General features: G+C 39.8%; 9 protein-coding genes and 2 long non-coding RNA genes across 15 annotated transcripts; 4 read left to right on the top strand and 7 right to left on the bottom strand.

The window, feature by feature from the left end:
* Window positions 1-4157: 4157 nt before the first annotated feature.
* Window positions 4158-30019, top strand: ntrk2b (neurotrophic tyrosine kinase, receptor, type 2b). Its single transcript, XM_061798971.1, has 18 exons — window positions 4158-4364; window positions 5267-5341; window positions 8609-8680; window positions 9923-9991; window positions 11809-11960; window positions 12102-12238; window positions 14056-14188; window positions 17056-17361; window positions 17448-17465; window positions 17569-17577; window positions 18138-18172; window positions 18308-18407; window positions 19691-19879; window positions 20905-21035; window positions 21124-21293; window positions 22637-22880; window positions 23426-23584; window positions 25734-30019. Exons 1-18 carry the CDS (start codon window positions 4174-4176, stop codon window positions 25917-25919), a joined length of 2376 nt encoding a protein of 791 aa, XP_061654955.1. The 5' UTR covers window positions 4158-4173; the 3' UTR covers window positions 25920-30019.
* Window positions 30020-32984: 2965 nt separating this feature from the next.
* kcmf1 (potassium channel modulatory factor 1) lies at window positions 32985-43848 on the bottom strand. The gene is made up of 7 exons (XM_061798970.1): window positions 43560-43848; window positions 41780-41947; window positions 40090-40229; window positions 39889-39990; window positions 38689-38878; window positions 37244-37550; window positions 32985-36136 (listed from the first exon to the last, which is right to left on the bottom strand). Exons 1-7 carry the CDS (start codon window positions 43573-43575, stop codon window positions 35875-35877), a joined length of 1185 nt encoding a protein of 394 aa, XP_061654954.1. The 5' UTR covers window positions 43576-43848; the 3' UTR covers window positions 32985-35874.
* Window positions 43849-45315: 1467 nt separating this feature from the next.
* Window positions 45316-95209, bottom strand: itga1 (integrin, alpha 1). Of its 2 annotated transcripts, XM_061800333.1 has the most exons (30): window positions 95002-95207; window positions 76002-76122; window positions 72181-72290; window positions 70323-70411; window positions 68366-68480; window positions 67777-67904; window positions 67370-67518; window positions 66189-66339; window positions 65288-65462; window positions 65143-65216; window positions 63491-63638; window positions 62876-63018; window positions 61468-61611; window positions 60031-60285; window positions 59824-59954; window positions 58037-58212; window positions 57820-57971; window positions 56214-56324; window positions 54351-54427; window positions 54067-54193; window positions 52863-52940; window positions 52707-52783; window positions 52516-52605; window positions 51505-51607; window positions 50585-50701; window positions 50398-50496; window positions 50208-50312; window positions 48608-48703; window positions 48417-48530; window positions 45316-47809 (listed from the first exon to the last, which is right to left on the bottom strand). In XM_061800333.1, the coding sequence occupies exons 1-30, from the start codon at window positions 95045-95047 to the stop codon at window positions 47753-47755; spliced, it is 3558 nt and encodes a 1185-aa protein (XP_061656317.1). In that variant the 5' UTR covers window positions 95048-95207; the 3' UTR covers window positions 45316-47752. The 2 variants fall into 2 exon arrangements, with proteins under 2 accessions (XP_061656317.1, XP_061656318.1); XM_061800334.1 differs by lacking the exon at window positions 61468-61611 and having other exon boundaries at window positions 95002-95209.
* A 7646-nt stretch (window positions 95210-102855) lies between these two features.
* On the bottom strand, window positions 102856-110955 carry LOC133490387 (uncharacterized). Its single transcript, XR_009792183.1, has 3 exons — window positions 110780-110955; window positions 108422-108574; window positions 102856-105593 (listed from the first exon to the last, which is right to left on the bottom strand). It is a non-coding gene; the product is annotated as an uncharacterized LOC133490387 (long non-coding RNA).
* A 698-nt stretch (window positions 110956-111653) lies between these two features.
* LOC133490125 (Golgi phosphoprotein 3-like) lies at window positions 111654-118887 on the top strand. Of its 2 annotated transcripts, XM_061799768.1 has the most exons (5): window positions 111655-112080; window positions 112488-112619; window positions 114692-114806; window positions 114900-115060; window positions 115354-118887. In XM_061799768.1, exons 1-5 carry the CDS (start codon window positions 111871-111873, stop codon window positions 115615-115617), a joined length of 882 nt encoding a protein of 293 aa, XP_061655752.1. In that variant the 5' UTR covers window positions 111655-111870; the 3' UTR covers window positions 115618-118887. The 2 variants fall into 2 exon arrangements, with proteins under 2 accessions (XP_061655753.1, XP_061655752.1); XM_061799769.1 differs by lacking the exon at window positions 112488-112619 and having other exon boundaries at window positions 111654-112080.
* Window positions 118888-124251: 5364 nt separating this feature from the next.
* LOC133465274 (uncharacterized) lies at window positions 124252-126039 on the top strand. The gene is made up of 4 exons (XR_009784582.1): window positions 124252-124324; window positions 124624-124852; window positions 124914-124984; window positions 125327-126039. It is a non-coding gene; the product is annotated as an uncharacterized LOC133465274 (long non-coding RNA).
* Window positions 126040-126541: 502 nt separating this feature from the next.
* Window positions 126542-141487, bottom strand: dhx29 (DEAH (Asp-Glu-Ala-His) box polypeptide 29). Its single transcript, XM_061747885.1, has 28 exons — window positions 141173-141487; window positions 140108-140181; window positions 139898-140011; window positions 139293-139422; window positions 139090-139226; window positions 138884-139027; window positions 138399-138525; window positions 138141-138296; window positions 136747-136924; window positions 136554-136674; window positions 135433-135825; window positions 133983-134249; window positions 132999-133142; window positions 132753-132929; window positions 131918-132058; window positions 131688-131832; window positions 131082-131202; window positions 130914-130998; window positions 130754-130842; window positions 129860-129988; window positions 129689-129764; window positions 128450-128674; window positions 128237-128373; window positions 128069-128159; window positions 127596-127877; window positions 127391-127522; window positions 126817-126913; window positions 126542-126750 (listed from the first exon to the last, which is right to left on the bottom strand). The coding sequence occupies exons 1-28, from the start codon at window positions 141354-141356 to the stop codon at window positions 126695-126697; spliced, it is 4152 nt and encodes a 1383-aa protein (XP_061603869.1). The 5' UTR covers window positions 141357-141487; the 3' UTR covers window positions 126542-126694.
* Window positions 141488-141501: 14 nt separating this feature from the next.
* Window positions 141502-158832, top strand: mtrex (Mtr4 exosome RNA helicase). Its single transcript, XM_061747887.1, has 27 exons — window positions 141502-141657; window positions 141874-142014; window positions 143704-143770; window positions 143860-143922; window positions 144511-144623; window positions 144719-144893; window positions 146078-146168; window positions 146243-146367; window positions 146467-146565; window positions 147502-147622; window positions 147692-147823; window positions 149396-149475; window positions 149542-149652; window positions 149726-149827; window positions 152316-152441; window positions 152982-153132; window positions 153216-153388; window positions 153594-153662; window positions 153727-153852; window positions 154238-154348; window positions 154440-154628; window positions 155941-156104; window positions 156203-156308; window positions 157370-157426; window positions 157501-157663; window positions 157875-157979; window positions 158549-158832. The coding sequence occupies exons 1-27, from the start codon at window positions 141560-141562 to the stop codon at window positions 158599-158601; spliced, it is 3111 nt and encodes a 1036-aa protein (XP_061603871.1). The 5' UTR covers window positions 141502-141559; the 3' UTR covers window positions 158602-158832.
* plpp1a (phospholipid phosphatase 1a) lies at window positions 158650-172811 on the bottom strand. Of its 2 annotated transcripts, none has more exons than XM_061747891.1 (6): window positions 172322-172811; window positions 167708-167859; window positions 164064-164344; window positions 161957-162014; window positions 160747-160923; window positions 158650-159413 (listed from the first exon to the last, which is right to left on the bottom strand). In XM_061747891.1, the coding sequence occupies exons 1-6, from the start codon at window positions 172377-172379 to the stop codon at window positions 159294-159296; spliced, it is 846 nt and encodes a 281-aa protein (XP_061603875.1). In that variant the 5' UTR covers window positions 172380-172811; the 3' UTR covers window positions 158650-159293. The 2 variants fall into 2 exon arrangements, with proteins under 2 accessions (XP_061603875.1, XP_061603874.1); XM_061747890.1 differs by lacking the exon at window positions 167708-167859 and adding an exon at window positions 168771-168925 and having other exon boundaries at window positions 172322-172809.
* A 1893-nt stretch (window positions 172812-174704) lies between these two features.
* On the bottom strand, window positions 174705-210438 carry csgalnact1a (chondroitin sulfate N-acetylgalactosaminyltransferase 1a). Of its 2 annotated transcripts, XM_061747888.1 has the most exons (8): window positions 209811-210435; window positions 195501-196674; window positions 191542-191758; window positions 186719-186820; window positions 181568-181746; window positions 179480-179574; window positions 179264-179345; window positions 174705-177564 (listed from the first exon to the last, which is right to left on the bottom strand). In XM_061747888.1, exons 2-8 carry the CDS (start codon window positions 196273-196275, stop codon window positions 177266-177268), a joined length of 1749 nt encoding a protein of 582 aa, XP_061603872.1. In that variant the 5' UTR covers window positions 196276-196674; window positions 209811-210435; the 3' UTR covers window positions 174705-177265. The 2 variants fall into 2 exon arrangements, with proteins under 2 accessions (XP_061603872.1, XP_061603873.1); XM_061747889.1 differs by lacking the exon at window positions 186719-186820 and having other exon boundaries at window positions 209811-210438.
* Window positions 210439-212709: 2271 nt separating this feature from the next.
* On the bottom strand, window positions 212710-238345 carry LOC133490235 (lysosome membrane protein 2-like). Its single transcript, XM_061800041.1, has 12 exons — window positions 237986-238345; window positions 230570-230727; window positions 228669-228816; window positions 228402-228593; window positions 227750-227841; window positions 227203-227322; window positions 223502-223680; window positions 220440-220558; window positions 219041-219114; window positions 218918-218969; window positions 216758-216910; window positions 212710-216247 (listed from the first exon to the last, which is right to left on the bottom strand). The coding sequence occupies exons 1-12, from the start codon at window positions 238106-238108 to the stop codon at window positions 216137-216139; spliced, it is 1521 nt and encodes a 506-aa protein (XP_061656025.1). The 5' UTR covers window positions 238109-238345; the 3' UTR covers window positions 212710-216136.
* Between the last annotated feature and the right edge of the window lie 1985 nt (window positions 238346-240330).

Consider the following 240330-nt stretch of genomic DNA (forward strand, 5'->3'; position numbering starts at 1 on the left):
TATATACACACACGTATAATTTTTTATAAAATGTATTATACTTTTATTTATAACGTAATTTTATTATGTAAATTTATATTTATTATTATATATTTACATTCATTATATTTACATTTACATATATATGATCAAATGTAGGCGGCACGGTGGCCGACTGGTTAGAGCGTCAGCCTCACAGGTCTGAGGACCCGGGTTCAATCCCCGGCCCCGCCTGTGTGGAGTTTGCATGTTCTCCCCGTGCCTGCGTGGGTTTTCTCTGGGCACTCCGGTTTCCTCCCACATCCCAAAAACATGCATTAATTGGAGACTCTAAATTGCCCGTTGGCATGACTGTGAGTGCGAATGGTTGTTTGTTCCTATGTGCCCTGCAATTGGCTGGCAACCAGTTCAGGGTGTACCCCGCCTCCTGCCCGATGACAGCTGGGATAGGCTCCAGCACGCCCGCGACCCTAGTGAGGAGAAGCGGCTCAGAAAATGGATGGATGGATGATCAAATGTAATATTTTGTTTAGAATTATTGACATATTTATTTATAGTGTATGTTGATTGGTTATAATTCTAAGATAACTAAATATATATTATAAAATATGTTATACTTGATTTATAATGTATTTTTATGAAATATGTTTATATTATATAGATTTATATTAATTATATTTACATTTATATATATGTTTATGTAGTACATTAATTATGTTTTATTTATAATTATATATTACGTATTTTAGTATGTATTGAAATATTTATTATAAAAAAGATATAATTAAATATGAATAAATAATATAATGCATATTGGATATTAAATATAGATTAAAAACAATAATAAATACTAAATATTAATAAATAATTTGTAATACAATAGGCTCCAGCACGCTCGCGACCCTAGTGAGGATAAGCGGAATGGAAGATGAATGAATGAAGTATCCATCCATCCATTTTCAACACCGCTTATCCTGGTTAGGGTCACGGGGCGCTGGAGCCTATCCCAGCTGACTTCGGGCGAAAGGCGGACTACACCCTGAACTGGTCGCCAGTCAGTCGCAGGGCACATATAGACACGGACAACCATTCGCACACACAGCCGCACCGTCACTGAGTGGGAATTGAACCCACGCTGCCTGCACCAAAGTCAGGCGAGTGTACCACTACACCATCAGTGACTCATGAATGAAGTAATGAATTATTATATTATTATATGAAATGTTATTTATTTATGAAATAATTTCTTGAATTTGTATTTATTTATCATTCCATCCATCCATTCTTTCTAGCGCATATTGTCATTAGGGTCGCAGGTGTGCTAGAGCATATACCGTACAAGCTGACTTTGGGCGAGAGGCAGGGTCGCAGGGGTACACCATGAACTGGTTATTGATAATTATGATATAATTATTTTATTTGTATTTTTTTTTCCTGTTTGATTTTTTTTGCAAAAAAATCGTCTTGGTTAAGATGACGATTTCGCAATGTGCTGAATAGATTTTCATCTTTTTGCGGCATATGTATTCCCACTATTGTTTCAAATGTTGCTACTTTTCAAAGTGCGTTAACAGTCACCGTCATAAAATGTTTATTAACTGCACAGGCAGTGTTTTTAAGGTAGAAGTGAATTGAGGGAACCGCTGCAAAATAAATATAACTAAAATAGAGTAAAACGGCTCCCCATTTCAAGGCAGAGATGGAATAGGAACCTGTTTGCAGCATGACACTGCCCCCTGGTGGATTATAATGGACAATAATAAAAGGATTTTAAGTCAGCATCTGCTCGTTGTCGTCTACAGTTTTAGCATGTGAATGATCCATTGTACTGCTGCACATTGACAGACAAACCCTTGCCTGTGTCGCGCTAAGTGCCATTTCCTGTTATATAGTTATCATCACACTCTTGCTGTCACTGGTGCCCTTCTGATTGAGATTATTATTATTATTTTTTTTTTATTTATATTGAAATGTAATCCTTTACTGTTTAGAGGCTCACTGCTGACGTCTCGGACTAGTAAAGATGAATAATTATCATTATAATCAAATTGGTAGTTGTAGAAGTTTTCATGGGGGCATCTGGTCCGGTGCGTCAACTGTGGACGTCACATCGTGTGCGCGTGTGTGTGTTTATTGGCCGAGCATGTTGTGTGTAGTAGACTAATTAGTTTGAATGCTGGTATGTGTGTTTCCACCACTTTCAGGCCATACAATATACAAGGGTGGGCTATACACTTTTTAAGTTAACTTGAGAAAGGAAGGAAAGAAGGAAGAAAAAGCAGGTCTGATGTGGAAGAAAGGAGGTAATGCAAAAGGAAGACATAAAGCAGGTTTAAGCACGAAAGGAAGAAAGGGTACATGACTAAAAAGCGGGTCTGGGGGAAAGAGAGGAAAGAAAGAAGGATGGGAGAAAAGTAGGTTTAAATGAAAGAAGATGTCAGGACAGCAGGAAGGAAACAAGGAAGTAAGAAAGAAGCAAGTCTGAGAAGGAGGTTACAAAGGAAGGCAGAAAAGCAGGATGAAGCGACAAAAGGGTGTCAGGATGCATGAATAGAAAACAGGTGTGACAGAAGAAAGGAAGGAATAAAGGCAGAATGATGCAAGAATAAAAAACGGGTCTGAGGGAAGGAAGGCCAAGTAAACTTAAGGAAGGATGGAATGTAAGGAAAGAAGTAAGAAAAAAAGCATGTCGTGCAAAAAAGGGGTATAAGGATGGCAGACAAAAGAGCAAGTTTAAGCAATGGAAGGAAGGATGTAAGGATGGATGAAAAAAGTGGGTCGGAGGGATGGAAGGCATAGGAAAAGAAGAATAGGGCTCGGGGGAAGGAAACAAGGAGCCAGGGAAGTAATGATGCAAGAGTAAAAACCAACTCTGAGGAAGGAAGGAAGGCCAGAAGAAAGGTAGGAAGAAAAAAAAGGAACAAATGAGCAAATAAAGGAAGGTCAGAAAAAGAGAAGCAAAAGCAGGTCTGAGTTGGAAGGAGGTCGCGAGGGAAGGAATAGAAAGCAGGTTTGGGGAAGGAAGGCAAAAAGTAGGTGCAAATGAAGAAGAAGAAGAAGAATCATCTTTTATTGTCATGAACATGCATGCATGCACACGAAATTTGTTCTCTGCATTTAACCCATCACAGTGAACACATACACATGTTAGTGGAACACACTGGAGCAGGGGGCAGCTGAAGCGCCCGGGGAGCATTTCGGGGTATCAGTGTCTTGCTCAAGGACACCACAGCCGTGAGTCCAGTACAAATGATGTACGAAAGCAAGAAGAAAAAAGTGATAAAAGGCAGGTATGTGCTACAAGGAGTAAGGAAGGAAGGAGGACAAAAAGGTCAGGAAGGCTGGAAGAAGGTGAGGATACAATATATATATATATATATATATATATATATATATATATAACAACAACAACTGGGGGAAGGAAGGCCAGAAGGAAGGCTGGAAGGAAGGAAGGGATGAACTTTGGTCTGTCATGGACTTGAAGGAGGTCAAGGAAGGAAACAATGCCATCAGGGAAAAAACTAATGTAAATGCAATAAAATGAACTTTAAAAAAAAAGTATACTTACTTTTGCCTCTTCCAGTATATAAATAAGGGGGGGGGGGGGTAATGTATGCAGGTAGTCGTCGTCCTCCCTGCATCACCTCACGTGTGGGAGGGGGCAGCAAAGGAGGGAGCAGAGAGGAAGGAAGGAATGAAGGAGGGGGTCCGTCCATCCAGCCTCCCTGCCTGATGCCTATTGATCCGCAAACATCTGGAACACGTCATATTTGTTTTTACAAGGCAAAAAAAAAAAAAAAAAAAAAAAGTGAAGAAAGGGGTGGGGGGGGGGGGGGGGGCATGCAGGCTCCGGAGGAGTGAGACAGCATCATCATCTTCATCATCATCATCATCTGCTGCTGGAGCACTTGACACCTCCACGAACGGCGGCGAGCGTGTCGTGCGCGATCGCGGCTCTGCAGACACGCTAAGGCCGCTCCACGGCACCCTGATGTCTCCGTCTTCCACCGGCAAGCGGATCGACATTTCGTAGAGGACAAGGGTTCCGTCCGATTGAGACATTTTACATCTAAGGGGGGGGTGGGTGGGTTTAAGGGGAGGGGGGTGGGTGGGGGGTGAAAACACAAGAGGTGTGTTGTTTCGGATTTTTGTCTTTTTTTTTTTTTTTTTTTTTTTTTTTTGTGTAAATTTGCGATGGACTGGCATGGCACGGCTCGTCTCGGATTCCTCCTGCTCGCGCTGCGCGGACTGCGGGGGTTCAGCGCCGCCTGCCCCGCCGCCTGCACCTGCACGGTGGCGCGGATCGCGTGCGTCGACGGAGCGGCGCCGAGCATAGAGGATTTCCCGATGCTCACGCTGGACGACACGGAAAACATCACCGACATGTAAGTGCGTGCGTGGCAACCTGACGATGATGATGAGATGTTAAAAGGATGAAGGTGATCATGTAACTACGCATTCCCCCAGACCTCCTAATACAGCATCATCACACACATCAGAACAGTCAAATTGTGTTCTGTGTGTGTGTGCACGCGCGCGCGTTTCTACGTGTCACTAACTGCGCGTGCGTGATGCTCGTGCACGTTTATTTGGATTTGCACAGCATTCCATGAAACACACGCACACACTATAAAGGGGCGTCAATGTGACCCCCCCAGCCCCCACTACCAATGGGATTGTTGACATGATTGCACACATGTACGTTAAGTGTGTAGAAGCCAGGCATGGCAAATACACATGGTCACAACACATGATCTGATTTAAAAAAAACAACAAAAAAAACATCATTTTTACCCCAAAATATCAGCTCAAAAAATGTTAATAGTATTAGTTAGTCGAGCTTATTTGTTTGGGTTCCTTCACTATTTTATTTTTTTTTTTACCCTTAGGAAATACAAATAGAATTTTGATTAGCAGGCAACATTTTAGGTCACATTGTTATATTCCGGCAGCACGTTGATCTAGTGGTTAGGACAGCTGCCTTACAGTTCTGACATTCAGGTTTCGAATCTCAAGTTTGTATGGTTTCCCCCGTGCTTGCGTGGCTTTTCTTCAGGTCCTCCGCCTTCCTTCCACATTCCAAGGCAAATTGAAGACTGTGAATATCTGTTTGAATGCTTGTTTGTCTGTCCTGTGATTGACTGGCGACAAGTCCAGGGTTGTACCCCGCTTCTCACCCAAAAGTCAGCTAGGATGGGCTGCAGTTCACCCACGCATATACTATACTGTACGTACAAACAAAAAACGTGACATCCATAACACTTTGTTATCGTGTGTTCCCTGACAGATTCATCGCAAATCAAAACAGGTTGTTTGAGCTCAACGACAACAGTCTGAGGCACTACATAAACCTCCGGAACCTGTAAGTATGGCATGTGTATTTCGTAGTATAAGCGCTGTTTCCGAGAACCGCTTCACATCTCTGTTGCATGGAGTCGACCTGGTATTCCAATTCAGGATGATTGGACAACAAAAATGCTTTAAGATGTTGCTTTCCTGTGAAAAAAAGAATATATATATTTTGTTGTACAACCCCAATACCAATGAAGTTGGGACGTTCTGTTAAACATAAATAAAAACAGAATACAATGATTTGCAAATCATGTTCGACCTATATTTAATTGAATACACTACAAAGACAAGATATTTAATGTTCAAACTGATAAACTTTTTTGTTTTTAGCAAATAATCATTAACTTAGAATTTTATGGCTGCAACACGTTCCAAAAAAGCTGGGACAAGGTCATGTTTACCACTGTGTTACATCACCTTTTCTTTTAACAACATTCAATAAACATTTGGGAACTGAGGACACTAATGGTTGAAGCTTTGTAGGTGGAATTCTTTCCCATTCTTGCTTTATGTACAGTTTCAGCTGTTCAACAGTCCGAGGTCTCCGTTGTCGTATTTTACGCTTCATAATGCGCCACACATTTTGAATGGGAGACAGGTCTGGACTGCAGGCAGGCCAGTCTAGTACCCGCACTATTTTACTACGAAGCCACGCTGTTGTAACACGTGCAGAATGTGGTTTGGCATCGTCTTGCTGAAATAAGCAGGGGCATCCATGAAAAAAACGTTGCTTGGATGGCAGCGTATGTTTCTCCAAAACCTGTATGTACCTTTCACCATTAATGGTGCCTTCTCAGATATGTAAGTTACCCATGCCATTGGCATTAACACAGGCCCATACCATCACAGATGCTGGCTTTTGAATTTTGCGTCCATAACAGTCCGGATGGTTCTTTTCCTCTTTGGCCCGGAGGACACGACGTCCACAATTTCCAAAAACAATTTGAAATGTGGACTCGTCGGACAACAGCACACTTTTCCACTTTGCATCAGTCCATCTTAGATGCGCTCGGGCCCAGAGAAGCCGGCGGCGTTTCTGGGTGTTGTTGATAAATGGCTTTTGCTTTGCATAGTAGAGTTTCAAGTTGCACTTACGGATGTAGCGCCGAACTGTATTTACTAACATTGGTTTTCTGAAGTGTTCCTGAGCCCATGTGGTGATATCCTTTACACATTGATGAGGTTTTTTGATGCAGTGGCGCCTGAGGGATCGAAGGTCACAGGCATTCAATGTTGGTTTTCGGCTTTGCCGCTTACATGCAGTGATTTCTCCAGATTCTTTGAACCTTTTGAGGATATTATGGACCGTAGATGATGAAATCCCTAAATTCCTTGCACTTGTACGTTGAGGAACATTGTCCTTAAACTCTTCGACCATTTTCTCACGCACCTTTTCACAAAGAGGTGGACCTCGCCCCATCTTTGCTTGTGAATGACTGAGCAATTCAGGAAAGCTTCTTTTATACCCAATCATGGCACCCACCTGTTCCCAATTAGCCTGTTCACCTGTGGGATGTTCCAAACAGGTTTTTGATGAGCATTCCTCAACTTTCTCAGTCTTTTTTTGCCACCTGTCCAGCCATAAAAAGTTAATGATTATTTGCTAAAAACAACAACGTTGATCAGTTTGAACATTAAATATCTTGTCTTTGTAGTGTATTCAATTAAATATAGGTTGAACATGATTTGCAAATGATTGTATTCTGTTTTTATTTATGTTTAACAGAACGTCCCAACTTCATTGGAATTGGGGTTGTACTACAAGCAGTTTCTGAAATCTGCTTCACATCGGTGTTGCATGGAGTCGACCAACTCCTGACAGCTGTGAACAGTTATTCAAACCCAGGATGACTGGACTACATTGGACAATTTCTAAAAACAACATTATAAATAAATAATTGTTTGATTATTGTACCTGCTTCGCAGCTGTGTTGCATGGCATCTGAAAACTGGGAGTCCAACCCAGGGTAACTGGGTTACAAAAATGCTACTCACAGAACTAATAGTTGTAGTGTAAGCGTTGTTTCTGAGAACTGCTTCACATCGGTTTTGCATGAAGTTGACCAACCACGGGCACCTGCAAACTGCTATTCCAACAACTATACGGAATTGCAGTTTTAAAAAACTCAAGCAAAAGAATCATAACAGGTATTTGATCCTTTAAAATGCTTCACTGCTGTTTTGCATGGAGAAACCCTGCTATTCCAACCCAGGACGATTGAGGTACAAAAAAAAGCTTCAAGAATTTGTTTTCATGTGAATCGCCAAACTCATGTATTTGTAATGTAAGTGCTGGAGTCTCCCTGGGGTTCCAAACCAAGACAAGTAGCATAAGCACTTTTTCTGATAGGTGCATCACATCTGTGTTGCATGGAGTTGACCACCCACTGGCACCTGTGTGCTGCTATTCCAACTCAAGATGACTGAACTAGACTCCACAATGTTAAAAAAAAAAAAAAAAAAACTCAAGTGAAAAAAAACAAACATTGGACTATTTTAACTCCTTGACATCTGTGTTGCATGTCACCTGCAATCTGTTGTTCCAAACCAGGACAATAGTGGTACAAAATATTTGAAGACCTTGCTTTCCTGTGAATCTTTGAACTAATATTTTGTCACAGTACAAGCGCTGTTTATGAAAACTGCTTCAGGTCTGTGTTGGATAGAGTTGATCAACCGCTGACATTCCAACGCGGGATGACTAGACTACCTTCCAAAATTAAAAAAACAAAACAAAAAAAGGCATTTCACATCTGCTTTACATGGAGTCGAACTTATATTCCAACCCAGGACGATTGGTCTGTAAAATATTAAGCGAAATCATTCTGTCATACCCCGCTAGTTTATTGCTAACATACGTTTGTATAATGGAAAATCCCATTCACACGCAGCGATAGTTGCGGTTTTACAACCTTTAAGCAACGGATAACACAAATGGTGGAAAAACACTTAGACTAATAATTAACCAATACTCACAGGCATATATTCTTTATTCTCTATGAAAAATGACTAATAATACAGAAATTTATTGAGTAGTAGTAAAAGAAGTAAATTCTTCTTCATTTGTGTCTGCATGGCTGTATACTGCCTCCCAGTGGCCAAGGCGTGCACACCAGAAGGATCAACACACTGAATTGGATTGCAGCATAAAATCATGATGCACAAATTCTTTAATGTTTTAAATTCCATTGAATTATGTGTTATGCGTAAAGTGTTATTTTTCAGTGGCACTATCTCCTTGCTGGCCTCACCTGATCAAAGCTCTCATTTCCTACAGAACGGTGACCAGGACCAGACTGACGTCGATATCCCCGGATGCCTTTTACAACAATACAAGACTACAATATGTGTAAGGATGTGTTAGTACAATAAGTGCTGTTTTTGAGAACCTCTGTGTCGCATGGAGTCGACCTCGGATTCCAACCTAATATGATTAGCCTGAACTTTAGTAACTTTCATTCCATTTCAAGGCCACATATGCATGCATTTTGTTTTCACCATTAGATACCGTTCCCGTGTGTTTGAATAACAACCATCAAAAGACGCCAGGGGTCAACAATTGTAGGACACTTTCCACACTATTTCTCCTATTGCTGAAATTAGCCTGTTTTGAGGTCTCCTGCAAGCGAGGCAGCCCTCATCCTCCCCTGGAAACGGCAGAGCTCATTGTGTGTGTGTGTGTGTGTGTGGGGGGGGGGGGGGGGGGGGGGGGAGCAAATTATATCCTATTTATTATCCTAAAACTACTATTTCTACTTCAATTACTTTTACTACTCTTTTTTTTAACTACTATTTCTACTACTAACAATACTATTTCTACAAGTCATACAAGTAGTACTTCTACCACAACTACTACTATTTCTATCACAACAACCTGCAAAACTATTTCTACTACTAGCACAACTACGACTAGTAAACTCCTGACATTACTACTACTTCGACTACAGTACTTCTACCACAACTACTTCTATCACTAATATTACCACTTCTGCCATAACTACTTCCAGCGTTACTACTACTAATTCTACTACTACAACTATCACTACTTCTACTTCAATGTCGACTACCTACAATACAATTTATATTACTACTAGTACTTGTACCACAACTACTACAGCTTCTATCACTAGTACTTCATGTATTGCTTCTACTATGCATACCACTACTTCTAGCAGTAGTACTTCTACCACTACTACTTCTACTACCTAAAATACAATTTATATTACTACTAGTACTTCTCCTACAGCTACTACTACTTCAATCAATACTACTTCTTCTACTATTGCTACTATTTCCACAACCAACAATTTCTTCTACTACTACAACTTCTACTACGACTACCACTACAATGAGAACTCCTTCTACTAATAATACATTTTTCTTGTTATGCCCGTTCGACAGCTAAATAGGTAGATACTTTACTACTACTTCTACCACTACTACTTCTAAGTTCTCCTTCTACTCGATCTACTACTAATAATACATTTGGTTGTTGACAGACAAACCGATAAAAAGATTCTTAATATAATTTGCTTCATACGAGTGGCCTACTAAATGTTTGTTTTGTTCTGTTTTGTTTTTTCTCTTTTAGGAATTTGCAAGACAACAACCTGTCGACGCTGTCATGGAGGACCTTTCAGAACTATAACATCTCTTATCCGTAAGCTCCACTCTTCTTCTTTGCATCTCATCAAACTCAGGCTAAACCACAAAAGGCTAAAACGAGCTCCTACAAAGGTTGTCTCTCAGTAGAGATGTATCACTTCAACACGCTTTCTTGACACAGGTGTACTACTTTCCTATTAGGCACGGCTTAGGTGCTATGTTGTGGCATCCTCGGGCATTTCAGAAAAGATCACACAAAAAAATCCAAAGCAAATAGCTGGAAAGACGTTCCACAGAAAAAAACATGAATAGGTAAATTTGGGAATAGTGAACTCAGAATATGCGGGATGATACTGTACAATGAATTGGGTTAAGCACGTGGGTTACATTCCAGACCCACATGCAATAGGTAAAAATCTGCAATATAGAGACCATGCATTAGCGGTTCGGCACCTGCGGATTTACCTATTCGCGCATTCTCCCCAGCACCCCCTTTCATGGCAATTATAATGGCCGTCAATCGTTTGCAGATTTTTACTATTCACAGTCGGGTCCTGTCCCTATCCTCCGCGAATAGTGGGGGTCCACTGTAACACTTTGTCCATTTCTCCTTAGGCAAGGTCATGCACACATGAACAGGCATTTATCATCTGCCTCATGCAACTGGGGTCCCCCACCAGACATTTTGCTCTGCCCCACAGCAAAGTAATATAATACCAGAGAGAGAGAAAAGATCAAGGCCAACTTTGTTCCCCTCACACTAAAACAAAAGAATATATGAGGTTATAGTTCACATGTACAACCCATATTCCAATGAAGTTAGGATGTTGTGTTAAACATAAATAAAAACAGAATACAATGATTTGCAAATCATGTTCCACCTATATTTAATTGAATACACTACAAAGACAAGATATTTAATGTTCAAACTGACAAACCTTATTGTTGTTAGCAAATAATCATTAACTTAGAATTTTATGGCTGCAACACGTTCCAAAAAAGCTGGGACAGGTGGCAAAAAAGACTGAGAAAGTAGAGGAATGCTCATCAAACACCTGTTTGGAACATCCCACAGGTGAACAGGCTAATTGGGAACAGGTGGGTGCCATGATTGGGTATAAAAGAAGCTTTCCTGAATTGCTCAGTCATTCACAAGCAAAGATGGGGCGAGGTTCACCTCTTTGTGAAAAAGTGCGTGAGGAAATAGTCGAAGAGTTTAAGGACAATGTTCCTCAACGTACAATTGCAAGGAATTTAGGGATTTCATCATCTACGGTCCATAATGTCATCAAAAGGTTCAGAGAATCTGGAGAAATCACTGCTTGTAAGCGGCAAGGCCGAAAACCAACATTGAATGCCCGTGACCTTCGATCCCTCAGGCGGCACCTCATCAAAAACCGACATCAATGTGTAAAGGATATGTCTTTACAAAGCTTCAACCATTAGTGTCCTCAGTTCCCAAACGTTTATTGAATGTTGTAAAAAGAAAAGGTGATGTAACACAGTGGTAAACATGACCCTGTGCCAGCTTTTTTGGAATATGTTGCAGCCATAAAATTCAAAGTTAATGATTATTTGCTAAAAACAATCAAGTTGATCAGTTTGAACATTAAATATCTTGTCTGTAGTGTATTCAAATATAGGTTGAACATGATATGCAAATCATTGTATTCTGTTTTTATTTATGTTTAACACAACGTCCCAACTTCATTGGAATTGGTGTTGTAATACATATTATAAGAACAAAGGCATACAGTAGTTTTTTAATATACGCTCCATACTGACTTATTTTGTGAACACTCACGTTACGACTCGCCAACCTCAGTTTGAGAACCAGTGATTTAACTAGCGTGGTGCATCTTTTTCTTTCAGGCTCCTCCTGTCCGGAAACCCTTTGGACTGCATCTGCGAAAACCTCTGGATCAAACTGAGGAGCCAGGAGGAACCCGACAGCCAAGATCTGCAATGCAAGGACGAGCAAGGAGCAACAAAAGCCTTCGCCACGCTGACTCCGCCCGACTGCGGTAACGTGAAGCCGTGTTAAAATAAGCAACGGGGCATAAGCTTCCTGAAAGTCTGGAGAGCGATCGATGGGGGGTTTAGAATTTCCCTCCTGCCCCTACCTCTCGTTCGGCAACTTAAGACCGTCTCCTTGTGTCCCGCAGTGGTTCCTCAAGTAGAGGTCACCCCCACGTTGGTGACCGAGATGCAGGGCGGCGATGTCGAAGCGTTGTGTAGCGCTTCAGGCTCGCCGCCTCCAGAGATCCTGTGGAACCTGGACATGATTTTCTCGCACTACGAGGTGAGTCAGTCTAATCGAATAAGCCAACGAGCTCCAATGAGGCTTCGCATCCATTTGTGGAGGCTGAAGTTAGGTTTTAGGTTTCATTCTCCAGGGTTTACAGTATAGTCCTGCGTGGGTCTAATTTTTCAAGATTCGGCTTCGACCCGCCGATATTCAACACCGTATCAACCACAAAAATTAGATCAAGGAACCCACCTGAAACCCACTGAAGCTTTTAGTGATTAAAAATAATACTTATATCTACAAAGCTTTGAATGGATATATTTCGCAGTTTGAGGGGTGCACCACCTTTTGGCTGCCTTAAAAGATTTGCGAAATTGAGGTAAAATTAACATAGCTATATGCTAAATGTCATTTCTTTAGATGTTCTGGCGAGTTGCTTTGAAAGGGAGAGGGGTGTGCCAACACTCTCGGGGTGTTGAAGGTGGCGCACTTCTTAAAAAGCTTTCGAAAATCAAGTTATACGCTAAACAGCGATTGTTTGGATAGGGAGGCGGGTTGTGGGGCATTTTTTTTTTTTGCCGCGGATGGTGGTGTGCAACTCAGCTGAGGTTTTCAACGGGCATCAAATCAACATGGCTGAGTTGGTTTGACAGGGATAGGGGTGCGTCAACTCTGTTGGGGTGTTGAGGGGGTGCATTGTTTATAAGGTTTGGAAAAGGCTGGTGATGGTGGTGATGTAGCTATATGATAAATGGGTGTTATCTTTTTTTTTTTTTTTTTATGGACCAACGGGGGGCTGGGGAGAGGCTCTGCATGAGACAGACTGCAACCTACTGACATAAATACTCATTATGGCATCAAACAGCGTACAAATCCACAAGTAAAAATAGTCCAGGTTAATTTTCCCTATTTAAAAATGGGGCCTTTGTTAAACAAGCTGTTATGAGTGTTTTTTTAACACACACACATCTGACATGAATTCATCATCGCGACATGCTAAAAAAGCTTTGTTTTGATTTTTTGGGACTGATAGAGTGACTCGATTAGGTGTGCACCAATTCTACCAGGGTACTGAAGTCGAAAGAGTTAGCATTTCAGCTGAGCCTAAGGCGCAAGGGTGAATTACCACTTGAAGCTAACTGGTATCTTTTTGTTTGTTATTTTCTAACAGGGCGGCCCGGTGGCCTGACTGGTTAGAGCGTCAGCCTCACAGTTCTGGGGAGCCGGGTTCAATCCCCGGCCCCGCCTGTGTGGAGTTTGCATGTTCTCCCCGTGCCTGCATGGGTTTTCTCTGGGCACTCCGGTTTCCTCCCACATCCCAAAAACATGCATTAATTGGAGACTCTAAATTGCCCGTAGGCATGACTGTGAGTGCGAATGGTTGTTTGTTTCTATGTGCCCTGTGATTGGCTGGCAACCAGTTCAGGGTGTACCCCGCCACCTGCCCGATGACAGCTGGGATAGGCTCCAGCACACCCGCGACCCGAGTGAGGAGAAGCGGCTCAGAAAATGGATGGATGGATGGATGGATATTTACTAACAGACCCCGCAATCGCATTAGTCACCATGCTGTAATATGAGTACAGATCGACCCGCATGAAGATGTAGAGCAACGCTAATGCCACTATTTCATCTTAAAGAGGGAAATCGAGAGAGTTAGCCAAGCCACAGTCACTGTATTACAGCTTGAGGCTAACTCATTTGAGTTGTTGCTTACTAATGAAAACTGGTATAGCGGGTTTGGTCATGTGACATTCCCCATAGGCTATAGCTTAGTATGGGTTTAGGCTAATTGGTATGTTTTTGGTAGTTGTTTACTGGTTGGTGAACAGTGGGATAGCGTTAGCCACCATACAATGCTATGTGTCCAGATTGACCCCATGGAAACGGCGAGCAGGATAACCTTAACCGACCTCTCTCCCGAGGACAACGGGCAGGTGATCACATGCACTGCTGAGAACATGGTGGGTCAGACGGAGGCCACCCTGCAGCTCAACATCCACTGTAAGCACACATTAGCACACTAGCATATTCCGCTTCACAAATGTTGCTGTTTTGTTTCCAAGTGGAAGCAGCAGAAGCACAAGTCACTTTGTTTTCATTGCTGCCACCGCTGATCTTATTGACTTGTTGGTGTGATTTCCTGTCCATAACTCTTCCTCCTGTGAAGCTTTGCCGTCCTCTGCTTCCACGTGTCTCCTCTCCCATCGTTTACTGTGAGGATGTTTGTCGCCATGCTCAGTAATTAAGCTGCTGGTAGTTGATACTAATCTTTGTCTCTATAGACATTTTCACCAATACGTCACACCTACTTCCGGGTGGCAATAGCTCCAATGGAACCACTAGAACAAACAAACAATTCTGTAATTTGACCAGGGCAGAGCAATTGAAAAAACAGGGTAAATAGCTTGAGTGATTATTTTAGCCTTCTTCTTGAATGTGTGACGTGTTAGTCCAAAAGAAGATGTTACGTGAGGTAAATTGCTTTTAAGGGTGACTGAACGGCAGCTGTAGTTTATATTTCAACAAGTAAGTTAATTAAAAAATAGAGTTGTGGAAACGCAGACATATTTAACATGATCAGTGGGTTACTGGCTAAATAATTGACTTTTCTGTTGCTCGGATTAATGGCACAGACGTGCTCTTTTGGCGGTGAAATGAATAGCTGATTGTAGAGCTACCGCCAGCAAGCAGGCTAAAACATTAAAAAGAACCCAACCAAACATTTTACACATACCAGAGAGAAAATGCCTTCCACAAAACACAATGATGAAGATTCGATTCCCAGTCTGGCCCTTTGAAGTGGCTACTTCACCTCAAGGCACTCTTACAAGTCGTACAAATATTTACAACATCCACTCGAATTAGCTTCCTCATCCAGATTCCAGTGAATGAATAGAGCGTGTTTAAGAAAATGGAAAAACATTTTTTGGGGGGGGGGGGTATAGGGCAGTGCGAGCCCAAACACAAAAAGATAGAAGCAAAATATATTTGTTATCGTTCCCAGTTCAGGTCTGTTGTCGGCCCTTGAGTTCTGCCACCCAGAAGTACATATTGTTTACAAACATTATGAAAAGGTCTACACTCAATAACAAAAACTGTTCTAATCTGGTGCCAATGTTCGTCTCTGTACTCAGTAACCCAAAACATAGCCACCATCAGCTAATGCTAATATCTGTCTCCATACTTGCAACACTGTTAGCCAGTGCTGATGTCTTCGCCTTAAAAACCATACCACTATCAACTAATGCTAATGTTTGTCTCCATCTTCAATAACACACCAACAACATAGGCACTGTTAGCAAGTGCTAATGGTTTAATATACTGTAATTTCAACCTAATTTACAGCACTACCCTTAAAATTGAATGATCAGAATCATCTTTATTTGCCAAGTATCTCAAAAACACATTTGTCTCCGGTAGTTGTAGCCGCTCTAGTACGACAACAGACAGCCATTTGACAGAAAATACTTTTGAGACATAAAAACACAGTACGGAGAGTCACTGAGCAATGAAAGGTTATCGGTAATGTGGGAATGACGATACAATTTTATTATTTTTAGACAATTGTGCAAATGATGCAGTCCTCTAGCAATTTAAAGTGACTAGTAGTGCGACAATCTGGAACAGTGTCAATTGTGCAAATGGTGCAGATACTTCTCAAGCACATAAGTGGTCAGTATTGGTCAACAACAGATATGCAAATAGTGCAGTGGCGAGACTACTACAGTGAGTGCACGAATAATATATAATTGGGCCGACAGAGATATGACAACAATCTCAAGACAAAATTGGCAGCATGTTACGATGGAATTGTAAGCTAACTGTTTAAGAAGTTAATGGTAAGAGGGAAGAAGCTGTTAGAATGTCTGCTAGTTTTAGTTTGCATTTACAGATTACTTTTATTTGCAAGTGCACGTGTCCATGCACATGCAGCAAACACTCTCCATAACTTCCACTAACAACCCAGGCTAAACTTAACTCGTCCATGACATACAAAGCTTATTTCTTAATCAAGCTGTATCACTCCAACGCAATTTCTTGACAGCTATTGCTATACTGTATAGATAGGGATTTTGTGGCATATTAGGGTGTTACAGAAAAAGCACAAAAATATAGAAATAGGTCAGTTTTTCAGTGGATAGCTAGGGATAGGTTTCACAGAGAAAAAAAGCAAATGGGTGTATTTGCGAGGAGCGAACTGCGTGTAGGCGGGGGCAACACTTAACTATGATCCCAAAACAGTTTAATATCATTTCTAACTCATCTTACAAAATTGCTCTTGAAAGTAATTGGTTTATAGATGATTTGAATTAGGGGAGGGAAAAAACAACAAAAACAGAAGTGCGTGCATACATCCAGCAAAGACTCTCGGTAACAACCCAGGCTAACCTTGGTTCCTCTTTGCCATACAGCTATTCCGATTTAGACAGGGCTTGGGCAGCATTTTAGCGTGTTACAGAAAGTGCACAAAAAAAAAGAAAAAAACCTGAAAAGGTGAGTTTTTCAGCAAATAGCTAAGCATAGACTCCACAGAAAAAAACGCAAAGTTAAATTTGTGAATAGCAAACTGATAATAGGCGGAGTTTTACTGTATCTCCAATTATTTGCTTGTTCGTCTAGCCATTATCACAGGATAGTTTAGACTATTGTGATACTATCATGCCAGCCCCACTTGGAAACGCCCCCAAAAGGGACGCTATGTCAGTCTCCATTGCAGCTGTATTGTTTGTCTCCATACTTGACACCCCTGAAACAACATGTCCTCTCTCAGTCTTTCAATGTTGTTTTTCCTCCGGACCACTCCTCCCTCCCCGGTCGTTGACTTGCCAACCACTCCCCACCCCCCGTGCGACCACTCGTCCCGTCAGTCGCCCCCACCATCCAGCAGCTGTTGGAACCGGAGCAGGGCCACCACTGGTGCATCCCCTTCAGCATGACGGGCAACCCCAAGCCAGAGCTGCAGTGGTACTTTGAGAACGTGACGCTGGAGGAGCAGGACTACATCCGGACCATGATCCACCAGTCCACCAAGAGCGAGTACCACGGCTGCCTGCAGCTGGTCAACCCCACGCACATTCACAATGGCGTCTACCGCCTGGTGGCGAAGAACCGATACGGCCGTGACGAGAAGATGGTGGCAGCGCAGTTCATCGACCCACCCTACGACCATACAGGTGCGCCCACGATTCCCTCTTTTTTCTTCTTTGACTTCTCCTGTGCCACTCCATTGGTAACATGAATTTTGTCATTCCTCCTGTAGAAGATCCTTTCTACTACTGTAAGTGACCACGCCGGCTGCATATTCATAGTACCGTATGAGCATTTTCAATTAACGATGTCGTATCCGTCACTTTTTCTGCTGCCTGTCTTCATCTGTCCAGACACTACTGGTAGGACATGTTTTTCTTTTCTTTTTTTTCTTTTTTTACTTCAAACAGTGGTTCTCAAACATTTTATATTAAGTACCACCTAAAGAAATACTGACCTCTCCAAGTGCTACCATAATGACCATTTATTAATAACCAAAATACATACTGTATATTACATATTTAATGTAAGTGCAAAATGGAGTTCTAGTTTTTGGTTGTTATTGACCACTTTCTTTTTCCTTTTTTATTATTTCAAATTTTTCATACACTTTTTAAACATGCAAAACATTCAGATTTCTTTTACATTTACCGTACTTTCTATTTTTACGTTTTTTAAATTTTATTTTGAGCATTATTTCTAATAAATAAATGACTATGTTTAGGTTTGAACGTAATGAGTAATTTCACCAAAATGATTCATTAATTAGCTTCAATTAATTTTTTTAGATTTAAGTAACAAATTGAGTGACATTGACAACAAAAGGCAGAGCCATAACAAAGTTTACATTCACACACCAATGAAAAATATATGATATTATGCAACTTTTAATGACTCACGATGGAATTCTGCTCCCTTCCAGACTCGCCGCTTCCGCCAATGGATGACAGCATTGCTGTAAGTGAGAAACAAACCATATAAAATATCCTAAAACAACAACAACATTAATTTCCCCCTGCAGGCCATCAGGGTAGTTCTGTCCAAAGGCCATTGCCTGTTATATTTGTATGTTTTTTTGTTTTTTTTTTGCAGGTTTACGTGGTGGTGGGAATCGCCGGCGTGGCTTTGATGGGCTGCGTTCTTATGGTGATCATTCTCAAATACGGAAGGAACTCCAAGTTTGGAATTAAAGGTGAGCTCGTCTTCCCAGATCACCGTCGACGTTGCGTATTTAATTCACTTGATGTAAGGCTTACAGTTATTAATACTTAAAAAAAAAAAAAAAAAAAGATCAGTTGTGCTTTCTTTATTTTTCTCAAGCGTCTACACCTTGCCATAATACCCACTATTATGTTATACATCCATCCATCCATTTTCTAAGCCGCTTATCTTTACAAGGGTCGCGGCCTGAACATAAACAAACAACAATCCGCACTCACATTCACACTTACAGGCAATTTAGAGACTTCAATTAACCTAGCATGCATGTTTTGGGGGTGTGGGAGGAAACCAGAGTGCCCGGAGAAAACCCACACAGGCACGGGGAGAACATGCAAACTCCACACAGGCAGGGCCGGGGATTGAACCCCGATCCTCAGAACTGTGAGGCAGACGCTCTTAACCAGTCACCCACCGTGCCGCCCTATTCTTTTATATGGCTTTAAATTGTTAATACAGTTGTGTAAAACAGTATTTTATTATTTTTTTTTTACTTTTTCTTTATTTTAATTTGTTTTCTTTATCATTTTCTGAAGCTATATTTTGTGGGTGACTATTTCAATTGAACGATTTTTGACATTTAATATATCATTCACATTACGTTTTAAAAAAATATTTTTTATTAGTTTAATGACTTGTTCTTTTGTGTTTGTGATGATTTTGTCTAAATAAATGTGAAATTGACCTAAACTATTTTAGACATGTTAAATGTTAACATTATTTTGTAGATGAATTCCTCTTGTGGTTTTTAAATACATTTTATAAATTGTTCTTGTATGTGTGGGATAATTTTTATCAAATCAATTCCTCTCTTTTGAATTATTTACTTAATTTATGTCTGCGTGTGTATGTACGTACGTATTTCCATTAAATACATGAAAAATTCATCCCACACCTTTTTAGGAAGATACAATAATATCTATTTTGTGTTGTTATAGATCACACTCTTCTCTTACTTTTTAAATTTAGTTTTTGGGACACTTTTTTCATTTTTAAAATAATGTGGGAACATGTTGGGTAGAGTATAATACGATATAATATTTAAATAATATTGTATTTAAAATGATTGTTCTAAAGAAAAATGCTAATCTGCTAATGGATTGGTGCATAGAAAGCATTGCTCTAATGTGACAATGTACAGTACTGTAGAGACATTTGTTTTATACAGTATGTAGTTAGTTACAATGTAATTACAGTGTAAACAGCTCACCCAGTTTATTTGTACACACACCTTCCTCTTGGTCCTCGTGTCGCCAGGCTCCTCGTCGGTCATCAGCAACGACGACGACTCGGCCAGCCCCCTCCACCACGTCTCCAACGGCAACAACACGCCATCATCCTCCGAGATGGCGCCCGACGCCGTCATCATCGGGATGACCAAGATCCCCGTCATCGAGAACCCGCAGTACTTCGGCAACACAGGCAGCATGTTGAAACCAGACACGTGTGAGTTACTGCCCATTCCGGTCATCAGCTACCTGGTGGGGATGGACGCCGGAAGCAGGGGGCTACAAAAAATAATGGAAGTAAATACTCGACAGCAGTGGTTCTCAAAGTTTTAAGAGCGCCACGTAAAAATACTTAACTCTCCAAGTACCACCATCATAATCAACATTAAAATACAGTAGCAGAGTTGGCCTAACGATTAATTGAAAACTAGACAAAGGTTTTATTCCTAAAAAGTATATTATACAATTTTTAGCCACTGTAACATTATATACAGTTTGAACATTAACATTTCACATAAATGTGGGGAAAAACAGAAAAAAAACTTTCCTAAAATAATGATTCATTTAAAATATATTGGACATACGGTATTAGTAAAATTTAATTGTACTTGAATGTTTAAAAAAAAACTGTTTTTTAAAACTAAATGCAACTGAATTGAACTTAACTTAAATCCAACTGAAAAGTACCTAGGTCGTGACATGTTGGTAAAAATAATATATAAAAATAAAAAAATAAATAAATTAAAAAATTATATATATATATATATATATATATATAATATATTTATATTATATATCAAAACGGCTAATATTACTGCAGTTTACTGAGTCACTTAGTTTTGAAGCTCTTCTTCGTTTGTCAAGACTGTATTATACTGCCCCCAGGTGGCCAAGTCGCGCAGATCAGAAGGAGTCGCAATCAATTAATCATGATGCACAAATTGTTTATTTCTTTACATTCTAAAATGTTCCTAAATGTTATTACTATGTTTCATAGGATACAATATTTGAGTGTTATTTTTCCTTCTAAAAAAGGAATGTGTTGAGTTAAACAAGACAAGACGCTGCTGTAAAATGCCTTTTATTTAATAAAAATGTAAAAACTAAAATTACAATGACAGAGAAACAGAAACTAATCATCAACCAAATATTTATATTAATGAGGAAAATGGATGGATGAACATTAAATAGGCTAAAAAGGTGTAGGTAAAACAATATTCCCAAAATATTACTTGCCCGCAGTCGTGCAGCATATCAAGAGACACAACATCGTGCTGAAGCGCGAGCTGGGCGAGGGCGCCTTCGGCAAGGTCTTCCTGGCCGAGTGCTACAACCTGACACCCGACCACGACAAGATCCACGTGGCCGTCAAGGTACGTACGTGAGGCGTCTCGGTGTATCAGTCGATAATCGATGCACGGGGAGTCTTTGAAGGATTCCTGGTCGCGTGTGTGTCGACAGACCCTGAAGGAGGCCAGCGAGAGCGGGCGTGCCGACTTCTACCGGGAGGCGGAGCTGCTCACCAACCTGCAGCACGAGCACATCGTCACCTTCTACGGCGTGTGCGTGGACAGCGACCCCCTCATCATGGTCTTTGAGTACATGAAGCATGGAGACCTCAACAAGTTCCTCAGGAAAGAGTGCATTGTTGCCATACTGTATGCCCAAAATTAACTTTTCCCACAATTCCACATTTACCATGAAAGAAAATCCCATTGAATTGAGTGGAGCAATAGAATAAATTCACCATTTCTCAACCTGTTCAACTCATTCCGAAAGCAGTAAATCTTTTCCAGCCTCCCCACCAAAAAACTAAATGTATAACTAAATGTTTATTTTTTTATTTTTTATTTTTTTTCCTCACTTGGGTTGCGGTCTGCTGGAGCCTATCCCAGCTATCTTCAGGCGGGAGGCTGGGTACACCCTGAACCGGTCGTCAGCCAATCGCAGGGCACATAGAAACAAACAACCATTCGCACTCACATTCACTCCTACGGGCAATTTAGAGTCTTCAATCAACCTACCACGCACATTTTTGGGATGTGGGAGGAAACCAGAGTGCCCGGAGAAAACCCACCCAGCCACGGGGAGAACATCCAAACTCCACACAGGCGGGGCCAGGATTTGAACCCCAGTCCCCAGAACTGTGAGGCAGATGTGCTAACCAGTTGCCCAACATGCCGGCCACTTGCTAGTCAAAAAAATCAGTCAGATGACAGCATATATCTCGAAAAAGTCGGGTCACTTGTATCTCAAGGCACCCCTATATTTCCAACATTCCCAGAATTCCCAACTGTCCCATTCCATAATTCCCCATTTTCCAGAAGAAAGATCCTCAAACCTCAAATTGACCAGTTCTCAACCAATGGAAATCATTCCAGCGTCAAAATGTTCACCTCATTCAGGACATGCTGGGAACTATTTTTCATGTGTCCCCATAAGTCTGCATTTTCCAGAAACAATACAATTCAAATGGAGAAATCTAAAAAAAACAAAAAACATTTTGCAACCAATTGAAATAATTCAAACGTTCTTAATATTTTTGATTGTTCATTTTTCCTTTTCCTTTATTTATTTTATTTTAGCTTTTTGTCCTTATTTTAATTATATAACCCTGCACCATTTTAGGCATGTTGATATTAATATTATTATTATTAGTAGTAGTAGTAGTAGTAGGATTTTGGGTGTTCATTATTTTCTTTTTTTCTTTTAAAAATATGAGTTTTTGTCATTATAATTTGATAAATGTGACATTCTTCATTTACTCTAGTTCTTCCTGAACTGTTTTAGGCATGCCAAATATTATTTTAATGGTTGATGACTTTCTCAATTCTTGTATTTGTTGTTGATTACCTCATAACCTTTTGAGTGTTTAGAAATAAATATGTGGTTCTTGCACGTTTAGGCATATCGTGAATATACATATTTTTGTTGATGACTAACTTACCATCAACGTTCGTTGTATGGAACCGTGCAGGTCCCACGGTCCGGACGCGGTGCTTATGGCGGACGGGCAGCACAGCATCCTGGTGGAGCTGACGCAGTCGCAGATGCTGCACATCGCGCAGCAGATCGCAGCCGGGATGGTCTACCTGGCGTCGCAGCACTTTGTGCACAGAGACCTGGCCACCAGGAACTGCCTGGTGGGCGAGAACCTGCTGGTCAAGATCGGAGACTTTGGGATGTCCAGAGACGTCTACAGCACTGACTACTACAGAGTCAGTACATTTATATTCTCACCGCACATTTTAATTTTGATTCCATTTAAATGCAAATGACATGATCTGCATATATGGACCAGTTTCCATGGTAATGAGGGCCAAAAGTACAAAATTGAGCAGATTCTTATTTTTGGGGGGTATTATAAAGACTTGCTCATAGGGAGTTAAAGGAGGTGGTGACTGTAAAGCCATGAAGGAATTAAACTACTTTTAGATCAGCTTCTACTATATAGGACAGTGTTTCCAACCCTTTATTGAGCCAAAGCATATAGTTTACATTAGAAACATCTCACGGCACATCACCAAACAAAAATGTCACAAAAAGTCAACAGTAAATCCCCACATAGTGGTGCATTCACCAATTTACAGATTTGTCTTGGGGGGTGGGGGGTGGTGACTACCCTCCGTTTCTACCCTCCGTTTCCAGCCCGCCACTGCAGTTTACAGACATAATATACATCAAACATAGACGAAACCATAAAAATAATGTGAACAATTTAAAGATATTTTCTTACTTGCGTGTGTTTGTGGTGTTTGCGCAGGTGGGCGGCCACACGATGCTGCCCATCCGCTGGATGCCCCCGGAGAGCATCATGTACCGACGCTTCACCACCGAGAGCGACGTGTGGAGCCTGGGCGTGGTCCTCTGGGAGATCTTCACCTACGGCAAGCAGCCCTGGTACCAGCTCTCCAACAACGAGGTCAGTCCCGTCCTCTTAACCTCATCTTTTGCAAACTACCAAGTTGCCTGCAAACTTACAAAACGTTAGAAGAAATACCGTCACTTTTTTCCACTTTTGTTAAAGACATGTTTTATCTAATTTTTCCATGTGAATCACAATGTACAGTAATGCCTTGAGCGACCCGACTTACGATTTTTTCAAGATGCGAGCCATCACTCGCGGCTGATTTTTTTGCTTTGACTTGCGAGAGCATACGTTAGACATGAGCGCTGTATGAAAAAATATTTCAATGCGTGCCATCCATCCATCCATCCATTTTTTACACCGCTTATCCTCACTAGGGTCACGCGTATGCTGGAGCCTATCCCAGCTAACGGCGGGCACATATAAACAAACAACCAGTTGCACTCACATTCACACCTACGGGCAATTTAGAGTCTTCAATCAACCTCCCACACATGTTTTTGGGATGTGTGAGGAAACCGGAGTGCCCGGAGAAAACCCACCCAGGCACGGGGAGAACATGCAAACTCCACACAGGCGGGGCCGGCATTTGAACCCCAGTCCCCAGAACTGTGAGGCAGATGTGCTAACCAGTCGTCCACCATGGCAATTTTGGAATGTACCCTTCTGAAATTTGATCTAACTTTTTTTAGACCTTGAAAAAGACCATTTGGTGGATGACCCAAAATAGGGCTAGCCTTATAATAATGATAATTATTATTATTATTATTAGGCTAGCCTAATTTTCTATTATATCTGTTACCTGGGCAGCACGGTGTTCGACTGGATAGAGCGTCTGCCTCACTGTTCTGAGGACCGGGGTTCAATCCCCGACCCTACCTGTGTGGAGTTTGCATGTTCTAACCGTGCCTGCGTGGGTTTTCTCCGGGCACTCCGGTTTCCTCCCACATCCCAAAAACATGCATTGTAGGTTAATTGACAACTCTAAATTGCCCGTAGTTCAGGGTGTACCCCGCCTCCTGCCCGATGATAGCTGGGATAGGCTCCAGCGCGCCCGTGACCCTAGTGAGGAGAAGCGGCTCAGAAAATGGATGGATGGATCTGTTATATATATATATATGTATTTATACAATACATTATAAAAGTCTGGTTTATTGCCAGAAAAGCGCAGACCTTTCGTGACAGTATGACTACAATATGAGTATTTCATCTCAGAGGAAAGGAATATTAAAAACATTTTGGCTTGTCTCTAGGTCTATCAAAGAAGAAATAAATTGTTTATAAGGTCACCTTTTGATTTGAGTAATAGACAACACTGTTGGAAATGTAGTATATACAGTATAACAACCACACAAAAAAGAAACAAAGACAAACAAAATGTTGTTGTTTTTTTACAGTCTTCATCTATTGAAAAGCAGACATTTGCAAACAGTGTTTCATAAGGTGTCCTGTCATAAACGAGCATTTAACTAGATTTAGCACAAGTAGTTATGGCGATGAAAGCGACCTGATAGTGCTAGCGTTTTTTTTTAGACTGAAAATAAGCATACACACTGCTAAAGCTCAAAATCTCATCACCTTGTTTTTAGACAAATTTCACTTGTTTCAAGCAAATTTGTACTTGAAATAAGTACACAAAAGGTTTTCCAGGGAGTAGGTTATTTATTTATACTCCACTGGCAATTAATGTGGCGGGCATGTTTGGAACGTCGATGTTCCCTTCAAAGGCAATGCATGGACATTGAAAATAAGTCATAACTTCCTCATTTCTTAACCGATTTTCAAGAGGTTTACTTTTTTTTGTCAATGCCAAAGCGTGTGCTATGGCCACAGAACATGTTTTCTAAAAAAATTTAAAAAAATAAAATAAACAAATTAAACGCGTCTCTCAAGGCAACACTGAAATTGTTACCTCTCGTCGTCTTGTCGTCTTTCATGAAGCAGCACACACTTTTGTTACATTAGCATATTTTCCCTTTTTGAGGGAAGCAATCCCCGTACCTCACAATCCAAAATGCAAAATGAAGGTGGCCTACAAAGTTAAAAAAAAAAACTTTTGCTAAAAGTTTTGCAGCTCACCCCAGATTCCCAAATTGAATAACCTACGGTAGAAAGTGATCTGCTTGTGAACTTTTTAAAACTTTTTGTAAGAGGAACTTCTTTTGTTCTTGCCATTTGAGTTACAACTAAATGTTGACGGCAGGTTATCGAGTGCATCACGCAGGGCCGTGTGCTCCAGCGGCCGCGCACCTGCCCCAAGGAGGTTTACGACCTGATGCTGGGCTGCTGGCAGAGGGAGCCTTACATGAGGCTCAACATCAAGGAGATCCACGCCATGCTCCAGAGCCTCGCCAAGGCTTCCCCCGTCTACCTGGACATACTGGGCTGAGGCGATTGCTACTACGCCCTGCTGTACAGTACGTGTGTGTGTGTGTGTGTGCCAGGGGGATGGCGTCTGGCCGTGTAAAGTTCATAGAGTTAAAAGAGGTGCTGATAATCCTCTGCGTGTAAATGTCCCCTGTAAATGTTAACCGTCGTCAATGCATTGAGAAAAAGCCTTAAATTCGCGAGTCATTTCTGCTTTACATATTCCCTCGCTGTGCGTACAGTAGCAGGCAGGTTTCAACAGGGGGGGGCCACGATCCATTGTTGGTCATTGTTGAATACGTCCCAACACTCTTGAGACTAAATGCGATTTTGTCTTCATGCATATTTACCACGTGTGCACAAAGGGAAACTTACACGTAAATAGACTGGGCTTTCTCCTCATTGTTCATTGTTGTCATATTCTTTTTTTTTTTTTTTTTTTTTAACAAATGTTTCATTTTATTTTAAATATTTAAGACAGAAAGCTTTTTTTAAATAATATACAGAGCCCACGCTATGATATATGACAAATACATTTGAATTTAAATCCTACAAAGTTATAGTAATATATTTAAAGATGTTTTTTTTAAACAAAGGCTTAATTTGACGTGAACATTTTCAGACTGACTTTTTTCATATTTAAAACAGTCTACACAGCCCAAGCATTTAAATACAACAAATACAGTTAATATAAAATCCTACAAAAAAATGGGAATATATTACAAGACTTAAAAAATGTTTTTTATTTTTTATTTAATCATATTGCTTATATATAATTCTACAATTCAATCTTATTAGTCCTTTTTGTTTGTTATTTTTACACAAAGTAAAGTCTGTGATTGTGGTTATATTTATATCCATAGAGTATATATAATTATTGTGTATTTATTATTAATTGATTTTTATCCTCATTATTATTATTTATCATTCTAATCTTATATACGGGCATACACTTTATAGCACAACATATCTGGTAGATTAAAATGGAGCCCACACACCTCGGTAAGGACCATTGAAAAATATATTTAAATATAATATAAAACCAAATAATATACTGATACAGTATTATATATGATTATGTATATAATGATCATTCTGTCAAAATTGGAAAAGGTTACCAAAGCCACTCCTTTATATACATATATTTTTTTAAACCCTGTTTAGTGCACTGAACCATATTTTAAACTTAAGTTAAAATGGACCCCATGCACCACGAATTAAATATAATTAGATAGTATACTGATGTACAGTATATGTGCTATAAATTCAATGATACATCTTAAAAGTGTGGAGAAACTTACCAAAGGTAAAAAAAAAAAACAATAATAATTGTCATGTACTCCACACTGTTTTGAAGTTTAAAATGAATAAAATCTTTCAATGCGTGCCATCCATCCATCCATTTTTTACACTCCTTAGCCACACTAGGGTCACGGGTATGCTGGAGCCTATCCTAGCTAACTTGCGGGCGACAGGCGGGGTACACCCTGAACTGGTCGCCAGCCAATTGCAAGGCACATGGAAACTAACAACCATTCGCACTCACATTCATACCTTCGGACAATTTAGAGTCTTCAATTAACCTACCGTGCATGTTTTTGGGATGCGGGAGGAAACCAGAGTACCAGGAGAAAACCCACGCAGGCACAGGGAGAACATGCAAGCTCCACACAGGCGAGGCCGGATTTGAACCAGAGTCCTCAGAACTGTGAGGCGGATGTGCTAACCACTCGTCCGCCTTGCCGCTCAATGCGTGCCCATTGATAAAAAAAATGTACATATACTAAACCCCCTCTATTTAAGCAAGGAGATTATTTATTTAGCGTTACTTTCTCAGCATCCTTTTCCCCATCAATGTCATATTTTCTGTAAATATGTTTCCACAGACTAGCCATACATATACGACGACCGTGTGGTGTTTTCAATGTTGTCAGGAGTGCTTTGAGCAATTGTATTATTTAATGTACTTAAAAAGCACACAGATGTTGAGAGTCTGAGCTGTGTCTCTTCCCCCTCCCCAAAAAAAAAACAAAAAAACAAGCACACAGCTTATTTTATATTTTTACAGATTTCATTTTTTAATCCACCAGCAGCATCATCTTTTTTTTTTTAAGTCGATCTATGTTGTACAGGTGATAAGAAGAGGAGTGCGAATTATTGAAAAGAATCCTAAAAAAGTATTATTGTTTATGAAATATCTGACCCTTTTTTGGTTAGAATATCAAAGCAATTATGCGTTAATGTTGTCCTGGCATGTCCTGAAAGCACTTACAGCTAGCTGAGCGTCCGGTCGGACTGCTCTGAAGTCATCCCAGTTTTTATCACATCGTGGGATTGCTTTGATATACTGCAATGAATTATCTAACGTTCTGGTCGTTCATATTGTCTGCATTTCCAACAAAGGCATCTCCTGTCCGAAGGGATGGGGATTGCAGAATAACTCACGATACGGTATTGACAACAGTAACATCTTGATACAGAAATGATCGGATAATCAATAAACTGGGTTGGGGGCGCGGAAACATGGAGGATTGTCATGATGTGGTCTTGAGATATTGTGCCAGTTATAATTATGCAATAATCGAGAAAAAAAAAAACACGCAATTGCACATATTGGAATTTCTAGGCACAGGAATCCAATGACGACTCGCGATTCGGTATTATTGCAAAATTTTGCCAATGATAATTGAAAAAAAAAGAAAAGAAATTGATATCAGAGAAACTTCTGATACCTTATTTGACGATTTATATTTTCCAAATTAGAAAATATCATGATATTGAAAAACTGTACCTAATTTGCTGTAATTTCAAGGAACGAGAATTGCGTAGTAACTAATCGTGGTATCATGACATTATTGATGACAAAATTGTACGATGCCCCTGAATCGCAATGTTTTGCAAACAATAGCGTAATGTGTAGAAGTCACAGAAAATTGCAATACAGTGTTATTATTGACTTTATTCCAACAACAACAATAATATCACAATACAGAGATAATTGATTTATTAGGATAAAAAACATAGCAATTGTACATAGTTGGCTGTCATTTCTAGGCATGGTAAACACGGTAACTAATCGCGGTATCGTTATATTATTATTGGCAAAGTATTACAATAATCTATATATTGAATGTTTGCCAACAGTAATCCTAATCGTGATAGCTGATCTTGGGGCGGAAAACACAATTATACACATTTGGACATAATTTCTATATATGCTGTTGCTGGATGGCTACTGTGCCGTATCGCGATATTTTCATGTTTTAAACGAAAACAGAACGCAGCCAGACTACGTTACATTCTTTGTTTTTTGAAGTTATGTTAGGTAGGTAGGCACTAAAATACAAAAATATTACGGAATCATCTTTATTTGTTGTTTTTGACGTGTCTGCGGTAGATAATAAACTGGCCGCTGTACAGTTGGGATATTTGCGTATACGACTCGTAGGCTGCGTTACAAACTAGTATACTCCAGCAGGTATCACATGTTCTGGGGCCACTGGCAATACATACTCCATGTAAGTACCATTTGGATTTTCTTTGTGCTCGTAGGAAAAATTATCCAGGTCCTTTGAAGTTATTTTTCACTCATAATTTCAGGGGTGAAGAGAAGTTTGTTTTAATAAATGATTTTTTTTTTTTTAAAGGCCTCTGACTGACTGTAGCCTCTCGAGATCCTCTTTCAGATGAATAACTGTGACTTTGCATCATGAATAGTATATTATTTTGAATGTAATCCAGAAGGCCGGGGACCTCTTTTGAATGTAATCTGTCATGTGGGATTAGGGGGTAGTAATAATTGTTTTTGTAAATATGTGGTAAAAGGGACAAAAATCACATTTTCATTAATGTGCAGATTAATTTTACTTATTGTGCAAATACAAAGACTGTGTGTGTGTGTGTGTGTGTGTGTGTGCGCGCGCGTGTCTTAGAGATGATGTGTGTGCGTTTCTACGTACACTCGGATGCAAGACTGTGTGTGTGAGTCAGATTTAACTTCGCTTTAATCTATCAATCAATCAATCAATCAAATGCTTTGTGCATCACGTGAGTAGCTTAACCACAATTAATGGAGATGTTCCTTGTGATACTGTGTATTTAATAAAGGTGGTATGTCCTACACTACGTGCACGCATCATTTTTACATAGGTGCCACTAATTCAAGGTCTTTGACACAAGCCTGAAAACGAAGCACAGGGAGAGCGTGACTACACAAGTCTGAAAATGCACAAAGGGAGAGGGTGACTGCAGTGTCCAACACAAAAGCTTGAAAAACAGGCGAAGAGGTTGTGTGAAAGCAGTGTGCTACAAAAAAGCCTGAAAAAGAAGTGGAGCGCATGACTACACAAAATCCTGAAAAAAGAGCACAGAGAGCATGACTACACAGAAGGCTGAAAAAGAAGAAGACAGAGAGTGTGACGCCCCCCACCCCCAAAAAAAGCCTGAAGAAACATTGAATGTGTGACACCAGTGCGCTACAAAAAGGCCTGAAAAGGAGGCACATAGGGATAGTGAGACATCACAAAAGTCTGAAAAGAAACACACAGGGGGAGCGTAACATCACAATTGTCTGAAAAAGTATCACAAAGGACGTGTGTGACAGCATTGTGCAACATAAAAGCCTGAAAAAAAACTCTGAGATTGTGAGATGACATTAGCCTGAAAAAGAATTACAGAGGAAATGTGTGACAGTAGTGTGTTACACAGAACCTTGAAAAAGAAACATAGAGGGAAAGCATGACAACAGTATTTTACAAAAAAAAGTGCCAAAGAGAATATGTGAGCGCGTGACATCCCAAAAGCCTGAAAAATAAGCACACAGGGACAATGTGACATTACAAAAGCATGGAAAAAGAACTACACAGGAAGAGACTGAAAACAAAAAGAGCCTGAAAAAGCAGCACAGCGTGACAGCCTGGCAAAGTGTGGCAGCAATGTGCACCATAAAAGCTGGAAAATATAGCTCACACAGAGATGGTGACATGAGTGTCTGTATAAAAGACTGAAATAGAAGTTCAGGGGGTGACAACTGTAATCTTAAAAAAAAAAAAAAAAACGCTGGAAAAGAAGCACAGATTGTTTTCCACTTACGTACTATCAACAAACTTCAAAACTGGTTGATGGTCTCCTCCACAGGATGATTGACACATTTTACTGACATAAAAAATAATGTTTCGACAAAGGCAATCTGTGGTCACCATTTTGTTTCTAACAATAACTAGTGAGGAGTGACAAGAACAGCTGCCAAACACACACACATTGCAGGATATGATTGTCCCCTATAGTGTTGTTATCTGAAGACTTAGCACCTAGTGTGTGAGTGAGTGAGGGGCTTTCTCACCTTGTATAGAGCCGCGAGTTCCGGACACTGGGGTTGGACCCTCAAGGTCATTCTCCTTTTCACCAACAGCTGCCTCTAGACAACAATAATCTGTTCATTAATAAGTCACATACACAGCAAATGCTGAATTTACACTGGATGTTCATTTTTACTACACTTAACCTGTGGTGTTCCTCAAAGCTTAGTACTACGGCCACAAACAATTCCTTATTCCTTACCTTTTTTCTCAGCTGGGTCTTTTTCTCCAGTTCTCCTATCCAATTTTCTTTACCTTCCATGTGAACATTTACACTCACTCAGTCACAAGAAAATAATAATAAAGTTGTAATTTGACCAAAAACAAAGCTGCAGTATTATAGGCCAAAGTTGTAATTTTTATCAGAGTAAAATCTTAATTTTGCAAGAATTAAAAATTGTAAATACAGAACAATTAGTGGTGGGTTAGCAAGCCACTAACATACATTTAAAACCTAAATTTTAACTTTTGTTCCATGAAATGCACTGCAACCAGTACATGTGGATTTTTGTCCTATCAGCTGTCAGCCCCTATGTGCTACCATGTTAATCGAATCTGCCCCCCAGGACCTTCACAATCTATATAACTATATTAGCAATGGGACTTGCATTAACCAGTCAGATTTCAAATTCACCTCACAGGGCCAGGTTTCCGTCCTCTGATTGGGTCTGAAGAAGCCAAGCCCGACTAGCAAAACACATCAGTTGCGATCTGCACAGTGCACACATTAATACATTTAATAATCAGCATCAGTGGTGGGTAATTTGATTTTGATTAATTTGATTTTGGTGCTTGTTTTTTTTTTTAAATGAGGAAAAACAGCACCCTTTATTGCACTTCATAAAAACAGAGTAATAATTAAATAGTCAAAAAAGAATAAAAATGTTTTTGTGCATCATAATTAAATACTGGAATCGAATTCTTTGGGCTGCTCCTTTTGGTGTGCCTGCCTTGACCACCAGAAGGTGGTATAATGCTGTACATGAAGAGGAATCGACTTCTACTACTGTGATTTAGTAAAATGCTGTGACATTAGTAATTTTTCAAAGGATAAATATATTCCAGTGGGTATTGTTATATTATATCTAAATGTGTTGCTCCAGCATTTATGTTCAAATATCTGTTGCTTCTAAAACCGACCATCAATACAAAATGTTAGCATGCCAATGGGGTTTTGCATTGCTTCTTTGCATTAAGCTAAGCGGAATGTCCGAAAGCAAAGCTGTTGTTTTAAATATACGTGTAATTCTCTATCTTATGCTTAGTGTGCCATCAACCTCAACTCGGAGTGGCATTAAACAGCTTGAAGCCTCTTTTTTTGAAGAATTGTTCACTATTTGCCAAAGTGCTATTTATTATTTAGTTGAATTGAGTTTACTGCTAACATACAGCATTTGTATCTCAAGGTTGAGCTTGCAAGTCAAAGTAAAAGCAAAAAAAAAATAAAAAATCATCTGAATGATGTTTCATATCTCGAAAAACTAAGTTGGCTCAATTGCATCTCATGACACCACTGTATATAGGTAAAAAATAAAACGTCTTGCAATGTCACATCCCTACTTTACATTATTCTGGAAATATTACTATTTTTCTTCATAATTTTATGACCATATCTTTATCATCACTTTCCAATATATTTCTTTTGAATGTGGCACTCAGGACTCCTTTGTACACAACAACCCACATCGGCTTAATTCCAACATATAGATGTGCAAAACGGTGCCAGGCTCTTGGCTTCATCAAAAGATGTGCAGTTTGGATTTATTGTACTCTAAATGTACATTTTGTAATAAAAAGAAAAGTCTCCTCATGTCTTTGAACCATTATTAAAGCCACAAATTCAATATACATCTTGTTGTATTGTACATAGGAGGGTCAACGTAGAAGGCGCAAAGGCGGCGAGATTCCTCAAGGCTCCGAAACAGACATGAATAAATACAAAGTGCTAGCCTTAGCAGAAAAATAATGTCCCCTCTCTGAAAAAACAAAAGACAGAAAAAATAAAAAAAAAACGACAGACACAATCACTCGTGTATAGATTTTTGTACACGGCATCTACTCAATAAACAATGTTCGTGATTTTTTCTTCCAATGTGCGTATTCAGACGCGGCTTTTCTTCATGAACAAAAAACCGAGAGAGAAGCGCGTTCTTCGTATTTTAGAGGCATCTGCGGAAAGTTAACCAGCACTAGCTAGTTACCATGTCAGCGTTTGGATTTATTTGTCGTCTTTTCTTTTTAATGATTAAAAGTCATGCACGCTGCAAAGAACCGCATGCAGTAGTTATTACGGTAACCCGTCTGAACACTTGTTTTTATTGATAATAGTCTGAAACACACACAGCAGCTTGGGCAGAGGGGCCCCACATCCTCTGGTCTTGTCAATAGGGGGTGGGGGGTGCCTATTTATAGGTGCAGGGGTGGTGGAGGGGAGGGCGCTGTCTAAGGGTGAGGGCAGTGAGGGTTTGGAGCTGCGTCCCACAGGAGGCAACGGTTGGTGGGCGTCAAGCATTTTCACAGATGGGGAGGGTGGGGGAACTGTATGATTATCATCTTCATATATTTAGATAGATTTCTGTGCGCTCGCTGGCTCACTCCATCGCCATATTCCACCCCACTAAATCTGGTTTAATTTTACAGAACCCCAGACATGACATTGGGCGACTGTGTGTGTGTGTTGAGGGGTGGGGTTGAAAATGTGGCCACCTTATAGATTTAACATGCAAACAAAATGTTAATATATGGCTACAAAGTTGCTGTGGCACTATTTGACAGCTGGGTTAGAAAATTTAGCACACCTTGTCTATAACGGGTAAAGTAGATGTATTTGCTATTCTTAGGAATGTTGTGGAAGTGATTGTCTGAAAATGTTAATACTTGCAGAGATTTATAGAGCTAAAGTGTTGCATACTGATATTTGTTTCCTTTCATGTGAAAGTATTGCTGATAATTGTGAGAAATCATTAACATAATCGGTCTTTTCATCGATGAATATCATTAATTAAAGGTAATTTGAACAACACAGAACTATGTTTTGAATTGGTAACCCTTCGCATTAATCACTACGGTACCAAAGAAGTAGCTCTCAGTTTAAAAAAGATTGCTAACTCCTACTGTAAACCCAATATTTAGTATGCCTGTTTATAACTATTTCGTGGCTACGAATTATTTTGTGTGCACATTATAACTCTTTCGGGCCACAAATTTGTATTTGGTGCACACGCTATACAGTCCCCTTCCAAAATATTGGAACAGCAAGGTCAATTCCTTTGTTTTTGTTATATACTGGCATTTGGGTTTGGGACATTTTGGTACCTTAACCCAATAGAGCATGCATTTTACTGCCTGAAAAGGAGAAACCCTCAGAAACAAACAAGGGCGCCACAAATTTGTATTTTGTGCACACGTTATACAGTCCCCTCCCAAAATATTGGAACGGCAAGGTCAATTCCTTTGTTTTTGTTATACACTGACATTTGGGTTTGGGACATTTGGGTACCTTAAGCCAAGAGAGCATGCATTTTAACGACTGAAGAGAAGAAACCCCCAGAAACAAACAAGAACTGAAAGAGGCTGCAGTAAGGGCCTGGAAAAGCATTTCAAATGCAGAATGCAGCAGTCTGGTGAAGTCAATGGGTCACAGGCTTGATGCAGTTATTGGAAGTCAGGGTTATGCCACCAAATAGTAAATGTTATACACTTCAATTTAATGTCAGTCCAAAAACATGCATGGCAGGTTGATTGAAGATCGGGACTAAATTGCCCGTAGCTGTGAATGTGAGTACAAATGGTGGTTTGTTTATATGTGCCCTGCGATTGGCAGGCGACCAGTTTAGGGTGTACCCCGCCTCTCGCCCGAAGATAGCTAGGATAGGCTCCGGCACACCCGCGACCCTAGTGGGGAGAATCGGTATGGAAAATGGATGGGTGGAGGGATGTTCCAATACTTTTGCTCACTTGAAAAGTGGGTGGCTTCAAACAAAAGGTGCTCTGTCCTGCGTTGTTTAACACATCAAGATGTAAATACTATGAAATAAAAGCTGGCATTCTTAACTTCTGTCTCATATTGATCTTTTGATCTGAAACCCAAATGTCTTCAGTATACAACAAAAACAAATGAATTGACCTTGCCGTATACTTTTAGGGGACTGTACTTATTTCGTGAGCATGTTATACCCATTTCATGGCCACAAATTAGTATTTTGTGTGCATGTTATACCTATTTTGTAGCCGCAAATTTGTATTTTGTGCACACATATTTTGTGGCCAAGAATTGGTATTTCGTAAGCACAAATACACATTTTGTGGCACGTTATGCCTATTTTGGGGCCACAATTTAGTATTTTGTGACCACAAAAAAGCATTTTGTGAGCATGCTATAGTTATACATCGACCACAATTAAATTATTGTGCCTCATGTCATCTACGCTGCTCCTTAGAGTTTTGCTGACATGTAAAAACAAAAAATGGCCTGACAATACAATCACCCAAAAACAAAAAAAAACAAAAACAAAAAAAAAAAAAAAAAATGCATGGTAGGCGGGGCTTTTTGGGGGCGGGAGGGATGTCCATCACTGACAGTTGCAGCAGGTGGGACAGAGTCTGCGCACTGCCTGGACATCAAAGAGGCGGCGGCGGCTCCTTGGTGGCGGAGGCTCTCTCACGGAGCTGCAGGTGCTCCAATGCCACGTCAAGGGGCATCACGTCCACGCAGCCCATGGCGCCGAAGTCGACGAAGTCCCGCCGCTCGTCCTCATCGGAGGACGAGCTCTCGTCACGCATGAGCGTGGACAGCAGCAGCTCCTGCACGAACAGGCTGCGGTCGGCGCGCTCGCCCTCCGCCAGCTGACGCTCCGCCTCTGACAACTTGGACTCGTTCAGCCTGCACACCGGCAACCCGTAATCATGGCAACGCTCACACTGAATTTCTTATATTTTGCTTGCATTACTAAATCAACCAGAGGTTTAAAATATTAAAAGTGGCTCTCCAATGTGTTGAACACAAATTACAATAATCAATATATTGCTGAGATTAAGGATAATATTATTGGCTTCAAATATTTGTTTTTGTAAAATTAAATTTTTTTAAATGTAAAATATAAATGTAACATTTTTCAAAATAATAATTACAAATATGTACACTAAGTATTTATATTTTAATAAAATAAACTTTCCAATGTGTTAAAATGTTTACAAAAACATTTCAGAATACTATAAACAGTAATCGCGAAGTAGTATTGAGAACATAAAATGTTTCACATTTTAGAATCTTTTTAATACAAGATTTCACAATATAAAGATTTCTAATACATTATTAAAATAAAATATTTTACTTTTTTTATTTTAAATTCCTCATATTTAGGAATAAAATATTTTCTTAATTAAAGTATTTCTTTTTTTGTTTCCAGAATAAAATCTTCAAATATTAAAAATAAAATATTTGAAAATGTCACATTTTAGAATATTGCTTAGATTTTTTAATACAAATGCTTTCTAATATTCTTGAATATTTTAATTAAATATATCAACCATTTCTTTGGTAAATTTATCTTAGAATAAAGTGGACATTTTCTAATAATCAAATTTTCCGATATTAATCAAATATATTTGATTAAAAAGAAGAAGAAAAGAACATTAGTACACCAAACTATTTTAGATTATAAAATATTTTTGTATCAGAAGTTTGCAATATTTTATTATTTATAGAATGAATCATTTAAGACAAAAATAGAAATGTTTTACTTGGATTTTTAAAAACATGAAAGCGTAGCATCTAATATTTTGCTAATTTGAATAGAACATAATAAAATATAAATAAATAAAACATGGGAAACAGTATAATATTTGATCTAAAAAGATATTGCAAAAAAGTATTACATAGCTGAGCAAATAAAACTACAACCAAAATAAATAAATATAGAAATTGCCTGATTTTTGGGGAGCTTATTCGACTGTGCAGGCATGTCTAATAAAAAGAAGCACCACCTACCGTGCTAATAGAAACTGGGAATTGTGGGATGAGGTTGAGGGGTTGCTTTCGGCCGGTGTGCCCGTGCTTGTGGCGGCCGCGCTGGGCGGCGGGATGGTGGCGGCGGCCGAGCCGGCGGCGTTAGCCGGGTTGTTGCCGCGTCGGGCGGCGTGGCGGCCTGTCTCCACCTGCTGGCGCGCCGCCTGCGCCTGCTGCCGCTCTAGCTGCAACTGCATCTGGAGCTGTTGCAGCTGCGACGCTGAAGGCCCCGATGAGTTGATTTGGCCGCCTGCTGCGCGCCGCACCCCAGACAGCTGTGACAACAACTCTGAAAGTAAACAAAGAAAAAACTTTAGTTTTTTTTGTTTACGTCTCTTAAAATTACCTGTACCAGGCATTATAATCAATTAAACGATCATTATGATTTATTGTGAACGTGTGAACCTGTCGATTAATCATGCCGTATGTAAAAAAAAAAAAAAAAAAGAAAAACAATTCTAAATTACAAAAAAACTAACGAAAATGTATACAAAAAACGTCAAATTTTCTGAGAAAAAAAGTCACAACGTGAGAATAATGTAATTCCTTCTCTGAGAAAAATGCCAAAATATTAAGTGGCTAAAGTTATATATTGTACATAAGTGTTGCTTAATTGTTTGTAAACTATGAAAAAACCTTAAACGTTCTGAGAATAAAGTTGCAGTTTGATAAATATAAAATGTTAAAAATATATATTGGGTATGCAGTAACAACCTGGCTTCAACATTATGTGAAAATGGTAATTTTTCCAGAAGAAAAAAAAAAGCCAATGTTAACAGAATAAAGTCGCATATCATAAAAATTTGATGATTGATTGGGGGGAAAAAAAGGAAAAAGTCAAAGCTCAGAGAATAAAGCAGTACTTCGTACAAACTTAAAAATTGTTGAAAAACAATATTACAAGAAAAAAAAAAATGTCATGCTCAGTGAACATCCTTGTATTTCATTAAAAGAAATTATACTTGACGGAAAATGATTAAGTGCTGTAGTTCCAAGAATAAAATCATATTTGGTAAAAGACAAAAGCAAAACAAATATTACAGGACAAAAGATGCAATATACACATAAGGTCATATTTTCTCTTAGAAATAATTCATGTTGAGTGGATAAAGTGGATAGTGTACTAACAAAAAATCAAAATCAAAGTCCCAATGGTAAATTTGTCATTTGTAAAATAAATCAAATATACAAATATTACAAAGAATTTTTTTTTTGCAACGTTACAAGAATGAGGGTGTTAAACACGTCTTAAAGCAAGTGAGTCAAAATGGATGCTGTTGCCCAACACGACATCAGATATGGCAAGTCGAGCTACAACATGATTTATGAGTCTAATTCATTCCGTGACAAAGTTTGTAACTCAAATTGTTCAGATTTCAAGTCGATTTTTTCTGCCCACGTATCTCAAGCTTGGTGGCAGCGCTTACCTGCGATGGGGTCCATGGCCTCCCTGTTGCTGGGCGTGTAGGTGGAGCTCTGCGATGACGACGTGGACGAAGACAGGCCGCCCGCTGAGCCGCCAGTAAAGTGCATGTTGGTGCGTCGCGCTCGGGGGCCGCCCAGTCCCCGCCCGGGGTGGAACATCCGCCGCACGTGCCGGACGCTGCTCGACTCGTCGTGAAGCGAGGTCCGTTAAGGCGCGATAGTGGCACGGAAAAGGGAGCCAGAAGTCATTGGTGTATTTTTGGATTATTGCCATGAAGAGTTTCTTTCAGCTTGTGACAAAAGACAGCGAGGTAACCCTGTGTGTTTTCACAAAGCTCATGATGTCATCAAAGCACTGCATTGATATCAGATTTTGGACTTGCATTGTTCATAGGCTCATGGCCCATTTTGACGTGCTGGTAGCACTCAAGAGATTGTAAAATTATTGTGTTTCGCCTGCTCACGTCATAATCACGGTGATTCCCAAACACATTAGATGAACAAATAATAACTACAACTATTGTGTCTTTGTTCCTATATCCATGCCAGTGACACATAGTGACAGGCACTATAGATACAAGGTACAATTAACCTGTGTGTACACCTTTTGCCATTCATACAACAGAATAATAGCTTTGTGTTCAACTAAGAAGGCCACACTTCAAACTGACTGAGTACATTTGTATGCAAATTGAGACAAGATCATCATTATTTCTTATGTTTGGTGGTGTGCTCTGACACTTTATAATTTTAAATATGTACCTTGGCTCAATAAAGGTTGGGAAACACTGCATTATCAAATGTTGTCAGCACTTGGCACATTAAAACAAAGTCATGGTGAGAGACTCTTTGGTTGACAATGATGTTAACAAACGAGCAATCAGACACAATCCAGCAAATTATTGCCAATCATCTACTTCGTTCATTATACAATGTTGTTGGGACTTGCCGTGTTAAAACAAAGTAGCAGCAAGTGGCTAGTTTTGTCTACGCTGTTGTCAACAAAAGATTCCCACTTGCATGTATCAGTCACACTGTTCAGCAAATCATTGGCTATCTGTTTGGTGCGGGGCTTTGATGACGTTCTAAGATTTTACCTTGCGGTCGGTCGTTACAAGCTGAGAGATGTATCCGTTCATGGCAGGGAGCCATTTTGTTTCGCATAGTGTATATCCAGTGATGTTAGGTTTGTGAAAGGATATCAAATCTCTAGGTGCTCTGTGCTCGAGAGTGAGGTGGGCTGTGAAGTCGTCTGTGACATGGTTGGGATCCCCCCCGGGCAAGGCGGCACATATTGGACAGATCTATAACACAAAGACAAAGGTATGGGGTAAGACGTGTAATCTTAAGAAAAAAAAAATAAAAAATGATGGTCTGGAGTGGAGAGAGTGGGGCGTACTCACCACCTCAGTTGACGTCTCGGGGTGCTCAGCGGTGACGTGCTCCTGCAAGGACGTCTCCGTGAATCCCATCTTGCCACAGTAAGGACATGTGAACGCCTGGTGCTGCTCCAATGAGAAGGTGTCGTTGCCATAATACAAATCTGCACGGGCCACAGAGACACTTCATTAGGCACGCGAGGGTTACCGCAAATGTAGCCCACTTGAATAAATACACGCAGCGTCTTAAATCAAACCACTCATGGGGTGTGGGGTGGGACAAGCAGTGGTAATTAATGTCACAGCAGACATCTTTGACATGGCATCTGTGAAGATTCTAAGCGTTTCAACATTGATTAAAAAAAAAAAAAACTAAACAATCCGATGAGGGGATAAGGCGAAAGAATGAATCATTTAAGTAAAATAAAAGTTAGATTTTCAGAACAATTTGTCCAAATTTGTCTGAATTTCCATTTTTATTTTTATTTTGTCAAGAATATTAATTATCGCTGGACATTTATTGCCGCATATTATGTAATAGGACTAAAATAATTCTGCATATTGTTCAATTACAAAACATAATAATTGTTTACCTTTACCTTAATTACCTTTTAATGCCAGACAGTTGCAGTCTGGATCAAAGTATATGAGATTTCAAGTGCCATTGTCAAAAATATCTGTCTCTATGGACTAATTAGTCTTTACTGATTCTGTTTTCAACCACAGTCTGTTGAAACAGATTTCAATAGTCAAAATTAAAACTCAGTACTCTTTGCCAATAAAAACCCATTGCTGATGGATTGGATAGATTATGCATGGGCGATATTTTAAATTTCATTTTTGTGCAATGTACTTCTTGTACAAATGTTCTTTGACTTATTGCTTGGAAATATATTATTATTATACTATACTATTATACGATTTATTTGTTGAAAAACAAAAAATGATTTTCTTTAGAAAAAAAATAAGACTTCGCAAAAAAAAAAAACATTTCTTAAATATGCAGCTTATAAATTTTTCTTGAAAACATACGACTTTTATATATGACTTTTGCTTGAAAATATACAACTTTTTTCTCTAAAACATGATTTCTTTTCTAGTCTTCCCCTCATAAAATACTTGTTTTCCTTGAAAATATACATATTTTTTCTTGAAAATATACACCTTTTTAAAAATATATTTTATTGAAAATATAGGAAAAATGTAAGATTGCTTCTAAAAAAATTATTGAAAATAAACTACTTTCCCCCCCTGAAAAAATACAATTTTATTTTTTTAAATACTAAAATAAAATACTTTTTTCTCAAAAATGTTAGACTTTTTTTTCTTGACAATATGACTCTTTTAAGTATAGCTTTTCTTGTCAACAATACAATTTTGTTTTCTCACAAATACAAAACTTCTTCCTCAAAAATAGTTTTTTTTTTTTTTTTTAAACAGTTGTATAGTGCTTTTCTTAATACTTAAAATCAGGTGAATATAATAAAAGTTGAGACTTTTTTCTTGAACTCAAATTACTTTTTGAAAAATGACTGACATATGCAATGTTTTTTTTCTTGAAAATATCCCCCCCCCCCCAAAAACAGACCTTTTTCTCAAGCAAATATGTGCCTTTTTCCTTAAAATGACTTTTCCCCGTCTCAGCCTGTGCTAATCATAACCGCTGGCTCATCGTGCATTATAACAGTGAAGAGAAAAACAACGCAAGGCTTACCGTAGTCTACCCTGGTTAATATACACTGCATGGGGTGCTCTGTGGTATGTCGCGTGGTGGTTGCGCCGCTCTCGTAGCACGACGCGCACAGGTCGTAGTCGTAGCAGATGAGACACTTGAAGCGTCTGCCCCGGAAGTTTCCCTTCAAACAAGCGTCGCAGCTCACACCTATAAGAGGGAAAAAATAACGTCAGACAAAGCTCAGCTCGGTGCTTTTTCCTTGGCTTCTTTTTGTCACTTGCGACAATACCCATGAAGAAAGAAGCAGAATTTACAGTGATGTAGAAATGACTCTGCCAGCTCAGTATATTATGAGCAATGTTACAGAGTATTGTACGTAAAACGTCACCCTAAGAGCATAACTGCTCAACTTATTTTTAACTTACTGTCACAATATTAAATCAAAATACCAATGTGCTTGCTAAAAAAAATATATTTTTTCTTTTTGTCTGTATAGATTCACAGTCATGCCGCTCATGGTCATCTGTCAGGCTATCAGACTTTGACTTAAAATCTTAAAGGCCCCAAATGTGAAATTTAGCTCAACTGCAGTAAAATACATCCTGTACTGCAATGACGCCAGGATATGAAGTGTGTCAGAAAGGCTCCAGGACTTCAAGGAAGTTTCCCCCTTAAAGTAATAATCCCCCTGGAGTCTAATGGAATTTCCCAGCTTTCATGCACTTCTCGACCATCTTAATGTTATCCACGTTTTCGAAACAGCTCCCCTTGTTGAGCCCTTTGATCTTGAGAAAGGGGAAAGAAATGCTGCGGCACACCGATGTTCTTCTCGGACAGGAACTGTCAGATGCTCAGGGCATGGTGAGTAGGCGCGAGTGTTTCTGCCACAACTCTGGTCTCTACTCGTGCATTGAAAGAAGCAAACGCCGCAGGTTCGCTTTGGAGACATCCTGGTTGATCATCCGACTCACTTTGAAGGGGAAAACTCGTAATCCTGGAACCTTCCGGACAGACCCTAATTTAAGAGAACCCCTGCACTTAATCAGCAGGCATTAGTAATCAAGCACCTGAGTGTCAGTTAAGGTCATCCACTGTGTGTTTCATCGGCGGCTGACTTGAGTATTCCAAACAATGTTTTTAAATGAATGTCATATTTAAAAAAAATAAATAAAAAAAATCTTTTAAAGAGCACTTCGGATAACAATAAAGTTCCATCTTTATGCCACAAGCCCAACTTTAGGTCGCTCTCATTGATCTTGCCCGAGCTAACATTTAGGAATGATGTGGCTAAAACACACACGCAGCCCTCTAGTTTGGGTCTATAATACTTAATGTATATTGTAAAACATCCATGGAAGTTTTTTTTTAGTGCATAAATACGTCGAAGACTTTTGCGGCCTGACTCTTGATGACAGTGCACTCGCAAAACGGGACACTTTTTTCAGCTAATGTTAGCTCCCTGGCTAGCACACGGCTACCCGAATAAACGTGACATGTACGTAATGTGTGCCTATTGGTGTTATTTTGTGCGTTCAAGTGACAAAAAAAAGTGAGCCCGTAAAGACAAGATGTTGGCGCTGTTAGCACACGTAGCCTCCTAGCAACGGCTAACTGCTAAGCTACGCCATGTTGTCGAGTCAGCTCCTAACTATTTTATCATTATACGCCTAAAATGGCTGTCGGTGCCTGTATTTGTGTTACAATGAGTCTAAAATAAGGAGCGATAATGAGCCGTTCTCTTCATTTTTCTGAGCTTGGACAGGGGCTCGCAGCATAGCGTAGACCCAGTTAGCCACGGCGGCGCTGTTTATCCACTCACCCTCATGTCGGGACATCCTACAAGCGGCCCCAAAGCAAGCCCTTCCCGGGGCTCCCCCACAGCGCCGTCGACGAGGCGAGGATGGGGAGATACTGCAGCAGAGAAGCCGTTGCTTTCGCCTCCCTTGTTTTTTTTTTGTTTGTTGTTGTTGTTGTTTTGCGTTTTGTTCTCTGTTTTGCGGCCAAGATGGATCCCCCTTGCCCAGCTTTTCCCTCCCCAAGACAGCCACTTATCGCCGCTTCAGTGCCGGCGAACGACGCTAGGCGGGGCGCTGCTGCCTGGAATCTCACATAAGTGAAACGCAAGCAAAGGGCATGACAGTTTTTTGGAAGTGCCCCCATTTCAGACTCGCAGGCACCACGATTTTTTAAATTGGACTATAATTAATTCACGCAACATGTAAGAGATTTATATTTTAATAAGTAACACACTTTTCTCATAATTTAGGAATCCAGCATCAAGTGAGTGACACTTTTTTTTCCATCTTTACAACATAAAGAGGGAAAAATTACTCTACACAAGGGACCATACAGTACATCGTATATTAAAATGAAACTTTATTGACGATTAGAGTGACAGTTTTTGTGGCATTTATTTTAATTTTAATTTTATTTTTAATTTTGTATTCAGCAACTTTACAAAGACAATTATTCTGTATTCATTGAGAATATATATTTTAAATATTTTTTCATAAAATGACTTTGTTTATTGTGTTTATTGTGAGTTTCTCTGCTATATTATTTATTTTAAAATTTAATTTGTAATTTAATAAACAAGAATCGTTTCTGCATTTATTTTTTAATTAAATGTTTTTTCTTTAAATAAGAAAAGGTTTTCTGCACTAAAATAAACAAGACTAATTTCCTTAACAAAAACTCTAGACTCTCATTGATTCACTAAATATGTGATATGTTCATATTCTGATAACTAAACTTAACTTATTTGTAATGCAGTAATTAAGAACCAAGTAAGTAACACTTTTGGAAACCTTGGCATTTTTGTAACATTTCTTTTCTAAATTGAATTTGTAATTTAATAAACATGAATCATTGCTGCATTTATTTGGTTGAATTTAAAATGTTAATTAAATATTTTTGTTTAACTAAAAATGATAATCTATTTAAACCGTAATACATTTTTCCTGTAATTATTTGTTATTTTCTACTTTTAAAGTTGAATGTTTTTCATGAAGAAGACTCCTTTCTTTATTTGGTAATATTCCAACTTTAACTTTTAACAAAGAAAGACCTTCTCATGCATTTATTTGGTACTCTATTTTTTATTAATTTGTAGTGTAATTAAAAAATATTTTTTTCTGTATTTACATGGCAAAATGTGCAAACAAAATGCTCCAGTTAATCCAAAGGTAATTGAAAAAAAACTTTTAACAATAAAATGATAATATATACAAGCTACAGTAATCAACCATTTAAAAGTTGTGAAGGCAATACGTTTTTTCATTTATTTGAAAAAATATGCAAATAAAAAGCATTAGGCTGAAAAAAGATACTAAAGTAAAAAAAAAATGGTAAACTTGAAAATAGATCTAAATTTGTTTTGAAATATGTATATACTGTAATACAGGTAACAAACTGAATAGATTTAAAATATGTGACATAAAGAACACAGTATACATGACATTTGAATTTACAAAATCTGCATACACCTAGACATTCTCATACAAGAGCTGTATCACACATTCTTCTTTACAAATATAATATGCTACGTCTGTCAAAATATGCAATTAAGAGTCGAGTTAAAAAAAAAAAAAAAAAGCTTTTATTTCATACAGAGCATTCATTCAGTTCGTGTGTGTTGACCAGGAAGTGAGACAGCTCGACAAAACAAACCAGTGCATCATCACATTGAAGACTTCACAGCAGTGTCGTTCGTTTTGCTTTGAGCTCTTAGAAAAGAAAATAAGTGATTCCAGACCACATTTAGTCTATCTATGCAAATAGGTGAAAACGGACAAAGAACTTTAAAAAAAAAAAAACGTCATCTACGTCTAATTAGTGTCTACGTTATAACATATGTCATAATACCTGAGTACAAAAACAAGGCTTGTGGGCGACGTCTCTTAAATTACATGAATTATTGCAGCAACGACAGCCAAAAAAAAGATACATTTATGTACATTTTGAAGCTTAAATTTTGTGATATTTACAGTACAGTCGGAGGTTATGGGATTAAAGAAAAAAGACCAAACAAAAAGGACATACAAATAGTTGGATTTTTTGGCTAAATAAAATATATAAAAAAAAAAAAAAAAAAACAGGATGTGAAGAAATGTGCCATGATGCTAGCATGCTGGAAAATGTTCAAATATACATACAGTGTCTCTGGGGTGGGGAAACCTGCAGCCACAACAGGAAAAAACATTTAACGCACCAATGATGAGGATATTTCATTAAAGCTGTGTACAGCGATGGACGGGCCCTCGCACCCTCTTTTACAAAAAGTCGCAAGGTCCCATGCTGGAAATAAAACAGGAAGTCTGGAGCAGCCCTTCAGGGCGAATTCTCTCGCAGGAGAGTATGAGCATCCAGGTCCAAAGTGGCTGTTTCAAACCAAAATGGCAGACTTTCCAATTTTGGGTACGGGTCCTTGAGACTTTTTATGTGTCTTGCTATAGACATATCCACCTATTTTCATCTTGATTGGTAAAACTGCTGTCTGGGTCTTTCTAGGGTGCCTTTTTCAAAGCATTCACCCAGAATGGCTTTGTGCTTAATGTCAAAACAGACGTGTCAATCAAATTTCGTGTTGATCGGTGAAACTAGTGTCAGGGGCTATTTTTTCTCTCTCTCTAAATTTCTACGCACTTTTTTGTACTCAAAATGGCCAATTTACTGTTCAATTTCAGGCATGGGTCCTTGTCCTGCCATGAGCGACATGGCCACCCAATTTCATACTGATCGGTGAAACTGGTGTTATGGGCAATTTCCCCCCCCCCCCATCTTTTTTGGCACCTTCTTCAAGTAATTCATTAAAAATGGCCGACATCTTGTTTAATTTTGGTCACGGATCTTTGAGACTTTTTTGTGCATCCTGTCGTGATCAACATGTCCACCCAGTTTCATGTTGATGAGTAACACTGGTGTGAGGGGCTAATTGCTCTCTTAAATGCAGAGAACAAATTTCCTGTGCATGCATGCATGTTCATGACAATAAAAGATGATTCTTCTTCTTCTTCTACAAATTTTAGGCACCTTTTTAATGTAATTCACCCAAAGTGGGTGACTTCCTGTTCAATTCCAGGCATGGGTCTGTGAGACCTTTTTGTGCGTCCTGTCATGGGAGACATCCATCCATCCATTTTCTGTACCGCTTTATCATCAAAAGGGTCGCGGGCGTGCTGGAGCCTATCCCAGCTAACTTCGGGCGAGAGGCGGGGTACACCCTGAATTGGTCACCAGCCAATCGCAGGACACGTATAAACAAACAACCATTCGCGCACACATTCACACCTAAGGGCAATTTAGAGTCTTCAATCAACCTACCATGCATGTTTTTGGGATGTGGGAGTGCCCGGAGAAAACCCACACAGGCACGGGGAGAACATGCAAACTCCTCAGAGGGACCCGGGATTTGAACCCCAGTCAGGTGTGCTAACCAGTCGACCACCATGCCGTCATGGGAGACATGTTCACCATATTTCGTGTGGCTCTGTGAGACTGGGGTTGGGGGCTATTTTGTTTTAACATTTTTAGGGGACACTACAGAGTGAGGTTTTAGAAACAATGTCTGGGACCCCTAAAATATGTGTATTTTCACCAGGATACTCGTGTGTGCCAAAATTGGTAAGACTTTGGCCATGCTGACACCCCCAAAAGTCGATGAATCAGGTGAATAACAATAAACAGTGATTCCAAGAGCCTGATAATGATACAACACTTTACGGAAACTGAAATAAGAAAAAGGTGCCCCATCCCTGTCATATAGAGTCTGTACAGCACACGTGGTGATGTGGCCACTTTGGATGGTCATAGCAAAAAAAGTGCATTCTTTTTTTCCAATTGAAGTGCATAACAGTCCAAATGCAAACATGGACTTTGCCCGTATCAGTGATGGGCTCCGTTGAATGGCTTTTTGCACTCCAAGGTAGTCGTGTGTCGTCACACACTCAAAGTTTTTTTTTTTTTTTTAAGTGACTCCAGAAGTGGCGCTCACTTCCTGTTCGCGTGTAAGCCTCAATCCATCATTTCCTCCTTGGACAACTCCCGGGATTTTCGCTTAAAGAAGCCCATCTGCGGGAGAAGACAACAACGATCACAGATGGAAATGGCAAAAATGGTACTCGGAAATTGTCAAAAGATGCTTGAAAGAATGAATTGAGCAACATAATGCTTGTTGTTTACTCTTTTATGAAATATTTTGAAATTTAACACGAGCAAATGGAAAGTTGTTGACTCAGTTGCTGTGGGTGGGATATTTGTGTTTGGTGATGTGTCCATCCACCACATACACACAGTGTGGTGTATAAAGTGTTGCCTCCACGGGTGAATAAGCTTTTGTCTTTACAGGCGCTCGTTTTGTTGAATGCATAGATTAGTGTTAGTTTACAGCAATAGCTGCTGATAAGCGGCACATACAGTGGCACATTTTGACATATGTTATGCATAAAACAATAAAACTATTTGGATTTTGACAGCATGGGACCTTTAAAAAGCACATTTTGTGTGCGTGTTATTTTTGGGTGGTGCTGGAACGGATTAATTGCCATTTCCATTCAATTCAAAGGGGAAAGATTATTTGAGATACAGTATGCGTTTTAAGATACGAGTGGGGTTACGGAACGAATTACTCATATCTCAAGGCACTAATGTAGTCTTAATTTCAGTGTGTTTGCGTTACCTTCCACAGAGCGAAGATGACTAGCGCTAAAATGAGAAGACCTATAAGGATGCTGATGATGATGATCCATATAGGGATTCCCCCTGAGCTCTCCTTGGAGACTTGGATCTTCACCTGATGGGGGACCAAAACAACTCATGTATTATATTGTATTTAATAAATAAAATACATATGCGCAAGGGCCAACTCACAGTTCTGGTGCTGTCACTGGTGCTCAGCACAAATAGATCTGTGTTTCTGCTCCCCAGGGTGGCGTTCACCAGCATGTACAGACTGGAAAAGTCCGCCTGAAAGATCCCCCACCCCACAAAAAAAAAAAACGATAAAATCATAAAAAATCAGACAGATCCTTTCAGGTCATTGAAACCACCCCACCATTGCGCTGTAGTCAGTAGCCATACAGTAGGAATGTCAAAAAGCAGTATGGTATGATGGCATCCCACTTCTGACACCATTTTTCACAGCTCTCTAAAGGAGTACCCAAATCAACCTGGATATGACCCACTTATATTTAAAACAACTGTAAAGTGTCTGGCTACAAGTTGGATGTCCTCCCTGATCCCACTTCTGACACCATTTGCCACAGAACTCTGAGAAATAAGACCATCAACCCATATTTGAATCCGCATATATTGGGTTAAAAAAGGGTACAGTGGATACACCTTGAAGTCCACATGGATCCTACTTCTGACACCATTTCATACAAAACTCTGGGAAGTCCTGCCATCAATTTCACCCAATTTAAACTTGCTTTTATTGGGTTAAAAAAAACGCACACTGTCTGGCTCCACCCGTGAAGTCTTTGTGGACCCCACTTCTGAAACCATTTGCCAGGAGTAGTACTTTCAATCACATACACAACATCATCATCAACATAATCTAGAGTTAAAGTACAGTATTACTGTGTTATTCTGGTAGAATCACAAATTTTGACAGTGGTAATGACCTAACTACCAAACATTTGTTAAACTGGGAACACCACAGATCCAACCCCATTTCTGGCACCTTTTTTTCTCGAGTACCACAAATCTGCAACTAAAGGGTTTAAAGAATCTGTACACTGTCTGTCTACAACTTTGAAGTCATCACATATCCTGCTGTAATCACCATTTTCAGAGAGCTCTGAGGAATAATACCATCAGTCCACATCTAAACATCGACCAATCAACAGACTATAGTAGACATACTCCATCACTGGAGGTGGCATGCCACTTCTGAAACCATTTCCCAAAGAATTTTGAAGATTACTACCATCATACTGGATTTTAACTCGCGTTTATTGTTTTGATTGTCTGGTTACACCCTTGAAATCATCATGGATCCCACTTCTGACACAATTTCCCAGGAGTAGTACTATCAATCACATTGACAAAAACATCAACAGAATCTAGTGTTAGTCACAAATTTTGACAGTGGAAATGACCTGTCTAACAATAGTTTGTTAAACTGGGAATACCACAGATGCCATCCTACTTTTGGCACCATTATTTTTTCTTTACTATATATATAAATGTGTATATACTGTGTGTGTGTGTGAATGTGTATTCGTGTGTGTGTGTGTGTGTGTGATTCTGAAACAAATTATACTGATTGTGAAAATGTGAGGTAATAATATTTGTTTTTTAATAATTAAAACAATTGTGGGGGGGAAACTGGACAGGTGATACTGGGGTTTAATGAAAAACAATAAAAAAAAAAAAAAAAGAAAATATATTTTAAAAAAAATTTTAATGCAATTTTTCAAAAAAACATCTTTGATATTAATAAAATAATCAGTTATCTTGGACCCACCTTGATGAATGTGGGCTTCCACACTCTGAAGGTAATGTTGACCTGACTGATTTTGGCCTCCGGGATGAAGCATTTGAACGAGGCGCACGGAAGGTTGTCGCAGCTCTGCGGTGCAATTCAAACACACCCAGTGAGGAGGGCGGGAGAATGCATACCCCGCCACGCACATACAAATATATATGCCACCCACCAGAAGAAAGACGCTGAGCGTTTCTTTGTTTGGATTGGGTTTTATGACGTCCGGGTTGAGATTAAGAGGGTTGATCAAAGCGGCCGCGTCACATTTCATCTGCAAAGAGGAGAAAAGCCCATTGGAACACGTATCTTCTCCCACTTGTATAAACAAGTGTAGTGATGGTGGTGGTGGTGGCGCTTGCCTGCGGGCTGGTGATGACGTGCGTCAAGTACAGCAAGTAATTGTTACGAGGCGACAGCTCAGGGTAGGTCACCTTCAGATCAAGGGGAGGAGTCACCTTATCACCTGCTTTCTCCACCTGAGGCACATACAGGAGAGGCCATGTGAGAAAATACAAAGAATAACCCCTCATCATGAGTAGAATCATCCATCCGTCCATTTTCTATACCGCTTATTAATGGAAAAAAAATATTGGGCACTCACTGAAATACTGAACAAAGCTGCATTTTAACCCTAGGGATTTATTACATTTCATTTCTTTTTGGTCAATTCTATTTTCAACATTGAAAACAACTGAAAATTGTACAGATTAAGCAAAGAACAGGAATAATTTTCTTTTTTTTTTTAGTCAATGTATGATAACATTTTTAATGTTGAAATCTTCAATTTTAACCCAACCAAAATATGACTTTTCATTTTTTGTAAATGTTTGCTTTATAAATATTAAATTTACATTTGAAACCCAGAAAAAATATCTGTCAGTTTTATTTTGAATTTTGTAAGGCTTGAAAATTGTACATCTTAACCCTAACAAATCCTTAATTTTCTTTTTTTTTTTTAAATCAATTTAATTTTTAATATTGACAAACCTGAACGTTTTACATTCTAATCCAGGAAAATGTATAATTGTCTGTCATTTTTATTTATATTTATGTCAGTTTTCTTTTAAACATGGATATAGTTGAAGATTCTACATTAAACCTCAGAGAAATTTTCTGTCACTGAAATGCTTCAAAATGTTCAATTTTAAACCTACAAAAGGATACATTTTTAGTTTTTAAAAAAAATGAATTTTAACATAGTTTTTAATGTTTAAATATAGTAGTTGATTTCTGTAGAATTTTGAGCCAAGAAAATTATACTCTTTATTTTAAGTCTTACTGTGTAGCTGATGTTGACCTCCTCGCCGATCATGCGGGTGTCGTTGAACATACCCAAGAACTGCTCGCCCTCTTTCACCACCACATGCTCGTCCACTGGACGCCTGGAAAGAATGCATACATATTCATATTTGATTACTAATTTTTAATTATATCAATCATCATACAACATAATCTGCGGTGTGTCTCCCTCCACATTATAGATGCCGCCCAACTACAACCTGTACCCCAAAAATTGGATGCCAAAAAGTGGCAGTTTTGATAACAACATCAAAGGCAAAAATAGAAAAACTAGAAATAGAAATAGTAAAATAGAAACAGTAAATCATTTGAATACATATGAGTCATTTCTGACAAAAGTACAGTTAATTACTTAACTTATTTTTGAATTACCAGCCTATACCAGGTTTTTTATTTTGTTGTTTAATTTTTTTGTCATAGTGCAGAATTTTATTTCATTTTGAGCCCAGGCCTGAAGTTTTGCATTTTAATCGGAGCTGCCAAGACCTAGATTTGTATTTTAATTATTGTTATTGCTGTTGTTTATTTTGAGCCCACACCTGGATTTGAATTAAAAATTTGTTTTTGTGAAAGTGCAGAATTTTATCTCATTTTGACCCCAGATCTGGAATTTTATTTTATTTAATGTTACTGTTATTATTACAAACACCTGGAATTTAATTGTATTTTATTTTATTTTCAGCCAAAACTTTGATTTATTTTATTTTATTTTATTTTGAGACCAGACATTAATTTAATTTCACAGAATAAATTTCTCACACACGGAATTAAAATATTACATTTAGGGGAAATTTAGTCCAATGCAATTAATTCTATTCTATTCTATTGGATTGGATTTTTGTATGTAATTATTCCTTTGTTGCCATTAGATTTAATTTAATTTTATTGACAGCTATATTAATTAAATTAAATTAGTTGACAACAGATGAATGCACGATTTCCGCCTTTACCGACGGTAACTAAGAAACGACAGCGTTTAAAGCGCACTCACACAGTGAACACGAGCCCGGCCTCGTACTTGACGGGGATGGAGATGTGCACCGTGTTGTCGTTGAGGGTGGAGGTAAGCTCTTCGCTATCGCTGTGGTGAATAACACACACACACACACAGAGACACACACTTTATGAGGACAAGCACGGTATCATTTTATGTCATTTTAATGTAATTCAAGGGGGCTTTACCTTGTGGCTGTCACGTTGATTTGTATGTTGTGATGGATGTGATTAGGATTCACCTCGAACTTTACCTTGAAAGCTTCCTGTGGACATCACATAGCGTCTTGAAGAACAAAAGCACTGAGACAAGTTGATGCGTGTTTGCTTGTTTTCAAGCGGTACCTCCACATCGCTCCCCAGGAAGGGGTACCCCACAGCACATTCCACTTTGGTGTGATTCAGAGTGCAGTCTTTGTCCGGCTGACATTCCAAAGGAAAACAAGGTCAATCGCCACGGAAGTTGTTTTAAAACACTCTTCACAGAAACATATGCAGTTTTTTTTTTCCACAATTTAAAACTGTTCCCAGGTTTCTCTGAAATGCTTCAGTCAAAATATCCCAACTATCAAGAATGGTCGTTCTCCTTGCTGAAAGTTCCTCTGCATGAAAGGGTCATACAAGACCACCGCTTGTCTTCATTTCATCGTCTATTACCTGGTACACATATAAAGATAATCGGGCTATTTCTTTTCTCAATTTTGTCTCTTCCTCACCAAGGACAACAAAAAGATTATTTTATGTTTCATTAGATTATTTTATACGATTATCCTGTGGTCTAAGTGAATTTATCCTGATAATATGGTCCAAAACGGGTCGGGGTCGACAATCTTAAATATTAAACGTTCAATATTTACAACCAAAAGTCTTCATGTATGTCGGGAAAGCCGACGCCGCCCGAGTCGTGACGCCGTGATTTGTGACGTAAAACGGAATGTATCCAATCAAGAAGCGACCTGACTGAGGAACAAGGAAGCAGCAGTAAACAAAACCAAACGCGTCCTACGCCATGTCGGATTTTGTACAAGTGTTTTCCATTTAAGCCTGTTTGTCAGCTAGCATTAGCGGATGGCTTTTCAAAGGGTGCTTCATAGCACTTGTGCTTTTTGTAATATTTGAAGATAGACTTGCATATTTTGCAAGTGTACATGGCACAGGTCTCATTTTTAGTAAACTATTTCCACACGCTTGAGGCACCGCTGCTAGTTTGCTGCGCCGATCGACCACCTATTGATTTCAGTGACACGTCCGTGCTGTTAATGCCGAAACACTAGGATTGGCGATTAGTCGACTTCAAGCTATAACTGCCATTGTGGAGTGGTAAAGTTGACGTATCGACTAATCGGTTCCACCCATAGAAGGGAGTCGACTTGTTTTTATTTTTGCCACAGTAACTTGGGACTTGCTAGAAACTTAAAGGTTATGACTTATGACTTGCACATATGTGACGTACTTCAGACTGTGGTATTTTGATGACATCATGTCACAGACTGGCCGGGAAGGGAAAAAAAAAAAAAAAAAAAAAAAAAAAGGTCTTTAAAGGTCTCACCTCCACTTTGACGTAGTTGATGTTTGGCGTGAAGCTGACGACCACTTTGGTGTTGTAGGCGTTGTCTTTGCTGTTTCTCACGCGGATGTTCACGTCCAGTTTGTCCTTCTTGGCTCGGATCACCAAGCTGGAAGACAGCAAAGGAAGACCCTGAACTTACAAACGATCCGCCACAAGAGGGTAGCCATGCAGCGGAAGGTCGGGCAAGGCTCATAAAACTGCAGCGGTTTGAGTAAATGCGTGAACTTGAACTTCCTAAGTGTGTTTTATGCATGTGGGCTCACCCTGTTACGCTGGGCTCTGCTTGGAGGGAGAGGTCAGCGATGCACCGCTGGTCGCTGCCACAGTCCACCAAGGGAATCTACAAGAATACGAAAGCTTAAATACTGAACATGTGTGCTACAGTATTAGACATAAGGGTGAGTGCTAAGGCACTAAACTGCAGCATATCAATAATGTTTCAGATTACCTTTTTGGATTGTGGCCAAAAATTCCAACTATAGTGTCATCTAACACATTTCCCCACATGCTTCAGAGAGATGTGATGATTTTATTTTGTTGTTGTTAAAGCACATACCTGGAATTCTATTTAATACAATTTAATTATATTCTATTTTATTATGTCGTTTTTTAAAAATGAATTAACAGATTTCAGATGTATTTTATTTTATTTTATTGTTGTTCTACTCTCGACCTAAAATCTTATTTAATTTCAATTCATTTCATTTTGTGCCCAAACCTTGATTTTTATTATATTATAGTTTTGTTTGTTTGTTTGGTTTGTTATTACAGTCCAGTTCTGGAATTTAATACAATTTTATTCTATTTTATAATTACATCAACTGGTAATTCATTCAATTTTATTAATCTTTAAGAATGTAAATTCATATTTTGTTTTAATGTGACCATACCTGGATTTTTATTTCATTTTAGTTTTTGTTGTTGAAGCACAGACCTGGGATTTTATTTTATTATATTTTACAGTTAAATTTCATTTAATTAAATTATTTGTATAAATATATTAATATTATATTTTGACCACACCTTGATTTTTTTTTAATATTACTTATTTTTGTTGTTGTTTGAGCCCAGACCTGATTTCATTGAGAGCACAGACGTATTACAGTCTGTAGACCTAACATTTTATTCTCCTTTACTTTAAGCCCACACCTGTATTTATTTTTTTAAATAAAATTGTATTTTGTTATTGTTGTTGTTGTACTGTATTAGCTCAGACCTGCAATCTAGTTTAATTCAATTATTTCTAAACTACAAACTAATATGTCATTTTATTTCCACCCCTGTATTTTTCTATATAATTAAAGTTTTTCATGTTATAGCACAGACCTGGAATTTTAGCTTTTTTTATTTGAAGCCCAGAATGTTATATTATTTCATTAAAAAAACCTGGAATGTCATTATATTTATATACGTTTACTTATATTCTCGGCTACGGGAGACCCCCCATTACATTTATTAAAAGCACTTCCAGGGGTGTACGCTGCAGCGTTTGGGAACAACTCTGGTGTTAGCGGGTGGTCTCCAGCACGCCGGATCATCATGAAGTGAGCAATGGAAAGAAATAATAAAAATAACATTTTCTGTTTGTTTGTACACTTGAGTAAAAAGGGTCCTCATGCATGACCTTAATTTCCTTTGCCTTCTCTCACCCCCTCCGCACTGTTTCATGGGTCACAGTGCAGTTTGTTCCCAGTCTCGGAGTATGAAGATACAGCATGTGGCACGGACTGACCGCTAGACTGTAATATAATATTCAGCAGACAAGCAACTGTAGCTTCCGTCTGGTGATTTCCTGGTCGCTTCCTTTTCATAACAATAACAGAAGAAGACCCCATTTGTTTCATTCCCATATCAAGAGGCGAATACTTGCTTCCTCGTTATCTGGAAACATCGCTCATCACGACCACTATTGCTTGGAAAGCCTCTAAGTTAGCGTGTGGGGGTGTGGGAAGACGTGTTGAAACTATTGCAAGATGAAAGATGGTTGTGGGCTGTTCCACATGCTAACATTTAGGGAGCTGAGGCCCATAAAAGAAAATGACAAAACAACAAAAAAGAGTATTGAAAGCGCTATCGGAACGCTGATGTCCCACAAATATTTTGCAGATCTGGAGCCGAGAACTTACCGTCTTGTTAATGGACGTGGGCAGGCTTTCATCCAGGACCGGGCCTTGGTCTTCGTTGACCAGTCCAAAGTCCAGCGACACCATGAGAGGGTCACGGAAGTCCAGTCGGGCCTTGTGAAAAGACGAGAAGGACTTGTTATTCTCTTCTATATTTTTCACCGCAGTAGACCGAAAAATGAAGCGTCAGAGAAGTACTATGATATTCTGCAGAGCAGACGTGGTACCTGTAGAGCTGACGTTTCAAGCACAAAGTTGTACTTTTCTGAGAAAAGTGTTGAATATTTTCGAGCACAAAGATGTATATGTATGAGAACAATTTAGAAATTTTACAAGGTCAGTCGAAATGTAAAGACTTTCTATACAATCGTAAGGTAATGTCACTTCATAAAAATTACTGCTTGATGAGATGTTTTGCTCTTGAAAATATGACTTTTTCTTCAAAATATAAAACTTTTCCTAAAAAAGAAGATACAATTTCTTTCCTATGAAAGTTTACAAAAAAGTTCATTGGAAATATTTGACTTTTTTCGACTTTTGACTCATGACTTTTTTTTCCCCCCAAAACGTTTTAATTCTAAAAAAAAAAAATTCTCAAAAATTGAAAATGTTTTCCTGAAAATACACATTTTATTATAACATATTTTCTTAGAAATATGTGTATATAGTTGTTCTTGAAAAAATATCTATTTTACTCAAAAATGTCATCTTTTGGTCATAAATTGAAAACATTTCAACTCCTTTTACCCCCCAAAATATGACTTTTTCTCAAATGTATAAAACATGTTCTTGAAAATAAAATTTGAGCCAATATATGTCTGTTTTCTCAAAAATATATTACTTTTCTCAGGAAATCATGTGCGTGCACGCGCACACACACACACATACACACACACTACAGAAGAGCTGCAGCTGTTTTCACTGATTAGTTCCTGTGTGTTGTGCCAGAGGGAAGCTAATCAAAGAATTGCACGGGCTACAGTGAACACAACAGCAAACAGATACTGCACACGTGGCCACAAATGTCCAAAAGTGCAAACGTGACATACAAAGGCTGCTTGATATATGTTGAAGAGTCTGTGAAGTGGGACCACTTGTAACCGATAACTAATGCACTTGTAAATTTAATTATAGTCTTGTTACTGTAATTCTCATGTATTACTAAACTTGACAAAAGTATGTTTTTTTGGCCTAAACAATAACACCCCCCACAAAAAAATACAGTGGTCTCTTTAGATAAGAATTTAATTCATTCTGTGACCACCCTCGTATCCCAAAACATTCATATCTCAAATTGTCTTACCTCATGGAAATACCATTAATCTGTTCCAGCGCTCCCAATAAAAATAACAAAAATTGTAACAAGGAAAAATAGCACTATAATATTGTACTTTATAAAAACATAGACTAATGACATAATAAAATAAAATGAATGATGAATGAATTCAACTATTTGAGTCTGACTTTTTTCTTCAATTTAATGGTCATTATGCTGCTCGTATTATTATTTTCCCCTCAAATACATGACATTTTCCCCATAACTTCATGTAGACAATAATAGTTATTAATGCGATGCATATGAGCCAATCTTCTACTGTCCTTTGCTCACCGACATCATGAACATCTCCCTTGCGCAAGTCCTCCGTCGGTCCTCCACGGCAATCGTTCTGGAAATCCGTCGGTCGCTCTTGTCGTCCGAGTTGACAAAAGAAGCCCTGGCTTTCGCCCGCAGAGCATCCAGAGTTAGGTCGTAACGAATCACTGCAGGAGATGTTACGAAAAACGTGAAATGATGCCACAATGCTAGAATAACCAAAGAGTCTCACCTGCTTTGGTCTTCAGATCCTGCTTGTCGGATTTGACGCTGTAGACGAAACACACATCTGTGGTAACACACACAGATTTGCGTCCCAGGTGTTCGCACTGGTACTGGGCCTGCTGCAGGTTGATCTTGGCAGGGTCGAACGTCATGTTGGCACGGAGCGCCGCCACATCTCTGGACCTGAGCGTGTCAAAGAAACACCCAAGTTGGCGTTTGCATTAGGGATGAAAGTTAAAAACTGTAAAAACGTGATGGGGACGTTGCTTTGAAAAGAGCTGGCAGTGAATGAGTTAATTGCGCTCTCCTGGGAATACAATCATCAAATGTCCCCAGAATAACAAAAACTCAAACTTTCTTTTAATTAAAAGCCCATTTTTTGGTCAGTGCTATTGATGATTTCTAAAGTGCAAAAGGTACAGAGACTTGCAGAGTGTCTCTGAGGGAGGCAACAGATGCGCGATAAGCATAAAACGTGGCCAACAAGCCCAAGGAGAAACGAGCCAGCACTGCTGCCAAATCCTATTTCAAACTGGAAGCCACTTGGGGGATGAAATTTTCACACAGCTCAGAAAGAAAAAAAAAGTGTGGGAGGGCATTCTCCCATGCCTGCGAGATTGAATCATGGCAGACGCAGGGATACCCAACCTCTGGTTTGGGAGCCAGAAATGCTATTTTGCCAAGGTTCATCATTAGTTATGTACAGTACATGTCCGTGTTATGGCGATACATATTAGAGTAAGGAACACTGGCCTGGAAGCTAGTAAGGCTTTTAAGAGAGACAGCTCCAGGAAGTCGACGATTTCAAGTCTACATTGTACAAATCCAATGGGACGTGTTCAGTTGTCTAAATGAAGCAAGCCAACAACATGAGATGATACTCAGTTTAAAATGCTGCTGAGTGGAATATGTACAGACAGAAGTATTCTGACACACCTCTTTATCGATTCATTACATGAGCAAGGGTTGGGGGAAAAAAAACCCTTACAAGACATATGTTCTGTATGTTTTCCACTTAGTGTTTGGGGAAGGGATGATGGTTCTCCAGCGCACAAAGCAAGGTGTTTAAAGGCATGCTTAGAGGGGTTGGTGTGGAAGAGCAGCGTCAAACCCTTTCTGTGTAAACGTGAGTAGACTAGACATGTTTCCACCGAGTTGTACAGTTTATATTTTAAATCATATGACTTTTTTCGTGAAGGAACCCAATCAAACACCTTCAGACTGAACCAAGTGGTATATTTTTAAAAGAATATACAGTATTCAATTCAATTTATGACTTTCCTCAAATTTCCTAAACTCATACATTTATTTATTTTTTCTAGTAATTATACAACCTTTTTATAGAAATATATTATTTTATTAAAAATATATATATATATCTTTAAATGATATTAGGTTTTCCCTCAAAAACATACAGTTGGTTTCGGGAAAATAGAATACTTGTTCTTGAAAAGACACAAAAAATGACTCAAAAGTAGAAAATCAAATCTGGAAAATAGAATACTTTTTTTGTTCTCAAAAGGATACTGATATTTTTCATGAAAATACAATTATTTAAAAAAAAAAATAGAATACTATTTTCCCAAAAATATATTACTTTGTTCCCTTGAAAATAAACTTTCTGTCTTGAATCATACTACTTTTTTCCTGAAAAAAAATGTTTTTTACTCAAAATTAGAATACTTTATGTATTTTTCTAAACTAGACTAAACATTTTTCTTGAACTTTATTTTGAAAACATACAGATTTTTTTCACCATTTTCTTTTTAAAGGCCTCTGTGTTCAATGTCTCACCAGAACAATGATGCCCCTCCGAGTCCCCCGATAGTCACATCGGTGATTCCGTCTCCATTGAGATCCATGACTCCATGTATGGACTGACCAAAGAACTTCATCTTATCGTCATTTCCACCCGCTGGGATGTGCTACAGAGACAACGCGGGACCGATTGGATGTGGTTGAATAGAACAAATCCACGTTTGACCAGCCGCTGGCACTGACCTGCACAAACTTCTCTTTGAGCGACCGCTTGCTGTCGCCGTGGTAGATGTACACGCCCCCTCTGTGGTCGTTCTCGAAGGGCGCTCCTATGGCCACGTCGTTGAAGCCGTCCAGGTTGAGGTCAGACACGGCGGCGATGGCCGTGCCGAAACGGGCGCCGCACGGCTCGTTTTTGTGTGTGCAGCCGGACGAGCTGACGCTGCAGCATGACTGGTTGACTGGCTTTAGCGTGAATTCGTGGGCAAAGTGGCCGTCCTGTAGCGAGACCAATGGAGGTCTGAATAGGAATTGGTCTCAAAGAAGTATGTTGAAGTGATAGAGCGAGACAAGCTTTGTCTGCCGGGGAGGCGCTGAGTTTAGCCTGGGTTGTTAGTGGAAGTCAGCAGTCTTTTCCGTATGTGTATGTACAGTACATGCACCCTTCTGATGTATTTTTTTTCCAAATAAAATAATCTGTCAGCAGTTTATTTGTAAGGGTAATGGTGTAAGATTACTTTGAAAATATTTTATAAGTGTTTTGCGATGATAAACTATTAATTCAGGGAAATATAAACATTGACAGTGATGACCAGTAATGGCTATTCGCAGGGGGTATACTGTCATTGTGAGCCCCCAATTTCTTTTTTTAGAATGCCTGTTAATATTTAAAATGCAAATATACCATACTATATCCATCCATCCATTATCTGAGCCGCTTATCCTCACAAGGGTCGCGGGAGCGCTGGAGCCTATCCCAGCTATCATCGGGCAGGATGCGGGGTACACCCTGAACTGGTTGCCAGCCAATCGCAGGGCACATACAAACAAACAACCATTCGCACTCACATTCACACCTACGGGCAATTTAGAGGCTTCAATTAACCTATCATGCATGTTTTTGGGATGTTGGAGGAAACCGGAGTGCCCGGCAAAAACTGAAGCAGGCACGGGGAGAACATGCAAACTCCACACAGGCGAGGCCGGGGATTGAACCCCAGTCCTCAGAACTGTGAGGCAAACGCTCTAACCAGACACCCACCGTGCCGCCCATACTATATTATGATTACAAAATACTTTAATATAATTTCAAACTTGTCTTACAGTAACCTTTAAAAATAAATGGCTTACAAATATTTAAATTAAAAAGAAACTCTCCATAACAACCCACACTAACCTTAGCTCCTCCCCGACATACAAAGCTTGTCTGTCAGATGTATCACTTGAACATACTTTCTTGGACTAACTTTACGATTTTCCTATTGAGACAGGGCTTTGGCGCCATCTTGTGGCATCTTATGGCATGTCAGTAAGAGCACAAAAAAGGTAAAAATTATGTTAATAATATACAAGTTTTTGTAGCAAATACAAAGGATAGGTTCCCACCTAAAAAATTGTAACTCGCAAATGTGGAGGGGACTACTATGCAGTATTACTGTACTGTTTCACTTTTCAGTCTACCTGCTTGAGCTTGTAGACGTACACTTGGCCCTGCTCGTCTCTGTCGGAGCCCATGAACATGGGAGCGCCCACCAACAGGAGGTCTGTGTATGAGTCGCCGTCCACGTCCAGAGTCTGCAGCACGCTGCCAAAGTACGAACCGATCTGCGACCAGGGCAGAAGAGGCTCATTAATTGCTCAAGTAAAAAATTAACATCTGACTTGTTTAGACATGAGCAGCACAAAATGCTGCGCGGCTTCCGCAGGATGAGGGAAGAGGCAGAGTTTTACAACACTTCTCAGACAATTTAAGCATTCAAGAGAGTTAAATCGAGTTGTTCCCAAGCTATTTTCAACAGTTTAAATTGCTAATAATGGGTAAAAAATAAGAATACGATGTGGGGACAGACCAATAGTATTGATTTGTAAAAAAAATATGAAATTGACCATATAAGGTTTCCGCCCAATGGCGAAAAAATGTTTGAAATATACATCAGATAATAATTGGTTAATCAAGATTTTAAAAAGTATTTTAAACATTTAAAAAATAAAAGCAATTCACGAAAATTCAATTAATTATAAATAAAATAAAAATGACGAGGCGGCACGGTGGCCGACTGGTTAGAGCGTCAGCCTCACAGTTCTGAGGACCCGGGTTCAATCCCCGGCCCCGCCTGTGTGGAGTTTGCATGTTCTCACCGTGCCTGCGTGGGTTTTCTCCGGGCACTCCGGTTTCCTCCCACATCCCAAAAACATGCATGAATTGGAGACTCTAAATTGCCCGTAGGCATGACTGTGAGTGCGAATGGTTGTTTGTTCCTATGTGCCCTGCAATTGGCTGGCAACCAGTTCAGGGTGTACCCCGCCTCCTGGCTGATGACAGCTGGGATAGGCTCCAGCACGCCCGGGACCCTAGTGAGGAGAAGCGGCTCAGAAAATGGATGGATGGATAAAAATGACGAAGAATTACTTTGTTATTAAATAAACTTAACTAAAATTAATTATAACAAAATACAAACTGTGAATGAATGAATGACTCTATTATTAAAAGAAACAATTTTATATCTAGATTTTACGTACAAATTTGAACAATTTTCTTTCCTTTTTTACCTCATCCACGAATGACGTAGCCCATCCAGCCATCCTCTATACCACTTATTCTCACTAGGTTGGCAGGTGAGCTGGTACTGTACTTTGTGGACTGGTTGCCAGCTAATCACAGGGCACATGTAGACAAACAAGTATTCACACTCACATTCTCACCTATGGACAACGTCTGTCTGACTGGCAACCAGTCCAGGATGTAACATGCCTCTTGCCCAAATTCATTTGCTTTTGCTTTAGAAAATGGATGGATGAGTGGACAACCTTCAGTGTCTTTCAACCAAGTGATGGAGCCTAAAGCAGACCTCACTTCTACAGATCTCACCTGTTCCCCTCCGAGCGTCTGCGAGATGACAACGTCCTTGTCCTTCAGCCGGTAGATGACAACGCGGCCCGTGTGGTTGTACCGCGGCGCCCCCGTTATGTACAGCACCCCATCGGGGGTGGACGCCGACTGGACGTCGTAACCTGCGGGAACAAACACACGGCCGAAATGTTTACGTCTCACTTTGCAAGCAGGAAGCAATAAAACACGGGGAATTGACAGGACAATCCACGGCCGACAGCTGAGAAGGACACAAAGGAAGGCAAACCAAAAGCATTAAGTGAGAGCGGCTTTGCCAATGGCTGAGTTTACAGTACACTAGCCCAGAACGCAGAATCAGTGGAGTGTGCTCTTCATAACGACAGCTTGATTAAATAAATCAATATCAAAATGCCAGGGTTGCTCTTACAGACCATAAAAGGCATGGCGATGTGCAGGCAAAGTGCCGTATATTATTGATGTGACATCGAGTACAGAACAAGAGTCAGGCATCTGTGGCCAAAGTAAATTAGACTGAAAAACTGCATATTTATCCAGCAGCTGTAAGATGTCGGTGGAAGCTAAACACTAACTTCAGACAAATGCGTAAATACTGAAATCTCTTTATGGACTCACCAAGATAGCCGGCCAGTCTTTCATACCCGGCTTCACTTTCAGGGTCAAAGAAATGGTTCTTGTCTGGATAAATGGCTCCCTCGCCGTTGTACATTATCACAGTGCCGTTCCAGTCATATGCTCCCACTGCTCCCAGTAGCAAGCCGTCCTATGGATGACACCGGAAAGCATGACGAACTTTAATATATATTTAGATGCCGCAGGAAACTCCATTGAAAAAAAAACAATGGAGTACAAGGGGCATTTTTGTATCCAAGACGAGACTGAGGGAAAGAAAAGAGAGCACAAAGTGGGCACTGTGAAGCTGCGTCCGGCGCTAAGGCAGAGCATATTTTCCATGAATTTTTCAAAGTTGACTGAACTGTTCACTACTGTTTTACCTTGTAGTACCTGGATCTTTATTTTCAACAGATTGACAAAGTAGTTCATGCTACGTTTGTACTCAGCCCTAAATATAACCCATGTGTTTTGTGTACAGGAAATATGTTTGTCTAACAGGAAGGGCTGGGAAACAGCCGTAATTAAATACAGTACGTCAGGATGCTCCTTCTACCCGTGACTGTTAAAGACGGGGCCTCACACAGCAACAAGAAGAACAAATCAGTTTGTTTGCCGTCATTGAGACGAGTCATACACAGACAGAGAGCGAGAGAAAGCACAGAACACATGATCGGGGAGTTGATAAACTTAAGGGTCAGGAGGCGGGCAAGAGACACCAGAGGGAAGCTGGGTGTTTTTAAACACACATACAGTAGGAAACGACTAATGAATGAACGCGGGAGGCATGTGAACAGCAGAAAGTTTTGGATTCATCCCAAAGCCACCGCCTGACTCCACGCCTTGTGCTTTCTCGTGTTTGTGCAATCAGACAAAACGGCATCAGTGCGGCGTCTCGACGGGAAGACACAGAGGGTCGTGTTTCTGGAATCGTCAATCGGCAAGGCGAATCCCCAAAGGGTAACGATGCACCAGAGATAACACAGTTCATCGCTTCAGTTATCAAATAACATAACGCCCACGGGAACTGGGATGCCACAATAGTCCACCAGCCCAGATCCAGCTTCAATTCCATTAACTGGTGTAATTTATCAGGCAAGTAGAGAGTAACTCACAGCTTACGGTTGGAGACCATGGTTCTAAGTCTTGCCATAGGTGCAGGAGTTCAAGTGGGTGGCGTGGTGCACAGGGTACAACCTGCAACGGGAGGATCGCCGGTTCGTATCCCCGCCCGATCCTATGCTGTTCTTGTGTCCCTGGGCGTGACACTTAACCCACTTTGCCAACGAATGAATGTTTGGTGGTGGTTGGAGGGGCCGTAGGTGCAGAATGGCAGCCACGTTTCCGTCACACTGCCCCAGGGCAGCTGTGGCTACACCAGTAGCTTACCACCACCAGGTTGTGACTGAGGAGTGGCTGACTAATGCATGTAATTGTGCAGCGTCTTTGCATGCTTAGAAAAGTGCTATATAGCATTATTATTAAGTAACTCAGAGTCTACTCTATGGATTGGTGTGTTGTCTTGATAAGAAGACACCAGATTTTGTTTCTGGAAGCGTTAGCGTGACCCCCATAGAGACTGGGCTGGAGGAGCTCTACTTTTGTACGCCCTGTTAAACACTTAGAGACCGTACATTTCTTGGCTACGGACTTACTTTGGAAGCATGTGCGCTAAACCCAGCTTGCGACATTTCCATGTCGAATGACGAGGTGAAATTGCCGGTCGTAGCTGCAGGGACAAAAAAGTACAAATGTAAGAAATGTATGGTGCGTAGACGACCACCATGTATCCTTGATTACCTTCCAGGGCAAAGATCTTGCTGCCCAGCGCATCCACGATGGTCAACAGCGCCACCTCATCTGACACGTTAAAGAAGTGATCACGTAGTGGCTGACTAGAGATGGACGCGATCTCCTTGATGAATTTCTGCACTTCCTCAGCGCTCTTGTTCTGTCGGTTGTAGTCACCCAGAACCTGGAGACCAGAACATTTGCACCTAAAACATTTGACAGTTCTACATATGGCTGAGTCACATCCATCCATCCATTTTATGTACCGCTTATCCTCACTAGGTTTAATGTTTTCTAGGATATGCTAACTAGGCAACTAGCTAGATGTTTTTCTTTTTATTGTTTTCCAATTGGCGGCACGGTGGATGACTGGTTAGAGCGTCAGCCTCACAGTTCTGAGGACCCGGGTTCAATCCCTGGCCCCGCCTGTGTGCAGTTTGCATGTTCTCCCCGTGCCTGCGTGGGTTTTCTCCGGGCACTCCGGTTTCCTCCCACATCCCAAAAACATGCATTAATTGGAGACTCTAAATTGCCCGTAGGCATGACTGTGACTGCGAATGGTTGCTTGTTTCTATGTGCCCTGTGATTGGCTGGCAACCAGTTCAGGGTGTACCCCGCCACCTGCCCGATGATAACTGGGATAGGCTCCAGCAGACCCGCGACCCTAGTGAGGACAAGCAGCTCAGAAAATGGATGGATGGATGTTTTCCAGTCAAAACAAGATAATAATAAGATAGGTGATGCTTACTAGCCACTAGCTGAATTTTTTGACCACTTTCTAGTAAAAAGATGATTTTAATTTAAAATAAGATTGGCTTAGCTCACATGGAATATTTTCCTTGATTTATTTGTGGTAGCCACACAACCACTAGCCTTGTACGAAAACAACACAAAGGCAGTTTCCACCTACAGCGATGCCAAACCTCTCGATGCCATCCTCCTCGCAGTCACCGATGACCGGGTTGAGGTTGTGGAAATCATGCGATTCTCCATCGGTCACGATCACCATCACTTTCTTCACGCCAGGTCGGGCACCTCGCTCCGGCATGAACGCCTCCCTCCTGGAAAGGCAGAAAAAGTATGCTTACTTTCACACCAGTTTGGTGTCATTTGGACGAGTAGTGGGTGTGCAGTTTGGATGTCATTTCCAAGGCCCGGAAATTATAATTAGAGTCTTGTGACTCATAGGCGACTGCCATGAGCTAACAGAAAGCCAGAGGATTTGTAAAAAAAAAATCTGTATGTGACTTCAGCAGACAGTTAGCTTAGCAAAATAAGATTTTAATGTGAGATGGACTGGGTTTACCAACTCCGAGTTGGACGTTTTGACCATTTTCTTGTCAAAACAAGACGAAGCTATGCTAGGCAAACCTGTTGCTTTTCTAGTTTTCTAGCTAGCCAGTCAAAACAAGACTTTTAACATGAACTACGCTACAATATCTCAAGCAAGGCTCGCCTGTCTCTTCACTGGCAGGACTTATTGACAATTATCCAGTAAAAACAAGACTTAAATATAAGGCTATAATGCTAGTTAAACATTTGGACCATTTCCTGTCAGAGCAAGACTTCAATGTAAGATAGACAAGGCTAATTTGCCACAAAATAGATTTTTGACCATTTTCATTCAAAACAAGACTTTAACATAAGGTAAGTTCAGCAAGCTAGCCACAAACTGGACTTTTGGACCATTTCCATTCAAAATGAGACTTTAACATAAGGTAAGGTCATCTAGCTAGCCACAAGCTGCCACAAGCCATTTTCAAGTCAAAATGAGACTTTAATGTAAGATAGGCTCAGCTAACAATAGCCCCAAGTGGAACTTTTTGAATTTTCCAGTCAAAACAAAACCATAATATAAGCTAGTCTAGGATAACTAGCCACAAGCTACACATGTGGACTATTTGCCATTCAAACAGAGATGAAAATGCATGCATACTTTCACATCAGTTTTGAATCATTAGGATAAGCTGTGGGTGTGCTGCTGTCTTTCAAGAGCATTTGGATGTCATTGCCAGGGCGGATATTCTGATTAGTGTATTGTGACTCATAGGCGACCGCTGTGAGCGAAAAGAAAGTTTTTTGGCGCGGTACCTGGCAGTGTCAATGCCCAGGAAAGTCATTGTTTTGAAGCCGGTCTGCTGTGGGAGCTCACGTACGAAATCCAGCAGGTCGGCAGTGTTGTCGAACTGGCTCAGGTTGACGCGGTGGGTCACTGTCTCGCCATAGGACACAATGCCTACCTGGAAAACACCAAAGAAACTTTTATTTTCCCCTCTTTCTCTTCTCCACTTCAACATCGCGTCTGCAGCCTGCCAAGGATGTGGTCTCAGGCTCGGGAGGTGACTTTCCAGATGACTTTCCAGAGTTTCGCCTCTGGAAAAGTCCACATGCTCTGAGCCAGATTGATGCAAGCGTAATAAAAATAACTATTCACAGCTCAGAGAGGACAAAAACTTAACATGCTGCATTGAAGAGCAGCAGCAGTCGGTAAAACTGACTTGCGAGAGTTTGGGTCCGATTTGAATGTTCTCGATGAAGCGAACCAGGAAATCAATGATGCTGGTCCACGGGTAGATGCTGTTGGAGCCGTCCAGGACAATCACGATGTCCAGCTCCTTGGCACACTCTGGAAGAAGAAAAGTCAAGAAATGTACAAATAATTTACCATGCATGTGTTGCTTGGGGAGACTTGTGGGACCTGCATAAATAACTCACCCTAACCTTAAACCTAATCACAACCTTGACCATAAAACTAGCCATGAATGGAACCCAAACTCCTAAACCTAACCCATAAATCATAAGTTCAACCTTCACGCCAGTCTACCATGTACGTGAAAACCCAAGTTTAATCCTAACCCTTAAACTAAACCTAACTCTAACCCTCTGGCCCAACCTTTCTGTCTCACTGTATGACCAAAAAAGAAAAGGCCCAGCATTCTCTTTCCCCTTCAATAGAAGTGGCGTACGGGCATGTCACATGTTTATGTGAAAAGAATGCGCTAATCTTCTTCACTTTGGGAAGCGAGAATTGGGAATAAACAGAGAGCACTGCTGCAATCAGCTGATTTGAGAGATGGGATGGCATACCTTGAACACCCGGTGCCACCGAGCTGAGAACCTGGAAGGACGAACTGACGTTGGCGCAAACCCCCGAGATGTACTGCTGCTGACCGCACATGTAACCATACTGCGGACCACATGCCTACAGTCACACATACAAAACACATAGAAAATTGGCATATGACAAGCAAAACACAGTGAACTGAACACATTCAGTACATCCTTAATTATGTTATTCGTAAAAAAAAAAAATGTTTAAAAATAAATCATTTTTGGGCGACTTGAATATTTCTTTTGGCTTACTTAGCCTCTAAGTAACCCCAAAATGATGACTAAATCTTTCGTATAAAATCCGACTAAAGTTGTGAGAACAGACTTTTCCAATTGAATTTCAATTGTTTATGACATTGTAATAAAGTTATCATTTTTTTAAAGAATATATTCATAATATTAGTTTAGTCGAATAAAATTACAAAAAAATTGTCTTCAAGTCATCTGAAATAATAATTAAGTCATAACATTTTTGAACATCCATCCATCCATTTTCATTACCGCTTTATCCTCACAAGGGTCCCGGGCTGCTGGAGCCTATCCCAGCTATCTTCGGGCGGGAGGTGGGGTACACCCTGAACCGGTCGCCAGCCAATCGCAGGGCACAAACAAACAAACAACCAGTCGCACTCACATTCACACCTAAGGGCAATTTACAGTCTTCAATAACCCTACCACACATGTTTTTGGGATGTGGGAAAAAACCGGAGTGCCCGGCAAAAACCGAAGCAGGCACGGGGAGAACATGCAAACTCCACACAGGCGGGGACGGGATTTGAACCTCGGTCCCCAGAATGTGAGGCAGATGTGCTAACCAGTCGTTCACCGTGCCGGCCATTTTTGATGACCAGTAATGGCTATTCGCAGGGGGTTTACTGTCATTGTGAGCCCCCCATTTCTTTTTTTAGAATGCCTGTTAATATTTAAAATGCAAATATACCATACTATATTCATCCATCCATTATCTGAGCCGCTTATCCTCCCAAGGGTCACGGGAGCGCTGGAGCCTATCCCAGCTATCATCGGGCAGGAGGCGGGGTACACCCTGAACTGGTTGCCAGCCAATCGCAGGGCACATACAAACAAACAACCATTCGCACTCACATTCACACCTACAGGCAATTTAGAGGCTTCAATTAACCTATCATGCATGTTTTTGGGATGTTGGAGGAAACCGGAGTGCCCGGCAAAAACCGAAGCAGGCACGGGGAGAACATGCAAACTCCACACAGGCGGGGCCGGGATTTGAACCTCGCTCCCCAGAACGTGAGGCAGATGTGCTAACCAGTCGTCCAATTTATTGATATTTTAAAAATTATGCTATTAAAAAAAAGGAATTATCATTATTATTTTTAATTATTATTTATATTTATTATTTTTAAACAATTTAGAAGGATTTGATTCACAAAATGAAATTTTTCCGTAGACAACTGCCATCATTTTTGGGTTTAATGGGGGAATAAAAGTTTATTTGAACAGTTTTCTCCCCCCAGGGAACCCAAAAATAAAACAATTTTAATTTTCGAGTTACTTGTAATTTTTCAAGCAACCCGAAAATGATGGCAGTTTTTCTATGAATAAGATAATTTATCCCATAAAATCATACAAAATTCTTCAAAAACAAACCTTTGTCTTTCAAGTTACCCAGAACGATGTCATTTGTCACTGAATGACATAATCTCGGGTATGAAAGCCTACTAAACTATCATGAGAATGGCACAATTAGATTTGTGAGTTAATTTCTATAAAAAGTTCAGTTACTGCATTTCCACACTTGATTCACAGCATCCTGTCACATTCCCATAGCACAGCGGGTGAAACAGGGAGCGGCAGGCCTTAAATTCCCACCAATGAGTGCAAAGGTCCTGTGAACACGCTATTATTTATGGTATAGAATTTTCACATACATATGGTACGGTACTGGGCAGCTTACCAAGAATCCGCCGCTGGGATTGGACACGAGCGTGGTTCCCATAGTCATGTTCTCCTTGACTTCGTGTAAATTGGGAATGGTGGTGTTTTCTGCAAGAAACACGGATGAATAAACAAGAGAGCACACACAGGAAGAGCAGCTGGACAAATTCCTCTATTTCCATTTTTCCCAAAGGAAGAGAGAGACGCTTGGTGTCCTTCATTCCACCCTACTGCTGGATCATGCAGTTAAATACAAAATTTTAAAAGGGGCAAGAGGTATAGTGCCCCACCAGATAGAGCAAATGGGTTTATGGTGAAAACAATGCCATACTTTTTTCCCTTACAATTCATATTTCATTCTTGTTAATGTTTTTTACATTTGAGTATATTATAATTTCACAATGTATATAATGATATACATTGTGTATAACAACATACTACAAATTCTGCCTAGTAACAAGTGACAAGGAACAAAATTATCTATGCATTTCTGTTAATCTACGCTGCAGCTGCACCTTTTCCCATGTAAAAAGAGCACTGTAAACATATTGTGTGGGAGAGGCCTCGACAGTGTTAAGCAATCACGCCATGTGGCTAAGGTTAGCATCTTTATAGCATCACGTAGTGTTTCATTTGAGTTTGGAATCTGCCTCCTATTAGCATGTGTTTTCCTCATGGACGTTCAAAAACAAAACAAAACCAGACAAAACAAAACAATACTTGCTTTCTAGTTGCTGACATGGCCATGTCTTTCTTTCTTTCTTTCTTTTTTTTAACACAAAAAGAGGAAGTGCAAAAACAAAACAGGAAGAAGATATCTCTCTGTTAGCATTCGGTAGTTTCCTCAGTGTAACAGAGCGGAAGAATTTGAGCTACTTTAATAGAGGATGCAGGAAGATGCAGACATAAGCTTAACATTAGACACACCTGCAGAATCTAATGATCTCATAATTGCAGGATGCCTGGTGGGATGTACAGCGGACCCCCACATATTCATGGCTTGGTATCCGCAGATTCACCTATTTGCAGATTATATATACAGTATGTGTGTGTGTGTGTGTGTGTGTGCGTGTGTGTGTCTGTGTGTTTTTCCCCCACACTTATTGTTGTTTTTTTTTCATGGCAATTATAATGGCCATCAATTATTATCGGTCCCTCGCCCACTGTATTGTGGTGGTATTTTAGGAGAACAAAGTATTTATTTTTCAATAAAAAGCTGTAATATTATGAGAACAATGTCATCATGTTTCAAGATGAATTTGAAAAATATAAAAGGGAAAAAAGCCATTTTACAAGAATAGCAGTAGTCATATTATGACATATATATATATATATATATATATATATATATATATATATATATATAAATAATTTTAATTTTTTTTATTTTGAGAAAAATTCTGAGAATTCCAAGAAAACTTTCTACCAGCAGTTGTAATATTTAGAAAATAATGTAACTTTGTACTATTAGGAGGGAAAAGAGTTATCATAGTAGGAGAACAAAGTCGTAACTTTAGGGAAAAAACATTTTTAACATGAGAAAAAAAGAGTTGTAATAGTAGAGAAGAAAGATGTGCAATGACAAGAAAAAATATGGAATTTTCATGGTTATAATACATAATTATGATGACTATTACTATTCCGAGAAAAGAAAACCCCAGCAGGCTTCACATGAGAGCTGGCCAAAAGCTATTTAATGTTTATCTATTTAATGAAGCTGTAATTACACAAGGAGCAGCCATTAAGTCCGTGTTTGTTTACTCTGATGGGCCTCGCTTCCCATCAGCCAGAGACAGTCGTATACACTACAACTGCGTACACGCACACACACACACACACGCACACACACACACAAAGTGAAAGGGTCTTTTTTTTACCTGGGAGCTGTAGTTTAACACATGTGCTGTTCCCCCTACCCACAGGACACTTGTAGACGTCGCCTGTACGTTTTGCCGGCTGGCCCGACAGTGGAGATCCAATCAGAACCCTGCATTTGAGAGAGAGGAAAAAAAACATTTATTGGTCCTTATGTAGCCAACAAAGTTGCAAAGCTGCTATAACAAGCGCAATCATTCCATTAGCACGGGAATTGTCATTTAGCCGTGTTTATTTGGTTTATGGGTCTCGTTATAACAATTATATTGCGTCTTTAAACCGTAAGACAGTAATGGACACGACTCCATGCATGTGTGAGTCGGGCCACGTGACCCGCTGTGTAAACTGATGCTAAAAGGAGCCACTCTTCGTCTAAACACCGCCGCTTATTAACATTCCTGCGCTTTAATGAGGCATGAGAGTCCAAAACACGGACTCGGAAAACACACTCAAGCTCATAGGCGAAGACGCATATAAGTTCGGCTTTGTCACGTTATCGTCAAAATTTGCACCAAAATAATTGGGACAAAAAGTCAGAATTATATGAAATAAATAAACCCCCGTTTTTCACGAGGGAGACATTCCAGATCCCCCAACTCCCAATAGATAAAAACCCATGATATCGACAAACTTTTTTAATACAGTTTTACCCCTTCCACATGCTTTAAACATGAATTCATTCATTTTCCATAGCGCTTATCTTCACTCGGGTCACGGGCGTGCTGGAGCCTATCCCAGCTGACTCTGGGCGAGTGGCGGACACATTTAAACTACTTAAAGTTTACTTGAACTTATTAAAAACACACCTTTTAAACACATTGTAAATATTTGAGGACACAAAAAACTGTAAGCATTGTAGTCTCTGTAAATGCATGTGCCTTTAAGAGGCAGGCCAGCGTGTGAGCGTGTGGACGTGAGCTATGTCCAACAGCAGTTCCTGCGTGAGTACTCATTGTGTTTATATGTTTTACTGTTTTCCCATCGTTCAATAATCTACTAAAAAGTGCATCAGTGGTTGTGACTGCGTGGGCATTACAGTAAGTACAGTACTGGTGTTCTGATAGATTCCGACCTGACTTTCAACAGTCATATCAAATCAATGACTAAAACTGCCTTCTACTATCTGAAGAACATATCCAGAGTGAAGGCTTGCATGTGCCAAGCAGACCATGAGAAGCTCATCCTTGCTTTTATCTCAAGTAGACTTGACTATTTTAATGGTCTTCTTTGGACTCCCCCAAAAGAGCATTAAACAGCTGCAGCTCATTCAGCATGCTGCAGCTCGGGTTCTGAATAGAACAAAAAGGTCAGAGCAAATTACTCCAATTCTAAAGTCTTGGCACAGGCTTCCAGTCAGCTTTAGAATAGATTTGAAAGCTCTGCTACTGGTCTATAAATCACTGAATGGTTTAGGCCCTGAATACATGAAAGAAATGCTAATGGAATATAAATCCAGTAGGGCTCTGAGATCGACAGACTCAAGTCAAATAGTGGAGCACAGAGTGCAAAGCAAACATGGTGAAGCAGCATTTAGCTATTATGCTGCACACAAATGGAATAAGTTGCCAACAGAAGTGTCGTCAGCCCCAAGTGTGAATGTTTTTAAGTCCAGGTTTTAAAAATATATATATTTCTCATGCTTTTTAGAGCATTTCCACTTTTAAATGATATTTCTTGCACTGTACACTGTTTTAATTGTACTTTTATTTTTCTCTTTGTTTTAAATGTTGATAAGTTATGTTTTTCTTTGTTTTTAAATGCTTTAAATCATGTAAAGCACATTGAGTTACCTTGTGTTTGAAATGCGCTTTCTAACTAAATTTGTTTTGATTTGCTTTGTTTTACAATGTCTTTTGAAGCATACGCAGTAAATCCACTAACCAGTCTTCTGGGTGTGATGGGTTTCAACTGATGTTCCGCATATAGCAGATAACAAGAAAATGTACATGTTTTTAAGTAAACTTTTTCCCAATTAACAAGAATGAAGTTGCATTTGTAATTTTATGGAAAAAATGTTTGAGGAAAAAAATGCAATTTTTTTGCAAGAATACATTCATAATATTCAATAAGTTAATTTTTAAAAATATAAATACAAATAAGTTATAATATTTTAACAAAGTCATGATTGCGCTACAATTAAATGGTAAAACCACAAAAAAGAAAATTTAATATTTATAAAAGATTAAATAAACATTATTTTGCAACAAGAAAAGTCATAAAATGATAAGTGAAAAGTCATGATTGCACAAAATCAAAGTTGAACCTTACTACTGAAAAGTTGCAATTTATGAAGAATAACAGTTACAATATCAGAAAAAAAGTGATTCGTCACTGTACAAGAGGTCGTCATTAGAAAAAAGGTCAGAATATTACGAGAAACAAAAGTCCTAATTTCAAAAGAATGAAATCTAGTATAAACTAATACATTATGAAGAACAACGAAAAGGCTCACAATGAAGCTTGGTGCAGTCATTTATGTTCTCCCAATGTCGTCACGGCAACCTGTTGCATCACCTCTAACGGACTCCTTTCAAGCGTTATCGACACTCCCCTACGCATCTTACCCAGATGTCTGCCATCCCTTCCCCCTTTGTCTTGTCATGTGCACTCCTACAATCGCTCAGACCTCTTCAAGCAATTACGTAAAATAAGTGTTATCTGGAAAAGGGGAGCAAAGAGTGGCGGGGCGCAGACGTGATAGGCCGGATTAGCGCAGAGTGAATTACTTTAACTCGCCTCACATGGCTCGGATAAGGCCATCGCGGCGAGACAGCGGCAGGTACGCATCAGATAGAAAAATGGGAGCTGTTTGCTGAACTCTAATCTTGCTCAACTCGCTTTGAAAATTTGCCCAAGCAAGCATGAGTACATGCTGAAGATGTATTGTGATAAACCACACAGCAAATAGAATGCACAGTACATAAAAAAATTGTAACTACGCATTACAAGAGAATTGCTTGGATTGTGGCTGGTGCTGGAACTTGCTGCTAGGCAGAATTGGAGGGGGGAAAAAATGGCAAATTTGTGTCAGAGCACACTACTGCAAAACATAGTTGAGAAAGGACAGGGAAAGCAGACAAAGAACACCATATAAGGGGATTTCCCTGCAAAGAAGCGATGTACTTAATATGGGATTATTCTATTTATACATATTAATTTCACAGTTACTAAACTAAATTTAAATTGAATTACTACTATTACTATGAACATTTCATATACAATTTCAATCACTTTACTAAATCAATCACTACTGAAACTAAATTAAATTTGAATCACTACTATGAATAAATAACCTCTAGAATGAAATTACAGTTAATTTAATTACATTATATTTGAATCACTACTCTGGAATAACATTTCTTAAAATTAAATGTGCATCACTTTACTAAATAAATCAGTCCTGAAATTACATTAAATTTAATTTTAATGACTACTCACTGCTCTCAATAAATCTTTCCAAAAAATTAATTAAAATTTGAATGACTGCAATGAATAAATCACTTCTAAAGTCAAATAACATTAAATTAAATAATTCAATTTACAAATTTAAAAACTAATATCTATTATTTCATTTAATGCAATTGAATCACTAATCGGTAAGAAAAAAAACATACTGACAAATAAAATAAATGTAATAATAAAATTTTATTTTTACACAACAGCACCATTTGCTGGTGGGGCATTGCCTTACATGCCAGAAAAAAATGAAATAAAAGAAAAGAAAAGAAAATGGAAGAAAAGAAAAGAAAGCAAAAGAAAAGAAAAGAAAGCGAAAAAACAAGGACATTATTAGGTACAATCTTTTGAATGATTCCAGTCTCACCATTTGCCCTCGCTGTTTTCAAACTGCTGGACGGTGTAACCAAACATGTCCTCCAGCGGGCCATTGAAGGACAAGCTATTCTTCTGGTCCACGTTGAAGGACGACACACACACCAGCAGCACTGGGGAGAGAATACAAAGATTTACACAGGGACATAGAATAGATTAAATCAACTGTCTGATGAAATAAAGAAACAAACGGGATACTCCATTTTGACCGCACATCAACCCAAATGTACTGAAAATAAACAAAAGTAGTCCTTAAATGTGGATGTAATGAACACAAGTAGACATTTTTGGTGACTTTTTCATCATATATACCATCATATATATATATATATATATATGTATATACTGTGCAGTAGCTCCTGTTGTAGTGATACGCTGTAAGGCTGAACTGAGTGAACCGCGCAATCACACACACATTGACATTTCGGAGGACACATAAGGAATTTCAAGCATCACCGTGAAGCACTTTGCGCCCAAACTTGTCTGACCCGTGGGACAAAGACTTTTTATCTACGCTGAATGCTATCGCAGAGGCGCCATATGAATTGGTATGAATTATTGTGAGTGTACCACAAAGAAAGCATTTATTGAATCTGCTGTGTGAAATGAATTCATCCAGTGTAACTTGTTCGTGAGTGCGTGGGGAGGAAAGGGCAAGGCAGAGGGATTAAAAAGATACAGTACAACACCACCAGCGGATCACAATCCCATAGACAAGAAATAATTTGGAGCCGTTTTCTGGGAAACAATAGACTTGGCAACATTGATCGTTATTTGGTTCACGACGACAAATTATGTTGGTTTGTCCAGTCACTCAGTCGGTGGGTTACGAGGATAGTCAGTCATTTTATTGGTTACTCAGTCTGTCAATCTGATGAATAGTTTGGTTGGTTGATTAGACTATCTGGCATTCAATTAGTTGGCTAGGTGGATGATCAACCCTTTGGCTGATTGGTTGGTGTAACAGTCAGTGATTTAGTTCATGAATTGGTCAGTTGGTATGTCAATCTTTTGATTAGATAGGTTACCGAGAGTTGGTTTGGTACACAGTCAATAAGTCAATCCATTGGTTCAGCAGACAGTTAGTCATTTGATTGATTGGCTGGTTGAACAATCGGTCAGTTTGTTACTTTTTTCATGTTAGTTGTTACAGTCAGTCATTAAATCGGTTGGGTGGACAGTCAGTCCTCTGATTGGGCGCTTGGTTGATAGACCAGCCGGTCAGTTGGTTACTTTGGGTGGTGGACTAGACAGTCTGTCTTGACATATATTGGTTGGGTGGACGGTCTGTCCAAAACAGAACACACAGTCCACGCGTAATATCTTACGTTATCCTCCATGAACAAGGAAGTAGCCTGATTAACGGGCGTAACAACAAATACTACTGATACCATGTGATGCTATGAGAAATTTTACAGTTAAGAGTCAACTTGGCCTTTCACGCTGAATTTATCGTCGAACATTGAACGTTTCACAGTGAGCTGCATGTCATGACCTGAAAACACAGCATAGAGTGAAAAGAAAAGAGAGATTAGCCAACGTACGTGCAGACTGAGACACATGAGCTACATGTGATGAGGTCGCCTCTCGCTGCTATAAAAAGTCGACTCACACAAACAAACCGCTTGTACTTGGAGTCTATTCTTATTTATATGATGATCCCACAGATTTTATAGAGGATTAGCCTTTTTTCTGCATTCCCTTCTGACGGGATAAGGGAATCTTAGCGAAGATACATTATCCACTAGTTACTACTGGGTTCCCTTCTATGTTTCCTTTGTTCCAGAGCAGCTCAGTTTCCTCTTCCTCTTAACCTGATTATGAACATTCCTTTAAATTGACAGGTGCACTCTCGCACACTTTGCTGAGTCAAGATGGCTTCGGGCCAGTCGGTCCTTTTCCTTTTATCAAACGGTGAGCTCAAGTGCAGTTCAAAGCTGTACCACACAAGAAGTGGCTTTTTATATAGCTCATGATTACTACACATCCCACTCAGCTGTAATTGGTGTCTCCGAGTTGCGTCTATTTTCGTGAGTATGGCTAATGTCTGTGCTGGAAAACTAATAAGCCTGGTGGCCTATTTATGGATGGAAATGGCCTCATGGAATTGCCCTCGAGGGCATTTGCTACTGAAGTCGGCAAGTACAGTTGGCAAGCAGAGCAGAGGGATAAGGAATTTTTAGCCAGGGACAAGGAATTTTGAACCATGGACTTGCGAACGACAAAACAAGACATGCTTCCATCAGCTGATAATGTGCGTCGCGAGAGTGTGCCTGCTGGTCACAGTAGAATTTGCATTATGTGAGTGTGCAAAATCACCACAGTATATCTTTGTGTCATTGTGACTATGATAATATAACAAATCAGACCAAAGTTGCATAGCCCTAAGCTACGACTAACTTAGTTATGGCTTAGTTTGTTGGATGATCAGACTTTGTATCAGTTGGTTGGCTATGTTTATAATTGGTTGGGCTAGTTGGGTGGACAGTCCGTTGTTGGATTCGTTTTTGGTTTGGTTGGTTGGGTGATTATTAGGTTGCTTGCTTGCTTGCTTTGAGAGTTAGTCATTCAGTAAGAGGGTTCAGTGAACAGTCAGTTGTTGTATTTGTTAGTTGGACATTGAGTTAATCAGTTAGTTGGTTGGACAGTAGGTCATTGGGTTGGTTGGTTGGTTGGTTGGTTGACTGAACTTCAGTACAGTTGGTTGTTTGATTGGAAGGTCAGTCCTTTGGTCGGTTGGTCGATCTGTAAACTTTTTGGGTGGTCATTTGCTCAGTCAGTTTGTTTGGTGGATGGTTAGCTGTTCAATTGCTTACTTGGATACTTGGTCAGTTGGTTCATGTTAGTATGTTTGTTTGCTCAGAGGGTTTTTTTTTTTTTTTTGGTTGGTTGGTTGGTTGACTGCTAGAACTGTCGCACAGTTGATTTTATGGTTAAAAGGTCAGTCACATGGTCGATTAGCTGGACAGTTGGTCCGTTGGTTTGTTGCACAAATGGTGAGATGCGCAGTCCGTTTGCTAGGTGGATGGTCAGTTGTTCCACTGGTTACTTGAGCGGTCAGTTTGTTGGTTGGATGCTCAGTTAGTGGATAGGTTGTCTTTTGGTTAGTTGGTTGATTGGCTGGACAGTCAATCATTTGGCCAGGTGGTTAGTTACCCAAGAAGTCGGTGGGTTGAGTGGAACCCTGACTCATGACTCATTAAAAGACATGTCGACAGCGTCATAACATGAAGGAACAGGAAGACTCTTCCACTCACTACAGTATATCAATATGTCAACACACGGTGCTGTTCCAGTGTAATAAGAAGGCCTGTATGATAATAACGCTAACAAGATAATGCTAATCTAATGACCAGCTTTGGGACCACAAAGCTAGCCTATTATAAACAAACCACATTCCTGTAAGTCGTTAGTATTTTTGGCCTAGTGTTGGAAAGCAGCCATCGAGCCTGCTGGGCTGAGGCATAAAATACAGGCAGTCCAATTGCATTAACAAGAACACAACTGTCAGTGTTTGTGACGCACCAAAACACGGTGGGGTTTTTGTGAGATTTTTGCGAACAGAAACATGGAATACTCTCTCTCGCCAGAAATGTTGACTCTAAAGGGCTCCAGAAGAAAAGCCAGAAGACTCTGCTGCGAGTCTGTTTTCAGTCAAACGTCCACGTGGTCCTGATTGATGCTGGCACCGTGTCAGCTCGCAAGAACATGCCATAAAATGCTGCCCCCTCACAATGACGTGGCTATGCTTAGTAGACGATGAGTCCTTCTCGAAGGTTAAATTCCGAGTGGTAATAACCAGAACTTTAGACGAGAACGGCTCGGATCGGCATCCGTCAGACATTCAAAGTCTAACACATTTCAGGGACAGTAATCGGCTTTTTAAAGGTTAACGCCATTCAATACCAACTGATCAATTATACATGTCGAGCGGATCCGGATTAGCCCTTAAAACGCGTCTCGATGATTAAAACGTAGTAAAACGGGGATGCCAAGAAACCAGATGCTGCTAATGTTAAATTAGCAGGTGTGAAAGCATGGCTGAATACAAATTGGAATAAATAATGTAAAAATGACAAAGACTAAAAGTTCTAATTCAATGGGGAGGGAGGATTATCTGAATATAAATTTGTAATATTAGGGTTCGGACACACCCTCTAAATCCTGCATTGACAGTAAAGAATCACCTCCGAATCAGAATCAACTCATAAAAATAATGAGGATAAAGTTGTAATTTTACAAGAGGAAAAAAAAAACATCATTGTAAGGGAATAGTTTTGTAAAATATTATATAAGTATAAAATTGAAATTATATGAGAATAAACTATAAATTCTAAAATCTAAATTTGTAAAATTATGAGGATGAAAGATATTATTGATTATAAGAATGAATTAATTATGAGAAAAAAGTCAAAACTTAATAAATAAATAAATAAATAGGACCCTCTTGGTTCCATACTATAATATTTTTCTTTCAATAAAAGGGTTGGTGACATGTCTTTTATAAAATAAAAAATGTTAGAGGTGTGTCTGAGTGGTTTTTTTTTCCCCTTTCTCCAACATAAGCTAGCATCAAACATCGCAATACATGGAGGCTATTTTACTTTCCTGGCACGGCCAAGCAGGGCAGCCTGCAGCAAGATATGAGCCCTAAATATTTTTGAGATTTCCTCCTCCTCTTTATCCTGATCTTATTTATCCTTTATTCTTTTTTTTGGTATTTTCATTCTTCTCATATTGTTCCGCTCCAGCATCCACGTTTTCCGCTAAACTTCAGACAGCGTTCATATTTGTCGGTCTTGGCACGTGGCCACCGTGGAGCTTGTTTGCATGCAACCACGTGGCTACCTTCCAACCCAGTGAATTTGATGAGAGGGAAGAGCAGGTGAAATTGTGGAAAACAATACAGGTTTTTCCATTGTAGGGCTGGGAAGGCAACGACTTGCAGTGCATGCCAGAAAGTGTTGGCATCAGAATAAAGCTGAAAAGTAGGCAGCTTTATGTGCACTCAAAAGGTGTCTGAATGTTCAGAATGCCTTTCCTATTAACATCACGTTAACGCGGTATCTAAACAGGGTCATCGAAATAACTCCCTGATGGCGCGTAGCTGTAGGCTGCACCTGAGTACAACTACAATAATAAACATACTGATCAGCCCCTTGCCAAAATGCTATCATGGTAATGTTATTCACTGTACGGGTTTTACCTTTGGCATGATAACGGTAGTTTTGTCGTTAAGTTTGCTGCAAACTTGACCAAAAGTCGCTTGAGTTACTTAGTAAAGCAAAGAATAAAGTCATAATTTTACGTGAATAAAGTTGTCATATTCTGAGAAAAAAAAGTTGTAATATCACAATTAAAAGAGTTATAATATTGTGAGGGGGGGAAAAGTTGTAAGTCTACTGAAGAAAAGCAATAACTACAAAGATAGTATAAAGTCATAATTTCGCTAGAATACATTTTTAGTTTTGGAAGAATAATTACAAGGATTGTGTTGTAATACTTGGATAAAAAGTTGTAATATTTTGAGAATAAATTTGGAATTTCAAGAGAATATTGTGAGTATGAAGTTGTAATATTACAATAAAAAGTGTAACATAATGACAAAACAAGTTGCAATTTTACAGGAAATCATAACTTTTTTAATGAGAATAACATATTATTATGAGAAGAATTTTACGAGAAGTACGAATTTTATGAGAATAAAGTCATAACATTACGAAGATATAGGTGGAATTTACAACTGTCAAGTCAAAATATTATGTGGAAAAACATCATAGAATGACAAAAGAATTACAATAAATAAGGAGTAATTTTATGAAAACTAATCTGCTTTATACGAGAAAGAAGGTGCATTTTATGAGAATAAAGTTGGAATATTATGAGGCTCAAGTTTTCATAGAATGAGAAAAAAGTTGTAATATTAGGTGAAAATTTGCTAAATTACAAGGAAAAAAATAGTAATTTATGAGAATCAAGTCGGAAATTTGTTTTTAATATTACGAGAACACTGTCAGAATTTTACTAGAATAAAGTGAGAATTTTATTGAGAATAAAATTGAAACAAAAAGTGAAATTTTATAATAGTAAAGTCAGAATATGATGCAAATTATGTTGTCATAGTAAGAGGGAAAAAATTGATAATCTATAAGAAAAAGGTGGTGATTTTACAACAATAACATCATAACATTAAATGAATGAAGGTGGAATTTTACGAGAATAGAGTTGGAATATAGCGAGAATGAAATTAGATTAGTATTTGTAGTAGTAAAAAGTTGCAATATTACCAGAAAAAAAAATACTACAAAAATTAGGACCTCTCTTGTAAACTTGTGCTGTTGTTAGAATGTATTACCTAATTTTTTCACCTTCAATCACAGGACCATCCACCTTCTCCCCCCCCTGAGGACTATCATCCATTTTCCTGCTATTCCTCCCATTTATCTCTGTCCATCCATGCTTTCATCTTTTCCCTCCCTCGTTCATTGAGCGTTGGTGTCACATTCCACTTTGTGCAACTTCCAGATGTATTCCCTCCACTGGAGGACAAAACATGCGACCGGCTAAAACCCACGCATGACATCAGCAGCAGCAGCCTAAACACTCCATCCCATCCCAGAGTTTTGTACCCCAACCCCCCCACCCAAAATTCCCCTTTTCATAACGACTGCTGTTAAATAGGCTGATGGCGATACTTTCAACGTACACAGAGGAGCTGAAATCATCGGGGCTGGGGGTGGGAGATTTGTGTGCGTGTGTGTGGGGTGGGGGCCTTAAACTAAAAATACACACACACACACACACACACACACCCCAGGGTCACTCGATGCCCTTCCTGACAGAATCAATAAGCAACACACATGAAGATTTGCAGCAAGCGAAGTGGCTAAACTCACACTTCTTACAACACTGCAAGTTTGTTGTGGGGGAAAAAGGGAGAATATAAGCTCACACCATCAAAGCTGTGTAATGACTACATACAACAGACACAATAATAATGAGGCTCTCATTGCAAATAGTAGGCTTTGTATCACTTACATCTTACACTATAAGTCCCGTTCTATCATTAAACATCACCAAGGGAACCAGATTTTAGTTAATGAGGTGATGTTAAACTATCATTTATGCTTTCTTTTTTTTTGGGGACAAAGACCCACAAGTGGAACCAGATGATGTCTTCCATCTAACTATCAAATCATGATAATAATGGCAATTTTATAACGTAAAATACTATTTCCAAAAACATATGTAAATGTTGGGAAAGCAACAAAAATAACAATAAAAAATCCAGTTCATGTTCTAACCACCATGTCATCAACAGGCAGCATACACAGAGAGTCTACTAACATGTTTTACACAATGCTCATGAGGGTAGTTGTAACATTAATTTTGGTCACCAGCAGAGGGTGATATTGGCCAAAATGGCGGCCCCCTGAGACTGATTGAGATTGATGAAGGGTTGTGTTTAATTTTCATTCTTATTAATTATGAGTAAAATACGGTAATTTATGAGAAAATTGTGAGAATATCTCAATAATAAACTCATGCTTTAGTGAGGACAAAGTAGAATGACGTGATGATTTGAGGGGGGAAACAAATTCAATTGAATTTATTATACTACTAATTTTGTGAGAAAAAAAGTTGCAATACTACAAGAGTTATTGATCTCTAGCTCCTTTATCCCCTAACACTACAACTTTACGTACTTAATTTACAACATTTTTCCCCTTCCAGTGAGGCCCTGATACAGCTCGGTACTTAGAACAGTGCCTGTATAAAGCCTACACATAAATCCATTGACAAAGTGTCCAAACCTTTCCATTTACAAAACGTCCATGTTTAAACTGATGATGTGAACCGCTAACATGACAACATCATGACAAAAAAGTAGCCAGTGACATACATAACAACTTCACTAAAGTTCTCTCCTTTTCACATACAGCTTTTGTTTTTCTCTTCTCCTGTCACAAAGGTTAATGTGAACACGTTGCCCCAGGCAGACGCAGCCCCTGCCATGATATCACTTTGATGGATGGCTCTGGCCTGCTGTTGGCCTGGGAGAGTGGGGGGAAGGCGGGTGTGGGGTGTGTGTGGATGGTTGGACAGACCTGATGCACAGATGAAGCACGCACACACACACACACACACACACACACACACACACACACACACACATGCATCAGAAAGTTCAGGTAGTGTGTGCTCTTAAATATCATTTTTCCTCAAACAAAGCGAAGAGTTAACTATTGTTAACCAAAACAGCAGCACCTCCCGAAGCACATAAACGGTCTCTCATGCTGTAATATTTAAGAGAACCCTACATTGGGGAGCAAGTATTTAGGCACAATTAGTGTTCTGGTAGACTCTGATGTACTGGGAAATTCACCAACTGTCAAGTCCATTAGAACTCTGTTGCTAACCAAAACAGCAGCACCTAGAGAGACACCTATCATGTTGTATTTTATTATAGTATGTCTTATTCCATTCCAGTTGACTCTCACGTTTCTGTGTTTATGTTCCAGTAAGGTACTGGGTTACTAACCAAAACAGCAGCACCAAAGAATGCAAAATATTCTCTGAGATGAGTCGTTCTGGATTTTGTAATATTAAAGAAGATGGAGATGTTTTTCGCAACAAATGACCTACTTGTAGTTTTTCACGCAATGTGGTCGCTCCACAATGTTGTGTGTACGTCCATGTTTATGTTGCGGGCTGCAACGCCGTTGCTTACCAAAAAAGCAGAACCTACCAAAGCACCGAAACTGTCTCTAAGATTAAGCCTACCACATGTTGGAGTATTAGGGTTAGGGTTAGGGTTGGGGTTGGGGTTAGGGTTAGGGTTAGGGTTAGTGTTAGCTATGTAACTTGTTTGTGCCATGTCCACCTCATTTCTTGCTGTTGTAATTTCCATTTTGATACTGGGAAGGTTTAGAACAGTCTCACCGACCAATCAAATTGTAGAATCTTATCACATATTGTAGTGTTGGAGTAGATGATTTTAGATTACGTGGGGACGACGATTAGAATTACATTTCGACACTGACTTGACGTGGTCACTCCACGATGTTGTGTGCAAACATGTTTATGTGCATATGCCACTTATGCGTTCCGCCCAGTCTGTCTCAATTCTCCGCATTTCTTCTGCACTAAATTAAAAGCGAGAATAAAAGGTGCGGTTCAAACACGAACACTGGAACCAACTGCGAGAATTGAATGACCTCCCACCGCGCTGCACTTTACGAGCCCACCACCACCACTCAGTTAAATGCAAGTCAACCTCACCCAGCCTATAAAGCAGGGCGAACCTGGAGAAACTTCGGCGTGCCTCACAAGAGCGTCCAAGTGAACGTGAATTTTTTTATCTGTGTCTGTTTTGTAATTGACTGATGACCAGTCCTGAATGTATCCCACTTCTCTCACCAAAAAGTCATCTTAGGTTAATTAAAGACTCTAAAATGCCCATAGTTGTGAATGTGATTGTGAATTCTTGTTTGTTATATTCAGTATGTGCCCCTGCATTGTTTCCTACGGGGAAAAATGTTCATAATCTGAGCAAATTGCGTTCGACTTTTGACTGAATTTAAAAAGAGTCTTTCACTATGGAGTTGATCCAGTTGAGTTCAAGGGGCCCGACATAAAAGCTCTGGGTCCACATTGGAACCTTATGGGTTCAGCGTGAGTCTGCCTGTGTGTGGCATGACCTTGCTGTGAAGGTTAAAACCGATGGAAGCTCACACAACGTGATGTCGCACCTTCACGGGTGTTTTGCTTGTCTGAAGCTTGCTTTGAGGGGTATCGCTTTCCCAACCAAAGTGTGTGTGTGTGTGTGTGTGGGTGCGTGTGTGTGTGTGTGTGTGGGTGGGTGTGTGTGTGTTGTTGTTGAATGGATTAGCACTGAAGGTCTTGTGCGAGTCTGTGTTTGCTTTTGGGCTCAGAGGCCACTTAGATGAAGATTAGGTTCTTCAAGCAAACACTTCACGGAGATAATAACAGGGATTAATGGTGGCCAAGTGTCAGTCAGTAGTCATTGATAGTGTAGTGGTTGACTCGCAGGTGTTCAGTTCCCACTCGGTGACAGTGTGAATGTGTCTGTCAATATACTGGTGTGCCCTGTGATTGAGTGGCAACCAGTCCCGGGTGTGTCTGCCTTTCCCCCTAAAGTCAGCAGGGATAGGCTCCAACTCCCTACGATCCTGAACAGGATGATCGGCATAGAAAATGACTCAATTAAACCAAAACCGCATCTGAGTCACTTAGTCAAACGGATACGATGAAAAGCCAGTCTTTATACACAACAAAGGAATGTGCCAACTAGTTTTATTTAAAGGAAAATATTAAACCTAACCCCGAGCTCTAATCATACTCCTAACCCTGACACTAACCATAGTCCCTTATTCCTCACCTTACTCCAAACCCAACCCTAAACATAGCCGCTTCCACGAACCCTATTCTAACACTTAACCCCCGTAATCCTACTTCTAAAACCAACTTTACCCTACTTCTACTACCAAGACCTATCCTACTCCAAAATCTAAACCTAACCCTACTCCTAATCCAACGCGAACCCCAATTTTAACCAAACTCCGAACACTTAGGCCCCAACTCTTCCCTAACCCTAAAACTATTACTAAACCTAACACTCCTAACCAAACACTTAACCCTCCTACTCCTAACCAATAAACCTATCCCAAAAACCATCGGAGTAGTCCTAGGCCTGACCCAATCTTAACACCTAACTCTATTCCAAACTAAAACCAAACTAACCTAACCTAAAACTCCCCTTAACTCTAAAAAATGAGGGAGATGTTGTATTCCTAAAAAGTATTTATGTACAATATATAATTTATTAATGTAAGCGACTGCACAGTGTGAACATTAAGACTGCACTTAAATATAGGAAGAGAAAAAAAACTACATAAAGGTTAAGTTAAAATGAATTGCACATAAATGTTAAATGAACATTGTAAAAAAACAAGTAGTTTTGCATTTATTTTACTGCACTTAAAAGTTAAATATGAATGAACTATAATTACAAATGTACTTAATTTAATTTGCATAAAAAGAAAAAAAATATGTACTGGATTATATTTTTTAAAACAGGTTGCGTGCATAGCTACAATCCTTATTTTAATATGTTTAAGGGTACTGCATGATTTAAATGCGAATTTTGTTTCGCGTACCACTAGAGAGCCCGTGGTACTCGTACCACGAGTTTGAGAATCACTATCCGAAAAACCCCTCTAACGCTGTTCCTAACCGTATTCCAAAGCCTAACCCGTCCCCAACCTCCTTCAACTGATGTTACAAAACACGTTATTGGCGTTAGAATGTGTCATGGTTCCAATCAGCAAGGTATGAAATCAGGTTACGCGGGCATCTGCTGTGGTTTGACAATCTTGCAGGCGAATCTGAAAAAACGGAGCTTTTTCCGAGAAATATAGTTCAACTTCCTGCCTGCATACATGTTTGCAGGATGTACACTTTTCCTGTCTTGGGCTGGTGGGGCATCATGTGACTTTTACATGCTGCCTTGATTGCACAGCCAGTGATCAAATCATCGCCACATGCTGACATAATATATCTGTCAATGACACAAACATTTCATACGACAGTTGACTGCAGATTTTTCTATGTCTAAAAAAATGACATCATCAATGTTTGCACCCCGTATTCACCTTTGTGAACTCAACCCTGTCCAACAACAATAAACCATGTCTGATGGTCTCTGTCAAGCCTTGACAATCTTTTATACACTGCAGTGGAACCTCTAAAGCCCTGACAGTCAAACAACTCTGAGTTCAAATGTCCCGGTCAGTCAAATCTCGTGAGACCAGCTGAAGGAATGTACTTTACTTTTTCTCAGATTTTTTTTTCTCTGATGCCACCACAGAATGCTAGTTTGAGAATCACACCTGTGCTCATAAACTTGGAAGTACAAAACTGTACAAAAAGGGGTTCTAGTAGTGTAGATTAGCCCCTAATTCAATAATTGGTTTAGAAGTGTGTTTTGTCCATGAGCGCACTTTAGGTCCAACGCCTCTTTTTGGAGTACTTTTTAAACCTGGTGAAATAAAATAAAGTGTATGTCTTGTTTGTTGGCAGCAGTTGGACTTGTTTACTGAAGAGGAAAAGAGGCAGCGCTCCACCACAATCATCTTCGTACCTATACACCTACTGAACAAATTTTGTTGACGACTGCCAGTTGTAACGACTGAAGTGAAACCACAATCTTCAAGTTTCAGTTCCTCCACATGTGGCGGTTGTGATGCAAGTCCATTTATTGTATGAAGTAGTAGTTAGCTGAAATATAGCCATAGCTTGGGGGTCAGAGCAATATTTTGCAATGAATTATTATGTTGTATTATTCTTTAAAAGTGCATACCTACATATGGGGAACAGTGTGCCAATAAAACAAACATAATAAACCAATGACTCCTCTCTACTTTAGCCTTGACCAAATTAAAAGCTCTGATAGTGTATAATAGTGACATATTGTATCATAACATAAATCTCACATCCTTGCATGAATAGTCTTTTTTTTTAAGTTATATTTTTTCAAGAATATAGTCCTATTTTTGATAATATAGGCATCTTTTCCATTTGTAATTGCATAATATCACAAGAATAAAGTTGTAAATGCGAAAGTCACCTAAGACATTATGTTGTGACTTTATCTTGGAAAAATATGACTTTATTTTCATCTGATTACAGGTTTTTATCCCAGCAAAATATGTCTTTATTCATGTAAAGACTACAAATGTTTTTCTTGAAAAAACACAATGTTATCCATATTACAACTTTTTTTCTCAAAAAAAAGAAGGAATTTGTATTCATAACATTTTCTAGAAAACAGGTGAAAATCCTGTACCATTTATACCCATGGTAGCTATGTTAATTTGGCATTAGGATTATGAGAGGGTCCCATGGATGGCCTGAAAAGTCTGAGAACCCCTGGTATAAAGCACCTCAGAGGAACTATTGATAATACATAACAACAAACATTTATTGAGTCTGATTCCTTCATACATTTACCAAAGCCTCTAACAGGAAAAAGGTTCCCCGCCCTTGATTTACGGGCTTGTTTCCTTGTATTCACGCCCTTTCTATCCTCTGAAAACTAAAAAGAAACACACTGCTAGAAGAATACAAGCATAATCTGTCACGTACGTGGTTAGGGCGAAGGCGAGGAACGCAAGGCAAGAACACGGTGGACCCAATTGCAGGGAAGCAGGGAGGCAAGGCAGGAGTGCGGGAATCTCAAAATAATAATATTTAATCACAATGATAAAAACAACTGTCGTTGTCACATGTCTTGCCATGTCATAGTCGCCAGTTGTTTTTATCATTGTGATTAAATATTATTATTTTGAGATTCCCGCACTCCTGCCTTGCCTCCCTGCTTCCCTGCAATTGGGTCCACCGTGTTCTTGCCTTGCATTCCTCGCCTTCGCCCTAACCACGTACGTGACAGAATGAACCGACCAGAACAGGACCCAGCGGGAAGAACATGGCGTCACCCTACTGTCATGGTCTGTGTTTTGGTTTGGGTTGTGTTTAGTTTTGTTCCATGTTTTCCTGTGTTCCATGTTTGTCGTGTGCTCATTAGGTTGTTGTGTCCACCTGTTCTCGTCTACTTTGTGTCGACCAATCAGATATGCTCGTCCAGCGGCCGCCAGTGTACAGATATGAAACACTCATCAGGCCCTCTAACATGAGGTATGACTTGATGTGGTTTGCTGCAACTTTATTTTTGACATTGGTAGAAATGAATGAGCTGCAACACTTGAAACTATGTAGTCTTTTTTTTTTTTTCCCAGAAAATAACTTTTTTTTTTTTTTCAGAAAAACTTTTTCAGAAAAAAAAAAAGTTATTTGGTGTTGTAGTTTTTCATAGTTTCAAGTGTTGCAGCTCATTCATTTCTACCAATGTCAAAAATAAAGTTGCAGCAAACCACATCAAGTCATACCTCATATTAGAGGGCCTGATGAGTGTTTCATATCTGTACACTGGCGGCCGCTGGACGAGCATATCTGATTGGTCGACACAAAGTAGACGAGAACAGGTGGACACAACAACCTAATGAGCACACGACAAACATGGAACACAGGAAAACATGGAACAAAACTAAACACAACCCAAACCAAAACACAGACCATGACATAAACAAAGACATTGTGTTATTTAGCTATATAACACAGCTACAAAACCTCAAGAAATGAACACTAAAGTAAGGCTGACTATGCAACAGGTTTATTCACACATGTTCTTAAAAGGACACACTCATAAGTCACTTTTGTGTGCTTTCAGGAAGTATTGATGGCCATTAACGGGGTCGGAATATTGACTAACTATCAGCAGACGACATGAAGCGCCCACTTGGTCTCACATGACCAAACATTAATCATTAAAAGACCGACAACGACTGTGGCTGTAAATTATTTAAGCCGTTTGCACAATCCCGAGTACCGTTGATGAGGTGAGATGATTTTAGCATACATCCTGTGAAAACCCGCACCTCCACGCCATCAAGGTAGAAGCACTTTTATTTAGAACAAGAGGTGTTACCTACAAAGTGTAGTTGATGCGTTGTCACCTATAAGGGTGTTAATGCATACATTCGTTAAAAAGATCATTAGGGTTTAGGGGCTTAACCGATTAGTCGATTAGTCAAAGAGTCAACTTTCCTTCTCGGCATCACATTGTAGTCAACTACAAAAAATATTTTGTTGTTCAACCCCTAATATGCATAAGGTTTGGGTTAGTGGTTAGAGCTGGTGATTAGATTTACGGTTAGCATTAGGGTTGGGGTCAGGGGTTATGTTTATGGTTAGGATTAGAGGTATGGTTAGGTTTAGGAGTAGGGTTAAGAGTAGGATTAGGGGTAGAATTAAGGGTTTGGTTAGGAATAGCGTTAGTGGTAGCAAGTGGAAGAAGAATTAAAAGTTCAGATGGTTTGTTGTGCATGCAGGATGTAAGCGAAAGGTCTCTGACTCTGCTGGATTTCCTCAGAGTGTCACAGTGATGAAGGCAAGAGGGGAAAGCACAATGATTTTAAAATCAACCAATCCCAATTTCCTGTGCTTGCTCGCGTCTCAGATTTGGAAATTTGTCTCTTTCTTGAGTTTTTGTCGGCGTGATTGTTTTGTTTTCAACGTCAAGAGACTTTAGAGGCTCTCCACTGAATTTATGAGCCGGGTCAAAATGAGATGTGAACCGTAACATCACAGTGATTAGCTAGCTTTGGGTGTGTGAACTATACAACATCGTCATTTGAAAGCAGATACCACATGTTGGCAGTTTGGACCTGAAGAAACACTAACATTTGAAATCATTTGATATTAGACGTTTTAAAAAGCAACTCAAATCGGTGAAAACAGTTTTCAGTGTAGGCATCCGCCAGTACATCAACAATGGTGGCAGATCATAGCGTCACCCCAAGCAAACTGTACGTTTACTGCAGACACATTATTTACATATGACCAAATACTCTTTTGGGAATGTGGGGGGAAGCTGGAGTACCCGGAGAAAACTCACGCAAGCTCGGGGAGGATTTACACATGTATGTACATGCACTGCGGCAAAGACTCCGTAATGTCCACCAAACACACAGGCTAAACTTAGCTCCTCCATGACATTTAAAGCTTGTCTCTAAGTCAAGATGAATCACTTCAACATAGTTCCTTGACACCAATGTATTACTTTCCGATTGGACTGCTTTTGGCGCCATCTTTTGGCATCTTATGGTATTTCAGAAATGTTTTCAATGAATTTTGTGACTAGTGAACCGCAAATATGCGAGGGCCCACTGTACATTGTGTACAATGGCGTAGACTTCATTTTTGAGGGATTGAACTGACGAGCACTGATGGTGTAGTGGCACAAACGCTTGTCTTCGGTGCAGGCAACGTGGGCTCGTTCAGCCCGCCACTCAGTGACGTTGTGAATATGAGAGTGTCAAAATCTGTCAAAATGACTGCCGACCAGTTCAGGGTGTAGTCTACCTTTTGCTGGTAGTCAGCTGGGATATGCCCTAGCTCCCCACGAACCTGAACAGGTTAAGCAGTACAGAAAACTGATGGATGGATAATGTACTGACAAGCTTGAGCCCGAGCCTGCATTTAGCTTGCTTCGCTTCCCCTTCATAATAATGTGTGACTTGTACAGGTGCCTCGAGCACATCCTTTCACCATATTTATCTTACATCCGTATTTGACACACACACAAAAAAACAAATCACAAAAAGCATCATTGACTCCATGGTGCTTACAAGCTCGTTACAAGTTCTGCGACTCCGCTCTAACACAAGCTGATTGAAGCCAGGTGCCTCGCTCCCTTTATTCACGTCCAAACTCAAAACACCTGCAACCCCAGCGTCTCTGTTAGGAATTTGCGGAGATTAAATGCTTGCCACTACACTGACCTCTAGGGGGGGCGCCGAGGGTGGGGGTGGTGTGGCTATCTGGTGTAGCGCCGCATGGGATAACTTGTAGCATCTAACGCAGGTGAGGTCACAGCGGAGCAGCCTTTAGTGCACGCCAGCGGCTCTAAGTACAACCAGATGTATTCGTGAACAATCAGCGTGAAGGTGCACAGACGGAACTAAGGTCACAGAGTGGGGAGGGTTACGAGTCGAGTCGGTGCAGTGACGGGGTGGAGGGGGACGGGGGCGGAAAGTAATTATTTGCTGCGTGAGCTTCCACACAGAACAGTATTTTGTTTTCATCCTAATGAGCATCACAAGTTTGTGTAATGTGCACAAGCGAAGCAATTTGATATTAAAGATGGACGTGATTGTTTTGTTTGGTGATCATCATCATCATCTTCATGGGAGGGGGTTGATGTCCAATATACTTCAATATTCGGCCCCCAAGCTTGACCTACTTGGACAACAACCAAAGGATATCCCCAAAACGTGCATTCTCTTACAGATTTTATTTAACTGGAAAAAATGCTCAATTGGGGCAGCACGGTGGGGAGTGGTTAGCATGGCTGCCTCTAGATTCTGAAGTTTGGGTTCAAATGTCAGCTAATCTTTGGTTAATTAAAGACTTCAAATTGTCCATATGTGTGAATATGGGTGGTGAATGCTTGCTTGTCTGCACTGTGATTGGCTGGTGACCAGTCCAGGGTGTATCCCGCTTCTCGCCAAAAGTCATCTAAAAACTCATCAAATGGACTTGCCGCTCACTTAAGTGAGAAACATGTTCTATAGGGTTTAGATCAGGCCACTGACTTGGTCAAGGAAGCAAGGATCTCAGAGATAGATGAAATAATGCTCTTACTCCCCGTTCAACTTCCACACAGGAAGGTCGAAGCTGAGATTCAAACCCAGATCCTCAGAAAATGTCCTTGCGGAAAACATGATATTACTGATTTTACATGGTGAGTGATGTGTGCAGAGACACCAGAGTGAGTCAGACATCATGACGCCGCAAAAACGTTCGCACAGCAACGGCAAAAACACTTTTTTTTTCCAGTGGAGTCTAAACCCTCCACTGTAACGCATGCACTAACATAACTTGACCGTAACTGTAACTGCACTGGGAGAAGAAAAAGAAAATTCTAATGTTGTATTGGCCTGGCCAGAACCCAGACCTAAGTGATTTTGGGAGACCAAATGAATGTTTTTCTGTGGATTTTAGTTTTTATTTTTTGCACAGGGATAGCAATTTAAGAACCCAAACCTAAAAACAATTGAAAAATACGTATGTTGACCAACACAGAAGAAATGGTACGTTAGAAACACCCTCGCAATGTACAGGTAACAGACTCGATAGATTGTTGTCATTCAAGCTAAAGTGTGCACAGCAGCTTCTTTACATTTTGGATGTATATACAACATTTTTACACCTAACAGATTTGTTTATTTTTCAATTAAATTATTATACAGTGGTACCTCGACTAATAACATCCGCAACTCAGTTGGTAGCTAGACTATTTCAAGTTACCAATAGTCACTTTTTTTTTTTTAGACAAAATTTTTGTTACGAATAAGCTGCAGAGTGAACTGTAAAAAAAAAACGGAGCCATTAAGGTTTGTAATGCCCTCACATGTGGGCAAGGAGAGCACTTGAACGGGACAAACAGCCAAACAAATACAAAATGAGAACTCTCGCAGGGAGCTGTGTAGACGCAGATGCTCACACTGAACTAACCAGCCAACCCAACTTCAGCTCCTGACGGCACGCACTAGATGACGCCCCTTAAAGGTACACATCCAACACACTGATACTACGGAACGTACAGTAACTACACTTTATAAAACCTTCTTTACCTTCTCTTTTATTTTTATAAATAGTTAATAGTTGACTAGTTAACTAGCCGCCAACTGGCTAGGGGTTTATTGCTTAACGTGTCCATGGGTGTCTATCTTCTTTTTGCACGTGTGACAGTTTATGTTAAAATGCCGATCTGCAATGTAATAAATTGCGTGATTGGAAGTGGTTGATATGACACAAAGGTTGAGGTGCCTAGACCTAAATTCAATTGAAAAAAACATCGGCGGGGGTGACCCTAAGTGGGACGTGCATGAGAGACACCCTCGCAATCGGAAATATTTGGAGCGTGCCTGTAAAGAACATGTACCATGCTGACAGACTCACACTAGATTATTGTGCATGTTTTTTATTTTTTAGACATATTTGTCTGTTTTTCAATTCACTCGTTTAAGTAATAATTAATATTATTTTGGGGGGGAAAAAGTTTTAATGCTATATGATGGTCTATTTTATTTTTCATCATTAGAAAAAGCATCTATTTTCTACATAATCACAACTTCACCCCAGTGACAAGGCATATACTTTTATGGGAAACAAGAAAAGTTAGTCTTTTTGCCCTTGGACTACCTAATGACACAATATAGTGTTACACTACGGGTGACAACGTGGATGCTGTCAGACGCCACTGATATGCGGTCTAGTGACCTCAGCGCTCCTGGAAAAAGGACGCCTGGTAGCAATTATTTTATTAAGTGCTGTAATAATGAACTCACCAGTGAGCGCAGCTGTCGCGAGATGGCAATTTGTAGTCCCCGGCATCTTGGCTCTGTCATAAAATGGACGTTTAGTTATTGTTCTGCTGAAATGAGTGACATGGATGACAGAATGTCTCAACGCGCATGACTCCACCCCCCACCCCCCCACCGTCCGCCCCAAAAAGACTGAAAATGTCCAGTGTGACGAGGTCTAGTCCATAGCGCATCCGCCTGTGCTCTGAGGGACTTGAACACTGCAGCAGCCTGAGGAGGAAGGAGAGGAGGAAGGAGGAGGAGGGAAGTTCCCTCATGAGCGGGACCCTACTCGGTGGGCTTGGTCTGAGCATGGGAAATTCTTACTAGTGCCAGGAAGCGAACATTTACACTACAATTCTGTCTGTTTAAGGGACAGCTGAGCCTAAAGCGCTTCAATAGCATTACAACAACATACAGAGGGTGGCATGTAAATGTATACAGTGGAACCTCCAAGATTCAATACCAAACAGATTTTCCTGTAGGAAATAATGAAAACGGAATTTTTCTGTTGCAGGGTGAAATTGTGGCCCTCATAAAACCTGCATGAACTACACAAAGTTCATTTGGAGTAACATTTGAGCAAGTGTAAGAATATCAGAATTGTCCACATAATGTAAATAATCTGTTCCAGAGTCAAACTGTGGCCATAGTAAAAACCTGTAATAACTACTCAGGTAACATTTTAACATTTTTAACAAAGGTACAAGTGTAGAAAGATGTTAACTTCTGGAGGGAAAAAAAACAAAAAACATCACACGTCAGAATTTTTACCAAAATGGAAATAATCTGTGCCAGGGACAAAATGTGGCCATCATAGAACCAGCAAGGCTTAGGTCACATTTTAAAATTCTTAACGGCCATGCAAGTGTAACAAAAATGTAACTACTGTAAGATTAAAATATTAAAATGTTAAAATGTTACTCAAAATATTGCCTGTACAAGTAATAAACGAAGAGTTCAAACCCAAAAGCTGTCAAGCGCCATTTTGAAAACTACAAAATTAAACAACTATTACGTAAAACCTTTGAAAAATGTTGTTGTTGCTATACCACTATCTCCATTTAAGCCAGTCACCAGCCCGTATGTAATTATGTCATCGTCACTTGTAGCGTCTTAATTGCCCTCATATATATATATATATCCATCCATCCATTTTCTGAGCTGCTTCTCCTCACTAGGGTCGCGGGCATGCTGGAGCCTATCCCAGCTGTTATCGGGCAGGAGGCGAGGTACACCCTGAACTGGTTGCCAGCCAATCGCAGGGCACATAGAAACAAATAACCATTCGCACTCACAGTCATGCCTACGGGCAATTTAGAGTCTCCAATTCATGCATGTTTTTGGGATGTGGGAGGAAACCGGAGTGCCCGGAGAAAACCCACGCAGGCACGGGGAGAACATGCAAACTCCACACAGGCGGGGCCGGGGATTGAACCCGGGTGTGAGGCTGACGCTCTAACCAGTCGTCCACCGTGCCGCCTATATATATATATATATATATATATATATATATCTCCACAAACAATGGAGATGGTCTTTATTGCGTTTGAAGTCCACAAATATGCAACAGTTTACATTGTTTTCCATTACTTCCTGTGGGAAACAAACAAAACAAATCAAAGCTAAAGTAGAGTTGAAGTCATTTTAGCCTTTTTTAGTTACAAAAAATTGCAACGTGAAATGTGATGCAGATCTTAGGCCACCCATAATCATCATCATCTTTATCATCATCAGCAGCAGCAGCAGCAATAGTAGAGGGCTCACACAAATCCCTGATCCGACTTGAAGGAGTGCAGTATTGGGATACACAGTAACAAAGAAGGTTCTGGCATATGTGTCAATGATCTGGTAATAACCTGTATAAAAACGCATGCTTGTAAACCATCCTCCAATCCAAAGCTCACCCAATTTCAGCCTTGTGTTATTTCACTTATCACTGCCCAATTCTGTGATCATCTGTAAAAACTGGTGTTGGGGGCTATTTTTTTCAAGTTTGGTCATTAGATTCACATTTTGAATGAGTTGAGTGAAAAACATGCTCTATGTGGTTGAGATCAGGTCACTCACTGACTTGGCTGCTGAATGAAATTCTTGACCGATCTAGTAATCATTCCAGATTGGTTTTAGCATGAATATATTTTGCCAACACCGTGCGCTTACACAAGTCCTTCCTGTCTTCTGCCCTTGCAGATATCTCAAACTGGGACTCAGGAAGACTCATTTCACGCATTTCCTTAACATTCTCCTCATTCTACCCCCAGACGTACTTTTTAGGTGTCGCAAGTGTTGTTTTTCCCACTCCCTGGAAACAACATAGGTTGAGTTTCCTCTTATTCTAATGCGCCCGCTCCATCTGCAGACAGGAAGAGCTTTCGGAGTGGACAAGATAATGAGTCCTCATCTAATTTGAGCAAGCATGTTCTTAGAATATCCTGAAAACAGGATCAGCGCCATGCTGCTGTTACTTCTGGCTAATGAAGACAAAAAACCCTTTGAGAGCAGATTTGTTTTTATCCAGCCTGACAGGGAATCTTTACTTGCTCGTTTCGGCCCTACGAGGGACATCTATCTCCAGAGGACGCGCCAGGAATTTGTAATGTACACAAAAAGAATAGTTCTGACGTATTTACGTCGACGACAGCAAAGCAGTAACTCACTATATAAGGCGCGAGTAATCGCACGGACGGCTAAACATGGTATGACTTGTGGATCGGTGAAGCTCTTAATCCAAAAATGTAGACAAGGCAAATGTAAATTCAAGTCAACGGGTCAACAGGAACCGCAAGAGGAACATTCGAGATGTACGGCAATAGTAGGCCATAATGGCCCTCTAATCAATATGGTAACTCTTAAAAAAAAAAAAAAAAAAAAAAAAAAAAAAGGTTTTCAGTTTAAGACTATGACTTTTTTACTCATATTCTGTATCTTTTGTATTATATATTAAGACTTTGTTGCAACACTACGACTAGCTTTTTTCATAAAGGTTCAGCTGTTTTTTCTTTTGTTTTTGTAATTTCAGCTTTTTTTTATAATGTTATAGCTTTTATCGTAACGTTATGGCTATTTTTCATAATATTACAGCCTTTCTTTTGTAGTGTTACACCTTTTTGTTTTGTAATAATTACAGCTTTTCTTTTGTTATTGCTTTTATCAAAATGTTGTAGCTGTTTTTCATAATATTACAGCTTTTCCTTTGTAATGTTACAGCTGTTGTATTTGTACAGGTTTTACCCCCAATAATGGTACAGAATTGTTTGTAACTTTAAATTGTTTTCTGTTATGTCATAGATCTTTTCGTAATGTTAGATTTTTTTCTTAATGTTACAGCTTTTCGTTCACAATTTTCTTTTTTTTTTTTTTTAATTAAAAAAAGCTTTTTTTGTTGATTTATGGCTGATCTTGTAAGATTACGTGGGGGAAAAATGCTTTTTTTCATATTCAATTATTATGATCATAAATTTACCACTTTACTCTTGTAATGGTTGTAAATGTATTTATTACAAATTATTTTCCATCAAAAAATGACTTTTTTTTTTCTCCCCCAAAAACATTTCTCGTAATATGACTCTTTTCGTGACTCATGACTATCTTTGTCAGAAATTATACAAGACTTTTATCTTGCATCATGACAAGTTTTTTTCTGGTAATACTTGTATTTGGACTTTATTTGCGTAACATTAAGTTACTATTGTATTTTTTTTTTATATACCAAGCAATTTATAATCATTCTCATACTATTTTCTTGAATAAAATGACTACTCCTGTCAAATTCGCCATCGGGAAGTATCACCGGAGACAGCAGCTGACGGCTGTGTAAGAGCGTGTTAACTCTAATACGACAGAACTCATCGCCTCTTTTGCAGACCACCAACATTGTAAGCGGATACCGCTTTCTCATGGTCGCTTTAGTGGCGTGACTTCGTGATGCCACTTGGGCCGAACAAACGACTCCTGTGTCGAGTAGTGCGTCGAGTTGGCGTGAGAGAAAGCAGATCCCTCCTCGCCGTTGCTTTTAACGCCAACATTAACCAGACGAAGATAAGCACGAGGAACATAGCTTCACTTCACCCCTGGTAACCTATCCTTTTGATCACTGCTCATTCCAAACCACTGCGCTCATTTATTTGTGTGGATGCTGCTCTTGTATATCATTAATTATAAAGTGCAGTACAAACGTCAAATAGGCCAAAGTGATGTAATAATAGGCCAGATTCGACAAGCAGAATTACGCATAAAAAACAAATTTTTAAAATGAATTTCCGAGGAAACTGCAGAAATGGGCTGAAGAAGTCACGATGACATCATTGGAACCACCCACCACCACCACATAATAAAAATTGCGCAGCCCGTCTGGTCGTCATCCTCAATGGAAACAGGAAGTACACTTATTAGGGTAATAGGGACCAAGCCTTACCATGTATAGTGAAAATATGTAAGTAATTGACACCCCCAAAAGGTTATAATTACCTACAGATGCCACAAGTTGGCAGCCAAGCACTATTTTTGTCAAAATGAAACACCTGAACTCACTTCAACCTACAGTAGTTTGTTAACACCAAAATGCCAAAAAATAAAAAAGGTGGCAAAGCACTACTTTTGTCTCACGGATGCTCATCCATTCAATTGCTTTAGCCTGAACACAAAAACAGTGGATTGTTTTTCAGCGAATAATGAAGAATAACCCCCCCCCCCCACACACACACACACAGCCCCCCCCCCCCCCCCCCCACAAAAAAAAATCAGTGGATAGGGGAATTCACAAATGCCGAATATGCAGGTTTTCATTGTAGTCTGCGAGCTAACAAACAGCGCATCTCCATATCTTTTTTCCACATTATTATTTCTACGTTGATTTGAGGACGTTTCATTTGGGCCATCTGAGCCATCTCATGCCTAACAATGCTAACATACTTTTGGGGAACTTCCAAAATTATGAATGATGTGTAAAGTCACTAACTAGCAAAGACCCATCATCGGTCAGAAGGCCCATTGAATATTTTCTTACTGGCAGCAGGAAAAAAAAAAAAAAAGCAGCAGCTCATGCGACAACAAACAATGAAAACGTACCTTTTTTTGGAATATCTGAAATTTTAGACAAATGCACTAAGTTTCTAATTAGGGACGATATGTTATCTTTTAGAAAACAGGTTAAATCTTCTCTTTCCACCGATGCGAATAGCATTACATCATTCAACAACTAACAACGCTAACATCATCTTTCAGGATTTCCCCAAAATTTTATTCCGGTATTCTGGGTGGATAGGGACAAACTCTGCAGTGAATAGCGGAAATCTGAGCGTAATTGCTGACTCCCCCCAAAGGTTTATGATTGTCTATAGATTCCATGAGGCATGACACTTTATTTCTATTAAAAAGGCTATGGCCTGACTAAATGAAGCTCCTCCCCTCACTACAACATAGTTCATTGGCACCAAGATGCCAGAAGATGGTACCTAGGCAACTTTTTTATACTAGAAATGCCTTTGACCTGAGCAGAAAAACAGCGAAAAGACTACAGGCAATAACAGAGGACAGGTTCAAACAAAAATCAGCGAATGGGCAAATTTTAAGGCAAGATTGTAACTAAGAAGCGCAATCATGTAACGATGATGCCCCGGCATTGCCAGAAGATCGTAGAACGGAAACATCAAATCCGATCCCTTGCATCTTGATGTCCAGACTCTTTGATTTTAGCCAGTAAGTATGGGGGTATAAATTAGCTGTTCATCTTCAAAGTGTAACTCTAATCCCCCCAAGGCCCGCCAGCAACAACAATCTAAACACATGGGCATCAATTACGGGATCAACCTCTCATTTGTGGCTGGCTGACAAGATGCTGAGCTTCAATTGACTTCACTCTGTGAAAGGGCAGCGGCGGGTCTCGACCCCTTTGACTCTGTCAACACTGACTCAGGGCTTCAGTTACATCCTGGATGCTGACAAATAGGGCAACTCCCCGCCGCTTTCGTTAAAAGAGGTGAATAATTTGTCTCTAGTTGGAAGAGACAAGAGTAACTGCTGATGTTTGCCAGCGGATGTGAGTGACAATCGGCCATTGTTGCTCCCGAGCTCCCCCCGACACTTGGCAAGTGTCAATTTGTAAGTCAACGGAAAGCAGTCACGATGAACACTTGTACATTGACTTACAATTTTGTATTTGTTTCGTCACCTTACATCACATATATCAAATCAATTCTTCCACATTGAAAAGACCTGAAATGCCATTAATCCCTTCCAGCCCCCCAAAACAGCCCACATTTTTTGTTACGTGAAAATAAATAGCACTAAACATAATAAAAGTGAATGGAAATAAATAAATAGGTTTTAGAGTGTAATTCCTGTACATACTGTAGTATTGATGTCCTGGATGTGTGCCTTTAAGGGGCGTGGCTTAGTGAGTGAAGTAGAGTCGAGTCCTTGCGAGTGTTGTCATTTTCTATTTGTGTATTTGACTGCTTGACCCGTTGACTTAACGGCCGAAAGTGCATCTGCGACTGTGGCTCCCCTTGCCCACTTGCAAGGGTATTACAGTGCCTTAATTGCTCCACTTTTTTTTTTCACTTCACTCGAGAGTGGAGTGAGTCCACATTTAGCTCGCAACACAAAAGCAAAAAAATCGACTCGCACTCGTAAGTCAAGGTACCACCATACATGGTCAACACGAAAAGAACGTTGACGAGAATAGTCGCATGATTATTTGGCTTAACATTTTGACTTTGGCATGAAATTATGACTTAATTCAAGAAACTTCACAACGTAAATGTGTGGTCATTCTTGTTTCTCGTAACATTACAAGTTTTAATACTCATTATTCCCTTAACATATGTGACTTTTGTAACTTTATGATTTTCTTCTCATAAAATTACAAATTATTTTCCCACAAAATGGCTTTTTCCATGTATTGGTATGACATTATTCTCGTAACATTCCAACTTTTTTTGTGCAATCTTTCTAATATATCCTTGTTACATAACAACTTTTCTTTCGTATTATTCTTAGATACTTTTTCTTGGATTGCTATGACTTTATTCTCATAACTTCCTAATTTTTTTCTCGCAAATTGCACATTTATCACTTTGTTCTCATATACTTACAGTTCTTTTCTGAGTGAGGAAAAGGCAGGCATTTGACATTATTTACGTAACATTACAACTTTTTTGTGTAATGTTACTAATATATCCTTGTGACATTACAACTTGGTTCATCATATGAGTTTATTCTCATAACTAGGTAATAACTAATAAGGTTACCACTTTATTCTCATATATGTATGACTTTTTTCTGACGGGGGAAAGGGCAGGCATCTATTTGAGGTACGCGTTTATTATTCTCAAGTGGATGACGTACCCTGATACGAATTGGGCCACGGTGTCTTTTATTTGAGGGCAACAAAGAAAACATGATTCTCAGTTTCCTGTGCATTAACTGACTTTACAACTAATCATAAAAAGTGAGTGAATGAGCGATCAAGGAAGTGATTTCACACGGGACCACTCCCTTGTTCTCTGGTAGCCGGATTGCGCTCTATGAGCAATGGCCGCTACGTGATGAGACGGAATCAACTGTTTATGGGCCACAATAAGAAACCGCGGTAAATTTCAAACCGTTTTTTTTCTTGAAAGCAACACCTTCACAGAGGAGGCTCTTCAAGAAGGACTTAAGTTTCATGTGATATGTTTAAATGACCGTCCCCTGACATCATTTACACTTGACAGATATTGTACTATACCAGTAACTTTATTTAATATCATTCCAAAGATGCATTTGATTTGTAGAAATAAATGTTTCGCTCCTAACACTCATCTGCAGCTGAGTAAATAAACACCCACAGACATTACTCCAGTTACATTTGACCGAAAATGCAAAATACCAGTAACCTCGTCTAATATTATTTCAAAAATTCATTTGTAAAAATAAAGGCACCGTTCCTAATAGACGCCTTCCCCCATCTGCACTTGAGTTAAAACACCTACAACAACTATTCCAATTTCACGTGACCTCAATTGTAACATACATGAACTGTACATAAACATTTGTTAAAAATGTGTTTGTAGAAAAAAAGGCCACACCCCCAATAAGCCACCCACTCCTATCTGCAGATGATTCCGGTTATATTTGACATAAATTGAAACGTACAGAAAATGCATTCCAAAAACACATTCGGAAAAAATAAAGGCCTTGCCCTAAATTGACTCCTCTGCTCATCTGTCGTTGAGTAAATAAACGGCAACAGACATTACTCCAGTTTGCCTAGGCATTAATTGTAACATGCCAGCAACGTTGTTTAATATTGTTTGCTCTAAAGTCCTTACACACACATACACGCACACAACACACACACATACGCGTTTTGTATATCACCATGAATGGTGAGAGCCATGTGGGTGCAAACACAGTTGTCTCGGCGAAGCACACATGACAACACATTCTTGGCGTGTCAAGCCACCATCAGTCCGACAAGGGATCATATTCCCCAATGTCTCACGCCGCGACATCTGGCGCATAAACGGCTTTCTTTTTGTTTTTTTCTCTACACAAGACGCTTTGTGTAGAGAGGCACGCACGCAGTGGCTCACCTTAAAAGCCGACTTCCGAGCCCTCAAATCTCTTTTTATCAAGTTGTTTTATTAACAATGCAGCATGATTTATAAAGTGAGGTTAAAGACCATTTGCACTAAAGAATAGTGTAACCATAACGTGCCTTTGTCGACAAAACATATGCCAGTTGACATTTTAAACCTCCTGTTACATTCGGGAATAGCAATAATGTGGGTCAAAATGACCAGACCACTGTCATCGGGCCAAGCAAGAGCTGTTTCATATAGGGCCTGATAAATTATCCAAAAGTTTCCGAAATTAGCTAAATTCCCCCCAAAGAATCATTGACATCTCATTATTAACTCCATTATTAAGCAGTTCATTGAAAATATGTGGATTGAACCACTGCCATCACGCCAATGACAAGGCTAAAGTTAATACAAGTAGACATTACTATGGGCATCACAACCTAATGTTGAACAGGTTGAGTTTGGCTCACTTTGACAGGTCTCAAGGGGTGTATGTTAAATCAAGGAGGCACCGAATGAGGGGGGTTCACATGACCACATGACTGGCGGCTCATGAGGCTGCGTGTGTGCGTTCGCGCATGTGTGTGTGTGTGTGTGTGTCTGTGTTTGAGCCCTCGAGCGCTCCCCTTCGGTAACCAGATGGTGACCGAGATCAAAAAGGTCTACACGTTCGCCTCATCGAGTTCACTTTAACTTCTCCACCTATCGAATCACATGTTTGAGGGGTCTGAACATCCCTCAGTGCACACGAACTACTCATCTGCTCAGGATTAAAGCATTTCCACAAATAAACGCTTCCCTCACATGGGCGACCCCTTTTCTCCCCATTAGGAAGAAGAACTGGGTAGTAAGTACAATGACCTCAGTTCGTAAACGCTAGTGTTCACAAACAGTCTTAAAAGCAATAACTTCTGATTTGCACATCTGAACTCTGCTGCTAACCCAAACAGCAGCACCTACCGAGGCACGTAAACAGTCTTACCGACTTCTCAAGTTCTCAGTGATTTAAACGCCAGTTTCACGTGACATAAATTAAAACATATTTTCTCATTGTTATATTATTCAAAAACATGTTACACAAATAAAGCCCTAAACCCTAATAAACCCATCTGCAGATGAGCAAATGAGTACCCGAGGCTGTTATTCCAGTTTCACTTAACACAAATTGTAATACACGGATAATATTGTCAATATTATTCTAAAAATTAATTAGTAAAAATAAAGGCCTCGCCCTTAATCGATACCTGCCCCCATCTGCAGCTGAGTAAACAAATGTTCCCGGCCGCTATTACATTTTCACTTGTCAAATTGTAATACACAAATAATATTTAAAAATCTAATAATAATAAAGCATTTATTCAAATAAAGGCCTTATCCCCAATAAATGCCCTTTCCAATCTGTAGTTGAGTTAATAAAGGTTCCCGGCCACTATTCTGATTTGATTTGACATTAATTGGAATATACCGGTAATATTGTTTGATATTATTCCTAAACTCTTCAGCTACAATTCCCCCCAAAATTTAACATACAGATAATATTGTTCAATTTTATTTTTAAAATGTGCTTGTAAAAATAAAGGCCTTTACCCTACTAAAAACCTTCCACCATCAGCCATTTCGTAAATAAGTTACTGTTACATAAATTGTAATAGACCAGGAACTAGTAGTTTGTTATTCCAAAAATATATACTTCAAAAATAAAGCCCCTAATAAACACTTTTGGAAAGAAATTATTTCCTAACAACTACCGACTCACTCTGCAAGGAAGCATAATAAAACGAGCATCAGTAAAAAGTTCAAATGAGCTAGCGTCACACTAACAAGTCCAGCTGTTACTTGACTTGTCGCGTTGATGGCTTCACTTTCCACTATTGTGTCTGCACACACGCATGTCTGTGCACCTGCAAACATTAAACACACGTCGGCGTTACATGTACGTCGGCTTGCTCAGCGGCAGCACGCAGGACCTGCGGAGGGATCCCATTGTGCAAAACTTCCTGTTGAGTCCTAAAGAGGGAAAACAGAGGAAAAGGAGGATCACAAGAAAACATCTTTTTAAAGTAAAAACACTCAAGTGATCTGACTGCAATGAAAAGTGGAACAAATTGGCCGCCAATTATTCGAGAATAACTTAACAAATGATACAATGAACTCATTTAGTCAAGGAGAGAGAAAAAAACCATGGTCCATTGACTGATCCGTGAACTTGATACATGACATTCAATGCTCACATTGTCTCAGCGGCGAGGCATAAAAGGGCTTCTTTCAGGCGTGACCATAGGCTCATTGTGGTGTTTATTATTCGTGTCGCCTTCAATGGCACAAAGGCGAAGCACTTCCCTTAATTGTGCAGCATATGTCGGCCCCGGCGATGTTTGGTCTGTGATGTCAAAAAATGTTCACCGTTAACTTTCTGACACTTGCGAGACACTCGTTAATCTCGCAAGACTTCAGTTTGAAAAGAAAAGATGAAAGGAAGAGTCCTTTGCATTTTCTCGACACTTATTACATACTGATATTTGGTCTGTGATTTTCCACTGTAAACTACGTGACGCGTCGTCAAATGTCGTTAAAAAGGTCATTCGGTTCGGAACCCAACATAAAATCGCACAAAATTTCCGAGTAAACATCACGCATGACGCGAGGCAATAGAGCTTATTAAGCTTTCACGGTGTCATATTTTTCACACTCAACTTATTGATGCTCCTTAAAATGTCATAAAGTCAACAACTTTGGAGTGAACGTCACGCAAACAAGACACAAATAAATCTTGCAAAAAACTTTGGATTTTTCTAAGCTTTTTTGTGACACTTATTACGCAATGATGTTTTGTCTGTGATGTCACGTCAAAACGTTGTAAAAGGTTGTACAGTTTGGAGTTGTGCATACAGTAAATAAAATCTTACCAAACTTTAGAGTAAGCATCACGCGGGATGTGAGACACTAGCACATCTTACACAATAATATTTTGTCTGGGATGTCACATTTTTCACCTTCAACTTCTTGATGCGCCGTAAAACGTCGTCAAAAGGTCCGAAGCTTTAGAGTGAATGTCAGGAGTGATGCGAGACGCTAACAAATCTTGCGAGACTTTTGCACTTTCTTATACTTTTTTGTCACATTTTTCACCCTCAACTTCTTGATGCTCAGTTGAATGTAATAAAAAGGTCTGAAATACGCAGTGAACGTCACGGTGACACTAGCAAATCTACATTTGCATTTTCATAGAAAATTTTCATTGCCCTTATAATGCGACAATTTTCTGACCGCACTGTCAAAAATGTTCACCTCTGACTTTCTTATGATCCGTTGAATGTTGTGAAAAGGTCGCACCCTTCGGAATTTCACCTAAGTAAAGTCAAAAAAACAAAAAAACTTCAGAATGAACATCACACGTGACGCGAGACACCAGCAAATCTCAAGACTTTTAATCTGCCAAGCATGAAAGGATAAATTTGACCTTTTTCTTTGGCTTTTTTTGAGACAAGGTTTTGTCTGAAATATCAAATACTTTCACCTTCACATTCCTGATGCTGCGTCAAACTTTGTATAATTTGGAGAACCACCTCAATGAAATCGTACGAAACAATGCAGTGAAAATCACGTGACGCGAGCCACTGCCAAAGACTTCACTAATTAAAAAACATTTTTGCTACACTTATTACGCGACAATGTTTTGTCAGTGACGACTAAAATTTTTACTCTCAACTTCCTAATGTGTCATCGGACGGTATGAAAAAGGTCCGAAACTTCGGAGTGACGAGTGACGTTAGACACCAGCAACTCTTGCAAGACTTCAGGACTTTTGTACTTTGGGGTGCTTTTTGCGACACTTACTCCGCAACAATGTTTTGTCAGTGCGGTCAAAAAAGTTTACCCTCAACCTCCTGGTGCTCCATTGAATGTTGTCAAAAGTTTGTATAATTAGGAGTTTCGACCTAAATAAAGTCAAATGAAACGTCGACGTGAACGTCACATGTGACACGACACACTGGCAAATTGGTATATTACACTTCAGCGTCATCACATCTACCCGACATCATCAATACATCAAAAATATGTACATCATTTAATTTTAAGGGTAATGTTGTAAGATGAATTCAAAAGTGATTTGGGATCATAGTTTGGGTTATACTTAGGATTAAATCGTTTAATATAAGCAATTATTTAAAAATAATTTAGGGGGTGGGCGTCCATTACTCGAAAATTATCACAATTTGCATTGGGGCTCGGTCGCTAACCCCTGTGAAAAGTCAGGGTTCACTGTTTTGATTTAATGTCTTAAAATTAACAATAGTAAACTTTGTTTTACACTTGTACGACAGTTAAGAATGTTGATTAGTGTGGGAAAATTGTCATGGATCAAGTTGGACCATTGATGTTTTCCTGTATTTAGTCCATACGGGATCCTTGGATGCACCCTTAGCTTTATTGCAGAGAGCTTCTGTTTCACCTTTCATAAATCATCCATGGATAAAACCTGCATATGTAAGCTTTTATTCTGCCTCTGCGATAGGCTTCTTGTCTAGTGTCGTTATTGCAACAAGCTGTGGGAAATCTGGGGTGTTGTTTGGACCGAACATACGATCCTGACTCTGCTTTATCTCAAGTTAACGTTGGCTTTCTGAATATTATCCACCATTAAACATAATTATGTCCCCACTCTCCAGCGCCACACACTTTTTGGAGCTATTTAGATATTTTCTAATTCACTTACAGCTGGGAAACTGTAAGCAATGCTCTCTCATTCTCTCTCCTTGGGGTGTTGTCTTAAAAGAGCCTTCACATGTGTGTGCATGTCTGCGCGTGTGTATGTGTGTGTGTGTGTGTCTTACATAGGAAGGGGGCGCCAGGGGTCAAGCCTTTTGCCCACTCCTGAGACAGGAAATGGCTCCAATATGGGGGGCCTCCGTGAAAGCTCCGGGGAGCCATTGCGGGCTCCTCGTCCACCCCAGATCTCCATCGACATCAGAGGGAGCGCAGATGACCTAAGTGAAAAATACAGATGTTCTGCTCAGCCCATTTGAAATCATAGAGGCCTTGCTGGGCTTAACGGGGATATCACGTTTAATTCAAAATGACAGCCATGACAAAGAGGATGAGCGTCTTTTTTTTATTTTATTGTTTTTACTTTTATTTAACTAGTTGAGATGAAAAATCTCCTTGGAATAACAATTTCTGGATAATCTCTAAAAATTTGTACAAAAAGACTGATAATCGGGCTGATTTGTGCCAAATCAGAATCAGAATCAGAATCAGAATCAGAATCATCTTTATTTGCCAAGTATGTCCAAAACACACAAGGAATTTGTCTCCGGTAGTTGGAGCCGCTCTAGTACGACAACAGACAGTCAATTTACAGAACACTTTGGAGACATAAAGACATTGACAAAAAAAAATTAAAAATAAATAGCCACTGAGCAGTAAAGGGTTGCTAGTTATCTGGTAATGCTGGTACTTTTTTTTTTTTTTTTTTTTTTTGAAAATTGTGCAAAAAAAAAAAAAAAAAAAGATGCAGAGTCCTCTAGCACTTAGAGCAATTCGAATGACTAATATTGCAATAGTCCGGTGCAATGGCCATTGTGCAAAGGGCGCTGAGACTTCAAGGAGTGTATGCGGTTTAAAGTGACGAGTAGTGCGATAATCTGGGACAATGTTGGTTGTGCAAATGTTACAGATAGTCCTCAATCAGTGTGCAAATGGGGCAGATGCTACTCTGGCATGAGTGGCCAGTATATGCAAATAGTGCAGCATGGCGAGACAACTACAGTGAGTGCACGAGTAATTCCGCCTTTTGATGAAATTTTGGCAAAGCTCTAAAAGCTGATACTGAGCGAATATCCTGGGGTGTTGGGTGTGTTAAGAGTAATTCTTCTCCCCCAATCTGCTCAGAAAACCATTGAGGTCGACAATCGTAAATGTTAAACTTGTTCAATATATACAATGGTCAACACAAAGTCGGGCCGAGCCACGGACTCTGTGATAGTGACGTGAAACGGAACGATAGCCATTTTAGTGGAGTACACACACAATAAGCCGATTTGAGCCCGATACCCCCACTTCCGATAAAAGTCAGAAAAGGCCCAGTTGTCGAATGTCTCTAAAAGATTATCCTAAACAATTATCCTGGGTTGTGCAGTGTGTTAAGATTGATTCTTCCTCCCAGATCTGTTTGGATAATGCTCAGTCAGAATTCGTAAACCTGGTCAATACTTACGATGGAAAATTGCCTGTGTAGTCACTATGGAGTTGGGCTGAGCGATTGCAACATGAAATGGAACGTTAGCCACTTAAGTGGGCTACAGCGAACCCCCTCTGTTCGCGGGGGATAGGGACAGAGCGAATAGGTACAATTATTCCGTTCCCCCAAAAAATCTGCGAATAGGCAAATGCACGAATGCCAAACCACGAATATCCGAGGTATAACTGTAAAATAAACACTGATAACCGTCAACCTTGACTTTGATTTCCCCCGTTGGGAGACCTGGTTTTCGGATGTCTTTGAAAGATTATCCTGAGCGATTATCCTGCGGTGTTGGGTGTGCTAAGAGTGGTTTTTTTTTTCTTCCTGACCTACCCAGAGTCAAGATGAAGGGAATTATGAACAGTTCTGGAAAGCAAAGCAAAATGTCAGGAGATGCCTACTAGAACAGCTAAATTTTATTTGGGGTGAACCAGAGGCACTTTGAAGGAAATTATTAAACAAGGACTGTAAGTACAAGATTGTCAAATATTGGGAAAATGACATGTATGCAAGATATGTGTGCTGACTCCCATTTAACATGAGTTCAAATGTGATTAGTTAATTCTAAACTCAGCCACACCCCCAGTTATAAGAGGGTGTGCACACTTGTGCAACTATGTTATTTCAGTTGTTTATTTTGACTTCCCTCTCTTGAAGATCTCTTGTTTTTTCAATTGAGTTGTATAGGTCATAAGTCATTAAGGTCATTAATGGTGAAAAAAGTTATTATTAGCTCGGACTCATTTTTTTTATATCATAAAAAAAACCTGGCATTTGAGAAGTGTGTACACTTTTTGTATAGACTGTAGGTCTGGTGCGTGAGTACTTTTGCCATCTCTGAATGTTTGTCCACAAACAGACAAAAAAAAACAAAAAAAAACTTGGTTGGACTCCAAATTGAGCCAAAGTGAAGTGGGGGACATTTTTGTGGAGGTTACTCATTACTCACTGCGTCATCTTCAGCGGTGGAGCGCTGCCAATGAAAGAACGAACTGGTGAAGAGTGACACCTAATCATACAGCAAACGCACGTCACGGTGAGTCAGAAAAGCATACAAATACGAAACAACAACAAATACAAAAAGACAGAAGGGAACCTGAAAAGAATTTCCCATCATCTTCTTCAGGAATCAGCTTTAAAGAAGAGCAAAATAAATTATTTCACGGATGGATGGAAACAGAGTGCCACCATGTGTTCAAAGATGGTTAATACATGCTCCAGTTGACTAAGAAATGTTTGGTTGGTCATTTAGCTACCTTCACACGGAGAGGACCGAAATGTAAGGAAACATGTTTACACGATAATCTACAAGCACAATATACAAAATTGTTGCATTTTTTTTTTATATCCATGTATCGATTTTCAAGATATATATATATATATATATATATATATATATATATATATATATATATATATATATATATATATATATATATGTACTAAATATAAAATATTTCATTTTACTAAATATAAAAATCTTATAGTTTCCTGAAACTAAAATCTAATCTAAAAATCTTACTAAATCTGGAAATTTTACACTCGAGGTAACCTAAAATAAATAAAGAATATATATATATGTTATTTTTTTTAACATGACGTTCCCGAGTCGAGAAAAGAAAAACAATTATAAATATATTTGATATTCATATGATTGACTTAATATCTTATATGTGTATTTTCTTTCATAAAGACTAAGGAAGTCTTTTTTTGTGTGTGGGAACTCGAGCTGGGTTTTAGGATTTCCGAGAACTGTGAAGGCAACAACAATGCGTTCACGTTCCGTTCAGGCCAGCATTCAACAACGTCACCCCGCCACCCCCCGCCCTCTCCACCATGTTGGACGGATCAGGAAGTGGGCTGAGTGAGTCGGAGAAGCTCGAATCCCGAAGTCTGAGCTCCAACGATAGCGGCCGTCTCCATTCGCCCCCCTCCGCACAGATTCCGCCACTTGCAACATTCGGCGTGCATGCTGGGCGGCCTCCCGCTCGCTCAAGGTAGCCACTTTTGTCCGGATTCGACCGTTTTGCAGCGCCAGATATGGCTTCTGTGACTCAGAGAACCTCGGGCCTCGTCCAGCGGCGGACCGAGGCCACCCGTAGCGCCGCCGCCGACAAGGAGAGGGAACCCGACGGGGAGGAGGAGGACGCGCGACGCGGCGAGGAGGACGAGGACGACAAGGGGGACTCGAAGGAGACCCGACTGACGCTCATGGAGGAGGTTCTGCTCCTGGGCCTCAAGGACCGAGAGGTGATTTTGCTTGGTTTTCTTCAAATCCGTCATCGAGCTCCTCAGTTAGCTCCTTAGCTAACGAGACGTTAGCAAATGTCAACAAAGCTAACTTTAGCATTCTCTTCGTTGCTTTTCTTCCCGACGACAGCGAGTGAACAACAACCGTGACAACAGGGCCTTAAATCTCGACACTATGCACAATGCGTGACTGCTGTGTTCACTATTTTATCATAAATGCTTCGTTATTTCGTTACTTCGATACTTTTCTTGACAACTTGCCACAGCTTACGTGACTTTCAACCAACACGTCAGCGAACGGACAAACAAGCGTACATTTTCTTGCTGTTTTTCCTCCCTCTCGCTCCTGCTCGTCGTCGTCTTTCTCCCCCCTCCTCCTCTTCCAAATTCAACCAACTCCTCTTTAGGGCTACACGTCCTTCTGGAACGACTGCATTTCGTCCGGCCTCCGAGGCTGCATGCTGATCGAGCTGGCTCTCCGGGGGAGGCTACAGCTGGAGGCCTGCGGCATGAGGAGGAAAAGTCTGCTCTCGAGAAAGGTGAGAGCAGACAGGAGGCAGTCTTTCAAAACCTAAAGACATCGCCAGCTACCTAGGACGGTGGTCCTCAAAATGGGGTCTCTGAGCTGGAGCTTGGGGGTCCACAAAGTTGAATTTATTATTATTTCAATAATTGATGAACCTAGTGATTTTCAATTAATCTGAATTGGGGGGGGGGGTAAATTTTGCATTCCTTTATTTAAAAAACAGGACATTATTTCAAATTGACAATGCAGAAAATGAACAAAGTGAGTTCAGTTACTGGTTTGGTGCATCAAATAGGCAAGCATTTAGAAAATTGTTTTCCAAAGGAAAATCAGATGTTTGCAAACGACTTATTTTGATTGAACACAAAGGTAATCAGTCTGCTTTCATTGAGCACTACAGAAATCTAAGAGTATTTACTTGACATGTTGAAATTCTGAAGATTTGGAAAATTTCAAGTTAAACAATGTCCGAAAAATTCATCGATTATCAAAATAGTTGTGTATTAATGAGGGTGCAACAACAACTAATGGATGATCAAATTAGTCAACAGCTATTTTACAATCAATTAATTGTTGTTGCACCTCTAATTTTTTTTTTCTTGTTTACCGAAAATGGTTATTGGCGTGCACTTAAAGTATAAAGTTTTAACTAAACCACCATGGCGCCAAAATGCTTTATGATGTTCACAATCATTCACCCGTTCATTCACGCACGCATTCCTGCACCAATGGGCGGCTGCTGCCATGCAAGGCGCTTCCACTGAGAGCAATTTAGGGTTCAGCATCTTGCCCGTGGACACTTCCACAGCAGACATTCAGAACTGGTACTCAAACCGTCGACCCTTCGGTCACTGGACACTGTGTGTTCAAAAATGACTTGGGTAATCATGTTATTAGGCTAACAATTTGCAAATATTATTTTGTATATGTAGGGGGGGAAATGGGGGGGATACAATACCTACATTTTGTTAGACTAAAAGCATAGATGCCTAAGTCATATTTGAACATTTTCAGAAAATACAAATTCGACAAATAAGAGTCCAGCTGCCTTGATTCAACATTTGCGAATTACCGTGATGACTGACAATTTACACAGACATAAAGAAAAACAAATTTTTTTGCTCGCACGTTGGTATTATTCATTGTTACTGTGACACAAAATTAAAAGCGACTTATGCATTTGTGCAGTTAGGCTAATGGCATAGTTGCACAAGTCATATTCTGTTTTCTGAAAATAATAATAAAATTCAACAAACAAGATGAGTTGCTGCAATTCAACCTTTTCGAATTACCAAGATGTCAATGACTGTGAATCTACAGACATATGGAAAAAAACAAAACATTTTAGCAAGGACTTTTTGTTTTTTTTTATTGATAGTAAGTTGAAAATGACTTAATCAGTTATATTGTTAGCCTCATTGCATAGTTGCCTCAATCATATTTGAACATTTTTGGAAAACAAGAAAAGTAATAAATTCAATAAACAAGAGACCAGTTGCGTCATTTCAACTTTTTAAAATTTATTTATTATTGATATTGTGACAGTAAGTTAATGATGACTAAGGCAATTATGCTATTAGGCTAACGATATGGGGACCGGGAAACCAATAAAACAAACACACTAAACCAATTACAGTACTCCTCCCCATCATAGCTTTGGGCCAAATCAAAGATCTGGTATTTGTGTACAATTGACTAAATAGGTAGACAGACAGAGGTACTTTATTCATCCCCATCAGTGACCCGCCATAGCTCACATACAGATAAAAAGACATTGCAGACACGTTAAAAACACATTTTCTAACTCATTAGTTACCAAACATTTTCTCATCTGTAAAAATGAAAAGGTCTCTGTCTTAAGTCTGGGCTTCCTTAGGGCAGCAGAGACATTGCTGTGGTGGACTTCAAATGGTCGCCGTGTGTGACGGTTGAACTGTGATCGCCTGTCACGCTCGAGTGTCTCTGTGTGGCCGTGAGGCGCATAACCCACATAGTGCCAGTTGTTCCTGCTTAGCCAGGATGTGAGCGACCTTGTTCAAATACGCCCCACGCCAGTGTTTTTTTTCCTTTTCTGTGTTTGCCAAGGTGATTTGCAAGTCCGACGCGCCAACCGGAGATATGCTTCTGGACGAGGCCTTGAAGCACATTAAGGAGACGCAGCCTCCCGAGACTGTGCAAAGCTGGGTGGAGCTACTGAGCGGTGAGGCGCACAGGACTGAAAAATGTTAACATACCAAAATGTGGCTTTTTAAATTTATTTATTTTTTTATCACTTTTTAACTCGTCCTGTCAGGAGAGACCTGGAGTCCCTTTAAGCTGCACTACCAGCTGAGGAACGTCCGGGAACGTCTGGCCAAAAACCTGGTTGAGAAAGGTGTCCTCACCACAGAGAAACAGAACTTCCTGCTTTTCGACATGACCACGCATCCGCTCACCAACAGCACCATCAAACAGGTAAAAAAAATAAAAATAAAAAAAAGTACCTTTAAATGTTTGCAATGAAGCTTGAGAACTTTTACTTTGCACATATAAAAACTCCCTTAACCTTGTAAAACCTCCATTTTGTTGAAATTAAGATTGGAATTTTCCCATAGGAAATAATGCAAATTGAATTGCACTCAATGTACGCGTTGTAATTTATTTGATGGCCCCTGATTGCAAGTTTTTCAAGATAACTGCCACCTTGCACAATAGAAAAATTTATAAAATTAGATAAATTCCCATATTTTTTCTTTTCGTGCTGTCAGAGGCTGGTGAAGAAGGTCCAGGACTCCGTTCTGGAGAAGTGGGTGAACGACCCTCACCGCATGGACAAGCGCGTGCTGTCTCTGATTCTGCTGGCGCACTCGTCGGACGTGCTGGAGAACGCCTTTGCGCCTCTCCAGGACGAGCAGTACGACCTGGGCATGAAGAGGGTGCACACGCTCCTGGAGCTGGAGCCCGAGAAGGAGAGCGCCAAGCCCGGCGCCAATGAACTCATGTGGGCTGTGGTGGCCGCCTTCACCAAATGAGGAGGAAAAACACATATTTTTGTTTTTCTGTTTTTTTTGTTTTTTTTTCTTTTTTTTAAGTGAGCGATGCAGTTGGACCCTGATTCATTATTGGAGGACTTTAAATGAGACTTTGAAGAGACAATCTAATTCAGGTCAGGGGGGAGCCATTTTGTGCGGTCCACGTTGTTGTTCGTATCCCAGTGCAAACCCCGTTGGTGGTGGGCTTCACCTGGTTCAGGTTAGGGTCAGATTGGGAACTGAAGGGGACACTACAGGACACACAGAAGGAGAAAATGGCTGTTGTCGCCATGGTGACTCAATGAAGGAAGCTTCATCTTCCTGATCCCGTGCAGAACATTCAGCCAATCACAAGGCGGACGACTACAGATAACCGTTTGAGCATATCGTCCATATGCTTGTTATCCAGCTGAAGGTCCATGTATGTGTACGCTCTTAGTTCTCACAAGTATCATAATTCAGTGCACTACAACTAGGCATCTTGGAATTGCATTGAAATGAGTTGAGGAGCTTCATTTGGACAAAAGTAGTGCTTTGCCACCATCTTGTGGCATCTATAGACAATTCTAAACCTTTTGGAGGGGGTCAGTGACGAGTAGTGGAGGAACACTGTACTGCCTTCCGCTACTGTATGACGTTTGAGCACTTTGGGATACTAGTAGGACTGTTATTAGTCAGGCAAAGCTAGTGGGCATTTTGGTATTGTTAGTAGGGTCTAGGACATGCCAACTAGTTGACCCTCGTAGTGTTACCACCAGTGCAACAAAGTAGTTTTCAACTAAGGTTTAGTTGCGTACCAGTAAGCCAAAAGTGGCAGTTGTAGTGGAAAAAACGTTACTCGTAAGACACAATCATTCTACTAGTGCACTGAATTGTCTTACTCATGAGGTCAAAAAGCGTACTAGTGCATGGATCTTATGCTGGATATCAAGGATCTCGAATAAACATTTATTCAAATGCTTAAAAGCTGTTTGAGCATTTATTCAATATCCATGCTATCCAGCTTAAGGTTGTACTAGGTGGCCAAACGTGGCAACCGTAGGGGAAAATACTTTACTTGTAAAACACAGTCACTCTATTAGTGCACTCTCGTCGTTCAACTAGTGCCCTGAATTGTTTTACTCGTGAGAATAAAGAGCGCACTAGTACATAGACCTTGGACCTCGAAAAAATGCTCAAACGGCTGCCCATAGATGACCTTTCCCATGATGCCGCTCCCTGGTGGTGGTGTTTATTGTATAATTTTTTTTAATTTCAATTTTCCCTTCACGGCATCTTGAGATACACAATTGGGCGTCCACTTCTGCATCTAGTAGTTTGCCATTCATCAAGTGTTTTTGCACAACTCCGTAGGTAGTCCGTGAAAGGGAGTGTTCACCCCCTCGAAGATATAGAAAAAAATATTGAAATATTTTATCTTCAGCTACAGACGACGAGTAAGTCATTCCACAGAGTGGTGAGGGTCAGCCCGATCTCGCTCTCTTTAAAAACTATTTACTTTCTTTGACACATTCGTATAAGCGGCTGTGAACGCGCGTGCCTCGCTGTGATGTTTGGTTAGTCGAGGTAGTCGGCCTTTTTTGCACGTGCTAACCGCTTCGAGGTGATAAAACGGAACCTCCAAAGTCCAACACAACGCAGCACCTCCTCCCCATATAGAATGAAATCAACCAACAATGTTACAGGTGGATCTCAATAAATTTGAATATATTGGAAAAGTTCATTTATTTCAGTAGTTCAAAAAGTTACTCGTTCATTAAACAGAAAATGTTTTTTTTTTTTTGTAATAATTTCCTAACAAAAATATTGCACATTGTTTCATAATTCTGTATAATAGAGTATTCCATAAGGTCCGAGCCCTGTCGCGAATAGCAAAAAAAAAAAAAAGTAATTTACACTATAATTGCCTATAGATGCCATAAGATGCGCCAAAGCACTACATTTCTATTAGAGAGGGCTTTGGCACTATCTTGTGGGATCTTTTAAAAGCCGTTTATCTAATTATTATTTTGTAAATAACTGAGCAAAGAAAATTCCCCAGAAAATCCGCAAATAGGCAAATTCACGAGTAGCGAATCGTGAGTCGGAAGGGGAACACTATCAGAGTTTTACTATTTCAATTAAACCACTAAAATGTTTTCTATGGTCTAATTTATTGCAATGAAACCTGTATTGTCGAACACAAAACAAAAGTGCATGTTACAGCTAGCATGAGAAGCTAACATAGCAGCTAGCTAGCCTACGTTTTTACTCCAAGCAGACTGACTCGAATGCCCGACAGTAGTTGCAGGAGATCTATTTTGAAGCTTTTTGTTGGCAAAAAGAAATAAAAGCTGAAAACAGGAAGTACAGACCTACCAAAGTAAAAGCAGTAGCTAAACATTGTTACTGGTTATCACTGGATGAAAGGACACAGAAGGAGGCTTTTTTCGGATTTGGAATGCCAACTGTTACGTTCAGTACATATAAAATCGAATGTACTGGAAAACAATATGTGCGTGAAACAAAGTGCATTTTGGGTGCTAGCGTGAGATGCTAACAGCTAGTCTACGTCTTGACTTGCTGCTGCTCGTGAAATTGATGGACTCCGAGGGGGGCGGGTCCTATAAAAATCCTCAGACGCTGTCTTTCGAGTTCTGAATGTTAAACATTCTGTCAGGCAAAATCAACCGCTTGCATTATAAAAATGGAACGTGTGTAACACAACGTACACAGGGCGGCTAGTGCAAAAAGCTAATGTAGCTAGTCTAGGCATATTTTCCTAAACTTTTTGGGACTTTGGAGGTTCTGTCACTGTACTTTATTTTCATTTTTAGGGTTTTTTGGGAGGGGGGGTTGTTATCTTTTTTTTTTTTATTTTTTTTTTTAACATAAGCGTCATCTCTATGACGAGGCCCAATGAAGTTAAAGATCAACGAAAGGGACCTCATTTTTGTGTTTTGTTATATGGTGCAGGGTTGAGAAAAAGAGGTTATGAGGATTTCCATTTGTTTGTTGGCATTTATATCCTTCCATTCCCACACCGCAACATCCAAAGGTGAAAGAAAGACGGAACAAAGGGCTGTTTGCATGCAACAGGCAGATGTAGCTCCACAAGAAGAAGACTGCGTTGTCTGTGTAATAATTCTGATTATTCGTAGTTTTATGTGTTCAAGCTAACGGAATTGTACACACAAAAAAAGGGATCTTCTCTTTCTGTCCTCTCTCTCTGTATGCTTTTGTATTACCACATGAAAATAAAGTAAAGGATTCTTTAAGTGCCTGAATTTAGCTCACGTTGCTCTGGTGCTTTCTTTGATGATGAGAACTTGATACTTTGAAAAAATGCCTGTGGAAAGCCGTTTAACCATTCCATATCCTTGACATCCATCTTAAGGTCCATGTTTGTACTAGTGGACTCTTTGTCCTGACAATTTTAGCACACTTGTAGAATGACTTACTGGTAATGTTTCCCCCCCCCCACTACTAGTGCCACTTTTGGCCTACTACTACACAGTTAAACCTTTTTAGTAAACTAGTTTGCACGAGTAACAATACAGGCTAAAAAGGTATTGGAGAATTTATAGGTGTATTCAATATCCGTATGCATGGTAAGGTCCATCTACAAGTACACTTTGTCCTCACTAGAAATTCAATTCAGTGCACTAGTACGACTGTGTGGTACAAGTAAAAATTTTCCAGTACTATCCATCCATCCATTATCTGAGCCGCTTATCCTCACAAGGGTCGAGGGAGCGCTGGAGCCTATCCCAGCTATCATCGGGGGTACACCCTCAACTGGTTGCAGGGCACATAGAAACAAACAATAATTCGCACTCACATTCACACCTACGGGCAATTTAGAGTCTTCAATTAACCTACCATGCATGTTTATGGGATGTGGGAGGAAACCCACGCAGGCACAGGGAGAACATGCAAACTCCACAGATGGGCCCGGTGAACCCCGGTCCTCAGAACTGTGAGGCAGACGCTCTAACCAGACATCCACCGTGCAGTTTTTTCCAGTACTAGTGCCACAATTAAACTTTGAGTAAACTTTTGTGTTGCACTAAGACTACTAGGCCCAACTAGAAGGCATATGTCACACACTAGCAACCACCTTGGATCCTCGTAGTAGCACCAAAATGTCCACTAGTGTTGCCTCACTCGTAACGTATTTGCCTTACTCGTATGCCAAAGTTGTCCAAATATTTTTTTGAGGAGGTTCTTGGTGTAAAAAGTTTGAGAAGTGCATTAGTGTATAGGTGTACCTAATATTGCGGCATGTCAATAATAATGCATGGAACCACATACAAATGATTTTTATTTGAAAATTATGAAAGAAATAAGTATCGGCTGATATTTTGTGGGTATAATAAATAATGTCAGTAGTTCTTTTAAAGGCATTCTGGATGAAAATCCTCTCGCCAGGTTGTAGTGGTTTTTCGGTCACCCGCCCCTGCTTTGGCCAATCCTCATGTTTCGTAGCCGAACCTCCAATCAGGCGTCACGCATCCACGACCGCCAAGGTAGCTCATCCAACAGCTTCTACGTTAGGGTGACACACATTTCCTCTGTACATCCTCTGCAAATCCGCCCGTCACGCCATCATGTACCGCTGGACTTGACCAGGGTCTTGTGCTCCTTGGTCAGGGCCCTCAAGAGGCAGCAGGTCCAGTAGAGCCGGTCACCCATGTGGCGCAGCTCCAGGCTGACGCTGAGGGCGGGAGGGCTGTTTGTCAATGCTGGAATACAATAGGAAATAATTGGAGTCAATACTAGTTCAATAGGAGGGTGGGCAAACTAGTAACAAGTCAGGAGAAACTGCTATAAATACAATAGCCAAAAACATTTAACCCATAAATGCTCATTACATTATAATTAAAACATGATTTAAGTCAAACACTTTAATTCCATAAGAAAATTCTACCTAAATAAAAGATGAATAAAATTTAGTATAAACAAATATGAAGTTAATATACAGCAGATACAAATTCTAAATATATACATATGCAGTATTTGCATATTTTATACAAACACCAGTATATTAATTTGACAAGTCTTCAATGAAAATAAGTCTTTTTCCTACCAAAAAATGTGAAAACAAAATTTTGACCTGCATGGTTATTTATTTACAGTGACAATATATACAATCACACACACACACACACACACATACACACACACACACGCACACACACGCACAAAGTAACATGTAGAGTACTTCTAGAAATAATCAAATCTAAGAAAAAAAAATCTCACAAAATATCTGTTAAAGAAAATAAATGCATTTATACTGTATAAATTATTTTAAATATTTTAGTATATATCCTCAGTGTCCAAGGGGGGGGTGGGAAATAAAAATAAAAAATAAATCGAAAAACACTATATCATATTTAAAATATATATTTATATATTTTGTGCATGATTTGTAAAAATAATTACGCAGTATATAATATATAAATGAATAAAATATAAACAAATGTAGAAAAATATATATATTTATTTACACTGAGTGACGTATTTTATACAGAAAAAATATAATTATATAAAATAATAATGAAAACATAATGGCGATGAAAAGGTTGGTGTAAAAATATACCTTTTATTAAAACATATTAATTATACATACATTTATGTTAACGATACGCGTATTTACTTGTTTTTAGAGTCGAATACACGAACGAGACACACGAATAAATGTCCTGGGTATGAAGAAGAGGACAAACATCCCAAAAGAGTAAACAACACTCACCTTGGCCCGACATATTTATCAACGTGTCTCCGCCGAAACCAACGACGACAATAAAGTTGTACGTGTTCAAGCCTCCGCAATCTGCTCCAAAGTCAACAAGAGAAGCGCGAAGCATAAGCAGCTATACATAGCCGGCGAGTTTATATAGCGGCAATGACGTCACAACACGGAAGAGGACCTCCCAGGTCGTTGCGTGTTGGCTGAATGAGAGGTAGTCCCTTTATGACGTTCGCTTGCATTAGTTGACTGGCAAGCTCAGACACATTCAATATGGCGGCTGCACTTACGTAACGCAGTAAGAGGTGAACTAGTTGATTGAGACATCTATGTACGCAGTATATGTTTATGCCAAGCACCGCCCTTTCCGTTTTGTGTTTACCGGTGGCCTGACCGTATGACGTCAAGGGGGTTTTCGTCTACCTGTTCAGTGTTTTGTTTTTCAAGTCACATGATTCTCAACGTGGTTTACATAATAATTCATATTTCTATGAAGAGAAACATTTTGTAATACAATTTATAAGGTGCAGTCTTGCTAAGTAATGTCTTCAAATATGTAAGATATTTTCATTGCATTAAACTGAGAAGAAAGCTGGTGAACGTCCATCCATCCATTTTCTGAGCCGCTTCTCCTCACTAGGGTCGCGGGCGTGCTGGAGCCTATCCCAGCTGTCATCGGTCAGGAGGCGGGGTACACCCTGAACTGGTTGCCAGCCAATTGCAGGGCACATAGGAACAAACAACCATTCGCACTCACAGTCATGCCTACGGGCAATTTAGAGTCTCCAATTCATGCATGTTTTTGGGATGTGGGAGGAAACCGGAGTGCCCGGAGAAAACCCACGGAGGCGGGGCCGGGGATTGAACCCGGGTCCTCAGAACTGTGAGGCTGACGCTCTAACCAGTCGTCCACCGTGCCACAGCTGGTGAATGTATTAGTGATTTTGGGAGAAGGGGCTGGCAATAAATTACAACAATGTAAATTGTGTAACATATAAGATAATATTTATACAATACTTTATTTGATCCCTGACCATTGCGTTATTGTCCAGTATTTTTATTCATCTATCTATCTATCTATCTATCTATGTATCTGACTATAATACATGTATTTTTCTTATGCAATATATTTTGTTTGATACCTATCCACTAGGGTTCTTTATTTTTGTTTCTATCATGTATGATATTATTCTATTTTTTATAACCTGTCGTACGCAGAGCTTTTTCTAAAATGTTATTTCTCCAGATCAATACATCATCAAAAAAATGATAGCTGATAATAATAATAATAATATCCTCTATTAAAATGTCATCCATTTGGGTCATCCTAAATTCAGGAATTTTCTAATTTAATTTTATTTTATTTTTTTGTCAAAGTGCTTTTTTTTTTTAGGACAGCACAGTTGTATTTAACTTTGCAATACAATACATTTTCAGTTGTTTGTTTACAAACATTTATTTAGGACTTAAAAAACAACTTATGTGCAATACATTTGAATGTATTCATTATTGAAGTAGAGTTTTAACCACTGCTTTGAGAGGTTTCATGTTTTCTTCGCGTGGAAATTATGGCAGCGTTCTGCTTCCAAGACACGTTACCACGACGTCATGTGAAAAGTCTTATTTTCAAACCTTTATGTATAGTCTGGCATCTCCAAAATGAAAGCAAATGAGTGAAATAAGGAGCAATGTTTGCTTCTTCTAACATTTGTCAAATGGAAATTGTGATTAGAACTTCACTTCTGTTATACAAATGTTATAGTGTTTTGTTCTTCAGTTTCATTTTCGAGTGTCGATGACCTGATTTGCATGTGCAGTGTCACTTTGTTATGCAACTTTAAAAAATGTTTTTGGGGAAATGTTGACGAGTGTGTTGACAAGATATTTTGCAATGTCTTCTGGTTCCTTTCGTTGTCTTGTTTATTACCGTTCTTAATCTTTCTTATCAAGAGCAAAACACCGTCCTGTGTTATTATGTTCCATATGTGAGTGCATGTTTTTAATGTCATAAACACATTGAATTTGTGGAGATATATCAATAACATTCCAAATATTCATACATTTAATTCCATTACTCACAATATATACGATAATTTCAATTCTATGAAGTTTCTTCATTTATATTATTTTATCTATAGCTGAATAAATTGGTGAGTGACATTTATTTTTTTTATTTTTTCAAATTAAAAGTTCAGAATTTGGACACAAAGCCACCTAATAATAATAATGAAAAAATAAAATAAAATTAATTAATTTCTAGCTAGTAAATATTTACCAATGTATTGATTAATTTATTTTGATTAGATATTATTTTCTTTTTATTGTATATTATTTAACCTTGATTTTGTACATATGTATATATTTATTTGAATTCAATTATTGAATTCAAATTTTATACAGTTCTGTAAAATTATATGATATTTTATATATATATATATATATATATTGCTAAATAAACTGGGTAGTGGCATTCCTGCAACTTAGTAAAAGAGAAACGTAAAAAGTTTAGGGCACATAGGCATGTAGTAATAAAAATATTAAAGATAATAAAAATAAATTACCTACATCCAAATACTATACCTTGAATATCCTAAAATCTAAATATTTACAGCCAACTAACACTGGTGAAAACATAATATGCCTACTGTACATACTAAGTATCCAACCATTGATTAAAAGATAATTAACTAACTAACTAACTGACTAACTAACTTAGATGAAACAACATTGTTGGTTAAGTACTAGGTTATGTTTTCATCACTGTTGGTTGGTTAGTTTGCTGACATGCAACTAGGTTGTTTTCATTAGACTAACTAACTTTGATGAACACAACATACAGTACTTACATAACAACTGACTAACTAACCAACATCGATGAATACATAAACTACTTCCTGAAAAATGTAGATTATGCTTTCATCAGTTAGTCGGTTAGTTAGTTATCGATAAGTAGCATGTGTTTTCATCTGTCAGTGGGTAAGTATGTAAGTAGTTTATGTTTTCATCATTGTTGTATGTAGCGTATGTTTTCGCAAGTGTTAAATCAATTTTAAAAAACTTACTGACTACCGAACTGACTTCCTGATGCTACTTAGATATGACCAACCAAACAACCAATCAACCTTTTGTGGTAAAACATTTCACACAACAAGAACTTCTTGTCATGTTATGTTCACAGGGAATCCTCCTTTTTTTTTAAAAATAAACAATTAAAAAATAAAAAATGCAGCAACACCATGCGTTCACAGTATTTCATGATTCCGTTTGATTGTCAGACAAGATTTACCGCGCAACGTCGCTGGCCAAACTCAGAGACGACTGGCTGAGGGCACACATCAAGGCCTGTGAGGTGAGCGTGAGAGGGTCTCAACCATCATCGTGACCTCTTCAAGAAAGAAAAAAACCTCAAAAGTGTCCTCGACAGGTCTTTGAGAAGCAGGCCACAGAAACACCATATGGACTCACCTCAGCTTACTCTCCCAGCAGTGTGTCAACTTAGATGAGGTCAGCCAGCATCAATTTTTTAATTATTCAGTATTTAGCAGCATGTATGTGTGTGTTGCAGATGAACAAAGAAGTGAGGAAGTCTCTGGAGAAGTGTGACGTCCAGGAGGATGTGGAATATTTCGTCACTTGGTATGAGCAACGCCAAACTCGGCATTAGCATTAAAGTCATTATTAAAATCCTAATTTAATATTGATTAAAATACACAAATAATATTAAAATATGGTGTCAAATGTATAACTGATCAAACTAATATATATATATCAAATGAAAAAAAAATATGACGATACAAAATGCTAAAATATGTATAGTAAAATTAGCATGGCATTTGTTGTTCCCTCTTGGACACTTCCAACACTCTATTACTGCTTATTTAACTGCGCATTTAAAATAATCTGAATTGTAATATTTAAATGAAATTGAAATGAAAAAAAGAAATGCATTAAAAAAAAAAACATGTTTGTGTATGACAGCTGCCATCTTATATGAGAACTTCTACAGTGGACAGTGGGTCCGTCTCTGCTGCCCTCAGCTGTCATCAGGGGGACTATCCACCTATTACCTCCGCCAAGGACGCTTTCATCATCATTTTTTTTCATATTTTGTAGGTAGCTCCCATCACCTGATCTAACTGATAACATAAGTGGTATTCTAGTACTCATTTCCAATATAAACATGTCCTATAAATATGTCCTTTCAAATACATGTACATGTCTTTGCTATGTTTCAGTTAATGTAGTTTCGCTTCTGAAGGAGTGGACAAGGCAAAGTCCTTTAAGGAGTCTTTCCAGACAAGTAGAACTACTAGAACATCTCAAATGTATTTATGGTTAATCAAAGGCACTTTAAATGGTGGCAAGTGTGCACTGACTCCCATTTGACGAGTTTGAATGTGATTAGTTAATTCTGAACACAGCCAGATCCCAGTACAAAAAGGTGTACACATTTTGCAACCACATTACCCCTGTTTAGAGATAAATAAATAAATAAAGAATTAAATAAATAAATAAGTCATTTGAGTTGTACAGGTTATAGGTCACATAAATGCTGGAAAAAGTTTTTAATTGATTCATCATGGTCTCATTTTTATATATCACAAAAACATAAGCATTTTTAACAGGGGTGTGTAGACTTTTTATATCCACTGTAGCTACTTCCTAAAGATGTGATGGCCTGATGCCCAAACACGTTTGCACATTTAGTGTATGTCAATCAGTCAAAATGGCTGCCATGCAATTATAAAAACAAATACAAAGCCCCAAATTAATATTAATAATAATAATGATAAGAAGAAGAAATCACAACCATAATGGAGCAGTGATGTTTTTTGATGGAACCACAGACTCAGTATTTCTTTTAAAATTATAATGCATTTTAATTGTAGTAAATACAATTTTTAAAATAGTTTTTTAAAATCCAATTTTTTAATTAATGTAGTATGACCCTGGGATTATAATTTAGAAAATATATAATAATTGTGTTTATTATGTTACATTTTTATGGTAATTTTATATTTACAATCAAAATGTAATTTTAAATCCAAATGTAATATAACGAACACAATTAATTATTGTAGATTTTTAAAATTATAATCAATACAATCATATATATATATAGAAAAAAATCTAATTTGTGTTTCAATAATTCATATTTTTTTTAAATGAAATTATTATGGCCCTGGAAAGCCATTGGAATAAAAAAGACTTTATTGCGACAGTGTTAGGCAATGACAATTCCTCTCCTGATGGACATTTTCATAAGAGGATTACTACCATAATTGAAAATCCTTAGTGACCATCAGTTCTTCATTATAGTGTCCACCATTTTGTCATTTGCACACATCATGCAGAGTGCTCCGACTTGATCAGCTCCAAGATGATTTGGATGGTCCTCTCACCTTGACAAATGAAGGAAAAAAAACTTTATTTATATCAATATGACGACGACGGAGGTTTGGTTTTACCTTCTAAATTCATGCGCGGGTTCTCCAGCTTCTTCTCCAGCAACGAGTCTAGCAGCTTCCTCAAGTGTTTGAAGATCACGCCGATGCGCACGGGAGCCTACAAAGCCAATGATCACATAAACTGTAGCAAAACAAATACATTGTTCGGAAAAAATATATATACAATTGCAGTTGGTGTGAATACAGAGAGATGAATACATCACAGCAGACAATACGCTACTAAGGCGTGGCTCCAATTAGATGCTGAGTAAAAACTGATTTTCTTTCAATGCTGTGAACATTTTCGTTTTTATGAGCAGTGTGAGCAGGGCTTTGTACGCAGGTTTGTACATTGCTGTGTAAAAGTCCAACTAGCAGTTAATTAGCTATCTTACGTTAGTCTTGTTTTGAGTAGAAAACAATCCAAAAGTTCAGCTAGCAGCTAGTTAGCCTAGGCTAGCTTAAGTTAGAGTCCCATTTTAACTGGAAAACTGTCAAAAACCTACCAAGCAGCAAGTTAGGCAAGTCTAGCTTACGTTGAAGTCTAGTTGTGCTTTTTTGAAAAAAAGTAAAAATGTCCAGAAGCGGAAGTTACCTGGAAGTGCATCCATCCGTCCAGCGTGATGAGGCGTTCCCTGTGCTGAATGTCGATGTCGCCTCCAAAGAGCAGCATGGGGAAGGGAGATATGAGAGTGGTGTCTCGCAGGTAGATCTTAGTGTATTTCACCTGGTGACAAATTAAAAATCCTTAATATTATTTTAATGAATCATATAACATTCAACGAGGTGCGACATCAGACCTTCTCTTGGTAGAGCAGCCAGCCGTGCGTCTGCAGGTTGCGGTTGACGGACGACGGGTGCACCTGCGCTCGGCCCTGCGGCGTCTCCGCAGAACACGCCACTCGCTCCAGCGCGTCCACCGAGGCGACGCACAGCATGCGCGCCACGCTGTCGTATAGGCCCGCCGTCAGCGCCGCCCCCAGCAGCGACACCGGCGGCTTGGACGCTGCGGGGGGCCGGGGCGCGCTCGACGAGCAGAAGCCCGCCTGCTCCATCATCTTCATCAGCTCCTGCTTCACGTCCTGCATTGGAAAGACTTTATTAGGGATTAGTTTTTCACAAGCACGAATCATTTCTGATTAACCATAAATATTCAATTTAAGTGTAATACTAATTACAATAATATTGATTCAGACTGTACTGCGAGCACTGTACACTGAGAGCTGTTCCTAATTAGCTACGGCAGTGAGTTTATGTCGCGCGTGCGTCTTACCTCAATAGTGGCAAGTGCTGCGCGGTTGAGGAAGTGTTTCCGGCAAAAGGACATTTCTGCTTTCTGTCCTTCCTTTTGGGAATTTTTCCAGCTAAAACATGAAATAACGTTATTCCTCACTTATTCCCCATATCATTCCAAGATGCTAAAACGGAGGCCCGTCCATACCCGAGATATGCGTTGTAGATGGTCATGTGGTCAGAGTTGGCCAATGCGAGCGCAGCTTTGGCCAGATTGGCTTCCTCCTTCCTGTTCATAGGCGTGGAGAAGGGAGACTTCTCCGTGATGGCCGCCGCGATGGTCGCCTGGAAACGTGACATCGACGCTTACTAACACTGCGAACGTCGGCCATGATGAAAACACGCCAAATGTCGGTCGTACGATTGGTTCCAGGCAGCCAAGGATGGCGCCGTAGATGAGCATCTTGCCGATTTTGACATTGACGGGCAGGTTGGCCAGGTGTTGGCCCAGCGGGGTGAGCAGGTGGTGGCCGAGCTGACAAGCGCCGATCTTCCGCAGCAGGTTGACGGCGTTCATCACAGACTGAGGCTGCGGGGCGTCCAGTGCGCCGCTCAGGAACTCTTCCGGGGAGCCGTACTCGCATTTCTAACAAAGACAAATATTAAAACCGCCGTAAGATTCTACAGCGTCTCAAGCGTTTCAGTATGTTCAATGGGATTTTCCATGTTAAATTTTAATTGTTGCAATTCAAAATGCACAAAAAAGATCATTTAAATTGGCTTTTTCAAAGAAATGTATATATTTTTTGGGACACATTATAAAACTATATGGTTGGAAAATACCATTTTTTTATTTATTTTTTTAACATTTCTTTCATTATTTAATATATTTTCTCTACCTACTGTAAAAAAAGATCACTGTATATATTGTGGTTTTATTTTATTTGATTAGTTACTTTTTTAAATTTAATATAGAAACGTTTTTACACTTAAAAAATGTGGCAGAGTAAGGTGTTGATTATTTTTTTATTTTACATTGACATTATTTTTTTGTGATTTAATATACAGTATATGTTCTTTACAGATGAAAAAAATAGGGAAGGATAGAGTTTTTGTATTATTATTATCTTTCTTTATTTGTATGGTAATTGTTTAATATGTATTGTATATATTTATTTTTTCAAATTCTAATAAAATACAGTAGTTTATTTTTGTATACATTTTTCTATTTTATTAATATATTTAATAAAGTTTTACTAATTATAAAAATGGGGGAGGGTATTGTATTTTTATTTCAAATGTTTAACTTTTTATTCATATATATTTTCTTTTACATTGCTTTTTGTTTTATTACATTTGTAATCATTTTGTTAGGTACCAAGATAAAAAAAATGTGAGGAAAATAAAATTGGAGATTCGTGTTTAAAAAAAAATTCATATACACCTTTTTACTTTGTAATATTCCTATGTATAATAATTATTGTTTTCTATATTATTCTTATTTTTGATATAGAGGTTTGTGCAGACTTTTGTCTAGTCTGTGGTTGACTGATAAGAGAGAAAAGAGAGAAGTCCACTCTCATATCAGTAGGGGACATAACGTTCCTTTTTCATCACTTCCTCACAACAGACCTTGGCTAAGGTAACCATTTTGTCGTACCATAATGTGAAGACAGAGCTCCTCCAGAGGCACGCGAAGTATCTCTGGAATGGAGTAGTCCATAAACGCATCAAATCTAAGGAGAAACATATACAGAGAAAGAAAAAAAATATATATCATAAAGCGATCATATTAAGAGATTTTGCATTCCCATGTGTTTATAATGATTACCTGTACTTTGGGTAGAGTCTGAAGCAGAAGCCGTTCCGGACGCGTCCTGCTCTGCCTTGCCTCTGAAGAGCGCTGGCTTTGGACACAAATGTCTCCACCAGGGAGCTCATCTGGCTGCTTTCATGATACCTGAACGCCACATGGTTACGTTACACACATTGTACTCCAGTCATGTTCAATGGGATTTTATATGTTCCATTTAAATTGCTGCAATTCTAACTGCATGTTAAAAGAAAAAAAAAAAAAAAAGAAAAAAAAAAAAAATCACGACAGATTTATTTTTGCCCATTATTAAAAAGATGATAGGGTAAGGTATTGTACTGATGTATTTTATCAATAATTGTAATTACATTTTTGCTCATTATAAAAAAATTATTTGGTTAAGGTATTTTCTTTTTTTGTATTTATATGTTTTTGCAATGTAATGTTTGCCCATTCGAAAAAATATGGGTAATGTATTGTTTTTAATTTAATAAATAGTATTTGCCCATTGAAAACATAGGGACAAGGTAGGGTATTGCGTTATTAGTTCATATCAATTCGACTTTTTTGATTTTTTATTATATAGTATAGAATTTAATAAATATTTTTACCATTACAGAAAATACGGCAAGGTAAGGTGTTGTTTATTTTAATTTTAAAAAAATTAATTGCATTTTTAAAAGCATAGGATTATAAATTATAAAAGGCATCATATATTTTTTCTTTTATTAGTTTTATATATATTTTATATATGTTGTAATTAATGTAATATTTTTTACTCCTAAAAAGTTATATTCTATTCTATTGTATCTATTTATTTTACTGTATTGTTACTTTTAAATGAATCAAATACTGGATTAGAGTACTACACCCATTTCAAACAGAACTACGAAGAACACGCGTTTCCCTTACTTGTTCTCCTTGGTTTTGCCCGTGTCGATGACAAACACAACGTCAGGAATGGTCACACCCGTCTCCGCGATGTTGGTGGACAGCACAATCTAAAAAGGAAAGAAGACAGGATGAGATCTAGTGCTCCTCTTTTAAAATCTTTATTTCCAAGGTACAGTACCTTCCTGACCCCAGCCGTGGGCACCGTGAAGGCCGCAGCCTGCTCCTTCGACGACAGCATGGAGTGCAAAGCGACGATCCTGTACCTTTAGGAGACACGCTGCATTTCAAGCATTCAATCAACTGTAGTTTAGATTTTTATTAAACTGCACCCGTGTGCTGACATCACCTGTGTTTATCCTTGAAGCGCTTGTCTGACGACAGCAGGTCGAACAGCTGCTGGATGTGAGCCAGACCGGGTAGAAACACCAGAACAGCGCCATCCACTGCTGTGAATTGCCGAGCTTTATCTGGAAGCATTCAAAAAATACAAAATATATATATATTTTTTTAAATCAATAAACGATTTACTTTGTTCATTCATTATAAAGAAAAGGTAGAAAAAAGTTTCATTTATTTTCCGTTTTATAATTAAAAAAGGTGGCACGGTAATCGACTGACTAGCACATCTGCCTCACACTTCTGAGTAACCGGGTTCAAATCCGGCCTCGCCTGTGTGGAGTTTGCATGTTCTCCCCGGGCTTGCGTGGGTTTTCTCCGGGTACTCATCCCCATGAGCGGTACAGAAAATGGAGGGATGGATAATTTTAAAAAATTGTGAGCATTTGTGCATTATTTAGTGGGAAATTAAGGAAAATACACACAAAAAAAAGCTTTTTAAAAAGTTTATATAAATGGGAAAAAAAGTTCTCAACAGCATTTTTTGTATTTTTTCTCAGTATAATATGGCTAAACGGACACCTAATACTGTGGCCGTTATACATTTGTGTGGTACCGAGGTAGCTGATGAGCTCCACCAGCAGGTCCATGTTGATCTTGTTGGGGTTCATGTACTGCAGCACCTGGCGAGTCCTGCTGCTGAAGTGGTCCAGGTCGGGACCTAAATCCCAGCCTGCCGACGAGTCCCTCACGATCACCTCCTGAGAATCAACCCAAACCAAGATGGACATTGTCGGTTGACAAACCGAGATATTGTCACTGGAGGATGGTGGACGTTTATTGTACCTGGTGCTGTAACGTCTTTCCGCCTTTTTGCGTGATGGCGACGCTCACTTCCTCTTCGTCTTCCAGGACTTTCTGGCAGTATTCTGAATCCTTCTCCAGGACGTAGCCAGTCTCCTCCACGATGTCCTCTAGATGGAACACCTGAAAGCATAAGTAACATGTTCCTAACTGTCATACAAGTGGGAAAAGAAGCTAACTGTTTTCAAATAAAACTTACAGCAAGTAGGGCTGCCAAGGATTAATCAAATAACAATAATAACAATAACATAATAATTCGATTACATTAAAAGCTTGCAGCAAAATCTCTGCCACGAAGCTTCGCAGGGACCTGTTTTCTATGGTTATGATCACGGCTGCAGCTAACGATTTTAATAATCGATTAATTTGTCGATTATTTTTTCGATTATTGGATGAATCGGATGTTTTAAAAAAACTATGAAATTTCATCCCTTTTTCAAAAAAAAAAAAGGATTTTTTTTGACAACGTAGAAAATGCACAAACAGATGGATTAATGATTCAGTTACTGGTTTGGTCAGAAAAACACACAAAAATGTTGATAATTGTTTTCCAAAGTAAAAGATGTTTGGAAATATCTTATTTTGATGCAACCCAAAGAGAATAATTAATCTTTACTGTTGAAAGGCTGACATTCTGATGATTTTAACAATTTGAAGTTAAACAAGGTCTTTAAATGATTAATCGAATGTCAAAAAACGTCATTAGTTAATGTGATAATCAATTAGTTGTTGATTAATCGATTAATTGTTGCACCTGTAGTTGTCATTCATCCCAGTGTTTGCCCATCACTTGTCCCCCATAATGGACTCTGCTCACCTCCACCGGGAAGGTCCGTCCAGGGATGCTGAGCACGGGGCAGCGGTTGAAGTAGTTTGAGAACTTGTGGCAGTCGGCGGTGGCGCTCATAAGGATCAGCTGCAGGTCTGCCCGCCTGGAGACCACCTCCTTCAAGATGGTGAGCAGGAAGTCCGACTGGACGCTGCGCTCGTGCACCTGCGTACAATCGCCGTCGCTCATTTGTAATGACCTTGGAAAGTTTTTGCCGAGGCGTGTTTCCGGTACCTCGTCCACAATGATGTGCGTCAGGGCGCTGAGATGTCGGTCATGCTGGAGCTTCCGGAGCAGAACTCCGGTGGTGCAGTACAACAAGCGAGTCCACTCGCCCGACTGGTTCTCCATCCTGATCTGGTAGCCGCACAGCGAGGACTGTGACGACGACGTGACGAAAAAAAGAGTGTTGTGAAGGTAGGCAGCACGGTGGTTAGTGGTTTAGCACGTTTGCCTCACAGTTCTGAGGTTGGGTGTTCAAATCTTGGCTCCTTGCATGTTCTCTAAAATTGCCCTTAGGTATGAATTTTACTGTGAATGCTTCTTTGTCTATTTAGTAAAAAATCTGGAAATTTTAGCTACATCTTTTTGCTTGACATTTTGTTAAAGAAAATGTTTGGTTCACATTTACTTGATTTTTTTTTCCAATTGAGTTAAAATGCTCCTGCAATTTTAAGTTGCAAACATTAAAATGTTCTTGACATTTCAGTTGAAAAAAATGTTTAAAATCCTGAAATTATAGTTTCTTTTGTTGCATTTTGAAATTTTTATGAAACCCTTTCTGAAACTTGACTTCAGATTTTCTTGAAATTTTTTGAGAAATCATTTGACTTACATTTTCTTGAAATTTTAATGGAACTTTTCTTGAAACTGAAAAATAAAAATCTTGCTTCTTTAAATTTCAGTTATAAAAATGCATATTCTTGAAATTCAGTGAAAACGTCTTTTGAAATTTTAATTCAAATTTGTATTGACCATTAATGTCACATGTTCATTAAAAGTTTGTCAAAACAATTCTTGAAATTCTACTTCAAAAGTTTCTTGAAATTGTAGTTTAAATTTTCCTAAAACTTAAATTCAAAATGGCTTGAAATTTTACTTCAAATTTTACTCAACGTTTTACAAAGAAAGTATCCGTTCCAGCGTCAAATTGTCGTAACATTCCTAACCGCTGTCCAAATGTAAAAAGAAGCCAACTGCCTGGGAGGGAGCGTTCACCTTTGAGCCCGGCCCATCCTGGCAGCCGAGCTCCTGGCTGACTCTGCAGGCCAGACTCATGGCGGAGATCCGTCGGGGCTGCGTGACGACGATGTCGCAGGCTCGGGCCGCCTCGCCTCCGAGCAGCAGCTCGTCCAGGAGGAACTGTGGGATCTGCGTGCTCTTGCCGCTGCCCGTCTCGCCGGCCACCACCACCACACGGTGGCGCCGCAGGGCCTCCAGGACCTGCTGCCGGTGCTGGAAGACGGGCAGCTGCTCTCGTTCCGCCTAGAAGGACACACACTCTGATTTAAAAAGTAAAACTAAAATCCCAAAGTGCATAGTAAAAGTCAAATCTAAAAAAATGTCATGTATAATGCCTGTGTTGCCACACAGATAAAAACATCCTTTTTTTTAGGTGACAAGAAAAAAACACTGTATAATAATTACAATAAAATTATAGTTTCGGTATTTATATTTTTGGACATGTTATAAAAATATACATCTCTATATATAGAGTCTTGGTTTCATTTTCTTGTAGTTGAAAATAAAGTTGCATTATTTACTTTATTCTTTTCCTTTTAAAAAATCTTATATTGAAATATTCCTTTAAAATATTATTTTATAAGTTGATTATTGTATTATAGATTATGTTATAATAATGTTGTATTGTATTTTATTATTATAATATTTCATTTATAAACTATTGCTACTATTTAGATTTTGTTATTAAATTCCATTATTTTTGTGTTTTATTATTTCATCAGTGCATTGTTTCATGTTGTAAGAGTATGTACTTCTGTGGCAGAAAGCACACATCTTTGTTATTTTTATTTTTATTATATTTTATTTGTTTACCTATTATAATCATTGTATATCTTCAAGCATTTGTATTTTTGATTTTAAGTAGTTATCATATTTATTGTTTATCAATTATTTTATTGTCAATTTTTAAAACATGTTTTAAAACCTAATTGTATTCTTTAGCTTTTAACTCAGCATGAGATTGCACAATTCTATTGTTTTTAACACTGCTATTAATTTATTGTTTTAATTGTCTTAGGTTTAACTGTATTTATGTTTGATTTTTACATCATGTATAGCACTTTGTGTGCAGCTGGGGTTGTTTTTTAAGTGGTCTGTAAATAAACTTAAATGATGTATACAGGTATATAGATATTTTTTACTATATTACTACCAGAAAACCAATAGCACTCTGGTAGAAAAAAATTTGGCATTGCATATATACAAATGAAGGTAGAAAGCAATTCTTTTTTGGTCAGAAAAGCCTACTACAACGTGAATTTTATGTGCAACCACAATACCTCATATACGTATTTTTAATTACCCTCTCGAAAAGATTTGTTTTTTTCCAATTGAGGTTTACAGGTTATAGGTCACAGTCACCCAACACATTTTTTTATATAACAAAAATCTGTCATTTTACATCCACTTTAGCTGCGTGTCTTACCAGGAGTCTCTGAGCCAGAGGGGACGTCCTGAGCTTCTTGAGGAGTTCTCTGGACATCCGCAGAGCTCCTTCCTGCTCCCTCTCGCCTCCTCGTCCCTCCATCTTGACCTCCACAGCCCCTCCTCCTTTCTCCACAATATCAAGGGCGGCCAGGTTCTCCCAGGAGTCCTCCGCTTCCTCCTCCGCAGCGGCGTCAAGCCGCTTCGGTCCGTCGGATTGGGAGTCCGGTCCGTGGTTGTGCTGTTGCTGCTTGAGGCGGGTCAGGAGTCGAGCGATGAACTGGTCTCGGGGCTTGTTGACGGCGCTGCGCGTCTCTTCCTGGTGCTGCTGCTCGCCGTCCCGCCACTCGAGCCAAACGTCCCGGTAGGTTGACGGGAGGAGCTGGTGCACTGACTAAGGATACAATTATATAAATAAAAATACATTGAAATTAAATGAAGTCATTTTCATGTTTGTCATCAGCCCTCATGCTTCATTTTTGCTTTTTAACACTTTATTTTTCCACAGACAGGTGGGCAGATTAAATTTCAATGCCCAAAAAACTATTCAATTCTTTTCGCTAGGTAACATTAACTTATTTTATGTTATGCCTACAACATATATTTATATACATTTTTTTAAAATTTCTAATTCTAATGATTATAAAAATATAACAGTAAAATAAAACAACATTACACATATATAATTCGAACATTTATTTATTATGTTAATATTTACACATGTCCGGACATGTCAGGAAAGCAATTTGTGTGTACTAATTTTTAAAAAAGTGCGCTACATTAATTATACAAATATTTGTAAACAAATATTTGTATACTTAATATATTAGCATTATTTATTTTATCTACATTAACTTAAAATATTTGTATTATTGATTTATTTAGTTTTTTTCCCCCCTATTCATGGAAAGCATGCAGATTTAACTGCGAGTGTTTTTTTTAAAAATCATGTTTGTTTTTCCTTTACTGTAAACGTCTTGAATTTCAATCTTACGTGCATGACAATATAAAGTAAGCATATTTTGCCAAGAGTACCTCTGCCGCATTCATTCATTCGATTGTAGACAGGAATTTGCTCAGAGTGTAGTTGAGCGCCACCTGGTGGTGAACACCATACAATACCTGTCCTTTCACCAGGTTGTAGAGTGCCAGGGTGGCTCCCAGATGCTGAGCCTGCATGCCGTCCTCGGTCAGGATGGTCGGACAAACTTCCAAGACGTCCTCCGTCCTCTGAACGCGCACCCTAAATACAATGAAAAAATGTCAATAGAACACCATCAACACCAACGATGAGACCAACAAAAGCGTCACTTACTTGCACCTCCAGTATCTGCCCGCAGCCACCTTGTGGAAAGCCGGCGGCGGACTCTTGGGAAGGTTTTTACGCACCCAGTCTATGAGGAACTGTTTAGGGGATTTTCCTGTCCAACTACGTGCCGTGTAGTCAAAGTTTCGAATGTCCTTTGGCTCGTTCTTCTTCTTCTGCTGCATGACTGCGAGGGCACATGCAAGAACATGGTCGTAGAGTGGACTGTAGTTTGACATTTCATCAAGTATTCCATGCATATGAATATTACAATTCATTAGTTTAATAGCATAATTGTCTAAGACATTTTTATCACACTGTCACAATGCCAATAAAAAAAAATACTCATGTGCTTACTAATTTATTTATTAATTTTGTTTATGTTGATTTCGATATCAGTAATCCAGGTCATAGTGTTCCACAAAAGTTGAATCGAGGCAACAGGACTCTTCCTTTTGCTGAATTTGTTGCGTTTTCCCTTGTTTTGCAAAATTGTTCAAAAATGACGTTGGCAATTATGCTATTTGGCTCAGGAAAGACAAATTCAATTGTAAAGAAACAAGACATTCGATAATAATACAATTGTTTAATTGTTAGTTATTATTTGTATAATTATAGTCCTTTATTAAGTTTAATAATAGTATTTGTGCAAAATTATGCATTTTAATATTCATTAAAAGTTACATTTACATGCATTAAGTAATAATACATTTGTATGATTCTTATTTACTACATTCTTTTTACATTTATTTTATTTGTTCATTATGAAAAATTCTGTTACATCATTGCTGACACATTTGCTATTATCATTCATAACTACGATTCCTGAATTAATGAGCAGATGTAACTAAAAATACATGTATTTTCAAATGATTATTGAATGTACTATTCATTTATTATATAATATAGATAGTAATTATCACAATCAACTTTGTATTATCTAAAAACATAAAAAAATATTATAATAATGTTATTATACAATATAAAACGATTAAATTACATAAATGAAAATTAATACATTAATACAGAAAATATGGCATTTTCTGTTATGATAAAATTACATTCAATTCATGTAAATTTAATACAAATAAATACATACATCTAAAATATTTCAATAAAATTAGCATAAGTAATATGATAATAATACTGTAATAATAGCAGCAAAAGTAGCTAACAAGATTAATAGATTAATAGGTAATAATATCATAATAGTAAAAGAAATAATAATAATAAATAAACATAAAATATAAATTAAGAAATCAATAAAGATTCCGATTAACGGCACGCCTTATTTTTAGATTTCTGGGTAAAATGCTGAAACCCTTCACCAGCCCCCACCCAAAATATATCAACAAACAAACAGAAAAGAAGCATGTGTGTATATGTTTGTTTGTGAGCTGTACCTTTCTCTGTCGGGGCTTCTTTTTCCGTCCTTTCAAACAAGTTGAACCCGAATTCTTCTTTGTGCTCGTTGACAGATGGCGGCTTCTCCTTTTGGTGTGCCTCCACCACTTTAATAGCCGGATTGAAGATTGGGTGTGACTCTAGTGGCTTCATTTCTAACGTTTTGGTGAAAAGCCAGAAAGTTGTTTTTTTAAACAATGTAATGTGCACAAAATAACGAGATAAAAGCACGGAAAAACAAGAACAAGTATAAGGACCTTGCTGTATGACGCGTATTCTGTCTTGTGCCATCCGCTGAGCCGACTTGTCACCTTTGGTTTTGGCCGCCATCGCCATTTCTTTGGCGTCGTAAAGTTGAGCTGTCAGGATCAAATACCTGTCGTTCTGCAATTCAAATATCAATAAATGTAGTTCAAACTTCAATTTGTTCAATATGTAAAGACAGCCGAAAAACAATTATAGCTTCCTAATATTAAATCAATGAAAACTTGTCATTTTGTCATATTCCTAATGAGTACAAGGGCCACACTGAAAAGAACAACAGAATAATACCATTGAAATAAGTCACAATCACCACGTGAAATACTAACAACCCCCCCCGCCCCCTCAGAACAAAGTGGCAATTTTCACAATAATAAAATCGTTCAATAAGTATTTAAAGAAAAAAAGCAGAGATGAATTTGTCATGAGAAGAAACAATTTAAATTTACAAGAAGGTTGATGTGACTTTCATTTTGCTTACTGGATCAAACTTTTCCTCCAATTCCGGGTTGCGTTGCGACGTTTTCTTTCCTTCTTCCTCCGCTTCCTCCTCTTCACCGCTGCTCTGCTCAGCGTACCTTAAGATCCAGTCCTTCATGCGTGCGTCATCATCCTTTACGGACGCCTGGAAAACACGCACGGTTTGGATATGCGGTAGGACTTCTTCCCGTCTTTACAACCGCACACCTTGTTGGTGTCTTCGAAAGTGGGCGTTTTGGGTGGCTCGGGGCTCGTGTGTCGAGGCCGGACAGGAGGCTGGAACTTGGGCCTGCTCCTCTGGCTCTCCTCCTGCATCTGCTGGCTGAAACCTTCAGGCAGCTCCTCTGCGAATTCAACGCGTTACGTGGAGCATCTTAAAGGATGACTGCAGGACATATGCGTAAGGTTACCATCTCGAAGGTTCAGGCAGAGCCAGTCGAGGGCAGAGTGAAGATCGCCGCCGTAGAGCACGCTGCTCTTCATGGCCTCCTCGATGTGCTCCCGCTTGAAGTTGAACTTCTGAAGGGCCGTGTACAGATCCTGCCCACAAAAGGCAGAGGAATGTTCTGGGAAAAACACGTCACTGCCGTCGCACACAGCCTCAAACTACCTGACGTCCTGTGGCAGTTTCTGGCATGTGCCTTATGCGTAGCCGCGCAGGGCGGCATTGTTGAGACACGGCTTTCTGTTATATAATTGGACGACATGGTAATCATTGCCATTTGTATGGGGAAATATGGAAACCCCCTTATGGAGGTGACCTCTGTAGAAGAGATGCAGTCAGTGAACACGTTACTGAGTGAATGTGAACCTCAAGGCTGAATCGTGAACTGAATGTTACTAAATGAGGGGTAACTTATTATTCCACTTAAGAATGTTCAAATGCTACTTCAAACGTTGACTGCGCAGTTATTAAAGGTTCTATATGGCCCAGGCTTGACTCTGGAACTCATTCAATTACTTTTTGTTTTTTTTCTGGGGGAGAAAAAAAATGTGTGATTGTGTTCAGCCTCACCAAAAGTTTCTTGTTGGTGAGTCTTCCCGACACGGGCCCTTTGTCGCCGATCTCCTGCCGGAAGTCATTGATCACCTTTATGATCTTCTTCTCCAGGTCGGCTTGGATGGAAACCTGTGGTAGACGCATGCCCCCCAACGCACACAACTTTTAAGAAGAGGTGCATTTAGCAGACATCACCAAACGCAACTAACTAGTAATCCCACTTACTTTCAGGATGGATTTGTCAGACACGCCGCCTGTGTCCACCTGGGTCGTGTTGGCCAGACTGTAGGTCTTCGGGGCTACGAATGATGCCATTTTGAAACAGTCATTTCCATTATAGTGCAGGTGGGGGGACTTGAGTCACACGACTTGACTTGAGTGAGATTTCAGTCTCTAATTTTAGGACTTGCTTGGCTACATGACTTGATAAGTCTGGCCTTTTTACAAGACAGGGGGCCGTTGTTTTTGTTTTTGAAAGAGAGTTATTTTGTAGAGTAAGGCTTGCAAACCTGGCAACCCAACAGTATGCAGAGACCACTTCATGAAGTAACCATCATGGACGGGAATTCGAACATGAACAATTTGGATTCAAGCATTATGTTGTTGTTATTTTATAAAATCAGGGGACAAAACAATGGCAGCATACAAGGTTTGCAACTCAAAGGTAAGCGACACAACAACTGCCACATCTAACTTCATCCTGCATTATAAAACCCACCAAGGCAGGTAAGACATGTTAACGTCATAGTTGAGCTCACCGATTGCTGGCCAAACATCAACTAAGTTTCATGTAGGTTATGCATTTCATTGGGAATACAACAAAGTAACGCAATACAGAGAGAGACTCATTGGGGACCATGAAAAAGAAAATTGTCTCAGTGCAGCTAACGACACTGAGTGCAAAGTGGCTAATGTGCAAAAATATTTTTGTGACAGAGCAAAATTGATTGACTTCACTTACATGCGGTAACTAACCAATTCATCAAAAAATAGGGACATAAACTATTCATCATTATTATTCCAGCTTGCAGTGGGGTAAAGATACATCACGCATCCTACGTGGGACTTTTTCTAATATTGTGACACTTTGCGGAGCTAAATAAGGTTGCCAATGTATTAGAAACCGAACTTTCAACAACAGTTCTTGTATTGCAGAATATGCAGGTGTACCTAATGTCGTGTCCGGTGAGTCTATGCCCACCATTGGGTTGTAGGCTATTACGGAAACACATATTAAAGGACAAAAGCATCTTGCAGTTTGCAAATAGACGTGAGGATGTTCGCTATCACCTTTAGGCTTGTTGTCTTTAGCTGCTTTACTCAGCTTGCTGCTCCCCGGTTGCTTCTTCGGTTCGTCCGCCACACCGTTCGCGGCTGAGGGAGCACAAGCACGGCCTGATGCCGCCGCAGCTCCCGCCGGTCCCGCGGTGGCGGCGACCGCCGGCGGCGTGGATTTCTTCTTCTTACCACCCATTCAGGCAACCCCCAAAAGCAAAAGAAGCCAGTGTGTGTGCCTGTGCGAGAACAACAAACCACGCTACAATCGCAGTCAGGTCGTGTGTGAGTTGCGTGACGTTTTCTTTTTTTTTTTTTTTTTTTTTCTTTCTTGCCACTCGGCCCCCGTAGCGGACGTCACATGCCCGCGTTGCATTGTGGGAAGGTTGCCTTACACCAATCATGGCGGACCTATTTGGAGATTTGTTTGGCCTGTTTGACGACGAACAGAAGCCCACAACGAGTAAGAAGCCCGTGACCTCGGTCGCTCTAGTGACAGGGTAAAGTATAAACTTCGTACTGCCATATTTTCATTAATTTCCTGTTTGGTTTTGTTTTGTTTTAAGACTGAAAGGAACGGTGACTCGTGAAGCTAGCCTCACGTGCGTTGTAAAGTCCACATAATGGATAGAGCTAATTTTCGAGACGTCTAAATTCTATATTGACTCAAGACACCGCAATTGAAGTTTTCGAATTTGGCATTGTCTCTCATTCAGGAAAGCAGCAGGTCCGAACAATGACAACGATGCTCGCCCGGCTGCCAGGACCAAGAGAGAGCCCCCAGACAATGACGCAGGAGAAGAGCTGGGCTTGGGGAAGAAACCTCGTCTCACCCGGTCCTCAGCCAATGACTTAAAGTGAGCATAATATATTTATTATGGAGTTTAAGTGACGACGAGGCTTGAGGTTCTTCAGAATGCAATCAATCAAAGCTAGGTAGTGACCAAGACCCACAGCGACACCACTCCAAAAAGTTTATAATTTCCTATATTAATAGTCTAAAAGTCCTAATATACCCTGCACTATGATTCCCAAACACTGAAGTAAATTTTCATAATCATCTTACAACATTACCCTTAAAAATAACTCACTTATTGTTCAGGGTGTACAATGTACTCCAGCAATTCTAACACTAAGATGAAAAATAGTTTCCGCACATGCATACATAGGGATGATTTAATTAATGAGAAGTTTAAAATGACATACTTTGGACATATCTTTGTTGCATGCTTACTTCTTACATGTATGACCAGACTAGTTGACATTCATATGCTTTTGAGCATCTTCCAATCAGCCAATTTAAGAAGACATTCGTCTCGCCAGTCTGCTGCCGTGGCTTCGTGGAGCAGCGAAATGTCCGGCCAACAAGCCGACACAGTCTTCATACGTCTGTCCGGGAATAAGAGAACAAAGAATAAGATGGTTCTCAATGAGCATAGTGATTAGGCTTGCGTCGCAATCTCCAACTAGTCTTACTAGTCTTAAAAGATTCATACCGGCTGCACCACGGGAATGACAGCGAGGCGGAACGAGTGCAGCGGGGTGAAATAAATCTCCATCTTTGTCACCAAAATGTAATCTCCCAAAAAAATGTGCGCCACAACAACTGTGTGATAACGAGAACTTTATTCATTATTGAAGTTATATGATACAACATGTACCAACATCATGACAGTTGTATCGTTTTAAAACTTGCTGTAGGATGCTGACGTTAGTGTAGTATACCTTTGTATGCTACAAGCGTGTAGATAAAAATGACCGAAAATAAGAATGGTAGCATGGTCACTTGCCAAATATACAAGTTTATCCTCAACTACAATAAAAGAACAAATTAAATAGAAACAGAGAAATGCCCAAAAAATGTATCCTGTTTACGATGACCAGTCTTAATCACTGCCAGCCTTCCCAGTGAAACTGCAAATTTGACATACAGTATATAGCTGTCAATGGCACTGAATGAGTTGTTAAACATGCTATGCTTTGGAACATGAGATAAGACCAGTCATTGAGTTGTATTTTTTATCATTTTGTATTAATTTATATGCCGCTCTGTCAAAATATGTCTGTATATGAAACCAGTTCATGGGGCAAAAATTGTTGGGTCCGTTCTACTATTGAAAAAAATATCAACGATGTCATGGCCTGATTGGCTTCGACTCGACTTTCATCACATTAGCAGACACTACAAAAAAATATTTTGTCTTGCAACACCTACTGTACGCTAGTGATCCCCAATTAGTGGAGCGGGGACCAATACCATTCCATGGACCATTTGGTACAGAGAGAATTGTGATATGAAAATTAGGTGCTTCCGCCTGTGCCTCTGTACAAATGTCAAACCGCTCGTCTTGATCACATGATACAGTTTTGAAAATGTAAACTCACAAACTGACCCAAAAAAAATGCTTTGGACATTACAGAAAGAGAACAAGGATAGGCAATTGAATAGGTGTGTTTTTCAGCAAATAGTTTTAACTCTGCAGGATAAAATTCTGCCGAGTTTGCAAATTGGCAAATGTTGATAGTAATGCTCTTGTTTACTTCAGTCTTGCAGAATTTATGCCCCAAGTCAAAGTAGAGCCAGTGGAGAAGGTGGACGGCTGCTCACATGAGGCAAGTAAAGCAATTGCGGCATATTTATTGCCTTGATTGACTAAAGTTGTTGACCCCCCGCCCCCCTTTTTTTTTTTTTTTTTTTACAGGTCACTCTGCCTGTCAGTGATGAATATAAACCTCTCAAACCTCGAGTTGGAAATGCTGCAAAGGTATATACATATGTACATTTCTTTAAAAACATAATCCATAGGAAACATTGGAAAGGGGCCATGTTTTAATATGTAATGTTAAATATCACATCAGAGCAAAAATAAGCAAACTACTCCTAAAATTAAAATGTAAAAACAATAATACACTCTTAACTTAAATGTCGTAAGGCGTATTGTGATGGTGAGTTACTTCACATGTTTATTTTAATTGTCACACAAGTGTAAAAGCAGGTTAAGTGCTGTTGATTGTAAAATAGTAATAGAAACACAAATATTAGTCGTAACTTAAATGACAAACGCATAATGACAAACGTTATTCATGCTGCTCTTATACCTCTGTTGTCTTGGTTTTTTTCCCTTAAAGTTTAAAACCACTGTAAGTTACTCCTTTGAATTGGGTTGGTGCACATGACTTAACCTAATGTGCGTGTATTAAAAGCTCTTATTGAGGCTTCTCCTTTTGGAATAAGTGTCACAAAAAACCCAAAGGAAATGCAAAACTGAATCCTTTGAGCTAATTATTTGGTCAAATTCCAAACTCTCAAGATTTCACTGTATTCTGATGAGGGTATCTTCTTGTCTTAACAGGAGTATCCGTTCATTCTGGACCCTTTCCAGCAGGAGGCCATTTTGTGCATCGACAACAACCAGTCTGTGCTCGTCTCTGCGCACACCTCAGCCGGCAAGACCGTCTGCGCCGAGTGGGGACCCTCAATTAGCTTCAATTTACTAAAATCAGTAATGTATTGTGACGTCGCTTGTTCACCCCCCACCCGCTTCCTCCTCCTCCTCGTAGGTATGCCATCGCACTGGCCCTGCGTGAGAAGCAGCGCGTCATCTTTACCAGTCCCATCAAGGCACTGTCCAATCAGAAGTACCGGGAGATGTATGAGGAGTTTCAAGATGTGGGACTGATGACGGGCGACGTCACCATCAACCCCACTGCTTCTTGCCTCGTCATGACAACAGAAGTGCGTCACCTTTATGAATAACCCTTCCTCTTACTGTACGTTAGTTTTCTTAAGAAATAGCAGTAATGTTATTCGGACTAAGTAAATATGCCCTGGGCGGAATTGACCAGAGAACAGCAATAATGTTCCTGGGTTAGTTTCACCCAGGGCATGTTTAATTGCTTTTTGTTTCTGACACTTTGGGATAATTAAACATACCTAAAGTCAAATTGATGAGGGAGCAGAAGTAATGTTAACTGACTCTGGGTCAAACTGACACATTTGAGCAGTCTTCCACAACGGCCATAAGGTTCCTCGGTCATTTTGACCCAGGGCATATTTTAATGAAACTTGCCATGTCAAATTAACCCACGTGAGCAGTTGTCTAATATGCCTTGGGTAAAACAATTTCAACCCATGTGAGTAACCTTCCACTATGGCCCTGGGTTAAAGTTACCTAGGAACAGCAATAAGGTTACTCAATCAATTTGACCCAGGGAATATATGTGTCAAATTGACCTATGTGAGCAGCCTTTCTCCATGGCCTGGGTCAAATTAACGCAGAACCAGCAAGAAATTTCCCGGGTGAATTTAATCTGAAGCATATTCAATTGTTAATATTTACCGTTTGTGATACTTTTGGATCATTGAACAAGCACTGTGTCAAATAGACCTAGGATCATTATTGCTGTTCCTGGGTCAATTTGACCCAGGGCAATATTTAACTGTCCACCAGTGACAGAAACTAAGACTATCCCAATAAAAATGGTTTGTCATTATTAACTCAACTACTAATCATTTTGATCAATAGTTCACAGATTATGCTTAAACAAGGACCACTTGTTTTTTCACCCAAAATGTATTTTGTCTTATTTTTTTTGTACAAATATATGAAATGTAATTTACTATTTGTTTCATACCCAAAAAATCTATGTATTTTTTCTGCAGCATAACTGGTAGAAAGGTTTGTAATATTGTTGCTTAAGCAATATTGTACTGAGCAGCCAGGACAGTGACACGTGGAACACTTTTTGTGGCTACCACTAAGGTCCAGATTTGATTCTTTATTTATTTAAATATTTGTGTGGTGTCTGTCACAGATTAAAAACAAAAAACTTTTTTTAAAGATTTGACAAATCCTTTTGTGTTTACCAGACCTAAGTGAGAAGAAGTTATAGCACACTTTTCTGCTTTTGCCATGGTAGATCCTGAGGAGCATGCTGTACCGCGGCTCAGAGATCATGAGGGAAGTGGCGTGGGTCGTCTTCGATGAGATCCACTACATGAGAGATGCTGGTGTGTGAAAGAAAAGCCGTAATTAGGTGTGATTTGTAAGCTTTATACTAACTTCCGTCCTTTTTATATTACAGAGCGTGGGGTGGTGTGGGAGGAGACGATCATTTTGCTACCCGACAACGTGCATTACGTCTTCCTGTCGGCCACCATCCCCAATGCCAGGCAGTTTGCTGAGTGGATATGTCACCTTCATAAACAGGTACTAATTTTGTACATGTATTTTGATGATTCAAACTTGTATACAATTTAGAGACCGTAATCTTTCAATTTCCGACGTGTGTATGCACCTTTCCTGCAGCCGTGCCACGTAGTCTACACAGACTACCGACCAACGCCACTGCAACACTACGTTTTCCCAGCAGGGGGCGATGGACTCCACCTGGTGGTCGATGAGAACGTAAGCGAGACACGTCCATGTCACATTTACATAACTTTCTGTTGAAGGCTCAGTCGCAATTACACAAGTACTATACAGTACTACAATGATCTTTACTTATTATAGCCCATCATAGGACACTAGTGAATTAATGGAAGGAGAGCGCTGCTTATATATTTTTACACTATTCTGTTTTTCCAATTTTGTTTTATGCAATATACTCCAATTTTATACGCCATTGTATTTTATGCACTATTGTATTGTAACATTTTTTGAATTATTTTTATTTTTTTCTAAGTAACGCATTACGCCATTACCCCATTTTATTACATACTCAATTTACAAATTTTCTTTTCTATCCATCCATCCATCCATTGTCTGTACCGATTCATCCTCACTTTTCTATTATTTTTGAATAATTTCCTATACAGTTTTTACAATAATTTAAGAGGCAGATTGTTTTTGCCATTTGACCCATTATTAAATTATCAAGTCTAATTTTTTTTTTCAACAGTTTTTTTTAAACAGTTTTAACCATGTCACCTGATTTTAATTGTATTATTTTGTTATTGTAGTTTGTATTCATTTTATTTTGTGTTTGTTACTTTATAATTATATACATTTATTTCTATTACTTGTTTTTTTGCAGTACTGTAACAGAACCCTGTTTTAGCCCTATTTTATCTTGTCTATTTAAAACAAATATTTACCCTACTGTTAATTTTTAAAATTGGATTTCTTGCACTCCATTTTTTAAACAGTGCCTACACCTTGTTGTAGCCTATTTTATGAATTGTATTGTATTATCTATTTTATTGAATTTATATTACATTTTCATTCTAATTTATTTCTTGATTTAACTCTAGGTTCTTACATATTTTATTATACAATTTATTATTTTGATTTGTGTTTTACAATTTTCATCATATTCATCTAATAACTTTTGTGTTGCATCAGGGAGAGTTCAGGGAGGACAACTTCAACACAGCCATGCAGGTTTTGAGAGACGCTGGGGATTCTGGGAGCAGCAATGCGGGCAGCAAGTGGGACCCCAAAGGACGCAAAGGGGGAACAAAAGGTGAGTGAGGGGTCGAAAATGACACCATTTGAATCCAGTCAGACGATTAAACGAACTTGGCGTCCGCAGGTCCATCCAGCGTTTTCAAGATTGTGAAGATGATCATGGAGAGGAACTTCCAGCCTGTCATCATCTTCAGCTTCAGCAAAAAGGAATGTGAAGCATATGCTCTGCAGGTGGCCAAGCTGGATTTCAACAAGGGTACGCTCCTCTGGGTTCCACTAAAATAACATTACTCCACATCATCCTATCTGATGATGAAATCATACTGTGTTTTAACGTCTCATGGGGTCGAGAAACAAGTGCTCGTAAAAGTCCTCGCGTGGGAAAGATTTTCCGTCCGAATCCCGAGACCCTCGTTGACCATCCCGCCAAAGATGCATTACAATACACCAAATTGTGCTTGTTCTGTTTTATGATGTTGTGAGAACAAACAGAATTTTCCAGGAAAAAGAAACATAGTGCAGGAGGACTCACATGCTTTTATTTGACTAAAGGAAATGGACTTGACGGGAAAAGCTTACTGACATACAACATCATTTCGAAGTTTATGGACGGGACACAATGAACTACTTTGTGCTGTGGCGTAAGAATAAGCAATCATGTGGTATGAAAAGGGATGCTCAGTGACCATCATACTTGCTGTTTTTAATTTATGTTTATAGCCTACAGGTGTTTTTCATACAAAAATTCAGTGTAATAATGACTCTACTAGTGCGTTAGTGATAGACTGCAGTGCGTTCCGTTCCTACTTGGGTACAAATTCGGGTTATGTCGCCGCCGTAGGAACAGAACCTTCTCATGAACGAAGGACCCCTTGTATCTGCTAAAGAGGCGACTGAAGGGAGTATGCACCCAAACAAACAAACCACAGCTGACAGAGTCTGTGCTGAATTATTTTGGCAAATCCATCTCCAGACTTAAACCCAACACAGCATGCATTTCCCCTGCTGAAGAGGAGAGTGAAGGGAGGAACCTGTCACCAGCATATCGCAGGGCACATATGGATGGACAAGCTCGCGGTCACACTCTAAGGTTTTCAATGAACTTAATGTTTTTGGAATGTGGGAGGAAGTCAGAGTACCCAGAGAAAACAAGCAAGGACTCAAGGATTTAAACCCAGATCCTGAGAACTGTGAGACAGATGAACCAGTCATACACAATGTTGATTCGCTTTTCCATAGCTACATTTTTTGTGGTGGGAAAAAAAAAAAGGTTTTGTTATTAAACCTGCTTTGGCTGGATGCGATCGTTCACGGTTCGTAGCATGCGATTGGTACCTGGGGAGTGGGTGTTTTTGCGTGTTGGACTGATTTGACATGATGACGCCCTCACGTCTCAACCACAATAACCAGACTAGAGTTATTTTGTCACGGTTAGCTTGTGCGTTTCCACGTAACTCCAAAAGGAGAACACACGCTCGTAGTTGCTGTAGGTCACAATTGGGGGCCAGACGCTCACACTGAATTAACCGGCCAACCCGACTCCAGCTCCAGATGTCAATTACTAGGTCCCTTCCCTTAAAGGCACAAATCCAACACAGAGATACTACAGTACGTACAGTAATTGCACTTTATAAAACGTTTATTTCTTTACATTCTCTTTTTTAATACTATTTTTCTTTATCAAATACGCATATAAATTTGGGGTATTTTTGGGGTAGATGGAATGGCTTGATCCCATGTCAATTCAATTCAATTTATTAAGTCAATGGTTCCGCTATAGCTTCTTTTCGTTTGTGACTTTCAATATTAGTTGGTGTTTTTGTTGCAGAAGAAGAGAAGCGTCTGGTGGAAGAAGTGTTCAACAACGCGGTGGACTGCCTGTCAGACGAAGACAAGAAACTTCCTCAGGTGAGAATGGCCTTAAAATGGCAGCCACATGTCGTGTTATTGTAAAAACAAAATGGTGTTGGTCAGGTGGAGCACGTGCTGCCGCTGTTGAAGAGAGGCATCGGCATCCACCATGGCGGTCTTCTGCCCATCCTGAAAGAGACCATCGAAATCCTTTTCTCGGAAGGCCTGATCAAGGTAATTATTGTGCTCGTGATGGAGATTATTGGAATGACGTCGTTTTAACGGCGCCCCCGTCTCGCCATTCCAGGCCCTGTTTGCCACTGAGACGTTCGCCATGGGCATCAACATGCCGGCGCGCACTGTGCTCTTTACCAGCGCCCGCAAGTTTGATGGCAAGAATCACCGCTTTGTAAGAACACACACGTCACATAAACCTGGGATGGGTAAAGTATGGCCTGCAGGCCACATATGGCCCAATCCTTTCTTTAATCCGGCCCACTTAGCATTTACATTACTCAACTCAACTCATCTTTAATTATGGAGCGCTTTAAAAACATCCGTGAAACAAAGTAATGGACATAAATAAAAATCAAACATAAAACAAATATAAAATGATAACATTAAAAACAAATATTAATGATGATAAATGCATAAAATATTCATTTTTAAAAAATGCCTCTTTAAAAACATTAGCAAGAGTCCTGTGATGTTTGTTTTTTTGCCAACATTAGTTAATTGAAATGTATTTCATTTTTTATTCATTTAGCTCATTAAAGAATTGTTGGTTGATTGTAAATATAAAAAAATATACCAGGACAATAAACTTTATTTTATTAGATAATTGGTTAGTTAATTGTAAATACAATTTAAAAAATAAGCATTCATTTTAAAATAATAAATTTGTAAACATGAGAAACTATTATACTAGTAAAATGAAGTTTTTAACATGCACTTTTAAACTTTGTGGTCCCTTGAGTTCACAAGTTCTAAAAACTAAAAACATATGACAAGCGAGTTATGTGGACTTGAGATGAGATCCACCTATCTAACTCAGAAACCCTGCAGCTTCAAAAGGCCTTTATAAGGTTGTGAATGGCTGCTGCTTCGCTCGCCACATACAGAGCCACGTGTTGTTTATCTCTCTCACATACACACACACACACACACACACACACACACACACACTACTAACTCAATATGACACAGACACACACAAGCGAGAAGGGAAAGGAATGGAGATGAGATCTGCCTTCCAAGAAGCTCATCTGCAACATCTGGTGCTGCTAACCCTGCCAAAGCTCCACGCAGGCACTCGTTTATACACACACACACACACACACACACACACACACACAAGGGTTTCGCATCATGAGTGCAGCCATCACATGCCTTACTTGAACGGATAACTGCAGCACAAGGACATTCTCGTCCCCCATGCAATTCTAAAATAGATCTGTTACAAAAATATACTGTATAATAAACTAGAAATGTATTTGATTATTGCATTGTATTTTTTTCATAAATGTTATTCTGGCCCTTGATAGAGGAAAACTGCTAACTGCCACACACAGGTTGCACAGGTTTTTGTACTTCATCAGATCCATCAGCTGGATCTGCTGGGTCAATACATCGCATTGTCCCAATGCAAGCAGACCGTAACAAATAAGCACCAAAATTGTACTACAGCGAATCCCTGTTTATCGTGGGGATACATTCTAGACCTACCCGCAATAGGTGAAAATCTGCATTATGTAGTAGAGAGATGTATAAAATAAATGTTTTTTTTAAATGGTTTTACCACTCCTACATGTTTTAAACACATTTAAATTTAAAATACAAGTATTCTGTAGTGCCTGTTCTCACTGCTCTTTTCATAGTTTTCCAAATAATAGGGAAAGCTTGCTTGCTTCAAGCTGTTTGTCACTCCCAGTTGAAGTTCACTGTAAAACTGAACAAAACAAATGAGAATTAAATATTGTTTATTTAAACTGGGGAACTGTACGTCCACCAATACTACACACCAATATTACTTCACCAGCTTGACATATACCTTCCGAGTAGAAGCCATATCAGCCTTGTGGAGATACTTTAAGGTAAACACGTGTGCCAACACTTTTAGCTGAATGCAAATTATGCTCTGCTCAGTTGCCGATGGAGGCGGCCACCCCGGAAAGCACAGAGTTTCGAGCACCGTCGCTCGTGCTGCTTAGTCTTGTCTATGTACTCCCTTTCCATAGTGTTCAGACTGAGACACCAAAGAACTGAAATGCCTTGTTTTAAAGGCTACATTTAAGCGAAATGGGTGGCTAGACTGTAGGGGGGGGAAATGCTGTTGTCAAAGCTATGCTGTGTTCAAGAACAGTTTTTCTGTTGAACTTGGAACAGTATTTGGTTTAAAAAAAAAAAAAGGATTTTGTCACAATTGCATCACCCCTGCTACAATGTTTTGTAGAATTCAGTTGTTTTTGCGTTATACGATGAGTTAGCACATCTGCCTCACAGTTCTGAGGACCGGGGTTCAAATTCCGAACCCGCCTCTGTGGAGTTTGCATGTTCTCCCCGTGCCTGGGTGGGTTTTCTCCGAGCACTTCGGTTTCCTCCCACATTCCAAAAACGTGTGGTAGGTGGATTGAAGACTCTAAATTGCCTGTAGGTGTGAATGTGAGTGCAAATGGTTTGTTTCTATGTGCCCTGCGATTGGCTGGCGACCGGTTCAGGGTGTACCCCGCCTCCTGCCTGAAGATGGCTGGGTTGGGCTCCAGCAGCCCGCGACCCTAGTGAGGATAAGCGGTAAAGAAAATGGATGGCTGGATGAACTAATCAACCAACTAACAGTGATGGAAACAAAACCTTTCGCCTCACATTTATATGCGGGTTGTCTGTTTCCATGTCTGTAGATTACCTCAGGCGAGTACATCCAGATGTCAGGGCGTGCGGGCAGGAGAGGAATGGACGACAGAGGCATTGTTATCTTCATGGTGGACGAGAAGATGAGTCCGTCTGTGGGCAAACAGCTCCTTAAGGTAATAATACGGCCACGTACGGTTGGCCAGGTAAAAAAAAAAAAAATGTAAATCCAAATCAATATATGCCATGGAACGGCTGTCAAGTAGACAGACAGTAAGCGGTTGCGTTTCTTACGACTTCAGGCAGATGTAAAATTCAGCATGAATAATCTTCGACTTCAAGCAAGCATTTCAATAAAAAGGCCTCTATAAAAAATAACCGTCAAATGCAGTTCTCCACGACTGTTTTTTTTTCTGTTGCCATTGTAATTTTAGTTTTATTCTCATTAAACTAATTAATTTCCCTGACGGGAAATTCAGTTTTAGCTGAATTTATGAGTGACTATACAATTTCCATTTGATCTTTTTTAAAAGTCAATTTTGACTTGTAACTTTTTTGGTTTTGTTTTTTATATTCCTATTCAATTTTAACTTGCAGATCAACTGCTGTGGGCTATTGTCCATTTTGTCCGCTCAAAGCCTCGGCCCAGTAATTGCCTTATATGGCCGTGCGGCGCCACCGTTTCCGGTAGACTGATTTGTGATGTTGTCACGCAGGGCTCAGCGGACCCTCTGAACAGCGCCTTCCACCTGACGTACAATATGGTGCTCAACCTGCTGCGCGTGGAGGAGATCAACCCCGAGTACATGCTGGAGAAATCCTTCTACCAGTTCCAACACTACCGAGCGCTGCCCGGCGTCGTTGAGAGTAAGCTCCCCGTTTCGGCCGCCCCCGTTTCGATCTCAGTGCGACGGTACTCGTCCCAAAACATCTGCCGTTTCCCCGTGTAGGAATTAAGAAGCTTGAGGAGGAGTACCACGCCATCAAGATTGCCAACGAGGAGAGCGTGGTCACCTACTACAGGTACCGCCAGCAGCTGGCCAAGCTGGGAGAAGACATCCAGCATTTCATCCACAAGCCCAAATACTGTTTGCCCTTCCTGCAACCTGGACGCCTCGTCAAGGTAACAACCTCGCGCTTCTTCCTTGCTACGTGCTAATGCTAACTGCTCTCTCTAGCTCTATCTATCTAGCTGTACGATATCTATTATAATGTTTTTATGATCATGAGAAGCCAAAATCGAAGCACTTCAATGAATTGTCCAACGCTACTCTTGTTTAGATTCTTTGTAACACTCTGACTCACTCGCTGTGATTGCTCATTCACAGGTGAAAAATGAAGACGCAGACTTTGGCTGGGGTGTCGTCGTCAACTTCTCTAAGAAGTCAAATGTGAAGGTGAGTCCTTAGCTTAATTCACAAAAAAAAGTCGGCGCTCACACGTCTTCCCGGGGGCGCGCAGGTCAGCACGGACACCGAGCCGCTCTTTGTGGCCGAGGTGCTGCTGCACTGCAGCAAGGACAGCATCAAGGAGGCGGCCAGTGAGGCGGCCAAACCCGCCGCCCCGGGCGAGAACGGAGAGATGCAGGTATGAGCCAAGATGGATTTTTGCAGATTTTCTTCATTCCTTCATCTGTGATGTGGTCAATTTAACTCACTGCCTGAACAGAAGTGCTTTTTTATTTAATAAAGAGATGCAGGTGGCAGCTGCACGGTGCTTGAGTGGTTAGCACGTCTGCCTTACAGTTTCTTTTTCAAAATGGTTCCATGTCAAACTTTTGCTCTCTTCCTGTATCGATTAGTACCACAGCCTGTTTATGCGACCGAATCATCTGCCTTGGCTACATTGCTTGTTGACAGCAGTGAAATTCTTTAAGCCTCCCATCGTTACGCCACATAACCTCGTTACTACCAATGTAGGATTGATTTAACACAATAAGAAAATGAATTAATCACCCCTGAATGGATTCTAGGTGGTCCCCGTGATGCTTCACCTGCTGACGGCCATCAGCTCTGTGCGTCTTTACATCCCCAAAGACTTGAGACCCTTTGACAACCGCCAGCTAATGCTCAAGTCCATCCGGGTACCACCAATACACCCTTCAAAACTCGTCATTAATAAATGTTTTTTTTAAATCATTTCATTATATGCACATCTTTACGTTTGAAACGCAGGAAGTGCAGAAGCGCTTCCCGGATGGCGTCCCCCTCCTGGACCCTGTGGATGACATGGGCATCCAGGACGCGGGGCTGAAGAAGGTGATCAGGAAAGTGGAGTTTTTGGAGCACCGAATGTACTCGCACCCGCTGCACAGCGACCCCAACCTGGAGGCCGTGTACTCGCTGTGCGAAAAGAAAGCTCAGGTGGGGCCACTTTTTCAAAATGTTTGTCTTCGCGTGTCATAAAAGTCATTCAAAGATAGCAAACGCTGACATTTTCTTTCCCGGGTGAGAATAATACAAAAAAAAAACCCTGAAAGGGTCAAATGAAAATTAAATTCGCAAATTAACAAATGTACACTTGCTACAAAGTATACCAATTTAGGAATTACATAAAACTATTTAAACAACAAATACACAAACTGCATTTAAAAAAAAAAAAAGCACATTTACACAAATTTGCAAAGTAAATGGTTCATCTAATGATAAAATAAAAATATATACACACACAATTTGGCAAATTACCAAAAAATACAGTCTGAAAATTTACGAAAAAATGTAAATGTTCTAAAAAAGAAAAATTAATAATGTATAGTATGTAAATTTACAATTGAACAAATGCAAAAGAAAACTACACAAACTAAACAACTAATTAATTACTGCTCACAAAGTAATATAAATGTTTTAAAACTCATTTACAGAAATTTCTTTGACAAATATTCACAAATATGAAAAGCATACAATTGATTTTTAATTTAGAAAATAAAATGTACTCAATATTTTCAACTAAATGAATTCAATTTCCACAATTTATTTGAACAAATATACACAGTATGCATTTGTTAAACATTTTAAAAATAAATCAAAACAATACAAATAATTTAACAGTTACACACATTTCAAAATGTTATCAATTTAAATAAATAAACAATTTATTTTAACACATGCACACAATCTGAATTTAATCCCAAATATTTTTAATTGTAATTTATTGAAATATACAATTTGGCTGCAATTCTGTCTTTCTTTTTCTTTCTTTCTTTCTTTCTTTGTCTCTCTCTGTTTTTCTCTCTTTGTTTCATTCTTTGCCTGTCTCCTGATAAATCATCCCAAAATACCAAACACTTCTGCTTTCTTTCCCGTACATGCTTAAATGGCCGCCCTTTCGTCGTCTTTTCCGTACCAGACTGCTCGTCACCCTTCATATAAACACAGGAAGAGGAAGCCAGGCTACTGTATGTTCCAAATAGTCCACCGCTTAACAATTACTACTAGGAAAATTCATTCACAAAAGATTACAAATGTAATGCATATGATAAAATTCCACATAACTTTATATATGACGTATCAGTAAATATAATAAAATATTTGAGTAAAAATTAAATGTAAAATATATATTGAAACGATTTAGCAAATTTACACTACACCATTTGAACAAATGACCAAAGGATACAGGGAGTTCATAAAATGAGCAAAGTTATAATCAAAGCATAACTTAGGCGTGTGTTTGTTTCAGATCGAGGACCACGTGCACACGGCCAAGCGCGAGCTGAAGAAGGCTCGCACCGTGCTGCAGATGGACAAGCTCAAGTGCAGGAAGCGAGTGCTGCGACGCCTCGGCTTCGCCAGCCCGTCCGACGTCATTGAGGTGAAGGGGCGCGTGGCTTGCGAGATCAGCAGGTTAGTACCTGGGCCGCCATCTTAGAACGGCGCTTGATCGTGCTACCTTCGAGCTTGGGCCATTTTCTGACGTGTTTTTGTAATCATTTTGTGTCTAGTGCTGACGAGCTGCTGCTGACAGAGATGATGTTCAACGGCCTCTTCAATGACCTGACTGTGGAACAAGCCACCGCGCTGCTCTCCTGCTTTGTCTTCCAGGAAAATGTACAGAACAAAACACCATTTCTTTCGAATTTGTAGATTTTTTTGGGGGGGGGGGGGGGGGGGGGAGATCTATCCTCTGTTCTTAGCTGAGAAACTTGCCTGTTCAGAATAATCATGGTGCTGAAGTGAGTTGAGGAGCTTCATTTAGACATCATAAGACCTTTGTCGCAGTTTTATGGCATCTTTATGCAATTACTGTAGAGTATAAACCTTTTTTTTGGAGGGGGTCAATTACTAGGGCCCTATCCCTCTGCAATGTTTCACTCGGCAACTTCCTGTTTTCCACGTTTAAATATCTTTAGCTATTCGCAATCCTGCTTTATTAAATCCAATAAGCAATTTACACTATACAAATAGAAACAAAATACATACACAAATATATAAATAGAACTGTTTGCAATCTTGCAAAGTATTCAAAAGTAATCATTTTTAATTTGGTTTATAAACTGAAAAATTACCAAATAATTTTGCTAATACAAATTTGCAAATTGCTAAATTGAAAAAAAAAATCTGCCATTTTGCAAAAATCTATTGTATGTTTACAGTTTAATATTTGAATCAGTTTATATGAAAACATCTACAAAATATACTTTACACGTGTAAATGTGAATGAAATCTTTTAATTTATAAATAAAAATATACAAATGTAATACTTTTAAACGTGCAAAGTATGCCATTTGTAAACTTGAAAAATTAATACAAAAATGTACTATTGATAAAATGGATTATTTGTATTAATCCATTTGAAAAAAACAAGGACTAAATACAAAGAGAAATATTTATTTTAGTCAAAAGCAGAATGTAATTTTTGTAAATGTTTATAAATGCAAGAGAATGCAAATGAAATCATTATATAATAAATGAACATTTCCAATTTAACATTTAAATTTTTGAATTCTACATTAGAAATGATATTTTAGGGAAGATTTCAGATCCACTAAATAAGCAACTATGGCATCAAGCAAAGTGACACTGAGTGAAATAGTGCCACATGTGTCCTGCAGTTTCCTTATTAAATGTCAAATGCTGTACTAAAAATCATTTTTCATTTGTTGTTTCAGGCCAGTGAGCTGCCAAAACTGACGGAGCAACTTGCCGCCCCCCTCAGACAAATGCAGGTACGGTCCAGTCCTCGAATGAGCCCTGCCACCCGCGGCCGCTGGCTGACGCCTGTGGTTGTGGCGCTTCACAGGAGTGCGCCAAGCGCATCGCCAAGGTGTCGGCGGATGCCAAGCTGGAGGTGGACGAGGACGAGTACTTGGGCCAGTTCAAACCTCACCTAATGGACGTGGTCTACGCGTGGGCCAACGGCGCCACCTTCGCGCACATCTGCAAGATGACCGACGTCTTTGAAGGCAACGTTTCGCTCTCTTCGCGTCTCACTCCTTGGGCTACAATATTGACAACTGTGCATGTGTGTTGTGTTGTTGTGCGTGTGGGTGTTAAATGCTTTATTGTGTTATGTATATTGGTGGTGTGTGCGCTATTGTCTGTTAGTGTTGTCTTGGTGTGCGTTTTCTTTGTTAGTGATGTTGTTGGTGTGATTGTATGTATCCTCGTCTACAGGAAGCATCATCCGCTGCATGCGGCGTCTGGAGGAAGTGCTGCGACAAATGTGCTCAGCCGCCAAAGCCATCGGCAACACGGAGCTGGAGAACAAGTTTGCTGAAGGTGAGAAAGTGGACAAAGGTATCGGGGGGCATGCCCCAGGGCTGGGCGATTAATCAATATAGTCAATTAATTGAGATTTTTATTTTTTTCCCTTGGGGGCTTCCATAGTTGAAAGCACATCGTCGCTGATGCGCATGCTTACCCTAAAGACATGGTGGTAAACAGAGGATCACGTTTACAAAGGGTTCAGGGGGTGGCATTGCAATATGTAACAGGGCATGCCTAAAGCCTGATGCTGTAGTGGTTTATTTTTTTATGTATGTATGTAGGATATTTTTTTGTTTGCATGTTCAGGGACCAAGTTAATGTAAGGAAGCAGCACCTTTTAAACTATGCTAATGTGATTTCAATAGTCATCTTACTTTTTCTTGAAGGGGGGAAAATATTTTAGATAATTGGATTTATTTATTTAATACATAATCCTACTGTGTTTCATTGAAGCAGAGTTTATCAGTTGTTACATAAGTGCATTTTGAATGGCAGTTGCACAAGCAGTGATTTAATGATGGCATTAAATGCATAAATGTCTGTTAATGAATGTTAATCAACTTTTGTTTGTCTCCCTGCAGGAATCACAAAGATCAAAAGGGACATCGTGTTTGCCGCCAGCCTCTATTTGTAATCCCAACACGTCAGTGGCATCATGGCTTCCATTTTGGCACCCAGCAACTTCAACATTGAAATCATTGTTTTTAATTGCATTCAAATGACTCAACTCCACATCCTTTTTTCTTAGTGTTAATATGTGATATGGCTTTATTTGTCCTGCTTTTGTTTTAGACACTTGTACATATTTAACATATGTTTTTGCAATAAAAGTCTGTGTGGTTGACAGACAGAAGACACAAACATACTTTTGCGGGTTCAGTATTTCTTTCTTTTTCCAAATACTCTTCTCAGGCCCTAAGTTGCCTTGTTTTGGGATATCACAGCAGCAGCAGCGCTAGCTTAGCAGTCACATGAAGGCCTCACAGGGAAAAAGTGCCGCATTTGCAGTAGTTTATAACCTCAACATGAACCTCAGAGGGAGCTTTAAGTAGATTGACTCCTGGTAGAGAAATGCACAAAGCAGGCTTACGTTACATTCACAGGTTATACACAGTAGTGGTCTCCCCTCATCCTCTCGTTTCACCGGTGGGTGCATGCAATACAATCTTACCACCGGCTCAGTAGATAAAATGGCGCCCTTCCTGGACAGTCTTTAGCCAGCATCCGTCGCTGGAAGCACATTTAAAAGACAACGTTCGAATAAAATAAAATAGGAGGCCTGAGGTGCATCAACTCGGCATGCAGGCGATTAAAATGTGCAAGATTTTAGTTTGGGCTTTCAAAGTGGTTTCCGTTGGTGGGGGTCTCCTGGAGGTTGGTGTGGGGGATGTTGGCCTCCTTGCGGGCCTTCAGGGACTGCTTGAAAAAGTCGGACACGAAAAACACCTGCGTGTGGGACCAAAAAGGCAGAATTCAGGCTTTGTGCAGTCCCTAAAGCAACTGACTACTACCCCTCTCTCAAATTCACCCGAGAGACCATTTACAGTGGGTATGGAAAGTATTCAGACTCCCTTAAAAAAAATATTCATATTGTAGCCATTTGCTAAAATCATTCGTTCATCCCCCCCCCCCTCATTAATGAACACACAGCACCCCATATTGACAGAAAAAAAAATGGAATTGACATTTTTGCTGATTTATTGAAAAACTGAAATATCACACAGTATTCAGACCCTTTGCTGTAAAATATTCATATTTAACTGAATATAAAAATATATTATATATTACATATTTAACTGGTGCAGTCCATTTGTTCTGATCATCATTGAGATGGTTCTGCACCTTCATTGGAGTCCAGCTGTGTTTGATTATACTGATTGAACTTGATTAGGAAAGCCACACACCTGTCTATATAAGACCTTACAACTCACAGTACATGTCAGAGAAAATGAGAATCATGAGGTCAAAGGAACTGCCTGAAGACAGAATTGTGGCAAGGCACAGATCTGGCCACGGTTACAAAAAAAAGTCTGCTGAGTAATCGGGGGAGAAGAGCCTGGGTGAGAGAGGTAAAGAAGAACCCAAAGCTCCAGCGATGCAGTCGGGAGATGTGAGAAAGTTCTAGAAAGTCAACCATCACTGTAGCCCTCCACCAGTCAAAGGAAAGATGAATGCGATATCCTGGACGAAAACCTTCTCCAGAGTGCTCAGGACCTCAGACTGGGCCGAAGGTTCACCTTCCAACAAGACAATGACCCTAAGCACACAGCTAAAATAATGGAGTGGCTTTAGAACAACTCCGTTACTGTTCTTGAACGGCACAGCCAGAGCCCTGACTTAAACCCAATTGAGCATCTCTGCAGAGACCTGAAAATGGCTGTCCTCCAACATTCACCATCCAACCTGACAGAACTGGGGAGGATCTGGAAGGAGGAACGGCAGAGCATCCCCAAATCCAGGTGTGAAAAACTTGTTGCATCATTCTCAAAAGGGTGCTTCTACTAAACACTGAGCAAAGGGTCTGAATTCTTATGGCTGTGTGATATTTCAGTTTTTCCTTTTCAGTAAATCTGCAAAAATTTCAACAATTCAGTTTTTCTTTCTGTCAATATGGGGTGCTGTGTGTACATTAATGAGAATTGTTTTTTACTTAAAACGATTTTAGCAAATGGCTGCAATATAACGAGTGATAAATTTAAGGGGGTCTGAATACTTTCCGTATCCACTGCACGTGCTGCTGTTTCGGTTAGCAAAGGCAGTTCAAGGCATCTGGACTCACCACCAGGATGGCCATCAGCGCCCCCTGCAGGAGGCCAGTGAGCACATCGCTCCAGTGGTGCTTGTAGTCAGACACGCGCGACAGCCCCGTGTACACAGAGGCTGCGATCAGGAAGAACTGGATGGTGGGCCTCAGCAGGCGAGCCCACTCTCCACGCATACGGGCCTGCAGGTACAGCTGATGTGACACATTTAAAAAAAAAAAAAAAAAAGCAAGAATAGTCAGCAGTGTTGTGTGTAGCAAAATAAAAAAAATTAACAATAGTGGTGTGATGACAATACAGGACTATGACTATACTATTTTCTGTACACCATATATGGACATGTGCACACAAAGCAGCAATAATGCAGCAAAAAGTAGATGTCAATAAATAGTAATATACCCTTTTACAACTGCAGTGGCTATAAAATGTCTACACACCCCTGTTCAAATGCCAGGTTTTTGTGATGTGAAAAAAATGACAAGATAAAGCAGCTCAAAATGTTTTCCACCATTAAGGTAACCAAAAATCTGGACAACTTGAAATTTTATTTGAAAGATAAAATTATTTTCCAGAGAGGAAGTGAAAATAAACAACTGAGATAATATGGTTGCAAAAGTGTGCACATCCTCTTTTAAATTGGATGTGGCTGTTCAAAATTAAACATTCAAACTAATTTTAATGGGCGCTAGCACACACCTGCCACCATTTAAAGAGCCTCTGATAAACGCTAAATAAAGTTCCGATGGTCGACTTTTTTTTTTTTCCTTCTTAGCTGAAACCTAAAGGTTTTGCACTAGCTCTGATTTATATTTGGAACTGTTCATAATTCCCTCCACCTTGTTTTTGTTGTTGATCACTAAAGCGTTTTTTTGAACAGGGATGTGTAGCCCTTTTTATATCCATTGTAAATTAAGAAAAAGTAAACAAACAGAATTTAATACTACACTGTGAACAAGGAAACAAAGTTCATAAGAAGACAGGAAGTCAGAGTACTATGTATATTAATGTTTCCTGTTTTTACCACACAAGATAATCAAGTAGTTCCTGTTTTATGCAAGGATCCTCTTATTTATTTCAAACTGTGACCTCATCTACGGTATTTGCACATCATTTATGTTACATGCAACTGAAAGGTACTACCTTTTTACAATTTATTTTTTGTTGCCTTTGTCCCAGTATTTATAAGCAGATATTTATCCAACCAGTCAAGTAAATATGAACACTTACCGCCAGGAACAGCATGCAGTACATAGAGAAGGATGAGTGGCCGGAATAGAAAGATAACCTGTGATGGGAGGAAAACAAATAAAATAAAAAAAAATTACATTCAAAGGTTGCCTTTTCAGAGACAAACTATATGGAACGCCTAACAGGAAATGAACTGTAACATAACGTGTAAGTACAATATGCCAACTCAAGGTTAAGTCAACAAAATGGGGGTCTTCTTTATCCCCATCTTCACTTTATTATTAATTTTATCATTATTATTATTAATAGTAGTAGTATACACTGACTAGAGAACCTATTTTTACACTTTATTAGAATTTAAAATAAATGGTGGTTGACAAAATGGAGTTTGACCAGTTTTTAATTACTTTTCTTATTTCCATTGTTTTTAGAAATGTGTACAAAATGGATGTGGGTCAGTTTTAACATCTTATTATTATTATTTCTATTTTGGAAATATTAATCAAATTGATGTCAGCCAGTTTTTATGTTATTTCCATTTTATTTGGCAATATGAACAAAATTGTTTTCTACTTCTTTTGGTGTAGAAAATGGGTGGATGGATTATTATTTCCATTTCCAATATTTCAATTTTATTTGAAAATATGAACAAATTGGTAGTTGACCAGTTTTGACATATTATTATTTGCATTTCATTTGGAAATATGAACAAAATGGAGGTTGGACAGTTTTTACAGCTTATTTATCTGATATTATTATAACACAGCAGTTAGCTAATTTGTTCACGTATATGACCCTTCTTATCACTAACAAGTGTATGTGTTCACTGTGATGGGTTAAATGCACAGAACAAATTTTGTGTGCATGCATGCATGTTCATGACAATGACAATAAGAGGAGATTCTTCTTCTTATTGAAATGTTCAAACATTGCCTACACAGACACACAGCAGCAGTTGCATTATTGCCATTTCCATTATTTCCTTTATATTTGGCAATATTTACAAAAGAGCCGTGTACTGTTTATTGAACGTGGTGGGCCTGCTCCTGCTCCCTCCCTCCGTCTCCGGGCGAGTTCCAAAGGAGGCGCAGGAGGAGTCGCATTGCAGTAAGACGATCCCCCGCCTGCTGCCCGTCTTACAATTGGCTGATGTTTCGACACATAAAAACTTTTATTTAGTGGGCACGCTGCAGGTTGATGAGGCGGAGGAGAAGGAAGATTGGCTCCAGCAAACCCAAACAGTCAGGCGGCCACACCCTGGAAATGTGGATGAGGCCCTGGAGGGATGCTTTGTGCTGCCAGATGAGGGCCACCCCCGCCCACCCCTTCACTATCCCTGCGCTCTAATTAAGAGAAGGGAAGCAACGTGGAGCGGCTTTGGAAATAGGAGCCGCACATCCTCTCGGCAGAGAGCGCTTCCTGCTGCTCACCGCCGATAACACAAGCACACACAATCACACTCCCCACCCCCCCCCCCCCGCTCCCGAAGGTCACATTCAACCACTTGCCTCAATCTATTTCAGTTTCCGCAGTACAAATATATTAACTATAAGTCACCAAAGCGGTACCATGCTCTAATAAAGCCTTTTATATTTAATGCAAAGTGCCAGAGTCAACTGTCAAATGAAATTAGTTTTAAGATTGTGGATAAAATAGTTATTTTAGGCATGTCATTACAAAAACAAACACACTGCCCAACTAGGGGGCACAGTTTTTTTCTTTCTTTCTACAGTGGTGTCGGGAATTTGATTCATTCCGTGTCCAACTGTGAAATTGTATTTTTTTGTGGACATAATAGTTCTAATTTTAGGCATTTAAAAAAATAAGTTTGATTAAAAATGTCCCTATATTTAATACAGTGATTGTCTTTTTTTTTTTTTACTGCAGATTTTTTTTCTTCAAATTTTAGGCATGCAATGAAAAAAAAGTTTTTATAAAGTGTTTTTCTTGATTTAATTAGTCTTGTTATAAACATTTAATTTTTTTTATTTTTTTTGTTGGGAAAAAATGTATTATAAATTAATACAAAATATATATTAAAAATATAATTATAATTTTAAGCATGTCCAGTAATACAAGTCCTATTTTCATTTATATTTACTGCAGAGTAGTGATTCAATTATGAAATTCATATTCTCAAGCCCACCTGCCCTCATTGACCATGGTGGGGTTTCCGGTGCAGGCGAAATGCTCCACGTAGGCGCCCGGCGAGCAGTTGACGCCCTTCCAGTCGGGCTTGCACACGTCCAGGAAGTGCGGCCGGAGGCGGCCGATGGAGTACTTGGCGATGTCGGTGAGCGACTGGCTCATGGCGGCGCCGAACAGAAAGGTGCCCACCGCCTTGTAGACGCGCGCCACGTAGCTGCCGTATGACGACTTGGACTGCAGGCGCTTGAGGTACACGCAGAGGCACTCACCGAATATCATCTGTCACCACCGGGAAAAAGGGGCACAATCAAAACCGTGTACTACTTGTATATCAACACACAATCAACACTTTGAATCATTTGACCCTCTCGACTCAATATGCTGGCTTTTTATGTCCTCCTCGCTTCCTCTTTTTAAATTTTAGATAGTCTTGCTCAATATTTTTAGCCATGGCTACAAAAAGACACATTATGGGTTTTTTTCTTGACTGTCTGATAGGAAGTCAGACTAAGCTTTGCCTGTTAGGGGTCAAATATGATGATCAAAATGATTTCTATTTGCTAAATACCAGAATCGTGAGAGAATGATTTTATGAAACAAATATATTGTGCTCAAAAATATTGGCACCCCAGGTGCCGTAACCACGGGGCGGAAACTAATTGTCTGCTCAACCAAACTTTCATCTGAGGAAAGCACAGGGCTATTTCTGCCCACACATGCTCGCTCATCCAATCACAAATCTAAAAGCAACCCGTGTTAAATTTGTGGTTGACAGTCAGCGGGAGTGGATACTGTATAGAAGAAGCTGGCGGCGCCCATGTTTGCTGCGGTAGTTTTGCCTCATGGTAGCTTCACCAAACTAGGACTAAACACTGCATCAAAACTAGTGTAATCTGTAACAACAGCTGATCGGAACATCGCTAAACCTATCTATGACCGCCAGTTTGTATTGTCACAGTGTGGACCCAGCGGTTTTGGGTCAGTAAGCATAGAAGCGCTAGCCATTTTAGCGCTAAATGCTAAAGCGCTCAGATTCGGCGGCCCACAAAGCAGATGTTTTCTACTAGCACAGGCTACCCCAGGACAGTCGACACCATCGATGTAACTCCTGCACTTTGCTGTGCAGTCAAATGTTCGTTGTGTTACACAGGACGGCACCGCTACAGTAATTCTTCATCATTATAGTCATCACAATTGTTGACCTGTACAAAATAATGTTGAAATGTTTTGGGATCATAGCTTGTGCTATATTTTTGGTTTCAACTATTAATATAAGCAATTATAATCACTTTTAGGGGAGCATTATTCATTTGGGGAAATTCGCTATTCGCAGTTAAGCTCAGTCCCAATCCCCTGCCAATAGCGGCGTATACCACAGTAGGTTGTTTTCCAACCTGTCCATTGTGCAAACAAACCTTTTTCCAAAAAGGATATTTTAAGAGTAATGGCAAGAACCGATGTTGGTTAAAAAAAACTCTGTGCAGTAAAAGAAGCAACCCAAAAAACAAAATGGTCACAAACAAGCTGAAAGGCTACGAAAATCAAATTAGGTGTTAGGGTTAACTGTGACAGAGAGGATGTCCACTTAAAAGTGTTTACATAAGCACATAATAATATTAATAAACATGGACACAAAACGACAGAAGCAGTGCTAACAGTTAGTTTCTGCTAGCCTGGGCATGAGGAACCTCACTCTGTTTATTTTTTTGTAACCAATACTGTGTACTTGAAGGAATTCTTCAACTTCCCCCCCCCCCAAATAACTTTTACAGTGATTGCAAAGACACTCCAGCTCTTTACTCTTTCAGTTTCCACAGAAGCCTGTTCAGGCAGCAAAAGGCCCTAATCGATCTGCGCTCAAAGTGAAATTACGATGAATGAATGAATTCAGATTCTTTTCCCATTGCGATGATGCTATGCACAATTTCTCTGTCCCTGTTGAATTACTATAGCTTCTCATTAAGGCAGCAAACTAGCTAGTGCTGTAAATTGATCTGCATCCAGTAGTGAAATCCAAAACGAAATTTGTTTTTGTTAAGTCAATATTGTGGACTTTTTTTTTTTTTTTTTTCCCCCCCAATTGGATCCATACACAATATTACTCTTTTCCTGTTTTGCCTCTGCAGGATGCTTAAGCAGCCAACTAGTTTGAGTCGAAATTGACCTGCACCCTGTGAAATCCATTACAATACACAATAGTTAAACCAATGTTGTGTATGTTTAAATATCTGTTACCAGAAATTAAACAAGTAAAATATACTTAAAATTAAAATATATATATATATTGTGCGAGTTCTTTTGCGTTCAAATGGTTCTATACACAATTTAGCAATTTTCCTGTTGACTAGCTGTTTCCATTTCCACTCAAACGCATTTAGGCAGCAAACTAGCTAGCACCACAGTTCTATGCACTGCTTAAGTATGTTCCTGATTCAGCTTCTACTGCAGCCCGTTTAGGATGGAAACTAGTTTACGCCTAAATCCATATTGACCCTTTTTAAAATCAATATTGCGCACAATTTTTATTTTTCTTTCGCCATTTCAACTTCCACTGCACCCCATTTAGGCAGTTACACTAACTAGTTGAGACTGGGCCGAACTGGCCTTCTGCCGGTGGCTACTGAATAGAGAAATGAATGGTTGTCAAGGCATAGAGGCTTTAAATAACCATAACCGTTGACGGTTCGACGGATTCCGAAAATGATTCTACAAAGACAGTTCTAGCGCAAATGGCTGTGTAACACAGAGGCAGTATTTGCTTGCTAAGGTTGGTGTGACATCATTGAATGTTAGTTCTTGAAAAGATTAGCCCTTCGTAAACATGCTGTTAGCGAGGAAAAACTCAGTTCCGAGGTAGTGGTGGTTTAGGACAGGTTTTCTCAAACTTTTCGGGTCCAGGGACGCATTCCAGGGGGAAACTTTCCCCCCATAATTTTAACGGCTATTAAACATAACTATCGTGTACGTACCCCTTAACACCATCGGAATTAAAATTAGGTTCTTTTTGGACGTTGTTAGAGGAATAAAGTCATATTTTTACTACTAAAAAAATTCTTCAGAATTAAGCCCTATTTGGGGGTAAAAACTCATCTTACAATAATAAAGTTTTATTACTCCAAGATAAAGTCGTAATATTATGATATTAAAGCCAAAGTTCAACGAGGGGGTGAAAGCTATAATCTAAAAAGTGAATTTCAAAAATTGAACTTTGTTTGCATAATATTGTGCATTTTGGACCTTTTATACGAAAGACACTTTTACTCCCTAAAAGAAAGACTATATTCTTGAAAAAAATACACCCTTTTGCTCTCAGGAAAAATGGGACTTTATTCCTGTAATAGTATGTATTTAAAATAATAATAATAATAATAATTCACTCATGCAGAGATGCGTCACAATCATATCAGAGTTTTTAGTTGGCCAAAAGTTAAGATAGAAAGAAATAATGGTTTCTTTTATAGGTGTGCCAGCTGCATTTTGTTGTTGTTTTTTTTGTTTAATGATATGAGATACAGTACGAATTTATTGGTAACTATTTTGCAGACCCCCGTTTGAGAACCACTGCTTTAGGACATAAGAAGCGTGTTAAAAACAGAAAACAGCAAGACGATAACAACAACAAAAAGGGGGGATTGGACTTACAGTGAGCACTGTGAGAGGAATCATGACAACTCCTAACAACTGATAGGAAATGGTGTCGTCTTTAAGCAGGTACTTGATTGAATCATCGCGACAGAAAAAGCCTCGGCGGAACGGTTTGTGTTGCGCGGTGAGTATTGCGAACGGGAGTCCAGCTGGCAGAGAAGCAGTGAGAGAGAGAGAAAAAAATGACAGGTTATTAGATTAGTTCTACCCATGATGCAACACTGCGGTTGCATCTTCCATGAGACGGCAGAGGCTGCTGCAGCGGTGGCGTCCTGGCTGAAAGCCTTGGGAAGTAGCTGATGTTAGTGGTTAGGATGTTAGGAGAAGCAAGTAGTTAGATGATGGGGACACTTTATGGAACTCTCAAATCATGTCTGATCAATTAAAAGATTTAAAAAAAATTATTTTTATTTTTTAAGTGTGACGGATCGGACGGTCATCCTGGCTTCCCGCGAGACAAAATAAGAGATACGAACACTGTCGGAAAGCTTCTGTTGCCCTTCCAAAAAGAACATGCCGGCTATTCCAGGGGATGATTAAGAGCAGTGACTCGTGAAGAAGAAGATTCCTGACAATCCATCACGAGATTTGGCCAGAAAAAAACACACAGGGAATGTTTTCGAGGTGTCTTTCAGTGACAAACACATCCTGGAAATTTTGTCAAGAATGCTACCAAATTGGAAGCAGGCACACTTGACAGACTGGAGACGACCCGTTGCAAAAATTTCGAGTTTTCATCACACGGTGTGGGCGGAGCTTTGTGGAGAGTCTCCATGAAACACAAGCGTTACAAAAATGAGCATCCGGCACCTGTGTGTCCGACTGGCACGAAATAGGGCGTGCCTGTTCGTCACAACAGAACGTGTGACAGCCATTTGGGTTCGAAGGTGCCATTTGTCTGGGATTTCGGACCCTTTCTTTGTTTTTCTTATTAAGTGGACATCCTCGTCACCTTGGGCTGCTAATGTACGAGCTGGAAAGAGTCAAAGGCTAAACGAGGAAAAGCCGCATGCACTTGGGAGGTTCGGGGCGTCCCTGCCTGGCACGGCCCGCTACTTACGCAGCTAATGGGCAGCGAGAAGCCCACCGTGTAGAGCACAGTGGAGGTGACGGTGCTGTGGTGGAAAGGGTACTTGATGCTGTCGTCGCTACAGAAAAAGCCCCTCTGGTAGGGACTGATCTTACCCAGGTTGAAGGCCGCCAGGGGCAGGCCCCCTGTGGAGGACACACGGTCAAAGGGAAAGAAAATGGCAAACAAAAATCAATGACTAAATAGGTCAATTGAGCTTTTAATTTCATCACTTGTTTAGCACATTTTCACAAACTATCAATACATGACACGCCGCACTGGTTACCATAACTGGGAGAAAAAGGTCAAAACTACAAGAAAAGGTTGCAATTTTACAAAAATAAGGAATGAAGTCATATGAAAGGGGTCTGGTTATGCGTGTCCATCTTTAAAGAAAAACGGATCAAATGAATTCTTCAAACACGGATAAAATGAATTCTTTAAACAATTTTTTCTTGTAAAATTGCATTTTTTTATATATTTAAATATAATACTCATTATATTTTTCTCGTATTGTTTACGACCTAGAGCTAACAATACTACCTCATTTTAATAAGATTTTTATCGAAGTAAAAAATCGAAGTTTTTTTTGTGCTATTACAATTTAATTCCAGGAATATTACAACTTTTTGGGCATTAAGTCAGAATTTTTTCTTCTTCTTGTAAACCATGTATTTATACACTTGAAAAAAATCTCTCATTTACTTAGACTATTAGGATCCGCTTCTTTGAATATTACTACTTTTTTATTCTTTAAATTACTTTTTTCTCTTGATATTCCGACTTTTATTTCCAATTTCTTTTTTGTAATGTGTAATTATTATTTTTTTTAATCCAAGTAACATTTTTTGTAGTGCTATGACTAAATTCTTACCACCAATATTACTACTTTTTTCATCGCGAAATAATTTTCATTTTCTTTTACGACTTTATTCTCCACTTTTTCCTCAATATTTTATTCACATAAAATTTCCACCCCTCCCCCCCAAAAAAAATTTCTCACATTAATCCAATCTTATTTTTGCAATATTACAACTTTTTTTCTTGTGAAATTGGGTTTTTCACCCCCATCATATTTAATGTCTTTATTCCCATCAAAAAATATCATCTGCCTGATATATATCCCCAATATTAACTGAGAACAATAATTTGTGATTTGAGTGTTTTATGTTACGAGCATGGTCACGTAACGATTAAAACTCATAAATCAAGGCACCACTCCATGACCATTGTATTGCTGGGTTGAGGCACATTTTAATGGGGCAAAGGGTTTAATTCAAAGGCTCTGTGTGTGTTTATTACACACGGGGAAAGGATTAATTGTATTTTTAGGCTGAATCAACCTTCACAATATCCATCCATCCATTTTCTGAGCCACTTCTCCTCACGAGGGTCGCGGGCGTGCTGGAGCACATCCCAGTTGTCATCGGGCAGGAGGCAGGGTACACCCTAAACTGGTTGCCAGCCAATCGCAGAACACATACAAACAAACAACCATTCACACTCACAGTCATGCCTACGGGCAATTTAGAGTCTCCAATTAATGCATGTTTTTGGGATGTGGGAGGAAACCGGAGTGCCCGGAGAAAACCCACGCAGTCACAGGGAGAACATGCAAACTCCACACAGGCGGGACCGGGGATTGAATCCGGGTCATCAGAACTGTGAGGCTGACGCTCTAACCAGTCGGCCACCGTGCCGCCTTCACAATATATGTGACATAATAACAAGCGAGTGATAAGCTTGTCAACTCAGCACTCCTGCTTGATCAATGACCAGCAAGAAAGCTTCTTATTCAAACAGGTCCAAAGTACCAATGTAAACGCTGCAGTGATTTCACGCCGTCTTTGGCCCATTTAACACAGGTTGGCCTTATTACTGAGCTGTGGAGCGCATTCTCTGGCATTAAAAAAAAAAAAAACAGCAGAAGCGCATGACCCATTGGAGCACGGTCGTTTCAGCTGTTGGCGTTTGATTGAATTCGGCAGCTGAAATGCCAGGGAAGTTAAGAGAGAAACAGAAACAGGTTGCGTGTGTGCGCACGCGTGTGTGTGTGTGTGTGTGTGTGTGTGGCAGATGTTTGGTAGAGTCTGCATCATGAGTCAGCCAGAATAAAAAGATTTTCTTATGTAATCCATAACAAGACGCAAAGAAAGCATGAGTCACCTTTTGCAACAATTGCTCAATGAATCAATCAATCATTTAACGCCCGCACACCCTCCAATCACATCACATATATTAAAAAATAAATCACTGGTTCATTCTAGCGTAGTTAAGAGAACGTCTGCATCGCAACAATCAATAGCATAAGGAGTGTGACAGTTCAATTTAAAGTCAGAGGAGGCGCTGCAGCATGTCAACTGGTCTGATGTTTTTAAATAGGTAGATTTTGATGAGAAAATAATGTTTTTATTTTATTTTCGGTTCGATTTTTATTTACGTACTGCATTTTGTTTCAGCTGCGGTTGTTTGTTAAAGTGCTCTATAAATAAAGTAGAGTTGAATTGAAATATAAAATGACAAATGGTCTTACTGGTACGTCAGTGTTATTGGATTAACTTTTTTTTGGGAGAAAAGTTGCAATATAGTAATAATATATTAAAAGAACCAACAAAAAATATATATATTTTTGTCAGAATATTACCCAAAATAAAGTCCCACTTTGACAAGTCAGAATATTACAAGCAAAAAGTCATAACATTACAAGGAATGAAGTTGTAATTTGCAATATCACAGGAGTAAAGTTATATTTCCAGAAAAAAAGTAGTTTTACAAGAATAAAGTCAGGAAAGTAAAGTTAAAATATTTTGAGTGAAAAACATGGCCAGGATTTTAAGCGCATCAAGTCGTAATATTGCACAAAGATAGTCATTGAGTTAAAAGCAATAATGTTGTATTTTTTTAAGCGCACATAATTTGAGAATATGGTCCTAATATTACCAGAAAGTCCCAATTTTACTCGAATAAAGTCAGAATAGGCGGCACGGTGGACGACTGGTTAGAGCGTCAGCCTCACAGTTCTGAGGACCGGGGTTCAATCCCCGGCCCCGCCTGTGTGGAGTTTGCATGTTCTCCCCGTGCCTGTGTGGGTTTTCTCCGGGCACTCCGGTTTCCTCCCACATCCCAAAAACATGCATTAATTGGTGACTCTAAATTGCCCGTAGGTGAGAATGTGAGTGCGAATGGTTGTTTGTTTCTATGTGCCCTGCGATTGGCTGGCAACCAGTTCAGGGTGTACCCCGCCTCCTGACCGATGACAGCTGGCATAGGCTCCAGCACGCCCGCGACCCTAGTGAGGAGAAGCGGCTCAGAAAATGGATGGATGGATGTTTTTTCCTCTTTGTTGTAATATTACGGTCAATGGGTAAATGTATTACTTTCCCCAACCGGCATCATCGGAAAACCCTCAAACGTGACTCTTCAGTGGAGACATTTCATTTGCATACAGTGCAAACCAGCCTTGCCGCGGTTGTTGTTCCGACTTTTGGCTCGTCCCATCCGATTATATGGAGACTCCTATCCGATTAATCGTACACACATACCTAAAACAAGGCAGACGACGTCGAGAACCACGAATGGCATTCTTCTTGTCTCGAACATGTTGACTCCTGCCAGCCTTTCCTGTCGCTCTCGAGTCCGTGTTGTGGGTCGTCGCGGGTAATAAAAGTGGGATGTTCCTCCTCGTCCGCCGAGGAAATTAATTACGGACGGTTTATGTTGTGAATATTGAAGAAAGAAATATATATACAGACGACAAACTAGCACCGCCGATGGGTTAAACTAGGAGACGACTAGCTTGCTACAACAACACGGCGAGGTACTACTATGACGACGACGGTGTTCCTCCTCACTCGCCTGCCTTCCTCTCATCATGACCGAAAGGGAAGGCGTGGACTCCCACGGAAACGGGACACGTTCACTTCCGACCGAAAACGCAGAGGAGCGTGGCGGACACCTGCCCGCGGTTGACTGCTTGGCTTTGGGGTTGGGGAGAGGGCAGTCGTTCGTCGGGCCTGCGCTCCGGGGGCGGGCCCCACTCTCGGTGCGTTCAAGAGATATAGGACATCCTAGGAACGTCATCGCGATCACGCCTCTTCGTGTTTAATTTCAATCAATAGTAAACAAAAGCCTACTGTTATTGTTTATTTGCGCAAATAGTGATTTAGTGGCTGTTTGAACACTAGTACTTGAGTTGACGTCTAAACACGAATGATACACGTATACAAATGGTGGAAGCGTGGACTTTCGGACGTTTTTCTTCATCTTTGAATCTGACGGGAATTGAGGTCAGGCAGTCTCCCCAGTTGTCGAGTCATTGTCTCCACCTTGTGTTCATGATGGAGCATTACAATAGAAATAGATGATAGGTTCTGCATGCCTGTGAATATTCTCATTCATCCAGGTCATTTCATTCTCAGGGCATTGAATCGATCGCAAATGGACTGTTCTGTTTGTCTTAGAAGACGTTTCCCATCTCATCCGAGCAGGCTTCATCAGTTCATGCAACGAGGCATAGTTAGGACGCACTAGCCAGTGTTTGAGTGGAAGACTCAGCTATTTATGCTCCAATTTAGAGGCATACCCCACACACCACGTATGAAATCTTTCTTTTGGAATGCAAAAAAACAAAAGGGGAAGAGTGTTAAGCCACCTGGCCGAGAGGCCATTGTCAATCCACCAGAGTCGTTGGGTGGAAACTCCCTCATTGATATTCCATTCAGTTGTAAAGTGTTCGTGGAGTTACCCAACGGTCAAGGAGGCTGTGTTGTTTGTTGGAGGCAAAATTATTAGATTAGATAGATAGATAGTCTAAACACCCTTGTGCAGTTATGCATATGGTTTGAGGAAAAAGTCAACATTTTACATGAATAAAGTCATAGCTAAAAAAAATCATATAACCAGTAAAATGTAATTGTTAAAAAAAAGACAATATTTCAAGACAAAAATGCAATATTAAAAGGAAAAAGTTGCATTTTTATAATTAGAATAAAGTCAAGATATTATGAGATAAAAGTTGTTTTATGAAAAAAAGTCTCAATTTTACAATGATAGTCAATATATCGGGATTTTTACAGTCATAATATTACAACAAAAAGTTAAAATTTTACAAGAATAAAGACATACTACGATAAAATAGTTGTAATATGACAAGAAAAAAGTCTTGATATTGCAATGATAAAATCACACGAGAAAAAGTCATACAGTTATGAGGAAAAAGTTAAAATATTATGAGAATACTGTAAATTAAAAACATGACCAGAAAAATTGCAATATTACATTAAAGTCCCAGGTTTATGATATGAATATTATAAGGAAAATGTCGCAATTTCTGAGAAAAAGTCACATTACAAGCAAAAATGTTTTATGAGAATAAAGTCACATTACAAGAAAACAATTGTAATTTGAGGTAAAAGTTGCATTATGAGGAAAAAAGTAATATGTTACAAGGTAAAAATAAGTTATCACAAGAATAAGTTGCAATTTTACAAGAATAAAGTTATTGTATTCCGATTTTAAAAAGTCCTAATGTTATTAGATAGTCTCAATTTTATGTGTAGTCATGTCACCAGATAACAAATTTTGTACAAGGGTAAAATATTGATATTATGAGAATGAAGTTATAATATTACAAGAAAAAAATGCAATAGGAAAATCACAATTTTTACGAAAATCCTTACGTGAGTCCGTACATTGCAATGAAAACATTTTAAAAGTCACAATTTTATAAGAATAAAAATTTTAATATTTCAATAAAAGTATCCATGTGACAGAAAAAAAGTCACATTTATGACAATAACACCATAATATTACAAGGGGGAAAATTCGTAATACTATTACAATCTGACTATTAAAAAATAATAAATAAAACATCTGATATTTGTTAATGCATCCATAATAAAAATAAAGAAAATGAGGAAAAATAAATCAGAATCTGTGTTTATTTATTAAAGTAATTCACATATACATAAAAAATGACTTTGTTCCAAGAATGACATTTTTAAAAAAACATTAAGATTGTTCACACCTTTGGTCAAGCACCGCAATTGCATCACAGGGGCTGCAGCTTGACGAGGGGGCAATTTATTTACGCCCATTTTAACGCACGAAAGTATTAATATGGTGTAAAAGTAAAGGACAAGTCTATAAACAAAGAACGTGTCAAATATCAAATTACATGTCAGCCACATCAGACGTGTTCACTGCTAGAAACACGATTCTTAATTGGAATAAAGACAATTTCTGACCATTAAAAGGCTAATTCGAGTATTTTTCAAAACGTTTCTAAAGAAGATATATTATGGAAAATTGATTTTCTAATGTGCCCTGCGATTGGCTGGCAACCAGTTCCGGGTGTACCCCGCATCCTGCCCGCAGTTAGCTGGGATGGATAGGCTTAAGCACGCCCACGACCCTAGTGAGGTTAAGCGGTACAGAAAATGGATGGATGGATGGATGGATTTTCTCATGGCTTGCATATAAATGGTGATAGCTCGATTTACGAATTTTTCGAGATACTATAAAACTAAACATAAAACAAAAATAATTACACGTTCTGTATTTAACCAAACCTCATAATTTACAAATGTCTGCTAGCTTAATCCCAACACACAATGCAAAACATCATAGACAGGCTAACAAAACTAGCATTGTTATCGCAGTAATTAGTACCCTTTAAGCAATGGATATTTAAACACCAGTGGTGCAAGTCAAACAATTTAATAATTCTCACAGGCATATATACTTTATCCTCTGCAAAAATAGAGTAATATTACTGCATTTTACAGAGCTCAGAAGAGACTGTCTTCTTCGTGTATTTATTTTGTATGTCTTATACTGCCCCCTGATGGCCAAAGTGTACACACCAGAAGGAGCACCACAAGGTCAGTGGGCATTGAAGAAGGAACTCATAATACCCAAACGGTTTAATTCTTTACATTTCATATACTTATGTTATGACTGTATGTTTTATTAAAGTGCTATTTTTCTTAAAAACATGTTTACAAAATATATCGTTATTTTTGTGGAGCTGGAACAGATTAAAGCGGCACGGTGGACAACTAGTTGCTGCATCTGCCAATTAGTTCTGAGGACCGGGGTTCAAATCCCTGCACCGCCTGTGTGGAGTTTGCATGTTCTCCCCGTACCTGCGTGGGTTTTCTCCGGGGACTCCGGTTTCCTCCCACATCCCAAAAACATGCGTGGGAGGTCGATTGGAGACTCTAAATTGCCCGTAGGTGTGAATGTGAGCATGAATGATTGTTTGTTTCTGTGTGCCCTGCAATTGGCTGGCGACCAGTTCAGGGTGTACCCCGCCTCCTGCCCAGAGATAGCTCGGATAGGCTCCAGCACGCCCGTGACCCTAATGAGGATAAGCGGTACAGAAAATGGATGGAGGGAACAGATTATTGGCATTTCCATTCATTTAGATTGGGAACGATGATTTGAGATGAGTGTTTTACGTTACAAATGTGCTTGCAAGACAAATTTACCTTGTAAGTCAAGGCACCACTGTAGTTACAGTAGGTCATTGGAATGCCTATAGCGCTAATTTAGAGTTTATCTGATCATTACACGATCAGTAAAACTGGGAGAAGATCAAGAGCCACTTTGAAGCAACAGTTCAGTCGCCGGATTATACAGTCATGCTGAAACACTCACATCCCCCCACAGATGTGATGCCCCTGCTATCATGTCAAAGCCAAAACATAAACAGAGCTGCAAGGAGTTTTCCTGGATGATTAGCATCAATTCCATGTTATCAGGACACCAGGAAACGGTTGGAAATTGGGGGGAAAACATGTTTCCTTTAAACCTTTTTTATTTTTTTTAAATACCAGAAATTTTCCTTTGAGACAGGGTTTCCCAAATATTTTCAGCTCAAGATCCCAAATTTGGTTCTTTCACCCTACCCCAAAATATCCATACATAATGTAAATTAGTATCATATGGATACATACTGTATATGAACCAACAACCACCATGAATTATATACAAATATGATCAATAAAATGCTTACAGATTTTTAGCCCCCTCCCCGAAAATGGACCCAAAACCCGCTTTGGTCCCCGAGCCTGAGTTTGGGCAACTCTGCTTTGAGTCAACATCAATAATATTTACAAATGACACAGAAAAAAATAAAACGGGTAACGGCAAGTTTCTTCCTCGTGTTAATAAATGTTGCTGAAAATGAGTTAAATTGCATGTACGTAAAAAGGAACAGCGAAATAATTGTACACATTACTATTTACATCATATTACAAATAAATACAGGCGTGATGATTACATTACAGGCAATAAGTTGTATAAAAATAATGTTTCACAAGGCCATTGGAGGCTTGAAAGGAAATCCTTCATTTGTTTTCCCCTCACCTGTTGTTCACCGTCCATCCTTTAGGTGTCTCTGCTTCCCAGCAAATAAACGCGTAAATGTCGTTGGACGTGTGGCTGATTTGTATTGTGCTGCTGTGTACAGTATTTGTTCGCCTTCATGTCTTCTTGGGGTTCTGTTGTTGTTGTTGCGGCTTCTGCTTGCGGAGGTGCGCGTCGATGTCTCTGTGGAAGAAGAGCATACCTAGCTGTCCGTGCGAAGCCTCGTTCATGGCCTTGGACTGCATGCACATGCGGTACTGATCGGGCGCCAGCTCGTCAGCGCAGTGCTTCTCGTGCCACAAGTGGAAGAGGCCGCGCGACGGAGCCCGTACCACCAGGAGATTGCTGTGCAGGTACTTGCGGTACAGGTGCACGTCTTCACCGCCCCAGCCCTTTATGTCAATGTCGAAACCTCCTGCAGGGAAGACAAAACGCGTTGAAGTCGGAATTTGACAGAGAATTTCATGAAAATGTAAAGAATTATGGTGGTGCCTTGAAATACGAGTGACCCGGGTTTTTCGAGATATGAGCTGTCATTCGGTGGATTTTTGCTTTGACTTGCGAATGCAAGCTTGAGATACAAGTGCTGAACTCTATTCCGCTTACTTCACAATAGGCAGCGGTTTGACGAATATTGAACAATTGATCAAAAAAGAGGCGTCAAGCTGTTTAGTGCAACTCCCAGTTGAAGTTTCCTGTCAAACTTAACATAAAACAAAGAGAATTAAACATTCTGCATTTAAAACCAAATAGCTTTGCCTCATATGAAAAAGTCCGCTTAGCTTAATGCTAACATCCAAACACTATTGCTAACAACCAAACGCTATTTTCATGATAATGGTTAACATCAATAATCACAGTTTTAAAAGCAGCGGGTATTTGAACACAAATGGTGGAGCAACACATTTAGACAGATAAGATGGTTATGAACTCAGTCACTGGATGGTCCTCATTTCAGTAAGTGCTGGCAATAATAAGATCATTTACTTTTGGGTGTCGTTGGCGAATAATTTGGGTTATAATCTCTGTTGTTATGCGGCACGGTGGGCGACTGGTTAGCACGTCTGCCTCACAGTTCTGAGGACTGGGGTTCAAATCCCGGCCCCGCCTGTGCGGAGTTTGCATGTTTTCCCCGTGACTGCATGGGTTTTCTCCGGTTACTCCGGTTTCCTCCCACTTCCCAAAAACATGCATAGTAGGTTAATTGAAGACTCTAAATTGCCCGTAGGTGTGAATGTGCCCTGCGATTGGCTGGCGACCAGTTCAGGGTGTACCCCGCCTCTTGCCCGAAGATAGCTGGGATAGGCGCCAGCACGCGCGCGACCCTAGTGAGGATAAGCGGTAAAGAAAAAATATATGTTCTTTTACCTCTATTAATATCACAGCATCGAAATGAGTCACTTACAGTAGAAGTGTATTCTCCTTCGTTTGTGTCTGCATGACTGTACAGCATTATACTGCCTCCCAGTGGCCAAGGCGGGCACAGCAGAAAGAGCAGCAGAATTAATTGGATTTCAGCATTGAACTATGATGCACAAACTGTTTAATTCTTTTTACATTCTATTGACTGTAGTTATGTCATTACTCTGCTTTATAAAGTATAATATATAATATTTTACTTGTACAGTACTTTCCGGATGCAGTGTATCTAATGTGACACTTGTTACAAAAGACGACCCGCCATCATGGATGACATTACGCAAGAAGAACCTAACGCGACCTCAGTTCAGCAAGCATCAAAGGATTACTTGATTTGCCAAAATGCTTGTTTATTTAAAACATAATGTCAGAACATTCCCAGGGAGCAGGCCGCTAAGCAAAACAAAATGTCTGTTTTACCGTCGTGTGACTCCATTTGCGAGGCTGAATGGATGCAAATTGATCTTGACGCGACACTATTGGATTATGCAAACGTATGCTGCCGCCGTTGTGATGCAGTGTAATAAAATAAAACGTGGAGACGTGTAATGTAACTGAACAACCGACGTTCATTCTGTTAGCATAGCATTAGTGAAGAAACTGCCAGGAAGTCCGTTTTACCTCACATTACAAACCGCCCGAGATGTCAGACGTCTCAAAAGGCAACGGTTGACTGCTGAACCTTTGATCATTACCTATGTTGATGAAGTCCGAGCGGTACTGGCAGGTCATGCCGAATCCGAAATCTCTCCAGAAGCCTGTGTCTTTCTTCATCACCTGAGAAGACAGGAAGTGATCTTAAAAGACCAAAAGGGAGATACTTTCCTGGCCTCCCTGCTGCACTATAGATTAGCATGGCTCAAGTGAATTCCTCTTGGCTAAACTTTTTATTCCTTTTGGGTATGTTTTACCAGCTGTTGCTCCATTGGCGGGATGTGGTCGGGTCCACCGTAGATCAGTTTGGGGTTGTATTGGCTGAATAACACCGGGTAGAAGACCTTTTTACCTGGAATGGGGAAAAAAGCAGGATATATAAAGACACTGATAAAAGTAACATGATTATCAGTAACACCAAGCTACTACAGCAAAGCCCGCCTATTTGCGGTTAGATATTAACAAATTTACCTAGTGGCATTTTTTTCTTTAGAATATATGCTCAGCTATTTGCACCAAAAATAAATAAATAAATAAATCACTTCTTTGTGGAATCTCGACGCATTTTTGCCCTTTCTGTAATGCCCTAACTTGCAACGAGATGGGGGCAAAGTCCTGGCTAATAGGAAAGAGCTACAGGAATTCCATGACTTATGGGTGCCTCAACTTGGGAATTTTTTCGAGTAAAGAGCTGTTGCTTTGTCAATTTCTTGCTTTGTGTTGTGAGCCAAAATGTGAGATATGAGCAAGCTTCAGATACGCTGCCAATCGAGTGAAGTGAAAAAAATGGAAGATTTAAAGTAATGTCTGCAATTGCTAATGTACTCTAAGCTGCTTATAGAATATGACCAACGGTCAAACACACAAATACAAAATCAGAACACTCCCAAGATGCTGCGGTAGACCACATCTCACGCCCAGATGCTCACATGCCAACCTGTTGCAACACTCTTTAGGCCACACCTCTTAATGCACTCATCCAATACACGAATACCACAGCACGTACAGTAATGACACTATAAAGCCAGTTCATTTCTTGACATGGTCTTTCTCTTTGTTAAAACCAGGTGAGATTTAAAAAAAAATAAAAAATAAATTTGGGGCAGCAGAAACCTTTTATTTATTTAATTTATTGTCGATCAGGACAGGTTAAAAATAAATAAATATAAATGTATGGCATTAGGCTCCAGCACGCCCGCGACCCTTGTGAGGATAAAGCGGTACAGACGATGGATGGATGGATGGCATTTTAAATCATTTCAGTTGGGAAAATGTATTTTTATCTAGAATCAAGTGAGTTACAAGCTTGTTCATGGGAGAAATTAAACTTGTAAGTCAAGGTAATACTGTAAACAATGGTGTCTTGAGATATGAGTTTAATTCATTCTGTGACCATGCTCAAATGTTGTTGTTTTTTAATGCGGAAAAATCATACTGTATCTTATAAAAAAGTAATAACATAATTCAATTGACTATATATAATTAAACATTAAATAGTTACCCCTGTACCGCATCATGATTTAATACTGCAATTCAATTCTATGTGCTGTTCCCTCCTTGGCCACGGTCATATAGACACAAGCGAAGAAGAATCTTCTACTGCGTCTGCTGTGAGTGAGTCAGTAAAGTGCTGTAATATTAGTTATTTTTTGTAGAGCACAACAATACATGCTCATGAGTAGTTATCTGATATGTCTAAATGTGTTAATCGACTGTTTGTATTCAAATAGCCATTGCTTAATGGTAAACGTTAGCATGTAAATGATGTTTTCCATATATGTTAGTCTTAAACGTCCCATATTTTACCAAACCGACTTTTTATAGTATTTGGGATGTTATATTAGCTCTATGGTGTCTCAGTAAAAATGTAAAATATGAATTAAACTCATCCGCACATTCCTGAGTTACAGAGGTTTTTCTGTTGAGAGGCCTGAAATCAGGTCATTCGAATTTATCGAGCTTATCTACGTCACTAGTAAAGACCTCCGCCTACACCGCCGCTCCCAGCCAACGCTGTCAACGTAACAAACACGTGTGCTCTCACAAGAAGTGAGGGTTGGGTGTTTTACACAGAGGCAACCAATCAGAGGACAGAAGGCGGTCTTAGCCAAATATGGACAAAGTGGATAAAAAAAAATGGGTCAAACAGAAGTAGCTGTCAGAGGGGCCTTTTCTGGATACTAGTATGACAGTGTTTTTTGAAATGAAATTGACACTTTTATACTAAGTCTATGTTAGAGAGTTACTCTATGGCGGTCCAAATAGCTAAAATATGGGCCCTTTAAGCTTGTACTCTCAGGTCTTTTTGTGACTGTATACTATATATACGTGAATGGAGAATTTACCGGACTGAGTGTTGAGTCGGCAAGATCCGAGGAAGTCGGAAGTGAAGTAGATGTCCACGTCGCAGAAGAAGAGCAGCACGTTGCCACCCTTCCATGCTCGCGCACCGACATCCAGACCCCGACCTCGGGAGAACTCCTCATCCAGCTGCAGTAGAGTGTAATTTTTGAAGTTTGCCTCCCTGCAGGGTGATATTGGAAGCGCGTGGGCGGTTAGAAAAGTTCTGATAGAACCATCAGCCGTTATGTTCAAAGCACACAAGTTATGGTTTTGGATGTTTTAGTGGCAGCCGTTCATCTGGGTAGTGCTTAAGTTTGAATTCACCTATTTGTGTTTTTCTTTTCTGTTTAACCTATACTCAGATGGTCAAATCCGATGACTCCAATAGGAGTCCAATTTAAAACTCTGTAAACTTCAGGAAACCACTTTTTTTTTTTTTTTTTTTTTTCTGTTAACTTTATAAGAGATGCTGCTAAGCTTGGAAACGCCTTGCAGCCCTGCACTTTTTCTTTTTGTTCAAACTTAAAACAAAGAAGAGTGAAAGATTAACATTTCAGTTATACTAAAATTTTGGAAAAAATATTTCACTGTAGAAAACTTAAGGGAAGTATTTATTAAATTTTCATTTGTTTACCTTACAGACAATGAAAAAGAAACAGCTATGTCATGCACTGTCATCTGTGTGTGCCTAAAAATATCCACATTTCAGCCTACAAGAATTCCACTCTGAATTTGAAAAAACATGGGTGTAAACAAATTAAGTAGAAAGACCATTTCTTGTGGGCAAATTTTCCTTCCATTATGTTATTTTTAAAACAAATATATTGTTATAGTTAAGTGATATTGTTGGGCACTGTCTGAATTTCCACATTGCTATTTTACATCTTGTCTATTTGATGTTCATGCGCTGATTTAAAAAAGTAACAAATCAGATTTTTTTTTATCACCAATTACTCTGTATTTGAGTAGTTTTTTCACTTAATACTTGAGTTTATTGAAGTTATGATTCGGATTGTTCAAGATAAGTATTCTTTTTAGGCAAGTCGAGATGTCTTGAGTGAGTTAAACAGTTTATACATTTAACCACCAAAATGTCCCCCCAAACCACATAATTTCTTTTAACAGTCAGCTATCTTAATACTAGCATATAATGCAAAACGCCATAGACAGGATAATGTAAACAAGCGTAGATGTTACGGTAAGTAGAAACTTTTAAACAACTGCTAATTTAACACACACAGAGCAGCAACATGAACTGTAGTGCCGTGAGATAAAAGTTTAATTTGCTTGTAACTCAAAGCACTCATATCTCAAAACATATTTCCCCCACTGAAATGAACATAAAGGAGGAAGGAAAATAGCATTCTATAAAATTGTACAATAAGGAAGTAAAATAGCATTTTATAAAATTGTACTTTATAAAAACATAATAATAAAAAATAATAGAATTAAACAGATTCATTATAACACTAGCATTACAACACTAGCTAGCTAGTTAGCTTATAAGCTAGCAGAAGACAAATTTGTGTTTGTTTTGAATACACTTGTATCTCAAAATTTTGCTCCAGAGTCAAAGTAACAAAAAAAAAAACGTCCGAACAATGGGTCGTAGCTTGAAAAACTCTTAAGTCGGGCCACTTGTATCTCAAGACTCATTTCACCACGGGACGCGTTTGAGTGTCAGGACCGGGTTGATATCAAAAGGGTTCCCGCAGCTGAGCTTTAGCAGACGCCGTCGTTCTTTGGAGAATCTCCAAACGCGGTGACGACTGCGAAGTGGCTCAAGTCGCCGGGGAATGTGTAAACAGCTGCGACAGCTGTGATGTAGCCTTGGGGCGGAATAACTGAGGTGGTGAGTGACTAATGCTGAGCTCATACGGGCTGCACATGAGGGAGAGAGGAGACGGACCCCCCTCCTTTGTCGGGTGTTCAAAAAACCGCAGTTCGAATGTCAACAATAGGACAATATCGAATGCTTCCAAAGTCGTCTTCTGAGCTCTAAATAGTGTGGTGGCATACGAAATGTTTTCTTCTTTAGTCTGTCGGAACTCTCACTTGGGTCCCTGAAACCCTAACCATGGCTTGAAACTCTCACTTGAAACTCTAACACTGACTCAAAGCCTTACTTTGAGACCCTAACCCTTGTTTGAAACCCTGACCCAGACTTAAACACTTCATTAAAATCTTACTGTTGAAATCTGAACCCATGTTTGAATCCCTAATCCTTATGTGATATCTTAACCCATTCTTGAAAATGCCTAAATTGGAGCCTTAATTTGAAACCGTAATACTTGTTGGAAAACCTACCCCAGGTTGGAAGCCTAATTTGAAACCTTAGCCTTAGCTTGAAAGCCTGCTTTGAAACCTTAACCCACAATACAAACCCCTATTTGAAACCCTAACCTTGTTTTGAAACCCTAATCCCAACCATAACACAAAATCAAAATCCTGGTTTGAAACCCTACCCCAGGTGGAAAACCCTAATTTGAAACCTTAGCCCTAGCTAGAAACGCTACTCTGAAACCCAAATCCAGACTAGAAGCTCCAATTTGAAGCCATTACCCTGTCTTGAAACCCTACATTGAAATCCTAACCCACTCTAGAAACCTAGAACTCTAGAAGCTAACCTGGTCTTGAAAACCTAATTTGAAACACTACTACAGCCCAGATTAAAAAAAACAACAACAATTTTGGCTTTAAATCCTAAACCGGTTTTGAAACCCTAGTCCCAGCCCTAACCCTAAATCAAAACCCTGGTTTGAAACCTTAACTTGATACCCTACTTTGAAAGCCCAACCCCATTTTGAAACCATACTTGAAACCCTAACCCTTGTTTGTAACCCTAAACCCAATCTTGAAACCCTAATTTGAAACCCTAACCCTGGCCTGAAACCATTCTTAGAAACCCTAGCTGTTTTTTAAAAACTGAATTTAAAACAGAAACCCTATTTTGAAACCGTACTCTAAAATGCAAACCCAGACTAGAAACCCCAATTTGAAACCCTAACCCTGTTTAGAATCCCTCACTTGAAACCCTAACTCTTGTTTGAAACCCACAATTTAGGCTTGAAACTCTAATTTAAAACCCTAACCCTGGCTTGAAACCCTACTTAGAAAATCTAACCCTTATTTGAACCCCAAATTTAAAACCAAAACTGTGACTTAAATCTAAAACTAACTTAAAACCCAAACCCTGGTTTGAAACCCTACTTTGAAACCCTAACCCAGGCTTGAAACCCTAATTTGAAACTCTTGCACCATCTTACTTTGAAACCCTAACCCTTGTTTAAAACCGGAATTTAAAACCCAAACCCTGACTTGAAATTGAGTTGTGTGTTGTTTTTCAATGGAGCGTGCCGATAACATCCCAATTGCTGGGAATGTCGTCAGCCTGAAGAGGCATCGTGGCAGGTCCCGTTCTGTTCCTCCATTCCGGAAGAGGAAGCCAAGTTTTCATGCCGCTTTGTTCATGTAGTTGTAGGGAACCAATGTGTGTGTGTGTGTGTGTGTGTGTTCTGGCATGTGCGTACTTGCAGCTGGACGGCACACTTATCAGTCCTGGCGCATATTTGGGATAGCAGAAAAGCTGTCACCTCCACAAGAATCCTTTCAGTGTCCCAAACAAAGGTGGAAATTGAAATTTGCCTGACTGACGTGCCCAAGCTGTCAGTCAGCGTAGCTTGTTATTCATGTCAGGATCTTCATGTGATCCCTTTTCTTCCTGACAAGTCTGTAAAGAGTCTCTCAAGCGAATCCAACTTGAATGGAAAGAAAGACAAAATAATTTGGAAAAAAAAGCTTGTGTGAAGATGATCCTTTCCCTTCTGCTTCTTTCATTTTCATCCATGCCTGCAAACTCGAACTTGAAACCCTACTGTCAATCCCCAACCCTGGTTTGAAACCCTCATTTGAAACTGTAACCCTTATTTATCACGGGGTTGAAATCTTAAATTGGATACCCTAACTCCTGATTGAAATCCTCATTTAAAACCCTAAACAAGTCTTGAAAGCCTGATTTGACTTGAAACCCTACTTTTGAACCTCAACCCAAGCTTGAACTCCTAGTTTGAAACCCTAACTTCAACCCAAACCCTGACTTGAAACCCTACTTTGACAATCTAATCCTGGCTTGAAACCCTAATTTGAAAACCTAAACCTAGTATGAAACCCTCACTTGAAACCATAGCCTAAAATGAAACCCTACTTTGAAACCCCAACTCTGTGAAAGCCTACTTTGCAACCCTAACTTGAAACTCGAACCTAGAGTTGAAACCGATTTGAAACCCTACTTCTAGACCCTAACCCTAAATTGAAACCCTACTTTGAAACCCTGAGTTGAAATGCCAACCATGACTTGAAACCATACTTTGCAACCGTAACTCAAAATTAAAACCCTAACTCTAACTTGAAACCCCAAACACGAATTGAAACCATAATGCTGATTTGAAACCCTACTTTGAAACTCTAACTAAAACCCCAACCCAGACTTCTTGAAACCCTACTTGGAAACCCTAACCCTGATATGAAAAAAATATTATTATATTTTAATTTTGTTTGCATTATTTATATAGGAAATATCAATCCGATTACTCACCATACAGTTCATCAAGCTGTCACTACTAGCTAGACAGAATACAAAACACTTATAAATCATTCCTGGACTTGATAAATTGGCACAAACTGTATTTATTGTTTTATATTTAATAGATTAACCGTTGCATTTTTCTGTTTGTATCGTCAGTACGAACCTGAAAAGGCACATATGCGTTTCTTTGAGGGATTCAAGGGGAATATATAAAAAAGCTGCATGAAGAGCTGGGGACAGATGTGGTTAAAAAAAAAAAGTTTAAAAAAACCCTTGCACTTTATTCAAATCCAATCTGTGCTGCCTACATCTTCACTTACTTCTGCTTAATTCATCTCCCTTTACGAGGCCCTACCCATCATAATTCCCTTCCTCCGCAATCTCTGGAATATCGCTATTCGCTTTCATTTCCATCGTCTTCCCGGCAAAGAGACAACAAAGAGAGACGCTTTGTGGCGAAGCCAAACATGAATCCTCTGAGGGGTGCCGCTCCAACTGCATCGCCATAACAACCGTAACACCCTCATTCAGATCGATACATAGATAGAAAACTCATTTCCGGACTCACCTGGACGTGTTCTCCAGAATACGGCGGACCTCGTTCACCTGCTCCTTCCCGAAATAGACCACCGTGAGGTGGACGCGGCCGTCCTGGCGCACACACACCTCCCTGCACACACACGCATACACGCGTGCATGCATGCATGCGCACACGCGCACACACATTGCTATTAAGAAAGCAACATGAGCACACATTTAACTCAAAGGTTGGAAAAACACATCTGTCAGAAAAAAAGCACACCATTGACTGCCATTGACTAACCATCCATCAATCTTCTATACCTCTAGGCTCATGGGTGTGCTCGAGCCTATCCCAGTCGATTTCGCGCGAGAGGTGGGGAACACGCTGGACTGGTCGTCACACCAGCCAATCGCAGGGCACATTATAGACAATCATTCACACTCACTTGCAAAACTAAGGACAATTTAGAGTCTGCGATAAAGCTAGCACGCATGCTTTTGGAATGTGGCAGAAACCACGTGCAACAACTCCACACAGCCGAGATTCCAACCTACCCCCTCAAAATGTCTTTCCATTTATGACGCACTTCACATCACAGACATCTCCAAGTGAAAAGATACAAAATTTAGCAGCAGAAAAAAATATTGATGGAAATCCATAAAAAAAAAAAACATACGCTCCAATTTGAAAGTCTAACCTTTGCTTGAAACCCTAATACAGGGTTAAAACCCCACTTTGAAACCCTCAAACCCTCAAACCTCAAACCGTCTATAAAACCAAAACTGCTTGTTAGAAAATGTAACCCTGTCTTGAAACTAGGACTGCCACTAAGGCATATTTCAATTATTGCATCAATTTATCTAATAAATTGACAAAACAATTTTTTGCTTTACAGTGTACTACAATTTTATTTTTCTGATTACTGTTTATCAACTGACTATTATTGTTTACAGTATTTGGTATTGTTTATTGATTAAACAAAACATTTATCATTGTTTTCCAAAGTAAAAGCAAACGTTGACATGTCTTATTTTGATTAAACAATAAGGATAGTTTGTCTGCTTTCTAATAATCGATTGTGACAGCCGTGCTCGAAACCCTAACCCTTGTTTGAAATGCTAACTCTGACTTGAAACCTTAATTTGAAACCCACACATTAGCTTGACACCCTCAACTCATCTTGAAAGTCTAATTTAAAACTTGAATCTTGGCTCGAAAATACAAATAAATAATCTTAGCACGAAACCATCTTTTGAAAATCGAATTGAAACCCTAACGCTGGTTAGAAAACGCAACCCAGTCTTGAAACCCTAACTTGACACCATAACCCTTGTTTGAAACCCCAACCCTGACTTGAAACTTTAATTTGAATCTGTAACCCTGGCATGACACCCAAATTTAAAATCCTAACAATGGCTTGAAATTCTAATTCTCATACCCTGACCACAGCTAGAAACCCTAGTCTAAAACCTTAACGATGTCTTAAAACCCTCACTTGAAACCCTAACCACAGCTGAAACCCTCACTTGGAACAATTTAAAACCCTAATTTTAAACCCTGCTACTCCGACTCACCCTTGTTTAAAACCTGACTTTGAAACCATAACCTTGTCTAAAAATCCAAATTTGAAACACCAACTTCAATCTCGTCTCACATGACTCTAATACAATTAAACCTACATTTAAAAACAAGGACATAGAAGAAATATAAAAATTAAAATACATGAAAACAATATTAATTACACACTGGTTATTCTATTTATTTAAAAAAACAATCGCGGCTTCACTGAAGGGAAAAGTAGCCACTTATTTAAACTATGTTTAAGCAGCGGAATGTTGTGTGTCTGCAGGAGGTTTTAATGGAAGCATGTTAAATTTATCACACATATGCAGAGGCTTACTAGCCTTATGTAGAGACAAATCTTCCAAAAAAGACTGTGTGGACATGTTCTCTAATAGGATGCTATTCAACTGTGTCCTTGTAAACATCCATCCATCCATTTTCTGTACCGCTTATCCACACTAGGGTCGCGGGCAATCCCAGCTATCTTCGGGTGAGAGGCGGGGTACACCCTGAACTGTTCGCCAGCCAATCGCAGGGCATATAGAAACAAACAACCATTCGCAGTCACATTCACACCTACGGGCAATTTAGAGTCGTCAATTAACCTACCATGCATGTTTTTGGGATGTGGGAGGAAACCGGAGTGCCCGGAGAAAACCCACGCAGGCATAGCAATGCAAATATGCACATGCGATTGTACTGATCAAAGCAAGTAAATTGTCTTCAAATCCAACTGGATGAACTTAAATAGCTTAAAATGTCATGAATGATACGTTTGTTCAGGCCGCGACAGATGGTGTTTTGAGCGGCTCCGTCTAAACGCTGGCAAGACAATTGGAAGGCAAATTGATTTTCGTCAGGATCTGAGGGGGAGATTCATGGTGAGAAAAAAAAGCAGCAATTTTCTCTGCTAATGTTTGAATTCATAGCTTATCTTTTCTCCCCTGCTCACATGAACACAGACACACACACACACACACACAAACGCATACACACGTTCAATATGGATGAGGCTGAAGTGTTGGCTCAGCGCCTCTTTTAAGTAAGTAAACGCTGTGTCGCGTCGCCGTAGATCAACTGTTGTGCTCCCCGGAGGGCATTTGAACAGGCTGAAACAGTGCAACTAAGCAGGATTTACTAGTGGAAAAAAAGATGTGATAAGCAACAGCACTGGTGGCCATAAATCACACACTTTACAGGAGAGAAGGACGTTGCGTTGTGTGAGCTTTAATGCTGACAGACCACCAAGCAGAAACAAGTATGTCAGCTTGATGACTGTTGACGCATACAGTGACTCATGACGGATGGTATGTTCCAGATACGGCTACATTGATTAATCGAATAACATGAATAATGTGGTTACAAAAAAGCTCGATGCAAAATCTCTGCCTAGAAGCTTCACAGGGCTAATTTTTTTTCACACTTACCAAGGACAAAAAAGTGCAATATGTGCCACAACAGCACACCTACAATCGCCAACATAAGGTAACGTATCAATAAAACGACATCAGCACAACATACTCGTTATTTTCCTTCTTTCATGGTGACTTCAAGTAGCGAGCCGTTCGGTTTGGCCACTTCATTAGAGACAGCGAAGAGGAGGTGGACGCGGCCGCGCGTGTTATTTTCTGTTTTTAAAAAAGGGGTTTCGTTCTTTGTTCGTGGAAGATGCAAGCAAACATTTTACTGGGATACAGAAAATAAATCGATCACTCTGATAATTTAAGGGAATCAGCATGTTTTTTAAAAAATTTAACTCTAAGTGAATGTACATAGCTTACAAGTATCTGCCGCAGATGTCTGCTTACTACTGTGAATTACAGCATCAAAACTCAATGATGCTTGGCCTTTTTGTGTTTGCTATGAGTTTAAGGCAGTGGTTGTTAACCTTGCTGGAGGCACAAAATTCCCAAAAAGTTTCATTTGTGCATTCACCAAACCCTTTGTCAATGGAAAAATAAAAGGTGAATGTATTTATTTATTTATTATTTTATTTTTCAAATTCAAAACATAGCTACATATTATATAAGGGTTAGGGTCAATGGACATTACTTCAAATCAATGTAACTTTTGCTCTTGCCTTACAGAGATAAGTTCAGGAATGTTCGGCTTCACCTTTGCAAGTGCCATTCTACAATTTGGTCACACCAAAAGGCTGAGAGCGTTGTTGTTTTGAAGAGTTGTCACGAATCCTATGAGTGGATTGAACGGAACTGACACACACAGACACAATGTGTGTGTTTTGACCTATGCTGAACCCCTGAGGCTGACTCACCAAACCCCTTTGGTTTGATCGAACCGAGGTTAAGAAGAATCAACTAAACCTGCACTCACCCACAAAAGCCACATTTTTCGACATCTTTGGCATCCTCGTCCAGATTTCCACAGCTGCAATCGATACTTTTATCTGCTATTCGGTGAACCCCTTCCCTGATTAGCTGACAAGTTTAAGTTAAAAATTTCATCATCAAGCTCATACGGGCCGAAATTCTAAAGTGTTCTCCAAGCCGACCCCCTAAAAATTACTGTGACGTTTCTAACTGTGTCACTTGCAGTAAAAAAAAAAAAAAAAAAAAGAGCAGTGTGGGCAGTAGAATAGATCATGTACTTTAGTCATCAATTGTGTTTTCATTAATTTAATTCTTATGCAGGATTTTGGAGGCGTTTGAAGTTCTCATTCCATGTTTTTTTCCATGATGGCAGCCACTTGTCCCGTTGCTAATTGTTGTGTCTGTGTACATGCATGTGCATTTAAGAGGTGGGGCCTGATAGGTTGACTTGTGACTTCAGCAAAGCTACTTGAGTGTCTGGGCAAGAGCTGTGGCCATAGCAACTTCGGCGTGAGTGTGCTTATTGTGTTTTACTGTTCTCCCAGCGTTAAAAAAACGACTGAAAAGTGTGACGGTGACTATGGCTTTCCTTTCCCAAATGTGAGGGCATTACACTATGTGAATATACTGTAAAATGAAGATTATCCGCTATACAGACAAGGCAAACAATTACCCATGATACGGAAAATGGATGGATGGATGGATAGCTAGAGAACACTATGCTAAAATGTTATCGTTTAGTAGAGCGTTGGATTTTAGTATATTAGCCTGGATAGGCACATTAGCTATGAAGGAGATAATGTAGTCAATTTTTAAGAATGTCCCGTATCATTGAATCTGTCCTAGTTTTTACGTTGCGATTTTATACCTAGCAGCAATAAAATAAATTATTTTAAATTTATTCCCGCTAATCTCCCTGTGGGTCTACTCTGCATTTAAAATGGAAAATTTATGAATATGAGATAGGGTACTCACCTGAAGTTGTGCATGAACTGCTTGAACTTGTCGGTACGTCGGGATAACGGCACCACGATGTTGATTAGCACGTCTTCCGTGTCCACCCGCTCGCTCTTCACCTTCATCAGCGGTCCAAAGGGCCGGAAGAGGACCAGGCGGCAGAATTCCCGACTGGATTCCCCACGGAAGGTCAGCTCGTACACTGTCCCTTTGTCCTTCTCGGTGCGCGTGATGCCTTTGCGCGGAAAAGCAAACACAAACTTGTGACCGAACTAGCACGTGTTATTATGATTATTATTACAGACTGATTTTCTGTTTAGGCACGGTGGACGACTGGTTAGAGCGTCAGCCTCACAGTTCTGAGGACCCGGGTTCAATCCCCGGCCCCGCTTGTGTGGCGTTTGCATGTTCTCCCCGTGCCTGCGTGGGTTTTCTCCGGGTACTCCGGTTTCCTCCCACATCCCAAAAACATGCATGAATTGGAGACTCTAAATTGCCCGTAGGCATGACTGTGAGTGCGAATGGTTGTTTGTTTTGATATGCCCTGCGATTGGCTGGCAACCAGTTCAGGGTGTACCCCGCCTCCTGCCCGATGACAGCTGGGATAGGCTCCAGCACGCCCGCGACCCTAGTGAGGAGAAGCGGCTCAGAAAATGGATGGATGGATGGATTTTCTGTTTATTCTTATTATTTCCGTGTAAAAATGGCTGGGGGCGAGAGTGTTATTTTTCTAGCTGCATCCATGGTCTAATACTGGCTTTGCAAACATGGGGCAAGTTGTTGTCGCTAATAAGCAACAGAAAAACCTCCAGAGCGGTTGCACCGTCACATGCAAAATATGAGTCTATTCTTCAATAAAAGAAAACAAAAGTACAAATAGTAAAAAATAGAAATGATAATTTTTTTGGAGCCTGCCTAAGATGTCCTATCTTACAACATGCTATGCTATGCAACACAAGATCAAAGAGGACAGCTCATTGAAGAGAAAAACATGCGCATAGCTTCCACTAACAATAACTACTACATTCAGTGTAATGGTGAGTTGTATTTTTAATCATTTGTTTTTATCCATCCAAATATTTCTTTGCATTAAACCGGTCCATGGCGCAAAAAATGTTGGAGAACACTGTACTGCGCTAAAAAAATAAAATCTTAATGACCTCATCGATTAATCATTTTAGGCTCAACTTTAATCACATCATATTCAACTACAAAAAATCTTATGTCGTTCAACCCCTACTTCATTGTATATTCTATTCACTGAGATTTCTGCAGTACAACAATGCTAATGGAAACAAAACACCCCTGCTGGGCTATTTTGGTCACCCATGCCAATTCTTTGTTGTTGTGGGTCTTACATTAGCCTCTTTTTCAACAAGTACCGGGACTGTGACTTGCAAATTGAGGTTGAGATCAACACTGGGGGAAACACAAAAAGCGGGAATGGAGACCACAGAGGAAGTAAAAGAGCCGTGAAGGAAAGACGCTAATGAACCGGAACATGCTCTTCAAAGAGAGAAGATCCACTTAGATAACCACCCAAAACTGGCGACCCTCCTGGGATGGGAAGCTTGAGTTCCACAGCAGGGACGCTGCGATAAGCTTTGTTTTTTGCAAAATTGTTGACCAATTAAGAGTACATGCTTTCACACACCCTTCCCCAATATTATTTTTGTCACACTCTCTCGTGAGGTGTAAGGCAAGAAAGACTAGGCATTTATCCAATTTTGCCTTTAGCCTCTTTTACACTGCCTGTTTAAGGTGGCATTTTTTTCCGCTTCGCTCTTCTGTATAAATGACACCAACATGGAACGGGAGGACAAGGTTGATGGGAATTTTCCGGTTACAGAGGTAGTGTCAGAGCTGTAACAGAAGGACACCACCTGTTTGTAAAACACTTTTGCACTGCCTCTAAAAGATGTCTTTTTTTATTTTTAATTTTTTTTATTTCCCTGGTATGTATAAATGTACAAACACTGTGGCATGAAATCGGCCCAGCATATTTTTTGCTATTGTACTTTTTGACTATAACTATCGCTGTAATGTGATGCTTTTTTATCTTCCTATGTCTACAATTAATAGCCTGTAATTAGTACAAAATGCTGCAGCCAGACTCTTGACTAGCACTAGAAAGTTTGATCATATTATCCCTATACTCGCCAACTTGCACTGGCCAATATAATGCAAGACGGTCTACCTGAGATGTGATTTTAAGGTTTTGTTACTTAATCATCAAATATGACATGGCTTAGCTCTTTCCTATCTTGCTGACTAAGTGGTAGCTTATGTTCCGATCTGATCGTTGCACTCACAACATGCTGTCTTTTGGTGACTACAAGAGCTAAAAAGAAGTCAGCAGGTTCTAGAGCATTCCCAATTCAGGCTCTAGTACTCTGGAATACCCTACCCAAGGAAATCAGAGCGGCACCCTCTGTAGAAATCTTTAATTGTTGTCTTGTTACTAATTTCTACACTCTCCCATTTGGTTAAGTACCACACCTAGTAAGCAACTAGTCTGGTGCCCTGCCTCATCCCCTGACATCTAGATCTTTGGCCGTTTTACTGCCGCTTCTCCTCTCTCCTCCCCCCTCCTCTCCTGCTCGAAGAAGGGGCTGGGTGGCGATGAGATAAGTGAGGCTGTTGCTGTGGAGGATTCGGCTTTGAGCGATCAGGACAAGACCCGAGGAGGACCACTTTCCCGCAGGCGTTACTGTGGAGGTTTCCGCTAACAACTGTTTGGGACTGGTCCTTTGAAGAATCATTTCCCCAGTGGCATCTACCCGCAGTGCTCCATTTCATTAAATGGACTGTCATGCTGTTTAAACATTGTACAGCATCATATCATGTGATATATGTTGCCCACTCAGCATCCATTGCAGCCTGGTCAAATTGAAAAGGGGATCCCGCCATCTGTGATCTCTTCTTAAGCCTTCTGCCTTTTTGTTCCCCTAAATGGTTTTTCTCTGTTTTTCCTTGCTCGGATAGGAGGTCTAGACCAGGAGGGCATGTCGTTGATTTTTGTGAATTGTGGGACTGTGAAGCCCTTTAAGTCTTTTGTGATTAAGTATATAGTAAATAGTAATACAGTAAATAAAATTGACCTGCCATTTCGCACCCTAACCTAGTACTTCACACCTGTCGTACCAATATCCTATATACAAGGAAAAGGCGGATAAATGTTGCCGTTACGGCTCCGGTAAGACAATTCTTCGGTGTGAAAGAGGCAATCGTTACTGCATGGGATGCCGTTTAGCGACAAATGCTTTCAAAACATTGTGGGCTTCTCTTATGTACCATCTCTGTTACAGCTCTGATACTATGTCAGATTGCAGAAAATTGGCGGGCTGAATTCATCCCCCTCCCATTCTGTCTCAATCCAATTTGTACAGAACAGGAAAAATGCCAGATTTTACAGGCAGTATAAAGGCGGCTGGTGAGTTTCCCAAGACAGACAAGATGTGAGATGCTCCCACTGTGACTGAGGAACAGCTGTGTCCATTTCCTGTAGTTGTGGTCAAAGCAGGACAACTCAGTAGGATATCCTGATACACAGATACACAGACACACACACACGTTCCTTACTTAAGTGATCATGCACAACAACAACATGCGTCACATGGTGGTTGAAATTGCACATTAATAGCATTGAAAAGTATAAAACACCACTGGATGACAGTGTTCCAGTGTATTCTACCCCATTTCCATGATCAAACGGCTCCAGAGGGTGAGTGCTTTTAGTTTCTTTTTAGTTTTGCTATTCATGTTTTAGTTTCCTTGATATGCTGCCCAAGTAGATTCAATGATATGGTGTGGATTGAAACTTTTTTTAATTGACTGAGCAGAAGTGTTTGGACTGTTGAGATGATTAGTGCCATTGCTAGTTTTATTTATACATCCTGTTTTAGTTTCCTCAGTATCCCTCCCAAGTAGGTTCCACTATATCATGTGGAGTCTTGTGTCTTTTCGTGTGTCATCACCTTCTATAAAGTCAGACTGCGAGTAGACTTTGCTACTCTTGCTGTCCAGCTGGGCCGGTGGTGTGTTGAGGCTGTGCAGGGCGGCCTCCAGCACCTCGCCCAGCTCGTCCCGCTTGTCCTTCCTCACAGGCTTCTCCTCAGGGTGACGTGTCAGGCCCATCTCTAGCTGGTAGACTCTATACAGGGTGAAGCTCTCAAAGGGCACCACCGCATATTCGCTGGGTAGCCTGGCCCCGGCCGTCACCTCGGCTTTGGAGAGCTGGCTCCTCAGAAAGTCCTGGAGGTCCGCCTGCTGGCTTTTGGCTCCCTGGGCATCTCCGAGGTCGCTCGCCTGCGATCCGTGCCCCTCTGGCGGGCCCCCGGCGATGGCTCTCTTCAGGCTGTCCTGTACACCTTTGAGCTGCTGGCTGCGCTCCTGCAATGCTTCTTTGAGCTGAGCAATCTGCTTCTTCAGTGAGGAGATGTGCAGACGGTGCTGCTCCTCACGCTCTTGCAGTAGCGCCTGGTAGGAGTGGACCACCGAGGGTCCCCCGCTTTGGGCAGCTCGCCCAGTTCCAGCCACGCCTGCCCCCACCACGGGCCTTGTAGCACCCAGGCTGAGCTGATTGGCACCAGCGTGGGGTAAGGCGCGACTCAGCGGCTGGTCGTCTGAGTGCAGGGGACTGCAGGTCATCACGTAGAGGAGGGACAAGGAGCAGCACAGGAGCACCAGCACAGCGCCCACGCGGGACACCCATGCCAGGAGCCCACGCCGCAACATGGCTGCGTCTCGCATCAAAATCAGTCACTTCTCTGATTTAAACAGCTCTCCACCCACACTTTGGAAAGATCACGTAACCTCACACACAACGATAAGAGTCCACTTGCGATTAAGTTCCATGGCCGTGCCACTTATCAGTGTGAGGTCACTTCATGGCGCCTCTGCTTGACATCGGCTCCGGTCCTCGGCAATGTCAATAAATGAGGTCGGAACGCTTATGAGAAAGCAGTTTTTCCCACTCTGCGACTCCACTTAGCGCCATGGTCTGCTGGAAGACCCAGACATAATTACATCATCCATCGCTCATAGGTGACTAATATGCGCTGCCCTCTTTCTGCATGGTGATGATTCAGGGAGCGTCTGGACATGCGTGGGATAGCAAAGCCGCCACCGTCAACTGGTGCTCTCTTGATGCTGTCAAAGTGGAGAAAACCAGACAATCAGATAAAGTGGAACCTTGATTCTCAAATGTTGTAAAGCTCGTAAAATTTGGAGGAGTACGAAAAACAAAAAGCCTGAAATGTTGCACACATTTTTGGACCAAATCATGATGTCAGCGCACCAAAAGGATTCCCGATTGATTTACTCTGCATGGTTTAAGCGATACAATTTTGATACTTTGCTCAAAGTTGTGATGTCATGGTGGCATGAATAGAAAAAAAAACTACATGAAATTTGATATATTCAAATGTGACTGCAGCGTAAATGCATAGATGGGATATACCCAGTCAATGCAAGTTAGACATCCTTGTAATACACATAACTGTGATGTATAAATGTGATACTGTAAAAGCATAGACGATTACATATTGTCTAAATATGCTACACTACATAAAAGGTGTGAAGAACGACATCTATTGTACATTATGGCAAGTGTGGCATTCAACGACCGACTGGGGCGCGGAGCTAGGGGGATTGCAACTTGCCGATCAGAATCTATTGGTGGAAGTGAAGCCCAGAGTGTCGGGAAAGAAAAGCAATCGTATGTAAAGACAATGAAATAATTTTCACCCGTGGAGGCAGCACTTTGTACACTACTCTTCATACACTTTTGAAACAGTGTGCAGATTTCTGAACTTGCATACTTGTCAAACAGTGCGCAGAGTTACATCAAACATAAATACCCCACAGAAAATAACACTTGGTACTGTTTCATATTCTTTCCCATAGCACATCACTTCTAGTCTATGTCAAATCAGGAGGGCACCCCCGGGCTGGTCTGACATGTTGGTTAAAGAAAGTGTTTGTAGCAGCTAGCAACCAAACCAAAGCATTCCCACGAGTGCTGTGGCGGAGAAAAATGTTGTCACATGAGTGAGAGAAGTAAGTGGGTCAGTTACACAAAGTGCACTCATCTCATCCTTTGAGACACAATGGCTCTTTTCACCATACCCACATTGGAATATTCACCTATGTTTGCTTTTTACATACATCTAAAAGGCAGCATTTGAATTATTCAATATATCAGATGGATGCTAGTGGAGGGGGAAAAAAAGGAAGAAGTGCATTTTCGAGCAGTTTTGGATGGATACTTTGCACCCACACCTCGAGCCTGAGTAATGACCATGCAAAGTAATAGATGGATGAAACGGAACATGAAAAAGCATTTGACCTACTTTGGAATAGACATGAGTTCCAATCAGAATCAGGTAGTGCGTATTGGCAAGTTCTTTTGCCTATGCCATGTAATGGGGACAGAGCATGGTGTCAAAATTTGACGATTATTTCGAGGGTTCCTCATGGAAAAGGGGGTCTGAGGACCAGCTTTAATTATATCTTAATGTGACTATTGTTCTACGATGATAACAATGTGAGTGTTAACAATGCCTATGGTACACATTAGCACTCCACAAACAAGGCCAACATTCAGTGTTGTTGAATTTTGTGCCACAACAATACCCACGGAAACGTTATGGAGAAGAATATACCTCAACGTCGCACAAAAGGCATGCAACATTTCAAAATAATGTGCAAAAAGACCTGATTGTCAGTTCAATAGGCGTCAAAAGGATTAAGTCATGCGGTTTGCATTCTCACTGGTTGTTTTGCAACGCGTATTCCAAAAGATGGTTGAGGGTAAATTACGAGAAGAAAAATAATTTACAATCAAAGTAGTGAGAGTCGTCCTTTTTTTAACAATGAAATGGGTTAACTTCTTTTACACTTGTATGACAAATGTGTAAAAAAAATTGTCAGGCACACTAGCGACTTTTTTCCCCTCACTGAATATTTGCTTTGAATCCTAATCCCATTAAAAAAAAAAAAAATAAAAGAAAAAAAAAATAAAAAAAAAAAAATAAAAATAAAAATATATATATATATATATATATGGCATAGTGTTTGTACCGTTTCAAAGCTAAACAACAACAAAACTTGATTGTTGTGTTTTCACAATAATAATTTTAGGCAATGGTCAATTAAATGCTTGAAAATACAGTAATGTCTTGTGATACCAGTGTAATATGTTCATTGACCTGTATTCGAAATCATCTTTCCCCATTGAAATGATTGGAAAAGCCATTAATCAGTCTCAGCACCCCTTTCGCTTTTAGGAAAAACAGCACTCTATAATATTATACTTTATAAAAACATAGAGTAATAACATCATCAAAAATTAAATACAGTGCAAAGAATTAAACAGTTTGTGCATCAAGACTTAATGCTTACTTGTACCTGAATCATAAACCAATGATGGCACCTCACTTTATTTTTAAAAGGGCCAAAACCAAGAAGGTAAATAATGTGGCATCATCATGTGATCACCAACCAATATAGCGATGAATTAAAGATAGAGAAATATGTCAAGTGAGAATTTATGTTTTGGGGGTAGGGCATATAGTGGGGGTGATGGACAGGTTGTTTGAGTTACTGTACATATCTTTAAATGTATCTCTGTGTATCACACTCAGCCTCTCCGGGCTCGACATACAGTCTCCTCTTTGACAGTGCTGCCCTGTGAAAGGATTAGTCTATGAGGTGAGTGAATACCGGACTGTTTTCTGGCGAGGCGCCTCGGCTGTCAGACCTCCGCTGACAACTTGGGAGGATGTTTGAGGAATGGGGGGGCTGGACTTCAGAGGGCAAAATTTGTCTGTTGCCATGTATCATCCTTTAAATTACAAGCATTTTTTTATTGAATACAGAGTTGTGATTCAATTATCATGTGACGTTTATTAATATTAGACTCCAGAATAGAGTGGATGGATTAAATGTAGTGGTCAAATCCCGTGTGTGTGTCTACCCAATCCGTCATATTGAAAGTTCTCATTCAAATTAGCATGTGGTCTCCAGTCAATGAACAGCATCCAGTACATTTCTAAATTTTGTGAGCTTTGTTTTATAAGCAAAAATGATCATGTGAGTGGGATTGACTTGAATGATCAAAAACAAATTCAAGAAGCATGTTCTGGCTGTTCAATGAACAGTATTTATTTCTAACTGTTGTGAAGCTACCTCCCCAACAAAAAACCCAACGTGAATGGAACATGTGCCACTGTTCAATAAAAACTACTAGTCAAAATACAGAGCTTATAGTTCGGCTAGTGCAATGGTTCTCAAAAATTTTATACCAAGTAACATCTAAAAGCATTCTTACAGTAGCTCTTCAAGTAAAACCATCATGACCAACAACAAAATAAAGTTAAATAAAATTTTTTTTTACCTGAATAAAATTTTGACGACAAACTGTTCATCCATCCATCCATCCATTTTCTGAGCCGCTTCTCCTCACTAGGGTCGCGGGCGTGCTGGAGCCTATCCCAGCTGTCATCGGGCAGGAGGCGGGGTACACCCTGAACTGGTTGCCAGCCAATCGCAGGGCACATCAAAACAAACAACCATTCGCACTCACAGTCATGCCTACGGGCAATTTAGAGTCTCCAATTAATGCATGTTTTTGGGATGTGGGAGGAAACCGGCGTGCCCGGAGAAAACCCACGCAGGCACGGGGAGAACATGCAAACTCCACACAGGCGGGGCCAGGGATAGAACCCGGGTCCTCAGAACTGTGAGGCTGACGCTCTAACCAGTCGGCCACCGTGCCGCCACGACAAACTGTTCTTAAAGATTAAAGACATATTGTACTAAAAATTTGAATACAACGAACTGTATTTAGGAAGTGATTATTTTGTGCACAACTAGAGGGAGCCTGCATATCACTTGTAGTGCTACTGTATGACCACATTTTAAGAATCACTTGTCTAGTGAATACATTTTTGGGGGCCGATGGGGCAGATATGATTGAGCCCCACGAATTCCGCCTACCAACAAGTGGCCGGCCAGATGTGTAATGACCAAGAAAATAAATTGTCTCTGCCATTTATAACATGAGCGTCTACGGGTCTGCTCGTCTTAGTTGGGGGAGGTTCCACGTCAAAGGTATTACCATGGGAAACTACGAAAACCACATCCATCATGTCGTAACGAGATACCAACATAACAATAACAGAGGAGAATGAAAGGCCCCTGTATTTACTTCTCAGCAAGAACTTTAAGAGGAGACTGAAAGCAGTGAGAAAAGAGAGAGCGCTGCTACGCTAATGGTAGCATGTGTGTTTATTTTGGTCATTTATATTTGTGTATCCTCAAATGCTACAATGGCAATGCAAATCTGAGTGACCTGAGTGGTTTCATGTCAACCTGGGTGTGAAGCCTTCAAAACCTATCTTCCTTTTTTAAACTTCCTATCTTTGCGAAGCAGGATTTTCTGTAATGAAGGCAACCAAAACAGAATTACAGAGTAAACTGGACATACAGTAAGTAACACACTGTGGGTTTCATTGTCTCCATTTACCCCAAGATGAGAAGAGAGACAAGCACAGGGCTCTCACAAATTATAGCAACTACATTAAGCGTAATGGTAAGTTGTATTTTCAATAATTTGATTTTATTTGTTTCTATGCAGGTTCGTCCAAATATTGTTTCATGTTATGAAACCCGGTCCGTGGCGCAAGGTTGGGGGCCACTGAGCGAGAGGTGTCAAATACTATCACCACATTATTCTGTTAAACAACCGCAGGGGTGCGTTGTATAATGACATCACTCCCTAAATGGCACCATCCTTTCAGGTTTTATAGGTTCCCGTAACAAAACCTGAGGTTTTCACAGAGGATCAAAGACCCCACATTAGTTCTCGGTTAATGTAATAAAAAGCCCTAAAACATTGTTTAGAGAAATCAAGTCCTGCACTCACGCGAGAAAGGTGGTTTTGGTAACTCAATGTAGATTTTGAGGCAAAAGCGGGCACTCTCCAGGAGAAATGAATGAGCTAATTCAGCACAGGTTACGCGAGAAGGCATGGTTGCTGCCAAACACACACACACACACACACACACACACACACCTACTGTACACACAGACACACACTAACTGCACAAACATACACACTTCACGAGACTGAATCATCGCGTTTGAATTTTATTGCTGGTGTAAAAACACGCCATCGTGTTGCTGCTTGCGTTTCTCCCTCAAGCCAACGTTCTACCGTTCAAGTTTTGCTTGATGTTGTATAAGAGAGATGTTGTGACCAAATATCAATATACTTTTGTCATTTTATCAATGCATTAATTTAAACAATATTAGCACATTGTGACTGTAGCAAAACATTGTTTGCAAGTCACTCCGTAATTCGATTAAAGGAATTGGATTAATGGAAATTTCATTTTTTAATGGCTTTCATACAAATATTTGGAGCTCTGGAGTAACTGCCAGCTCATTAAGTGTGAAATTAAACAACAAAGTAAATGTTTTGGTATCTGTGTATTTCTGAAAATGCCAGCTGTTCTGCACTAGTTTTGCTACTTTAAGTAATAACCAAACTGACTGAGCCCATGACATGATCAGCTAAGCTAGATGAACATCCAAAGGACTGTCTAAAACACCATCATGCAGAGTGACTATAATGCAGACACACCCCCATCCCCTATGACACTCCGCTATCATGTCAAAGCCAATAGGTAAGTAGAGCTGCTTTGAGTTTTGTTGGATGCACAGAGTAGCGTTGAAGTAGAAATGCACAGGTGTAGACAATATTCACTCACAGGACACCCCATTTGTTTACGATCAATATACGATGTTAAACAGTACTTAAGTATAGTGGTACCTTGATTTATGACAGTTACGAGCTGTCGCTCAGTCGATTTTTTTTTCCCTTTGTTTTATGAGCTAAAATTTGAGGTACGATTGAGCTTCAGATAGATGGCAGCACAGAATACCATAATGAGCCTAGTCGTGGAACGAATTCAACTTGTAAGTCAAGGTTTCCCTTTGTTATAAAATGTATCCGTTGAGAACAAAGATATCGTGCTGACTGAAATTAACGTAAAAGGGAAGCTAAACTTGAGTGTGAGCTTAAATTATATAATGTGAAAAACCTTTTGTACTTTTTTTATTTCTGAAAAAAGGTTTTCTACATGTGCCTGATTTTATAAGACAGGGACAATAATGTAAATGCACATGCCTGCCAATTTATACTGTATATTTTTGACATCACTGACGTTGATGACATCATTTATATTTTTTCAGTACACACATATATATATTTAAAATCACAGTAGGAGGGAACGATTTTGCAAAAAATTATATTCACCAACAATGGACAGCTCAATTTATGCAAAAAATGGATATGGACTGGGGGCAGACTTTCCCACAGTGATGATATTTCAACCAGAGAAAAAAATCCTCTTGCTCGGTGCTGCTGGACAGCAAGGTAACATTTGCACAACTTGGCCAAACAGGGAAATGTGTCGTCGTTCTGGGCCACCTACAGAGCAGGCTCTGTATGGTGGGAATTTTCAGGGTTTGCAAATCACCACAGACCTGTTGGTGTGCGGTGGAATAATTCCCCGCTCTCCTTTCACTTTGATAGTGCGGGCCGACTCTTACTGCAAGCGGCTCTGCCTCTTCTTCAAGCCAAAACCACATTGACATCACCCTCTAAATGCCATTGTGGACGAGTATGATGACTAATCGACTAGTCTGTACAACCCCTAGCTATGACTACAGGTATATGAAATACAAATAAAAACTCTTTTTTTCTCATTTATTCCAATATGCATGCAAAAAAAAGAGAGCAAAGTTTCTATACCTATTAGTCAACTTTTCAACCCACCTAAAATTGTGAACCATGTTGTGATCTCACAAAATGTAACCGTGTTCCAAATAAAAGTGTAAACTCTGTCTATGGCGGAAAAACAAGCATACATTCAATGCATCCTGGTGGGATGCCTTAAATCCATTTGTAAACACACAGAGTAAACACAGTTGGGAGCTTGTTTACAAGCAGACAAACTAGTCATTTTCCGCACACTGTGACAAAATAGAGCATTAAAGTGGTCTCTCACATTTTTCATTCTCTCCTTGGGCAATAAATTGAGAGGGCTCCGAACGTGTCAGACACTGCTGCATCTCCTTTAAGCCTCCCCAAATTACCTCCTCTTCCCTGCTGCTGCAACTTCCTGGCTACATTTCGTGTGGCTCTTCTTTATGTTCCCTCCGTTTAGAGCAGTGATTCTCAAATGGTGGGTCGGGACCCAAAAGTGGGTCGCAGAGCCATTTTGGGTGGGTCGCGGACAGATAGTTAAAAATTACAGGGGGCCCTCGGTTTACAGTGGTATAGACATACAGTCTGACATTTCGAGGTTACTGATGGCAAAACACAAGGCACGCTCAGTTAGCATCGTATTACCGTTTTTTTTTATTGGATTGTTTTATATTTTTGGCCTAGAAGTGTTTTTCATACACAATTTTAGTGGAATTAATTTAGTACTGCACTAGCATAGGCTAGTAAAAGATCAACGCCCATTCCAACTTGTGTCCAAAGTCAGGCTACATCACACCATAGGAGCAGTGAAATATTTGATTTTGAAAATGTATTTGTTTAAACAACCCCTCACATAAAAAAATAAATAAATCACCATTGGTGTTTTTATAGCACAATCATCCAGACTGCTAAAACTGTTGTTTCGGTCGTCATTAATTTCCTAAAACTATTGATGTTGCACTTTCCTAAAAATATGAGATTAGTGTCAAGATATTAGTTTTTATGCACATAGCTGTCAACTTCATCCTCAGTTTCTTAATAAGGTGCTCTGAAAAGCATTTATAACATGTAAATGTGTAGCTATGCTTGAAAATGTGATATACATATGTTTTAAAAGGCTATTCGAACAATACATGATCTTTATTGTTCTTAACTTCGGTAAGTGGGTTGCAACTTGGTGACGATAAGAAAATGCGGGTCGCAGGATCACAACAGTTGAGAACCAATGGTTTAGAGCCTCTTTCACACAGAGACTCGGAAAAACTGCTGGACCAGAGCTAAAACAGTGGAGCCAGAATTTAGCCTTCTGCGCTTTTTACACAGAACTCAGAAAAGCGAGATTATTCACTTACGAGTGCCCCAAGTTACATGTTTTTCTCATAACGAGCCGTCGCTCAGTAAATTTTTTTGCTTTGCGTTGCAACCCAAAATAAGAGTTACAAGTACGCAGCCACTTGAGAGAAGAGGGAAAAAAATTGGAGTGATTAAGGTACTATAATACCCCCACAGGACAAACAGTCAAAGACACAAATACAAAATGAGTTGCTGTACGCCACAAAAACAAAAAGTTGGGGCACTCTTAATTTAACCTATAACTGTCGTGTGAAAGGGGCAAAAGGCAAAACCTAATTTCGTCTATCAACCCTACTCCGTATTACCTATTCTGCACTCTCCTGTTTCACCCCCTTCAGTTTTTATCAAACGTGTCTCTCATTGATGCTCGCTCTGGTTACTGTACGGTAAACTGTGGTATCCCACAAGCCTCAGTATTTGACCCTCTACACTTCTCTTTAAATATGCTTCCTCTGGGATCCATCGTCCGTCACTATGGTATTCACTGTCACTGTTATGCAGATGACAATCAATATTGTTAAATACATTGGGACACCTCCGTGTGATTTTGCACGATAAAAAAATAGACTTAAAACGTACTAAATGCAGCCTTTATACCCCCATTCCGTGTCGGTGTTGTCTGTGGAGAACAGTGGAAAAAAACAGGAGCTCCAGACATGCAGTGTAATAAGGGCCAATGTGTGTTTCTCGGGCTATAAATACAGTATATGGCAGAATCTGCATTGCGGTCCTGCAATATAGGCTAAACTGTGTGTGAAGAAAAATAATGAGCGTGTGCTTGACAGTCACACTTCTGCATCAGAATTTGCACGCGGCCCACAGTTTCACACGCATTCAACCTTGAAATCTCGGAGGCGTTCCGGCAAAGCCACCTTGCGACCCCTTTTTACTGAGTGACAAATGGCGCCCATGTCTGCTTCAAACATCTCCTGTCACTCAGGCTCTAGATAATGTAGCTGAGCTCTTACAACAGGCCAGAATATCCTTCCATTGATTTTCTAAAGTGCTCGTCCTCATTCGAATTGCGGGCGAGTTTTCACTAAAGCTAACTTTGGAATGTTGGGAGGAAGCAAGAGTATCTGGAGAAAAGGGAACATACTAACATACTGTAGGAGAACCTGAACTGGTATTCAAAACTAGAATGGCAGAACTGCGAGGTTGAAGTGCTAACCACTAGTCTACCCTGCTGTTAAAGAGGGAAGGCAATATTTTGCCGTATTATTTATGAGTACACGTCAACATCTAAAGTCGACCTCCATTTTGTTCTGATTTAAAGCAGATTTCCCATAAAAAATAATGGCAATAGAAATAATCTTTCTTTTTTTTCCCAAATTATTCTGCTCAACTGCTTGGTCATGCTGAATGGACAATGTGTTCACCTTTTTATGCCAGAATATTTTTTCTGTGAACTGGGGTCTAGGGTCTTCATTATAAAACCTTTATTTAAAGTACAGGTAACACCTGCATTATTTAATAAGATCAGGGACTCCTAGGAACTGTTTTAAATTGTGAAAAAATAGTCTTCTTCACAATGAATCCCCATTTATTGCAGGGGACATGTTTCAGACCCACCCGCAATAGTTGAAAATCTGTGATCTAGAGACACTAAATATACATTTTTTAAAAGGAGTTTTACCCCTCTCACATACTTTAAACTTTATTAAAACAACTATATAGCGGGAAACGATGTAACTTATTTTTACACTTGTAAGATAAGAATTTTATAAACATGAGATGCGCCCTGTTGCATTACACCTTTGTCATTCGAGTTGACTAGTATTTCATTGTCTTCATATTATCATTGTTTAACTTATTTTTACGCTTTTACGTGTTACCGTGAGGAACGTCGAACGAACAGCGGGAGACAAGTCAGTTTTCCCGAGAGTGACATCATCCCTCCCTTCCCTCCTTCCTCGGGGGAACTATTACGCGAACAGACCTCAGCCAGGGTGTGAGAGGATAAAGAGCACAAGAGGTGCTGGTATAAAGTGACGAAGAGGATGATGATGATGGAGGGAATGCAAGGAAGTAGAGAAAGGCGCTCTTTGATGTGATGTGCGCTGTCCCTTCAGGTGGCTTACCCACCCCGCTCATTAGGGGGCCGCTTTAGCCCGGAAACTTCCTGTTGGCGAGCCATCTGGATGGAAGGCCCTTAACACACACACACAAACACACACACACACACACACATCCAGTAACTCACTGACACACAAGCACGCACAAATGCACACAAACACAAATACAGTACACTTACACAATCACACAAACACACACACATACAAAAACATATTTACAAACACGTAAACAAACACGCACAAACACACTTACAGAAACACAAGCGCAAATGCAGAACACACACACACAAAGACACACACAAATACACACAAATGCCCTCAAACATGCACAAACTCACACACAGAAACAGGCACAAACACACACATACACACACATTCGCACATATACAAACACACACAAAACACGTAAATTACAAACACACACACACGCGCACACAAGCACGCAAACTCATATACACAAATACACAAACTCAGTCACACAACCATGCACAAATGCATACAAACACACAAAAATACACACACATTTAAATGCACACACACAACCATACAAAAACACTCAACCACACAAAAACATGAAACACACAAAAACATGCACGAACTCACATTCTCTACATACAGTACACAAACACAAAAACAGAAAACACGTATGCAAGCACATATGCACACTAACACACACAACTACTCACAAACACATGCAAAACACACACACATACACAGGAATAAACTCACAGTCATACACAAACATAAAATGCACATTGACGGACAAACACACACACAAAGACATGCACGAACACACACACCTGCACACAGACACACCAGTGATGTCAAGTGGTGTGCCACACAAAGATAGTCAGACAAGCGCAATTGTCTGTGAGTGGGTCCTCCACTTCCTCAAAGAGTTGCATTATTTCGCAGTTATATTGCACCAGATGAAACGTGAACGGCCCCCTCTGGAAGGGAAATGGGCCATTGCGGCAGATATTGCAGATAAGAGGGCGGGAGGAGATTGTCCAAATCACGGCCCAAACTTAAAAGAAGAGCACGACAGATGATGATTTTTAATGAGAGCTCATACACGAGACGTATAAAAACATTCTACTTTTAAAAGAGACATCCATCCATTTTCTATAACACATAATTATTAGGGTTAAGGGCGAGTTTGAAACTATCCGATCTGATTTAGGGCGAGAGGCGGAATTATACACCCTGGAGTGGTCGCCTGCCAATCTCAGGGCACATATAGACAAACCAGCATTCACAGGGAAAATTTTGAGTCTTCAATGAACCTAATATGCATGTTTTGAAATGCAGGAGGAAGCCAGAATACCCTTAAAAGAGACATATTACGCACTTTTTTTGTTGTTGTCTTGTCTAATACTGTAGCCTCGTTGGACATTTTTAAAATGAGTGACTAATGCATGAATTTTAATGGGATAATTACGGCATATGCAGAAATTTGGTACTGATCCAAATGAGGATTGTTTTGACCTTGTCTGAGCTTTGCGCTCTACTGATATAGTAACAAATGCCTGCTTCCTCGCAGCCACAGTCGTAATGGTCCGGTCATGTAAAAGTTGCCGAGCGTGGGTTAACGCAACAATCAGGTATCAGTTGGGGTTGAATACTTCCCTTTTTTGTGGGGCCGGTAAACAGGCACTAGACGTTGCTGCCAGGCTGACAAACGAGGTCTGTTTTTTTTAAATTGTTCTTTCTGAGGCACTTCAATGATACAACGATTACGCGATAATTAAAGTATAGTGAGCCCCCGTTTAACGCGGGGGATACATTCCAGGCCCACAAGCAATAGGTGAAAATCTGCGATATAGCGAGACCAAATATATCAATATAGTTTTACCTCTCCCCCACACTTTAAACACATTTAAGTGTATAAAAACAAACTATTTAAACATTGTAAATGTAGTTGAATATAAAAACAAATGGGAATCTTAAAATGCATAGAAAATACTGTACATATTGTATTGTCTGTGTACATGCATGTGCCTTTCAGAGGCACATGCATGTACACATGCATGTTGTTGGAAAGTCTGTGTGTGAGTGTCTGGGTGAGCGATGTGGCTGACAGCAGCTTCTGATTGAGGGTGCTCACCAGGACTGCAGCTGTCGACTATTTTTTTTATCAAATATTATCCTATCAATTAATCGAGTAGTCTAATAAAAACTTTACATTTTACATATACAAAATATACAATACAAAACATGCATTGGTCAACAGACAGATAGATACAGTATTTTATTCATCCCGTGAGGTTAATTAAATTGGCATGAATGCAGAATTTACACATAAACACTTATATTAATGTAATACATGTAATGTAATAATAATGAAGTACAAACAAAAAAGAAAAAACAGATTCACAAGAAAAAACAGGTTAGGCCTATTTTGTAATCCGATCTATGAAACGCGAGTATGCACAAGCACGACACAGACAAGCATCCACACATTTACACACACGTACTGTATCTCAAATGAGGCAATTTCATCATGCAGTAGCACATATGTGTCATTGTGCATCATGTCATTTGTCGCACTTAATCAGTGGTGCATTTAGCCTTTGTTTGCCTCTTGTTGAAAGTCAAGCGAGCCCCAAACAGCCACCAATCCCATAATCTCCGCTTTCCAAAAATGAGAACAGCCAGCTTCAAATATGTATTGCTTGCTTGTTAGTGAGTGAATGCACTAAGCAGGATTAGAACCATTTGCCGTGATAAAAAAAAAAATAGCTCCCAGTGCACCTACATGTGAGGGATGAAGACAAACAACTATGGAGAAGGGGGAAACATGCACATCGGGTGTATTATTATTATTATTATTATTATTATCTCTGGGTGGTGTTCATTTTAAAAATTCTGATTAAAATGTCATATAAGCGAATAATAAATCATCCTGAGCACACACACGATTGAATCATTTCGTATAAAAGTTATCACAGTTAAGATGATAAAAGTCTCAAAGTTCGTCAATTATGACCAAATACATCACTTGATTCCTGATCCTCACAAAATGTTACCATACTGGAAGCATAAATGGGGTGATTCAGCGCTCATTCATCCGGACAGTTTACCTCTTGTCCCGGCGGTGATTGGTCCACTCCAGTCCGGGTGGAGGTGGCGTTTCATCGGTGTGCAGCGGTCCAGTCCTGCCGCCCCTCCGCCGGTGCTGAGCCGACACTAGCTGCCGGTAGCAGAGCAGGCGTGAACGAGCGTGTTGGCACCGCCTCGTCGAATTAAGACGGCAAACACCGGAACAACGCGACTGTGTCCTTCAAAGTTAAAACGTTGGAACGTGGCAGCGTTGTAGTATTACGTTAAAATAAACATTTCGTCCATTTTTTTTTCAAGCTTCAGTTCCCTAACTAGCTAGTTGTAGATACGAGAGGCCAACCAAAATGCCTGAATGAAAACAGTTGCGGAGTACTTATTTTAACTATAAAAATAACAAAATAACATTTTACTGTCGTAATTTTGGAAGAACAAATATTTTAAATATTATTATCATTTATTTAGCTATTTTTACCCAGTCGAACGTTGAACCCAAGGCCCTTTAACAAGCTAGCTAGTTGATGCTTGTTAGTGAAGCTAGTTCGCGCAATTGGGTTAATTTCTACTACGCAAGTGGACGAAACTGCAACTAAAAGAAAGACAAGCAGATAAACAAGTCAATGAATAGGTATGTTACTGAATCCAGATAAACGGCCGACATTTCATTTATCCGATATTACAATATCTGTTAGTAAAGGTAATCACTGCTACATAGTGGCACCACTGGTTATTTGTTCCCGATGTGTGAAAAAGAGTCATTAATGAGCGGGGTGTTTATTTATTCAAGTGGAAGATAAATTGGAGCCTGGTGTCTATTAGTGGTGAGGCTCCTAGTGTAGGAAATACTGCACTAAAACATTACAATACTTCACGTTTCAATATAGAATAGGCTACATATGTACCTCTTCTATATTGAAACATGTCCATTAAAAAATATATATGTACTCAGCAACTTTCCTCCCTGACACCACATTACAAAAAAAAAAGATAAAAAGTAAAAAAAAATTTCCCTAATTGACAATAATAAATAGTAGGGGAATGGGGGTTTTGTGTGCATTGTAGTGACTTTCCAAACACCCTGTATGAACTGAATAATTTAAATAATAAAACAGATCTCAGGGGTTAAAATCCTGCATAGTATTTAACGTTTGGTAGTTTTGAGCAGTGGCATCGTTTAGCTAAAAACAAACCTCAAGTTGGCCTGACGGGACATTTTGGACCGGGCTGCGATGCTGTAAGTTTACCACTGGCTGATTTATTTTGAAAGGGTACACAGAAGTATGGAGCTGTGTGGTGATCTTGACTGCCTCCATGCAGGTTCCTCGCCCGCTCCCTCCCTCCATGCTCTCACTCGCATAAAGACATCCTTGTTATTGCCTTCAAGACACTGTTGGAGTAGCAGGAAACACTACTGCCTTTCATGATAAACTCAATGACTGACTACAAATTTAACGTCCACATAAAGATCCACCTTCATCTGAACTGACGTGTACAATTTGGTCCTGGTCAGAATATTGTTGCCTTGCCAGAGGTCGACGTTGGACTGAATTCCATATTCGTTGTTGGTGTGACATTTGTAAATATTGGAGGAGAGAATGATAACGTGGTTATTGTAATGTACAGTGTTTCCTCAAATAGTAGCTTCCCCTCTAATAGACACTGTACCCCCAATTAATTGTCAACTGGAATAAATAAACGCCCCATCACAATAAATGCCTTTTCCTGCCCCCTTGGGGGGAACAGGTGATGCCACTATGTAGCAGTGATTACCTTTACTATGAGATATTGTAATATAGGATAAATGCTCCACCCCAAGTAGACCCCTCTTTTACACCCTCAGGAAAAACAAAAACAAACAGTTGTTTAATCTAGGCAGCAGTAACTACATTTACTATGATGTATTGTAATGTTTTAGCACAGAATTTCTTCAAACAGTAGCCTCCGCTCTAGTTTATGCCATGCCTCAAAATAATTGTCCAATTGAACCATTGCACCACCCCAACAGATGCCCCTTTTTCCACGTCTGAAAAAAAACTGCAGGCGACGATACCGGTGTCCCGAAAATATAAAGCTGTGTTGCCTCTAGGTCGCAGTAACTATCTTTACTGTGAGGTATAGTAATGTTATCTTACAGATTTTTTTTCTTTATCTGACGCACTAATAGACACCATGCCCCAATTAATTATCCACTTGAAAAATAAACGCCCCACCTCAACAGACACCTCTCTTCCTCCCTCCGATACAAACAGATGGTAGAAGTATTTACCTTTACTGTGACATCCAATGCCACTGCGTGCCACAATAGACAGAGCAGACGTGGCATCTGTAAAGCTGAAATTGAGTTTTAAAAAAAAGTGATCCTAAATATAAATGATAACTGAGTTTAACTTTATTTACGAATTGGGGCAGTAAGATGATGGAATAGTCCATTGCATGCAAAAGGGAGGGGGGCAGTCAAAATGATAATGACTAAATGATTAAGACTAAAACAATAACAATTGCTTTAATTCAAAGTACTCTTTCTTAATCACTTCCTTATGGGACCTTGGGGGTCCTCTTGAAATCTCGGGGTCACAGACAATTGCCTGTTTTTGCCTAATGGTAAATCTGCCCTCTGGGGTTCAATCAACCCAGGTTAAGAACTAATACTTAAAAGGCAACAGGAGCTCAGAAAATAGCTATTGAAAGGAACATACTGCCACCTGCTGAACAGCAACAAACATTGCAGGTTTTCTATGAGCGTAACCAGCTGTTGGGTTTTTAATTCCTTCATTAAGGTCGAAGTGGACTTTAACTGAAAGCCTCTGAAAACGGTTAAGTGCGTTTGTGTGCTCATTTTGATGTTAGATATAGTTCATAATAATTCAACCTTTAAAAAAATAAATAAAATAAATCAGAGACACAAAGCAAATCCAGAGGAGGTAAAGTCAGGACACTAAGATCTATTGTTTTATTTTGCGTACACAGTGAAAACACGTCAACATTTCACAAAATAAAGACGGTTAGAAGGATACATACACGGTTATAACAATAACGATAATTTCATAAAGTACAGTCTGTAATCAAACAGCATGACATCCATTTTGTGCTTTGCTTTTTGGTTTTTTGAAGATCATACAAAAAAAAAAACCACACACAACAAAGTTGGCAATTTCATTCATCTGATGATTGTGAACTTAGACTACAAGATGCACTCTCCATGAATCGTCACCATTACCATAACAGATATCTAAATGATGAATTTACTAAAAAAATTAAAGACATTAAAATTAAAAACAGCAAATTAATATAACAACATTGCAGTCAAATGTTACCACTAAGACAAGGGATGAGCACTAAACTTCCTCCATCGACTAAGGAAAAAAAAAACATTCAGTTTTTTGTCATTTTTAAAATATGAATGTTGTGTGCTATTGAACATATAATGCTGCTCAGAGGAGTTGTGGTGTGGATGTGCTCAATATAACGTTATATTAATTTACCTTTTTTTTCTCGAAAAATACAAATTAATTCTTGTGATATTCTTGTGATATTTTTTCCCGAAGAAAACATTATTCTTGTAAATTTTTTTGTTTTCTAGTAATGTTGCTACTTTTTCCGAACAAATTAGGATGCTATTCTTATAAATTTACGAAATTACACAATCATTTCTTCTTTAGACTGCGAACTAGTTAAATAGTGCACTCCATTTTACATCCATGACTTCAAGATGTGATTCATCGACAGTCAATTCCATAAACGTTATTTTTTAAAACATAGCTTCATTTACATAAGATTACTTAAAAAAAGTTTACTCGAAAAATACTACTTTATTTTCATACATGGTCATGTATTCTTTATATTATTTTTTCATGTGTCTTTAACCAAAGTCTTACCATTAATTAAGATTGATGAAGAGTTATTGGAAATGATGTACATTGTTACAGAATTTAACAATTTGTTCTTCTTTAGATGGCAAACTAGTTGAGGGAATATTGGTCCACTCCATATTGCCTCCATCGTTTCAGGACATGATTGATCGACAATAAATTCCACACGATTGGCAGAATTTCTGGATTGTTATGCCCATGCCTAACTAATAATAACATAATACAATAATAATAATAGCAGAAATGGACTCATCAGTGTTAAAAAAAATATCTAATTGCCGAGCAGCAATTTTCTAAACAATGTTAAAATCCTTGAGATACAACTCGAGCAAAACTATACACTTGAAGCATGATTGTGTTTGGTTGCAAGAATAGAAATAAAGAATAAAAAGAATAAAAAAAAGAGTATTTACAGGCAGCACAATTTCACCAGCGGTGAAGGCGTCATGCCTTCACCGCTGTGGCTCCAATGCAGCATTGAACAATTAAAAAAAAAATAAAAAATCCTCATTTCTTCCATGCCGGTAGAAGTGTTTGGACTGGAGGATGTTTTCCAAATAGAACACTGAGCGGTAACATTACAGTAACAATTAGTAGGAGCAGTTAAAATACAGAAAAAAACTAGTACTGCATGAACTATCCCCACTCTGAACATCAGAGCAGGAGACCCATTAATTATCCACCTTTGCTATTTTCACAGAACCGGACGGCGTGGGATATCGCCAAAACTGTGGACAATGCCGCCACATTCCAGAATCCAATCATTTCCATCAGTGACTCCCAACCACTGTGCCGATCATCAGGTGTGCTCCCGGAAATTATCCAATTTAATTAGTCCGAAAAGTATGATTTATTTACTACAAATATTGTATCTTTGTTGATCTACTGTATCTCTGCCATTGACACAACAGTGACAGGCAGAAGAAGTAAATGCTCTTTCCCCTAGATGGCAGAAGGTCCAGTTAACCTTTGTATCCCTCTGTTGCCATTCATACAACAAGCTTTGTGTTCAAGTAAACTGCCCCAGATTTCACTCACACTTTTGCTGACATTTTTGTTTTGGGGTGGTGTGCCATGAAATATTTGAAAATGTTCTAATGCAAAATACACTACAGACAAAATTGAACCTAATATGCACCATAAGCATTACAGGTGAACTTAATTGAACCTTTTCTAAATTTTTGAATGCACAGATCCAACTGTTCAATATTTTAGTACTTTTTGCTCAACTTGCTTCTCTCTAAGGAGCTGAATGGCAAAATTAACAGCAGGTATTCCCCCCCCCCCCCCCCTACCCCCAATTTTGAAGAATGTCTACTTGTTTTCCTTTCTTTGACTCTTCTTGTCTCCCCAAAAACCCAATCCCTAACTTTTTGTGAGTCGGGTATGTGCCTAGGTTCGATTAAGGTTGGGAAACACTGATTTAGACGACGTCTGGTGTGACATAAAATAGTTAAGGGACATTGCATTCAACACAGCATGGCAGGAGAAGTGACTGTTAAAGCGTTAAACTTGACCCCTCTCCCAACTTTGCGGAACACAGTTACAGGCAGGCATCGGCCCACCGCTGGTGCCATTTATACAGAACAGCAACGTGCAAAACGGACAGAAAAATTATGGATTTTAGAAGCAGTGTAAAAGGGGCTTTATACACAGGTTCTGTTACGGTTTTGATGCGACTACTGAGGGTGGAAAAATGTCACTTCCACTTTGTCCCCTATTCTGCATCAGTGCCATTTACAGTATATCAAACAGCAGCTTTAAAAAAAGGTAGAACAATGCTGTCTTTTACAGGTAGCGTAAAAGCAGCTTTTATGGCTCTGATACTACCTCTGAAGGCGGACATTTTCATGGTCAACCTTGTCACCCCATTCTGTGTTAGTGTCATTCATGCAGAATACACTGATATAGGAAAATGCTGTATTTATAGGCGCCGTGAAAGGGGCTTCGACAAAAGTGTTGACCTACTCTAAGCAGACCTGAAGTTCTTCATTTGGACATTTTCTACAGGAACATTTACAACAAGAAAAAAAATGAGAAGGACTTTCTTATTTTACAAAATATACAGTGTTTTTTGTCTTTGTCTGATGCTCATGCCAGGGTTGTGAGCGTCTCCAAACACTGTCATTATACATAAAAGATACTTTTAGGCAGTAGGCATAGAAACAATGTTTGGTAATATTTAGTAGCGGGGGCGTAGGATTTTAATACTGACTGACTGTCCTTTTCCCTCCCTGTATGGGCTCTTGTAAAATGTAGTCAGGGGCTGATCCTGACAGTCTAATACTGAAATATTGATCCCAACCCCATTTCAGTCATGTTTGTTTTGATTGCAATCTCTAGATGTTTTCATCTATAATTAGCAGCCTCATTAACTCATTAAATAAACAATGAAATGTGTTTTCGCTGACAAATTGAAGGGTGTGGACATCAAATTTGCAGTGGTGTTTTGTACTTCAAAACATCGATGGCGACAGTGCTCAAGCTTGCGCGTCCACCTTGGGCGTCAGACCGATGTACGTTCCATTTTGAGGGTCTTCTTTTTCCTTTTCACACACCGGAGAGTAAGACGTGTTCTCCTCACTGCTGGCCTGCAAGAAAAGGTTCACATTTATTTAGACCATATCAATTACAATGCCTGTGATCACTAGCAATGCATAAAAAACAAACAAATACAGTACATATTATCATATTTCCTAACTTTATTAACAGTATTCCTTTACTAAACTGCTGTTTACCACACTATGCTTCTTTTTTTTATTTTTAAACTCCACATTAAACTTCAGATTTACAATTACTACACATTGTTAAACTCCAAGGTAAACCTCAGCTTTACAGATGATGTGTCTTAAACTCCACCAAAAATTTCTGTTTTTGAAGGATGCTCCATTTTGATTATTACAGGTGGGTTAATGGTGTTTGACAGCATATTGACAAATGGAATTAAGACCAAAGGAGCAGCACAGTTATTAGAAAGGATTGAAAAGACAAAGTCATATTGACAACACATGCTTGGTAGTTAATAATAACTAAATGAAAATATATTATGGTTAGAGCTGTTATACAAAAAGTAAGCACTATGGAGTGGCAGCTCCTCGCACCTTCTGTTTGCGCTCGCGCATCAGCAGGACGATCAGGACCAGCAGCATGATGCCACCAAGAGCCACAAAAACGAGCGGGAAGTTGGACACCACCGTGACGATCATCAGCAGCTTGTGGACCCTCGCCGCTGATGCCTCGTCCATGACCACGCTCTGTTGAGACAATCCCAAATATATGTGACTTCATCCAACCTTCAAGATGCGAAAATGCAATCTGTTTCTGTGACACCCCCACTATTTTGTGTTTTTTAAAGCAATATTTTTATCATGTTTTTTTTTATACAATATACTTACTTTCTGTAATAACCTTGAATAAGGAGAAGGAGAGCCACAGTCACAAGTGCACTTATCAGCCGTTTATTTAACAGTAACAGCAATTTGTTGGTGTTCAAATACATTTACAAGTTTAAACTGTACTTTAATGAGTTTGATTGTGTTTTAAGTGTGTGGAAGGGGTAAAACTTTAAAAATAAAAATGTACTGTGTATATGGTCTGGCTATATCATGGATGTTCACCTATTGTGGGTAGGTCTGGAATGTATCCCCTGTAGCATGTACTAAACACCACTGGAATTGTTTATTTTTCAATGTAAATAATGATGGCCTGTTTAACCAAATTCAGTTCTCAACAGAGAAGAGCTGGTTTAGAAAAGAGTCAGTGTTGCCAATTTAGCAATTTGGATGCTGCATTAAGCCAACCAACAGACCAACTCAAAAAGCGACTGACATGAGCGTGAAAATCATTTGCACTTTGTTTTGGGTATGACAAGAAAGAAGTTCAGTGGAAGGTAATCACTGTGTAACTGGCACTGAACATTTCTAAAGAGATGGGGCTCTATATTCCTGGACTGTGTTGGCGCGCAAAAACTGGCACATCTTGATTTTCATGCAAACGCAAGGCTCGCTGCACTGGCTTGCTAATTTGGCAGACCAGCTGGCACCAAGATGGATGTACCGGCGGAACGGGTGTGTGTCCTTTCACGTGCTCGCCACATGTGACAACTTGCTGGCAGAACGTTGGTCTGAACTTACACCTGTTCGTACCAAATCTAAATCCTGCTCAATAGGTAGATCGCTGGTCTAACACGATTTTGGTGAATTTGATCAAGGCACAGGCAGACAGATAAGCAAGTTCCGCGGCATTTGTGATGGATGCCGGACGTGTTCATAAATACTATGTATGTGAACAGCGGGCATCAAACCCTCGGAATCATCGTCAAAATCAATTCATTGAATGCATTCTTCTTCTTATTATTATTATTATGATTATCATCATCATCAGTATTATATTTTTTAAATCATCCCACTGGCAGGCACGCAGCTCTGTGGGGGTTGGGCACACGAATGATCACAGGTGGGGATAGATACAGGAGGTCCGCGGACATATTTAAGTCGCCAGTGATTATCACCAGGTCAATCCCTATTTAATAAGGGTAGCCGCAAATGTGGCCACACCTGCCGAGAGCAGTGACAATGCTCCAGTCAGTCATGGATTGCTGCGTCCTCTTCCGCACATGCGAGACTGCAATTGCTCCGCATTTAAAGGGAATGAGAGGTGCCGCTTTGATTGGCAGTGAATGTCAAATGTTTCAACTCAAACAACGGCACAGATCGCCCTTTTTTTAATACGCCACATGCCAAATTTACACTGGTCACGAAAAAATAGAGCCCATGGGGTCTATTTATATGTTGCATTAGCAGTGAGCCACGTTGGAAACTTTTGACCTGAGCCACAGTATGTGCTGACCTGAGGCACAGTATGTGCTTTCAAGATGCAAATATTTTACCAAGGTGGCCTTGTCTCATCTGTACAACTCTATATGGGATGTCAGATTTATGTGATACATCACAATCATTTCAGAGGTGATTGGCCCAAAGTTAAGGTATGCAGGATTGGTTAAGTATGTTTCATTGCCGCGCTGGTCCCCATATGGAGGTTTGCACTTTTTAAAAATTATACAAAATGTAATAAAATTATTTTGCGGACCTTCAAATTACAGCTTCTCAAATTGGGGCCGAATTTGAGAACCACTGCTTTAATTAACGCGTTCGTAATTGTCATACAAGTGTATTTTGTCCAATATACTTAGATTTGAACTCTAAATTTGGGTGTTTCCACTGATCAGTGTTAATTTTTTTGTTTACTGATAGGTTTCTCACCTCATTCAGGAACATGACGGGGAAGATGGTGTCGTTAAGACCTCTGGTTTTCCTGGTAGGGATGGGAAAGACAGTCTTGTGATCCCACAAAACAAACAGACACACATACACAAAAATACTTACGGGAAACCGGAAATTCTATTCATTAAGATGTTGATCTGCGCTCTCTTGTTCCCACGTACAATTATGCCAGTGGTCTGTAAATGGACAACAGAACGTCAGTTTCCCATCGTCCATCCTTTTGCAGCGTAAAAGTAATGAAACGACTGAACAAACAGTATTACTCAAGCCTGCACTGTCACCTGTACGCAACTAGATGGCGCGACAGTGCAATTGTACCTTGTCACAGCCAGGGATTCCCAGCACAAAAAACATGTATGGTCACAACATTCACTTGTATAGACAAATCAATGATAAAGACCACTGAGTTTATTTGAAAAAAGGCTAGAGTAGCATGCTGATGCAGTGTTTAGCATGTCTGCTTCACAATACTGAAGTTCAAGGTTTGAATCTCAGCTCTGGCTTTCCTTTGTGGAGTTTGCATGTTCTCCCCATGCTTGCGTTGTTTGTCTCCGGGCACTCCAGTTTCCTCCCACATTCCAAAAACTTGCATGCTAGCGTCATCAAAAACTAAATTGTTCATCTTGTAGGTGTGATGTGAGTGTGAATTGTTCTTGGTCTATATGTGCCCAGTCATTGGCCTTCCTTGATTTTATTTTTTTAGTTTATTTCACTCTGCGACCAAGCTCAAAATGCAATTTACTCATATATGAAATCAATATTGCCTATCGGAAGTAGTTGAAATGCCATTAATCCACTCCAGGTCCGCAAAAACACACTACCATTTTTGTTACATGAATAAAAATAACACTGTATTCTATAAAAACATAAACACAATAAATGAACACATCCATCTTCTGAGCCGCTTCTCATCACTAGGGTCGCGGGCCCTGAACTGGTTGCCAGCCAATCGCAGGGCACATACAAACAAACCATTCGCACTCACATTCACACCTACGGGCAATTTAGAGTCTCCAATTAATGCATGTTTTTGGGATGTGGGAGGAAACCGGAGTGCCCGGAGAAAACCCACGCAGGTACGGGGAGAAATTTCAAATTCCACACAGGCGGGGCTGGGGATTGAACCGCGGTCCTCCGAACTGTGAGGCTGACGCTCTAACCAGTCGGGCCACCGTGCCGCTAAATTAACAAAGTACTGCTCACTGTTGGGTTGGTTGGTTCAGTGTGAGCATCTTAGTGTCAGTTGTGGCCTACAGCAGCTCCTTGCAAGTGTTCTCATTTTGTATTTGTTTGACTTTGTCCAATTTAATAAACGTCTGAAAGTGCATCGCAAATGTGGTTCTGCTTGCCCACATGCGAGGGTATTACGTCTTAATTGCTTGTTTTTATTCTGGCTCGCAACACAAAGCAAAAATTCCATCAAATGCCAGTTTGTAACTAGAAAAACTTGTAAGTTGGTGCACTCTTCCGTCAAGGTACTCTATTTTTAGGTTTATCCTACCGGGTTTAGGTCGAGGTAGGTTTGGTGGTGAGTTCTCTCAGGGGACATTCCTTCGATAGCTGCCGCATATTTGGAATCTGCGAGATAGAAATGAGGAAAAGAGGCCACGACTGGAGCGCCTGGGAAAAAAGAAGGGAATTCACTCTATTAGGTTGATTAACCACAAAAAGAAGTTGCTTTCCATACATTTGCCAACGCTGTCCCGTGTGACAATGCATCACTTGTCGCCAGTTAGCACTGAGAGGAGACGCTTGATCTGGCGTGCATCATTAGACTCTGTGTGGATGTTGCCGACAAGTTTATTTCTCAATATCACCGCTTGTTTTGTGGAGTCTCAGAAGGTTAAAGCTTCACGTGTGGCTTGCACAAATACCAAACCTTCTTGTGGGATACTTTTTATTCTTATACTTTTATATGTATTCTGACCAAAATCGTAATTTTTAAAAAATTTTATCAGGACAGCCAAGAATATTTGAATGGTCAAGGGATACTAAAGCCGGCTACACACATACTTATAATCGGAGCAAATTCAGATTCACCCCTTCTGATCAAAGTAAAAAAAGGCCCAATTGTTGAATGTCTAAATGATTATTTTGAGTGTTTTATGCTGTGGTGTGGGGTGTGTTCAGAGTAAATCTTTCTATCCAATTTGCTTGGAAAATTTAATGTCATGATCGCTCAGCTCCCAGTCTTAAAGCTCTGCAGCTACACCAGGAAGAGGCCAGATCGTTTCTTTGTCTTCGCAGTTTGTTATGCTGTTCCTATTTGGATTTTGTTGTTTTTCTGTGTGTGTGTGCTCTTGTTTCTCCCTGTAAATCCTGGCATTTTTCTGGTATTCTTCAGTGCTCAACTCCTTCATAGGGCTTCATTTTACTAGTTTACTTATTTTGTACTTGGTATAAACATACTTTAGCTAATCATCAGTAGCACCTTTTGTTTGAACTTTATTGGAATAAAGACGGTTACTTTTTTGGGGTCTGACCATTAGCGTAGCGTGACAAGTTAAACCTGTCCAACATTTACGATGGCAAATCCTTGCCTCAAAATACCCCTCTCACTTCCTTTGATCACATTGAAACAGATTTCAACTCAGTTTTAAAACATATTGTAAAATTATTTCAACAATAAAAAAAAATAAAAATTAACTAATCTGCAATACAGAGGGACTGTGAAAGGCGAACCGCAATATAGCAGGGGATTGGATTACTGTACCTTGCTTAAGATTTTATCTGACCTGTGTCTCAGAAAATCAAGCTACCGGGCGTCATACAAGAAACAATAGGTTGATAAGTTGATTTTAATACTGATGTAGAACCAATTAGTGATATCCACAAAAAATCTTGCTACTCCTGCTCAGTTCCTTCCACTTATTGTCAACAAGAGACATTGCGACCCGTCCACCGGGCCCATTTTAAGCACGAACCACATCACTGAGTGTACCAAACCTGGCTGGGGTCCACTGGTAAACTCTGAAATGTGCACCGTCGCTCAAAAACAAGCTTCATTGCGCATGTGTCCGCTGGCGGCATGGCTATGTGCTCGTGAAGTGGGGCAGAGGTGAATGCTTTCCTGCTCCTGTGTTTGGCAACAGCCGTCGAACAAACACCAAGGTCACCGTAGCACGTATACACATTCTTACCAGTGGACTTAAATGACCAGGGCCCTCATTTATCAAGCATGCGTACTCCCAGAAGTGTTTGTAAAGCGTGTGTAGGAACGTTTCCATGCAAAGTATGGGATTTATCAATTTGGATTTATGTGTGGGGACGTGGGTAAATTTAAATACAGCTCTAACCATGCATACAGACGAAACCCTGTGGTACAACAGTGAAGCTACACATTGAACGCACTAAGAGCATCACCGAAGCCATTCAAGTGTCATCCCTGGGACCTTTGGCCACCAGGACATTTTAGCCGGAGATTGGAGACATACGCGGCATTTCGCAATCGACACTAAGCCGAATCATGCCGATGTGCAATTACAATTCCCATACAGACCACCAACAAGCCGAAAATTAAACAAGGTTTTCCCAAACATATAGTTTGAGCCATATATTGCACCCACATTCAATTAAAGCACCATCACACAACAAATTCAGCTACGATCATTCATTCATTAATTCATTCTACAGAATAGCTTTGTGGGTGCATGAGCCTAAAGCTTTTAATGTTGATTAATGTCACACAACTGCCATCTATCATCACCAAAATGTATGTGAGCATCTCTACTTAGGCCCCCTTCCACCTCTGAAAATATCAGAACGATGGTCCCAATATTTTGGCTGGGTCCTTGGCTTTTGCCCCTCGAATACCGGTCGTCAACTGGGGGTTTGGGGGAGGGGGCATCTTGATGCAGGCGGGTTTGTGTTTGCAAGTTGTCAGTTAACCTACCACGCGTGTTTTTGGGATGTGGGAGGAGACCGGAGTGCCCGGAGAAAACCCACGCAGGCACGGCGAGAACATGCAAACTCCACACAGGCAGGGCCGGGGATTGAACCCCGGTCCTCAGAACTGTGAGGCAGACGCTCTAACCAGTCAAACACCGTGCCGCCCGATGCAATACCATTCACTCCAATTAACATGCAATACAATCTGCTACAATTATGTTGCAAATCACTCCAATTATAATATATTGTGATTAATTCCAATTAAGATGCAATAAAATTCACCCCAATTATGATTCAATACAATTCTTTCCAATTAGATACGATTCTCTCCAATTACAACGCGGTACAACTACACTCCTAATCCCGCTATTATGATGCATTTCAATCCCGTTAAAATGAGATCCAATACAAGCCGATTCACTACTATTCCGCCGATATTTCCTCCAATCACGACAGGCTACCATTCACTCGCGATTCTGATGCAATATAATTCACTTAAATTATGATTAGATTCACTCCAATTGCGTCTTTAATTACTTGAGTCTTCTCCACACCATCTAGCTAAATCCAGAATATAACCAAATTTAGCGCACTTTTTCGGGACATGTGGCGTTGATATGTTCTGTTTACGCAACAGACGATGAAACGATCACAAACAGAGATACAGTTGTTTACCTTTCCGACAAGGACTGACTTTGAGGAGGCCCGTTCCAAGGCACTCCTGCGGGGTGATGCAGAAACCCTCATTGGCCGGATTTTCCTCTTTGCTGGCCAGGACTGAGCGTGGCGGCGTGAACCGGTATGCTGGTATCCCTCTTACCTCTACGTCCTTCTCAAACTCCATATAGATGGACCTGTACGGACAAAAAGTTAGTGCAGTGAGGTTCCTCTTGACTTTTTGAAATGTGTCATTATGTCTGCATTTAAATTTGACATCATTGGGGCAGGTCTTTGGGCACAATATTTCTTAACAGGAATCAGAAGTTCCTGGTTTTGCCCCTTGCCCCCTTTGTAAAATGTCAATCCTTTCTTTGAACAGTGTCAATGGATTTTATTACCTCCTCTATAGCTTTATTCACCATTGCAGTAGTTTATTGCGTTCTAACATTCACCTCAGTTAAAGTTTAAAGTCCGATTATTTGCCTTCTGATTTACTGCAAGGCAGGTCCACTTATGCAGCTGCTCTTTTAAAGCGTGACCTTCAAATGATTGAGACAGAAAAATCCCCATGTAGAGCAAATCCAACCTTCAGCGCCATCGATGAAACAGCTTTCCATTTGTACCGTGTCTGTAAGACATTTAGGGTGTTATTATTGTGACCCCTGAGGGAGTTACAGCATGTTGAACAGTTCCCAGGGAATCCTGATGGTTCTTAGTCAGAACAAAAGAGTCCATACAGTGTGTGCCAGTGTGCAACAATACCGTAACGACCTTTCCCTTCACCCTTGCGAGAAACACCACCAAAAAAAACCCCCAAAAAAACAACAAAAAAACCTTCAGGGCGTATTTGCTAGACAAGAATTCGGAAAACGATACTTTGGAAATACTTTGCACGAAAGTTTAAAAGATCAGCGAGTACAGTGGAAATGGTCATAAGAAATGATGTACTGTACAAACTACTGTAAGATAAAACTAAAAAGTAAAATTACTCCCCCAGGAAGAATTTTGCAGTGATACTGTCACAAAGTGGTAGTTTTGTGGTATTTCTAGTTAATAAGGCCTTGAAATGTACAATAATCCCTTGAATATTCTCAGTTTACTTTTCATGATTTTATTTATTCACTTTTTTTAACCTAGCCTCAGCTATGCGTAGAAAAACTCACCTATTTGCATATTTTTAGCTCTTACTGTTTACACCATAAGGTTCAACAAGATGGCGCCAAAAGTCGGGCTTTATAGTTGAAGTCAAAGCAATGCATCTCGACTGTATGAAGATCTTTTTAATGTTGGTGAGAAGTTAAGTTTAGCCTGGATTGTTAGAAGTTAAGTAGAGTCTTCGTCACGTGTATATTTTTACTGGTGCATTAAAAATATATATATCACCTGTAAGCTATTTATTTTTTAGGGAAAATATTGTGAAATGAGATTAAAATTATATTTATGTGTTTTGGATCAAAGTTTGTTGTATATTTATGGTTTAAACTATTAATATACCTAATTATAAATATTTGGGGGGCATCAATTACCCTAACCTGAATTTGTCGGTACCCTAGTCTATCCCTAATCTACACTAGCTCAGTAGTAACATCACAATTACTGTAAATATATATAAATACTTTCAGACCGTAGATACTAATCCAACCAACAAAAATTCACAGTAATTATACAAATCAGTTTATTTCTTTACATTCTGTTTTATTATGTTTTTACAAAATAAGGTGCAATTTTTGTGTACTAAAAACGTAATAAAAATTGTGATGCATTTTCAGTACATTTAAATGGGGAAATTTTAAGAATAAATTGAGTTCCCTTAACGAATTAAATTCAGAAGTCAAGTTACTAATGCGATTATATCGCTCATGTTGTACTGAAAAGACAGGCCCTTCCCTATCTTACAATACATTCAATGTATGACTTTGGGACCGGGTGCTGTTTTTTTTTTTTTTTTTTTTTTTAAATAAATGGCCGCAATGGGAAGAGTGATTAATGTACAGCACAACCAAAGACAAGTCAGCTATTTGACAAGCACCTGTCTGCACTTCATCAACATCTTGAAGCTTTTGTGGCTCAAATGTTAGGTAACAAGGCCCAAGGGTTAGAAATGGGAATTTCCCATCCTTTATTTAAAAAAAAAAAAAGATTTTTCCAGATGTCAATTCACATTTATGTTTTTAAAACGCAAACAGTAGCCAGTGCCAAAACTTGATGAAGCATTTCCTCTTCACATAATAGTAAAAAATACAGTAAACGGAGGAGGCAGCGTTCACATAACACGGCCCGCCTGCGTGAAGCCACAATGCGTTTTGTAAGTGGGTGAAAGTGTTTTGTAAACATGTGGGACACAGGGGGGTTTAACGACACGCGCCCAGACTGGGCCAAAGGTAGAATGTCGACAGATTCTTTCCACATGTGACAAAAAGATTTTTGAGGTCAAGGTTACTGCCTAAATTAAGAGATGTGTATCATCAGTGAGCGTAAGGGTATGACTTCATTGGTCAAGCTTGTTCTCAACTCGGGGTGAACTTAGTAAAGACCAAGTAAAAACAGCAAACCAAATTTTGTGTTTGTATTTTATGAAAAATGTAACGTACAGGCAATAGTATCCCCCACATATTTGCAGGTTTCAAATTCACCTGTTTATCTTTTCTGTGGTTCATTGAAAAACTCAAATGTTTGCGTTTTTGTGATTTTTCTATAACGCATTAAGACGCCACAAGATGGAGCCAAATCTCTGTCTAAATAGGAATTGGTCTCAGGGAAGTACAGTGGACTTGGTTTATGAAAAAATGAACAACATTTTTGCAAAAAAAAAAAAAAAGAAACAACCCTTGATTTAGGTACAATTTTGGATTTGTAAACTTCGTTTTGGAGCTGAAACTGTTTAATTGCATTTCCATTTATTTCAATAGGAAACATTTACATGACTTAAGGATATTTTGGTTTGCAAAAGATTCCATGCAACAAATTAAATTCCTAACCCAAGGTACCACTGTATATTGAAGTGATATATTTCGACTGAGAGAACAAGCTTTGTCAAGTAGGAGCTAAATTTAACCTGGGATGTTAGTGGAGGGTTTTGCCCCATGTGCAATCCATTTATTTTTAAGGGTAATGTTATAAAACAAGGTTGAAAAGATATTTCACTGGAGTCCAGATCATAGTTTGAGGTATATTTATGGTTTAAGCTATTAATGTAGGCATCAATTACTCGCTGTTTTTCGCTCTTGAACTAGCATGGTATTGCTGTACTCACAAATGCATACACTGAAGACTTTTTGAGCAAACTATTCTTTTGAGCATTGAAACTGAAATGGTATTGCTGCCGTTTTCCAATACTTAAAAACCCCTCTTCAAATGTTTGTATTTTCAGGCTAAAGACCAAAACGACATTGTTTTCATATCTTGTCCCTTGAAAATGATCACATGTAAACAGAGTTTGTATCAATATGTTATGCAAGGTATGTGAGGGCTATGCGGTGTGGTATATTGAAGTATTTATCAGTATACTATGTTGGTTACTTTAGGGAGTATGCATGTCAGGTATTTAGCTAGGATATGTACCAGTAAGCCTTGAATTCATTTGAAATCCAAAAGTATCTCATAAACATTTTAGCTTCCCAATGTGCATAAGTCATAACTATTCTAGGAAGAAAACTCCCCTGAGCGCGTATAGAAGAACAGAAAAACATTTTCACACAGAGCACGGGTAAAAATACCTGCAAAGGTCCGGGGTGAAGATGTAAATGCGTTCGTCCTTTTTCAGTAGGGGATGAAAGGCACTTCCGTCGGACCCGTTGATGCTGTTGCTTTGGTTGGAGTTCCAGAAGGTCAGCTGGCTGCAAAACATTTCCAAGAGACATTTGTTTCCGTTAAGCGTTTCCCACGAGATATCATAAGGTCAGCTGGCTGCAAAACATTTCCAAGAGACATTTGTTTCCGTTAAGCGTTTCCCACGAGATATCATATCGTATCATGTCAATGACACAAAATTGGAGAGAAGTGTTTGATTATACAAATCTGAAAAGAGAGCAAGCGGTACAGCTGATAATGAGGCGTAAAGAAGTTACCATCGAGACATTATGCTACCAGGGTGCTCTGTCCTCAGAGCTGAGGGCAAACATCCAGACATTAAATAAACCCACAAACAAAGTCAGCTTCTATTTTGAGCAAAAAGCAGTTGACTTAAGAAATATTTGAATCCGAAGGTTGCCCAATGGAGCTTCAGCGCATTGGCCAAAGAAAAGGAAGGGACGAATACGTTACCTTTGACCTTTCCATGTTTCCACTCGGCCGTAATCCAAGTAATTCTGCTCCCCAGTGTGAAAGACGAATTCCCCATCGTTGGATCCATTTTTCTGGATGGGGTGGGGACAAGTTTACATGTTCTGTATTTCCTCAAATACTGGCCGTCATCCACTCAAGACAAATAATGGCCTCCTTTAAATAGATGCATCTCTTTTGCCATTTGAAAAAAATGATTGTTTGCTATATCGCTGTCATTCACACCCCTAATGCCCTTTTCAGCAGTTTATTACCCCGGAAGAACAGTAATAAAACATCATCTCGGCTTACACATGCTCAGTAAACAGCTAACCACTGAGCCTATGAGAACTTGGTTGCTAACCAAAACAGCAACATCGAATGAAGTATGTAAACTGTTGAACGGGTTTGCGGCTATGTAGAGACACCGTCTTTAGTAGTGATTAGCCTTCCAGGAAAGTCTGACATGTCTTGACTCCCCAATGTTGTGTATCACAAGGTACTACTGTACTTAAACTCTAGTTTGACTTGACAAAAATATCTCAATAATTCTTCAAAAAAATGTAGCCCCTCCCAAATTAGAACCACCATCCACTTGTGTTCCTTTCCCAAAATAATTTCAGCTGTTTGTAATAATGACAACATCTTGGCGTACCTTATACATAAGACCAAAAATGGTCTCGACTTCCGGATTGCTCGGAGCGATGCGGGCTAGCAGGGGGTCCTCGTAGCCCCACAACAGTTCGTCCACAGTGCGTGTGGTGAATAGGCCGCTCCCGATGGAGTTCATCCAAATGGACACCATGGAGGATTTCCAGAAGCTCCCTTTGACCTTGTTCATCACAGCCTACACACAAGAAAAGAGTGGGACTTGAGGAGAGCGTACATGGTGGCCAAAGTCCTGTTGTCGTTTTTTCCTTACCCAAGCCGGTATATTAACAGTGGTGATGTTATCCAGTGCAGGGTCGCCGACAGACTTGTCCATCAGGAACACAAAGCTTTTAGTGTTGTACCCCGACACCATTTTGCCATCATCCACCATGGTCACGTTGTCCTTGTACCTGTACTCCCTTTGTGAGACACAAAAAAGATATTTCACCATCTTTTCATGACCCCAAGAGAAGCAGTTGTAAAGCATATCTTTGACGTGCTTAAACAGTTACAAGGGGGACCTCGGATTAAGAAGTTTCGCATATGATGTTTCAAGGTTTCGAATAGTGTCGAAGGAACTAACTCGTGCAGCAGTATGAAAATATGCGACATGCTCAGTTACTGACATTATTACTGTTTTTCATTTGTTTTACAACTATGGTCTAGAAGTGTTTTTCATCCAAATATTTCCCGGACAGTGGTACCTTCACTTAGGATTCCCCCAACTTTCTAGTTACAAGCCATTGCTTGTTCGTGTATTTGCGATCGAAAATTTAAGTTGTGTGCTAGCTTCATATACACCACCACTCAAAGGAGGTGAAAAGAAATACAACAATTAAGGTAGTGTAATGCCCTCGCATGTGGTCAAGGAGAGTCGCAGTCACAAATGCACTTTCAATCGTTTATGGAATGGGAATAACAATCAAACACACAAATAGAGGATCATTTTTTAAGATCGCTCGTTAAATTTAAAAATTTGGCATGCATCACAGCGCAAAAAAAAAAATCAACCAACACACATCACAGCGCAAAAAGAATCGACAGAATGAAGACATGTTACTCAGAAAACTCATTCGTTTGTGTTAGTCAAGGTACCGCTGCATATACGAGAACTTTTGAATGTGTGCATTGCACTTCTCTGTTTGTAGAAACTGCAGTTCTGTGCTGTGGTGGAGGTAATGATCAGGTTTGGGGGATTTTTCACTTGGCTGTTTCCATTTCTTATGCTGATTCAGCTTTTCGGTCATTGTTGGTGTCTGGATGACACTATTGTGACAGGATAGCACAGTGTGTCAGGTTTATTTTGTCAGCTAGCTACTAGCTTTACCTCGACTCAGGTTGTCAACGCAATATCAGGAATTATGAAAGACAAATAGGGGCTGCACTGTAAATGCTGTCCGTGAACCTTAATATTTATTTAAGGGAAGGGAGAGGAACCTACAGTCCGACCGTTGACTCAAAATAGAAATCTTCCTAAAACAGAACAAAGCGAAAATGTTGACCAGATTACAAAATCAGAAACAGGAACTGACTGTCCTCTGTCAGTTACTTCAGCATTGAGCAAACACTAGCCACATTCAACACTTTTGAGTGTCTGGTCCATGGAAACAGTAGGCATAATAATGCATGGATGATTTTTAAGAATTCTGTCGCTTGTGTGGAATTGTTTGTTCATTGTTGACTTGGACTCAATTCCTCAAAGTATTGGTCTTGACCTGGTCTCAACTCCTCAAGTCTTTACTTTGTTTCACCCCTTCAAAGTCTTGGTCTGGGGTGTCTGAACTTGGTCTCAACTCTCAAAGTCTTGGTCTTGACTGTCTCATATGCCATGGTCTTGACTTGGTCTCAGATCCTTAAAGTATTGATCTGGACTTTGTCTCATCCCTTCAAAGTCTTGGTCTGGACTGGGTCTCGACAAAAACCTGGCCTTGACCTCCTTTGGTCTTCGTCTTGACTTGGTTTCTACTCCTTAAGTCAAAATGGCTATTTCTAGTGTGGTCCCTGTAATACACTCACAACCACGTTTGGTAAAGTTACAGTAGGGCTGTATTTACATACATGGTTCATGTGACACAAATGTTTGTTTTGCTTCAAAGTAGCACAATTCAGATATGGCCACATTTAGGTTAGTCCCACTTTATTGTATTGTTGATTTATAGTCTCGGACCTCACCTGTACGTGTAGGGCCCGACCTGGTTGACCACCGGTTTGGCCCCAGCGAGGAACTCATCTACGTTGGTCACATTGAAGAAGAAGTACTCCATGTAGACGGGAGGAGGGGGCCTCTTCCATGACTCAAACACGCGGCTGCCCTCCACCAAAACAATCTCCTGTTGAAACACCATCAGCCTGAAGTTAGATGACAAACTTAGTAATAACTCGATATCCAATTTCAGTAGAAATTGCGTGTGATTGCTGAAGAGCTGATGCTGAACTGGAATTCTGTAGAATTAAGGGAAATGTAGGAAATATAAAAAGGGGGGATTGGACAATTTAAAAATAATGAATTATAGTACTAGTAAAAACTGAATTACTGTACAGTAATACAGTGGTACCTTGACTTTCAGTGCCACGATGTCGCTTGTTCGATGTTTTTTTTTTTTTTTTTTTTTTTTTTTTGTGAGCCAAAACAAACAGGCAAAAACACAAATACATTAGAACACTGACAAGGAACTGCTGTAGCCACAACTCACACAACCCAACTCCAGCTCCTGATTTCATTCGTAAGGCCACACCCCTAGAAGGTATGTATCCAGTGCACAAATACAGTGGACCCCTGCTAGTTGCAGTTTATCCCCACTTATAAGCGTTTTCAGGGTGAGCCCCCCCCCCCCCCCCCAAAAAAAAAAAACCTAAAAGAAAAAAAAAAAAAATATGAACAAGTAAATCCGTGGGTGCCGAACTGCAGTATACGGGGGTCTACTGTTCTACAATACGGACAATAATTATTCTTTAAGAAACCAGGTTAGTTCATTACATTCTCTTTTGTGATGTTTGAATTATTTTTTTAAACAACACTGCTATTTTTCACCCAAAAAAGGTGCTGTTTTGGGGGGCTGAAACAGATCAATGGCCTTTCAATTAATTTTAACGAGGAAAATTTATTTCATATACAAGTAAATTGAGTTAGGCGCTTAGTCACGGAACGACTTAAACTTGTGAGGTACCACTGTACTTTGGAATAGTTTGAATCAGTTGAGAAATGTTGAATTTTTAGAAGGCCAAAAAAGGGCCGGTATAATAGTAAACATTAATATCTGCCTAGGCATCACAAATAGTACTGATTTAAATTTCAAGTGACAACATTTCAAGTTAAGAAGAAGTGGCGGGATGTTTGAGTCTGGATGGTGTGTTCCTAACAAAAACAACCCGGAGAACAAAAACATCTTTGGGGGGCTGTGGAGGGGTGCCTCTGTCTGACAAGAGCATTGGCCATGCACATGAATGGTATTAGGGGAGACTCCTCCATAGCTCCATTGTCGGCCAGTTGCCATTGACGACGAGCACTCGGGGAGAGTCACTGACAGATCATGTGATGCAAAAGGCTAGACTCCCAATGGTTGCACCGGACAGCAACCTTAATGATCCGGCCCACATTCCTTAGGCCCGAGCTCCATGAGGCCCTGGTACCACGTAAGCAGCCGCTACAAAACTAAACTCTCCCCTAATTTTCAAAAGCCACAAAACGCCTCGCACTTGTGGACAACGATCCCAACAATTTACTGCGGGGATCTTTTGAGGAATTGAAAAACACAGGGAAGGCAAGAAGGAAGGGAAGAGGTGTTGGGTGGATTAGTTTGTCTTCCAACAACACATACATGAGGTAAAAATCTTAGCTTGGCCTAATTGTGTCAGTTTTGTTCAAAGTAGTGGCCGGGCGTAAATTAACCCCAAAAAGGAGAGCGCGCGAAAGCGGCCCCAGTGTTCCAAGAACCCTCCTCCTCAGGCTCCTATTCTACTAGTGGTCAAGGACAATAAAGCTGTCACCTTGGATCGAGGAGGGCAGAGCGTGCTCGTTTCAGGCGCTGTCCTTTCATGCCCCCCCCCCCCCCCCCCCCCTCCCCCCAGCACAATTCAACATGGCCACCCTCCCAGCATGCGACATGAAATACTGCATGGAAAACAGTAACAGAGAAGCCCTCTCATCTATGCTCCCCGATTGAAAACATGTGTAGCAGGTGAATAAGCAAATAAGCGCACTGCCACTACTTTGATGTCTAGAAACGGGACAAAAACACAGGCATGAATAACGCACAGCGAGAGAATATTCTTTAAATCATCTGAGAAACAATAGAACATAAAGACTATTTAATGTTTTTTTTGCTCCAGAGGTTTTCAAAGAACAGTGTTTCCCAACCTTTATTAAATAATGTTGAGATCGTGCAAGCATTTTTGTGTTACCAAACATGAACAATAGTTGAAAAACCCATTACCCTTGATTTCTGATTCCAAAACTAGTTCATAAATTTCGTATGTAAATATGATGAGGCGATTAAAGATGTTTATGGTTTCACAGTCATAATGGCCCTCTGAGGGAAACCGTAACTACAATATGGCCCGTGACAAAAAATAAGTTTGACACCCCTGCCTTAAAGTCTTGGCTTTAACTTGGTCTGGAACTGCTTCATCTCAGTCAAAACTTGACTTGCCTTGACTTGGTCTCGACTCCTCAAATTCTAGGGCTTGACTTGACTCGACCTGCTTTGTCTTGGTCTCATCTCCTGAAAGACTTGGCCTTGGTTTCAACTCCTGAAGTCTTGGTCTTGACCTGTCTCGTTTGGGTCTCAACTCCTCAAAGTCTTGACTTGGTCTCATGTGGTCTTAACTGTAACACAACTCAGAAGTCATAAGTGGGAAGTTGCCCGTTCCCCTGCATAGTTTTCAACACATTTATTGTTATTAGGTTTTAAATCAAGTCAGGCCTGTGTAAAATTTCCAATATCCTATCAAGGATAAAGCCCTTGCCCAATGCTGGCTGGGGCGAAAGAGGCTTAGACTCATGGAAGCATTCTTGGAATGAGAGTCTTCATACATGGTGCGAGTGAGATGAGGCGCCCTGAAATAAATCATACTACTACCAGGCTTGTTTCTTGTTGGTACAGTATGTTAAATGTAGTGTGGGTTTCACTAGAGTTTCAAAGTGAACTGTATATTTTGCATAGTACCACCTGCCTGCCTCCTCAATGAAGCAGTGCGTCACCGGAGCATCGTGGCCAGTGTCAGATTTCACTGCCTCTGCATGCATCAAATTTGTGAGAATTGAAGGACGCAATGCCAAAATATACCAGCCCTTAAGTCAGAATCCACAAGTGGTGGGCCTTCTGGGCCAGCAAAGGCCTTCTCTGCTGGCCTAAAGATGCACTGATCTATATTTACAATCAAAACTCTAAGATTTGTGCAATGAAATTGTATTAATGTAATCTCAACAGTCTATTATATTCATTCTGTAGAATTTCTCTTGGCTCCACTGCTTCCAATACGTGGATGTTAGATTATTATTATTTTTTAATCCAATCATATTTCAGCCTCTGTGTACTGCCATGTCAATGAAATCTGCTCCAGGGCCTTCATAATCAGTAATGCTGGCCGACATTACTACTAAAACTGTATTAGCAATCGGACTGTTTCTTTAACCAATCAGATTTCGAATTTGACCTCACAGGGCAAGCTAGCTGGCCCTCGATGACGACAGCATTTTATCGTCCTGTGATTGTTTGGTCAGAACAAAACTTGTTACAGCCAACTTCGACAGGCAAAACAGTCTGTATTTAATAATCAGCATCTCTGGTGTGTATGATGTATTTTATTTAAATGTTTTTGTCATGTTATTATATAAATATTGATTCTGAACTGCTCCAAATCGTGTATGTGGCAGTTATGTGCTATAATGTTGCGTTTTTCTTCTTTAATGTTTTTATAGCATTGATAGTTTCAACAATTGTGATAGTGTCAGAAATAAAATTAGGATTAAGTCGGGTTAGTCCCTACTAAAGGCCCAGGGACCAAATGCACGGCCCACCACGGAAACTTGAACCTTCTCCTCTATACTTATTGAAGTGTAGTGTGTAGTTCAACATATATTCATGTCCAATTGGCAACCCGCTGGCTTATTTCCACCCTTATCGCCCTCTGAGGCGAAGGGGAAAAAGAGAGATTGGAATCGGTGCCTTGCCAAGGAATTTCTTTCAACTATAAAGATTAAGATATGAAATGTTTGCTTTAATGTGTCATTCAAAAGACACTCAACAAGCAACAAGCCCTGTTAATGGAACATGAAGAGTAATTTAGGGCAACAACTTAACGTCTGAGAACACTGAACCCAGCATCCTGCTTCACCCCACTGTCTTGACTTGGTCTCACACTGTCTCAGGCTTGACTTTGTCTCAATTCTTCAAAATCTTGGTCTTGACTTGGTCTCATATTGTTTCAGTCTTGACTTGGTCTCAACTCTTCAAAGTCCTGGTCTTGACTTGGTCTCAAGTCCTCAAAGTGTTGTTCTTAACTTGGTCTCACATTGTCTCCGTCTTGACTTGGTCTCAACTCCTCAAAGACTTGTGGCTCTATTTTTGTAGTTGGCGCATCTGTGGCGGGATGAAAATGCCAGCATATCCAGATTTTCATGCAAGTGCAGGCACGCTGCGTATGTTTGCCAATTTGGCAGGCCAGTCTGCACCGAGCTGGCTTTCCCACAAAATTACCAACACCGGGTCTAACCTGCCTCCGTGCGCAGTTACACCACATGCCATGCCGGATTTACGCCAGTCATGAAAATAGAGCCCTTGGTCTTAAACTTCCTTAAATTCAATGGAATGAGCATAATTCTTCATTTTAATGGATAATTTACCCCCTGAGTTTGACCTGCAAGCCTAAAATATACCTTCTACAGTCCATCCAGTTCGTTATCCAAAGTTCTAAGTACTAGAGGGCCCCAGTTTATGACAGAGTTCCGTTCCTACGATGGAACGTAACCCGAGTTTGTAAACTGAAAAAAAAAATATTCTGAATGTGCCATTGTCAGTAACCTACGATAACGCAGTAGGAAAGTAAATTTTTGCATGAAAAACACTTCTAGTCTACAAATATAAAATAATCAAAAGAAAAACAGTAGTATAGCGGTAACTGAGCATGCCTTCTCGTGCTCCATGATCGCGTTTTCTTGCGCATCATTGCCCGCCATTCGTAACGTTGAAACGTCCGATGTTAGGACCTTCGTAAAGTGTTTGCAAAAACAAAGTTACTGTGATCTCCCCTTGATTACATTGAGTGTTCCAAACAAAGTGAATGAAGAGAAATTAATTACATCACTATTGTAAAATATATTTTCCTTTCAGTTTGCACTAAAACAACTGACTATGTACTCTCTGATGTGATGTGCTAAAAATACCAACCAACCCACAAACAAGCGACGGTTGCCCAGCCCCTCAATTATTCTTGGGCATGGAATTTCTCGGAACCACCTCTGGTCGTAATGATAAGGCACAGTGAATAATTTATCCGAATCATCACTTTTTAAAATTTTATTTTACACCTCAAACTACCATTGTTTGCCAGCAGCACAAAAACAAGTCCAAGTGCTGACTTTATATTGTTGGTGACATTTTCTGGGAAGTCATTCACATTTTCAATTCTCATTCAAATCTCATCTTCCACAAAAACGACCACAAATGTTCCTCAAGACTTTAAAAGCAATCCAATCGCGGTCAATATATGCTCAGTAGTTTAACATACAGTAATCCCCTGCATATTTACAGTTCACTAATTCACCTATTCACGCTTTTTTTCTGTGGAGCCTATCACCAACAATTTACTGAAAAACTCACCTATTCTTAGTTTTTGTGCTCTACAACACTCTAAGCTGCCACAAGATGACCCCATTCTTATAATGTAACGCAGTACAACTCCTTCGTTACTGTACCAGTAAGTAGAATATTCACGTGTCTGTACTTTACTTGGTCATTTATATTTCTGGCAAATTTCACTTATCCTCTACTCCATCCATCCATTTTCTGAGCCGCTTCTCCTCACTAGGGTCGCGGGCGTGCTGGAGCCTATCCCAGCTGTCATCGGGCAGGAGGCGGGGTACACCCTGAACTGGTTGCCAGCCAATCGCAGGGCACATAGGAACAAACAACCATTCGCACTCACAGTCATGCCTACGGGCAATTTAGAGTCTCCAATTCATGCATGTTTTTGGGATGTGGGAGGAAACCGGAGTACCCGGAGAAAACCCACGCAGGCACGGGGAGAACATGCAAACTCCACACAGGCGGGGCCGGGGATTGAACCCGGGTCGTCAGAACTGTGAGGCTGACGCTCTAACCAGTCGTCCACCGTGCCGCCCTTATCCTCTACTATATTTCCTAAATAAAGATATTTGCAGATATTTACAATTCACTTGCATAGATCCGCTAGTGAATTACAAATATTTGCAACTGAATTGCAGACGTGTAACACCAGTTTGAGATTTCTACAACGTCATTTTGACTCGTCATAATTCCAGTTACAAATATCTACGTCATTTTGCCTAGTTAAAACTTAAATAGGCCTATCCGAGAAGTTACACGTAGATATCACGAATTGGGGTGAATTAAAGATATCTTGAACTGGAATTACAACAGTCTATTATGAGAAACCCCATACAAATGAATGGCAAAAGTGACATAATTTCTCCGAGGCAAAATGACATTGCGGATATCTGAAATGTTCTTTTTGCCTAGCCATAGAATAGTCCTTTCAGACCTGACGGAGGTACTGTATAATATGGACACAATGGTAGTTTCTCTCTCTCTCTCTCTGTCTCTCTTATCTCTGTGTGTCTCTCTGTTTATCTTTCTCTCTCTCACACGTTCCTGATGGCAGATCTAAAATATATTTCGGGATTTGTACTTTACTTTTACACAGATCTTTAACTAGTGCTGGAGTTGAAAAAGAAACAATTTAAATAGATTTAGAAAACAATCAAATCACTTACTTTTTGGACTACTTTTATCTTTACTTTCAATGTATTATGTAAATACGCAACCATCACATTGTACAGTTTGTTGTTGCATATGTATTTGCATTTATTTGCCTTTCTTTTTTAAACTTTGCGGAATACAGGTAGGCATTGACAATCAGAACCTGTTCTCAAATGCCTTACCTGGATAAATAACATAATAATAAATACTTCTACAGCAAATGTCAGATACTTTGAGGTCTTTTGTTGAAGTAATTTTCCTCAAGGTGGATTTAACTTATTTTCTGTGAGGATACTTGTGCTTTATACAAGACTGCTGAAAACTTGATACTCACTTATGACTTGCACAGATACTGACTTACTCCCACTTTTCATTTGTGGACTTTTTACAGTTGCTTTGAGTGTTTTGCTTTTTTTAATTTTTTTAGTTTTTAAAGAAGTGCACGGACCTAATAAAACCTCCCTGCAAGTGGCCCCGCAGGCCTGAGGTTGCCTACCACGGTCTTCCACACAATCCCCCGATTGTCAACCGTCAACTGTCATCCGCTCTTCGCACAGCGGAAGCGCAACGAGAAGCGCAGCGGAGTGCAATGCAACACGAGCAAACAAAAGTGGACGCTTGTTTTGCTTACCTTCTTGAGGCGGTTGTGCATCAGCCGGCGAAAAGTCTGCGAGGCGATCAAGCCGATGCCCACGACGAGCAGGGTGGCGCAGATGACGCCCACCGCGTAGATAGCGCACGACCTCCGCGTCATGCTCACAGCTGGAGACGTCCAAAACAAGAACAACAACAAAAACTATCTATTTGATGACGTTTCTTCTTCAGAAAAAGTTTGTGGAAGTTTTGCAACTCTTACTCATCAGCTACGCGTACAGTTATAACGAATCACCGAGGAGGATATTTAACACGGCAGAAGGACGTGGGAGCGCGACCTTAAAAGTGGGTTCAATAAAAGCGAGACCACGCTTATTTGTACGGCGGGCAGGGTCTGGCTAGACGGGCGCTCATTGGCTACACTGGAACGCGCGAGAGTCGTGAGCGCTTTTGGTCTTTCCAACCCACGCTTCCCCCCCACCACCCTCACCCCCCAAAAAACAGGAAACATTACACACATTAGAATACTCTATTGTCATTGAAATACACTTGTACAAGTACAAGTTTGTATACATTTAGTGCATGTGATCAGAAACTTCAAGGAGATATCTATTCCTTTTTTTTTTTAAATAGGGCTTTTATCATTCTCAAGTTCACAGCAATGGAGAATTTACAGTATGGGTGGACAAACCTTTGAGCTCAAGGGCCACATTAAAAAAAAACAGCTGGATTGGTGAGGTCATTTGTAGATGAGGTTTAAAAAAAAAAAGTTTAAAAACGTGTGTGTAAAATCATAAATTTTAATAATAAAATAATCATTCATTGTCATTTTAAAAAATTGGATAATTAAATTAACCAATCATTTAATAAAATAAAAATGTAAAAAAAAATGTCTATTTTGCTAATTTATATATTATATTTGTTTTATTATTATATTTTATTATATTTCTTCCATCCATTTTCTATACTGCTTATCCTCATTAGGGTCACTGTACATAGTCCCCAAAAAGTATCCTTGCAAGAAAAAGAAAACTATTTATAGCTTTTTTTCCACCCTCAGTTAACCCCGCCCTCGCCCTACACATATTCTGTAGCTTTACTACATGGGCAGTGAAAAAAAGTGGAACTTGTAGCCTTGGAGTCATTTGATTCCTTTTTTTAATGCCTTCATATGACTCAGTCATGTGAGTGGTGTGAATCACAAGTTTAATGAAAGTTTAGATGTTATCACTGTGTTTAAAGGTGACAGGACACAGAGCCTTGTGGTGACCCCTTCCGCATGGTGCCATTAAACCCGACCCACTGGGCTCTGTTCCCAATCATTGGCAAACCAAACCGGCCAGCACTCTCTAAATATGTATCTACACACACAGAAACACACACGCACACACGCACACTCACACACACACACATTCCCGGAGGTGGCAAAATAACTCACAGTGTCCCGTAAGTAGAAGTGCAGATGATGTAAAAAAAAAAAGGAAGGAAGACTGGTAAAAGTAAAAGTGCTGATGCAAGTCCTGTACTTAAATTTTTTCAACATTCAGCTTGTACTAAAAAAAATAAAGTACAAATGGTGAAATGTACTGTAGTACAAAAGCAAGACTGATTTGCTTTCCGAAGTAAAATTCAAGCCGGTATCGGCGATACTGATCTGCCACCGATACTTTTTGGTGATACACCTAATGCGTCTACTAAATCTAAAGAGCTGAAATAGCTCCACACGTGACTCCGTTCACGCTCTGCCATTGTCTCCTGAGTTAATGACTGTCTTATGCATTGTACACGCTTAGGCGGTAGATAAAGTAGTTTCCACCGACCGTGTATTATTTACCGTGTCTCAATTGTTAAGTTACTTTCCACTGGCTCCCTGTTAATGTTATAGATTACTGCAAATGCCTAAAATATCATAATTATTGATATTTCTGATTTAAGAATTTCTTTTCGAGTATAAAAATCTGGTATCGGCGGTATCGATATTTCAGCATCTACCCGCACGTCACTAGGCAGAACAGATACCGGTTTTCAAATGTAGGGAGTAACGTAAAAAGTCGTTGAAAAAACAAAACTCAAACCAAAGTGCAGATACTACCAATCTACTTAAGGGCTTGTACATGTACAGTACTTGTTTACTTCACACCACTGACACACACACACACACACACACGACACCTTGAAGCCTTCACATGATTTTAATAAAAGGCTGAAGTATTCATCTGTGGTCGGCAGCTTTGGCAATGCAAATAATGCTGGACATGAACAAGTACAGATGCAAACACAAGAGCCTTTTTCATCTGCTGTCTCAGTTTTAAAAATAGCCTATAGGAAGTATTGCCATTGTGTCGCGTCGTCTGTGTTGTACGTGTGAGGCGAGTCCACTTT

Source organism: Phyllopteryx taeniolatus, chromosome 15, assembly GCF_024500385.1.
Source record: "Phyllopteryx taeniolatus isolate TA_2022b chromosome 15, UOR_Ptae_1.2, whole genome shotgun sequence".
NCBI lineage: Eukaryota > Metazoa > Chordata > Actinopteri > Syngnathiformes > Syngnathidae > Phyllopteryx > Phyllopteryx taeniolatus.

Bases quoted from the DNA above. Each gene is read 5' to 3' on its own strand.
- csgalnact1a (XM_061747888.1), bottom strand. From the start codon at position 196,275: ATGCGAGACGCAGCCATGTTGCGGCGTGGGCTCCTGGCATGGGTGTCC. The intron at 191,759-195,500 runs GTGATGACACAC...TTCCGCGCAAAG, and splicing joins GCAGTCTGACTTTATAGAAG to GCATCACGCGCACCGAGAAG. The intron at 179,346-179,479 runs GTAAAACATACC...CTGTCTTCTCAG, and splicing joins CGCCAATGGAGCAACAGCTG to GTGATGAAGAAAGACACAGG.
- dhx29 (XM_061747885.1), bottom strand. From the start codon at position 141,356: ATGGGTGGTAAGAAGAAGAAATCCACGCCGCCGGCGGTCGCCGCCACC. The intron at 136,675-136,746 runs GTAAGTGACGCT...CATTGTATTTAG, and splicing joins GGCAGATACTGGAGGTGCAA to GGTGCGCGTTCAGAGGACGG. The intron at 126,914-127,390 runs GTAACTTCCGCT...TTGGCTTTGTAG, and splicing joins ACGGATGGATGCACTTCCAG to GCTCCCGTGCGCATCGGCGT.
- LOC133490235 (XM_061800041.1), bottom strand. From the start codon at position 238,108: ATGACGCGGAGGTCGTGCGCTATCTACGCGGTGGGCGTCATCTGCGCC. The intron at 228,817-230,569 runs GTGAGGTCCGAG...TGTCTCACAAAG, and splicing joins GTCGGGCCCTACACGTACAG to GGAGTACAGGTACAAGGACA. The intron at 227,842-228,401 runs GTACGCCAAGAT...CACCCCATCCAG, and splicing joins TTTTTGGTCTTATGTATAAG to AAAAATGGATCCAACGATGG.
- ntrk2b (XM_061798971.1), top strand. From the start codon at position 4,174: ATGGACTGGCATGGCACGGCTCGTCTCGGATTCCTCCTGCTCGCGCTG. The intron at 12,239-14,055 runs GTGAGTCAGTCT...CTATGTGTCCAG, and splicing joins TGATTTTCTCGCACTACGAG to ATTGACCCCATGGAAACGGC. The intron at 23,585-25,733 runs GTCAGTCCCGTC...TGTTGACGGCAG, and splicing joins ACCAGCTCTCCAACAACGAG to GTTATCGAGTGCATCACGCA.
- plpp1a (XM_061747890.1), bottom strand. From the start codon at position 172,379: ATGTTCGAGACAAGAAGAATGCCATTCGTGGTTCTCGACGTCGTCTGC. The intron at 168,926-172,321 runs GTATGTGTGTAC...TGTCCTCCACAG, and splicing joins CGTCGTCTGCCTTGTTTTAG to GGGGCCTGCCCCTGGCGGCC. The intron at 162,015-164,063 runs GTGGGCTTGAGA...CTCCCATCACAG, and splicing joins ACCATGGTCAATGAGGGCAG to GTTATCTTTCTATTCCGGCC.
- kcmf1 (XM_061798970.1), bottom strand. The intron at 39,991-40,089 runs GTGAGTACGCCC...TTTGTGTTATAG, and splicing joins CCGAGACGTCAACTGAGGTG to ATCTGTCCAATATGTGCCGC. The intron at 36,137-37,243 runs GTAGGTGGTGCT...GCCGGTGTGCAG, and splicing joins TCCCAGTTTCTATTAGCACG to GCTGAACGAGTCCAAGTTGT.
- itga1 (XM_061800333.1), bottom strand. From the start codon at position 95,047: ATGCCGGGGACTACAAATTGCCATCTCGCGACAGCTGCGCTCACTG. The intron at 72,291-76,001 runs GTGAGACTGGAA...TCTCAAATGCAG, and splicing joins GAAAACAGCGAGGGCAAATG to GGTTCTGATTGGATCTCCAC. The intron at 67,905-68,365 runs GTATGCCATCCC...TTCTTCTTCCAG, and splicing joins GGTGGCACCGGGTGTTCAAG to AGTGTGCCAAGGAGCTGGAC.
- LOC133490125 (XM_061799768.1), top strand. From the start codon at position 111,871: ATGGCTTCTGTGACTCAGAGAACCTCGGGCCTCGTCCAGCGGCGGACC. The intron at 112,081-112,487 runs GTGATTTTGCTT...ACTCCTCTTTAG, and splicing joins TGGGCCTCAAGGACCGAGAG to GGCTACACGTCCTTCTGGAA. The intron at 112,620-114,691 runs GTGAGAGCAGAC...GTGTTTGCCAAG, and splicing joins AAAGTCTGCTCTCGAGAAAG to GTGATTTGCAAGTCCGACGC.
- mtrex (XM_061747887.1), top strand. From the start codon at position 141,560: ATGGCGGACCTATTTGGAGATTTGTTTGGCCTGTTTGACGACGAACAG. The intron at 149,828-152,315 runs GTAAGAACACAC...CCATGTCTGTAG, and splicing joins ATGGCAAGAATCACCGCTTT to ATTACCTCAGGCGAGTACAT. The intron at 156,309-157,369 runs GTACAGAACAAA...TTGTTGTTTCAG, and splicing joins GCTTTGTCTTCCAGGAAAAT to GCCAGTGAGCTGCCAAAACT.